The following is a 288,358-nucleotide window of genomic DNA, read 5'->3' on the forward strand; positions in this document are numbered from 1 at the left end:
TTTATAATCCCCCGTTGAATACTCTTTCTGTTCGATCAGAGGCTCTTAACCTAGGGATCCTCGGACACCCACAGACAGCATGTGATAAACACTTAGGAAGTGAGGATCCAATAGCGTTCGTCAGATTCTCAAGGTGGGCCGTGGCAGTCTCCAGTAGGCGGAGGCGTGGGCTCGGGGCGGCGTTTAGAGGGCGGGCTGGTGCAGTGGGGATGAAGGAGAAGCCCCGGCGGATCGAAGGGAGGCTGCGTGTTGCTCCATTCGCCCAGTTTCAACACCTCTCGGAGCTGATGTGCCAACCCTGGGGGGGGGGGGGGTTACCAGTGTCCTGTCCCCAGGAACTGGGGTGGCCAACGATCTGGTCCAAGTCCCCTGCACTCCCCGTGGTGTTTTCAGCCACATTCTATTCACTGAGAGAAACTTAAAATACTGCTGGGTGTTGTGGGCCTGCCACATAATATTTCCTTGATGGTGGTGGCAGGTGGGGCTAGGGGGCTGGGGGGCGGTAGGAGGTGGGAGAGGCCCCAGGCACCGGGGCTGGGCCTCCACTGACCACTCTCCCAAGCATGTGGTAAGGGAACAGCATTGCCACCTGAGAGGAGAGGGTAGGATTAGAGATAACTGAGGAATTAATATTAAATCTAATTTTCCGCTGGACCTCTAGGCCACAGGCCTTTCTGAGTATAACTAGAATGGGCCTTTGAAACAGTTTTTATTCATTTACAGGAATCTGCAGAGTACTCCCGACTACTATCAGGCATAGGGAAGGGGGGAATCTGTGTGATATCAGGGAGAATCACGCACATTCTGTCCGTGTGCGTGTTACACCAACAGGTCATCACAACAGAGTGTGACAAGTCCTACGATGGAAACATTACAAAGAGCCATGGGAGCAACTCCAGAGGAAAGAACAATTACACTTGGGGAATGAGAAGCTGTTCTATTGGAGGCGGCAGAGCTGTTCCGTTGAATAAATGGGTATCGAGTGTCCAGTGTCGCGTTGACAGGAGGGTAGGAGATGGCTAGACACAGAATGTCCGCTGTCAGGGAGCTCAAAGCCAGGCCCATGGGCCTCGAAGCACAGAAGGAACAATCTGTTAGTTACAACAGGCCACACATTCCATGTGCAGGCTAGCACGGCTCTGGGGACAACACATTATGTGTGTGTGTGTGTCCATGTGTGTGTCCTGGAGAAAGGGATGCCTGAGTTAGGTTTTGGATGATGAATAAGACTTTACAGGGTTGCAGGTAGAAAGAAGCATAAGCTACAAAGGCTTTCCAAAGAGAAGCAAAAGCAATAGTATTTATCGAGCTCGGTACTAGGTACTGAGTGCTTCACAGACATTATCTCACAGGGCAACTAACCACCCCCACCCTGCTTTTTTTCTTAAATAAAATCCTTTCTTGGATCCAAGATGACCCTTGGTCCCCAAAGGCCCAGCATACTCCAATCATATCTATCCCTCTGTCTATCTCTATCTATCTATCTATCTATCTACCTACCTATCATCATCTGCCTGTCTGTCCAGATCTATCCCAGTGTTTATTCAGGAATCAGACATAGGATTGTATTTAATTTTTTTTTTTTAAAGATTTTTATTTATTTATTTGACAGAGAGAAATCACAAGTAGATGGAGAGGCAGAGAGAGAGAGAGAGGGAAGCAGGCGCCCTGCTGGGCAGAGAGCCCGATGCGGGGCTCGATCCCAGGACCCTGAGATCATGACCTGAGCCGAAGGCAGCGGCTTAACCTACTGAGCCACCCAGAAGATTTTATTTATTTATTTGACAGAGATGCAGCAAGAGAGGGAACTCAAGCAGGGGGAGTGGGAGGGGGTGAAGCAGGCTTCCTGCCAAGCAGGGAGCCCAGTGCAGAGCTTGATCCCAGGACTCTGGGATCAGGATCTGCACGGAAGGCAGACACTTAACTACTGAGCCACCCACGTGCCCCAGGATTTTATTTTCTTAAGAAATTATGGTTTTCCTCTTCTTCTTCTTCTTTTTTTTTTTTTTAATTTTCTTCTAATAAGCAGAAAACACACTCTCAGCAGTGTTGGCTTCTGTATTCCTCTATTGGTCAGTGGAGGGGTTATTGAACAAAGAGAGAACGCAATGTTTGGAAGGCAGGGGTGTGATTAATATTTAAGTACCCTGAAAGGAGCTCTTTTGCTGATATATTTCATCTTGTCAACCTAAACTGTTCAAAGGGACACTCCAAGTTTTAAAGCAGAAATGCTTATTTTATCAGAGCATCAGTGGTTATGAATTGGGAACTTTAGTTTGATAAACCGTGCTGGCTTACTGAAGTTTAAGGAAGGCTAGACCCGCCAGAAATGCTCAAAGGTAGAAACTCTTAGGGAAACAGTATATACCAGCACTAGCCAATGAACTGGACAGTCATGATTTAAAATTGATCAAGGCTAAACTCACAGAAGCCTGGCTTTTCCTGTAAAAACCCTATTTCTTCTGTGAAAACAGAGGGAGCTCAGGACTGCAATCTCTGGAGGAATGCGGAGGGAGAAAGGGCATCACGACTCTATATTCTTTAGAATGAAGAATATTTTATTTACTTTGGTCACAAGAGTGGAGGGCCTGATTCCTTCCTCTTTGAACTCTACTATTTTCAAACTTTATCCGTACCAACTTGAACTTCTTTGCCTCCAGTCCCAGAGAAAGGTCTTGCCTCTGCTAGAAGCTAATGACTTCTGCTTTCCAGAACATTTGCCTCTCATCTCCTTAAGCATGGGGGGGGGGGGGTCCCTCCACCAACAAAGCTACAAAGTAAATATTCTTAAACTCTATGTTCACTTCAGCTAATATGTTTCTTCTCTACTTTCTCAAGTTGAGGTTGATTGACATATAACATATTAGTTTCAGGTATATAGTATAATGATTCGATATATGTATATTATGATATGATCACCCTAATAAATCTTTAACATCCATCGCTACTACTATATTTTGTGTATTCTTAAATGCATATTTTTTTTTTCCAGATTTTTTGCAACATGGTCACCATAGTTCCCCTCTGAATTGATGTCCTTGGGTAATCCTTTCCCACATGGATACTTGACTTGGTCATGTGGCTTTCTTGGAATGGCGGCAGACATGGCATCTGAAAAACAGTTGCACATCAGGGCTTGTCCCCTTTGCTGAGCTTGGAGCCCTGAGCCCACCATTTTAGCACACGTGAACTAGCTCCCTGGAGTGGGCACCTGGAAGAGAACTAAGGGACCCCAGCAAACAGCCTGACGACCAAGTGACTGAGGCCATTCTCGAACCATCCAGCCCATCTATCTACTGGCTGACTGGCGGCAAGAGAGAGAGCGAGCTCAGGAGAGACCAGCAGAGGAACTACCTGGTTGAACCCAGCCCATGGACCCAGCCACAGAACTGTGAGCTAATAAATGGTTGTTATTTTAAGCCACTAAGTTTTTTTTTTCTTTTTTAAAAATTTATTTATTTATTTGTGAGAGAAAGAGAGAATGAGAGGACAGCACAAGCAGTGAGCGTGGGGGGAAGTCAGGGAGAAGCAGAAACCCCACTGAGCACTGAGCCGGATGCAGGCACTTGATTCCAGGACCCTGGGATAATGACTGAGCCGAAGACCGACATTTAGCCGCTAAGGTTTTTTTTTTGTTTGTTTTTTTTTTTAAAGATTTTATTTATTTGAGAGAGAGACAGTGAGAGAGAGCATGAGCAAGGAGAAGGTCAGAGAGCAAAGCAGACTCCCCATGGAGCTGGGAGCCTGATGCGGGACTCGATCCCGGGACTCCAGGATCATGACCTGAGCCGAAGGCAGTCGTCCAACCAACTGAGCCACCCAGGCGTCCCTAGCTGCTAAGGTTTAAGGTGATTTGTTATGCAGTAAAAGTCAAGCAATATAGGGTTCATCTGTCAACTGTGATGTTGCAAATATAATGTGGAACATTATTTTTTCTCAGAGATACATACTATAATGGTGCACTTTACAACGGATTGTGATTTAGATTGGCTGCCCTAGGATATCATACTCACTTGGCAGATAAGAAAGCTAGGGATTAGCGGTGCCTGGGTGGTTCAGTTGCTTAAACGTCTGCCTTCAGCTCAGGTCATGATCTCTGGGTCCTGCCATGGAGCCCCGCATGGAGATGGGTGTCAGGCTTCTTGCTTGGTGGGGAGTCTGCTTCCCCCATCTTCCCTCAAGCCCTCCCCCTGCTCATGCTCTCTCTCTCTTTAATAAATAAATAAAAATCTTAAAAAAAAAAAAAAAGCTAGGGATTAGAGGGTTTTTTGCCCAAGGTCTGGGACCAGTAAATTGCGGAATTTGAATCCAAGCAGTCTGACTCTAAGGCTTTGCTCTTAATCTGCAGGTATTTCCACCCAGCAGGACAAGAGCCTCGGAGAGCCTCTGGGAGCCTCCCAGTGGGAAGAGGGGTACACCCATGGAGGTTACTGACTAGAGAGCTGTAGACTAACTCTCCTCATAAAGTTAATGAAGTCAGAGGATCAAGTGCATAGCAGCAGTAAAAGGGGCGTGGGAGAAGGGAAGACTATGGCTTCAATGAGGGCCACTGGAGACTATGTGATAATCACCAGTAGTGATAGAACAGTGTCAGTTTGGTGGAAACATCCTTTCTTCCTATTGCTGGAAGCCCAGCAAATCTGAGATTAATGGCATGCAGTCCCGCTATCTAGACACTAACAGTTTCACGGGGGAGAGGGATATATGCCTAGTGCAGATGTAGCCTCAAAAGAGACTGAGTGAGAAGCACCAGCCACTGATGCCAACCCTTTCTTTAGCCATCCTGGAATTAAAAGCACATCGGCCACTATTAATGGATGTGGTTATCCTGCAGATGACCGTGCTCAAAATCGGTAGATACAGAAGATCAATAATAGTGACAATTCTGCTGCTGGCAATCACAAGTGGGAGCTTTTGAGACAAGATCATTGTCAACCTGTCCCTCAGTTTGTCTCCAAAAGGACCTTGATTCTGTTTAGCTTCTCCAGAAAATGGATCAACTGGTGTTCGATAGATCTGGATCTAGCCAGAGTTAGCCATAGCATTTTAATCAAGCCAATATGGGACTGAGAACAACTGATCAGAGACTTAAATTTCCATTAGATTTGCTCCATTGCAACACCCAATTGCCTTTTGTTCGGGTGGCTACAGAAATGTTTGGGGAAAAAAAGAAGATGGAAAAGGGACTTAAGTCTGTGTTCCTATATCTTTCCAAGTCACAAAATGGAACCCCGCACCGTGGAGCCTGGAACGTTCATTTAATGAGAAAACTAAGGCGATGGGCTGACGCCCTCCTAAGGTGGGTGCCATTATTCCTGTCTTACAGAGGAAGAGAATGGGCTTAGCCAATGTTTTTAACCACTGTGCAGTTCTGCCTGCCTTCAAAGTCTTTATTTCATGGTCATGGAACAACCCTGTATGTTGTGAAACCCTATACGTTGTGAAACTTTTTTTGAGATAAGTTTTTTGTTTTGTTTTGTTTTGTTTTTAAGTGATAGCTATGAAAGAGACCTGAGGAATTATTTAGTCTAGTACCCTTTTTTTCCAGAGGAAAAACCTGAACTTGCTTCCTTCCCTATATCATACAGCAGCTTTACCAGAGAGAGTAGGAATTGAGATGTAATTCCTGATTGTGTGCCTTTCTCATTCTCAGGGGTCAGTTACCAGCATTAGAGCTAGAAACCAAGGAAGAGCCAACCGACTAGGAAAAAAGGGTCTTGGAGGGGGAAGCGACAGGGAAGATAGTCAGTGACAGCTGTCACACGTTGTGGGTTGAATTGCATCTCTTCCTCTCCCCAGATTTATTTGTTGAAGTCTTAACTCCCAAGTAGATAGGGCCTCCACAGAGGTCATCAAATTAATGCCCTTACGGTGAACTCTGATCCAATACGACTGATGTCCTCATAAGGAGACATGTGGTCACAACGCACACAGTGGAAAAACCGGGTGAGGAGACCCAGAGAAAAGACAGTTTTCTCCAAGCCAAAGAGAGATGCCTGAAGCAGATTCTTCCCTCGCTGCCCTCAGAAGGAACCAACCCTAGCCCACACCTTCATTTTGAAATTCCAGCCTCTAGGACTCCGAGACAATACATTTATGTTGTGTAAGCTCCCTGGTTTGTGATACTTGTAATGGCAGCCCTGACAAACCACTACAGCAGAGAACTTTGAAGTGCATAAGGAGGGGCTGAAGGACTGGTTGGAGAAGCAAGAGAAAAACAGAAGAGGCTACGAGTGATGAAATCACAGGTGAGGAGGAAGAGATCTGAGCAGACAAACCAAGGATTAGCCAAGTGAAAACCAACAGAAAGGAAAGTGGAGCCCGTTTTTCATCTTAGTCTGTGGAGTCCTGTGCTGCTGCAGAGGCCACTGGAGCATGGGTTGCCCTCGCCATCACTGTCCTATAGTGCCTGGAACACTTTGGGAGGAAAGTCCCTGGGATATGACTTGCTTGAGTGAACTTGATATGCTTGAGACCACCTCCGGTGAGCACGGCTCGCAAAAACGTAAGGACAAAGTGTAGTCCAGTGGTTATTATGGGCGTGCTCTGGAAGCAGACTGCGTGAGTTCCAAGTGCGGTTTTGTCTGCAGTAGCATTCAACCTTTGTGCCTCAGTTTCTCCCTCATCTGTGAAAGGAGAATCATGTCAGCATCCACCTCATAGGGTTATGATGAAGATTCAAGGAGATAACGTGTGTGACTGTTTCAGTACACTGTGGCTGTTGTTTCCAGAGGGGTTTATCATCACAATAATGCTTTTCATGCTGCAAATTTAAAGAAGTACTAGATAGCAGCTCTCCTCCCAATACCAGGCGCAAGCACCCCTGTAACCTGAACCACCGTTACTAGAGGTTAAGGACACTGGCAGACCTCAGGTGCTGGGAGGAAAAATAACATTTGGTATAGGACCTGAAGAAGTTCAAATGGGCATTGCACAGATGCAGAACCCCTCAAAACCCCAGCCAGGGCTGAATTGGAGATAGAGGCCTCAAGAACTTGGCAGGTGGATATTGTCCTTGAGTAACGTTGGATCTGCATTCTGCTGTAACTAGACCAGTATGATAGGTCCGGAGTTGCTTCACGATCAAGACATTGCAGAAGTCCAGACCAGTCTTCCCTGCCAGGGACTGTGGCAAAACCCCATGTGGGGACCGTGGTGAAATCGGGTAAAAAGGGGCTCCGCAAGTGAGTGTCAAAAAAAAAAGAAAAGAAAAGAAAATAGGCCATGGAAGCTCCCCACCCCGCCCCGGGTCTCTGCCTGCAGAGAAACCCCGGTCGCCAAAAGTCAGCAAGGCAGGCAACTGGGAGTGGAGGACGCAAAAGGGCGTCTTCCGGTCCCCACAGCAACGGGACCCCAGAGCTGGCCGGGCTTCTAGGCTGAGGCTCTATGATACACCCTTCGCCCTTCCGCAGGTTCGCTATGAAATGGAAGGCAGGCGAAGCGACTCCTGCTGAGTTTGCTCGTTGCCTCCCTGCACCCGCCCGCACGCAGGCAGGTTTGTGCTCCTCCGGCCGGGAGGCAGGCAGCCGCACGTCGGGGGCGGGGCTTGCTGGCGGAGGCGGGGCTTGTGGACGGGGGGCGGGGAGGGGCGGGACAAGACGGGGCGGGGCGGGGCGGGACAAGACGGGGCGGGGCGGGGCGGGCGCGGCTGGCGCACCGGCGAGCGGCTTGGCTCCGCGGCGGAGGAGGCTGGGGCGCAGCCAGGGCGCCGCGGCTCTACGGCGGCGCCCTTAAATAGCATCCGAGCGGGCGCTGAACAGGCAGTGGGCTGTGGTGACAGCTGGCGGCGTAGCGGCCGGCCAGCCGAGGAGGTGAGTGCTCTTGCCGAGGGGAGCCGCGTCCTTTCCGGCTGCGGCGCCGGTGGTCTCGGTGGAGGCGCGGGGGCTCAGGCTGCCCCGCCGGCCCAAGCCCGGGAGGCGGCGGCCGCCGCGGAGACGCGTGAGCCTCCCCTCGGCTCCCAGGGCCGTTCTGCTTTTCCGGCCTCTGCCCTCGGCTCCTCTTTCCGCGGTGGCAGAGGCCTTCGGGCCGCTTCCTGTGCCTGAGCCGGGGATGCCCGGGCTGCGCGGGAGCGGGGCTGGTGCGCGGCGGGGTCCGGGGGACGCGCGCCGCGGGATCGGCCTCTCGTTTGTGTGGCGGCGGGGACCGGCCCGGCCCGGAAGGCGGACCCCGAGCTTCACGTGCCAGGGACGATCCCGCGGGGCTGGGACCGGTGGTCTCTCGGCCACGGGCGTCCTTCCTGGCCCCGTGGCAGGGTTTTTGAGGCGCGCTCGGACCGCGCCTGGAAGCACGGAGCTGGACGGTCCTGCTGCCGCGGCGTGACAGTGGCCCCTGCGCGGGGCGCTTGCGGAAAGGTCAAAGGCAGCATCCAAAAGCCGGTTGCCAAGTGTAGAAATTCTCGCGGTGTCTCCAGAGTGCCCGTAGCCGCTGCACACAGCGGTGCTGGAGTCACTCACGTACGAAGCCTGTGTTTTGAAATTAGGAAGCAGAAATGATGCCTTATCTCCTTGCGGCGTAAACAGAGAGTGGTGGTAAACGGCTTGAATGGACACGTGGACTCGGACCTAGAGACAGACACTGATCAGTGTGTGTGTTAAATCTCAGACCCCTTCCCCGATCCGCCTACCTTCAAGGTTATGGAGCTTAATTAAGACCTTGATAAAAGTGTTGTCTTTTGAAGTTAACACTTTTAAGCATCTTCTTGGTGCAGGAGTATCCGAAGTGCCCCCGACTGTCAATACCCTTCCTCTTATTTATTTATTTCTCTATCTATCTATTTATTTATTTATTTTTGTCATTGCTTAGCATGAGAAAAACATGAAATCTCACAATTTCTGACACAAATATCCCCTGTGGTTACCTCAATGTAAGCAGTTATTTGCTTAACACAAACAAAATTTCTGGTTGATTCTGCACTTTCAAGTGGAGACGGCAGCTTAGATTGGCGGATGAGTGGGGTCGAGGAGGTTGAACTTTATTAGAGGAAATCTTGCTTGCCAACATGGTGGAGCGGGTCTTTGGAGGCTTTCTTTCTAGTCCTCACTCAACTGGGAGAATCCCTTCCAGTCTGAAACTTGACTCCTTATTTGTGAAAAGACCGCATTAGGCTTGAAGCCTTTCATGAGCTAAGATTCTATGACTGGAAAAACACAGTCCTTAAAAGCAAACTTCATACTTACCTTCCTCACTTAAATGATGTAGACCTATCATAGGCCATATATTATACACCTCTGTTTTTTGCATTTACTGTAAACAGAGAAGCTTTTTTTTTTTTTAAATCACCCTTCCCTCGCAATTATAAGCATTTTGACCTATTTCCTTCCTGTCTATGTCATGCATATTTTGGCAGTAATTTTATTATTATTGCTGGCAGCCTGACTAGAAAGAGATCTCTGGGCTTTTTGATTTGGGACATTTGAGAGAGAGCTACTTGGGACAAATGCAGGTAGGGACTAGTTTCTGTTTGTATCAGAGAGGAAGAGTTGTCATGGCTCTCTCTCTTCTGAATGGAGCTTGAAAGAACTCAAAGTGTCCTCGCATGCCACAGTGTCATGCCTCCAGGCTTTACCACATCTTTTGTTTTTGAGGTAGCAGTGTTGTGGAAAATGGACCTGTTCAGAAGAGGGGCCAGGGAAAGATCAGACTGGTTTGTCCTTACAGCTGGGGATTTCTCCTCTCTCTCTTCAAGTTTCACTTCTCTGGAAAGACCAAGACTACGAAATACTAGTAATTTCTAGATGTTGACACTCAAGAACCTGAGATGAATATATAATTTTTAAGGTCAGCTGCTGAATTTATTGCGCAAACTTTCCCCATAAAGCATCTGTCCATTATTCTTTGGCACTTACTCTCTCTTATATACAAAATCTGTTGAGTTAGGATCCATTAACAATGTTTTATGAACAGTATTGTTTGGATGATGCAATGGGTTAGACTCTTGTGTTCAAAAATACAGAAGAACTTCCTTTAAGGCAGCTCCAAGCTATTGGTATCTTACAGCCTAACTTGAAACCGTGGTCTTCAAGCCTTGCTCTCTCACGGGCAGCTCAGTCAGAGGAGGTAGACTGAAGGTGCCAGAGGTTTTTACTGTAGGTTGTCACACCAGCTTGGGCAGACAAATATCTTAGGGACACTTTTCTTTGACATTCATGCCTAGAGGTTGCATCTCTGAACGGAGCTGATCTGAAGCTGCCAGGGGTTGGGTTTAGTTTTAAACACTGTCATACTTAAAGGGGCTCTGAGAGCTTTTTTTTTTTTTTTAATTTATTTTTAAAAAATTGTTTTTTAAAGATTTTATTTATTTATTTGAAAGAGAGAGAGCGAGCGAGCATGAGTAGGGAGAGAGACAGGGAAGAGGTGGACTCCCCACTGTGCAGGGAGCCCCCACCTGGACACCTGGGGACCTAGGGATCTGGGGCTGGATTCCAGGACCCTGGGATCATGACCTGAGCCCGAGGCAGACGCTTAACTGACTGAGCCGCCCAGGTGCCCCTCTCTGAGAGCTTTTAAAGAAACCCAAGTTTGTAAAGCTTAAGAACTAGAATAGAAGCAGTTTTACCAGTGTTTCTGGCTGCAACTCAGAAATGATCATTTTATCTCCAGTTCCTTAACTAAAATGGGGAATGACAGACAGCGCCTAGGAATTTCTAGTTTGTGGAAGCCCAAGGTGATACAGAATTGTGAAAAAATTGCCCAGACCGCAAGGATGAGAGAAAACTATTGTGTAGTCTGTGTTAGGTTACTTTTCCTGCCTTTTTTACATCCTCACATTCAGAAGTTCTTGACTGAGTTGTAACCTTTTGGAATCAAGAGGGGACCATGAAATATGGAACGAGCCTTGCTTGAAATGTGGCTGGCTTGGACAGAGGGCACATTTTTTGGACAAAAGCTGAGGTGGAGGTGAGCGCTCTGTTGCCCTGTGCTGCCTGCGTGGGAGAATGCCTGTGGCTAGAGGCAAATGTCTTGTTTGCAAAATCTAAGATTTCAAAACTGGTGGCTCTGTGTGGGTACCTGGCCGAATTCTCTTCATGAGTTAGTTGCCAGTCTTCAAGTTTTACATGAAAACTTGAAAACTAATACCTAAGTCAAAATGATTTGCCTTAGAAAACCTATATATGTATGTGTATGTGTGTGTGTATGAATATAAAATATAAAATTATAATTTAAAAAAGTGTATATAGTATATAAATACGAAAGTATTTATAATAGGAATGTATGCTTTTGTTATAGAATTATATTAAAATAGGAATATATATTATATGTTTTTTATATTATAACAGGAATCTATGCTTATAGAAAATTTGGGAGCTCTTAAAAAACAGTCTTCAAGAGAATAAATGCTGTTCACATTTTTGTGCATTTCCTTTTTGTGTTTTTCTAAACAATTGCCTTTTTTGCTTTGAGCATATAGTTTTAATTGAAGATAAAAAATTTTTTTCAAGATTTTATTTATTTACTTGACAGAGAGAGAGGGAACACAAGGAGGGGGAGTGAGAGAGAGGAGGAAGCAGGCTCCCTGCTGAGCTGGGAGCCCGATGCAGGGCTCAATCCCAGGACTCTGGGGTCATGACCTGAGCCATAGGCAGACACTTAATGACTGAGTCACCGAGGCTCCCCAAATATAAAAATTTTGATAACTTAATTTTAATCACGTAAGTTATATTGTGAACATTTTTCCATGTTGTTACCTGCTCCTCAAAAAATGACTTTTGAGGATAACTGCATAACGTGGTATATGGGATATGTCCCAATTCATTTACCCTTTTCCTATCGTTGGATATATTTTTTAAAAATATTTACTTATTTTAGAGAGAGAGAGAGAGAGAGAGGGCACCATGTGTGTGGGGGTGGGGCAGAAAGGGCAGAGGGGGAGGGAGAGAATCCTCAATCAGACTCCCTGCTGAGTACCAAACCCAACATGGGACTTGATCCCAGGGCGTCGAGATCGTGACCTGAGCTAAAATCAAGAGTCGGATGCTGAACTGCCTGAGCCACCCAGGGGCCCCTATTGTTGAATATTTAAGAATAACTATTTTAGGACAGTTTGCCAAGCTTCTCATATATTTAAATGTATCTTTTTAAGAAATTAGGGCATGTTCTGCTCTAAAACTGTTGGAATGGACAGTGATTTGAAAATTATTTTTGTTCATGAATGGTTTTTTTTTTTTTTAAAGATTTTATTTATTTATCAGAGAGAGAGGGGGGCAGAGAGCAAGCACAGGCAGACAGAAAGGCAGGCAGAGGCAGAGGGAGAAGCAGGCTCCCTGCTGAGCAAGGAGTCCGATGTGGGACTCGATCCCAGGACGCTGGGATCATGACCTGAGCCGAAGGCAGCTGCTTAACCAACTGAGCCACCCAGGCGTCCCTGTTCATGAATGGTTTTAATGGACTTTGGGGTTCATGTGTTCTAGTCAGAAGCTGTCGAAATAAGGATTTCATGGTCTGGAAAGAGAAATGGAAAAAATTAGGGCATCAGAGGAGGAAATGTGGATTGCTGTTTATACCATTTCCTCATTCTGGAAGGCCTTCTGATAAATGTATTATCTGTCCATATGCACAGTTTTGGCTGCAAGAGAAATGGGTACTTTCCCCCTCAGGTTTGTTAAGAGAGAAATGTCTGTAGAGCTAAGGCCCAAATACCTCAAATACCGTTTATTCTTTTAACAACTAGAGTAAAAAGAAAGTTGCTACAGAGACTAGTTTCTGCCCCAAGGCTCAGCTGTCACCTACAAAGCAGGGCAGTGTCAGATGACTAACCTTGTGGTCCCAGCCCGGGCAGGGGCAGGCTCAGGCTCGGGACCGGAGAGGTGGTGATAACAGCCAACCGCGCCAGGCCCTGTGCTCAGTGCTTCTCACGTGTTGACTCAGTTAAGCCTCCCAACAGCCCTGCAAAGTAAGTCCTGCTATTATCCCTGTTTTACAAAGGATATAGAAACAGGTGCAGGGATTAAGTCACCCACAGCGGGACGCGTAGTCAGGCTTCAGGGTCAGAGCTCCTAATTAATTGGCTCCGCTACCTCTGAAGACCTTGAAACGTTCTTGGTCCAGGGAGTGTCTGGAAAGTTCCAGGTTACCCAGCTGGTGGTGAGACTGAGAACAGTCTCCATGTCACTGCCCCTTGCTATTTCCCTGTCTCATTTTTACAGTCTCGGACCACCAGAGTGCCGAAAAGGACAACAAATTTTGGTTCAGCTCAGTTTAGTGAGTAGCAGGATCACTGGCTAAGCAGCTTGACTTTCTAGAGAATTAAAGAGTAAAAGGCTGTGCCTGCCCTGCCCTGGAAGTTGGTCTCCTAAGACTGGTGAACCGTCGAGGCGCATGCTTAATGCATCAGGTGTGTGGAAGGAAGAGCTGCATGGCTGAGGCCAGGGACCCAGGCTTAGCAGAGCTGCTCAAGCCTCACCTGCTTAAGGAAGTGCTCAGCCTCGCTGCGGCACATAGATTTGCTTTCCGCTGCATATCTTAGGGCACTTTTTACCAGAAACAGACTTTCTCAGCATGTTTTAGACAAGAGAACAGAATTGTGCATTTTCAGGGTTTGAAGGCACAGTGGTATCCTCTAGTGGGGAGGGCTGCCTTTTTTCTAGTACAGTTTTAGGCAGAACCCCAAGATAGCAAATAAAAGCAGGGCTGCCATGGTCGAAGGGGGCCAGGGTAGGGACCCCAGCTCAGGCACTTCGCTTCCTCAGTCACCCTGGTCTGAGGGACTTCCCAGCAACCCCAGGCCCCCACCACACTGAAATAGACTAATTTGCTCTCTTGGCAAACCTGTTGTTTGGGAGATGGGTGACTGAGCCCAGGTTACACAACCTGTGTTCCCCTCTGGCCATGACACACAGGGGAGTTTGTTCCTGGGCCTGTTCGGGGAATGACCAGATCTCGATGTACTCTCTGATTTGTGCCCTGCAATCTGCTTTTCTTAATTTACTCTGTGTACAGGGTTGCACAACACATAGCCATTCTTCCATTTCCTCCTGGGCATCACCGCCCAATCCATAGCCCCATCACCTCTGGTTTAGACAGCAGAGACCCTTCGTTTAAAAAAAAAAAGAGAGAGAGAGAGAGGGGCGCCTGGGTGGCTCAGTGGGTTAAAGCCTTTGCCTTCAGCTCGGGTCATGATCTCAGGGTCCTGGGATCAAGCCCCGCATCGGGCTCTCTGCTCAGCGGGGAGCCTGCTTTCCCCCACTCTCTCTCTGCCTGCCTCTCTGCCTACTTGTGATCTCTCTGTGTCAAATAAACAAATAAAATCTTAAAAAAAAGAGAGAGAGAGAGAGAGAGGGAGGGTGATTACTTTTCCTAATGCAGAACTCTGAGTTAATCCCTCCCTTCTGCCCAGAAGGCTTCCAGGACTCCCTTTAGAAAGCCCCAAGTCTTCAGCCTGGCTCTCATGAGCTTCTAGACTTTGCTTCCAGCTTGCAGTTTACCTTATATCTCCCCAGCTACCACATCCTGGGACTTCTGGAAAGGCAGACTCTGGAAGCATAGTGTTGCATCAAGATCTCTGCCTCCCAAGAACATTTCCGTGAGCTCTCTCCTCTGCCTGACTGGCTTTCCTATGTCCTGGAAGGACCCCAGGGACCCTGTGCATTTAGCATGACCTGTCTGCGAGTCCTTATCACACCCCCCTTCTTCAGAGCCTTGCTCCTTAGAGAATCCCCATCACTCACTGGAACCCCGGGCTGACATTCAGCGAGCGGCGGTGTGCCCGCAGCCACGATGATGGTTCAGATGTGGAAACACTCCCATACTGGGTAGAAATAGCTGCCACCCTAAGGGCCCCCACCCCTAATTCTGATTTGGAAGCGTTCAAGCCTGGTTCATCCGGGTTCTCCTGAGCCTGTTGTGGGCCAGTGGCTTACTTCGCTCCCAGTTGGTTGATGCCTGGCTGTACTGGTTATTCCTGTTTTGGAATAACTCCCTCCATCCTTCATTTGTCTTTCACGTGAACATATCTTATTCCCTCACATAGGCTCCGCAGCTCCGTTCTAGGCTCTGGGCATTTAACAGACCTAGTCATTGTCATCTGTGAGTTTTCAGCAGCGTTTAACATGGGACCTTACTGCGAGTAAGCACTTAATACCGCCTGATGGTTGGTTGAGACCAGGAGACGTTCCGATGGTCAGGTATAGAAGGGAGTCACTGGCTGACAAGAATAGACTTTTAGATGCCCCAGGTTTGTGTATTATGGTTCTGGGCAAAGCTTAGATCTTGTAGGTAAGATCAAGGCATCAAAAATCACTAGACCAAAGCCTGAACTTTCATTGGGTTGAACTTAATGTCTAGGGGTATATCTGAGGTATCGTTTGCAGGGTACTTCCGGAGATTTTCAAACAGCAGGTGGCTATAGGCTTTGTAGTGGGAAGAAGGCAGATCAGTGTCAGGTTCTAGATAATCTTACGTAACTGTACCCTAGTCTTCATTTACCTGGTAGTTCTACTTAAAACCATACCTTGTCTCCGTGCCACTAGTAAAATGGTCAATTAGCTGTTTGTTCCTTCTCTAGGGACAATTACCCACATTGTGCGTCACGCAGGCTTCTGAGGTACCCCAGAATGGGGAGCTGGCAGGGAACTTGCCTGTCAAGCAGTCCAACCAGCCACCTCCCAGAGGCCAGAACCGTGGTCTAGAGAGGTGTGGCTGCGGGCCCAGACACAGGCTCGACTTGGAAGGCAGAGCCAGCCTGTGTTTTCCTGATAGGGTTCAGAGATACGCGCCGTGGATCCCCTGTGGCTCTGGGGTACTGGTTCTCCTTCCTCCAGACTAGCTGGCCCAGTCCATTTGGGCCCTCACGCTTGCCCCGGCGACATCCCTGGCAAAGCCTGTCCTCTCCAGAACACTTCTTGCCCTCATGGGCAATGTTGAGTGTCTTTGTCTCCCTCTTCAGTGGGACGTCTGTGTGTGGGCTTTGTCCCCAACTGGTAACACTGCCCCCTAGCTGTGGCACACTTTTCAGGGGGCTCCAGTTAGCACTTTTGTTTGTTGGTCTCCCATACTCAAGAGCTGACAGAGACTCCGGCCAGGCAGGTGCTCGCAGAATTTGCGGGTACTGCTCAGTGGTAGTTTCCAAAACGGAGCACACGTGCCCCGCGCCCCGAAGTGGGAAGACCACCCAGGGTGCAGAGTGGAGGCATTAGAACTTCTGCAGCTATTTACTTTTTAGGTTAAATTCATATATATATATATATATATATATATATATATATATATATATTGCAATGTTCAGAAAATATTTGCAGATGTCTAGAGTTCATAGATGGGTGCATTTCCATATTACGTACCCATTTCTTTATTATTCTGGATGCATTTTAAAAAGTTGAGAGAACCAGAAAATAACTCCTTCTTTGTACATCAGCATGGCAGGATACCTATAAATGCCATTAAAAAATAGAGAGAGAGTGAGAACTCAGTTTGTCAGTTAAGGGGGAATCAAAACTGCTTTGCAAAACTAGGTTGTGACTCATGTTAATTTGGCCTCTTATGTCAGAAGAGTCATGTTAAACCCAGAGTATATTTTGACTTTGGACCAAAGCTTAACAATGTAGAAGCCTCATTAGGAAAAAGATTTTATTTTATTTTTTTATTTCTTAAAGATTTTATTTATTTCTTAGAGAGAGAGAGAGAGAGAGCGAGCATAAGGAGGGGGAGGGGCAGAGGGAGAGGAAGAAGCAGGCTCCCCACTGAGCAGGGAGCCTGATATTGGACTTGATCCCAGGTCCCAGAGGCAGATGCTTAACTGACTGAGCCACCCAGGCATCCCTAGGACAAAGGTTTTATTTTTTATTTTATGCTGTGTCCCTCCCCTGAGGCTAGAGCAATGTTTGATATAGAGTGCATACACAGGAAATATTCTCAATTGAACATACGGACCTTCCCTTGGGTGACAATTAAAAATCATGCTGCATATGGCACTTAAGTCAATATTTAGGTTGGCTTTCTTTGTTGAAACCTGTAGTCAGACGGCAGGACTCAGGGACGGGTCAGTCAGCGTGACTCCCAGCAGATCCGTGCACAGAACTCCCCGAGCATCATGCTGGACGGACCTCCTAAGTGTCACCTGAATGAGAGAAGGTGTGGCATTTCTTTGAAATCTTTTTGTTTTGAAAGCTTTTTGTTTCAATGGGTGTAAAATGAGACAATAATTGTAAAACGTTGGTCCTGAATAAAGCTCAAGCGGGATTAGGGGCACATCATGCCTTCTTAACTATTCTAATTACCTTTGAATCCATGTGGGCATTTTCCTAATAAAATTAAAAAAAAAAACACAAAGGGAAAATAGAGACCCCGAATTCGTGTCACTTGTTGCAAGTAGGTAATAGCCGGTGGAGGCCATCTCTTCTTCTTCCTTCCCTTTGGAGCATGGTGTCATTTTTCAGCAGTCTTCGCTGCTTGTTGGGTGTGTTTTGTTTGCAGTTTCCCTGCCACCTGCCACCTCCTCTGGTAGTTACCTGAACTCTGGCTGTTATTCTAGCCCTTGTCCCTGGTTGTCACCAGGCCCCCACCCTTCCCTCCACATACAATGAGCTTAATCCTTCAACCCTGTGTGCATCTCATGTGTCACTTCCTCCACCACCACCGAGGTCTCCCCCAGAGCTGACCACACGGAGAGGTCGCCTCGGGGTTCCCACGCTCTTCCAAGGCTCTGTTTGGCCTTGAGGAAGCCCACCGGGTAAAAATAATGGGAGGTTCCCTTCATCGCTGCTGTTTAGGGACACAGACAATTAAACAATTAATTTCTGTGCTGAAATCCGCAGACACTCGAAAGCGTCCCGTCCCTGGGTGGCTGGCCTTCCTCTGTGTGGGTGGAGGTCCGCCGGTGTTCTGTCTCCCACTTACCCGCCCGGCTAAGCCGCTCGTCTAGTTTATCCGCCCCCCTGCAGCCACGGTCTATTTTCAGAGGTGTAAGTAACTCGACCCAACGTTGTGTCCCTTCAGCCTTCTTAGCCAGGTCATTGCTATTTGATCGTCGTGACCTCTGTGAGCAGCAAGGACTGGGCCTCCTTTTTCTCTGTCACCCGCATCAGGCCTCACCCTGGTGGGGACACGGGATGCTTGGCAGACGACGCCCCACTGCAGGGGGACGAGCTTCTGCAGCCAGCCAGGGCTCAGCGTGAACTGGTGGCGTGACTGTGACCCTGGTTTGTGGCACTGCGGTTCCTGACCAGCCAGCCGCCCCTGCCCCCGCCTGCCAGCCTGGGCTGGCTCTTGGGCTGTTGCCTCACCCCCACTGGTCTCTGCCTGCTCCCCTCCGCCTTCTGGAAGGCCCTGCCCCCACACCAGCCCAGCTGTAGTGCTTTCTCCCTCCCGAAGCCCTCCACCACTCACTTCTTCACTTTCTGTCGGGATAGTTGGATTAAATCTTTCCTGCAGGAGTGTTTGTTTTCACCGATACCCTAAACTCTTCGAAGGCAGAGGAAGCCCACGAGCACTGCGTCCTCGTGCTGTTGGCCTTCTGTCGGCCAGGGAGGAGGGAGAGTGGTTTTTTTCCCTGCGATTTTGTTCATTCGCGGTGGGACCTTTCTCAGAGAGACCCTCAGGTGGAAGTTGCCACATAGCTGGTCACTGGCTGCACCAGTGTCCCACACCAGGTGGACGGTGATGGGGCTTCTGCCCCATCTGTCACTCTTCTGGAAGGCCCTAGGCCATTTTTTGGAGAGGTGGGAAATATGTATGTGTGAGAAGAAATGAACTGAGTTCACCTAGTGATATCTTCTTCATCTTGAGAAATAAAAAAAAAAAGTAATAACATAGCAAAGTACATAGACTAATAAAATCACAAAACAAATACCTATGTGGTGTAGCATAGAAGTGACAGTTTTTAATGTAATGTTGCTTGTCATCTTTCCGTGTCATGCTGTCATCTGGAGTTTCTGGGTGGGGGTGGAATCTGTTACCAAGTCCCTGACTCAAGACAAGGCTGTGTGGCCACCTTCTGCTCTCTGTAGCATCGCCTTGGAGATGCTCCCTGGTGTTGGTGACAGAAGGAGGCGCACATTTCCTCTGTTCCCACCCTTTCTGGATCCCCTCTGAGGCCCACACAGGCAGCAGCTCAGCGGGCACAGCCAGTCCCTAGAGCAATGAGGTTTTTGCCTCTGAGACTCCTGTTTTCTTGGACACAACATCTGCGGGGAACCCCGGACTTAGGTACCTTCTCTGTGTGCAGTTTCTCAAACAAATGGGCCCCCCTTCCCATCCTGGAGCCCTGAGTAGAGTTCCTGCCTCATGGGGTCCAGCCATGGCTAACATCAAAAGACATTTGTCCTCTTTCCTAGTAAGGTCTTTCCCTCCCAGGAGGTGAAGCCTCCTGTCCCAGAGCTTGTTTTGTGGTTCATCGCAGGCCGGGAAGGTGAAGAGTCCGTTCTGAATTCTATTTCCTTCCCTAGCTCTTGTCAGAATAGGCTCTCCTGGTGTTGCCCTGTCCCCCAGACCGTGGTGTCATGTTCATAACATGTGGTCCTCCAGACATAATTTGGGCTCCCGTGCCAGATGTCAGCTGAGGTCACGTGCCTTGTTGGATCCAGTGGGTGAGTGGGAAGCCAGACCTACCGAAGCCCCTTCTGTCTGTCCCACGGAAGGGTTGGGTCGGCCTAGCCAGCGGGTCTTATGTCCACCAGCTCAAGCGAGGTGACTGACCGAGGCCCGTTCCGCCCACCCTGCCCCTTTCTCCACCTCGCAGCGGGAAACGGCCCTGCCTTGGCTTGGCTTCTGAGGACTCACTTAACAAAATTAAATCAATGTTTGAAGACCAGTGGAAAAACCTTGCTTCCCTTAGGAATTTTTTTTTTTTTTTTTAAATGGAAACGTCTCCTCTTAAATCCAAGCCATCTCATGTCACCTGGAAGTCTTCGCTTGTGCGCAGACTGCAGTCAGCATTCTCCCAAGTGGCTGTCCGTGACAGATCTTCGTATCTATGTCGAAGGGTGATGGAAGGAGCACTCTTCGGCTTTCTTTCCTCTACCTTCCAGAGAATGCTGGGCAGGTCCTGCGCGTGGCATTCCTTTCTCAGATGGCCGCCCACCCGCGGCCGTGGGCCGTGCCACGGGCTCGCCTCCCTGCAGTCCCGCCGTCGCTCCCAGCGGCTCCTGGGAGGTTTCTCTGGTTTCGAGGCTTCTCTTCTCTGCCCTAGAAGACTCGCCTCCAGAAGCTGGGTGCCAGCCTGGTGTCAGGCCTCAAGCGCTTCTTCTGACATTTGCAGTTCTACTTAAGAAAGGTATTTGTCTGCTCTCTTCCCTTCCTTATGGGCAACCCTGGTCTTTCAAAAAGCGATCCACAGTCCTGTCTGAATATATGTCTACATGTCTGCTAAGGAGAGGAGAGGACCCTTGTCCTTGGATGACCTTGAGGTGACATTATACAGAAATGCAACCGACTGGGCATTGGAGAACATCATGGGAAGATGGGCAGGAGAGTATTTTTTAAAAATAGCTTTAATTCAGTGGTCTCCCACCTTTTCTCCCCCCCGCGCCCCGCCCCCCGCATCACTAGGTGGGGGTGCTTGCTTCCTTCTTGCACGCGGGCTCCCAGCAGCTGCCGCCGCCGCCACAATGTGGGGTTTAGAGGGAGAATGCTAAAGTTTAGAAATACTTGGAATACCTCCTTTCCCTTTGGAGAATCATTGTTCTATAAATACACCCTCCCCAGGGCCCGTAGCAGAGAACTGGTCAGGATCCCAGAGGGTCATTCACAACGAAGTGACGGTCAATAAAGCACCTGTCCTGGACAAGGCATCGGGGCATATAAAGACAGATGGGAAGAGGCCCTCGGCCCGAGAGAGAGAGATGCATATGCTCCCCACAAGTGCGAAGTAGGAGGCGTGAAGGGTCACCCATGGGCTGCGGGGAGCATCCTTCAAGGATTCAGGGGGACACTGACTGCTTCTGACTGAGGAGGTCATGTACTTACGAACTGATGAGAGAAAATGGCCTGTTTGGGTGGGCTGGACATCTGAAAACAGTGCCAGGGAAAGGGCTGTAGGTGAAGGAGACAGCAAAGGGGGGGGATACAGAGTGGGCATGGAGGCATAGGGAAGACCTTCTGGTGTGTTCCAGGGAAGGTCAGGAGCTCCGTGGAGGAGTGGAGACTGGGACACTTGCCTTCCTAGCCCTGCTGAGGTGAGGCGCCAGGAGGGGAGCTCGCCCAGAGACGCATGGGGAGAAGGTGGACCCTTCTCACAGGTGGAGGGCAGCTTTCAGGACCTTGGGAAGCTGGCTGGGAGCCCACAAACCACCTTCCAGCCTCCCCTCCCCATTTTTCTTGCACATTCTATGGTTCATTCTCCGGGCTCGAAAACCCAGCCCTCCAGTTCCTCCTTTTTCCCCTTTATATCCACATACCAAAATATGTTTGTTTTTTTTTTTTTAAGTCATTAAAAGCCTCTTACTGTTAAATAGGCATAATGTGAAATTTACCCTTTAACCCACTTTGGAGCATACAGTTCATTGTCATTACGCACTTTCTTAATATTGTGTAACCGTTAGTGCCGTGGAGTTCCAGAATTTTTCAGACCCACAGCCCCTGCCGCGAGGCGGCGACTCTCCCTGCCCCTCCCACCTTCCACCCTGTAGCCTCTATTTCTGTCTCCACGAGTTCGCCGCATCCAAAGTCCCTGGAACCCATATCGTCCTTTCAGGGTTCATCCACATTATGGTGCGTGTCGGAATTTTCTTCTGCTCTAAAGGCTGAACGATACTCCGTTGTCTGCAGGTTCCACATTTGGGTGTCCCTCCATCTATCGGTGAGCTTTGGGGTTCAGATCCCCGCTTTTCAAAGCCCCATGTCATGGTTCTTTTACCGTCCAGCGCATTGCCTCCCACTTTTGTCTAGATTTGAATCACCGCATGCCTTGGTGGCAGCCTGTGCCTTTCAGCGTCCCCAGGCTTCGCCTTCAGACCTGGTGTCTAGTTCCGTTCTCGCATGGAGCTGGGGCACGACATTGGACTTTCCCCGGGCACAGCCTCCTATCTTTGAGCTGAAGCTAATAACATCTCCCTGCGTGGGGGCTGTTGTGAGAATTGTGCTTAGTCATGTTTGTGATTGCTTAGCACAGCGGCTCTCAAAGAAATCATTTCACACTGATTTCCCTGAATGTCTTCCTTCCCTTCTCCTGAACCCAGTTTCATCCTGTCACTCATTCCAGATTAATCTGCTCAAGTCCTAGCGCTGAGCTGGGGAGTTGCTTCCAGCCGTCCTGTTTAGTCCCCATACCCTGAAGCAGAGCTGATGGTCAGAGGCCACACCAATCCCTTGAGGACCAGCCCTCTTTGTGGCTTCTGCACACGGCTCCTCTTTGAGGGTGTGTGACCTCTTCTCTCATTTCTTTGGCCCTGACTGCCACCTTGTTTCTCAGAATGTTGTGTGTATATTTGTGTTATGTTTCTTACTTCCAAGCTTCACGAACGTGGTCCACACATGAAGAGTAAATAATGTAGCTGCCCCGAGAGAGGGTGAGGATTTCCCCCAAATTGTCAGTCTTGATGTCCTCATGTCACCCAGGTTCCCTCATTTTGCAAGGTGCCTCTCTCTTACCCAGGCTCTCATTTGGGGGGGGGGGTTCTGTCAGTCACCTCAGTTTGAACACCCATCAGGTAGAAAAGGCCCCTTTCCTGAAGCCCCCTCGGCCAGTCCAAGTCTTGGGTCCTCACAGAGCCTACTTCACTGACTTCAGATTTTTCTAAGGAAAAGAAATGTAATACTCGTTAGGTTGTTTTTTCTGGAGGTTTGACCTTATAAAGGCAAATAGTGGATATTACTATCAAAAGCTTTTAAAAGTCAGTTTAACAAGCAATCAGGTATGAGGTTGAGATATATAATATGGACCCATCGGGCACATTTTTTAAACTGTCCTAACATTGTACAGGTGTGTTCCTGTGACATGGGAGAATTTGTTCAGTGGTGGCAACCAACGTAACCGCACAAAATCCTATTTGAAGAAGCACGTTTAAAGATCCTGTTTGAAGAAGCATGCTCAGAGAACTCTAATAAAATACCAGTGAAATGTAATAGGAAAAAGCACACACTTCTCAAGTAATTTTTTGTCACGTGGCCTAAGTATGTACGTAGCTTACAGAAACTGTTATAAGTAGACCTTGGACCGTGTCCTCTATCCCTGAAAGTTGATCTGTTCAAGTTGGACACATGGTATTTGGAATCTCACTGCTTGGGGGCACATCTGGAAGTTGTGTCTTGGTGGCCGGTATGAACAGGTGAGGCATCACCCTGGTCTCACTGGTTATAAATTAGTCGAGCTTGATGCTTTAGATGCTTTATGTCCTCTTTCTAACTTTGGGCATATGGGCAGGGAGAGTGTCTCTGCTTCATTGCTCCTTTTACAGTCTTGTTGGGAATTGACTTGGTGATCCAGAGCCTCACTTTCATGGAAATCAAATGTGTTGCTTAAGGTTTTTTATACTTAGCTGGGAAGAACCGCTCCAAGGCAGTAGAAGGGAGTAATTAATTCCCTGTGGAACGACTTGCGTGCTGTTGTGTGGGTTCCCGAAGTTACCTGGATGGTCGGTCTTTGCCCTGCTCAGGCTCAGAACAGGACGATGGTCCCAGGGCAGTGTCTGTGGTCAGGAGCTCCTGTACAGAATGGGGTTTGGACAGCGACTTCTGCTTTTCCTCCCAAACTGGTGGACTCCGGCGTCCCTGTGGAACTCCCATATACAACCCTCTTCAGGGAGAGCCCGGCCGCTCTTTTGGTTCAAGAGGGGATGGCTTAAGCAAATCTAGCTTTAGGTCGTTTGCCAGCCAGGGTTAAGGAGCACGAATCCAACAGTTTTGGAGTGGCACATTGAAAGAACAGCGCATGGTCTGGCTGCCGCCCTCTTGTTCCTCCCGGAGGTCGAGCTCTGCCCAAGCCAGCGCAGGACAAAGGGGGAGTTTGAGCTTCTGTAAATAGCCTATTGTACCAGGGGAGGAGGTGGGGCAAGGAATGGCAGCATCTTGCCAGCTTGGCTTGTTGCTTTTGAGGAGAGATGTCAGGATTTCTTCATCTGCCGCTGCCAGGGCAAGGGTGCAATTTATTTCTGTGGGTTTGCTTGAAGGCTGCATTCCTAGCGAAGTATTCCATCAGACCGTGATTATTCAGCTGAGTGAAAGCTTGAGGAACTTTAGAAGGGGAGACACGTCCAGATCACCTTTTTTTTTTGGGTTTGCAAATGATAGGAAGAAAATAAAATGCTGATGTAAGTATAAATCTACACAATCATAGGAGCTGTGTGTGTGTGTGTGTGTGTGTGTGCGCGCGTGCACGTGTGTGTACGCACACTTGTGTGCCCCTGTGTCCTTAGAGAATGATGCCCTTGTGAGTCACCTTTGCCCCACACCCCTTTTTCCTGGTGTAAACAAAATGGTAAGAGGTGAGACTTTGTGTCCAGGTGGCCTTGGGCCCATATGTTCAGAGCGCAGGATGATGGGGCAGACGCGGGCGGTTATGTAAGACATGGAGCATTCACATGGAGTTCAGATGCTAGGCTCTGCTCCTGTTGTGGAAAGTGAGTGCCAGAAGGACCTTTAGAGAGCAGCCGCTCTCATGGTTCCTGAGCCGGGGTGGGTGTCAGGAGACTTGCAAGTTGCACACAACCCCCACCCCCCGCCCCACGCAGAGGGGTAGGCGCATGTTCCCGGTGCTAAGAACCAGGGGCAGAGGGTAGGAATGGTTCACGTACAGGAAAAAGCACTACTTGAGAGCTAGGTCAGTGCCTCGGGGAAGCCCCGTAAATCTCCAGCCTCAGCTTCCTTATAATCATTTTGTATTGCGAGACAGTGTGATACAGAGTGTGAAAGCTTCACTTCCTGAAACACTAAATCAGCGTTTGCTGGGCCACTAGCTAGGCTCTCCACAGTTTGGGTTGATAAGTACCAGGATTTCTGTTTTCTGATGGTCCTGCAATCCAGTTTTTGTGACTTGGCCCCGTGCCTCTGTCTGGAAGCCCAGGCACCCTTCCCTCTGGTACTTTGCCCTGGAAGTGCACTGCACTTCCCTGACCGCTGTTCTTATGTTCACTGTCCATTTTGTGGTTTGTTTGTTTTTAAGATTTTATTTATTTGACAGACAGAGATCACAAATAGGCAGAGAGGCAGGCAGAGGTTGGGGAGGGAGGAAGCAGGCTCCCTGCTGAGCAGAGAACCAGATGCGGGGCTCGATCCCAGGACCCTGAGAGCATGACCTGAGCTAAGGCAGACACTTAACTGACTGAGCCACCCAGGTGCCCCCATTCTGTGGTTTTAGACTTCAGGACCCCAGTGAGCAAACCCCTTTTCGTAGGTGTGAGGAGGAAGGAGCCTCAAGAGCGTTGCCAGGGAAGGAGAAGCTAGCTGACAATAGGCTTGTGCGTTCTTGACCGAGAAATACTGACTGCTTAAGCCTTTAAGCTGATTGAATCATTATTCTTAGCAAACAGCAACATTGTTATTTGCCAGGCCTACAAACGTATGGAGAGGATGATGTGGAAATTTGCTTTTGAAAGAATTTTAAAAGTATTCCAGCTGGAACACCATTGGAATAAGAATAAAATCTGTCTGGTTTTTAATAATTTGTTGGATTCTTCTTCCTCAAGACCTGTTGGGGGACTGTCTTAAAGCGTGGTGTTTATATTCACCTGCAGCATTAAAAGGCTATTTATTGTGGCCAGTTTTCTTTGGATGTGGGTCTGCCTTCATTTTTAAACACCCCAAGTACTTTTTCCTTCATAGCAGTTCCATAGAGGGGAGATTTATAATGCTTTACAGGAGTTGTTCTTCCTGTGGATCTAAAAGAAGGATTTGCTTTAGTTCTTTACCGGAAAGACTATAGTTTTCCTATATACAGCGTTAGCCAGTGGGTTCAGTGAAGCTGGTTTGTGGCTTGTCGCCTGGCTCTCCTCTGAGAGGCATGAATTAAACTGCTATACCTCATCATTACCCGTTAAAGATAAGAATGCAGCTGGATTTAAACCCTTAAAGTTACACACTCAGGTCTGATGAAATGGTCTAGCCGGGGTGCTACTAAATCAGTAATTTTCTTTCTTTATTTTTTTTTTAAGATTTTTATTTTATTTTTTGACAGACATCACAAGTAGGCAGAGAGGCAGGCAGAGAGAGAGAGGGAAAAGGCTCCCCGCTGAGCAGAGAGCCCGATGCTGGCCTCAGTCCCAGGACCCCGAGATTATGACCTGAGCCAAAGGCAAAGGCCCAACCCACTGAGTCACCCAGGTGCCGCTAAATCAGTAATTTTCTGAAGTTTTTGTTTTTTTCAAGTTTTCTTTCTTAGTTTTCTTAGTATCTTAATTTATTTCTTATCTCTAGAAAGAGACTTTTTTTTTCTTTCTTAGTCTAATGCTGTCTACAGTTTGGCTACTGCTGATGCTTAAAATAGAAAAGAAAAATCACCAGCTTATAACCATTTGTTCACGGGGGAATTATTTTTTGTCCTCACACAGAGATGGGATTCTGTTGAACAGCCCCGGCGAATTCACGCAGTCTAGGTTTTATGGAAATCACCTTCGGGACCTGTGGGAGAGAAGAGACCAGGGCAGAGGGGTGTGTCGGGGGTGGGTGGGAAAGTCCTGTTCAGATCCGGGGCGCCGTGGTGTGAAGGCGGCTGGAAGGCAGAACGATTGCAGAGAAAGGCACGTTTGCACGTTGTACACGTCCGGTTGCTTCGCGTCCGTAGGGTAGCAGTGCTGTTTTTGCAACGTGACCACAGGGGCCAGACTTGATTTGTCTGCTTATCCTCGCGGTCTCTTCCTCACAGAGATGTTGCCTTGTCTCCGGCTCCACCGACGGGAGCGCTTCTCACACCATGCAGACATTGCTGGCTTAATTTTGCACCTTCCCCACCAGCAGGTGAGCCCATGGAGAACCTGCACCGGGTTCTCCCCACTGCGGGCACCGGGCCTGGCATACGCCGGATGCCCCACGATGGGCACCAACCAGAGTAACTCAGTTCCTGTGCATTCATCTAGAGTAAATCTGCCGGGAGTGTACTACAGACAATCTGTTTCTTTCTTGGTCTGTCTCATGTTGGTTCGACATAACCACCCAACATCTGATTGTGTATTTTGCTGTTTGTTTTCTTTTTTTTTTAAATATGTCCATTGTCTCTTCTCATGGGGAAACTGAGCAGAAAGAAAACAGTGTCTGTTTTCAGATCTGGCACTGGCAGTGACACTGATGCCCGTCCCTGCCCATGGGTGGAGCAGTGGGGTGACTCTGCTCCCAGCTGCTCATTGGCCCATCCTCCACCCTCTCTCCTTCTGGGAAGTCAAGTATGAATTTTGTCTGCTAGTTACCTTTAGCCCAGTGGGCAGCAGCGCGCGAGTCAGCATGTGACTGACGTCCTGAGAGACCTTGGCAGGTTGGGTAAGCGGCGGCTGAGCTCCTCCAGCCCCCTCCCACCCCCAGCCCTCGCCACCTCTTCTGCTCTGTGGTGGCTTGTCACCTAGCAGTCAGCCCCGGGTGGCACAGATGGTGAGTGGTTTTGTAAGTCCGAGAGCTCTCTCTCTCCACCATTGTGACCTAAAGAGATCTTGCTTATCTGTTCCTTCTCAATTGTTATGTAAAACCTGGAAATTTCCTCTGTGTGTGTGTGTGTGTGTGTGTGTGTGTGTGTGTACACACCTACACAGAGCTGTTGTAGCACATGTCTGCCCAGGCTGACCAGACAGACAGGATTGGTGGCTGGTGAAAACAATGGGTCCCCTGCCACTCCATAAAAAAAAAAAAAAAAAAAAAAAAAAAATTACAGTAGTATAGATTGGAAACGTAAACATATCTGTATTTGAAAAAAGAAAATTATCTTCAGCTTTGTGACCTAGCTCTTTAAAAGAACACACTGTAAGTGGCTCCCAGATACCTCCTGAATGATAGCTAAAATGTTCGTACTCTCTGAATCGGCAGGCGGTGTTCGAGAAAAGCCGTCCGCATTTACCACGATGTTCTCCCCTTTACTGCCACACGTGCTGTAGAGTACTTCCTCATCAATAGTTTTCTCCTTAGAGTTACTCTTACTTATTATCTGTACTGCACACTTTTTATACTGGTATATGTATGAGTTGTCTGTAACATCCAGTGTGAGGCTTTTTGTCTAGTTTTCTTCTGTGCGTTTTTGGCCTCTTAATTTTGTTGGTGAACTCTTTGTGGTCTAGCCTTGTTTTTAATTAACTCTGTCCCTTCCTGTTCTACACACAGGACCAATCACAGAGTCTTGGTAGGTGAAATAATGATAATGCCTAGAACGTATTGAGTCGTTTCTGGTGCCCCGTGCATTTAGTCCTTATAAAAACCCCATGAGATCACTACTGTTTTCAGCCTCCATTTATTCTTAGGGCTACGAGACTCAGAGAGGTGAAGTAATGTGTCCTCAGTCCTCTAGCTAATAAGCTGGGAAGACAGGATTTGGATCTTGAATCTGGGGTCTTAAATACCCTTCGTTACTACTTCTCAGCTACTACGCTGCGGTCTCTCTCTAGATGTTTGGTGGTTGGTTTGAACTTCATGTGCACCCTTTTAGCATTATAATATAATGTCATATTATATTATATATAGAAGAAATTATATATATATACATATATATATAATATATATATAAAAGAAATTATTTGATCCAAATAGTGAACCCTGGTTCTCTGGCATATGTGTTGCTGCTTTTGTGGTACAGAGTATGGGGAAGGCAAGAGGCATGTTGAAATTTAGGTTGGCATGCTGTATCCATTGGGAGCTTGTTCTGAGATGCGTGGGCAGAAGCGGGAGCGGATGGCCGTTAGGTGGTGTGGGCTTATTTGTGCCTCTTCCCCTTTCTTCTCATTAGCCGTGCTAATGACAGCTGAGTATATCTGATCAGGTGGAAGGGAACAGAGACGGTATCAGGGAAGGAGGTGGTGACTTACGCCACTGGAGCATGTTGTGGCAAGAATTCTTCCTGAACGAAACCTTTTAACATGGGGAATGGAAGCTTGACACAAACTGGTACACATATAATGAACAACTTCTTTTTATTTTTTATTTTTTTTTAAAGATTTTTGATTTATTTATTTGACAGACAGAGACCACAAGCAGGCAGAGAGGCAGGCAGGAGGAAGCAGGCTCGCCGCTAAGCAGAGAGCCTGACACAGGGCTCGATCCCAGGACCCTGAGACCATGACCCGAGCCAAAGGCAGAGGCTTTAACCCACTGAGCCACCCAGGCACCCCTACACGTACAAACGTACAATGAATTTCTAAAGGGTTTTTAGAGACGTGAAGCTTGACAGCCAAGGAAAGAGCTGGACCGTTAGACTGTGGGTTCAGAGCCTTGACCGGTCAGGAATCAAGTTGGATGGTTGGCCTTTAGGAGTTTTGGACATAGGTCTTGCCTTCCTGGAAGGAATGTGACATTCTTGTCTTTTGACAGAATTCAGCTTAGGGAGCGACCATCACGGGATGATGCAAGCCCACGAGTTGTTCCGGTATTTTCGAATGCCAGAGCTGGCTGACTTCCGACAGTACGTTCGCACGCTGCCGACCAACACACTCATGGGCTTTGGAGCTTTTGCCGCCCTCACCACCTTCTGGTACGCCACGAGGCCCAAAGCCCTGAAGCCACCATGCGACCTCTCCATGCAGTCTGTGGAAGTGCCGGTAAGTGGAGGGGCTGGCCTGCCTGCTGTGTGCATTTTCTCTGCATTTCTCCAGGTTCCCCGTCGAGTGCTATGTTGGTCAACATCAGTCACTGGCCGATATTTGCTTGCAAGGGCACTTTGTAAGCCAAAACGTGCTCAACACACAAAGTTGGCCGGTGGGGTCATAGATGGGGGTAAGGGCCAAAATACAGGGCAGAGGGACAAAGTGGGTGGTGTTGGCGGGGTGTCTCCCTCTAGTCACCCAGAGGCTCACTGCAAGAGTCCTACTCAGTTTTGACCCGTTGCTAGGCCCTACAGTCGGCCCAGAAGATTCTGTGAGCAGGAAAGGAGAGGCATAGAGTCCCTGCTCCCAAGGGGCTTATGTTCCAGCAGAGAAGAGAGTTGTCAAACAAACATTCCAGAAAGAAGGATTTCCTCTGTGGTATACCTGATACTTAGAACACCTCCCAAACTTTTGAAAGAGACTGAGATTTAACCTAGGAAAAGGCAATGCTAGGAACTTGCCAGAATAACACGGCCACAGAGTTTTGGGTAGGCCAAGAACAAGCCAAGAGCATTCAGGTGGTATCAGAGGTTGAGTACCACAGTTGTGTAGAACTTGGGCACACCGTCAGCCATGTTCTTGTCGTCATGAAAGTGAAACGCAATGTATTTCCCTCATTAGGGCTGAATGGTTGCAATGGCATGGGGAAAGTTAAGGACCCTTTTTAGAAAGATTCTTTCTTAATGCTTCGGCTCTGCCCTCCTTCCCTTCTGAATCTCTTTAGTATAAAACGTGAGGGGTTGAAAAGATGAAGCAGCGGGGGTCTCTCTGGTGCTGGGGACTCTTGGCCTACTCTCTGCGTTGTCGTCTCTCACTTTGCCCTACCCAGGGCAGAATCCGTTTTCAGTATTTCTAACTTCTAGCACATATAAAGAATATTTCTTTTTCTCCAACCTGCCCTGCTCCCCAGGCTGATGGCGGTGAGCAGGAGAGATGCCCTTTCAAATGAACCTTGGCCTGATGAGTACCTTTTTGTTATTTATAGTTTTGCTATTTATAGTTTTAGTTCTTTGCTTTCCTTTAGACAATTGCTTGGATTCATTAATTTGAAGCTTTTTAAATATATAGTAGATATGTCAGTCTAATACATGCCAAAATGTAAAAATAGAATGACTGAATTATTGCCAAGGAAAGTTGGTTCTATGCCTTATTTAGAAGGTAAACATGGCTTAATATTTTACCTCAGCTAATCACAAACCGTGAAGGAGAAGAATAGATGTGTGTGAGGTTTTTGAGATTCCTTTTCTTCTGGAGGAGGACCTGATGTCTCACAGTAGCATTGCCATTGCTGTGAAAAGAATATTTGGCAAGCACAGGTTTAAGATATTTATAATTTAGCAGTAACTGTAAATGCCTAATTCGTATTATATGAGAAATTGTGGAAGCACTTACAATATGCTCTTTAAGCTCCAGCTTCGCATAAAGTCATTCTGAAACTTGGGAAAATAAGCATGCGTGTCCTCTGTGGAATAGTTTAAAAATTACTGAGAAGCGGAAAGAAAATTAAAATCTATAATTCCACTCCCTGGTAGAGAGGCTTCCTGATTTTTCTCTTGGCTAATAGAAATGGACTTAGTTCTGGTTTTCAGAACTTGTAGGTCCTTTTGCTTTGCATTTCTAAAAAAAGACCTTAAAATATCGAATTCAAGAGAGCTTGGTAGTTATAGATGCGTTTATATAGCTAGCATGGCTGTATGGACTGCTTATGGCAGAAAGAAGCCCTTAATTCATTTCATTACATATTCATGAAAAGCCTGCTTATCTGGCACGGTCAGAGGAACTGATTGCCGGAATAAAATATTGTTGTTTGGTTCCTACTTTGAAAACAAGCAAGCGCCATTTGCCAGTCCACATCCTGATCCCCCCAGCCCCGGCCTCCATTTCACATCCAGATTTTTACCCTCTCCCGCTTCCCATAAACCTTCCTGGATATTAAAACGAGAGGAATCTGCACTTTTCTGTTTTGCTGCATCTCATGACCACCCACCGCGTGATTCCAAGCTGCACCTTCTTTTTTTTTTTTTTTTTTTTTAAGATTTTATTTATTTATTTGACAGAGAGACACAGCGAGAGAGGGAACACAAGCAGGGGGCGTGGGAGGAGAAGCAGGGTTCCTGCAGACCAGGGAGCCTGATGTGGGACTTGATCCCAAGACCCTGGGATCTGAGCCAAAGGCAGACTCTTAATGACTGAGCCACCCAGGTGCCCCTCCAAGCTACACCTTCTTAAAGCAGCGGCACAGAGGTTCTTGATAAGTTACCGCTTCTGACATTTCCTTTTAAAAGTCAGGGTGGTGGGTTAAGCCGCTGCCTTCGGCTCAGGTCATGATCTCAGAGTCCTGGGATCGAGCCCCGCATCGGGCTCTCTGCTCAGCGGGGAGCCTGCTTCCTCCTCTCTCTCTGCCTGCCTCTCTGCCTGCTTGTGATCTCTCTCTGTCAAATAAATAAATAAATAAAATATTTTAAAAAATAAAAAAATAAAAGTCAGGGTGGAAGGGCACCTGGGTGGCTCAGTTGGTTAAGTGTCTGCCTTTGGCTCAGATCATGATCCCAGGGTCCTGGCATTGAGTCCTACATCAGGATTCCTGCTTAATGGGGAGCCTGCTTTTCCCTCTCCCTCTGCCCGCCTCCCACTTTTGCTCTCTCTCTCTCTCTCTCCTCCTCTCTCTCACTTTCTCAAGTGAATAAAAACAATTTTTAAAAAGTCACGGTGATAAAGGGGATGTTAGCATTGAGCCCTAGTCCTATGTATGAAAGGCAGTGAGGACATGGGCTGCAGAATGGGACAGAGAAGTTGGAGTTTGGAACAGAATCCAGCAAGCCTTTTTTAACTTTCAAGCATGGTTTGATCTGGGCTGTGTTTAGAGGGCTGTGCCCCGGCATCCTTGGTGGCAGCTGACCCGGCCTGCAGCAGCGGGACCCCAAGGACTGCCTCTTCCTGCATGTTGGGGAGGAACTTCCATCTGCCACAGAATTTTTCTGCTGCTGCTCCATGACTCTGAGCTGTGGAGGGAAGCGAGCTTTTCTGTGTCTGTGCGGCCTTTAATCACGTTCACAGGTGATGTGCACATTTCCAGGTTCAGCTTGCCTCTGCCTGTCGGCTGAGATCTCCACCTCCCCTGGTGAAGATGACCTTCACCACAGTGACTAGGGACCCCTTGGGACCTAGACCCAGGCCTTGGTGGGACAGAGGAGAGCATGATGGTGCTGGAGAGGACCAGGGAGGCTGCGGATGTGGCAGAGGCTGGGCCTGGCTCCTTGGCTTAGACCGGGCAGCTTTGGGCAAGTTCCCCTGACTTTCCCGACCTTCAGCCTTCTAGAAAACAGGAGTGACAGTATCTGCCCTCCCTGGTGGGTTAGATTAGATTGGCGCTGCTTAGATTATTTGCAGAGTGTCCGCTTATCCATGCTAAGTGTTCGGTCAGTGTTAGTTTTCTTCTTCTGTAAAGGCCTCCTCGTAACCATCATGTTTTATATATAAGAAAACAGTTGAATCCAAAGAGGCAAAATTGCACCTACCGTTAGTGGGCTATCAAGAGCTCTGTTATGCTGCTTTCATTACAGTTCATTACAGTACTTGAAAGTTATGGATTCTAGCTAGGGTTTTTCAGGGGCGGGGGAGGAGGAAAATAAGGATAATAAGGCAAGTTGGGGTCTGTCTAGATTAATTTTTTAAAGATTTTATTTATTTATTTGACAGAGGGAAAGAGAGCGTAGGCCGGGGGAGTGGCAGGCAGAGGGAGAGGGAGAAGCACGCTCCCCACAGAGCAGGGAGCCTGATTTGGGGTTGGATCCCAGTACCCCCGGGATCATGACCTGAGCCAAAGGCAGATGCTTCACCGATTGAGCCACCCAGGTATCCCTGTCTAGATTAATGTGAAGAGCCAGTGGCTAGACCTTTGGACCCAGGAGCAGCCTCTTCTGACAACGGGTATTGCAGGCGGATGAGTCTGCGAGTAGTGATGGAATGAAAGGAAGAAAAGGAACGGGTAATAGAAGAAATGGAGTCTGAACGTGCCGCACAGGCTGGCGGTGGGATCAGACACCGTCAAGGATGGGGTGGGAGGGAGGCCTGGGGCTGAGAGCATGGAGCTGCCAGAGCCTGGGCCAGCAGCAAAGGTGGATTTCTGGTGAGCTGCCTCCCCTCCTCTTCCTCCCCTGCACCAGGTTGGACATAGATGGGGTCAGAGCAAAACTTGGTGCTGATTGGGTCGTAAGCCCACCTACCAGAGTTTAAGGGATCGAGGCAACAAACCATCCCAAAGCATAAAAGGGAATCATTGTAATTGCTGAAGGAGGTAGAATAAAGAAGATGAGAGATGTCCTGTAGGCCTTGAGATAGCTTACTTGTCAAATTCACATGGAAAGATTTTGAGTGACTACGGCTAGATTAGGGTGTACTTAAATGAAAACCCAAGTGATATGCTTTGTTTTTAAATATTAAAGAAGGGAGTAGATTGTAGGATGCAAAAAACTTTTTTTTTTTTTAAGATTTTATTTATTTATGTGAGCGAGTGCACAGCAGGGAAAGGGTACGGGGCGTGGAGAGGGGGGGCACGGAGAAGCAGACTGTCTGCTGAGCAAGGAGCTGATGCTGGTCTGGATCCCAGGACCCGGAGATCATGACCCGAGCTGAAGGCAGACGCTTAACCAACTGAGCCACCCCAGACAGCCCCCCAAAACTTTTTTATACCAACAGGTCCAGGCTTTTTGAGACTTCACTTTAAAAATATCAGGACTTCGTTTCAGATTTATCTCTGGCAACTAAACCAATTAATCTGTAACAGATTCACTGTTTAAACTTGTTAGCCTTGGCCCCTTGGTTCCAGGGAGGCTCCGTATCTTTCACAATACAGAACCGGTTCTTTGGGTGTCGGGCTTCTTGTCTGAGTTGGATGACTTTCACACCAGATGATCTCCTGACATTCAGGCGCATGCTGGCTGGCTCTCCGTTTTGTCAGGAAAGCTTGAGATCGGCCCGTCCACATGGTGGGCTATATACGGTGAGCAGCTTGCCAAAGCGTGTTAGTCCTGTGCTCTAGAAGGTCTCCTACGGATGAGGGGACACTCTGGATTTAGTCTGCCGTGAGTCACAGAGACATTATCTGACGGGCATCCATTCAGAAGCACTTGAACATCGGCCGAGCAATGTGCGCACCGTCCCTGGGAAGAAGAGGTTGTTGGCCTCACATTGCTTATAGGGTGGAGGGCAGAACAGCCAAGGACCTCTTCTCTCCCTGGCAGAGGGCAAGGAACGTCCTTAAGCCAAGAGTAATATGAGCAGCTGGTTCTCGTGCCCTTAAGCTAGAGCTCTGGTTCATCAGAACTCTGAAAGGAGCGCACCAAAGGGAACACATCTGGCCTGGAGGCCACACTCAGCAGATAGCGTGGGTTTAAGTTTTGATGAAGACTGACATGGGACCTGCACAGACACACTGCCTGTCTCTGAGGTAATGACATTGGCAATCCAGAGAGTGAAAATGACCCAAAGAAGTTGACTCAGAGAAGCCGTGAGGAGAACGGTGGTTCCCTGGGGCGGGAGGTGGGACTATAGGGAGAAAAGGGCCCAGACTTCCAGCTGCCCGATGAGCGAGGTCTGAGGCGCTCGCCTAGAACATGGCGACGTGGCTGAGAACACTGCCCCGGACAACTGAGAGTCGCTAAGAGCGAAGGACTCCAGTGTTTTCAGCAAAAAAGAAAACAAAATGCACGTCTGTAAGGTGACGAGATGTTAATGACTCCATTGCGAGAATCTTCACAGTGCAGGCCTCTCTCTCTCGGTACACTCTAGGGGCCTCACGGGACCTCGGTACACTCTAGGGGCCTTTATCGAGGACACCTCAGTAAAGCTGGAAAAAAACAAAAGGCAAAGAATGGCAATGCACGGGACGTGAATGGCTGGGGCTGGTTCCGAGTGGGGCAAACACAGCCGTGAGGCAGAGCTGCAGGAAGGGTCCGCGGGGTCGCTGCCGGGCCAGAGCAGGAAGAGCCGTGGGAAGGGCGGGTGCATTCACATGGTGCACCCATGGCCGCCTGCCTGGTGGCCTTGGCCGAGCACTTGCAACAGGGGGCGTCAGACTCACGAATTCGAACCCGGTGGCAGGTGGCAGGGGAGCAAGAAGAGGAAGGGAGAGATACCAGCAACAGTCTAGCTGTTTCTGCAGTCACTTGTAACTAGAAACCTCAATAAAAACAGAATTCTCATCCTGGAGGAGACTTGGAATGGTCGACTGGAAGTCCTGGTGGCTCCCAGAGGATCTCCTGGTTTGATGCGCTGGTGTCATACCGGTCAGTAGTACTTGTGGGAATTCCTGTTTGGGGGGCGCCAACCTCCATTCACTTGCCGTTTGTAATAGCAGGTGTCCGGTCAGCATTCCCCCCCCGCCCGTGCTTCCCTGGTCCGACTGCAAAATCGTTGTGCGTGTGGTTAAAGGCGTATGCAAAGATTTGCTTTTCTTTTTTTAAAGATTTGGCTTTTTAATCTTATCCCTAGCAACTTGGCTGCTCTGGTGCTCAGAGTGTTTTCAAACACGTTTTTCTAAAGCATTATGGCATCAGAGGGCATTTTTAGCAAGCGGTCCTAGCAGTTGGGGCAGTGGGAGTAGATGGAAGGGGTGTGTTTGTTTAGACCTAGCATCCTGCGGGTATGCAAACATCAGCATTTTCATACCTTGCCCTAACTTTAGCACGTCTTCTAAGACTCCCCACCTTCTTAATAAAAAAGTATGAAAAACCTTGCTAGTTACTTTTTTCTTGGCTACACTCACATCGTAGGACATTTCACCGGGCTTCTCTAGGTTTTTGGGCTCATCCGCTAATTGAAGGTGACCGGTCATTTGAATGAGGAGGCGGCGCTGGTCATGGGGCCACGGTGGGCGGGCGAGTGGGCGTATGGACAAGGGCAGGCATGACAGAGAACTGAAGGCAGAGCTTCTGACTCCATGCCAAGACCAGGCCCCGGAGGTTATTAAGTAGCTGCCTTTAGGAATGCAAAGATAGAAAGATGATTGTTTTAGAAAAATCTATTTCTCGGTTCCATTTAACCAGGCAGTAAACGCTTACGACTGTTCACTAAATAGGAGTATGGTCAAACAGGTCTGACCACGAGCTTTGATTTTGTGCAAGGGATGCCGCCTCTCACAGGCTTCCTTGAGCAGGGAACGTGTGTATTCATAAATGACAGAAGTGTGTGCTGGAATATTTATTTGAGTTTAAAAATAGCCGGGGCGACTCGTGTCAAATGAAAAATGACAACTGAAAACTTTCCGAGCCCCTCGACAAAACTCTCTCCTTCTCATACTTCATGTCTAGAAGGCCGGCCATGGATGAGAAGTAGACACTGGTTCCCTGTCGACTCGCCCACAGCGGAGCGGAATGGTTGGCATGTCTAAAGGCGGGCACGTAGAGATGCTACAGGCAGTTTTGTCCTGCTGGGACAATGTGTGTTTGTGGGTTTGGGGTTTGGTGGCTCCAGACTTTCTTCCCTCTCACGGAGGTGGGAGGGTGCGATTTTCTCTTCTCTGGTTGGCTGATGTCCCCTCGTGATGACATTGAAATGTGCCTTGGGGCACAGAACTATCGTTTCCAAGTGCTGTGCCAGATCTCCCCCCCTCCCGCGCCCCGGAAGCACATCCTTCGCTTGGGAAAGTGGGGGCTCAGGAAGTAGGAAACCGGGTGGGGGGTGTGAAATGGACGCCCTTCTGGGATGAGGGGAAAGTGTTAAAGATCCAAAAAACTGAGTCGGCCACCGGTGATCTGGGCCTGGCTCCTTGAAGATGGAGAGGAGTGGTGTGGGGGTGAGTTTGAACCTGCTCGGGACCCACAGAATCTTCTTACCATGCCAGTTTCGATGGAGCTGCGTCCAGGGCATTTCCTGCCAAAGCCTTGCCCTGGGGCTGCTTTCTCACCTGCAGAGCGGCTGGCATGTAGCGGGTGCTCAGGAAATAGTCACTTAGCTCCATTGTTCCTGCACTCAGATGACAGAACCCAGCACTGATGGTGACGTGATGGTTCTGTCCTTTCTTTCCTCCCTGGGCGTAAAGGATCTGGGGAAGTCAGTTTGTTCAAGGGTAAGCATGAACAGTGAGCCTGACGGTTCCCCGCTATGCTGGGATGTAGACAGCTCAGCATATCACGGGGAGTTTAGGTGTGTTTTACGTGTCCTGTCTGTTAGCGTTCGGGAATTGAGGTGGGAAGGTTACCGACCGGCTGGCCTTTAAAGGCCCTGTTTCATACAGCAAAAATCTAGTGTTGGTGGGATTGAGAATTGGTGGCCAGGGAGTCTAAGAGGTCACTGGATGTAAGAGTGGTTTTTGTGCCTGTGGAGCAAGACAGTGATGCTCTGGGCAGGGTAAGAGGCATGTAAAAATGTAAGTGCTGGGAAGAAAGTTTCACATGGAGGATATTGGCAATAGAAAATAATAAATAAATGAATAAACAAAAATCCAACAACCCATAAAAACCCCATGCCCCTAGGGCTGTGATTCTGCTGTTTTTCCCCTGGAGATGGATTTAACATTAAAATTCAGCCACGTCCTCCACAGCTTCCTTACAAGTTTCGTAGTTCACCTTCCCTCCCTTGTCTCCCTTCCTCCTTCTGACCCTCCCCCCCCCAGCAGGAGTAAACAGGAGTAACACAGAGGGAACTTGACTGTCATGGCCTGCGGATACCCATTTTCTAGACAGAGATGAACAAGACCAGTTTACAAAGTCTGGATCTTTCTATCCCCCAGAAATTCACAAGAGTGTAATTCCATTTTTTAAAAAAAGATTTTATTTATTTATTTGGCAGATAGAGATCACAAGTAAGCAGAGAGAGAGGAAGGGAAGCAGGCTCCCTGCTGAGCAGAGAACCCATCATCGCGGGGCTCAATCCCAGGACCCTGGGATCATGACCGGAGCCAAAGGCAGAGGCTTTAACCCACTGAGCCACCCAGGCACCCCTGTAATTCCATTTTTGCATTTAAATATGAGCGTGCACAAAATGACTCTCATCATCTTGAGTCCTTTTCATCAAATACAGGTTTCCCCTGGTATCCATAAGTAGAGCGCCCCTCTGAAAGCGTTTGTAAGCCTAAAGGGCATAAAGCAAGAGTGCCCCCCACTTTCCAGAAGTTCCAGTTATGCCACTTCCCTTTTACAAAAAGATCTATGTAAACACAAAACTCCTTTTTGCATAAACGTGAAACTCCTCTTCGGATTTTGTCCAGTTGGTGAAACAGGTAGTACTCATGCGAGTCTTTCATAAAAGTCAGGTTTCATAAAGTGAACTTTCAGAAAGTGGGAGCAAGGGCCCGTATAGGCAAAGGTTCCGGTCTTGGGAACCACGGATACGCAGACATCCACTGAGGTCCTGCCCTTACTGGCCCCAAGTGGAACTTGAACTTTCATTTCCTAATTCAGCCCACATGGGGAGACTGACCTCAAGAGGAACCTTAGCTTATAGAGATGTTGCCGAATGGACTCAGGACCACTGATGTGACCGTAGTGTATTTGACTCATGACCTTTTCTATTTTTTTTTTTAAATTAGAAGACTCTGAAACCACATTAAAGAAGTGTATAGCATAATTCTCCTTGATACTCAATCTTACTGACTGATTTCCTGTACGTTTAGTTGGGGTTGTCTGCTTATCTCTCCCTGTTCCTTCCTTCCTTCTTTTCATTTATTTATTAATTATTTATTTATTCAAGAGAGAAAGAGAACACAAGCTGGGGAGAGGGAGAGGGGGAAGCAGGCCCCCATTGAGCAGGGAGCCCGACACGGGGCTCAATCCCAGGACCTTGGGGTCACTTCTGAGCCCAAGGCATATGCCCAACCAACCGAGCCACCTCGGAACCCCTGCTCTCTCTGTTTCTTGGAAATAATTGAAACCCCAGCCTCTACCCTCCATCTGTAGGTTATATCAGAAGTCCAGAAGTATTTTTGTTTCATTTAAGTAAATGTTCCTAGAAATAGCGACATGTCCTTGCATGACCCAGTAATGGAATGCCCTCCTTTTGAAATGGCTTGAGTTTGTAGCACATATAGACATGTGAGCTCAGTTTCACCCCTGATTCCCAACACCCCGAGTGCAGTCCTTTCCCCTTTGTAGGTGTAATTAAGGTTGCCAACACCCAGTGTTTATAAATAGCACTTTTGTTTTAAAATGGTGATTCCTCAGGGGAATGTGTGATCATTTCATAGAGCAACACATTGCAAAGCACAGATCTTGCGTAGTGCCCCCCTCCCCTTTCATTCAGAAATTTTGAAATTACAGAGTATATTACGAGTAAGTGACAGTGTGACTTTTTACCTAGTTTCACTTATGCCTTAAATGGTGTGCCTTTGGGGCCTAGAGCTCATTTATTGCTTCGTCTTCAAACCTTTGCTAAGTATTCTGATTGCTAATTAGAAGAAGAATAATAAAAATCTTGTCTTCAATTAACTTCTTTAACTTGGATTTGGCTCTGTTACTTCCATGTTTCTCAAAGTTTTGAGGATTATGTACCACCAAAAAATTAACCAAAGAAGTATTTAACCAAAAGTTTGTCATCAAATTATCCTCCAGACCAGTGATTCTCAAAATAGGGATTGGGAGGTTGACCTACTATCTTGAAAGGGATATGGTCTCCCTATATCCAAAGCTAAACGGACTCTCTTCTCAAACCTGGCCCCCATGCCCAGTCTTCTATTTTTGATTAAATGGAACTGCTATTTTTAGACCACCTCCTTTAGACCGGGTGACTGGGCAGATCCCGTTTATTAACCCTTCCGACTTCTGGTGGCACCCTTCACCCCGTTCCCACTTGGCACTGCCCTCACCCAGGCCCACATGAGTGCATTTTTCTCTGGTCCCTTGCCCTCCATCCCATTCTTCGTGCTGCTGCCTCACTTCTTGTAGCTCTCTTTCTGACGCATCATTCTGATTTTCACTATTCCCCTGCGTACCTTAATGCATCCAGTGAGTGGTTCTTACCAGCATGCACCAGAATCCCCCGGAGGGCTTGCTACAGCTGCTGGATCACACTCTGCTGGATCAGAGTTTCTGATTCAGTAGATCTAGGGAAGGGTGAGCTAACTTGCTTTCCTTAGGGCCTGGTAAGGATAAGACGCGGCGGTCCTTCGGAGAAAGCTCTGTGTCTTATTCCCCTGATGCCCCTCTGCCCCACTGATAGCTGTGAGAGTTTTCAGTGGAATGCTGGGGGAGGGCAGGATTGCTTTTGCAGAGAGACCCCCGAGTGATACCATGGCAGGATAGGAGGCATAGGAGGCCCTGTCCTAAGCTGAGGTCATGAGGACCTGGGTCACCAAGCTGTCTGTGCCTCCTGGCCATGCTTGATAGGCATAGTGGGCCAGGCCAGGCCAGCGGCCAGGAGGCGGTTACATGTGGCTGTTTGCTCCTCTCCACCAGGCGCACCTCTGTTCTTCCTGTTTTCTGTCACTCTGTCCCTTGCTCCTTTTTCTCCTGCCGTAGCCGTGATGCCCTGGCTCTTTGTGGTGGGTGCCTTCCCGGGTTGAAAAGGCTTCCAATGCGTACTGTAAAGCCACAAAATTACTTCTGAATTTTAATCAGAGTATTTGTTGGAGAAAAGATACAGGCTAAGCAGGACTGGCATTCGTAGTTAAGGCTTGTTATAGGGTGTCTGAGTCGTACTCTACATACTCCTCTTTTATAGGACCAGTTTTGTTTAGCTGAGAGTAACCCTGGACACGGACACACGGGATCCCCGTTTTGCAGACAAGCAAACAGACTCAGAGATTAAGTCGTCATGACGCATGATTCTACGGAGCAGAGATTTTCCTACCATAGTACAAACAGAGAATAACTTGTCTGCCTTATTAAGTAGTGTGTTATAATTAATAATTATGTTTGGAATCATGGCCACAGGTGTTAGCAGGCATCTGCCAAGATAGAGTACGCTGATGAGTCAAATATATCATCGGGTGATATTTATCCCAGAAAATGATTTGCTGCATTAGGTCAAGTGTCAAACACATATTTAGTATCTAGTAGATAATGAAAGAGTTTATATAAACTTATGTAAAGCAAAGAAAAAAGTCTGGAAAGAACTCATCGAACTGATAATAAGGGCTAGTCATTTTTTTTTCTTAATATACTTCTGTACTGTTCTTTTTTTTTTTTTGAAGTCCATATATGATAAATTGGTTGGGGGGAGAGCTTACAGGAGATATGAAGAATCCTACCGAAATCAAAAAAAAAAAAAAAAAAAAAAAAAAACCAAATAAACAAACAAACAAAAAACAGGGGTGCCTGGGTGGCTCAGTCTGTTCAGTGTCTGCCTTCAGCTTGGGTCATTCATGATCCTGGGGTCCTGGGATAGAGCCCCACATGGGGCTTCCTGCTTGGTGGGAAGCCTGTTTCTCCCGGCTTGTGTTCCCTCTCTCGCTCACTTGCTCGCTCTCTCTGTTAAATGAATAAATAAAATCTTTAAAAACACACACACAGGGACGCCTGGGTGGCTCAGTTGGTTGGACGACTGCCTTCGGCTCAGGTCATGATCCTGGAGTCCCGGGATCGAGTCCCGCATCGGACTCCCAGCTCCATGGGGAGTCTGCTTCTCTCTCTGACCTTCTCCTCATTCATGCTCTCTCTCACTGTCTCTCTCTCAAGTAAATAAATAAAAAATCTTTAAAAAAAACAAAACAAAAAAACAAAAAACAAAAAAAACACACACACACACAAAAAAAAAAAACCAACAGAAGAAGAAGAAGAAAAAGGATCCACCAAAGTCTGTCTGGCGGTCATGACCTACGAAGGCTCTCCATGTTGGTTCTTGCCCTGGAATGCTGCTTGTGTCTCCATCAGCAACTGTGCTGTCTGAGACCCAGCCCTTTGCTCCTTTCTCGCGAAGGCTTTCTCTCTGCTTTCTTCAAACCTCACTCTAGAAATAGTCTCTCCCACTTGTGAGTGGTCCTTTCCTGTAGTACCAGAAGTTCCTGTGTCGTCGTCTGATTTCCCTGGAAAATCAGAAGGTCCTCCCAGATGCTGCTGTGGACATGGGGATCAAACAGTGGAAATCATCTCAAAAGGAATACACAGGATGGAAGTAAAAGCAAACGGCCTGTCATTTCCATGAGAGCTGATGCGGGCTCCGTCCCCCGTGCCGTTGATAGTAGAGGCTTGTGTGGTGGTGGCAGCACATTTCTAGTTCTTCTGTTCTCTTCCCCTTATCCGACCAGACCCCTGCTCAGAGATGGGCCCCTCTGACGGCCGTTTGGTCTTAGCCTTGATTCTTTGAAGCCTGCTACACTTGACCCCAGGCAAATGAGTTCTCTTAGCAATCCTGCACTTCCATTCATTCCACAAATACTGAGCAGTGACCCCACAGGGGTCCTGTGGAGGGCCTGGTGGGCGCACACATTAGGCTTTTTATTTTTAATGTCTTTCCCCTAATGTGCTCTTGCGTCTGTGTCTCTTTGCACAGGGTAGCGATGGCGCTCGGAGATCCCCGCTGCTGGATAGCGATGAGCCCTTGGTGTATTTCTACGAAGATGTCAGAACTTTGTACGAAGGCTTCCAGAGAGGCATCCAGATTTCAAGTAAGCCTTTGCTGCACTTGTGTGACTAATGTTCAGTGATTTTCACTGAGAACAAGCGATCTCTCTCAAGGACGTCGTTTTTGCTGTCATCTCTATCCCCTTCCCCCTGTTCAAGTCCCCTGCCGCCTCCCATACCATCTCAAGAGTGAACCCCAAAGCTCACGAGCCCCTCTGGCTGCTCCTGGGGCAGAGAGGGTCTCATGGTCAAATAGGTTTTCGGCGTGTCCTGGATTTTATGCAGAGTCTCACAGAGATTAGCTTATTATCGGGCACTGACATTTCCTGAGGTCAAAGGGTTTAATGGGGCCCGATCCAACATTTTCAAACTTACTGGACCACGAGACCCGTATTTTGAGAAATAAACACTGACATCCCAAGGAAGTACTGTTCTAGGAGAGCCTTTGCAAGTGTGGCTCACGGGACATGCTCCCACACTAACGGTGGCCGGAGAAACCCAGCCCGCGCTCCACGGCTCCTGCCTGCCTTTCCGGCCTCTCTCCCTGCCAGGCTCCGGATAGAGTCTCCTCAAGTTTACACCGAACCTCTTGCAAAACCAGCACCCCTCTCCCCTTTCTCATAACCCCACGCCTTCGTGCGCTTGTCTCTGTGTACTGGCCCTCTATAGGGCCTGTTGCATTTCTCCCTTTTCTGTGCCACTGCCCTAGTCTTTCCTTTTCATCTCCTGCCTCTAGGTGTGTTGTTCCCCCCGCCCCCCGACCCTGCCAGCATCTTGTGCCTATTTCTGTAATCGCCCCTCCAGGGAGCGGAGACACTCGCCTGCTCTTCTGTCCCACTCACCAGGGCTCCTTGAGCAGGGCAGCTGTCTCTTCTCTCGACACTGGCACGTGGCCTGGCAAACAGTAGGTGCTCCATTAATGTCTCCTCAGCTGCCCGCATCCCTCTTTGTGTTTTCACCTCTTCGTTTTGGCTTGTTCCGGGTTACTCTGTAGAAATGGTCTCCGGGATTCATGGTTTGTTGTTTAAATCTTTTGATGGCTAGCTTTTATTTTTGCCACAATTAGCTAGACTGGAGTCGGCTGACAGTGAGGGACTGTGTGCTGTTGCCGACTCTGGCCCCACAATGTATTTCAGATAATACACGCTCAGAAGTGCCCTGTTTTTTACTGGCTACTGGTAACACTGGATGGCTCTAATGCGTTTTTGACCCAGTGTTCCTATAGAAGATTCATTAAGCCCCACTATAAAGGGAAAGCCAACTTACTTCTATATTTTGAACTTGTTCAAATATAGTGTCAGGGTCAGGGTGGGTCATTCCATACAGCCACTTCAAAATATTTGTATACTAAATATTTGTATATGTATAGATTTGTACATATGTGTATAGAATCTTTACCACTACCACAAAGCCATGTGCAGAAATGTTTTTACGTTTTTCTCAGTGTGAACAGAGAATGAATTCATCCTGCTAGTATGGTGACTTACGTTATCCTTCTGACTCTCCTCTGACCTCAAGACAGTAACTTTTCAAGAATTTTTTGGTCACTTTCTTTACTTAGAAAATGAAAATCTTATGTGACCGTTACAGAGAAGTTGAAGAAAACAAAGTTCACGCTTCTTAATCTATACTGATTGAAGGAAGCTGCTTTGTAGGTCACTTTTGCCTTCTAACCCCCATCAGGGAAGCTTTTTTTATTCTAAGCCTTTTTTTTTTAAGTATTTTTTTTTAAAGATTTTATTTATTTATTTGAGGGAGGGGGAGCAGCAGGCAGAGGGAGAGGGAGAAGCAGACTCCCTGCTAAGCAGAGAGCCTGACATGGGGCTTGATCCCAGGACCCTGCCTGAGCCGAAGGCAGACGCTTAACCATCCGAGCTACCCAGGCATCCTTATTCTAAGCTTTAATTTGCCTAGACTACCATATGACGAAGCCTTTATAGGAGAGCAAACACCAGCATCTAGATAAGGTACTTGGGAGTTTGTTGAATGAAAGGAGAAGCCGGCGTGGAGTTGTTAAAAGCTCGTCTTTTCAGACTGTACACAGGGAGCCGCGTGTAAGAGGAGGGCTCTGCCTGCGAACCTGTGGATTCTCACCTCTGCTGCACAGCAGTATTGCCCGGAACCCATCCCTGTCCAATTATATAAAGAATTGGGCTGGGTGATGGACACTGGGGAGGGTATGTGTTATAATGAGCACTGGGCATTATATAAGACTGATGAGGGGTGCCTGGGTGGCTCAGTGGGTTAAAGCCTCTGCCTTGGGCTCCCGTCATGATCCCAGGGTCCTGGGATCGAGCCCTGAATTGGGCTCTCTGCTCTGCAGGGAGCCTGCTTCCTCCTCTCTCTCTGCCTGCCTACTTGTGATCTCTGTCTGTCAGAGAAGTAAATAAAATCTTTTAAAATAAATAAATAAATAAATAAAGTCTTTAAAAAAAAAAAAAAGACTGACAAATCACAGACCTCTACCCCTGAAACAAATCATACATTACATGTTAATTAATTGAGTTTAAGTTTTTTTTTTTTTAAAAAAGAATTAAAATTTTTTTGTTGTTGTTAGTAGGGCCCGGGTATGGTATTTTTTTAAGTTCCAACTGTCCTGGAGCTGGGGTCTGTAAACCTTTTCTGGAAAGGGCCAGATAGTAAGTATGTAGACTCTTGGGACCACAAAGTCTCTCTCCGGCCTGCTCGGCTGAAGGTCTTAGATAATATGTAAATGAGCGAGTGAGGCTGTGCTCCGGTAAGACTGGCTTCACAAAAACAGGTGGCAGGCTTGATTTGGCCGCGGCTTACATACACTGCCAATCCCTGTTCTGGGAGAATAACCTAACATTATTTCATATGGCGTGTGTCTGGTGGAACTTGTGATGTCCGGCCTGGCCTTTATCACAGTCCCTATGAATGGCAGAGAGTCTGAGAAGGAGGCCCCTAGTGCTCTTTCCTGTTTGCCTCAAGGCTGCAGTAGAGACAGCCAGAAGTCAATGTGAAGCAGTGACTCGGTCCAGCCTGGGTCCTCCCTGTCCTCGGGATTGACCCGTCACCCATCCCCCTCCTTTTCTCCAGGGCGTGACTCTGCCTCATGGGCCCTACCTCATGCACTGCCGATGGGGCCAGGTTCAGCCTTCCTGCCATGCTCCAGGCCCCCAGACCAAATCGGGACACCTCAGCAGACACTCAAACGCAGAATGGGGCAGCTGTATACGCTGTAGTCTCAAAGCAGAAATGCAGGTCCCCTGTTCCAGAGGGGAGATGACAAAAACACGCCCTGTGGCAGGAGCTATGAGGCCCAGCTTAACACAGAGCCTGTGTTTCTCCTTAGCTCTGTGGTCAGCTCTCATCATCTGAACATGGCAGCTTTTTCTCCTCTCTTTCTTCCTTTTTTTTTCCTTTAGCTGGACATTGCTTTGTCTTCCACAGTTACAAACTTGAGCGTAGTGTGAGCTTGGGGTCGATCTGCAGAAGGAAACCCCCATGATTCCAAATATAAATGATCTCAGTGGTACTTTTTACTATACTAGCCCTTAGCAGCAATACGTAATACGGGTTTTCTTGCTCTCTGCCTATTCAGTACCCAAGTTAGAATCAGGACACATCCTGATATTTCTTAATTTTTTGCTTTCCCAAATACCCCACCTTATTTTCTCTTTATTTTGTATCTTTTCCTTATTTTGTTTCTCTGCCAGTAAGGCTTCACCCATGTAAGTACATTCCAGGTCATCAGAATTTGGACATTTAAGAGTCACATTTTCCTTTTTACATTCTGAGTTAGAATGCTTTACACTTTAGAAATTTTGAGGGATTCTTCTGAAACCTACACTAGGATTTTTTTTTTTTTTTTTTTTTTTTTTACCATGCAGCTGTTGACTCCTTTCTAAACCAATAGGGTATGAAGAATTCACAAATTGATTGCCCTTAAAAATTGTATTTGCCTCATATCTTTTTTAAAAAAATATATATTTTATTTATTTATTTGAGAGAGAGTGAGTGAGAGACAAAACACAGGCATGGGGAGTGGCAGGGGCAGAGGGAGAAGCAGGCTCCCCGGTGAGCAGGGCTGGATTCCAGGACCCTTGAGCCAAAGGCAGACGCTTGACTGACTGAGCCATCCGGCACCCCTGCCTCGTATCCTCTTACTTTTCCTCTTCTCCAGCCCCATTTAAGGAACAAAATAGAAACAAACAAACAAAAAATCACACCAGAACCCTGGGAGAACACATTTCTAATCTAAACTCCTTCTTATTTCCAATCTGGGGACCAAAGTCTGCGGATACTTTATAGAATGAAGTCGGGTACCAATTAGAATATTTATGCACATTAAACCCATTTTTTGTTTTTCATTCTTTTTTTCTTTTTTTAGATAATGGCCCTTGTTTAGGCTCTCGGAAGCCAGACCAGCCCTACGAATGGCTTTCATACAAACAGGTGAGTTTTCTGGCTCTGTGGGTCCTCACGTACACTGTGGGACTGAAATCTGTTCGTTCTTGGAGTTACTGACTGGGAGGACTGAAAGTTTACTCCAGGATCTGTGCGCTGGGCTAGCCCAGAGCTCTGAGGTTAATGTGCAGCCTCTGAAGGGAGAAGTTTTACACAAAGATTTGGGAAAAAATGGTTAAGTCACTTCATTGGTGGTTCAAAAGCACTTTCTTGTAGAACTTAAGTGGGCACACCGTAGAGCAGAATATAATTCTGAGATAATATTCTAGAAATGTGCTCGAAGCAGGTGACTCTCTCCCAAAGCCCGTGAGGGGATAGAAGCTCTCCTCTGCCTTACGGGGTGCTAGAGACTTTTAGAAGCCCCAATATAGAGCAACTCTCTCATTTTAAAGATGAGAAAACAGCCCCTAGGAAAGGATGGGACTCGCCCAAGGTCACAGTTGGTCAGCGGCAAAAATGGGACCGGAAGTGAGATCCACATCTTCTGGTCTAGGTAACCTGACCCACTGGGGACTGGTGTGACGGGGCAGCTGTAGTGAGTGGTACAGATGTTCAGAGGCGACACCTGCATTACTGTATCAGCACAAAGGAAGCTGGGATCGGGGTGGATTTATTCTTGTCCCTCTGCAGGCCCTGCTGATTCACAGCTGCTGCTGTTTAAATAGTTGCTGACGGCAGAAAGCAGAGCAGGAAGACTTTGCTTTATATTTTTGTCATGATAACAGGACATCTCGAAGCCCCTGTTTCTCTCCCCCATGGCAGTAGGACCCCAAGAGTGTACAGGAGCCCCTGGGAATTGTCCAGTCTGCTGCCTCGTGTTTGCAGCGTGGCTTTCCAGGAAATGGCTCCCTGCTGTAGGGACAGGTCATCCTGTGGCATTCATGACTACAAATGAGCTTCCTCCTTCCGCGTTCTGTGGGAAGGGCGCCCTGATAGCTGACACACGCTGGAGTGTATGGGACCAGGGATGGTCACGAAGCACCCCGAAGCCGGCCTGGGACTCATGCTCACCAGCCGTCCGCACACGGGGACACACACCGTGTTTTCTTCCCCTTCCCTCTTCTGAGGATGAATGAAATGCAAAAGGCTTTGCTTGCGAAGCTCTTGACGGAGAGCAGAGCAGCAGAACAGCGTGGCGTACCTTCCTAGTGGAAGGAGCGATGTGCTGTGTGGCCCTGGGGCCAGGGGGCGTTTGCCTCTTTCCTTTTGCTTTACCAGAGCCCAGATAAGGCAGTTGCCGAGCCTCCTCATTTTCACACGTGGTGTGTAAACAGTTGATTGCTTTGGACACACAGTGTTGCATGGTGGGCTTCAGGCCTCACAGATCCCCCCCAGTGCTGTCTGATTCCTTCTATTGTTTGTCAGCCGGAAGGCAGAGAAGGCAAGTCCTTGGCCGATTGGATTTTTTTCGAGGCAGATTAAAAATTGCTGCAGTTTCTGAAGACATTCATCTGTGTTTGGTACATTTCAGCCAGAGGCTGGTGAAGACCTAAAACTAGACCCAGAGGAGCCAACTCTGGACTTGTACCTTCAAGCCTTTTCATTAGCCTAGTGACTCTGACCTTTGTGAGGCTGGGAGTCCCTTTGAGGTTTCCCGAACAAATGTACGGAGCCTCTATCGAGAGCTAGAAATGCCTGCGGTTTATCCTGATACCCTCTGCCAGCCACGGCGGCGTTTCACGGGCTCCTGTCCCTGACATGCGAGCAGAGGTTGTGAAACAGGCCGCGGGGACGAAAACAATCAGCGTATTCATTTCATTCTTGCTGTCACCTCACCTGTGTCAGCTCTCGTCCCCATAGGCAGAGTGCGGTGGCGCCATGTGCCAGGACAAACAGTTCTGGGCCAGAATAGGTGTGGCTTTGTCCCACGGGCGTGGGTGTGATTCCCAAGTGCTCTTGAGAAGCCACCAACTGAGAATCGGGAAAATAATCCAAATTTGAAGGTTAAAACAAATTTTTTTTAGTTACTTTGGAATAGGAATAGGGAGAGGATGGGGGCAAGTTTATGGTCCTCCCTAATTTTTATGAATCTACCTATTTTTACTTGCAATAAGAGTATTTATTTTCTTATCTCTTTATTTTATGTAAACTTTTTACAAGTTTTTTGAAGGAGGGTGTCCCCCAACCTTGTTATTTCTGTTTTTATAGCGAGTGGCAAGTTTGGGCTGCTTTGCTGCTCTTTATAACTCCAGATGGTCACAATAATAATAATAATAATAATAATAATAATAATTCTGTGTCCTTGTATTATTTATAATTTTATGAAATTATAGTTTTATAATTTTATGAAAGTAAAGTGTGAAATAGAAATGTCTCAGAAGGCCTAACATCCAGCGATCTGTGGCCTGTAGCTGTCGGGATCGGATTCGTCTGCTTTCCAGAGGAGGCCGTCTGATCAGTTCCCTTAAGAGTGAGATCCGGCGAATCATGCCTTGCGTTTTATAAACGTAGCGCTAAGGCTCTCCTCATCGTGTGCTCCTGCTCGCTGGCCAAGGTGTCAGGCGCGGCCATCACCCGGTGAGCTCTGTTCCTTGCGCTGGGCCTGACCCGTCCTGATGTCTGTCCTTCCCATTCTAGGTTGCCGAGATAGCCGAGTGTGTGGGCTCAGCGCTCCTCCAGAAGGGCTTCAAGCCTTCCTCGGATCAGTTCATTGGCATCTTCGCTCAGAACAGACCTGAGGTATTGACCATGAGACAATTCTGAGTGGTGTTGAGACTTTGGGGATGGAAGAGCCGTTGGGAATTCATACCTGCTTTTGCTCAGGACCTGATTTTGTGTTCTGATCTCTACCGAGAATATGTCTCTGTGTTATTACTTAGAAAGTGACACAGTTATCTTATGATCTCACTCATATGTGGAATTCAAGAAACAAGGCAGAGGATCATAGGGGATGGAATCAGAGAGGGAGACAAACCATAAGAGACTCCGAACCGTAGGAAACACACTGAGGGTTGCTGGAGGGGAGAATAGTGAGGGGATGAAGTAACTGGCTGATGGACATTAAGGATACAACATCCACTGCTCTGAGCAGTGGATGTTGTAGAAGACTGAGGCATCACTGACCTCTACCTCTGAAACATTAACATTATTAGCAATTACTATATGTTATATTAACAAACATTATATGTTAATTGAATTTAAATAAAAATAAATAAAAATTTTTTTTAAAGTGCCTCATACAAAAACCCGAGCCAGAGTGTCCTTGACCTTAAGTGCAGGGGAAAAGAAAATCACTTTTTGGATTATTGGTTTTTGTTTTTTTAAAACCAGGTTCCAAACAAAAACTTAACAGAGAAGTTGCTAGAACAAGTAGCTCACAAAGAATCTTCTTACCTTAAGGCTTATGTCTGTGATTAGAAGAATAGCATGACACATCTTTGTCAGTTGCAGACTCTCCTCTTTGCTCTCTGAAAGGTAGGAGCTTGCCCTCTGATCAGATTACAAAGTTGAAAATACCATGAGCAGCGGAGGAAAAACACCATGGGCATGCCTTGACCATGAGTCAGCCTTAGTGTGGGTGTGTGGTCTGTCTGTCTGACTGGCTGTCAAGGGCACTGTCTGGTGCTTCTTCAGACCCTTGCATTAAAGATCAGTTTAAATGAGAAGCCCTTTTGGAGCTGTTGCTTATGGCCTTTGTGAACAGATTAATGGCATAACTTGGCTGGGAAAAATTCAGGCACTAAGCTTGAAGAAGTTGGATTGGTTCCTGTATCCAAAAGACTTGTGGGCTCCATCCCTGTGCTACCGACCGTTGTATAAATGAGGATGGTTTCCTACAGTTTTATGTATTGGTAAGGGGAAACAGCGTTTTCCACAGCTGGACGGTGACCAGGCTCATGAAATTTTAGTTTCTTTCATTTCAAGTAAAACTCATTCAAGGGAACACAACCCAGATTTTTGCATGAGTGGAATTTTATAATGAGTCGATCACGAGGACAGGTATTCCTTACTTCACAGAGTAAGCCCCTTCCTGTATGTATCAGCTAGTTTAATAAATGTTTACTGAGCACCTACTATATGCCAGGCACTGCGAGGCACCAAAGCACAACAGTGACTTGGAAGACCGGCCCATAAGCTCCTGCTTTCTCTGTAGTGTGGTAAGGGTGGACACGGAGAAAAAGGATTATGGGAGCTCAGTCAAGGAGGACTTCCTGGAGGTGGCCTCCCAGTGGAGTGTTGAAGTATCTGAGGGTGGGGGAGCCAAGGGAATGTCAGGAACAACCACATGTTTGCATCAAGCAGCATGTCTGTGTTGGGGAAGGAGACATTTTCTTATGGTAGAGCTTGGAGAGGCAGGAAAGACTCCTGTACCACGTACCACACGACCCTGCTGAGAAGCGTGGACCTGACCTCCACATCTGTCGCTTGGAACTGGTGCTGGGAAAGAAAAGGGGGGAAAGTAGTTCGGGGCCAAGTAAACGTAAGTGCGCCGTGCTCCTTTCCCACGGCAGCTCTGTCTGTATCGGTGCCGTGTGTCGGCGGGCTGCCGGGGATGCGAGGATTCCAGCTGGAGGTGATGGGGCGGCCAAGGATTTTAAGTGAAAGGCTGACCTCACTGTGTTAGCCCGGAAGGCAGAGTAGTTGCCACATGGCTGATGAGTTTAGAGGCAAGGTGACCAGTTACCTTATCATGTCTTTCCTGGATCACTTCTCCAGGGAGATGTCGCCAGAACATTTTTCCTGTTACACAAGCATGTGTCCCTCCTTCCTCAGTTCCCAGATCCTACTGCACACAGCTGCCTGGCTGATCTGCAGACCCCAGGGCCTCTGCTGTGCTGAGAAGCCTCCGTGGCTGTGTGTTCCCTGGGGAATGGAACTGGGCCCCTCCCTAGTCGCACCGTAGCCTTGCCTGCTGGGCCACCCACACCGGCCAGGGTGCTTGCCCACCTCCCTGCTGTCGATCATGCGGTCCCCACTACTGGAGTCTCCTGGCTTTTCTCTCCATCCAAACTGTGCTGCCCTGGCAAAGGGTTGAGCTCAGTTACTGTCCCCACGAAGGTGGCCTACCATGGGCTCCCTCGTGTCCGAGTCGGTCACTCTCTTGTATTGTTAATTAATTATCTTTTCGTGTATGTGCATCAGTTCTCCCAGCAAATTGCTCTCTCCTTCTTAGAAGGGAGCAGGTGTTTTGTTCACACGATGAGTCCCTCGGCGTGCCTGGCACATAGTAGCAGACTCACAAATGTGAATTTTGCCACGTTTAGTGTTTCCACTTTGAATCTCTCTAGAGTGGTGTTCTCATTGAATTAGTTCCATGGTGACATCTTGTTTTTCTCTCCCCAACCTTTACTGGTCCTCTAGTGGGTGATGATTGAACAAGGATGCTTTGCTTACTCTATGGTGGTCGTTCCCCTCTATGATACCCTTGGAACGGAAGCAATCACCTACATAGTCAACAAAGGTAGGTCTGTGGTTTTTGGCTGGACATTGGCCTGGTTATCAGCTCGCTTTGGTGGATTTATGTTGGGTTATATTTGATTTGATAGGGACTTTATGTTTGTTCGTTTTTTTTTAAGATTTTGTTTATTCATTTGAGAGAAAGAGGGGAAGAGAGAGAGAGAAAACACAAGAACGGGGGGAGGGCCAGAGGGAGAGGGAGAAGCCGACTTCTCTCTGAGCGGGGAGCCACATTGGGCTCGATCCCAGGACCCCTGGGTCATTACCTGAGCCGAAGGTAGATGCTTCACCGACTGAGCCACCCAGGCATCCCCAGGATTTTGTTTAAATGCACACAATTCTTTCTCTTCAAAGACTGTAGTCCTTAAAATAACCTGGTGTCAGATATGATACAGTCAGGTTTTTAATACCTCAGAGCTCATTCTTCACATATCTCTTCCTTCCTAGCTGAACTCTCTCTGGTTTTTGTTGACAAGCCAGAGAAGGCCAACCTCTTATTAGACAGTGTAGAAAATAAGTTAACACCAGGCATTAAAACCATCGTCCTCATGGACTCCTATGGCATCGATCTGTTGGAACGAGGCAAAAGATGTGGCGTAGAAATCATCAGTATGAAGGCGTTGGAGGTGAGTCATCCTGCCCATTCCTCTGACAGGTGTCCCTGGGGCCATTTTGGTTCATATGTGGAAATCCTAGCTCTGCTTGGTCATCTCAACAACCATAAAAGACGGAGAGTGGAAATTTCTATCTCCTTAACTGGAAAGAAGAATTCTACGTGCGTTCCCCACTGTGAATCCATCACACAGAAGGTGCTCTTGTAAAACAAGTTGCAGTGCCCACACATTTATTCTAGACTACTGACCTCATTATTTTTTTCCCAAGTTGCTTTTGTAGCATCCTGGTGAATTCCCAGCATAGATGTCGGATTTGGTTTATTTTTATATTGAATTTCTTAAGATTCACGTTAATCAAAACTTTCAAGGTAACCATGCTAGGAAAATGAGCAGGGCCCATATTTAAATCAGTTGTTTGACATCACATTGTGTAAAAAGCTGATTCTCCAGTAGGATTTGAATTATAGTTTAATCCCAAGGAGCTGGTAAGAGGAGGATCTTGTCAGGGACATATCGCAAGAAGAGGCTACATGCAGTAGTAAGTTGTTCTCCTTCCGAAAATGTTATAAATATTTCCCTGGAATTGTTATAAATAGGGTTTTATTTTACTTATGGTTCTCCTTGGAGGCTACAAACAAGGATCTGTGTCATACCTTTCTGGAGGAACTTAGTCTTCATAGGGAAACTGTAATTTGTTCTAACAGAGTCCTTATACGTGTACATATTTACACACAAATGTACACACACAGTAGCAGAGAAGCTGAGTCTATAAGAACGCATATGCCCTACTGTTCAATGGGGCAAGCTGGCTTTTTACCGAGCGTTCTCACACGTTTGCCCTTGTGATTGCCGCTCACAATAATGCTATCGTTTCCAGCTTTTCTCTTTCTCCGTGACCCCACCACACAAACATGCACACACACATACACACACACGCGCGCGCGTGTACACACAGGAATTTGGTATGTTTTTCGATGCCTCTACGATTTAGTAATTTTAAGATGAAAAAATTTAGGTAAATGAAGATTATAATATGAAGTTTATATCAAAGGCTTCATTTTATCAAAGGCGTTCTATACTTCCCTGTGTAATGTAATTCATACTCGGTCTTTAAAAATTTGGTAAGCCAAAGGTTAATTTCCAAGAAGTGGTTGTAAAACTGGCTTTATGGCTGGTCCTGTGATCAAGTTTATATTAACAGATAGTTTTGGGCGCCTGGGTGGCTCAGTGGGTTAAGCCGCTGCCTTCGGCTCAGGTCATGATCTCGGGGTCCCGGGATCGAGTCCCGCATCGGGCTCTCTGCTCAGCGGGGAGCCTGCTTCCTCCTCTCTCTCTCTGCCTCTCTGCCTACTTGTCATCTCTGTCTGTCAAATAAATAAATAAAATCTAAAAAAACAAAAAAACAAAAAAACAGATAGTTTTATAGGATCAAAAAGAGAAATATTGGTATTTGGAATTTTTGCTTGCTTTGATACTTTATTATGGAAATTTTCAAACACGCAAACAAGTTGGGAGAATTGGTCAGTAGACTACTGCGCAGCCCCCAAGCATCGCACAGCTAGTGTTTCAGTCTTTTTGCTTCATCCTCTACACATCCATCAGTCCCTCCATTCATTCCTGCATCTATTTTTTTTTAATTTTTTTTTTAATAAACATATATTTTTATCCCCAGGGGGTACAGGTCTGTGAATCGCCAGGTTTACACACTTCACAGCACTCACCAAAGCACATACCCTCCCCAACGTCCATAACCCACCCCCCTTCTCCCAACCCCCCTCCCCCCAGCAACCCTCAGTTTGTTTTGTGAGATTAAGAGTCACTTATGGTTTGTCTCCCTCCTGATCCCATCTTGTTTCGTTTATTCTTCTCCTACCCACTTAAGCCCCCATATCTGCATCTATTTTTTTTTTTAAGATTTTATTTATTTATTTGACAGAGAGAAATCACAAGTAGGCAGAGAGGCAGGCAGAGAGAGAGAGAGAGAGGAGGAAGCAGGCTCCCTGCTGAGCAGAGAGCCCGATGCGGGGCTCGATCCCAGGACCCTGAGATCATGACCTGAGCTGAAGGCAGCAGCTTAACCCACTGAGCCACCCAGGCGCCCCTGCATCTATTATTTTAATGCATTTTCTTTAAGTTACACTTTTTTCACCCTTAAATACTTTAGCATGCTAATCATTAACTGGAATTTGGATTTTCTTCTGGTTTAAGTTTTTTTGGTTTTTGTTTTTGGCATTTGGAACCTAAAGATGGCAACAACTCTTTCATTTTTATGGTTGCTGTACTCTCTTCTACATAATGTCCTTAGACAGGTTTGAGGCTCTGGGCTTTCTTGTCCCATAGGGCACTCATTTGGATAACGTTTATTCCTGATAAATTAAAAGTCAAATCGCATGTAACTGTTGAAGTTATGTAAGAATTTTGAACAGATGAATGGAGATTTGTGTCTGATGAAGATTACTTTGGGGAAAAAAATGAAATTATCATTGCTTCAGCTCTTGGTTGACTTTACTGTTCCTGTTTTGAATCAGTGGTCTGTCTCTGATATAATTTAAAATGTAATTAAGATTAAAAACAGTTTAAAACCATACGCCGGGCAGAAACTCCCTGAACCCTAAGTGCACTCATCAGATTTCCACTTAATTCTAGGCATGCTCACTCCATATGCTCATTCAGGCCATTCAGTTTTAATAGGAAAAGAATATAAATGGTTCATTAGAGAAATTAATAACTAATTAAAGTGGCCACCGAGATACCTGTGTGCAGTGAACTGAACAACGTCCAAATGACCCCTGGCAGTGACAGGAGCTAGCCGCTGGGAAATGCACCCCTCGGAAAAGAACCTGCCACTCTTTATGACCATTCGAGAGGACTGTTTTGTAATTGGAGGTTCCAAAATCTTTATTTTTTTAAATCCAGTCCATGTGGGGAGTACAGCTATTTGAGCCTCTAGCATTTCGTCCACGAGAGATGGATTATTCTCTCTAGACTGAAGAAGATGCCAGTTACCCAGAATTGGGTGACCGCGGGAGGGTACAGAACTTCTTCAGTTCTTGGGTTAAGATTATGGTTTGACGTTGGTTAAGAGCCAGGCTTTGCTAAAGACCATAAAGGGGAGTGGGAGTAGGGGCAAGAAATCCACCATCAAAGACTCTAATTCCTGTCTTTTGAGTAAATCCTGTTTGAAAGACTAGTCCTCATACCATTTATACGGTTTTATTTATGAGCGAAGACAACTGGAAAATGGCGTCTGAAGACGATGCCTAAATATATCGCTTTAGGTTGGTTAAAATTGCCCATTTCTTTCATTTGAAATGTCTACTGTCTTTGGGCCAGTGATAAGTGAATCCCACGGTGAGGTCAGCTTGGAGTGACTGGATGTCACCTTCTTTACTTTTAGAAAATGTTCCCATTTAGGATTTTTTTTTTTCTCTTCTCCTTTAGGACCTGGGAAGAGCCAACAGACAGAGGCCCAAGGTAAGTTCATCCTGTCAGCCCCCTGCTTCAGCTCTTCCAATATCTACTTGTCTCTGAGACTAGTACAGATCTTGGGGGTTAGCTTATGGCTTATAGTTTTCTTTTCGGTTCTGACTTACACCACCTTGGTTGTGTGTGGTTTCTTTTTGGTTTTTGTTTTTGTTTTTAAATGTCCTGTAGCCTCCGGCACCTGAAGACCTTGCAGTCATTTGTTTCACCAGCGGAACGACAGGTAAGTTTTGAAATGCAGTCGCTTCTGAGGGGTGTCTGGAGGTGTGTCCCCCCATCCCCCCCTTTCTTGGATGGCGGGTGACGTGGGACTTAGTTGAGCTACAGATGGACCAAAAGCAGAGGACATAGGGGTTCGGGCACTCTTCCCCGTCACTGTGTCTGACCTCGGGATCTGAGTGTGCCGTGCGCTTCCTCAGATGTTTATGGGAGTGGACGGTAGATTCCCCTCTTTCCTGGGACAAACCAACATTTGATTTCCAGAAATAAAATTCCTACATTTTCTTACATGCCCTCTAAAAGTCACCCGTGTTAGTAAAGGTTGTTCATGATAAGAAGTTTCACGTAAAGGATGGCAGATTTTTCCAGAATGTAAGGTCATTCTGTATTTGGCTCTCCCGGGTGCACCTAATGCTAGAGGCACATAACCCAATTACATAGGGTTCTGGGCGTCCTTAATTTCGTGCACTTTTGGGTGGACTTTCTTTAACTTTGTTTTGCTCCTGTGTGTTCCGCAGGCAACCCCAAAGGAGCACTGATCACTCATGGAAATATAGTGAGCGATTGTTCAGCTTTTGTGAAAGTCACAGAGGTAAACTTCGGGGGTATCATCATCTTCCTTCATGTTCCTTGGTTGGCATGAGGCCTCAAGAATGAGAGCGGGAAAGGCAGCCCCACTGTGTCAGGCCCCTGCTGTATTGGAGGCAGAGTTAAGAGCTGAGCTTTAATATAGTCTAAGGTCACCCGCCCTCAAATCATTTTCATTGTGGACCTCATCCCCCAAGTCCTGTGTGTGACCGTAAAGCTAAGTTGACAGACAGAAGTTATTACAACTTGTATAGGGTACAAATTTATTTGGATACTGTCCTATAACTGTTTCTGCGACAGAACCAAGAAGAAATGACTCTCTTGTGCCCTTATCCACCTACTACTATTCCAGTGCGGGGAAAAGAATTTAAGTGGACAAATGAAATCTTAATGGGACGCAGAAGGTTTTTGAATTATGGCTCCTTATTGCAGTTGACTTCACTTCCATGTTACGAGAAAGATTAGAGCCTTGACCTTTAGTGTTTCCTGTCATCTTAAAGTTTGCTCCGCTCCTCCCCCGCCCCGGTGTGTCCTCGTCCTCTGGGTGGCCATAACAAAATCCCGCAGGCTGAGGGCCTTAAACGACAGATGTTTATTTTCTCACAGTGCGGGAGGCTGGAAGTCCATGATCAAAGTATCAGCAAATTCGGTTGCTGGTGAGGGCTCTCTTCCTGGCCTGTAGGTAGCCACCTCCAGAATTGTGTCCTCACCTGCTCTTTCCTCTGTGTGCCCAGGGAGAATGAGGGAGAGGTTTCTGCTGTTTCTTCCTCTGCTTGCAAGGACACCTGCCTGTTGGAGCAGGTCCCCCACCCCATGATCTCATTTCACCTGAATTACCTCCCCAAGGGCTCCATCCCCAAATCCAGTCACATGGGGGATTAGAACTTTAACATGAATTTGGGCAGAGGGGGTGATACAATTCGGTCCAAGCACCAAGGATATATTTCAAACTTGAGTTTTAAAAGTCCTTCTCAAACAATATAATGCCTTTCCCTCATAACAGTGTCTGAGAGGGTTCTTCTGTGAGCCCTAATTTTTATGACCGGAGCCCCCCATGCTTAATGGTTTTGGGGAATACATGTCTTTGGTGGCTACGGAAGACCTAGCTCCCTCCTGCCTACACCCACACTTTCTTAGTCCCAAATACCTATTTTGGGGGCATATATTTCATAAACAATTCAACATTTAGCACCTCACCCAAGTAGAATTTTAATTTCCTAACTAGCCTTCGAAGAAAACTTAAAATACACTCCTGGCTCACTGAGGCAAATGATTACAAACTTGGTTTAAAATTAATGATACAATCAAGGGCATTCTCAACTTTGTAAAACTTCTAATCTTGCTAATGCACATTTTCTTTTGAGTACCAGATCAAAAATTGAAAAGTATAAAAATTATAGAATCTGACTTCTCATTATATAAACAGTTACCTCCTGAGATGAACTAGTTGGGATGCAGATCACACTGGAATAAAATTAACCTAAGATTGTGGCAGGATCAGGCTATTGGGTTTGCTCCGCACTGGTGGGGGTTGGGCACGGCCTGGGGGCAGTTGCATAGGCACCTGACTGGCATGGTGGCAGCTGCTGGAGGTCATCTCTTACTTTGGCCAGAATTCCTTACACATGAATAACATGAATATTCCCTGTAAAACCCTCACTATGCCTGGTCCTAAGTAAAGACCATTCGTAGCCTTGCAATGGAAACCAGATATCCAGCTTAGCCTCGATGCAGAACTCTATCACAAATCAGCATTTTATAGGAGTTGGGGCCAGAGGAGAGCTCTTGCACTAAACAAATCGATATAGTTTTCATGGGGTATGAAGCAGGCCACTCAGGTAAAGATCTTGATCACACTAAAATACTCAAAATGCATTTATACTATAAATGAAAAGAGCTTGGAAATCAGTTTCTCTTATCATCCCTCCTCCTATCCCTTTATAACATAAAATGCTATTTTATGTTGGAATAGATCATCTATTCCCACAACATAATATGCTGTGTTATGTTGGAATGGACCTTTCATTTCTTACTTATGGTGGAATTGAGTTTGCTGGGCAGTGGGGTACAGTAACTTTGGAATACTAAATGATTAAAGCACATGATCCCTTAATATCCCAATTTGGGCAAAATTTTCCCTGTTCGGGCTAAAATCCCGAGTGGGTTTCCTTTGTCATGAGGAATGACCTCCACTCATAAAAAGCATTGCCTTTTCATTTCCATCCTTCTGTGAGAATTAATGGCAGATTGTAAGTGAAAGCCACTTTCTCCTTAGTGTTAAGGTATCATGTGCTCTGAAATAAAAATGGGAAATTACTGGGAATCTTAACGCTTCTCTGCTTGCCGGTGTCTTTGCTTACAGAATACAGTCAATCCTTCCCCAGATGATACTTTGATATCTTTCTTGCCTCTCGCCCATATGTTTGAAAGAGTTGTAGAGGTAGGCCTTGTTTTGTTCTTCTGCGCGCGCTTGCTTGTTTGTTTGTGTTCTGCTAAGTTGTTGTGTTTTCCAGAAATCTCTTGACTTGAATGCCAGTGACACACACATTTCGTTTTTACCACTTGCACACATGTATGAGCAACTGATGCAGGTAAGTTTTCAGGGCAGAGTGTCACCCCCAGAGAGAATTGTTTGCACGGCCCCCTTTTAGAAATGGCGCTAATTACTTAAAAAAGTATAAATGTTGCGAGGAGGGGGAGTGGTCTGAGTATGTGAACTTTAATCATTCATTTAAAAATTGGAAGCTCAGGCTTCTGTAGGAGATGCACCTGGGCATGATTCCAGAAAGATTAACTGTCAAGGTAGAATTTTTATGAATGCCATCCTGCAAAGCTTCATGAAGCCTCTGCCTCTGTAAAAAGCTGCTGGTTTTCCTTGGGGTTGTTCATACTGTACAAGTCCGCTTACGATTCATTTTTTTCACCAGTATTCCAAGTGCCCTTGGAAAAGTAGGATGATCTTTAGCTGACCTTAGCCTCACCTCCCTTTGTACGACAATGTGACAACAACCATCTCTTTAACTTCTCCAACAATTTGGATCCTGTACTTTAGGAAAAAACCGTGGGCACCGTCCATTCATTTAACAAATACTTATTGAGCTCCGGCTGTATGCCAGGCACTGTGCTGAGTGTCAGTGACTGAGACTAATCGAGAGGTGACTGAGAGCAAGTGGCCCTTTGATCGGCTGCTGGCCCGTAGGGTGCACTTACCCTAAAGGACCAAGGGTCATGAGATCCCATCTTGGGTCTGTTACCTCTCCTCCTGTGCACCTCAGGAGATCTTGTGAGTTTCCAAAACGATCTCAGACGGGCTGATAATGGCCCATGTATGCCTAATTGCAGTTTGGGATGTGTGCCTGGGAGGCAGGCCATCGAAGACAAAAGCCCTCCTCGCCCAGCTTGAATTTTTAAACCATGAAGCAGGCTGGGCGTACCTTTCTAGTGGTTTCTGCTTTCAAGCCTGAGACCATTTGTACTTCCATGGCATCATCTTTTGAATCTCTCTTTCTCTTTAAAATTTAAAACAGCCAGACTGTGGGTCAACTGCATACGGCTTGCCGGTGCGGTTTGCATCTGGTGGGAACAAACCCATGGAGTAGATCATAGCTGAATGTTAAGCCACTCTGCTCTTTGACACCCCAGTGTCCCAGCTGCAACATAGTCAGTGGCTTTTCAGACATTTCTTTGTGAGATTCAGATTTTTAAAAATGAGACTGGAACACCCTTGGCAAGTAGCCAAGTTTGCAAGTTGCTCTGTTGTTGTTTGGAGAACAAATTAGGCCTAAATTTTCTAGGCAAGTGAAATACTGGGATTACTTAACACCCTGTCATTCACTCACCAGCTGTTTATCCTAGAGCTGAAATAGCAGAAACTCCATGATCATCACTAAAAACAACGTCATCTGGTCTCTTACCAGCTCCTTTATCTTCAGGGTGATCAAGAGAAAGACCACACTTTGATGTTGTATAATGACCAGGGAAGTCAAGAATGTTTTTTGAAAAGTGACCAATGTGTAGGAACTTCGTGGTTTCTGGACACTGCTCCAAAATGCTAAAACAGAAGCCTGTGTGTCTATGTGTATGTTGTGTGGTCCCTGCTTTGATGAAGACATGGGTGTTATTTTTTTTTTCCTACGCTAGTGTGTAATGCTGTGTCATGGAGCTAAAATAGGATTTTTCCAAGGAGATATCAGGCTGCTTATGGACGACCTCAAGACACTTCAACCCACAATCTTTCCTGTGGTCCCTAGACTGCTGAACCGGATGTTTGACCGAGTAAGTTCCAAGGAGCAGCAGAGTGGGGACAGAGCACTGGACAGGGAGTCCAAGACTTTGGTTCGAATTGGGCCAGCCAGATACCTTTTGTACACGTGGTCTCGCAGAAGTGTGGTTTATCCATCAGTTAAACCAGAATGCGTTTATATCACAGAACCATTGGTGAGGATTAGAAGAGAAAACACATGAACGTACTTTGTAAACTGGAAGGCCCAATACAGGTGGAAGGTGGGAGATCATATTATTTGTACCATAAACACTTTAGAGCCTCCATTTTCTCATCTGCACGATGGACTGTTGCCTCCTCCCCCTGCTGTCTAGCTCATAAAGTTGCCAGTTGCATCACATGAGAACTATAACTATGAAATGGTTCTAGAAATTGTAACGTTCATACGCACTTAACATTACTTACTTAGCCACACGGAAAGAAGTGATAAGCCAAGCCAGGGATGGAGAGACGGCCAGCCCCTTGGGGCAGGGAGGTCTCTGTGGACGGACCACCCATCCTGGGTGAGACCAGCGTGTGGCACGAGCAGTCTTCAAGGTCAATTTGGATGGGGTAGTTTTCATGTTCTTTAGTGTAAGGCAGGGCTTCTGTGATCTAGGAGAACCTTTGGTGTTTTTTCTTAATGGTTCTTTAAAAACAGCTTGACTGAGATATATAATTCACATTCCATATAATTCACCCATTTAAAGTATAAAATTCCAAGGTTTGGGGTATATCCACAGAGTTCTACAACCATCACCACAACCCATTTTTATCACCCCAGAAAGAAACCCTGCACCTGTCCGGGAGCTGACCTCTACCCCCTTCCACTCCCAGGCAAATGCATCTGATTGTTGAATCTGTAGATTTCTCTATTCCGGACGTTCATATGAATGGAATCATGTAACGTGTTCTTCCGTGATTGGTTTCTTTCACAGGTTCATCTATGTGGTGGCACGTGACCCTACTTCATCCCTTTTAATGGCCAAGTAATATCCCACCGTGTGGCTACAACACATTTTATTTCTCCTTTCACATATCGGTGGGCATGTGGGTTGTTGTCACTTTTTGGCCATTATGCATAATGATGCAATGAACATTTTCATTTCTCTTGGGCACTTACCTAGGAGCAGAATTGCTGGGTCCCATGGTACTTCTGGGTTTAACCATTTAAGGAACTACTGGTCTATTCTCCAGAGCAACCGTGCCATATTACACTCCCTGCCCCCCAGCAGACGCTGAGGGCTCCAGTTTCTCCACATCTTCACCAACACTTGTTATTATCTGACTTTTCGATTCGAGCCATCCCCATCATTTCGTAACTCTCTTTTTCCTTGACCCGTCAGATTTTTGGGCAGGCAAACACCACGCTGAAACGGTGGCTGCTGGACTTCGCCTCCAAGAGGAAAGAAGCAGAGCTCCGCAGTGGCATCATTAGAAACAACAGCCTGTGGGACAGACTGATCTTTCACAAGATACAGGTGACACATTCACAGCTCTTGTCTGCCGGGGGAAACTCACTTGGCCTTTGGAGTGTCTGTGAGGGCTCTTTCTTAAAGCGCGGTATGAAGCTGAGAGAGAGGAGCACGTTTTTAGTAAACCAGGTACATTTCTAAAAATTAAGGACAAAGCCGATACTTAAACCTCAGTATCCCATGCAAACCTGAACAACATAGTAACATGGAGAGGCAGAAAAGGATTCAGGGTATTGGAGACTTTCTAATTTTTTTATTTTTTATTTTTTATATTTTTTTTACTATAAGTCAATTAGTCAACATATAGAGTACATCGTTAGTTTCAGGTGTAGTGTTCAGTGATTTATCAGTGTAATTTTTTAAAAAAAGATTTATTTATTTGAGAGAAAGAGAGAAGGCGTGCAGGGGCAGAGGGAGAGGGAGAGAGAGAATCTCAAGCAGACTCCCTGCTGAGCACAGAGCCCGACGTGGGGCTCCATCTCACAACCCCGAGCTCATGACCTGAGCCGAAATCAAGAGTCAGGAACTTAACTGGCTGAATCACCCAGATGCACTCAGCCTTTCTAATTTTTTATTTTGCTTTCCTTTTCTGCAACAAGTATGTTATGATTGACGTCGTTTTATAGGCACGTGGGATTAAGAATATGGAATAATGATACTGTGTCCCCCAAAATGCCCCAGATGTGGTGGTTACCTCCAAGCCCACCACAGTCTTGTTCTAATTCCTTCAAAATACCTGCAGGTAGAGGTGTTGGCTTGTGTTGTTAGAGAACGGGGTAGCCTCAGGGGGCAACCAGCTACGGCCAGGCCTTCCACTTTCAAACACCCGAGAGTTCTCTGTGCGGCCTGCAGAGGAACTGGTGGATCCGGGGACTGGGTTTCCAGAAGGGGTCTTTGAGGAACCCACCCACGTGCAGCCATTGGCCCCTCACTGTCTCCCCTCTCTTTGCCTTGCAAGTCGAGCCTGGGAGGAAAAGTCAGGCTGATGATCACAGGAGCTGCGCCAGTGTCTGCCACTGTGCTGACGTTTCTGAGAGCAGCGCTCGGCTGTCAGGTGAGGTGGGCGTCCCTTCTGCTCCTTATCTCCGGCTTTTGCCAGCCCAGGTCACTCTTCTCCACAAAGGCATTCTTATAAGCGGGTGTCTTACTTTGGTTTGGAAGAGCACGTTATTCCCAGGTTGCTTGGAGACAGGAGTGTGTCTGTCTTGTCCCCTGGGCAGGAGGTAATGTGTCTTTGGCCACCACAGACTGGGGGAAGTACCAGCCAGGAAACTAGCCTTTCATCAGGCCTGAGGGGATGGGGATGGGTTGCAAGTGAGGACCTAACCTGCAAACCCTGGGGAGAACCTGCCTTGAAGGGCACGGGGATGCAGCAGGGACCGGGTGACTAACAGGATAGGTGTGGGGCACAGCCATGAGCAGACAGAGCGAGTGCCTTCCTGGGCAGGTCATGTGCAGTGTGACCTGTCAGGCCATGTCAGTGTCCCCCTCACCTGTCTGCAGGAGGGCAAGTAGAAGATGACTGTGGACAGCGGCCAGGGTTTCGGATTTGGAGGGAGATCTTCGGGTGCCGTCGTAGTAGTTCTGAACAGATTTTTAAAAGAGACATGTTGCCACAGTTAGCCGTCACTCAGGAGTGAGAAGAACGTCCTGATCTGTGCCCTTGCAGAACAGTGTGACTGTTCTCTTTACTAATGTCTCGTCTCTTGCTGGTCCAGTTTTATGAAGGCTACGGACAGACCGAGTGCACCGCCGGCTGCTGCCTGACTGTGCCTGGGGACTGGACAGCAGGTACGAGCCGTGGGACACTCCTTATGGGAATCCCGTTATTCCGATGGGAATTCCTGGAATTGGGTTTGTCCTTGGTCCCTTGACCAACGGAATTTCTGTGTCTCGGGTGATCAAGTCTTGGGGCAAATGGCCTTGTAAATCAGGGATCCTCATGGAAAAGGGCTGCTGTGACAGAGCGCATGTGCTTGGAGGACCAGACGGAAGGCGGGTGGTGGTAGAGATTCACCTAGAATCTGAAGCTAACAGCTGAGGGATGAAAGCCCTTTGCACCGGGTTCAGAACATTTGGCCTCACAGAGCTTTCCGGGAATGGATTTGGGTCAAATTATTTGTTGGTAAATTTGACTCAAGTTTACACTGGGTGCTGGGCTGGGAGTTGAGCCCACAGAGAGAAAGAAAGATGTCATTTCTCCCTAAAGGCATAAGGAGAGGCAGATACAGAAATTACCCAGTGGAGCAGTTATCCTTGAGCACGTCGGTGGTTTCATCCCAGGAACGTCGTTGGAGCCCAAGTCCTTGGGGCCCTCTGACAGGAAGTGATTGTTGGTGGAAAAGCACATAAACAGTGTATAGGAACTTACCCAGCCAGAATCCCACCCCAAGTCTGACCAGTGGTATATTCTACGCTCTGGTAGGCAAATGCCGCTGATGTATTTGCTGTGGCATAAATGTGAGCACCGTCTGGGAACTTGGATTCTTGTGTCCAGACTGTAGGAGCACAATTCTGCTGGGACTCGTACTGACGGTCTCTGAACCTTCTTCGTGGTTTAATTCTTAACTACTGGTTCCTTACCAGACTAGAGAATCCGGAACAGTGACCTCTTTACACAGACATTATTAAAACATAGAAGGAATTATTTGTGTTGCTCTTAAAACCCATCTCATTTCTATTGTTTGTTTGGAAAAAGACAACCCAATCCTAGCAACTTCTGGCAGGAGAGTTGAGCTGAGTTAACTGTGAGAATGAGATTTTTATTTTTTAAGGTTTTACTTATTTATTTGAGAGAGAGAAAGAGATAGAGAGAGCATGAGCAAGGAAGAGAGGGAGGGGCAGGGAGCCGGATGCGGGGCTCCATCCCAGGACCCCAGGATCATGGCCTGAGCCGAGGGCAGATGCCCAACCGACTGAGCCCCCCAGCCCCCCCCCACCATCCTGTCTTAATAAACTTAAATCTAAAACGTGTTGCCCTGTACTTAAGGAAGTGAAGACCATCTTGGTCAGAACCAGGTGACGTCGAGAGAGTAATCCAGTCGCCAAAGCTGTGTGTTTTCTCCTCTCCGAGGAAGTAGGGAGTAGAGAAGTCTGAGTGAGGGAGATGGGGCAAACAGTGAGCACAGGCCGTCAGATCATAGGAACCTGGTAAAGGTTTCGGAACGCTTGCTTCCAGGAATTTATAGAAACCCTCACAGTCCACAGCCCGAGTACTTCTACTCTGAAAAAATAATTTGGGGCCTCAAACTGGGGAAAGGTCCTAAGAGCCTTATGAATGTTTGTCTCTATTCTGGAAATACACTGTCTGTGCTTATTTACCGGGGAGACGGACTGTCGTCGCTGCAGACAGACATTTACACCAGCTGTTCTCCTCCTGAGCGGGCCTGTTGGCCAGAAAAGTCATTTGGCTTAAAGATAGTAGGAGTCCTCCTGGGAATGATCATTCTTTTATTTACCACGCAGGCCATGTTGGCGCCCCAATGCCTTGCAACCTTATAAAACTCGTGGACGTGGAAGAGATGAACTACTTGGCTTCCAAGGGCGAAGGCGAGGTGAGTGCCCCCCCCGGCCCACCCCCGGCCCACCCCTCGAAGTCGTTCACCCACACTGCCATTCCCCCTGATGGTTCGGCCGCTTGCCGGCAGTGTCACGTAAGGCCGCCGAGCTTGATGTTCTTGGTGATCCTGGATCAAACCGGCTTCTCTTTGAAGGTACCTTATGTGGGAGGGTACCATGCATGTCTCTTCCGCCAGACACCGCAGGGACTTGGGCTCGAGACCGTGCAAAGTCTCCTGTGCCCGAAGGCCTGGAGCATAGTTTCTGACAACTCATGGCCCTGGAGGCCTATTAGTGAGCCACTGGCTAGTGGAAGGAAAGCCTGATGACTTCAGAGCGATTTCCTCCTCTTGGGGGCTTTGAGCCAGAACCTCAGGCAGTCATCAGCCCTACAGCTTGACTGCAACTGATGTCGTTAGGGTAAGGGGACCAGAGGCATTGGATGAACCTCCAGGGTCCCAGTGTGGTTCCCTGCTAGCTCCCTCTGGATCGTGGAATTCGGGGCTTCTCACTAAAGGTTGAGATACGTAACACACACACACACACACACACACACACACATTTTCTCCATAGAATCCACACACACACACACACACACACACTCTTTCTCCATAGAATCCCCCCCACCATAAATGCTCTTAACAGATCACCTTTGTCCCCCACAGTTCTCTCAAGATGTCACTGACATACACGCTGTATGCGTTGAGAGTAAACGTCATAATGACTTACGTCCATCAGTGGTGGAGTGATTACTCCCCCCAGTAAGTCTCCTTCATAGTCCATCATCTCACAGAGATACAAGGAAAACAAAAAAAACAAAAAAAAAAAGATTTTTTTTTTTCCCCCTTGTGTTGAGAACTCTGAAGATCTCATCTCTTAGCTGTTAAATACAGTCACAAGTCTGTGTGGGCGGAGGTCACTGGGCTGTACGTTCAGTCTCCGATGCCTACCTGAGTCCTAACTGGAACCTTCGGCCCCCGCCCTCCACTTCCGCCCAACCACCCTCGCTCCCGATCTTTCTCTCTTCAGGTGTGTGTGAAAGGGCCAAATGTATTTAAAGGCTACCTGAAGGACCCAGCAAAAACAGCAGAAGTTCTGGACAAAGACGGCTGGTTACACACGGGGGACATTGGAAAGTGGCTTCCGGTAAGCTCTCCCCTCCCCCGTGCGCAGATACTTTTCTTCCGCCCGTTGCTGTTGTGCGACCTCACTTTCCCCTTCCCTGCCAAGGCGGGTAGCAGGGAGGCTCTTCCATCTCCTGCAGGGAACAGCTTTATACTCATAGCGTGCCTGGGTGGGTTTTCACTTGGAATGTAGCGAGTAGGTTTGGTTTTGATGCGTGACATCAATTCTGATGGCTGCTTCCCATTCGAAATCCAGAGAGGATGGTGTATGGCTTTTCTGTATCAGTGCTGGGCCTCCACGTGAAGGCCTTAGTTCCAGAAGGTACAGGGTACATTGTGGTCAATGGCCAGGAAGGAGGTGTGGTGGGCAAGAAGTCGCGAGCATGTGTGTTTCTTAGGCTTGCCCTCTCCTTAAAAAGAGGGTAAGTGTCCCACAGGTTAGGCCAACGCCTTTGAATGTAGTCTCAGAATTATTACTGTAGACAAAGGCCGGGGTCCGTCAGAGGAGGGAAAAGAGCTCTAAGAAACCACAACCGTGGGTTTGACCAGTTTGGCTGGCCGGGACCAGTTCGGAATTGCTTCTTCTAAGTTGTCCCCGTGTTGAACTGCTATTACAGAAGTGGCGTAGGCCAGTTTTATCATTGCATGGTTTTATCATTGCATCGTCCCATTCTTGTAGATTTAAGGTGCGTGAGACTCCCAGAAATTTTTACGGATTTGAAAAATGCTCCCCCTCCCCACCCAGCTAATTCAGACTTCAGAATACCAAGGTGCTCCGAAATACATTAAGTCCCTTCTTTCAAGTTCAAGAGGGATTAAGCGTCAGTCCAGTTCTGGCTTGGGCTCTTGGGAACACATTTCATCATCACCTTGACCTCAGTCTGCTTCTTGGGGACGTGGTGTGGGACCAATGTGCCAGAACCAGAGAAACTTCCCTGCAGCCGACTTTTGGAACCACAGGAAGGCCCCCGGGGGTGGGTTTTGACAACCAGAGGGGACACGGTGGCATTTGGCACGTCCGGTGCAGGGGTTGTATCCTTCCCACAGTCCCAGTGTGGGCCTGATGGACCTGCCCCAGGGCCCAGGAGTGAGCCCCCCCTGCCCCTCCCACCCACCCCCTGACAGCACCCCCCCTCCCCACCCTCTCATACACAGAACGGTACCTTGAAGATCATCGACAGGAAAAAGCACATATTCAAACTGGCACAGGGAGAATACATAGCACCTGAGAAGATCGAGAACATCTACGTGCGGAGTGAGCCTGTCGCTCAGGTGTTTGTCCACGGAGAAAGCTTGCAGGTACGCGCGTTCGGGGCTGTGAGCCGAGTCGCACGGGCGTGGCCGGGGCCTCAAACTCCGGGCATTTGCAGGGCAGTGGAAGGTCTGTAGTGAGGACTGAATTGCCTTTCTCGTGTGACGTGCTGGAACATTATCGGGGTTTGCTGCTTGGCATTTCTCATCCAAAAAATTTTTCTCTTTAAATCCCATATTTTTATTTCACCTAGAGTGTTCTGGCATACCAAGGGCAGCTGGATAAGGATACTAGGGGGTGCGTAAAATATGCTTCTAAATTTAAACTATGAAAGGAAATATTGATGGGTTGATTATAAGAAAGTTTAGAATTTTCAACATATTAAACCCATCGTATTTGTGCTATGTCTCCAAAATCGTGTGTGTGAGCAGTGGGGGTTGTGAGCCAGTAAATACGTACAGTTGAAAACCAAGGTCAATATCGTAACGGAACGTCTCATTGCCAAAACGTCAAGTAGATGGTGTCAGGGAAGAGAAAAGGGCCTGGTCCCCTGAAAGCTAATCTTTTTATGAATCTTGAGACTTTTAAATAGTTGTTGAAGAATAGTATCTTATAAGGAATGCACCTGTTTTTCTTTGAGAGTATACCTGCTTTTCTTTGACCTAGAATCTTTTTTTTTAAAGATTTTATTCATTTGACAGAGAGAGTGCAAGAAGGGGGAGCAGCAGGCAGAGGGAGAGAGAGAAGCAGATTCCCCGCTGAGCAGGGAGCCCGATGCGGGACTCGATCCCAGGACCCTGGGACCATGACCTGAGCTGAAGGCAGAGGCTTAACCCACTGAACCACCCAGGCATCTCCCTTTGACCTATAATCTTAACATACCGTTGACTTTTAGTTACTTTTATTGTTACTAAATTGTAAAAAATGCGGTGTTGGAGATCTAAAAAAATGAATCTATATAAATTTTTTTCTCTCTTTTTTAAAGCAGTTACTTGATGTCTATGGTCTCACTGCTTATTTGACCCTGTTTTATTAAACTGTATACATGCACACACACGCGCGCACGCGCTTGCGCACAAAAGTAAAAAATTAGGGTTTCGTTAGATTTTGATTCCCAGGGGTCCTTTTTAATATATTTAATTGAAAAATTTCTGATGCCATCTGTATTTTAGAGCTGGGAGCTCTTAACCTGGGCGCATTAGACTGCTGGGGCTGATAATATGTTCTGAAGGGAGGGTCTGTAACTTCCGTCAGATCGTCCCAGGTTTCATGCAGAATGACAAAGAATTGTTATTTCAGAACATCTGGATCAAGCCACCTAATAACTCACTTGTCTGTGTTAAAGGCATTTCTCATAGCAATTGTGGTACCAGATGTTGAGACATTACGTCCCTGGGCCCGAAAGAAAGGATTCGAAGGTTCCTTTGAAGAACTGTGCAGGAACAAGGTAAGGCTCGGGAGTTGTGTGGTCGGCTTCCTCGGACCTTGGCTTGGCACAGGGCGTGCCTTCAGAGATGCCAACACAGCAAGCCTGTCGTTTTCTCACCTTCCTAGGATGTCAAAAAAGCCATCCTGGAGGACATGGTGAGGCTTGGGAAGGATTCTGGCCTGAAGCCATTTGAACAGGTAAGATTGACGTCATGGAGCCTGCACCCCTACAAAACCCATCTCTGAACTGAGGATTTTGTATGAATAAGTATGGAGCACAAGAGGACCTAAAGAAACCCACGAGGAATGACAAAGGGCGAGCTTTGGCCCGGGGAGGGATTTCTATAACCAAGGGCAGGCATGCTCTTCCCCTGGAGGTCAGGATCCAAGCCTGGGGCCTGTCCTGGGAGCAGCTCCTGCCCCGTGTTGAGCGAGCCGCTGGCCTGAGGCCCAGGAGGGACTGGACGGCCACAGGGTCTCCATCCTTTCCGACCAACATGCTTTAAGTCCTGGGTTCCGTCGGCCCTAGGTTTGCTTTAATGGCCTCATTTATTTTCAGGTCAAAGGCATTAGTCTTCACCCTGAACTATTTTCCATCGACAATGGCCTCCTGACCCCAACAATGAAGGCAAAACGGCCCGAACTTCGGAATTATTTTAGGTCACAGATAGATGAACTTTATTCCACCATCAAAGTTTAATGCGAGGACGAAGCCGCCCACCTCCGCCGTCTCCTGGAGCTGCTGGCCTTCACGGCGGTCATCTTGACTAGAGCGCGCATAGGAAAGGGAGCGCCCATGTTTGACTTGTGCATTCGGGGTTCTCGTCATAGGAACATTAGAGGAAACGGAACACTGCCTTACAGTCACCTCCTGTTGCAGACCGTGTTTATGGTGATACACAATTTCCTAAATGAGCCTTAAAATTGTCAAGGGGAAACTATCCATGGGCTAAGTTATTTGAGACTTCCTCGGTATTAAAAAAAAAAAAAAAAAAAAAAAAAGACGGGTGAAAACTTTTGTCTCCCTGTTTTTCTAACTAAGGGTTTAGGACTTTGCTATTTCCAAGATGTCTGCTACTTGCTGCAAATCCTGCAGGTGTTCTGCTGCTCTGCAAAGTACAGTGCACTGGAGGGAAGCTGTCCCTTAAAAGCAAGGACTGTCCCAGCTGGAGGACGTCACAAGTGGACCAGAGATTCTTTCTTAACCCCTGCCCCCTCCCCTTCCCCGCCTCCCACGCGCCCCGACCTGGTCTCAGAGCGGCCGTGCTTCTCCACGGTCCCGGTCCCTCTGATCCCGGAGGAGCAGAAGGTTCCCGGCGAAGGAGAGAACAGATCCCGCTCAGACCAGCACAGGCGCCGGGTCTCCGATGAACGGCTGCTCACCTGAGCGAACGGCTTCCGGTGCCCACAAGAGCAGAATGTTCTCAGACCCTCTTCTCCAGACCCGATTCCCTCCTCTCTTACCGATCGCTTCCCAGGGGTTATTAAAAAATCTGCCTCAGACTCTGCAGTGAAGACAAGCATTTCAAGAAGGAAATAATTACCTGGATCGACCATGCTCAACTGTGACGCCTAGTGAACTGTCCCCCTTGATCTCCGCCGAAACAGTCATTCTTTGTGATGGCCGACGGATTTTTAATGTGGTTTTCATATCAAAAGATTGTGTTGTGATTAAGTGGTTTTCCCCACCCCCGGATCAATTCTCAGGCAGGGCATGTCTTTAAGCCTATTAAGGGAGTAGGTACGCTTGGGCACTTACCGAAATGGACAGTGAGAATGAAGGCTCTTACAGTGCTACCTGATTTTTATGAAATGTGTTCGACAAGCCAAAACTCTAGCGTGTAGAAATCTGGAAAACTCATCTTCTGGGATTCACTTCTCAAGGGATTTGTTTTGTTTTGTTTTGTTCATTTAAAAGTTAATTTGGAAGTTAGCTGCATTTCACTTTGCTGCAAGTCTTTGCCACGTGTGACCGAATGAGGTTTGTCCTGTACACACTGAAAGCAGCTGGTTTGGGGTTTGTGAGAGTCTGTGTCTTACCTGAGCACGACAGGGTTGGCACTGAAGGGTTGTCACCGTAGTAACACTATTGGGTAGCCTAACTTCATCCGTGTGTTCTTCATTGCACAACAAGTCAATAATTTGTCACCTTGGGGTTTTGAATGTTTGCTTTAAGTGTTGGCTAATTTCTATGTTTTATAAACCAAAACAGAATTTCCAAAAAACAATGAAGGAAACCAAAATAAATATTTCTGCATTTCAAGGGAGTGAAGGCTTCTCTTTTCCTGTCAGGGCTCCGGGTTGGGTGCGCACAGGCACCAAGCGGGAAGGACCCTGGGCCACAGACCCGTCCTCCCGCGGCTTCCCTGACACCCGCATAGGGTGACCCGGGACCTCAGGGTTCTCTGGCAACTGCCCTGCTACGTTGCACGGAAGAAAACCATGGTGTGCATAATACGAATATTCTTGGAAATGCAAATTCTTTGCGGGGAAGCTCTGTTTCCGGAGACATTGGCTGTAGTTGGTGGTTCTGTGGGGGATTTAATTCTGTGTATTTTAGTAGTTCTCTTACTAAGCACTGTTCTAGAAGATGTCTCAATTGCAGCAGCCAACCTGTTCTCTCTCCTTTTCCTCTGGTCTCCACGCTACGCTATCATCGTCAAGATTTCCTCTTCTGTAGGTGTTCGCCAGTCAGTCCCGGTTTCTTAGGTAGTCTGTGGTGTTGAAATCCGCCTCCCTCCCCTAAATCTCCTGTTTGGTGTGGAGATGTTCGGGTTCTTTCCTCTAAAACTTAAGGCCTGTTCACATATCTCTGGTGAGCCATTCTGCCTTTCATTTGAGTTAATAGTTGTCTCCCCTTCTCTCCCTCTTCCCCTGAGCTGAGGGAAGTGTGACGTCTTCCCACTGGGCACGACCTTTCTTTTTCCTCCCTTAGCGCCCAACACAGCCTGCAAACCAGTAGGCATTCATTTAATCTCCTGTGAACAAATGCTTGCAATTTTGAACAAAGCTTCTCCTGGGATGAGGTTGAGGTTCATGCTGGGTTTTATCCTTTTTTTTAAAAAAAAGTGGTAAAACACACATAACAGGTATCATCTTAATTACTTTTTTTTTAGATTTTATTTGTTGATGTGAGAGAGAGAGCATGAGTGAGGGGCGGGGGGCAGAGGGAGAGGAAGAAGCAGACTCCCCGCTGAGCAGGGAGCCCCACGCGGGACCCGATCGCAGGACCCTGATATCATGACCCAAGCCAAGGGCAGATGCTTAATTGACGGAGACACCCAGGCGCCCCTCATCTTAATTATTTTTTAAGAACCCAGCTTGGAGGCATTAAGTGCATGCATGTTGATGTCCAACCATCAGCCCCTTCTGTCCACAGAACACTTTATCCTGTGAATGGAAAACTCTGCTCATTAACCACTAACTTCCATTCCCTGCCACTACCCCGCCCCAGACCTCGGCAACCACTGTTATCCTCACTGTCTCTGTGAATTCCCTTGCAGGTAAACCCTACAGTGTGTCTGTCTTTCGGACTGGTTGTCTCCCTTACCGTACTATCCTCCGTGTCCATCCGTGGCTTAGCACGGGTCAGAATTTTCCTTCCTTTTTATTTTGTTTCATTTTTGTTTATTTTTTATTATGATAGTAAATTTTATTTCGTGCCAGGGCAATTTATTGTGCCAAGAGCATATTTCCTTCATGATAAATTCAAAGCAGTAACCTCTGGCCTCTTTGAAGGACCATAGATACTCTTTGTTACACTCTTACTAATTCCCTTTGATCTTTTATTATGTTCAGTTAGCCACTATGCAGTACATCCTTAGTGTTTGAGGTAGTGTTCAACGATTCATTAGCTGCATGTAACACCCAGTGCTCATCACAATACCTGCCCTCTGTCATGCCCATCACCCGATTTCCTTCCTTTTTAAGGCTCAATAGTAGTCCGTGGTAGGCACAGCCCGCATTCTCTTTATCTGTTCTTATGGTGATGGGCACTCAAGTGGTTCATACCCTTTAGCTATTGAGAATAATACTTTTGGAGTGCCTGGGTGGCTCAGTGGGTTAAAGCCTCTGCCTTCAGCTCAGGTCACGATCCCAGGGTCCTGGGCTCAAGCCCCCTACATCGGGCTTTCTGCTCAGCAGGGATCCTGCTTCCTTCTCTCTCTGACTGCCTCTCTGTCTACTTGTAATCTCTGTCTGTCAAATAAATAAATAAAATATTTTAAAAAAAAGAATAATGCTATTGAGATTAATACTATTAATACTGTTAATACTATTAGAAATCACTAATTACTGGTAATACTAATAAAGACTAATTACTAATACTACTAATACTAATTACTAATACTAATAAATACTAATTAATAGTATTACTATTAATAGTAATACTATTAATACTATTGAGATTAATAATAGCTATTGAGAATAACTGAGCATGGGCGTACAGATACCTGTTTTAGTCCCTGCTTTCAATTCTTTTGGGTGTGTACCTGGAAATGGAATTGCTGGGTCATATATATGGTAATTCCATGCTTCATTTGTTGAGGAGTCGCCATCCTGTTGGTCCCAATGGCTGCACCATTGGACATCCTCACGAGCAGAGTACCAGGGTTCCTATTCCTCCACATCCTGTCTATAAACGTCCTCTCTGGTTGGTTTCTGTGTTTGTGGTAATACAAATCCTGATGAGCGTGAAGTGTTATCTCAGGGTGGTTTTGCTCGGCATTTCTGTAATGATTAGTAAGGGCGAACATCTTTTCCTGGCCTTACTGGTCATCTGTATATCTTCTTTAGAGAAGTGTCTCTTCAAGCCCTTTGCCTATTTTTACAAATTGGGTTGATTGTGCATTTTATGGAGCTCTAGGAGTTCTTCATATATTCTGGATACTAATCCCCAAACACTGTCTTTCAAGTCTTAACTTCCATGGTGCACTGTTTGGGGTCCGAGCCCTGTTCAACAGCAAGAGAGAACCAGTGGCACTCTTCCCACTAATCAGAGCCCAGTGGTCTGTGTCTCAAACCCAGCTGGAACAGAAGACGATGGCTGCCTTGGAAGAGACAATCTTCTCTTCTGTCCAGAACTCCTGTGCGTTAAGCTTGTCTAGGGACAGCCAGGGAGCAGGTGTCTCCCCACTGACAAGGGGCGAGGAGGCGTGAGCAAGGTAGCGCTAAAACCCCAGGGGTCTCTCTGCCCTCAGAGCACCTCCTGCCCCTCCCTTCAGCGCTCCCCCCCCCACCCCGGTGACACACCCCCATCCTAGATCTAAACTCAGAAAGGCTGTTTGTTGTCAAGTATATTTAGCATTTGGTAAATATTTTTGCCTCTCATTTCTTCGATTCCTTGGAAAAAGAAAAAACTAAAATGCATCCGATGTTGCCACACGCCAGACGCTATTCTTAGCATTTTACCCAGATGACCTACTTTACGTTACAACCCTTGGAGCCAAATGCTGCCGCTGTCCCCGTTTTACAACGGGGAAATCTAGGCACACGGGGGACGTGATCAGTGTCACACACCAAGCAGAATGGAAGCTGGAGCTGAGCTTCCAACCTCACGCTGTGGATGTTTCTTCTTGTTCACCTTTGGCCGTGAACTTCTGACCAAACACGTCGGTAGGTCATTCTCGGCCCTGCCCGTTCTGCGTCCAAGCATCAGTACGAATGGCTTTGATTCCTATCCTACTATTGCTCTTTGTCGTAGCAGGGCCTGATACCACTCCCTGGAGTTTTGTTCTGGTTTTATGGCTAATCCAAAATTAAATCTGGTTGCTCTTTTCGATGTTGGTAACCCCATATCTGTCAAGGACTCAAAGTGTGGTAGAGCCAGCCGCTCTGTTTTAGAGGAGAATGTGTGTGAGGCTGTGTCGCAGGCATATAGCTAGTTCATGAGATCCCTCAGAAGTTCTAGAAATCCTCACTGATGGGGTCATAGCAGCTGCGGGTTGTACTAGGAAGTACTGTGTGCTACACTCCTGTACGATGCTGTTTCGTTCCTAACTTATGTCTCCGAAGAGGACTCTAGGGACCCGTTAGGGGTGAGTCCACAATTAACCACCAGCTGTGCACCAGGCATGGTTCTGTGCAGTAGGATCACAGCAACGAGAGCAGCAGACTAGACCCTTGCCTGGAACAGGCTCACCTTGTAACACAGAGAGAGGGACAGACCATCCACAAAAAAGCAATCGAATGAGTTCAGATTGTGATGGGCACTCGGAGAAGAACTGAGAGTGTATTGGGGAGGGGACCACAGGGCCTGGTTTAAGTGTGGGTCAAAGTAGGTCCCTTTGAGAAGGTGACACTTACGGTCATGACATGAAGAATGAGGAAGGGGAACTGCCCTTGCAGGGTTTGGGGAAAGCGTGCCCAAAGCAGACTCGTGAGTGCAAAAGTGAGAAAGCATGGGATGTATCCTAGGATCTGAAAGAAAGGGAGGGAGGCCAGAGCATCATAAGTGAGGGCAAGTGTCGCATTGGAAACAGTTACAGAAGGCGGCTCAGGTTACCAGAAAGGAATCTGGAAGTGACTCTGGGTTCAGGAGGAGACCACTGAGGGGTTTCAAGGCAAGGAGTAACATTCCCTGAATTACCCTTTTCAAAGGCTGCTCCTGGCTGCCACAGAGGGATCAGAGAAGAAGCAGAGAGATCACCCAAGGACGGCGTGGGGCATGATGGGGCTTGAGCCAGGTTGGTGGCCACAGAGATAGGAAAGGGGTTGGATGTCGGGGTGTGAGCACAGTTGGGGAGACACGCATCTGCACTCACAGAACTGGGAAGACTCGATGGGCTTTGGGGGAGGGAATCCGGAGGTTGAATATAGACAGTTTCTACTGAGGTGCCTACAAGACAAGCCGGTGAAGACGGATGGGGGTCGTGGACTCAGAAGACCATCGGGCTGGAGATAACATACTGGCAAGTCAGCAGCAAAAAGAAGGTGTCAGAGACTTCGCCAGGTAACCCCGGGGAACCAGAAAATCTGGATGGGAAATAGAGGACATCCCAAGCCAGAACCAGCCTTGCACATCGGAAAGGGCATTAAGGAGCCGGCCATGGGGACGGGGAATTACCTGCCACGGAGGAAGGTGGGAAGCCAAGCACGTGGTGTCCCGGAAGCCGAGAGAGAAAAGTTCCGGGGAACGAGGGGATCAGTGACGTCACATGCTGTTGAAAGGTACAGTATGGTGGGGACAGAGGACCATCCACTGGATTCTGCCACGGTGACAACCCTGGACAGAAGTGTTCCAGCAGAGCAGCGAGGACAGAAGCCTGCTGGGAGCGAGCGTGGGCATGGGCTCCTGGAAAGTCAGGAACAGGAGCGAACGAGTCCTGAATTTTGCCGCTGCACGACTTCTGGTGCCTGGGTCACCTTTTTTGTTGTCCCTTCGCCTCCACAGTGTGATGTCCATCACCGTGTCGGACAAGCTTCCTTCATTAGCCAGTCCCCAGGCGCCCCCAGTCTCTCCGCTGTAAATGCACCTGTTTGCAGCTATGTCACAAGGTGGAGGTGCGTAAATGCCGTGGACTCCGGAATTTTTAGCCCTATTTTTGGCACAAAAGGAAAGCCACATTTTACCTTTTTGACTTTTAATTCCTTTGCCCTGTTGACTTGCTCAAATGGTAGAAGTCTTGCTGGATGAATTCTACTTGTTTCCAAAGGCACAGAGATGGACCGATCTTAGCCAGAAGCAGGGGTTTTCCACAAACACGTGCTGAACGTAAGTTCTTAGCCACTCACTTTTGCTGATATTTTTAATGAGGGGACGGAGAATGGTTTTGACTGTCAAATTTCCCTTACAGAAATTGTCCTTCCTAACTACTGAGGCTACTGGATTCCCGCCCCCCGCCCCAGCCTCACCAGGAACCCTAGGCAGTCTTCCTGCTTTGCATGTTAAAATGGGAGGGTGAGTCATGAGAGTGACAGCTGGCAGGGGTGCGGGGCAGTGGGGCAGGGGCGGGGGGGGGGGTGGGCTGCCACAGGGGGACCTAAGCACCAGGCACTGAATGGGACACGTGTGAAGCATGCGTGAAACCGGTTTGCTCACATTCTGCATTAAGCAACAGGGGCAGATGCAGAGGGACTCTCCCTTAAGAGCCCTGTGCTTTCCCACACCCACTGATACGGGCCCCACCCGGCTGCTGAGCTCCGGCCAGCTCCCCCGCCACACCCAGCCGGGCTGGCGGGCAGTGGGCCCTGCACCCGGCGGGAATTCCGCCCACCACGCTGTCTTTGGTTATGTTCTTCCACAGCCTCTCAGCGGCGTCCAACCCCCCTTTCCCCTGTCCCTCGTGCCTGGTCAGGGTGACACCCGTCTCCAGCTGGGACAACTGGCACCAGCCTCTGAACTGGCCTCCCTATGTCTCTGTGGGTCTCTACTGACTCACCCTCTGTTCCTCCGCTCCGCAGCCAGGATGACGTTTCTAAACCCCCAGCCCATCATGTGGTGCCCCTGTGTTCACCTTCAGAAAGCTCCACTTGCTCCCAAGTCTGCACAGCTTCCTACGCTTAGAGGAGCACTTCTCAGTTGTGCATCAGGTCCCCTGGGGAGCTTAAAATGTCGATCTGGATTTGGATTCAATACATTTGGCATTGGACCTGAAATTGTACATTTTGAATAGGTTTCTCGGGGGATGCCCATGCTGTTGGTCTGTGCACGACACCTTGAAGAGGAAATAACTGGGGGACCCCTGCTTGGATCTCTAGCTTCATCTTTTGCCACCTCCCCAACTCTGTGCCAGCCACACTGAATGTATTCTAACTCCCAGAATGCATCCCATTCTTGCTCACCACTGGGCCTTTGCACATGCCCTCTCCCTAGAGCACTCTCTTACCCTGGCCTCATAGACTCCTATACCTTTATTCCAATTAGAATGTCAATGCCACTTCCTCTAGGAAGTCTTCTCCTATTCTCCAAGCCCAGGAAATAAAGAGTCAGTCATGTCTGTGTCCTGGCAGTGGTGTGACGTGGAGGGGTAGGGTAGCTGGTAATGATTTTCTTTATGCTAAGTGACAAGGTTAAATAAAGAGGTGAATAAGTTGGCTTGTGAGACATAGGGTGGCAGCCAAAGGGAGTGTGCTGGGGGGGGGGGGATCTGTTTACTCCTACAGAAGTTTCCAAAAAGAAGGTTTTTGTGTCACGTGGGGGCTTGAGAGGGAAGCCTGTCAACCTGACCGGAGGTGGTCTGGCTGATGGCACCTTGATTCTTTTGCTATTTTGTTCTCAGCTGAGCAGAAAAGGATCCCTGAGGTAAGGGCACCAGCTGCCTCCTTGACCTCCGGGGACAAAGTCAGGCACACCACTCTGAGTGCTGTCAGGCCGCCCAAAAGTCATGGCAGAGTGAGCAAGGTCATTACAAGGATGAAAACTGTTTTTAGAAACTTTTTTTTTTTTTTTTTTTTTTGGACCACAGCTTGAGAGCGAATCATGGAGACAAATCTCTACTGTAGAAATTTTATGTCTCTTATTTTCTTACAAAAATCTCTTCCTGGCGGGTGTTCTTTTTTTCTCTTTCTCTGCTTAGGTGCTCATGGGTCCCTCTTACAAGTCTGAGTTATAAAATGAATTCCTCTGTAGGTCGGAATCAGTGATCCTGGGCTGGAGAAACCCTGGATTTTGCCAGAATGCTCCTGCCCCAGACCCAAGCCTGCAGGGAGCCCGGAATGGAATCCGAAACATGTGACACGGCAGGTCCTGATGCAGGGGTCAGAACTCCTAGCCATGTGATCTCAGCTGGGCTAGGAGTGGTGCCAGTTAGGTCTGGAAAAAGTAGGACGTTGGTGGCAGAGCAAGTAAGTTCAGCAGTGGGATCAGAGCCAGGGAAATGCCAGAGAGCTTGTGACACACGGAGGGATCTAACGTCATTGCAGTTTGCCACAACGGAAAATCTTTCTGCCTTCCAACTTTAAAATACACCAAATAAAACTTCCTCTCTGAGTTTTATTTCCTCTTTTTCTGAAAGGGAATATCTAAGCAGAGGTCTCCTGCTTCCTTGCCCCGGCCTTGCCCTCCTGGGACGTTTTCGGTTAGTTTCCAGCATCATAGTCACAGATGTGGAGCAGTTGGTCTGTTTAAAACAGATAACGACTTGAGTTTCTTCCTGAAGAGAACGGCCAAGTGTAGTGGGTTAATCTGTGCACCCAGTCATTCACAGGAAGTTAAAAAACACAGAAGGAAAATTTGAGAAAGAAATTATTTTCCGTGTTTTCTTTTCCATAATAGAAAATCACACCATTTGCCGTAAGGGAAACTTACGGGAGTGACAGTGGGGCAAGGGAAAAAGGAGTTGAGCAACAGGTAGTAAAGATGTGTAGTCTTGGGGAGCCTGGGTGGCTCAGCAGGTTGAGCGTCTGCCATTGGTTCAGGTCATGATCCCAGGGTCCTGAGATCGAATCCTTCTTCCCCTCTCCAAACTCGAGCGTGCTCACTTTCTCTCTGTCTCAAAAAAAAAGAAAGAAGGAAAGAAAGAAAGAAAGAAAGAAAAAGAAAAAAAATCTATGTAGTCCTCTCACTAATCTTGAACTGACTTATCTTTAATTTTAAAAATTTTTTTAAATTTACATTCAATTTAGTTAAAATACAGTGTATTATTAGTTTCAGTGGTAGAATTTAGTGATTAATCAGTTGCATATAAGCACAGGATGGAATGAGCATTGGGTATATAACACCAATTGGGTGTATATACCTAATGCTCAAACCATCACATGCCCTCCTTAATGCTCATTCCCCAGGTACCCCATACCCCACCACCCCTCCAGCAACCCTCAATTTGTTTTCTAAACTTAAGAGTCTCTTTCAGTGGGGCACCTGGGTGGCTCTGTTGTTAAGCATCTGCCTTTGGCTTAGGTCATGATCCTACATGATTCTGCATGATCCTGGGGTCCTGGGATCGAGCCCAGTATCAGGCTCCTTGCTCTGCCGGAAGCCTGCTTCTCTCTCTCCCACTCCCCCTGCTTGTGTTCCCTCTCTTGCTGTCTCTCTCTCTCTGTGTCAGATAAATAAATAAAATCTTAAAAAAAAAAAAAAAAGAGAGAGAGAGAGAGAGAGAGAAGAGTCTCTTATAGTTTGTCCCCGTCTCTGTTTTTATCTTATTCTATTTTTCCTTCCATCCCCTGTGTTTACCTATTTTGTTTCTTACAACATCTGAATACGAGAGCTCCGGTCTCTAATCACATTTTCAAACCTCCCAGCCCAGTTTTTGTCTGCCCTCCGGTGGCCACAACATCTCTGTACGCGAAGTTCGACAGAAAAGCTAACTTGAAAAAAGAGCAGAGGCCCTATAAGAAAGGGTAGGATGGAGGTTTTTTGTTTTTGTTTTTTTATTCCAGAAGTGGAATATCCATTTGTAATTTGTTTTGTAAGAGTCCAGATTTTTGCCAGAAGTTTTAGGAATTGCTCCAACATTGCTTTGGTTTTTGCTTTTTTAAATTTAAATTCAGCTTAGGTACCATACCTGGAAGCTTTCCTGGAAATCTACCTAGAACATTATTAGGTTCCTGGTAGATTTCGATGATTTGTCAGTTGCATAAAACACCCAGTGCTCATTCCATCAAGTGCCCTCCTCAGTGCCGATCACTCAGTTACTCCATCCCCCATCCCCGACCCCCCTCCCCTCCAGCAGCCCTCAGTTTGTTTCCTGAGATCAAGAGTCTCTTATGGTTTGTCTCCCTCTCTGAATTTGTCTTGTTTTATTTTTTCTTCCCTTCCCCTATGGTCATCTGTTTTGTTGCTTAAATTCCACATGTGAGTGAAATCATCTGGTATCTGTCTTTCTCTGACTTATTTCACTTAGTATAATACCCTCTAGTTCCACCCACATCATTGCAAACGGCAAGATTTCATTCCTTTAGATGGACAAGTAATATTCCATTGTTCTATATACTACATCATCTTTATCCATTCATCTGTTGATGGACATCCGGGCTCTCTTCATATCATGGATATTGCTGTTATGAACATTAGGGTGCATGGACCCCTTCAAATCAGTATATTTGTATCCTTTGGATAAATACCTAGTAATGCAATTGCTATATATTAACTAACTTGAATTTAAATTAAAAAAACAAAAACAAAAAACCAAAGCTATGTTGGGGCAATTCCTTAAACTCCTGGTGAAAATTTGTATTCTTACAAAACCAATTACAAAATCCATTACAAATGGCTATTTATATATATCTATATATGTGTCTGTATATATACATATATATGTGTATATATATGTATATATATACATATGTGTATATATGTGTGTATATATATATGTATATGTATGTATATATACAGACTTCATTCTTTACTGTATTCTTTAAATATTATCTTTATGACAAACCTGTAAGATAAATAATAATACTCCCATTTATATTCTTGTTTAGAAATCAAATTAATAATCCTAAAACATTAAACTAATACATCCTAAAACATAAAGCTAATATGTATCACCCAAATCCACAGGGAAGATATATGATTTCCACAGGGGGTGTTCATGCCCAGCCGCTCCATTCATCCCGGGGTCCAAGATGTTTTCTACGTCTTCATGTTTTGCATGTATATTATAAAAGCAATACTTGCTGGGTTTTTTTTTTTTTTTCATTTTCCAAACATGCAAGTATGTTCTAGAACCAAGGGCCCCCGCCCACCTGCCCACCCACCCATGAGGATGTCCTCCAGCTTCTCCACCATCACTTTTCCTCCTCTGGTTGCTCACACTGCCCCAGGCTACCTGCAGGGGTGAGGGCCCTGCTCTCTCCACTCCTGCGTGTTCGGACCCCCTTCCAACCCACCCTATCTTGGCCTCTGGCCCTAATCCTTCGCAACCTCCCTAGGTACATGGAGACAAAGTTGTTGATTTTAACAAACATGCACAAAAGGTTAACGGTGTTGGGGGAGAGCATCCATCGGGGACCATCTGAAAACAGAAAATATGGGCTGTGGCTTCCTTGAAAAGTAATCTGCCATTGTCTGCACAGAGAGTTTCCCAGGAACCCGATCTGTCCTGGCTGCAGCTTCTCTGATCTGCTGGGCTTCTCCTCTTCCCTTGACTGACCCTTCTCCCCTCCCCAGCTGCCAGCCTCCAGTCCCCCGCCCCCATGTTTCACTTACTTTCTTATGAGCCTCCGTGTTTGCCTCCCCCTAGGCTGGGCTCCGCACTTGGCTTTCTATGTTCAGGCACTCGTGCAAGTTCTGATCTTTGCCCCAGCAGTACAAATAACCATGGAGGCTTTGAAATTGTCATCGGACACTAAAGTCTTAGGCACGGCTCCCACCCACCTTTTTTTTTTTTTTTAGATTTTATCTGTCAGATAGAGTATGCACACAAGGAGGGGGAGTGGCAGGCAGAGAGAGAAGCAGGCTCCCCACTGAGCAGGGATCTTGAAGAAGATTCGATTCCAGGACCCTGAGATCGTGACCTGAGGGCAAGGCAGACGCTTCGCCGACTGAGCCACCCTGGCCTCCCTCCCACTCACCCTTTGACCAGAACAACTGAGAGTCTTCTTCATGTTACGGTGTTATTGCTTTATCATGCTACACAAGCCTGGGAGATCCGGCAACTGCCCCCTTTCCTCTCACCTTCCCTCACACACTTTGAGAATCACTGCTCTAACCTAACAGTAACTGAGAAGGCGGCATGTGAATTTGGCTTCAGAACGACCAGGTTGGAATCCTGCCTTCCCTATGACTGGCTCTGCTGGCCTAGGCAGGTTTCTGCAGAGGATTTCAGTTGTCTGTGTCCACAGCATCCATTTTCCACATTCTCAATTTCCAACCCCTGTCAACCACCGCTGTTCTAGCAGGAATCCATGAGCTTCCTGGACACTAATGAGTGTATTCCAGTTCTTTGGCTGCAGGAATTGGTTCAGGGGTCATGTGTTTGGCCAAACAGCAGTCTAGATGTTGCTGTGAAGGCATCTTTTAGATGTAATTAATCTTTAAATTAGAAGACTTTGAGTAGGGCAAATTATTCGCCATTCTGCTTTGAGTAGAGCAGAGTGAGGTGGGCCTTGCCCAATCGGTTGAAGTCCTTAAACGCAAAGAATGGGATTTTGTCCATGATAACAAAATATTCTGCCTCAAGATTGTGGCCTAGAAATCCTGCCTGAGTTTCCGGCCTGCTGCCCTGCAGAATTCAGACTTAAGGCTGCAACCTCAACTCTTAACCTGAACTTCTAGGCCGCTGGCCTTCTCATTGCCAACTCGCCAGCCTCCACAATTGAATATGTGAGATAATTCCTTAAAATGAATCTCTCTGTTGTGTAGATGTATATAAATACACCATCCAGAGTGCTGAACTTCTTCCTGTCTTAACAGTTGGGTATTTTCTTTCTTATATGCATATACATGAAAGAGAGATTTATTTTATCTCTATAAATATACATATACATATTTATAGGAGATATGTGTGTGTTTGGGTACTTCCTATTGGTTCTGTTTCCCTGGAGAACTCTGACTCACGCAGGTAGGTATGTCACCAAAGCTGGATCAATTAGAGTAAAGCGGAGGCCTTTTTCTGGCAATGCTGGGTATAGCCACTCTCTTTCTTTGAATGGTGGACTTGGAACAGCTGCCATGTGCCGGCTCTGGACCGAAATCCCAAGACCTAATGCAGGGACCACCACTTCCCACCTATGGGGCTGCTCCTTCATTTTCTTATATGTAAGGTGGGATTATAGTATTTACCACATAGGGTTATTGCGAGGTTTTAATAAGTACTAAACACTTAGAACAATGCTTGGATCATAGTAAATGCTCAATAAATCCAAGCGATGATGGTGATGATGATGATGATGGTAGTGGTGGTGATGATGGTGATGATGATATACCCAGCCCAAGGAAAAGACTGATGTACCAGGAGAGTGAGAAAATGGATTCAGAGCCCTGATGGCTTGTCAGCTCTCCAGGTCAAACTGAGCTCGACAGCCAGCCTACCTCTGGACACAAGCTCATAAATTCCTTTTATTTTTTAAACCTACTTGGGTTGAGTTTTTATTTCATCCAGAGCGCTCAACAATTTCCTGTCCTAACTTTTTATTGTGATAAAATATACATAACATGAAACTCAGCATTTTAATCATTTTTAACTCCCCACTGTAGCGCTAGTTAAGTACATTCAGGTTAGGCAACCAACGACCACTCTCCGTCTGCAGAATTTGTTCATCATCCCAACTGTGTTTCTGGCACGAATCCGAGAAATCATTGCCCAATTCTATGTCATGAAGTTTTTGCTGTGCTTTCTTCTAAGAGGTGTATTGTTTTCAAGTTTAGGTCTTTGATCCATTTTAAGTTCATTTTTATTTACTGTGTGGTAAGGGCCCAACGTTCATTGGCAGGATAATACATTTTTTTAAAAAAGATTTTATTTATTTGACAGAGATCACAGGTATGCAGGCAGAGAGAGAGAGAGAGGAAGCAGGCGCCCCGCCAAGAAGAGAACCCGATGCGGGGCTCCAACCCGGGACCCTGAGACCATGACCCCAGCCGAAGGCAGAGGCTTTAACCCACTGAGCCACCCAGGCGCCCCAGGGTAATACATTTTTAAACGAAGAAAAGAATAGAAGAGAATATTAGCTCCACAAGGGGCCCTTCCCATTTGCACTGAGGAAACCGGAAAAAAAAGTAAAATAATACGCGGAGCTCATACAGCTGGTTGAGGGCAGCAGCGGGGTCATACCCTGCCTTTCAGGCAACGCCGCGCTCTAACTGCCCAGGAGCCCAAGCGCCAGGAGCTCCTTCCGGAAATTGGATCCAGCACCCAGGGCGCGCGCACCACCTCTTTTCCGCTCCGGCTCCTCCCCTTCCCCGCCCCAAGGGCGGGCCCACGAGGCTCAGGAACTGCGGAGCTTTGGAAAACTGGCGCGGCGCACGGGTGGGAGGAAAAGCCCGGCAAACTGGTGCCTTATCAGAGACCATCAGCAACGGGTTGTAAGACGCAGACTCCAGCTTTCCCAGAATTCCAGATCGGGTTTTCCCTCGAGCTCCAAGACGGGGAGGAGCCGCGGGCCCCCGGCTTTATGGGGTCCGGGGAGTGACGTGGGGGCGGGGCGAGCGTACTCGGCTGCGATTGGCTGTTCGGAGCGGCGCGGAGTTTGGCGGGAGCCTTATGGGCCGAGTCTGCGGGGAGCTCGGTGGACTAGGATGGCCCCGTCGCGGCGGATGCGGTACCCGGGGCGGGGCGGGTGAGTTGTGCGGCCCGTGAAGACCCGGACCCAGGGACAGGCTTTATCTCTTTCCTCTGCGGCGGCGTTTGTGCCTCTCGGAGCTGTTCGTGCTGCTTCGCGAGGCTCCCTGGCTCTGCCGCCGCGGTGCTCGCTCAGGCCTCGGTTTCCACCTGTGAAATGGGAATGACAATCCCGACTACGCGGGGTTGCCGCCAGACAGAGGAGTTAACCGCTGAGCACTCTGCCTGGAGGGTGCAAAAGGACGCTTGCTAATGTTCGCTTTGCGTGGGTGGGTGTGGTCTAAAGTAGACTCAAAATATTTTGAAACAAAATACCCAACAATAGCCCGCCGAGTGCCACCTGCTTGCCAGACTTGACATTCTAGAAACGTTTGCGCTGTGGCTGGTCAGTAAGTCAGGATCTTGTTTTCAAGACCCTGGTGGTTTTATAAGAGGCCTTAAAAGCTGAACCTCACCTTCAGCTGGGGGACCAAGCTGCTGCTTGTTATTTTAAAAAGGGCACTGCAAAATGGGTCAAGCAGTTGGTTTTTGTTTGTTTCTCAAAAAGGGCATGCATTTAAATACAGGCTGCCAAACCACTCTCCAAAATATTATTTTTTAGTGGGTTCATTGACAGCTATCTGGCTGGCTGTGTCTTGAGAGCATCCAAAGGCCCGGAGTGGCCCTGGCTAAAGGGGTCTCGGCGTGCTGCAGTGGGTACACAAGGTCCTACATCGGGGCAGGAGGTCCTGGGTGGTGGGAGGACTGCCTGGAGAAGGTGGCATTTGTAGATGCACATTGACTGTGAAAGGTGAGCGGAGCAGGACAGCAGGCATAAACTGGGATTAAACTCCTGCAGCTGGGGAAGAACCGAGGACTCTCCCAATAGAGGGGAGGATCCGGAAAGAATATGGGACTTAACATCACCTGCGGAAAGTTAAACTCATTCTGATAGGCCAGGTAGTTTTTGTTTTTCTCCCCCCACTTCCCTTCCTCTCTCTCGTGTGTGTCCATAAAACATTCTTGCCTTTGAGACTCCTGAAATCCACCAGAAATCTCACATATGGTATCACAGACGTTTCCGTCTTTGGGAAACCTCACCTTGCTCCTACGGTAAGGTAAGGAGGAAACCTGACTTTTTTTCTGAAGCACCGAGGAGGCAGGTGCCAGTGGAGAGGAGGATAAGAAGTTAGGCGATCTGGGTTTTAATCCTACTTCTGTTACTTGGTTGTATGAGCATTGATAAGTCACTTTTCTGAATCCTAGAATCATAGATGCCGTAAAATGAATACCGGTTCTACCTTCTTCTTGGGGGCTGAAAATCCAATAAAGTAGAGGTTCTTAAAGTGTGGTTCCTTGCATTTGTTAGAAGTGCAAACTCTCAGATCCCATCCTGGGCTTGCGGAATCCGAAACTCGCAGGGTGGGGCCAAGCAGTCTGTTCGAAGCCCTCCAGGTGATTCTGATGCTGGGAAGTTTGAGAGCTGGGAAGTTTGAGAACCACGGCTCTAAGGAGTTCAGCCCTTTCGTTTGTGATTCACAGTACTGATATTTTACATCACTGTACATAAATGTGCTCTCCATACATGCAGAACAACAGAGTTTGTGAAAATACAATCCCCAATGTAATCTTATATTTTATATTTTTTTATTTCCTTCTTGAAAACACAGAAAAAATTTTGAAGGACACGATGAAGCAATGGATGAAATTTGGATAGAGACTGTAGATTATATAATCATATCAGTGTTTCTTTTCTTAATTTGGAAATTGTACAGTGAGGATACAATAGAACACTCTCTTTCTTAGAGACACACTGAATTATTTGGAGGTAAAAGTGCATGCTGTCTCTAGTTTACATATACACACACAGAAAGCGTAGGAGATAGAATGTAAACCATTGGTGAACCTGGGTGGACAGGAATGTTCTTATACTTGTGATTTTTCTGTAAGTTTGAAATTATATCACATACAACAGTACTCAAATGTGGATTCAGGCACACTAAGCTGATTTTGTGACCCACAGACGGGTGTCTGCGTGGCATGTTGTAAAGTAAGAGACTGGGTATGGAATTTTCCAGAGCAGCCCCGGTGCCCCTACTACAGTGCCTGGTGTGCAAAGGATACTTGATACCCATTCACTGGCGGCGGTATTTCCCATGACTCTTATTTCCAGTTCGTATTTTAGTCTCTGTTTTTCCATCTTGTTTACTTTAAGCTTGAAGATCTACAGCTTTATCCTTTTATGCTAAAGCCCAGTGGAGGGGCCTGAGGCAGTGGGAAGAGGGAAGCTGGATTTGAACCGAGGGAAGCTGGAAAGAACGTTTTAATGGCGGCTTCTTCTCCTTGGCCCTGTGCTGCTTTGGGCGAAGCTACATCTGCAATATGGGATTCACTTCTGCTTTATGGGACTGTTAGAGCCAAATGAGAAAATATATACCCAAGAGCCAGCCGCGGGGTGGAACAGGTGTCAGGTGCTTCGCCTCTGGACCTCCCTTTTTAGTGCTCCAGAAACGGTCAGTCCCTGCTATTGACTTGTCCTCAGGGCCAAGGATGGCAGCAGGATGGAGAAGGTCTGTGTCCCTGAGGCAGACAGGTGTGCGACTTTCTATACCAGTGATAGGATTTGACCTGTAAAAAATACCTGTGAGATACGGGTTCTGTTTTCTGGAAGGATTTGGCCATAACCTGACTTTCACTGAGTATGCACTATTTGTGCAACTAGCAAGAAATGTAATTTGGGGAGAAAAAAATGCTTAGAAAGGGTTGCAAGTTAGGGTGCTTCCCAGTTATTTTAAATATTTCCTGTTTGTGTTTTTGCTGTTTAATAGTGTGAGATCTTCAAAGAACACTGCAGGAAGAACGCATTCTGCAAAAGATGTAAGTTATGTTCGTATTTTAATGTGATTCTCCTGTAACCGATGATATGAAATAACGTGTTTCGAGGGAAGCTTTGACTCTTCTAGATTTCACTGGGTAAACTCAGTTTTATTGTGATAAAAAGCATATTCCTTTTCCTTCCACTTTTACCAGTATATTGGAAGAAATAACCACTGTTAACCTTTTGAATCTTTTTTTCTGAGCCTTGTTTTTTTTTTTTCCAATTTGGATAATTAATATCCTACAAAAATGTGCTCAACTCTCTGTATTTTGCTTTTTTCACTCAATCACTTCTCCATTTGTTTCCCACAGTTGTTTGTGATTTCATGCTGTTGATTTAGTCCATATTATAGTTTCTGTTTAGGGTCTTAAAATAAATGTATGTTAAAAGCGGGTACATTTTCTTCAGCACTCTGCAAAGCTCATTTCATATTATTTTCCAATGGCTTATCTACTTGGCAGTAGAAACCCACATCAACGACATTGAGAGTGGCTGCTTTCTGCGTGCAGGGAGTTGGGGGCTTGTCTACTCTCTGCCCTAATCTCCTGTCTTTTTTTTTTTTTTTTAAGATTTTATTTATTTGACACAGAGAGAGAGAGAGATCACAAGTAGGCAGAGAGGCAGGCGGAGAGAGAGGGGGAAGCAGGCTCCCTGCTAAGCAGAGAGCCCCACGCGGGGCTTGATCCTAGGACCCTGAGATCATGACCTGAGCGGAAGGCAGAGGCTTTAACCCACTGAGCCACCCAGGGGCCCCTGTCTTTTGAGCTCTCTCTCCACCTGCTGCCCTAGCCCCAGCCTTCGGGGGTGGCTCTTGTGTGACCTCTTTCTTCCCTCGAAGGCAGCTGTGTGCCGGAGGCCAGTTTGCCGCAGGGAGGATGGAGGGTCTGTAAGTGGGAACGTTGTGTTTGTTGTTGTTGTTTGGTCAGTTTATTCCATCTTCTTTCTGTCTTCCAGAATTTTCTTATGCTTTCTCATCTGTTAATGGCACCTTCCACATTTTCCAGAGTTGAGATGGAAGTTTTTCTCGTTTTCTGTATGTTTTGATCCATTCATGAGGATTTGGGATAGCAAACTTTGTGGGGCTTGTTAGTATATTGAACCATAAACCCTTGGTTGGCAATTTCCAGCCCTGTGGGTCCTTGTGAACTCTCAGGTATATGGGCATATTTCTGGAGCGGGGGCCCAGAGCTCTGCCAAGATCCAGAGTCGGCAAACTGTGGCCCATGGGCCAAATCTTGCCTGCTCCCTGTGTTTTGGACAGCCCTGTGAGCAGAGAATGATCTTTATATTTTTAAATGGTTGAAATAAAATCAGAAGAAGAACATCTCATGATAGGGGAAAATGACGCGAAATTCAGTTTTCCGTATTCATAAATAAAGTTACTGCAACACAGCCCTGTTTATTCTCTCTGCATTGTCGCCGTCTGCTTTCAGACCACAGCGGCAGAGCTGAGTAGTTGCAACAGGTGCAGAGCCTAATATATTTACTGTCTGGTCCCCTACAGAAAACTTTGCCAGCCCCTGCCCCGGTTTATAAAAGGGGTCTGTGTCTCTCCCCGCAACAGGTGTTAAGGATCACTTCATTCGGCAGCGCGATAGCAGAATTATCCTCACTGGATAAATCAGCTCATAATGGTCCTGGTAGAGCTCATTCAATGACTTTGCTTTTGTCTACTTTTAGAAAGCTGGCCCAACGCAGAAGCCCACTGATGTGTTTGATTTCCCCGATAATTCTGTTATCTCCAGCATCGACAGGCTGGGTGAAAATGAGAAAGATGAAGAACCTTACGAAATCTTTGGTCAGTATTTTAAGTCTTTATCCTAAAGTTTTATAAAGTAGTGTATCCTCAAACCTTTAGGCCAGTTACTGGTAAAAATATGGGAATATCTTCAGATCTAAAAATCGGCTGTCTGCATAGGACTGTAGTGTTGGGGGGAGTACTTGATAATTTGAGTTAGTTTTCCTCACTTCTCGGTACATTGGGACTACGAACTCCGTTAAACATTTATCAGGATGGAACTCTCCTGGTAGCATCCGTCAAGCCAGTCCTATCGGGACACCCATCATAGCATTCTGTAACGAGGAGAATGGGAACTGTTTCTTACTCCATACCACCAACGGAGTCATTCAGTAAGGGGCCTGAATTTAGGGAGAAGAGGGGTAATTTTCCCTTTTCCTTGATACACCAGGCAGAGGTTTCCTTCAGGAGAGCCAGGGGAGAGCTTCGCCTGTGTTCCCGGGAGTGTGAGGAGAACAGGGCTGTACTGGGTTGACCAGGGGCACGTGAGTTGTCCGGCTGGGACTGCTTCTGGCTGTGCCCTCTGTGGCCACTCCACAGGCCAAAACATGGCAGAAAGTGCCAGGTGCCCCCCCACGGAGATCAGCAGTGATCAGACATTGTTGCTGGAAAAAATCTTAAGGGCATTTTGAAAACCTGTACTCTGACTTATTTTTCATTTGGTCTCTAATATCTTCTAGTCTGTTCTTAATGAAAGAATAGTGTATGTTTTATAAGCATTGTCAGAATACATCTTTTGTTATGGCTTGATTGAAGTGTTTTAATTAAGGAAATTGAAATGTAAAATATCCAAATCCAAAGGAAACCACATAAGTTTTTTATTTTTCATTTTTATTATTATTTAGAGAGGGGGACATGGGGGAAGGGCAGAGGGAGAAGCAGGCTCCAGCCCAGCACGGAGCTTGATTTCACCACCCTGAGATCTTGACCTGAGCAAAAATCATAAGCCCAGATGCTTAACTGACTAAGCCCGCTGGGGCGCCCTCACAGAATTTTTTAAATTGAGATGTAACTCACTTACCCAAATTCCCCATTTTCAAGTACAATTCAGTGGGACTCTGGTGTAGTTACAGAATTGTACAACCGTCGCCCCTGTGTATTCGAGAACCTTTCATCACCCCAGCAGGAAAGTGTACCCATTGGCAGTCCCGCCCCGCCCCCTTCCCCCGGCCCCTAGCGGCCCTCCACCTCCTTCCTGGCTCTGGGTGTGCCGGTCCTGCCCTGTTCGTTTGTGACTGGCTTCCTTCATTCTGCCTAGTATTTTCAGGGTCCCTATGTCCTGTAGCGAGAATCAATACTTTGTTCCTTTTAAAAACATTTTCGTTCAATAATCCATGGCTTGGATACTCCTCGCTTCGTTCTCCACCTGGCTGGTTTCCCCTGTGGGGCCAGTGAGTTATCCTGCCATGAACATTCATGCACAGGCTTGTGCACGGACCTGGGTTTCCCTTTCTCCCGACTTTCCAATTCTGGCCGTGACCGTCCAGTGCTGTCTCAGTGTGTTTTTGTGGTAACCTATACAGACCATAAAACTGACGGTTTTCGCCATTTTTAAGAGTATGGTTCTGTGGCATCAGCGCTGTCCTCACCATCTACCTCCAGAACCTTCCCACTTCCCCCTGAGGGTCCGTGCCCGCTGGACCAGCAGCTCCTGACTGTCCACGCCTCCCAGCCCAACTTGTCACTTCTAGAAATTCGACTACTCTAGATATGAGAGGATTTCTACAGTATTTTTCCTTTCATTCCTTTTATTCCCGTCCATTTAACAGTATGTCTTCAAGGCCCACCTGTGTTGTAGCATGAGTCTGAATTTCCTTTTTTTTTTAATATATTTTTAAAAGATTTTATTTATTTATTTGACAGAGATCACAAGTAGGCAGAGAGTCAGGCAGAGAAAGAGGAGGAAGCAGGCTCCCTGCTGAGCAGAGAGCCCGATGTGGGGCTCGATCCCAGGACCTTGGGATCATGACCTGGGCCGAAGGCAGCGGCTTAGCCCATTGAGCCACCCAGGCGCCCCTTGAATTTCCTTTTGAAAACTGAATCCTGTTCCACTCTCTGTGTACCGCCATTCGGCTGTCTGTGGACACTCGGGTGGCTTTTATGTTGTGATGACTGTGAATCCGACCTCTGTTAGAGTCCCTGCTTTCACTCTGGAGTGTAGACGCCAAAGTAGGGTTGCCGGATCCTGTGGTCACTTTGTTGAGGCCTCGCTCTGCCGTCTTCACGGAGGCAGCAGCATCCCCGTTATACAAACACCGCGGTCCGCCAGGGCCCCGGTTTCCCCGCGGCCTCACTTGGGTTTTGTTTTGACAGTGGGCGTGAAAGGGTCCCCTCGCGGTGGTTTTGAATTGTGTCTCCCCAGTGGCTAATGATCTTGAACATCCTTTTACGTGCTTGTTGGCCATTGGTGTGTCTCTTTTAAGAGTTGTCTCTTCAGATAATTTCTCCATTTTTATTTTTGTTTTTAAAGATTTTTTTTTAAAGATTTTTAAAGATTTTATTTATTTATTTGACAAAGAGATCACAAGTAGGTTGGGGGGGAAGCAGCCTCCCCACTGAGCAGGGAGCCCGATGCGGGGCTCTATCCCAGGACCCTGGGGTCATGACCTGATCCAGAGGCAGAGGCTTAACCCACTGAGCCACCCAGGCGCCCCCATTTATCCATTTTTAAGCTGGATTATTTATCTTATTAAAATTGGGTTCTCTTTCCCTGTGTGAGAGTCCAGCATGGGTGACTGGCTGCATACGGAGATTCAGGATTGGTTTATTTCTTTTTTATTCTTTGTTATTTGCAGCATCAGCAAATCCCTTTGTCTGGCTGAGGGCAGCGCAGAGCCTATCCCTACCTTTAAAATCATGCATGGATAGTGTTCCTCGCTTGAGCAGCTGTTTGCTGGAACACCTGTCTAGAGTCTACACCACGAGCTAAGATTTGAGCATGGAGCAGTGGTCACTTGGCTCTTACCAGGCACCCTGCAGCTACCCCTGGCCGCCTCCCTCCCTCCCCCAAGCCCCCCCTGCCTGAGGAGGGAGGAGTGTCCCCCCTTACTCGGAGCCATTTGCGGTGCCTTTCCCAGAGTGGGGTCTCACATAGAGCCCTGACGCTCCTCCCAGTGAGGACCGAGGACCCCAGGCTTCCCACTCACATTTCTTTCAGCTCATTGAGAAACTCCCACAGAGCGTGTCCATACAGTAACAGGTGAACACTGATAAACGTCCACGTGTTTACTAGTGAAACGGTTTAAAATGCTTAGCGTTGAGGTGCGAGCCCAAAGACCTTTGGGGAGTCTGTCGCCTGTGTGGTGGGAATGTTCACACTGAGGTTTGGAACAATGAGAAACGCTGCTCAAGCTGCCAGACTTTTAAAGTTGTGCTTAAAAAAAAAAAAAAAATCTCTTGTAGACCCTCCTCTACACAGCACCGCGATATATGCTGATGAAGACGAATTCTCCAAGCACTGCGGGTCCTCCGTGCCCTCGACTCCTCAAGGAAAAGAGGCGGAGAAAGGGTAGGATTCTGTTTCAAGTGCTGGTCGAGCCGTGGTCAGTGGGATGTCCCTGAGAAGCTCTCTGAGACAGGCGCTTAATGACTACAGCTTTTCGAAGATCTCTGGAGCCAACTTGGGTCTTTCCTCCAGAGAACCGGTGCACAAAAACTTGTTCTCAGAAATTAACGTGACTTGTAGTAACTAACTGTAGGCACGTATTTCCGGTCACAGGAAACAGGCCTGGGGATGTAGTTACAGCAGCGGGACTACAGCTAATACCTTGTACATTGGAAAGTTGCCGGGAGAGTAGATCTTAGCAGTTCTCCTCACAAGAAAAACAAATTCTGTAGCTCTCTGTGGTGACAGATGTTAATTAGAGTTACTGAGGAGAACATTTTGCTGTGTGTACAAGTAGCAAAGCATCGTGTTGTACACCTGAAGCTAATATGTCAATGATACCTCAATTTTAAAAGTCAAATTTATTTTATTTTTATTTTTTATTTTTTTATAAAGATTTTATATATTTATTCGACAGAGGGAAAGATCACAAGGAGGCAGAGAGGCAGGCAGAAAGAGGAGGAAACAGGCTCCCTGCTGAGCAGAGAGCTCAATACGGGGGCTCGATCCCAGGACCCTGGGATCATGACCCGAGGCTAAGGCAGAGACTTTAACCCACTGAGCCACCCAGGCGCCCCTAAAAGTGGGATTTAATCTAAAGAGCCCCAAAGTCATTATAATGGACACCGGCCTATCCTACAGAACATGCTTACGAAGGGGGTTTTAGCTTTGAGGTAAAACAAGGAGGGAGGGGGGAAGCCTTTTTTATTTTTTATTTTTTATTTTTTTAAGTTTTTATTTTAGTTCCAGTCGCCAAGTTCTCCTCACAGGGGGGCACTGCTGATCCCATCACCCATTTCACCCATCCTGGCACCCTGCTCCCCTCTGGGCACTGTCAGTTTGTTCTCTGTAGTTAACAGTCTGTTTCTTGGTTTGCCTCCTACTCTCTTTTTTTTTTTTTTCCCTTCGCTCCTTTGTTTCTTGAATTCCGCATGCGGGTGAAATCAGACGGTGTTTGTCTCTCTCTGACTGACTTCACTCAGCGATACTCTCCAGCTCCATCCACGTCCTTGCGAAAGGCAAGATTTTGGTTTTCTGATGGCTGAGTAACCTACACTGGATGTGTTTCCCGCTTGATCCATTCACCAGTCGATGGCCCCTTGGGCTGTTTCCACAGTTTAGTTATTGTAAATAACGCTGCTATAAGCATCAGGATGCATGTATCCCTTTGAATCCGTGTTTTTGTATTTGGGGGGTCACTACCCAGTAGTGCAGTTTGCTGTTTAGTTTTTGGGGGAACCTCCATACCGTTCTGCACAGTGGCTGCTTCTGCATTCCCACCAACAGGGCACGAGGCCCTTTCTCCACAGCCTCGCCCACACCTGTTGTTTCTTACAGCCTCGATTTTAGCTGTTCTGACCCTAGGTGTAAGGTGACAGCTCACTGAGTTTTGATTTGTATGTCCCTGATGGTGAGTGATTTTATTTATTTGACAGACAGAGATCACAAGCAGGCAGAGCAGCAGGCAGAGAAAGGGGGAAGCAAGTTCCCCACTGAGCAGAGAGCCCGATGCAGGGCTCGATCCCAGGACCCCGGGATCATGACCTGAGCCGAAGGCAGACGCTTAACCCACTGAGCCACCCAGGCGCCCCTTGCAAGTTCCTTACGTACTTAGGATACTAACCCTTTATCATTTGCAAATATCTTCTCCCATTCATTAGGTTGTCTTTTAGTTTGGTTGATTATTTCCCTTGCTGTGCATAAGCTTTTCTCGTCTTGGTGAAGTCCCAGTAGTTTATTTTTGCTTTTGTTGTTTCCCTTGCCTCAGGAGAAGTAGCTAGTAAGAAGTTGCTACTGCCAATGTCAAAGAGGTTACTACCTCTAGGCTTTCTACGGTTTCCGGTCTCACAGTTAGGTCTTTCATTCATTTATATGGACACGAAGGGGAGTTAGGGCATCAGGGACGCACCGGGGAGAGAGTGGCGTTTAGCAGGACTCGTGGAGGCATCAACCTCTAGGCCCCAGATCCTCACCAGGGACATTTGGGTCTTTGTTCCTTGATCTCTCCCTCGCCTCTTTGTGTGCACAGGTGAGGCTGCTCTCTGCTCTCTCCACCCGCCCAACAGTGTTACTCTCCTGGTTTTAGCTACCCAGATGCCACTGCGCTCCTTGTCTGTCTGTCTGTCTTGCCCAGCCTTTCTCTGGGGCCTGCCATGTCCTGCAGATTGGCCATATGTCCCTAGATGCCCACGGGCACCTCGGATTCAACAAAGGCAAAGCCAAGCTCAGTCCTTTCCTCTCTCACCCAGTGTCAGCAAGCTCCTTTGACATTCTCTAGATTAATGGTCCTGCTGTCACCTGAGAGTCATCCCGGCAGCCTCTGTTCTCTGACCACTCTTATTTGTCCTCTCCGTACCCCGGCCCTGGCCTAGGCACTTGGCTTCTCTCGCCAGCGTCCCCTGCCTGCTGTCCCTTATCTCCAGAACTGCTCTCTCCCCTCCCGCCCACCTGCCCCACAGCTTCCAGTGCCGTCTTTCTGAACGGCCAGTCTTCTCTCCCTGGTATGCCTGCTGGCTCCAGGGGGCCCGCCATGTTCTGTCTGCATGGCGTGGAAGTTGGCATTAAATGAATGTTGAGTTGAGTGACAAAATGAACTCTCATCTCTCTTTGGAAATTTAGGGTTTTGTTTTGTTTTTCTTTTTAAAGGGAAAAAGAAGGTCTTCCCTTTTATATCCCCTGTGATGGGCCTGGTGTCTGTGGACTTCGCTTTCAGTCCATCAGATGATGGCCCGTATAGTTCCCCGGGAGTGGGAACACGGGGAAGGTGCAGTTCCGGGGCATGACCACAAGGTGGTGCAGTTATGGCGCTTACTTGCGCACCGAGAATAAACTGACGGGGCCTGGGCGTGGGATGGTGTGGGGATGACCCGAACGTCCGGAAGGTGGCAGACCCGCCCAGGACAAGCGGAAGTCTCCTCATGGAACTGAGCTTGTTTTAATATTGGACGAGCAACTTGTACAAGACATGTGAAAAAAAAAAAGTATAAGATACTACTGATGTTTTGTTCTCTGGTACAGGTCAGACACTTACAAAATCGAAGCAGGTGAAAACACGTCTACAGAGATGAGGGCCAAAAAGGTATGTAGGAGTGTATCTTGCAGCAGATTTCCCATTTCGATGGGATGCAGAGAAAATGTGCTATAACCACATTTTACATACAGAATGTTACATTGCAGAAGATACTTTTACTGTAAAAAGGGAATATATTTTCATATATCTTAGATGCTTTTATTTATAGAGGCTCGAATGTCTCTGTCCCTAGTTGATTTTCATAGTGTTCATGTCATGTGTTTAGATCACGATCCACAAAGGCCGCGTGAACTGTGGGGAGCGTTTCTTGGGACTCTTGGGTCTGGGTCGTCCGCACCCTTCCCTGCCCCCGGCCACCGACCCGGTCACCCCGTTGCCACCTTCCTGTTATGTTCGAGCTGGAAGGTGGCGAATGAGCAATGTGGACTTGACCGGGGCTGGCCACTATTGCCGGAGGAGGATAAAGCGTTTGTATTTTCTAAGCCAGTAATGCTGCTTTCTCGCCATAGCCAGGAAGGAGAGTCAGGCCCATTAGCGATGACCCTGAAAGCACTGAAGAAGAGACTGTAAGGAGGAAAGTTCAACCAGCAGAGAAAATAAGGACACAGCCAGATACACCCCATACATCCTCGGAGCTTCCAGAGAAACCGGCTGAGTCGGTCACTCCTAAACACATCAGACCCCGGAGCGCCAAGTCCGCTGTTGAAAAAGAGCCCGGGACAGAACCATGTCATTCGGTAAGAGCGTGTCCGCCATTGCCCTAGAGGGAAGAGGAGGGTTGACGGAAAAATGTTTAGGAGGAAAACAGCATTTCTTCTCTTTCCCTTTGTTTCTTTAAAAAGATAAGTTTTATGTTTTTGTTATAAAAAAATATTTGAGAACATTCAGAAGGTATGGAAAGGAAGATAAAATCACCCACAGTCCCGTCTCCTGAAAGGAGCCACCCTGCTCCTTGGCCCAGGCTCCTCAGCGCCTTTCCTGCACTTTCCTCAGCCCCGGGTGACCAGCCTCGGGCACCTGTGTTCTAGGCTGTGGTCTTAGCGCTCGCCGTTTCGTTCACGAGTGTGCCGTAGTTAATCTCTTACTGATGAATGGTTGCAGTTAAAAAAAAAATTTAAGCGCTTTCATGAATTTCTTTCTAGCTAAATCTTGGTATACGTCCTCCATCATTTCCTTAGGAAAAAAGTGGCTAAGATAAGATGTCTGGGTCATAATCACTCTGTTTTAAATTCTTGACATTTAGTATCTTTTGGTCAAGTTCTCAGTATGTCCTTTTATTCATTTGCCTTAATGTTTTGAATAATTCATCCTCCTGTTCAAAAAAAAAATATTTTTAAAAGATTTTATTTATTTGACAGAGATCACAAGTAGGCAGAGAGAGGGGAAGGGAAGTAGGCTCCCTGCAGAGCAGAGGACTCTGAGATCATGACCTGAGCCGAAGGCAGAGGCTTAACCCACTGAGCTACCTGGGCGCCCCTCAAAAAAAAATGTCAAGTTTAATGTGTTCGTGCTGCATCATGGTCCACTTACCGTCTTCCTCACCCAGGAAATATAGATGCAAGTGACATTCTATATAGGTTCTTATGTGTTCTTCCCGAGTTTCCTTCTGCCCATATAAATAAATATGGATGTATTTTCTTTCAGTTTCCCCTTTCTACACAAATAGAAGCATATTATACATGTTGTTTTTCCTCTGATTGGTCTATCTTGGTCAACATCCCATATAAACTTGAATTTGCAGATGTTTGAGGTATTCTGGGAATGTGCTCTCAGGTCAAAGCGACTGACCTACGTTCAGATATTATGTCCCCTTATAGGCCTTTAATGGTGGGGGAATAGTCTCCTTTTTACAAAGCAGGGTGTTTGTTTTTAAGATTTTATTTGAGAGAGAATGAGCAGGGGGAGGGATGGAGGAAGAGGGGGAGGCAAGCTGGCCACCGAGCAGGACCCTGCGATCATGACCTGAGCTGAAGGCAGACGCTTAACCGGCTGAGCCACCCAGGTGGTTTTTAATACCCCAATTTTGTGGATTTGCTTTAGTTCTCTAGAGTTTTGCATCATGAATTTTGTAGCTTTGTTGTTTTCTTAATTTTAGACTTAGAAGTTACAGAAATGGTGCAGGAATTTCCCACGTGTTTTTTACCCAAATTCATCTAATTCTTAATTAAAAAAAAAAATTTGTAAAACGATTTTATTTATTCATGTGGGAGACAGAGAATGAGCAGTGGGGAGGGGAAGAGGGAGAGAGAGAGAGAAGTAGATTCCCTGCTTGAACAGGGAGCCTGGTGCAGAGCTGAATCCCAGGACCCCAAGACCGTGACCTGAGCCAAAGGCTTAACGACTGAGCCATCCAGGCGCCCTGATTCCGACTTTTTACATTATCAAAGCACAGTGAGTAAAACCAGGACTTTAGGGCACCTGGGTGGCTCAGTCCGTTCATCGTGTTCTGTTTTCGCTTTCTTACGGTTTTGGCGGCTCTGGCGTTCCTCAGCTCGTGGTCACATCACCACAGTGTCTGCCTTCGGTCTTCACGTCATCTTCTCCTTCGTGTCTCATCTCCCTCTGCCTCTCGAAGGGGCCTTGTGGTGACTCTCACGGGCACGGACGTGTCTTACGGGGCACCGGTCACTGCATACGGGCTTCGCGAAGTGACCGACCCTCCCTTCTTCCTCCCGCTTTCCTTCCCTTTCCCCCTCCTTCCCTCTGTCATTATTTATGGGCGCTGGTGCAGAGGGAGAGAGAATCCCAAGCACGGTCCAGGCCCAGCACGGAGCCCTGCTACTGCGACCTGAGCCCAAATCAAGAATTCACCAGTGGAGCCACCTGGCAACACCCCCCTTCTCTGCACATTTGAAATGGCAAATTGGTCAGTGACACTGAAAACAAAGCAATAAAAGTTTGTCCAATTTGCAAATCAGAAAAATTTTGGGGGGAAAATATCAGAGTCACAGAAAACTGTGACAATACCAAAGGATCTACAATATATATAATAAGAGTACTGAAAGAAGAGTCAGAATGGGCTAGCAAAATTAAAAACACGACTGGAATTTTCCAACTTACAGATCCAAGAAGCTCAGTAAACCCTTAAGCAAGATAAAGCCATACGTAAGCATATCAGAGTTAAAATGCCAAAAAAACAAAGAGAGGCAGAAAACCTTGACAGCAGCCGGAGAAAAGAGACAGAATAAATACAGGGGGAGCAAAGACCAGTCTCACAGCCAGATCACAGAAACAAGAGAGACCAGAAAACAACAAGAGCTGAGGGGAAAAAAGTCACCCCAGAATTCTACGTCAGTGAATACATCCTTTAAAAAAGGGTGAATAAACATACTTTCAGATAAAGAGAATTTTAGAGAATTTGTTGCCAGCCGATCTTTGTTAAAAGGATGCTACAGGATGTTCTTTAGGCTAAGAAAAAAGGTATCAGAAGGAAATGCAGATCTATAGGAAGGAGAAAAAGACAACTGGAAAAGAAAAGTCAATCAAAGGATTACAAAGTGGGGTGTTTGGAGGGGGTGCCTGCTGGCTCAGTCGGCAGAGCAGGAGACCTCAGGATCGTGAGTTCGAGCCCATGTTGGGCTTGGAGCCTACTTGAAGAGACTAAATTCTAAAAAAATGAGTGGGTAACAGAAACTATGTATTTTTTTTCTTCTCGTAATTTCCTTAAGAAACAGTTGTTTCGAGCAAAAATGACAACACTGTAAGGTTGGGTTACAACGAATGTAGAAGTAAAACCTGTGACCAGAGCAGCACAGACGGTGACAGATAAAGGGAAGAATGCGGTCATGTCATGAGATTCATGTGGTGGGAAGTAGTTGACTCTCAGGAAGCAGAATGTATGACGTGTTCACATACTGATTCTAAGTAGCCTTTGTTAACTCAAGGATGCACATTTTTAACCCAGAAGCAACCATTCTTTAAAAATTCAGAGGCATAGCTGAGAAGCCAATTGAGCAAGGAAAATGGAAAACCAAAATATGTTCAGTTAATCCAAAATTAGCAACAGAAGAAAAAAAACAAAAGGCCAGTGGAAAACAGTAGGGAGGATGGTAGACTTGAACCTAATGATACTTAAAATTACATCAAAAGCAAATGGGCTTCTGGAGAGTGTGCAAGAGTGGGGTGAAATAGGTGAACGGAAGACAAAGATCAATATGGCCGACTTACACCCAACCACAGTAACAGTTGTACATCAAAAGGAAGTGCACTAAACATTCCAACTATGGGGCAGAGACTGGCTAACTATAGGCTGCTCTGCAAGAGACAGCTTTAAAGACAGAAGCAAGAGCGTCATGGCTTAGTGAGACGGCCTTAGTGTCGTCCCCCTGCCCACCACATCAGTGTCAGTGGGGCATCCAGCCACAGAGAACAGTGTCTGTGTGGGAGCTGTGGGATTCCACACAATACGCCCAGGGACCTAAGTCCCTGGAGGGAACCGTGTCTTGCCAACACCTGTATTTTGGCCCACGGAAGCTGATTTCAGACTTCTGCCCCACAGAACTGTTGGAGAATTTCTGTTTCTGTTTTAAGCTACCAAGTTGTGGTAACTATAGCAGCCACGGGAAACTGAAACATGACCCAGTGACTCCTCAGTTCTGTGCTCTTTGGTTCTAGAATTTCCATTTAGTTTTGTTTTCTAAATATAGTTTCTCTGCTAAGGTATCCTGGGTTTTTGTAGTCATTTAGACCACCATTTCCTTTTACTTCTTTGGGACATATCTGTGACATCTGCTTCAATGTCTTTGCCCTGGGCTGACTTGGTGTTCATTTCTCTTGAGTATTTTTGTTTTGTTTTGACTGTGGGTCACATTTTTTGTATAACATTATTAATTTAGTACTTTCGGATTGTGTATTGGATACTGTTGACAGGTTGTTGAGACTCTGAATTCTGTCGTCATCTTAGGAATGTTGACTTTTTATCTTTATCTTTTGTTAGGGTCAATTTGTGGAAGGCCTAACATATTTTCCAAGCAGCTCAAACTCTCTGCGACTCAACCTCTGCTATAATTGTTGCATGATAAATTACCACAAACTTTGTGACTTAAAACAACACAGTTATGACTCACAATTTCTGTAGGTCACAGGTCCAGGCCACCTTAGCCAGATTCTCCACTCAGGGTCCTACGAGTCTGAAATCAAGGTGCTGGGTAGAACAGAAATCTTATGTGAGACTCCTGGTCCTCACGTCAGATCATTCAGATTGTTGGTAGAATTTAATTGGTTGCCTTTGCAGACCTGAGGTCCTTGTGTTCTCTCTGGTTGAAGCTGGGGGTCACTGTTAGGTCTTGGTCTCATGACCCTAACATGGCAGCTACCATCTAAAAAAGCCAAAGAATCTCTCCAGTCAGCTACAGTGGAGTCTTCTATACGGTGACCTAAGAGGAAGAATGAGCGCCCCATCTTATTCACAGCAGCCACCCACACGCAAGGGGAGGGAGTTCTACAGATCCCTGGGGGGTCATTGTTGAATTCTGTTTACAACCTCCAGGCTCTTTCTAGTGAATCTGGTCTGAGATTGGTTTTAGGGTTTGTTAGGGTGGGTCTAGGGTAGGCCTTACTCAGGGTAGTGTTTCTCAATCCTGTTGAATTACAGTGCTGCCTAAAAAGCCTTTTTAGTTTATTTCTTAAAAATTTTTATTTATTTAAGAGAAAGAGCGCAAGCCAGAGGATAGGGGAGAGGCAGAGGGAGAAGCAGACTCCTCGCTGAGCAGGGAGCCTGAGGCAGGACTGGATCCCAGGACCCCAGGATCATGACCTGAGCCCAAGGCAGACACCTAACCAACTGAGCTACCCAGGTGCCTGCAAGGCAACCATAGTTAAAAGCCAACTGGAAGTTTTATTTACTTTTTGAGACCATTTAATTTTTCAGTGTCTCTTTGTATTAGATTGTATACATAATAATTTAGAACTAAATGAGGAGGGTTGCTGGGCGGGGGGAGCATGGGAAGGATGGGGTGGCTGGGTGATGGACATTGGGGAGGGTCTGTGCTATGGTGAGTGCTATGAAGTGTGTAAACCTGGAGATTCACAGACCTGTACCGGGGCAGGTAATACATTATATGATAATAAAAAAATAATTTAGAACTAAATGAGAGTAACAGCCAGAATTAAGTGATTAAGTGTTTGATAATACTGTGCTCAGAATACTTACGTTTTAAGAGAAGGAAAACTTTTCTTAAACATCTTTGCAATTTTTTTTTTGTAGAAAACTCAGAAAAAGGTGTTTTGTGGCAGAAAGAAGAAATCAAGAAGTGAAGCCAGAGACTCAGGTACAGAATAGTGTTTTATACCTTATCAAGCATTCAAGAATTTTATTTTAAAAACTTTGTTAAAGTAGTAAATTGTAAGTATATAAAATTGCTACTTTAAAAAGCTAAAAATATGTGTATTTGTAGTAACTGATTTTTAATTTTCAACCTACAACAAAGCTGAAGGACTCTTATAATATGTATTTATAGTGTTAGATTTTACTGTTACACCTGCTTTATCACCTTAATTTTTCATCACAGTGTTGAAACCTTGCTGAACACATAACGTGGTTTCACCCTTCTGAAAAGGTTCTTTTTTTTTCCACTTGGCGTAACTTCTTTGAGATTCATCTGCATTGTTCTGCATTTTTATTGATATAAGTCAAAATTTATTGAAAAATGGGAGGAAAATAAAGCATTTTCTCTCCATTTCTTTTAAAAGATAAGTCATATATGTTTAGAAAATTTGGAAAGTGTAGAAAGGAAGAAAAAATCACCTACAATCCCATCATCCAAAAAGAGCCCCCCTGCTTTCTGGTGTATACTCTTCAATCCTTTTACCTCAGCTGCCCACCCCAGGTGGGATCTTATCCTTATCATTAAGTATCATACAACCCAATTTATTCAGTGCTTGACCTTTTGCCCACATTACTAAAACCAGATCAGCGCACTGAGGAATCTCTGTGTGTTCCAGAAGTGATCTATTAGGTAGATTAAAATTACGGAACTGTAATTAACAAAGAAGAGCTGTGTGACCAGTGGTGTTGGGTGGCAGCGGACCAAGTAAAGGGAGAACAGGGAGCTCTGAGTCAGCAGTGCGTTAGGCTCTTTTGGCAGAAATGGGAGAACCAAGGAGAGGGCAGTGAGTGACCTCGGAGCTTGCACTGGCTTAGGGAGAAGTGAGTTGGCTCCTTCCATGTGCCTCTCCAACTGCAGCTCTTTTTGGCAATTTGGTGGGACAGTTTTTGTTGTAGGCTTTCAGAACCCTGGGCCTAGAGCCAAAATATGTTCAGTATATTAAATGGACTTAATATTCTTAATATTAATATTAATATTAATATTAAGAATATTCTTAATATTCCAGATCATTCCGACTCTGAACCTATTTGGTGTCTGAAAGGAAAGAAAGCCAGTGACATCTCAGAGTTAGATGTCGTTTTGTCTGCCTTTGAGAAGACCATCCTGGAGTATGAGTAAGTCTTCCGACATGATATACGTGCCCAGTGAACGTTCCTTGAAGCATCACTTTGCTCATCCCATGGCTTCTGATGTGTTTTCATCACCTAGTTGAAGAATTTTTATATTTCCATTATAATTTTTTCTTTAATCCTGTGAATTATTTAGTAGTATGTTTTGGTATGTCCAAAAATGTGACTTCTTAATTTATATTTTTATATTAACCTTGCATCTTAAAACATGTGATCAGATTTGAGAGACTGGTGATATTTTCTGTAATTTTGAGGCTTTCTTTATAGCCTAGCACATAATCCATGGGGAATCTAATTATTGGATCTATGTCAAATCAGTATTATTTTTCCTGATTCTTTTATCAGTTTATGCTATATATATTTAGAGACTGTTCTGTTAGGACATCACATTTAATTGCTCTGTCTTGTAGTCTGAACATTTTATCCTTCTATAGTACCCTCTCCATTCCTAAAAGTGTTGTGGTCTCAAAATCTGTTTTATCTGATACCAGTATCGTGTCACTAGATTTCTTTTCTAAGATTTGCTAGAACTTACATTCTTTTTACTTCCTTTTATTTCCAGCCTTTGTCTGACCTTAAAATAATTTTTTATAAGAAATAGTAAAGTTCAGGGGTACCTGGGTGGCTCAGTCAGTTAAGCATCTGCTTTTGGCTCAGGTCCTGATCTCAGGGTCCTGGGGTCCAGCCCTGCATTGGGCTCCCTGCAGTGGGGAGCCACTTCTTCTCTCCCTCTGCCCCTTTCCCACTGCTCCTGCTCTCTTTCACACATGCACTTGCGTGTACTCTCTCTCAAATAAATAAAATCTTTAAAAAAAAACAGTAAAGTTGAAATCCAATGTGTCCATCTTTCTTGACTTCAGTCCATTTACATACAATTACCAATATATTTGGAAGAATGTGTTGATGTGTTGTTTTTACTTTAGTTTTTTTGGTTCTCCTTTGATGTTTTTAGTTGTAACTTAAAAAAAAAAAATAGAATCTATAACTCTCCACTAGAAAGATTAGAACTCTGGCAAGCTCTCTTAACTCTTGGTCACCTCTCCCATTCCCCTACCCCAGAGATTTTTAATTCTGGGGTAAGATACATTGTTTTCTCTTCTCTATTTTTACGACCACAGCAAACCTTATTAAGGCATTTATTTGCTCACCTTTATTTCATACATTTCTTATGACAACCTTTGGTAATGTCTCTTTTCTTATTTAAGTGTTTATCCCAACATTTTTGAGTGTGGCTCTTTGTGCTGTAAAAATGTCTAAATCCTTTGGATTATTTTGGTCATGACATTGAATTTGAAGGACAGTTTAGCTCAATATAGTATTCTAGGTTCCAAATCATTTCCTTAAATACTTTCGAGTCACTGTTCCTTTGTCGTCTTTTGCATCTAGTGTTGATTTGGAAAATTTGGTGTCTGTCAGTCTTGTTTATATGTAATCTGCTATTTTTCTCTAAGCTTTTAGAATATTTTGTGTGTGATATTCTTTAATTTCACTCTGTTGGGTCTCACTTTTCCAGTCGAAGGTGGTTCTTTTTTACTCCAAAATTTAAAATATTTTTGTTCTCTCTAATGCTATATCCTTGTCCTCTGCTTTTTCTAGATTTCCTCAGTCTAGAAACAAGAACTTTGCTAACTTGCTATTTCTCTGGTATTTCCAAAATGCCATTTATCCCATCTACCCAGTCCTGTAATGTAGCCTTAGGGCTTTCTGTCTAACATTTCTATTTGGTTCCCTTTATGTCATGTTATATGTTGCTACTATCCTCCGTAGAATATTTATTAGGCTAATTTCAAAATACTGTGTTACTATTTTGAAGTACCTCCTGCTCTTAGAATTTCTGATCTAATAATTTGTTTTCTCTTTAATATAGTTGTGTTCCTCTAGCTGGTGAGCTTATGTACCTCAGTCTGTCAGCTTTTCTGTCACACAGACAGTGTATATAAGGGAAGACCAAGCCGTGATTCCTGTCCATTCCCAGGAGTGCCAGGGAGGGAGCTGGCTAAGGCCTAGGGAGGAAAGCCTCACTTACCCCACCTGGTAACCTGTCTGGTCCGGGCTTACGCTTGGCCCTCCAGCTCCAGTAGTGTTAGGAGCTGCTACAATCCTTAGATTATCATTCTCCAGCCCTGGGGGTTTGGCAGGGGAACGGGGAGGAGACAACCGGCCTCAGGTAGTCTCCACGTTGCTTTCCAGGGCCCGTAGTCGCAGCCCAGGTTTGACTCTCGAAGGCACAGGGATAGAGACAGACATTGGCTGCGGCTCTTCGGTGCAGCTTGTGAGAATCATGCTGGGGAAGAAGCGGAGGCCAACCTCGACATCTCCCTTCTGGTGCTGGGCCACAGCCCCGGTCCCTCTCACCGGTTCGCCCATTCTAAATACCTCCTCCTCTCACCTCAGCGTTTTTCACAGCTTCCCCCATTTTGAGGGAGTTTTCCCTCTTTGGTTCTTCTGGGGTTGATCTTGGGGAAAGGAGCTAGCCTGTCACGCTAACTTAGCGTCTTTGTGGGAATTGTCTGTTTTATTCTTCCGTAGTGTATGTTCTCTTTGGTACTGTGCGCTCTAAAGCCAGTGTGCGGTTCAGTTGGTACAGGTCTCTGACCATAGACCAGCTCTTGACTGTGTCACTCTTCCCACTCATAAATCTCTTCAAAGGAAGAAAAGACTTAAAGATTTCTGATATTTTAGCAAAATGGCAATATCTTACCTTTTAGCATAGTGTTCTTGATGTAAGAAATGATTTAGAAGAGTTGTAGTATTTTTGTTAGCCCTTTTTTTTTTTTTTTTTAAATAGACTCCAAGCCCAGTGTGGGACTTGAACTCATGACCCTGAGATCAAGAGTCGCATACACTAGCGACTGAGCCAGCCAGCCACTTGATGGACTTTTTTTTAAACTTGAGTAACATATAATGTATAATTTGTTTCAGGGGTACAGGTCCGTGATTCATCAGTCTTATACACATACCCTTGTGTTTTTGTCATACCGCATGATTCTGGTAGAATCACTGGTCTTGTTTTATTTTCTTAACCTAAAGTATTCTCAACCACATGAAAAGTTTTATTCAAAATCAAGTTAAATATTTGAGGGTGTACTGTTTTTAATACCCTATATCTGGAACCCACACCTGAATAATTTGCTAAGTTTACAGATTGTAAGCAATTTACCAATGTATATATAATTAGGGAGATAGGCCATGAAATGCAGACATGACAAACATAGGCTATTTTATAACTGATTCAGTTAGTTATTTGTAAGGAAGTGACTGGATTTTTAAGGTACTAGAATTTGAAAAAGTTGGGTCCGGCTATTGTATGTAGACCACCACCATTTCAGTTGGTATAGTCTACTAAATTTATTATCATTGTAAGCCATATACAGAAAGATCTCACCAGTTTTCCTAATTTTTTATATATTTTTAACATCTTAAAGTCATGATTTCATATTTATATTAGAAATACCTTTTTTAAAGGTAGAGCTGATGAACTTTTTAATTGTGAATTTTACTTTTAAAATTTATTTTTATTTAAATGTGCATTTATGTACCATAAAATTTACCATCTTAACCGTTTTTAAGTATACAATTCAGTGTATTGTATTCAGTACTACTATTATTAGTAGTTCAGTAGTATTCAGTACTACTATTCAGTAGTGTTAAGTACTTGGTTTGCTTTCTCAAGATTGTTTTGACTATTTGGTGTCCTTTCAGATTCCATATGAAGTTTAGGATTTTTATTTTCTGTTTCTGCGAAAAAGCCATTGGAAATTTACTAGTTTCTGTATTGAATCTATAGATTGCTTTGGGTAGTATGAACATTTTAATAGTATTAGGGCTTCCAGTCCATGAACATGGGATGTTTTTCCTTTTATTTGTATCCCCAATTTCTTTCAACAATGTTTTTATAGTTTTCGGTGTATAAATATTTTACCTCCTTGGTTAAATTTATTTCTAAGTAGGGGCGCCTGGGTGGCTCAGTTGGTTAAGCAGCTGCCTTCGGCTCAGGTCATGATCCCAGCGTCCTGGGATCGAGTCCCACATCGGGCTCCTTGCTCGGCAGGGAGCCTGCTTCTCCCTCTGCCTCTGCCTGCCATTCTGTCTGCCTGTGCTTGCTCTCTCTCCTTCTCTCTGACAAATAAATAAAATCTTAAAAAAAAAAATTTATTTCTAAGTATTTTGTTCTTTTTGATGCTGTTGTAAATGGGATTGTTTTCCTAATTACCTTTTTGAACTGTTCATTGTTAGTATATAGAAATGCAACTGTTTTCTGTATGTTCATTTTTGTATCCTGCAATCTTGCTGAATTTGTTTATTCTAACAGTTTCTGTGTGTGTATGGGATCTTCAGGATTTTCTACATATAAAATCATGTCCTCTATGACAGAGGTAATGTTACTTCTTTTCCAGTTGGATACCATTTAGTTCTTTTTCTTACTTAATTGCTTTGGCTAATATTCCCAGTACTGTGTTGAATAGTAATGGCAAGTGAGGCATCCCCACTTTGTTCCTGGTCTGAGGGCAGTAGCTTTTAACGTTCACCACTGAGTATGATGTTAGCTGTAGCCTTTTCATGTATAGCCTTTATATTGATGTAATTTCCTTCTATTCATAGTTTGTTGAGAGTTTTTATTATGAAAGGGTGTTGGATTTTGTCGGGTGTTTTGCCTCTATCAATTGAGATGCTCATATGGCTTTTGTCCTTCCGTTCTGTTATTGTGTGTTGCATTGATTGTATTTCTTATGTTGAACTATCCTTGCATTCCAGAAATCCACTTCATGATGTATAATCATTTAAATGTGTTGTTGAATTCCCTTTACAAGTATTTTGTTGGGGAGTTTTGCATTAATAAGGATATTGGTCTTTCATTTTTTCTTTTAGTATCTTTGTCTGATTTTGGTGTCAGGGTAATGCCAGGCTCATAAAATAAGTTTGGAAGTGTTTCCTTCCCCCACTTAAATTTCTTGTAAGAGTTTGAGAGGGATTGCTAATTCTTTTTCAAATATTTGGTAGAATTCTCTAGTGAAGCCACCTGGTTTGGGGTTCTCAGATAGGAGGTTTTTGATTAGTGATCTAGTCTCCTTTATCAGCCATGTTTGAACATATTTTTAAATTTCTTCCTGATTCAATCTTAGCCGATTTTATGTTCTTAGAATTTCTGCATTTCTTCAAGGTTACCCAGTTTGTGGGCTTGTAATTGTTCACAGCAGTCTCTTATGAGGCTTTTTACTTCTGTGGCATCAGTTGTAATGCCTGCTCTTTCATTTAATGAGTCTTTTTTTTCTTAGTCTATCTAAGGATTGGTCCGTTCTGTTGATCTCTTCAAAAAACTATTAGGTAAATTCTTTTTCCTGTTTTTCATTTTATTTATTTCTGCTCTAATTTTTACTGTTCTTCATATGCTAGTGCTAACTTTGATCTTTTTCTAGTTTCTTGAGGTGTAAAGTTAGGTTGTTGATTTGAAGTATTTCTTCTTTTTAATGTATGTGTTTATTGGTATTAGCTTCTTAGTACTGCTTTTGCTGCATCCCATAAGTGTTGGTAATTGTTTTTGTTCTCATTTGTTCCCAAGATATTTTCTGATTTCCCTTGTTATTATTTGAACAATTGGTAGTTCAAGGATGTATTGTTAATTTTCACATATTTGTGAGTTTTCTGGGTTTCCTTTTGCTGTTGATTTCTAGTTTTGTTCCACTGTGGTCCCATAAGACACTCAGTATGATTTCAGTTGAATTAAATTGGTTAAGACTTATTTTGTCACCTAACATGTGATCTGTCTTGGAGAATGTTCTATGTGCTTGTCAGAAGAATATGGATTCTGTTATCGGATGGAATGTTCTATGTAGGTGATTTAGATCCATTTGGTTTATAGTTTTGTTCAAATCTCCTGTTTCTTTATCTTCCTGTTTTATCTTCTGTCTGGTTGATGTATTGTTGAAAGTGAAGTATTGAAATAACGTACTATTCCTGTGTTACTACCTGTTTCCCTCTTCAGTTCTGTTAATTCAGAATTGTTGAATTGCTCCAGTGTTGGGTGCACATGTAGCTTTTATATTTTCCTGGTGAACTGACCCTTTATTCATTACATAATATTCTTCTTTTGTGACTATTTTTGACTTTGTCTGTTTTGTCCAATGTAAGTGTGGTCACCACTGCTGTCTTTTGGTTACCATTTGATGGAGTATCTTTTTTGCCTTTAGCCTATATATTTCCTTACCTAAAAAGTGAGTCTCTTGTAGACAGCATGCAGTTGGATCTTTTTTTTTTTTTTCTTTTTTAAATCTAGTCAGCCACTTGATTTCTCTTGATTAGGGAATTCCTGATAATGACAGACTTACTACTGAATTCTTTTGTTTTCTCTAAGTCTTATAGTTGTTTAGTTCTTTTCCTCTCTCCTCACCTTCCTTTGTGTTTCATTGATTTTCTTTTTTCTTTTTTTTTTTTTTTTTGTAGTGACATGTCTTGATTCACTGTTCTTTTGTGCTTCCGTAGATTTTGTGTGTAAATGTGTGTGCATACATTGGGGGTGACATAAATGATATAAATGATTTTAATAGCAGTCTGCTTCAAAATGATAACTTAACCTCAGTCACCTACAAAAGTTCTTTATGTCTCCCTCCTTCACTCTATGGGGATAAATAACACTTTGTTATTGATAGCACAGATTTCACCTTTTTGTTTTTTTACCATTAGACACAGTTTCATAGTTTTTATGCTTTTATCTTTTAAATTCTATATCAGTATTAAAAGTGATCTGTGCATTACTAGCACAGTTTTATGGGGTCTATATCCATCTGTATATTTACCTTTACCAGAGACCTTTATATTTTCATATACTTTTGTGTTATTGTCTGTTGTCCTTTTTTTTCAACTCGAAGGACTCCCTTTAGTAATTCTTATAAGGCAGGTCTAGTGATGATGAACCCAGCCTTTGCTTATCTGGGAAAGTCTTTATTTCTCCTTGATTTCTGTAGGATAATTCTGCCAGGTATAGTATTTTTAGATGGCACTTTTTTCTTTCAGTGCTTTGTACACATCATCCCATCCTCTGCTGAGAAATCCACTGACAATGTTATGGGAGTTCCTTTGTACATGACAATTTGCTTTTCTCTTGCTACCTTCAGGATTCTATTTTTGCCTTTGAATTTTGACAGTTTGAATATCATGTGTGTCAGTGTGGGCCTCTTTGGGTTCCTCTTAGCTGAGGTCTTTTGAGCTTTCTGAATTTGGGTGTCCATTTCCATCCTCAGATTTGGGAATTTTGGAGCATTTCTTCAAACATGTTCTCTGCTCCTTTCTGTTCCTCCTTTTCGGGGTTACTTGTAACACACATAATGGTGGATTGAATGGTTCCCGTAAATCTCGAAAGTTCTCCACTTCATTCTTCTTTTTGTTCTTCCACCTTGATAGTTTCAAATGACTTGGTAATTTTCAAATGCCATTTCTTTCCTCTGCTTGATCAAATCTACTGTGAACCCATCTCGTGACTTTTTCAATTGTCATTGTATTATTCAGCTCCAGAATTTGATTCTTTTTATAAGTTTTCTTTGTTGACATTCTCATTTTGTTTATGCACCATTTTCCTGATGTATTTTATTCATATGTTTTCTTATAGCACATTGAGCTTCATTAAGATTACTATTTTTGAGTTATGAATTTGCTTATGAATGTTATGTATTTGTTATGAATTTGCTAATTTCCATTTCTTTATTTAAAGTCTATTTCTCGGGATTTTTCCCCCACTTGATTGGGTTATGTTTTGTTTCTTCTAGTGCCTTATTTTTTGCAGTGTTTTGTACATATAAAAAGCAGCCACCCCTCCCAGTCTTTACGTACTGGATTTGTACAGGGGAAGGCCTTTGCCAGTCAGCCTGGGTGGTCCCTTAATCCTTTCTGGGGGTGTATCTTCTTTGGGCTTGAGCATGCAATTTTCCAACTAGAGAGGTTTTGCTTTTTTTTTAGGGATTTGTAATCTCTGAAGACTAGAGCTCCCTCTGGTGTCTCTCGGTGGTACTGTAGGTTCTGTCGTGCTGCAATAAGGTGCAGAGCTCCTTTGTGGTTTCTCCGACCAGAGGCATCCAAAATATTTCCCTTATCACCACTGCTCTACTTCAGGTGACACAGAAACCATTCCAAATGTTGGATAACCTTCTTCTCTTCTCTTTCCCTGCCAAGGGAGAAGGTATGAGCTGGGCCATTTGTCCTGCTATCCTGTGAGTGGCATTGCTGCTTCTCTTACTACAGCAGCCGCTGAGCTCTCTTCTCCACGGCAGCCAGGCATTCCCAAGTATGCTGCTTCCGTTAGCCTCCGGGATTGGGAATGATGGAAGGGAGGCCCTTGGGCAGACTCCGAGAAGCCAGAACCTTAGACTTTTCTTTTCTTTACCACGCACGGAGCTTGCTGGCTTGGAAGGTGGGCTGTCCAAGTTGATATGAAGCCACCTTTCTTACCTGTTTCAGTAGGATTGTTCCTGACTTTGAACTTGCCTGCAACTTGATTGGTTTCTCATAAGGCCTTTTGGGCTATATATAGTTGTTAAATTGGTATCCCTATGCGGGGAATCTGGCCTGGGGCTTTCTATTCCACTATCTTGCTGATGTCACTAGAAACACACTTCTAACACTTTTTTAATGAGACCTTTTACAAAGATCTGTATTTAAAAGTACAGGCCTTCTCTTGTGTCACGCTTCGCTTAGCCCCCTTCTCCTGAGTATCTTTTCCTTCTCATGGATCTCCCCCAAGAGAGAAACCATTTTCTAATCACCTGTCATTTATACAGAATATTTGTTACTTTCGATTCAAAGGACCCTTTCTAGTACCCTACGGGGCTGAGGCAGAGTAGGGGGTTCACGGCTGTCCTGGAAGATGGCTGCCACTGCTGCACACCGGGGATGTGTCATGCAGCCGTGAGCACACCAGACTGGGAGCCTTGGGCCCTCCTCTGAGGACGGGGACCAGAACCAGTTTGTTAGGGTGAGCTCTGCACAGTTTTGAAGAACTGTATGTTCAGCTGTGTTAGTGCCGCTGACTTCTCCGTACTTACTTCTTGGGCAGTCCAGATGTGTCACACAATTATACCTCCAGTTGTTGGCAGGCAGGGAGGGGCTGAAGTCTCCCGCTCATTGGAACCAGTGCCAGGAAAGGACGGGGACTGGCTGTCCACCTTTCTACGTCACTTGCCTTCACCTGTGGACATAGCCAGTATCTGGGAGTGAAGCTAACCACATACTCCAAGGCTTAGGGAAAAAGATTTCCTGTTCCTTCTCTTCTGTTGAGGCTGTTTGTAGTGTTTCGGGTTTTTTTAAGATTTTATTTATTTGAGAGAAACAGCATGAGCTGGGAAGGTGGGGGTGTAGAAGGAGCAGAGGGAGTGGTATACTCTATGCTGAGCAGGGAACCCACCACTGGGCTCGATCCAAAGACCTCACTCAGGATCATGACCTGAGCCTAAGGCAAACACTTAACCGACGTAGCCACCCAGGCACACCTTTAGTTTTTTTTTTTTTTTAAGCCTGAGAACTGTCTCTAGCCATCCTGTTTTAGATCTTCAAAATGGAGTATGTCTAATTGTGGTTTGTTGATGTGCTAAGAAAATGAAACACACCTTTCAAAGTCCTTTATATAATACCTAGTCTGATCTTTTTTTTCCCCTGCTATAGACAAAAAGTAGAATCTAAAATTTTTAAGGAAGCCATCAGAAAATTTCATTCTAATATGAAAGAAGAAGTCATCAAAACGGTAAGTTCGTTGACATCAATTTGTCGGTCTCCGTGTGTACGCTCTTCCTGCGGCAGCGGACGGTTGTCCTAGAAAAGATCTCATGTGCTGGTGACGTGGTAAAGAGCTCATTAGACCTGTTCCTGTTTCACAGGTTGTTTTTAAACTAAATGCAATAGATCTTGAGTTAATAAACATTTTAATTTTGGAAAATGCACACAAATATTTTTCCTTTTGTGCAGCTTAAAGAAGTCCAGATGTCAAACACTCTGACAAGGAAGAACACGAAGGTAAGCCACGTGCGTGTGATGAGCTGCGACAGTCACGTGGGCCCCTGAGCCGTGCAGCGCTAAGTAACGCCCTTGACTCTGGCTTTCAGGACCTTTGCTTTGTCGAGGTTTTTTTTTTTTTTTAAAGTCAGGATTTTATCTGGTTGGTCTTGCGGTTGTGGACTATTAATACCAATGCACGCGAAGGGATGGGGACCCCAGCCAGCCTAAGGCAGCCTTCAAGGCCCAAATACGACTTCCATGGTATTAACTGTTACTAATTATTAAGTAATACATATTTATTGCTTTTGTGGCTGTCAGAGAATAAAACCTTTTAGCATAAAGAACTGTTCCAGTCTCAAGTCAAGGGACAGCCTGGGAAGAATTCTGTGGTAAGGGTTCAGCGACCTCATTTCTTGTCCTGGTTCTTCTACTTCAGTGTTGTCCCACCTTAGAAACTCTGTACCACGAGGATATTGAGGAGAAACAAGTCAGGGAGCCCCGGGCCTTACTTGCCCATCGGTGTGTGTGTGTGACCAGATGACCTCTGAGCTCCACGCTTACGTGAATCCAGGACTGGAAGAGTGGCTCCCCCTTCACATTTATAATAGAAATGGAGTTGAAGCGCATATACTTTTGTTTCCACGATTTATAGACCTTTGCTGGGTTTTTCTCCTTCCGTTTCATTGTCCTGCTGGTCAGCTCTGCATTCCTTGCAAGGGAACAGTCTGACTGTCCAGTGTCCCTAAAAGGGACAGCTGAAATAATAATCTGTAATATATAAATAATCTCTTTAAAACACAGATTGGATTTGGGCAGTCTCCTGCATCAGCATTTTCCTGGTGTACCTACATAAAATCCCAACTCCTTACTGGATGGCTCGTGGGGTCTGAAAGGTCTGGCCCCTGCTTCCCCTTTAGAGTTGTCTTGGAGTAAATGCCCCTGCGGTCTCTTTCCCCCTCCATCTCTAACACCTGGTACGGGGTCACTAGCAGTGCTGGAATATTTAGGGAGTTATTTTAACAAATTGTTGTCTTGCTTTAGATTATTTCAGATATTGAAAAGAAAAGGCAGCGTTTGCTTGAACTCCAGGATGAACTGCTTCGGTAAGATAATGTCTTATCTAAGCTCCTCTAAGAACTTACCTGAAGGGAAGTGATTACAGTACAGTGGGGGTGGGGGGAGGGGCCACCGCTGAGGTCTGTATTGTCCTGCGATCCCAGGTGTTCTTGGTGTCTGGAAGCTCAGTGAAGGTGGTCGTGCTGCGGAGCTGGAGCTTTTGGCAAAAGAGAGTTCGGCACGGATCTGTCTGCGGTCAGATCTGACCCCGGCCCATGAGGCAGCCCACGTAGAGATTTAGTGTGCAGACTCTGGGACTGGATACCTGGGTTCAAACCCAGGTTCAGCTACTTACCGGCTGTGCCCCCTTGGGTCGGGCTGCTGACCTTCCCAGGGCTAGTTCCTCTTCAGTAAAGGAGCACGATACCCACCCCTCCCAGGGCGCTGGGAGGGCTAAATGACTAAACATGCAGAGTGCTTCACGGTGACACCAGTCAGCTGGTGCCGTGTGTGTTACCGGTTCTTGTTACTGTGATCGCTGACGTGGTGCTTGTGTGATGTGAACAGGCCCCCGTGTGCGGGGTCTAGGACCCTGGGACCCCGCGGTGGGATCGCCTGCACGCAGGGCTCAGGAGGCCTTCCATGCGGCCAGGACAACTGGCTGAATGGGTCCTAGAGCAGCAGAAGGAGCAGCAGTCAGGTCCACTCTGTGCTCTGAAGAGTGTTGCAAAACAGGGTGAGAAAGTGGCATGATCAGAAAAGAACACCTGTAATTCCAGTGCCGAGTCTGAGACAGGAATGCCAGAGAGGTTTGGGAGAGGGTCCAGCGCGTTGGCTCCCCTGTCCCGCCTGGGCCAGTGCCGGACTGGGGAAAAGTTTCCAGGGGCTCAGGCCCAAAGGAAACCACATTTGAACAAGCTTCCTTGGTGCGCTGGGCACTGGTCTGCAGGCTTCAGATATTTGCTTGTTAACCCATCTCCCAGGATTATGGGGATATGATGTCTGTTTAATAAGAAAAAGACATTTTAGTTAAAGACCAGCCTCTTGGTTCCTTTTTGACATTGAAAAGTATATCTTGAAAAGGCCTAGAAAGAAAAACGCAGTGTCTGGTTATTCTGAATTGACAGGTGGAAAGGCTCTGGCTTGGGGGAGAGGTGCCTACCAACAGTCCCGCCCGAGGAAGTGGGGGGCCAGGATCTCATGTCGCAGACTGAGTGCCAGCCCTGTGCCCCTGACCACAGCCCTTTTCTTTCCATAATGCTGCATTTGTTCAACAGACACAACTGTTAAAAGGACTCTTCTAAAAATTGTATTAGAGGACAGCTGCTTTTTGTCTTTAAGAGAATAAAAAATTGGTAGCCTTTTCCTTTTGTCCATAAAATTCAAGCCCTCCCTTTTTATGTTACAGGTAAGAAACTAAGACAGAGAGAAAGTAGTTGAAAGTAGTTTACCCGTGCATTTTTCATCCAGGCACTCGGATAATTTTTCCACGGGTTGTACTTGACCTTGGCAGATGAGCAGAGGGAAGGCCTTTGGTCTGCGCTTTCGCTGTTGCCCTGTAGCATGAGAGCCCCTGGCCGAGGCCAGGAGGAGTAAACCACAGCTCCCTCAAAGGGACCGGATGGGCTGTGGGATGTACAAGGCATCTTCTGTGGGTTTCATTTCCAATTCCTCACTGTGTATCGTATTTCAGGGTTTTGTCTATATTTTAAATTGAAACCTAGACCCTGTCACACATAATTTCAGAACTGAAGATTCTTTAAAGACCTAGTCCCCCGCCCCTGCATGGTCCTGCCTCAGTGGACCTGGCCCTCAGCCTCCTACCCCCTTGGCTGATCCACTTGGCCGCGGGCGTTCATTTGGGGGAAACGGTCTTGTCGTCGTTTGCAGGTTAGAGCCACAGCAGAAACAACTACAAGTCAGACATGACGAACTTAAGGAGAGAAAATCTTCCCTGAGGAATGCGGCGTGTTTCTTATCTAACCTAAGACAGCTTCATCAAGATTACTCAGATATTCGAGAAAAAGAACCTCATGTAAAAGAAACGGTAACTTCAATTTTTATTTTTCACTGTGATTCAGAAGATCAGGGCACCTGCACAGTGGAGTACTTCGGCAGGAGCTTGGGGGAGAGGGAAAGGGGGGTGCTTTACAGTCCCCCAAACAGCATCCCTGTGATCATCACCTCTTTGGCTACTTCAGGCTAGAGGAATAGAGAACAATCTAGAAATGCTGATTTTATCAAAGAGAAATGGCTGCACATAAGCCGTCATCCCCCATGCATGGTAGGTCTAATTTTAGAAGTCGGGAAACATGAGAGGGACCTAGAGTAGGGAAAGGCGTATGTTATTTTTATAAAACTTGTTGCTTCTGGATTTTTGCTGTAGATGTTGCTGCTGTTACAAGGACCAGCTCAGATCAATAGAAATTTAAATTACAGGGAAAAAAATCCAAATATAATCTTATATAAAATGTAAATACATATCTTATGGTCATACTTGTGTTCTTCACTTCCAAGTTCAATTTTAAGTTTTTACACTGATTTAAAAGCCTTCAGTTTGTATATTAGATCTGAAAGTAAAATGCTTTTAATGTTTTCTGTGACAGTACCCACTAGTCTACAGTTTGCTTGAGCTGGGGATTTGGTTACTCACTTGGAGATGATCATAGTGCTGCTTGAATTTGAACATAACTTTGGTGGAAACAGAGACATGAGGACTTGACTTTGTTCAGAATACCCTAGTCTTTCTAGCGTGTCCTTCGCATGCCCGTAGGCCTTCTGTGCTCACTTGTAGTGTCTCTTTTCCTTTGTGGAAAGAAGGTATTGGGAATCTGTCTTCTTTCCTAAACTAGACCTCTAACCCCAAATGTTAGTCCTACCCCTCACACCTCCCTGAGAGCGCATGTCCCATGGCAGCTTGAATACATTAGACTCTCAAATATCTGTTTGAAATTCATGGTACTAGGGTAGGGTATAGTCTAGAAGAATTAATTATGTGGACGGAAGTCACAGTTGCACAGCTTTTCCATGCAAAGCTGTTCTTTTCATTACTAAAGAAAACACCTTGAAAAAATGAAATTAAACAGTTAACCTAAGTATGAGCAAATTCTGTAGGGGGAATGTAGTCCATCATCCCCGGATCTAGTTTACGACATGAAGCTTGGCTTTGTTATTTCAAAATCATGAGTTGGGTTTTGATTTCTTTTTTTCTTTTCTTTTCTTTTTTTTTAAGATTTTATTTATTTATTTGACAGAGAGAAATCACAAGTAGATGGAGAGGCAGGCAGAGAGAGAGAGAGAGAGAGAGGGAAGCAGGCTCCCTGCCGAGCAGAGAGCCCGATGCGGGACTCGATCCCAGGACCCTGAGATCATGACCTGAGCTGAAGGCAGCAGCTTAACCCACTGAGCCACCCAGGCGCCCCGGGTTTTGATTTCTATTTTATGTTGGGTTTGTATTCTAATTTTGTCTTTAGACTTCCCCATACATTTTTCCTCGTGAACTTAGATGGGCCTGGTTTTCGTCTTCCATTAGTTCTTCCGGTAAAAGTTAATCTGCCTTACAGTTTTCTGGGTTTAAAATAGGCATGAGGTCGGCAGACTTGCCCAAACCAAGTCTCGATCTGTATGAGGAATGATTTTGTTTTAAATAATTTAAATGCCACAGTTCTTGGAACCAACTGGTCATCTGGGAGATCAGTCTCAGCTTTCTAGAGCAGTTTCCTCGTAACCTTTTTTTTTTTAAAAGATTTTATTTATTTATTTGACAGAGAGAGAGATCACAAGTAGGCAGAGAGGCAGGCAGAGAGGAGGAAGCAGGCTCCCTGCTGAGCAGAGAGCCCGATGCGGGACTCGATCCCAGGACCCTGAGATCATGACCTGAGCCGAAGGCAGCGGCCTAACCCACTGAGCCACCCAGGCGCCCCTCCTTGTAACCTTTTTAATTGTGCCCTAAGGAAAAGGGTTAAACCAATTTTTAAAAATGATCCTAACTTAAAAAATGAAAGTTTATGAAAAGCTCCATTTAGCAGTGAGCTGTATAACAGATACGGTTAAAGAAGTTTTTTAGGCATGTTAATCAAAATACGATTTTCCTTCAACAGTATGATTCATCCAGCCTTCCAGCTCTGTTAGTCAAAGCGAAAACCCTTCTGGGAGCTGAAAACCACCTACAAAATATCAACCATCAATTAGAGAAGCTCCTTGACCAGAAAGGTGACCAATCTACTGAAATGTGACTCTGTAAAGACTAGTCCCCTGCGCTTGCCTATTCCCTTCTGATATTATACTTTTGTAAATAAAAATTCTTTGAGAAGTGAAATTTGTCTACTTGTTCAGGCTGGCGTTTCACCAGAATTTAGTTTTACTTTGTTCATAGTTATTTGGTTTGAATGACCATGTTAGGTGGCAAGTTTGAGTGTATAAGTGGTTTTAGAGGCCAGATTCCAGACACCAGCCAATCAGACTCTGACCTAGAAGAGCTCTAACCGGAAGTGGCAGAGGGAGGAGTTCCAAGACGGGGCAGAAGGACCCCGAACTCACCGCATCTCTAGACACCCATGGAGCAGTTCCTCCTGAAGAACACCGAGGCCTGACAAACCGCTGCTCACTGATGCCAGGAGCCTGACCCAGCCCCAAGGAGAGAGAGAGGTAAGAGGCAGACATGGGGTGATAATGGGAACCCCAGCCCTGAAGCGCTGGCCCATGAGTCGCCAGCCCTGGGGCACAGCAACTCCCCTGCCCCCGAAACAAAACATCAGTTTGAAGGACAGAGAGACTTGTAAGTGAAGGAAACCCATGCACTAACCTTAGAACATCTACCATGCTGTAGGGAACTGGTGGAACCCTCTGGGGCTCAAGAGGCTGAAGAGCACTGTTGTTCATTTACCCCTCCGCCAAGAGCCTGGCTGGAGCAGGGTCTGGGTCCCCTAACCATTCCTCTAGGCCTGGCCCCTTGAGCCCTGGGCCTCTAGGCCATGGCATCTGCAGGGCGAGAGAGGTCCAGCTGTCCTCCCAGCACTGACCCCCCCCCCAACCCGTGTGCACCCCAGCTGCAGCCATGCCACAGAGCGGTGTTAGTGCCGAGCGCACCAGGACCCTCTGGCCTGGGCCCACGGCAGCCGTCTGGCCCCGGCACCCCGTCTCCAGCAGAGAGGACCCTGGGACTGCCGGGGCCCAGGCTAGCCCAGCTATCCCACCAAGGACTAGAAGGGATTATCATTTTAAACTAGACTGTTACATAGGTCAGTACATATGAACCTCGTGATAACCAAAACCCTAAAACAGACAAAGTGAAAGGAACCCAAACACTACAGAAAACCATCAAACCACAAGGGAAGAGACCAAGAGAAGAAAGGTACAGAGAACAACAAAAGCAACCAGAAAATGGTTAACAAAATGGCATTTTGATATGCTTCAATCATATGACACAGCGTAGCTAAATGGATTTAAAAACTGACGCATCTATATGCTGCCTACAACATAGACTTCAGACTAGACACAGTCAGTGAAGAAAGGGGAAAAGATACTCCATGCAAATGGAATGGAAAAAAAAGCTGGAGTAGCCATACTTAGACCTTAAAACAGAGACTACCAAAGGACAGAGAAGAGCATTACATTATGGTCAGGGGTCAATACAAGAAGAGGACAGAGCATTAGTAAATATCTATGTACCCAACACAAGAACACCTACACACAAAGCAGATATTAACAGACATAAGTGGAGAAACTAACAATACAATAATAACATGGAACTTTAATACCCCCACTAAATCAGTGTTATCCAGACAAAAAATCAATAAGGGAAACTTGACCTTAAACAACACATTAAACCAGAGGGACTTAACATATACAGACCATTCCATCACCAACTATAGAATACACATTCATTTCAAGGGCACATGGAGTATTCTCCAAGAAAGAGCACATGTCTGAAATTCAGGCAAACTGGAAAAAATACAAACGTGCAAAAGCAGCAGCACGCTATTGAACAACCAGTGGGTCAATGAAGAAACCAAAGATGAAACTGAAAAATACTGAGAGAAAATGGAAACAACTTTCCAGACTCTAGGGGACACCGCAACAGCAGTTCTCAGAGGGAAGTTCATAGTGATATAGGCTTACCTCAAAAAGCAAGAAAATAAAAAATCTTTATGCTTAAAGGAGCTAGGAAAAGAAGATTGAACAAAGCCCAAAGTTAGCAGAAGGAAGGAATTAATAAACATCAGAGGGTAAATAAGTGGAGAATTAAAAAAAAAATAGAAAATATCGTGAAACTAAAAGCTGGTTCTTTGAAAAGACAAAATCGGTAAATCTCTAACCAGATTCATTAAAAAGAGAAGGGCACCAATAAAGTCAGCAATGGCTGACACCACAGAAATTCAAACAACCATGAGATTACTGCGAACAATTATACATTAACAAAATGGTCAACCTAGAAGAAATGGATAAATACATTATACATAGATATGGATAATGGATGAATACAAATATATAGCCTAAGACTGAATCACTAATAGAAAATCTGAATAGACTAATTACGAGTAATGAAATGGAATCAGTCATTTTTTTTTTTTAAAGATTTTATTTATTTATTTGACAGAGATCACAAGTAGATGGAGAGGCAGACAGAGAGAGAGAGAGGAGGAAGCAGGCTCCCTGCTGAGCAGAGAGCCCGATGTGGGACTCGATCCCAGGATCCTGAGATCATGACCTGAGCCGAAGGCAGCGGCTTAACCCACTGAGCCACCCAGGCGCCCTGGAATCAGTCATTTAACAGCTAAAACAAAAGTCCAAGAGCAGGTGGTCTCACAGGTAAATTGTACCCAACATTTAAAGAAGAGGTAGTATCTATTCTCAAATTATTCCAAAATACTGAAGAGGAAAGAATGCTTCCAAATTCATTTTACAAGGCCAGCATAACTGATAACCAACACCAGACAAAGACATCACAAAATTACAGGGCCGTGAGCATAAGCCCAATGTTGAGCTCCATGCTGGGCGTGGAGCCTGCTTAAGATTCTCTCTCCCTCTCCCTCAGCCCTTACCCCTGCCCATATATATGCTTTTTTTTTTTTTTTAAGAGGACCAATCTCTTTAGCAAGGGCAATAAAAGCTGAAGTAAACAAATGGGATTATATCAAACTTAAAATGCTTCAGCACAGTAAAGGAAACAATAAAATGAAAAGGCAACCTATGGAAAGGGAAAAGATATCTGTAAATCATACATCCAATAAGAGGTTAATATCAACAATATATAAAAACTTATACAATATAAAAAAATTTTTAAATGGGCAGAGAGAACTTGAATAGACATTTTTCCAAAGAAGATAAACACAGACAAAAGATGTATGAAAAGATGGCTCAGGACCACTAGTCACCAGAGAAGCACCAATCAAAACCATAATGAAGGGGCACCTGGCTGGCTTAGTGGGTCACGTGTCTGCCTTCAGCTCAGGTCTGGGATCGAGCCCTGAGTCTGTTTCTCCCTTTCCCTCTGGCCCTCCACCCCACTCATGTGCATGCTCTCCTTCTTTTCTCTCTCTCAAATAAATAAAATCTTTAAAAAAAAAAAAAAAAAGTATCACACCTCACACCCATCAGATTGCTATTATCAAAAAGATAAGAAATAGGGCACCTGGGTGGCTCAGTGGGTTAAGCCGCTGCCTTCGGCTCAGGTCATGATCTCAGGGTCCTGGGATCGAGTCCCGCATCGGGCTCTCTGCTCGGCAGGGAGCCTGCTTCCTTCCCTTCCTCTCTCTCTGCCTGCCTCTCTGCCTACTTGTGATCTCTCGCTGTCAAATAAATAAATAAAATCTTTAAAAAAAAAAAAAAAAAGATAAGAAATAACCAGTGTTGGTGAGGAGAGAGAGAGAGAGAGAGAGAAGGCAACCTCGTGCACTGTAAGTTGGTGCAGCCACCATGGAAATGGTATGGAGGTTCCTCAAAAACTCAGAAACACCGTTCGATCCAATAACTTCACTTCCTCTGGGTATTTATCTGAAGAAAATGAACACAGTAATTCAAAGGAATGTATCATACCTATGTTTATTGCAGCATTATTATTCCTTGAAGCAGCCAAGATACGGAAGCAACCTAAGTGTCCACTGATAATGAATAAAGAAAATGAGGAGTATTATACAAACACACAGGAATATTTCTCAGCTGTAAAAAAAATCAAAACCTGGCATTTGTAACCACATGGATGGAACTAGAGTGTATTATGCTGAGTGAAATAAGTCAAAGACAAATGCCATATGATTATACTTAGATGTGGAATCTAGAAAACCAAACAGAGACAGACTCCAAAATATAAGAAATTATTGGTTACCAGAGGGAGAAGCGGTTCAGGGGGGTAAAATAGGTAAAGATGAGTAAGAGGTACAAAGTTCCAGTTATAAATAAGTAAATATATTAAGGATGTAATATGCGGTATAGGGAATATGCAGTCAGTAATATGTAATAACTTTGTGTGAGGACAGATGGTAACTAGAGTTATGGGAATCATTTTGTAATGTATAAAGATGCCGAATCAGGATATACACCTGAATAGGATACTGTATGTCAATTACAATTCAGGTAAAAATTTTTAAATAAGATTAAGAGTTTTAACCCATCAATAGACCTGCAAAACGAAGCTGATATGAACATAGACCAACTCTGGTCAATTAGTAAGATTTCTAATTTTGAAGAAAACTGGCTTACTTCAGTAAAAACCAGGAATTGAGAAGCAAAAAAACTTGGTTTTCATTAACAGGTTAAATAAGGCTTAGGTCACTAAATCGTCGTCAGGCCCCATCACGGCCAGTTACCTAAGAGCCCAAGGTTAAGGAGCTACTCTCGTAATACCTGCACGATGAGCTCATCGGGAATGTCCTCCTCCCCACCGCAGTAACCGAGGAGCCCGCTCTCTGCGGCTTCGGCTAGTTCAGCATCTTCAGTAGCTTCCACAAAGTCAGTCTCGTCAAGGCCATCGTCCCAGTCGGCGTCGGAAACGGCACCTTCTGACGACAGGCCCGATGGTGGCTTCTGAGCACTTCCGGTGTCACTGTTCATTGTTTCAGCTGCTGTGAACTCTTCTTCCTTCAGTTTGGAAGGGGAAGGTAGTGGAGAGTGGGAGAGGGAGAGGACACAGGTCAGTCACGGAGACTATGCGATGCTCTCACTCTACGGCCAGTCTAGGTTAAGCTAAGGTATTAGGCAGAAGACCAGTTCTTGAACAGACTCTAAAATAAATATGCTGGCTGACAGTGTCGCCAATACAGTCGCCATGGGAATGAGTGAATTCAAATGTAGCTGCCACTGTAGCTCAGACACTCGAAACTCTAAATTTGGAACCGCTTCCCCCCACCCCCCGGCCTGGTTCCTCTGGTACATTCTTTTCAGTATACACAGATGGGGCTAGAGAGATGGCAGACTGAATTTTTTAACAAGCAGACAGTCCAGCTGAAGGTGAACTGGAAAATCTATCGGCTATCTTAAAAGACTGATTTTCCTATTTATAAAGTATTTTAAGAATTAACATGAATTTAAAAAACTTTAAACAGTTGAGACAAATGTCAAGACAGGAGTATGGATGTGTGTATTAGATAACAGTAGTGTACAACATTAAATTTCCTGAATTTAGGAATTTTACCGCACTCATTTAAGAATATCCTTAACCTAAATATCTCTAGTTACAAGCTTAAACATGAAGAAATGTAGGGTTGATGGCTGCAAATTCCTCTCAAGAGATTTGGTATGGACTGAATGTGTTACCCTCAATTCCCAAGCTGAAATGCTAACCCCCAACGCCATGGTATTAGGAGGGAGGCCTTTGGGAGAGGTGACTAGGTCTTGAGGATGTGGCCCTCATGACTGGAATTAGTAACCTTATAAAAGGGACCCCAGAGCGCTCCTTCATCCCTGTGACAGGGAGGGCCTGGCAAGAAGATGGCTACGACCCGGAGAGCCGACCAGACGCCAAATCGGCCAGCACCCTCAGCTCAGACTTCCAGCCTCCAGAACTGTGAGAAAGCACCTTCTTGGTTTACAAGCCACCCCACCGGCCGTGCTGCGTTATAGCAGCCTGAATGGACTAAGACAAACAGTCCTCCAAAATAACAGCGTGCGCCCGAACAGCAGAGGGAGAACACAAACGTGGCCAAGTGTTAGTGATGGCAAATCCAGGTGAAGGGGGGCTCCCTGTCGTTGGGCAACATTGCTACAGCGGGGGGGGGGGGGGGGAAGAAATGTTTAAAAAACTAAGAGGATGAATGCAACAGAGAACCAGGTAACTAACGCTGATCGGTAATTCATTTTAAAATACTAAAAGCAAAAAAGCCAGGGGAAGCAGAAAGGACAGAATATAAACCGTTAAAATGATGTGATAGGTACATGGGTATTCAGTAAGCTGTTCTTTTATTAATTTTCTATTGCAAATAATAATAAAAAAAATTCTGTCCAAGCAGTGGTAATACGATGTACCAAAGCTACTTTCAACTTGGCATTTTTGAGGTATTACTGGATAAGCAGAAAAGTAATTTTTAAAAATCCACTGAAAACACAAACGTTCCTCAAAATAACTCTCTGAACATAAGGATGACATACACCTCCTCCTCTTGGAGGCAAAGTTTATTTTTACAAATTAATTTTCTCTTGGTTATTTCAAGAACACTTTTTAACCTAACAGTTTACCAGGGAATCTGGCTATCAGCTATGTTGGTCCTGCTCCTACCATGTCTATGTTAGTTGTATGAATTTGTGCTGGAGACATTTTTTAGTCAAATTAAATAGGCAGCAGATCATTACTCAGAACGTCAACTGAGCTCACTTAATCTGCATGTAGCAGGAAACTTTTATTCTAACCAGAACACCAGAAAGGAAGAGGGTGACAGAGGTGGGGAAGAGGAACACTAAAATGTTCAATCTGGAAAATAACATGATCAAAGAGTTAATAAAACGTTCTCATTAGGGGCGCATGGGTGGCTCAGTGGGTTAAGCCTCTGCCTTCGGCTCAGGTCATGATCTCAGGGTCCTGGGATCGAGTCCCGCATTGGGCTCTCTGCTGAGCAGGGAGCCTTCTTCTCCCTCTCTCTCTGCCTGCCTCTCTGCCTACTTGTGATCTCTGTCAAATAAATAAATAAAATCTATAAAAAAAATTTGTGAAACCTTATGTCCTACCATTTTTATGGATACCAACTGGTAATATGTACTTATGAAAACAAATTAGGAAAAAAGGTCTATAAAGTAGGGTGCATACTGTGACTCTGAAAATATATATGTGCGCATACATCAACAGAAATTCTGGAAGATATCTGCCAAAGCACATCAGTTATCCCTGACTGGTCAAATTCTAGGCAAGGAGGAGTTTATCCCTGTTGGCTTTTCATGTATCTTCTAATTTTTTCTCACAATGAGTGTGAATGATTTGGGGAAATAAAAGTTTTTAAAAGGACAAAGTCAATTTGGCCATCTGGTCATTTCTACCAAAATTTAAAATGTACACACCCTTTGACATAATTCTACTTCTAGCAATTCTACCTACAGACAGAGTTGCTGAAATAAACACAAAGATTAGTATTTTGATCTTCCTAAAGCCAAGAGTGAGAGACTGTCCCTGGCTGGGCGCGGTCCAACAGGTGGGTGTGCACACCGAGCGCAGCAGAGGAAGCCCGCGGGCACGCACGAGTGGGTGCGTGCAGACGCCGGCCCAGTCACCGGGGCACACTCCTCTGTGACAACACGTCCTGAGGACATGGCGCACAGCTCAGTTATACTGTTGTACCGAGAACAGGATAGGAATGAGAGAGAACCTCAAACCTGTGCTCACCTCTTTGAGAAGATACAGGAGACTCACTTCGGCAGGTAACGGAAAACCTGGACAAGAAACCAGTTTCACTCTTCCATGTAGCTGTGCACTTCCCACTTGGTACATATGTAAAAATTAGTCACTCACAGTCTGATCTGAAGTTTTCTGCTTTACAGACAGGGTCATGACATTTCTGATACCAAACTTCATTTTTCAGATCAACCAAAATCCTTTACGTTGGGGAAAAAGAAAGGGGAGAAAAAGTTACTACTTAATCCCCAGGCTGGATGGATAATGAAGTTCATCTACATGCCGCTTACCAGAGACGAGCCTACGCCTTCAAGATGGAGACCAGGTAAGAAGTAAAGGGATGGAAATAAATACGCACCAACCCAAAGAAAACTCTGGATGTTAAAAATAACACCCCAAGTGGACTTTAGGGCAAAATAACACACATCGACGAAAGTTCTTCCCAAGAAGACCTAGTGCCCGACCTGTTCCCGCCACCTACGACGGCTTCAAAATGAATGAGCAAAACTGACAGGACTCCAAGGATAAACCGTGTACCATAAATCAAGATTTTAAAAAACATTCTTTTAGTAATTGATACAAATAATCACAAAAAATTCAGTGAGGGTACAGAAAATGTGAATGACCTACAAAGCATTTTTTAATAAAATTAAAAGCAATTAACACGTTTGCTATAATAGGCTTATAGGAACACTGCCTCAGATCATTAGAAGTTCTTTACAATCACATATAAAACAATTATAAAAACTGAGTGTGCTAGGGTACCAGGTCCGTTTCATTAAATTTAAAAGTATTCACACAACACAACTCTGACCACAAAGCAAATTGTTTAGAAATAAGTAACAGTGGGGCACCTGGCTGGCTCAATCAGCTAAGTATCAGGCTCTTGGTATTGGCCTGGATCATGATCTCAGGGTCCTGGGATCAAGCCCTGCATCGGGCTCCGTTCTGCACAGTTTGCTTGTCCCTCTCCTCTGCCATGTCCCCACCCTCTCTTCCCCCCCCCCTTGTGCACTCACCTTCTCTTTCTCTCAAATAAATAAAATCTTTTTTAAAAAAGTAACAAAAATAGCTAAAAAATAGCTAAACCCATAACTTGGAAACTGAAGCATTTCTAAATAATCAATTACTCAAAAATCATGATGGAAATTAGAAAATGAATGGAATTGAAAATACATAGTAAAATATGGGATACAGAGCTAAAATGAGATTTGGAGAGAAATTTAGAATCCTAAAAGCATCATTCACAAAAAAAGAATGGCTAAAGACCAATATGTAACTAACTTGGGAAATGAAAAATAGATCTAATAAAATAAAGGGCGGGAAGTAATAAGCAAGATTTTAAATCAACAAGGCCAAAATGTGAAAACTAATACAATCCTTTCCAAGCTTGATCAAAATTAAATTAGCTAGACACAAATGTTACCAGAAATTAAGTGCAGATGTAACTACAAATCATAAGATATTAAACATTTAAGAACATTAAGAACAATTTCTGCCAGTAACATTAAAAATTTTGGTAAAATAAACAAAGTACTAGATAAAAAGATACCAAACTAAGCACACCTAACAAGTTTCAGAAAGCCTGGACCATCCTCATAAAGACCCCAGGGCTGCAGTCCCCTGGCTGTACACCAGACTGTCTCCAGGCCATGAAGAGTATCTGCATCCTTCTAGAGAAACACGGCGATACTGGTCGTCTGTCAGGCACCCCACATTCTACTTGCCTAGCGTTCCCAGCTTCCATATTGTAACAGCTTTCATGCCTTTCAGTGATGGCCTGTCTTTGCTGAGCTGAGGTTTTTGGTCGTGACTATGATAACAAGGACCATAATCGGGGCGCCTGGGTGGCTCAGTCTGTTAAGCATCTGCCTTTGCCTTGGGTCATGATCCCAGAGTCCTGGGATCGAGCTCCGCATCAGGCTCCCTGCTTGGTGAAGAGTCTGCTTCTCCCTCTGTCTCTCCCCCCTGCTTATTCTCTCCCTCTCTTGCTCTCAAATAAATACAATCTTAAAAAAAAAGAAAAAGAAAAAAAATTCATAGGGCTTTAAGAAAACAAAAAACCAAGGGCCATAACCGTCAATGTGGAATAAGAGAGAACTGGGGTGGCAGCGTCCACTAACTCCAAGGTTTGAGAGATTATGCAGTGCTCAGAAGGACACACACCCCACTAATAAGTATTTTTATGTAAGAATGAGTTCAAGGACGCAAACCTTAGTTACAAACCTTCAGTGATGAGGAAGTCATGGGGATATGATGGTGACACAGAGCTCATAGCACGGGACCGCCTCTGGATTCCTTGAATCTTAGAACGTATTCGTCAGCCCGACCTCGGGTCAGACTGCTGTTTCCTGTTAGTGTGGTTTGATCATCCAATGTCATATTCATTAGGGATCCGGTAAATTCAGATGAAAACCACAGTGTCCTCTTATACAACCAGATCAGCCAAACAGAGATTTTTAATATACCTTGGTGAGATTATGGAACAGCAGAAAATATCTGAAAACACTGCTGGCGGGAGAATTAGCTGGCCATTTGGGAAAATTACGTACGTAGTCATGTGAAATCTGGGCATACTCTATCGCACATGAATTCTGCCTTCAGGCACGGACTTTGAGAAACTCTGGCACACGGGCCACAGGCAGGATGTACCTGAGCACCTGCAGCGGCGTCACTCAAGCCAGCGAGCCAGATGTCCAGAGGAGGGAAACAGACACGCACGTTCGTATTTCCATAACGGCACACCGCACCACAGTGGAAAAATAAGCAACGGCCGCATGTTGCTGTATGGACGAACGCCACGAACTCAGTGTTGACCAAAAAGCAATTCTGAGGACGCAGTTTACACAAGATTCAGACACACGGAAAACAAAACAATCTATTGCTTGGAAATATAAGTATGTATGGGGGGAAAAAAACATTTAAAGAAAGCAAGGGCAAGATGAACACAAAACCCAGGACAAGAGTTATTATTATCTCAGGTGGTCGGAGGAAAGGAGGAAACTGGGGTTGGTCCCACAGAGCGCTTCTGAGGTTTGGTCAAGTTCCATTTCTCACGGTGGGTGGCAGACAGGACACGTGATCATTTCAGCGTGCCTTTGAGGCGTACCCACACATGAGAATACATGCTTTTATATGTACGGGGATTTCACAGTTAAGAAAAAGAAGAGATTATGGATACATAATAGAAGCAGGTAATTTTCCAGAAAGAAATACGTAAAAACCTGAGATTCTCAAAAAGTTAAAGGATGATCATCTTGGGCATCTGGGTGGCTCAGTGGGTTAAAGCCTCTGCCTTTGGCTCAGGTCATGATCCCAGGACCCTGGGATCGAGCCCCGCATCGGGCTCTCTGCTCTGCAGGGAGCCTGCTTCCTCCTCTCTGCCTGCCTCTCTGCCTACTTGTAATTTCTCTCTCTCTGTCAAATAAATAAAATCTTAAAAAAAAAAAAAAAAAAGGATGATCATCTTATGATAATGAATTCCTGGTAAAATACATAGAGTAAAAGACAAGAAAGAGACACGAAAACCATAACCACGGTTATCACTGGTTCTGGGCCTATGGGGGAGCTTTTCCTTTGTGTTCTTCTAAGTGATAGCTTTTGTGTATTGAGCATATAGTGTTTTTTTTTTACACTAAGCTAATCTGCATACAGACGTGTGGCACTGAAAGATGCCTCCCACAATGTTTCCAGCTTTCTAGCAAAAGCTTCACGGTCTTTCCTCACATCTGGCACACGTGCTGTATACACTTGATATACAGAAGTCTCAGCTTTGATATTAAATACAAAACAGCAAAGTTTCCCGTATCATCACTGATAACTACTGGGTTTCTGTCTTATTCCTATCCTCACCGTATCCTCGAATCATCTAAAACTCGGTTTCATCCCTCACTTCCTCTCCTTTTGCCAGGGGGATTTTCAAGAAAACTCCTAACATAGGGCCTGGTGTATACAGCAAGCATTCGATAAATATTGGTTCCCTTCAATAGGATTCTCTGATTTTCTTGTTCATAAGATTTATTTATTTATTTGGGAGAGGCACGGAGAGCACAGAGAGAGCAGCAGACTCCCCGCTGAGAGCCTGCCTCAAGCAGCTCCACTCCAGGGCCCTGGGATCATGACCTGAGCCGAAGGCAGACGCTTAACTAACTGGGCCGTCCAGTACCAGTCTTTGTCTTGACCAAGTTAATGTTAACTCCAGCTCTTAACACTGAATAATTTCCTCTTCACCCAAATTTGTTCAATTTCAGTTTACACACCATAAAATGTCAAGGACGAGAGAGAGACACTTCCTTGTCCCTGTTCGCTCACCTGTCTATTGCCTCGAATTTCTTCCGAGCCCTGCTCAGGCCTGTCTTTCTCTTAAGATTATACTACCTAAGGAATTATACTACCAAATAAAGTACAAATAAAGATGACATGTGCTATGAAGCAAGGTGATAATTAACATAGCCAAATTCAATATTATAAAACAGAACCCAAATACAATATTTGATACAACTAAATTTGTTGTAGAAACCAAAGTCATTTTTATGTTCAACCGTACAAATTATAAACATTTAAAATAATATTGGTTAAATACACAGAATTCGTTATAAACAACATCACTTACATGATATTATTGCTCTTGTGGGCCCTCCCGATGTTTCTGCACCAGCGATATTTACAAATATCATAAACCAGTAATTCCTCTGGGAAAAAGTAGCTCCAGTGTCGAATTCCTAAAATACAAATAATGTTTCTAAAGGTATTAAAACTCTGTCATATTACAGTGAATACAGAATAAGATTATCTTTACCTCCTTTAATGCCATTTTTATTCACCAAAGAAAGAACAAACTGGTCAATTTCAGGGTAGGGTGAACAATGAAAACCTTCAATGTTCCCTGCTGCAACAGAGAGAAAAATTAATTGTAGTTAGAGCGGCTAAGAGTTGAAGAGTTAAATGTTAAAAGTTGTTCTTTAGGACAATGATAGGTTATGGAGCCCCTGCAACTTTTTTGTTTCTATGGTTTCAGGCAGTCATGGGTTCTTGCTCGCCCTACAAGCAAGCAGGGGAAAGTCAAACCTGGCAGTTAAGTCAAATGTTAACTACTCCTAAGAAGCACCTGTAATCATTTCAACTGCTTTCTTCATTTTGAGAAAGAGAAAAGCAACCCCTTGTACTCCCGAGCCAGCCTACTGCTATCAGCGTAGCCTTCATGTTGCGACACACTAGGCTGGTCCCCGACAGCTCAGCAATGGTGCTTTCCTGCTAATAAGGAATTATCTCACAGAATTTCAACATCAGATAAGGCCGCTCTGTGGCCAAGATGATTCATGAAAAAAATAAGACTACTCACTCCAAAACTGTGTCCGAACACAGACAAAACATGAACATTTTCCAAACCGGAGAAATGACCAACACCTCCCACCTTACCTGATATAAGTAATTGCTTCTTCTTAACCAATTATTGCTTTACACCCACTATAACCTGCCTTCCTTCTAGATAAAATTTATGAAGATAGTCAGTCATCCAATCGTGTCTTTGAAACAAATCCATGCCTCCTTAGACACTTCTCAAAAGCACCTAACTCAAGCCTGCATCCTGTAATAAATCTTTTCTAATGCCCTTTTCCTGAGATGCCCCACAGGTCCTCAAGGTAGAGCTCTCCACACGGAAGCCAGGACCAAACTCCACTTGTTAGCAATAGTTGTGTTCTCCTATGATCCTCAGCTTTTTTACGATCAGTTCTATTTTGTATCTAAGAATCTACTGGAATAATTTATGATAACTTATTTAAAATGTCATTTAACTTTTAAACACATAAGTATCTACTTTTCTTAAAATAAATCCTATATTTCACTTACAGAGGTAATATACATAGTTGGAGAAACTATGGAAAATATACTGAAGTAGAAATGAGAGAAATAAAGTCCAAGGCAATGTCTAGAAATGACTGTTAAACAACCAGAAGAAAATAAACCTAAGAAAATGTTACCCACATTTTTTCCCAAATAATGCTGGAGTCTACTTTTTTCTCTTCATATCATAAATGGAAATTTTCCATTTTATATTAGCTTTACAAATTTAAATTAAATGGCTACAGAGTATGTTATAGTAGTGTCACCAACCCCATTTTGTACATTTAGTTTCCAGTTTTTTGCTCTTGTAAATAATGATGGCCCAAAATATGTGTAAAAATGTTTACTAGAGAGTTAATGTATTGATAGAAAAAGCCCATTTTTCAGTATAAGAATGAAGAACATATGCATTTCATGAAAAAACTCTGTAGCCATTAAAAAAATGAGAGAATACAGGGAAAGCTCCTCTAGGTTCAGTGGAAACACACAGCGGCTGTCCATCGGGGATTGTGGACAGAGGGCAAGAGTACTGTTAGTTTTTCTTTCAATAGGGGTTTCTTTCTACAAACAAAACTACTTTATTTTCTTCTGGGCAAGAGTACTGTTAGTTTTTCTTTCAATAGGGGTTTCTTTCTACAAACAAAACTACTTTATTTTCTTCTGGGCTTCCCCCCCCCCAAAATCACCATAAAATGAAAATTAGTGAATAAGCTTTAAGAAGTATCTTTTCTTGGGGTGCCTGGGTGGCTCAGTGGGTTAAGCCTTTGCCTTCGGCTCAGGTCATGATCCCAGGGTCCTGGGATTGAGCCCCCAATCAGGCTCTCTGCTCAGCAGAGAACCTGCTTCCCCACCCCTCCTGCCTGCCTCTCTGCCTACTTGTGATCTCTGCCTGTCAAATAAATAAATAAAATCTTAAAAAAAAAAAAGTATCTTTTTTTATGTTTTCCAATTTGAATACAAACTAAGTTGTTTTAAAGAATCAGTAGATAAGGATCTTGAAGATTTAAGACTTTTAAGGCAAAACAGACTTTGTATCCTTAAATTTTCATAGGAAATTATTTTCTTAAAATTACCTTTAGTGCTGGTACTGTTAAAATATTCAACTCGCTTCTGTTCATTCTGAGATGTGTCACAGGTCAGAATGCGTAAAGTATCTGAGAATCTGAAGAAAATATTGGAAGAGATAAAGTAAGGTGATCTCAGAATCAAAGAGAGATGGCTACAGAAAGAAAACTGAATTTCACATAGTTCCACGTTAAAATCCTTTATTCAACAGCTGATTCTTCTAGGACAATGAAGTCACACTTGCCTACAAAAACACCAATCCCAACACTAGTCTGGTGATCATTTAAAATACTTTTTTCAACTACAGTGTGAATCAGAGGACTCTAGGACTGCTGAAGCCACAGAATGAAGTATATAATTCTACTCTTTGAAAGTAGGGCGCCTTTAAAATTTTTGTTACAATGATTTGAAAAAGTGTGAATAATGTGGGGAGGAGAAGGGAAGAAGGAAGGAGGGAAGAGAGCAAAGGAAAAAATAATTAAAATTAACCTAAAGACGCATTTATAACCCTAAAGAATTTAGCTTTCATTTTAGGAAGAAATGTACCCAGTATGTACTTGGAACCACAAAAGAAAATTAAGGAAACCCTTATTCAGTAGAAATCCACTTCTGTGGAATTAATGCTGAAACTACAAAGGAAATGGGGTTTAGTAACAGGGAGATGACTTCAGGCAATCTTACAGGCCGCGGTGCTTTCCCCACACAAGACAAAGTAAGAAGCCACTCTTGGGCCAGCAGCAGTGAGCAGCAGCTGTCATACAATTTTTCCAGTGTCTCTACAGTGCTTCCAGAATCGCGGAACTGCTATTGCTAACAACTAACATTTACTGAGAGGCTACCATGTGCCGGGCATGGCTGTCCTTTTGTGTCCAGTTTTAACTCCCTCCATCTTCGCAACTCCCTAAGAGAGGGGGTCACATCATGTCCATTTTAAAGGTAAGGAAACTAAGACTTTGACGTTCCATCTGAAAAATGTTATGAAAGAACTCAAAGTCCAGAAATAATATGAAGAGAAACCGCCCGTCTTCCCACCCTCCCAAGTAACTGCTGGCGAGTGGCTATGTGGACACAACTTCCCCTCCAGCGAAGTATTTTAAGTATTTTATGAACATCCATTTCTACGGGATTTCTCCTGAGAACTACACCTAGAGAAGGTAAAGGAAAAAGAAGTAGAGCAAGTCAACTGAGGAAGGCAATTTAGTTTGATCGTTAAGTGTGGTTTGGACTAACAAAAATTTGCCGACCCAGGTATAGAAATGGAGGCAAACATTTCTGTTGAAAGAGGTCTTTCACACACTTTTAAAAAATGACCAAAAGGTGGTACCTTCAGTGTTCGACAACAAAACTGACAATAAATTAGAGTTCATTAGTATAACGGAAAATTATATAAGCAATAAAAGTTTTAGTTATAACTAACTGTTGCAAGTCATTAACTTGGCAGATAGTCATGATATAACGTTCAGTGGATTAAACAATTGACATAACCACATAAATAATGATCTCAAGAAAATACTCTTTGAATGAAGGAGGTATGTAAATTTTACATATGAATGTATATCCATGGAAAGTAGATATTAACAGTAACTCTATTTCCAAATGGAATTCAAGTAGTTTTCGTTTTCTTTCTTATAAAAAGAAAGCTAACCTAGAATTTAAGAATTCTTAAGTTAGAATGAATTTACACAATTCACATTTTGGTACTACACAATGTCATTCGCTGTTTAATAAACATTCATGAATGCACAACGGTGTGTTTTGGTACTATATACCTGACATTGCTGACCAAAGAAGACAGGAAATACTGATTTTCTTCAGAAATATTCTTGGACTGTTCAGGAAAAAATCTGTTGTCTTCAGCAATCTCCAAAGCCACCTGCTTCCCTATCTTCGATGACTTATACAGCCGGAAGTTTCTATTTCTTGTATAAACTCCTATTATTAAAAATTAATAAAACAATTATGAATGCATGTTTTCCATGATTTGTTTTTATGGTCAGCAAATATTAATTTTGAATAGCATTATTAGAGAAACAACCGGTTCTGGTTCAAGGTGGCGATATATGAAGAGCTTGAACTCTCCTCCACACGGGAACACACCAAAGCTACACTGGTATTTGGAACGATTTCCTCTGGAAAAAACCTACAACCCGGCAGATTGACTCCTTCACCCAGTAAGACAGTAACCACATGGAAACAGGTGGGAAAGGCCTAGACACAATCTCGCCATAAGCCCCACCCCCAGGGCGACACCCACAACTGGCAGGGAATTCAAAACCTAGAGCTTCTCCCTGAAAGTAAAGGATCATAACTCACATTAGGTACCCCGACTTTTAAGGCCTGCCCCTAAGAGATGAGCCCCAGAAACATCTGGCTTTGAAGACTGGGCTGTGGCTAACTGACGAAGGGCTCTTAAGGGCTTGCCTGCACACTCACTCACCCCAAGGCCTAGTGCGCAAGCAGCCCTTCCGAAAGTGCCCAGACTTTATGTGAAAGGGACTCATTTCCAAACTTTACAGCACTGGACTGAGGGATACTCTCCAGGGATGGAGGTGGTGGGCACCATCAGCCTCTCTGCCTCTCTAAGCCGGTGGCTGCCATCTTTCTTTTTTTCCTTTTTTCTCCCCCTTTTCCTTCCCCCCTCCCTTTTCTTAGTGGGTACCATCTTTGCCTGCCCCCTCAGCCTCACTCCAGCCAGAGGAGCGAGGCTGGCTTTGGCTCCCCCTCTGCTGTGTTCCAGAGCACCAGAAGCTCCTGGAGGAAAGTGTCTATTCCCATCTGGTGCCCGGGTTTTTACACGTGGGAACCCATTCTTCAGATGATCCCTTGATCGCCTGGCTCTGAAGTTCAAGGAGGCTTGGTTCCTGGGTCCCCAGGACTGTACAGCTGGAAGGACAGTGCTCGGGAGACCACCACTCCCAGGGCACCGCACAGAGACACGCGGAAACACACCCAGCTTCTGAGCAAGAGGCCTATTTGCTTGATCCACAGCCCCAGCCCAAAGGGCAAGCTTCGGGTCTGGCATACTTATAGGAGCCTCCAGAAGGGCCGTCAGGGCATGGAGCTCAGTGGACAAAATTTTCGCACCATTCAGCTCACTGGGATCTTCCAGAACAGGGCTTAGGCCCTTTGTCTGGTGCCCTGATTTTTGCAGTTGCTGCCAGGGGACTCCTCTCCATCACCTGGCTTCGGTGGCCTATTGGACTGATGCTCACAGGTCCTGCAGAACTAAGACCAACAGAGAAGGAGTTCTTCAACAGCCACCATCCCTAGGGCTCAGCAAGAGGCAACAGGCCCAGGGGTGCATTCTCTCTAAGAAGCCTATTAGCTATCACAATTGGCGCGGCATATGGGGCTGGTTTCTAATGACATTAACACCCCGGTAGGGTCTGCCAGGAAACCTTTCCTGAGACCTTGGAGGGCAGGCAGTATTTCTGTCCTCTCTCCTGCTGCGCTTCACAGCTCCAGCATCTCTGGGAACTTGAGGGGAACTTGTATAAAGCATCTCGTGCCCCAGTTTTGACATCGGGTACCCTGCATTTTGGAACTGCCTCCTAGGGGATAACCCTCAGTCACCTGGTTCTGGGAGCCAGGGGGCTTCGGGTCCGGGGGCTCACAAGACTGCATCAGTCAGAGAGAGAGTTCTTAGATGGCTGCCACCCCCTGCGTACTGCACACAGAGAAGACTGGAACATTCTGGGAAAGAGGCCTAACTGCTTGTCCTAAAGCTTTGGCCTGGGGGGCAATCTTCAAGTCTGGCACACATCTAGAAGCTCCAGAGCTGCTCCCAGGGAGCACAGGCCAGGTGATGCTATCATTGTGTTCTCCCACCTCACCGCAGCTCACCAGGACCTCTCAGAAACGAGCCTGTATGCTCAGCAAGTCCTGAGTTTTGCAACTACCACCCACAGGATGCCTCCATGTTCCCCAGCTGGGCGGGTCAGCGGGACTCACATCTGCAGACCCATATGACTGTACATATTTCCATTCTCTTAAAGCTGCTACCTGAGGGTCTAGCTTCCAATCAGCCTGAACCCAGGTGCTGAATGAGATCCTGCCCTTTGGGACATTAACTGGGCCAGGCATATTCTGAAGTCCTGGGAACCATAAAAGCTAAAACAGGCTGCTTGGATAATTACAAAAGTTTGGGAAACAACCAAGAGCTAGGACAGGGTTGGAGGAGAAGTTTCATCTCCTACACAAGGCCAACCCTTCAAGACTGGGAGGAAATGCTCTTTCATCAGGCAAAGAGAGTCAAGCAAAATGAAGAACAGAGGACTGCATTCCAAACAAATCAGATGAAACTCTTAAAGGACCTAAACGGAATGGAGAGAAGTAATTTATCTGAAAAAGAGTTCAAAGTAATGGTTCATAAAGATGCTCACCAAACTTGGGAGAGGGATGGATGAACACAGGGAGAACTTCAACAAAGAGATGGAAAATGGAAGGAAGGAGCAAACAGAAATCACAGAGCTGAAAAAACAAAAACTGATCTTGATACACTATAAGGGTTCAATGGCAAACCAGATGAAGCTGGACCAATGAACCCAAAGACAGGACAGAGGAACTCCCCCAACAGAGCAGCGGAAAGAAAACAGAAGGAAACAAAGCGAAGATAGCTTAAGGGCCTTCTGAGACAACACTGATAAGACTAACATTTACATTATATGAATCCCAGAAGGAGAAAGGGCCAGAAAACTTATTTGAACAAATAACTGAAAACTTTAATAACCTGGGGAAGGAAAGACGCACAGATCCAGAAGGACAGTGAATTCCAAATGAAATAATGCAGCAGAGGGGCCCATACCAAGACACATTATAATTAAAATGCCATCAGTTTAAAAAAAAAGAGAGAGAGAGAATATCTTAAAGGCAGCAAGAAAAAAAAAAAAAAAAAAACAACTTGTTACATACAAGGAGACCCCATCGGACTATGAGCACATGTTTTCAGCAGAAATGCTGCAGGCCACAGAGAGTGGCAGAATATATTCCAAGTACTGAAAGAAAAAGACTTCCAACCAAGAATACGCTATTTGGCAAAGTTATCATTCACAACTGAAGGGCAGATAAAGAGCTTTCCAGACAAGCAAGAGATAAAAAAGTTCATTACCACTCAACCGGTCTTACAAGAAATGTTAAACGGACATCTTTAAGCTGGAAAAAAAAACCAAAAGGGGGTGATTGCTAATTAGTAACAAGAAAACGTATAAAAGCGTAAATCTCATTGGTAAAGGAAACTATATATTAAAGGAGTATGTGAATCAAGTGTGAAGCTAGTGTAAAGATCTCAAAAAAGGAGTAAAGTAACTGCAACTATAGTAATGAGCTAAGGGACGCACAAGACAAAAAGATATAAAATGTAACCAGCAAAATGTAAAACGGGGATGGGGGGGAATAGAGTGTAAAAATGTACAGCTTCGAGTGCATTCACACTTAAGTTGTTATAAACCTAAAATAGGCTACTATGAAAGTAAGTCGTTATACTTAAGCCTCATGGTAACCACAAAGCAAAAAGCCATAGTAGCTACAAGAGCGATAATGAGAAAGGAAGCATGCCACTAAAGAATTCATCAACCACAAAGGAAGAGAGCAAGAGAAGTAGATAGAAAAAAAAAGAATGAAAAACCAGCCAGAAAATAATGAACAAAATGGCTACAAGTACATACTGATCAATAATTACTATAAATGGATTAAATTCACCAACCAAAAGACACAGAGAAGCTGAAAGGGTAAAAACAAAAGAAGACCCATCTATCTGCTCCCAATAAGAGACCCATTCCAGACATAAGAACACACACAGACTGAAAGTGAAGGGACGGAAAAAAAAAGTTCCACACAAAGCAAAACCAAAAGAAAGCTGGGGTAGCTCTACTTTCATCAGACAAAATATTTCAACAACAAGACTGCAGTAAGGGACAAAGAAGGCATTACATAATGACAAAAGGGTCAGTCCAAAAAGAGGATATAGCACTTACAATATTTAGGCACCAACATAGGAGCTCCTAAATATATAAACCAAATATTAAAGGACCTAACAGGAAATAGAAATACGACAGTAGGGGACATCAGTACCCCCACTTACACCAATGGATCGATCATCCAGACAGAAGATTAATAATAAGGAAACATCAACGTTAAACCACACATTGAGCAAGAGGGAAATAACAGACATATACAGAACGTGTGTGTATGTATATGTGTGTGTGTGTGTGTGTGTGTGTGTGTGTGTATAAATTCAACATCCACGCATGATCAAAACTCTCAACAAAGTGAGCGCAGAGGAAACACAGCTCAAAATAAAGCTATGTGACACACACATAGCTAACATCATACTCGGTGGTGAAAGCTGAAAGCTTTTCCTCTAAGGTCAGGAACAAGACAAGAACACTGCTCTCATCACTTTTACCAACATGGTACTGGATGTCCTAGCCAAAGCAAGTAGGGAAGAAAAGAAACAAAAGGCATCCAAAATGGAAAGAAGAAGTGAAACTGTCACTATTTGCCGATGTTTATGTACAGAAATTTCTATGTAGAAAACCCCAAAGAGTCCATCAAAAAACTGTCAGAATAAATGAATTCAGTGAAGTTGCAGGATACAAAATCAACAACACAGAAATCTGTTGCATTTTTCTACAGTAACAAGCCATTAGAAAAAGAAATTAAGAAACAACCCCATTTTTAAAAAGTCCCATTTACAAAGCACTGGAAAGAATAACATACTTATGAATAAACTTAACCAAAGAGGTAAAAGACCTATATATTCAGGAAACTACACAAAACACTGAGGAAAGCAACTGAAGATGACACAAACAAATGGAAAGACAGGCCAACCTCATGGGCTGGAAAAATATTGTTAAAACGTCCATAATACCCAGGGCAAGCTACGATGCAGTGCAATCCCCATCAAAACTCTAGTGGCATTTTTTTACAGAGCTGAACAAAGAATTCTAAAATTTATACGAACTACAAAAGATCCAGAATGGCTGAAGCTATCCCAACAAAGAAGGACAAAGCTGAAGGCATCACGGGTCCTGATTTCAAACTACATCACAGTGTGACGGTAATCGAAACAGTACGGGACTGGCAATGAAAACAGACTCAGATCAACAGAACAGAACAGATGGCAAAGGAATAATTCAAGTCTATATGTTCAATTACTCCGCAACAAAGGAGCCAAGAATATACAATAGGGAAAGAACAGTCTCTTCGGGAGAGTGAGTCAGGAAAACTGGAAAGCCACATGCCAAAGAATAAAACTGCACCACTTTCTCACACCATATACAAAAATTAACTCGAAATGATTCAAAGACCCGAAACCATAAAACTCTTAGAAAACAGGCAATAAGCTCCTTGACCTGGATCTTGGAGATGGGTGTTTTAAATACACCAACAGCAGAGGCAACGAAAGCAAAATAGACAAGCAGGACATCATGGAAGTAAAAAGCTTCTGCAGAGAAAAGAAACCATCAACAAAATGGAAAGGCTGCACGTTGACTGGGAGAAAACATTTGCAAATCATATATCTGATAAGATGTTAATAGCCAAGATATATAAAGAACTCATACAACTCAACAGAAAAAAAATCTGATTTAAAAATTTGGCAGAGGATCTGAATAGACATTTCTCTGTAGAAGACATGCAGATGGCCAAGAGATGTTCGATATTCCTAATCATCAGGGAAATACAGATCAAAATCACAATGACATCTCACCTCACACCTGTCAGAGTGGATATATCAAAAAGACAAGAAATAACATCGCTGATGAGGATGTGGAGAAAAGGGAACCCTTGTGCACTGTTGGCAGGAAGGCAAATTGGTGCAGCCACTGGGGTAAACAGTATGAAGGTTCCTCAAAAAATTAGAAATAGAACTGCTGCAGGACCTAGCAATTCTATTTCTGGGTATTTATCTGAATAAAATAAAAATACTAACCCCAAAAGACAGATGCATCACCATATTCACTGCGGCATTACTTACAATAGCCAAGATATGGAAACAAACTGTCTTGTGGACAGATGAATGAATAAAGAAAATCAAACAAGAAAAAGTATGTATGTATCTCCACAAAATAGAATATCATTTAACCATTAAAAAAAAGAGAGAGAGAAATCCCGCCATTTATGACAACATAGGTGGACCTTAAGGGCATTATGCTAAGTGAAATAAGACAGGGAAAGACAAATACCATATCACTTATACAAAGAATCTAAAAATTAAAGAAAAAAACAGGGGCGCCTGGGTGGCTCAGTGGGTTAAGCCGCTGCCTTCAGCTCAGGTCATGATCTCAGGGTCCTGGGATCGAGCCCCGCATCGGGCTCTTTGCTCAGCGGGAGCCTGCTTCTCTCTCTCTCTCTGCCTGACTCTCCACCGACTTGTGATCTCTCTCTCTGTCAAATAAATAAATAAAATCTTTAAAAAAATAAAATAAAATAAAATAAAGAAAAAAACAACCCAAGCCAATAAATATAGGGAACAGACTGGTGGTTGCTTGAGGTGGGGAGGTGGGGGTGGGCCAATGGGGGAGTCAAAAAACACAAACTTCAGTTATAACATAGATAAGTCATGGGGATGTAATGTACAGCATATTACATATAGTTAACAACACTGCATTGCATATTTGAAAGTTGCTAAAAGAGTATTATCTTAGAAATTGTCATCAGAAGAAAAATATTCTGTAACTAAGTATAGAGTTACTGTGCTGATCATTTTGCAATATATACAAATTCAGATCATTATGTTGACCACCTGAAATTAATGTAATGTGGCATGTCAATTACACCTCAATAAAAAAATGAAGGTGGGAAAAAAAACTCTTGTTCACATAAACAAAAATAAAAATGAAAAAAATAATTATTTTCTATTAGCTGTAAACAAAAGAAAAGCAATACATAACTTAAGATAAAGTTGAGTTGGTATGGAAGACGCCACAGGCAGAAACAGAAAATGAGACAAGATTATTTGTAAATAATCTGTTATTTAATCTGTTAAATGAGACAAGATTATTTGTAAATAATTCCTGTTGTAAATAGGCAAGTTGGGCAAATCATTTAGGAAAAAAAGGTTGAGACTATTAAAGAGCTTCCAAGGCAGTGAGTATTTTCGGTGTCAAAAATCCCAAAAGGGAGGCATCAAAAAATCAAATTTTGTTTTCTCCCCACTATGTGAGCATACAATGAGAAGACCGTGATCTGTAAACCAGAACAGGGATTTCACCAAAACCCACCCATGCTGGCACCCTAACCTTGCACTTCTATCCTCCACAGCTGTGAGAAAGGAATGTTTGTTGTTTAAGCTAAAAAAACAAAAAACAAAACCAAAAAAACCCTCAAAAACAAAGCTAACAAAAGATGTGTAAGTTCTCTGTTTAGAAAATTATAAAACATTGAGAGAAATTAGAGAACATCTATGTTAATGGAATGGCAAAGCATGTTCACAAACTGGAACACTAAATATCATAAAAATGTCAATTCTTCCCAAGTTGATCTCTAGATCAATGCAAACTAAATCAAAATTCTAGCTACGTGTGTGTGTGTGTGTGTGTGTGTGTGTGTGTAACCTGACAAGTTGATTCTAAAATTTAAATGGAAGTACAAGTGGTCAAGAACAGCCAAGAAATTTCAAAGATTAAAGTATCAAGACTTAAAAAAACCTGTATTAAGACAGTAACGGTAATGGCACAAAAACAGATCAATACAACAATGGAATAGAACATAATCCAGAAAAAGATAAAACATATATAGACAATTGACTTATGACAAAGATGTCCTTATAGGAAAAGAACCGTTATTTCAACAGTGTTGAGACAAATGGATATATATATATGGAAAAAATGAATCTTAACTCCTCTTCAAAGAACAGGCAAAAATCCACTCCAAGTGGACTCTAGATCTAAATATAAAAGGTAAAAAAATAAGTCTGATAGATAGGAAAATATCTTCATAATTTGGGAATAATGAAAGATTTAACAAGATACAAGAAACACTAAGAGGAAAATGGTCAATCAGACTACTACTATTTAAAGTTACTTTCATTTACCAAAGACACCATTAAGAGAGTGAAAAGGCAAGCTACAAATACATAGGATTCCAAAGATAAAGTTCAGAAATAGGCAACAACAGTGTTAGAGAATGGGTTAGCGGTCACCTGTAGGGCAGAGGAAGAGGACTCACTAGAAGGCACAGGGAGGAGGTTCTGGGATCCTGGTAATTTCTATTTCTCATCTAGGGTGGCGTGGTGACAAGGGTATGTTCATTTTGTGATAATTCATTGACCTGCACACTCACATATTAGCCACGTTTCTGTTTGAATGTTGTACTTCAATAAAAAGTTTCCTCAAAAAATTTTCGGGGTGGCTGACTGGCTCAGTCAGTAGAACATGCGACTTTTGATCTCGGGGTTGTGAGTTTGTGCCTCATGCTGGGGATCAAGATAACTTTAAAAAAATAAAGTCTTAAAAAAAAAAAAGTCAGCGTGTACTATTAAATCCCTGTCCTTTTCAAAAGACACCTTAAGGAATGTCCTTTTCGGTATATAAATAATTCTGGGTATACTCTTGAAATCTTTCTTTCAAGCATATCATGGAAATTGCCTTGCTGGTGTGGTAAACTTTTTTTATTTTTTTTTAAAGATTTTATTTATTTATTCGACAGAGGGAGAGAGATCACAAGGAGGCAGAGCAGCAGGCAGAGAGAGGAGGGGAAGCAAGCTCCCCGCCAAGCAGAGAGCCCGATGCAGGGCTCGATCCCAGAAGCCTGAGATCATGACCTGAGCCGAAGGCAGAGGCTTAATCCACTGAGCCACCCAGGCGCCCCAGTAAACTAACTTTTAAGGCTAACCATCATGAATTTCGGGTCTTCAATACTGGGGTCGAATCAGAGCACAGAGATCAGCTATTTTGCTCCCCCTGAATCACTTCCCATCAGGCCTTCTACCTAGTTTACTGCATACTTGCACAACCTCGAGAGGCTATTCCCCTAACAGAACAAAACTGGTCATTTGGAAGAATGCTCCTCTATTCGTAACCCATGCTGGTATACACCCAGACCACTGCACTCCGCGGATCTGAATGTATTTCCAAATTCTGACACCTGGTTGTCAGGGTAGCTAGCTAGGAAGGTAGAGTGCAGCAGGAACGCTTCCCTACCCTTGGCCTGGCTGGCTGGAGTACCCTGCCTGTAGGTTAAACCTAGCTTTCTCCAGCCTCTAGACTCTGACACCCTCTCAGCTGCTCCAACCCCCAGTGGCAAAATGTGCTCTTAACAGCTTTCAAACCACAAGCTAGAGCCACAGTATAAAAATGAGGTTTAGGGGCACCTGCATGGCTCCGTCAGTTGGGCATCCAACTCTTGACTGCAGCTTAGGTCTTGATCTCAAGAGTCGTGAGTTCAAGCCCCGCACTGGGCCCAGCACTGGGCGTGAAGCCTACTTAAAAATTCTTAAAGAATGAGGTTTAGTTGACCAGAATGGAGCCAGCTGAATGAGGGGCCCTGAGTGGCCTACGTGTTACCCAACCAGGCTACATTCTGCTAGTGATTCCATGGTCGCTATGGAGCAGTGGTGGCAGCAAGAATCCTCAGCAAAGTGACGGATGGGCACTGAGGGTCGCTCGGGGAGGTACACAAGGACAGTCCAGCAGAGAGCTGGCAAACTCACTTACCGAGGTCTACGAAAAGATGCTTTTCTCCTACATTATTCTTCACAACTAAAAATGATAGGTCAGGACTGCTCAGCTTAGCTGAGCCCGGGCTCTCCCGTTCCTTTGAATTCCAGGCCCAGCTCTCTTTTCTGTCTGTATCTGAGGACATTTTGCTACAGGAAATTCCTTGTTTAATTGGCGTTTCAGGAAAACAGGAAAATTCATGGCCCGTGGTCTCTGAAGTACTATCGTCATCTTCCCTGCCAATTAAATGAAAAGCAGGCTGCAAAATTTTTCTCACAAAATTACCTAGAAAAAAAAAATACTATGATTAACCTAATTCTTTTCTACAAACTGTAACTCAAGATCTAGGCACAAATCTACACATGACAATTTTATACAGCAAGGCTTCTTTTTTTAATTTCTGGTTTTAAAACTGAGTTGTTATTACAAACTGTAACATACTTCTGCTGTTACTTCCTTCCTCTTGGGTAATCTTTTACTTTTTCAATTCCCACTGACAGGGTCACTTGGTGTCACTTATAATAAATATCATAAAAGACGTGCCACCAGGGGCCCCTAGGTGGCTCACTCAGTTAAATGTCCCAACTCCTAATCTCAGCTCAGGTCTTGGTCTCAGAGTTGAGAGTTCAAGCCCCACACTGGGCTCCACACTGGGCTTGGAGCCTACTTTAAAAAAAAAAAAAGATTCCACCAAAACACTGCTAGAACTAAGACATGAATTCAGCAAAGTCATAGGATATAAAATCAATGTACAAAAATCTGTTGTATTTCTATACACCAATGAATAAGCAGCAGAAACAGAAATTAAGGAATCCACCCATTTACAATTCCATCAAAGACAGTAAGATACCTAGGAATAAACCTAACTAAAGAGGTGAAAATCTATATTTTGAAATCTAGGGAATACTTAGGAAGGAAATTAAAGAGGACACAAAGAAGTTGAAAAACATTCCATGTTCCTGGACTGGAAGGACAAACATCATTAAAATGTCTGTACTACCCAAAGCAATCTGCACATTTGATGCAATCCCTATCAAAATAACACTAGCATCTTTCACAGAGCTAGAACAAATAATCCTAAAATTTGCATGGAACCATAAAAGACCCCGAATAGCCAAAGTGATCCTGAAAAAGAAAACTAAAGGTGGGGGCTTCATGCTTCCAGACTTCCAGCTCTATCACAATGCTGAAATCATCAAGACAGTATGGTCCTGGCACAAAACAGACACGCAGATTAATGGAACAGAACGGAAAACTCAGAAATGGGCCCACAACTATATGGTCCACTCATCTTTGAGAAAGCAGGAAAGAATATCCAATGGAAAAAAGATGGTCTCCTCTACAAATGGTGCTGGGAAAACTGGACAACAACATGCAAAGGAATGAAACCGGACCACTTCCATACGCCATACACAAAAGTAAGTTCATAAATGAAGGAAGGACCTAATTGTGAGGAAGGAAACCATCCTCGAGGAGAACACAGGCAGCAACCTCTGCGACCTCAGCTGTAGCAAATTCTTACTAGACATGTTGCAGGAGGCAAGGAGACGAAAACGAAAATGAACTACTGGGACTACATCAAGATGAAAAGTTTCTGCACAGTGAAGGAAGCAATCAGCAAAACTAAAGGCGACCTATGGAATGGGAGAAGATATCTGCACAAGACCTATCTGATAAAGGGTTAGTATCCAAAGTCTATAAAGAACTTATCAAACTCAAATACCCATAAAACAAATAATCCAGGGGCACCTGGATGGCTCAGTTGGTTGAGTATCTAGTTCTTGGTTTTGACTCAGGTCATGATCTCAGAGTTCTGCGACTGAGTCCCATGTTGGGCTCTGGGCTCAGTGGGGAGTCTGCTTGAGGATTCTCTCCCTCTGCTCCTCCCCCTGATCTCTCTCTCTCATTCTCTCTCAAAACAATAAGTAAGTCTTTAAAAAACAAAAAGAAATAATCCACTTAAAACATGGGTAGCAGGGACGCCTGGGTGGCTCAGTGGGTTAAAGCCTCTGCCTTCAGCTCAGGTCATGATCCCAGGGTTCTAGGATCGAGCCCCACATCGGGCTCTCTGCTCAGTAGGGAGCCTGCTTCCTCCTCTCTCTCTGCCTGCCTCTCTGCCTACTTGTGATCTCTGTCTGTGAAGTAAATAAATAAAATCTTAAAAAAAAAATGGGTAGCAGACATGAATAGACATTTTGGCAAAGAAGATATCCAGAGGGCTAAAAGACCTATGAAAAGATGCTCCACATGAGTCAGCATGAGGGAAATACAAGTCAAAACTACAGGGAGATACCACCTCACACCATTCGGAATGGCTAAAACTAGTAAGTCAGGAAAGGAAAGATGCTGGTGAGGACGTGGAGAGAAGGGAACCCTCTTACACTGATGGTGGGAATGCAAACTGGTCTGGTTATTGGGGAAAATAGTATGGAGGTTTCTCAAGTTAAAAATAGAACTATCCTATTGACCCAGCAACTGTACTAGGAAGTTGGGTACAAAAATACAGATTCAAAGGGGCATGTGTACCCCAGTGTTTATAGCAGCATTATCAACAATAGGCAAACTATGGAAAGAGCCCACAACTATGGAAAGAGACAGTGTCCACTGTCTGATAAATGGATAAAGATGTGGCATGTACACACGTACACACACACACACACACACACACACGTGCGTGCGCTGGAATACTACTCCTCCAGTATAAAGAATGAAATCTTGCCATTTGCAATGACTTGGATAGAGCTAGAGTATATTGTGCTAGGCGAAATAAGTCAATCAGAGAAAGACAAATACCATATGATTTGACTCATATGTGGAATTTATGAAACAAAACAGATGAACATATGGGAAGGGATTAAAAAAGAGAGAGAGAGAGACTAGAAGGAAACCAAACCATAAGAGACTCTTAAAGATAGCAAACTATGAGTTGATGGAGGGAGGTGGGTGGGGGCTGGGCTAAACAGGTGGTGGGTGTTAAGGAGAAGGAGGGCACTAGATGTGATGACACTGGGTATTCTATGTAAGTGATGAATCACTAATCTACCCCCTGAAACCAGTGGTATACTATATGGTAACCAACTAGAATTTAAATAAAAATTTAAAAACTGGTGACCTGACCTGCAAGATTCTCTAATTACTATTATTTTAAAATAAATGTTTTCATTCCAGTGTAGAAGTTAAAAATAAGTAAATAGATCATCTTACAAAGGAAGGTTGCTTTGAGGAGACGTGTCACTGTTACTACCATAAACCTGGGCCTAACATACTGTCACCAAGAGAGCATCACTTTGATTTTATTTTTATTTTTAAAGATTTTATTTATTTATTGGAGAGAGAGAGAACAGAGCAAGATAGAGAAAGCACAAGCGGGGGTGGGGTCAAGGGAGAGGGAGAAGCAGACTCCTCCCTGAGCAGGGAGCCCAGCGCCTCAGGGCTGGATCCCAGCACCCTGGGATTATGATCTGAGTCGAAGGCAGACGCTTAACAACTGAGCCACCCCCCAGGGTGCCCCAAGAGCACCACTTTTATTAATACAAATTGAGTAGACGTGTCTTGACAATTAATGGGTTAAAGAATGAAAGGTGTATATGCATCAACAGTGCTGCCAAGATAACGCACATAAACACCACCATCATCTCCTTGAGTCAGGCTGTCAGATTTCTCAGAACTGCCTCTCTCTCCTTTTCCTTCCAGAATATATCCTGGGAACCCCGACATTCCCAGCCATCACTTCCACAACTACTGTTCCTCCTCCTTTTCCTTCTCATTGGCCATGAGATGGGCTGTGGCACCGTAAATGAAGCCCAGACTGAAAGCAATTAAATACGTGTACGGCATTTCAGCACTTACTCGAAGAGCTCTAACGACTAGCGGGCCTACCTTTACCAAGAAAAGATGGTACGACAATCCAGAACTTCTGGAACTCTCATGTACTATTTATACCACAAATTCAAGTGAGAATTTGGTTAAGTTGCTTCATATATAACAATACTGGAGAAATGTGGTGTGGTAAGAGAAACTTAATTTTAATTTCTAAAACTGCTATTGTCAGGGTTTGTCACTTTATTTACCAGTTTACACTTTTTTTTTTAAAGATTTTATTTATTTATTTGACAGAGAGAGAGAGAGCACAAGCAGGGGGAGTAGCAGATGGAGAGGGAGAAGCAGGCTCCCCCCTGAGCAGGGAGCCCCATGAGATCATGAGCAGGCAGGACCCTGAGATCATGACCTGAGCTGAAGGCAGACGCTTAACCAACTGAGCTACCCGGATGCCCGCAGCTTAAACTTTTAAATCACAGGATACACATGCTTTAAATTCAAAATTCTCTTTCTCCAAATTATTCTCTGCTCAATGAAACAAACCCAGTAGTTCATAAAACACTATACATCAAAATGAAAGCAGAAGCATTTGATCCTTGCAATGACATGCAGGCATGATTGTCTCTGGAATGAGGGAACTGAGGGTAAATACTGAGTAAAAATAAATCTTGATGTAGCACAGGACAATAAAGCAATACGAACATAAATGGGTAACATTAATGTTCCTGGAAATTACATGTATTTGACGGGAGCAGTGGGAGAAATGAAGGCACAGGAAGGGAGCCCTCACCAGGCAAGCCCTGGCCCTCTGATCTCTGGCAGGGAGCGATGGTCGCCAGGACACAACAATGACAGTATCAGCAGCACGAAGGCAGTCCCGCACAGGCTTCCAGTTCTTCCCAGTCTTATGGCCCTTGCCCTCGCCCTCCTCATCAATGCAGGGACAGCTATTTTACTGCTGGGGATAACTCAAAAGAACGTATTCATCCCAGGAATTCCAGATCCTACGGCAGGCTGGCAAAAGTGTATTTCAGGCAGAGCAAACTTACAGACTTGGCCAACATTCTCTGATTGCTTATGCTTACTCTAATTCTACTTTCTGGCAGGCTGACAAGGGGAGCTACAAATGTCACCAAGACATATGTGGGGGGATGGGAACTGAAGGGGAAATCTTAGCCTAATTTTATCATCTCTGCATCTCCAGTCCCGGCAGTCTGTAATTCTGGAGGGAAGAAATTTCGGCGCCCCCCTCTGCCTTCCCACCCCAGGTTAGCCTGAAACTTGTATCTCCATACTTCTGTGTATGCTGTTCTGCCAGTAAAGCCTTTCTTACTTTGTTTCTCTAAAGAAACCAGATTTAAAGCCAGCTTGAATGTCTTCTGCTTTCAGAAGACATCTGCAGCAGAGACTGCTAATTACCTGACAAATCTCTATTCTCTGCCCTTCCTAGCAACCAGTCTCGATGTTCAGCCTTCCGCTGGGAGCTGCAGAGCAGACTCAAGGATGAAAGACGTGGCTTGCTTAAGACTGTGGCATGGGGATCTCGGTGCTAGAGCCTTCTTGGCAGTCTTCCACTCCCCACATCCTTACCAAATGCCTGCTTGTGTTTCATTGCTGTGGCACTATTATTGATAAAGACATTATTACGCGCTAAGCTCTGGAAATAAAAAGTAAATAAGAAACTGTCCCTGCCCTAAAGAAACATTAAGTGGAACTTAAGTAAAGAATACAAAACAACAACGACAACAGAAAAACTACCTCCGAAGTGCTGAATGCTTGGATGCCAGAAGTCCTGGGCTAGCTACAACCCAGATGAACCCCACCCTGAGTCTTAGGGACTGGACAGAAATGGCTGTTCATCTGATGATATCCACACTGAGTCTTCACAGACCAGGTAACTGGGGTATGTCTTTTCAGAGAGCAGCACCCAAAAGTCCAAAGGCCCACGGACAATAGAAAATGTGGCCCTGGTGAAAGAAGACCTATTTTGTACCAGGACTGGCCCTTGTGGCTCTCATTTATGACTACAAGAGGCCCTTCAGTAACAATCATCAGGAAATTCTGAAAAACTAAAGGTTTATTACTTATAACACCTGCAAATTACACCGCCTACCTGGGGCCACACAGCACGCTCTCAGGGAGGGAGCGCAAGCACAGGTGGGGGCCTGGGCTCACGCCTTATTGGTGAATTTAAAACATAAGAGCAGGAATTTAAACCAAGGAAGAGAAAACAAGATGCCCAAAATGTGAGTTACTGAACTCAATCAAGATTTCTGAATCCGGGGTGCCTGGGTGGCTCAGTGGGTTAAAGCCTCTGCCTTCAACTCAGGTCATGGTCTTAGGGTCCTGGGATCAAGCCCCGCATCAGCTGAGCCTGTGCTCAGCGGGGATCCTGCTTCCTCCTCTGTCTCTGCCTGCCTCTCTGACTACTTGGGATCTGTGTCTATCAAATAAATAAATAAAATCTTTAAAAATATATATTAAAAAAAAAAAAGATTTCTGAATCCGAAGAGCCTCCGTGGGTGGGGTGTGGCAGCCCACGTTTACTGAGACAGCAGTCTTGGAAATAGATGCCTCAGCAATCGAAGCTTAAGTCAGGCAGTCGCATTACAACCAAACAAAACACTGGCAGGGTTTACACTACGAGGGTCAGGTGGTGTGAGAGGAGGCCAGCGCACGGCGGGCCTCTGCGCACACTAAGACATCTGGACATTTTCCCGAAGGCGACGAGCAGTCCCGGAAGGCTGTGAGGCACGTCGGCGGCACAATCAGATCTGTCCAGCCAGCTGACTGAATAAGGAGGCTGAGAGAAAACAGAGCTCGGAGAGGACACCAGCATTTCCACTCGGGCAGTTGGACAGATGATGGATACTACTCACTGATTTACATATCACAGGAGAAAGGGCAAGGTTAAGGGGAAAATGAGGCATGTGGTCTAGGAATGCTGCGTTTGAAGTGTCTGTGCGGAAATGTTTAATAGGCAGTTGGCTGTATGGGTCCAGCACCGCGGACAATCTTGGCTGAAGGTGAAGACTTATGACTCTGATGACCATCTATGTGTTGACTTGAGAGCGGATGATAATCAAGGTTATGGGTAGAGGGAACAGAGGGACAAGAAGAGATTCTACAATTATCAATATCTAAGGGATGAAAGACAGAAGGAATGTCCAATGATGCAACACAAAATAGGGAGAGAATAGGAGCCCCTCATACATAGCAAACTAGGTCACTGTGACCTAGCATTAGTCTAATCGAGCAATTAGGTTCCTGATTTCTATGCTAGTCCTTTAGTGACTATGTTCATGCCTTTTCCCCTAGGTACCTGCGAAACTATCACACAACTGTAGTTCTGAAATGCAATACCTATCACCTGCACTTTGGTTAATCATCTGCCATTCAGAGCTAGAAATACTCGTTCTACTGCTACTCCGATCAACAATCAGGATTGGGGCTTCTATTGAGACCTTGATTTTCAGTGTTTCCCATTCTGCCTACTTGCTCCCCCTCAGATGAACTCCATTTCCACACCGGGGCCTGCATCTCTCCATGTCCAGTACCAGACAAAGACTCTCGGACTTATATATGTGGACATTTTCTCAATCCTGAGGTTCAGTCTGGAGTAATAAACAATAAAAAAGCCTCTCCAGGTGTGTTTTGGAGCCCAAGCCCCCAGTCCTCACAGCCTAAAAGCTAAGGCTAAGGCAAGGCTGAAGCGAAGGACAGAAACACGGCTCTGATGCACCACAGATAAGATCTGAACTGGGCCTCTCGTGCATTACCCAGAAAACCTCTGCAATGTGTCCTGTTGGAGCAGAAACCCGTACCATGCAATGCGTGACCATCTCACAATCTCTAGCTGGAGGCAATAATGCCAAGGGCGTCCTGAGGAGGTTAACAAGTCTAAAATGTGTCTAGAAGAGGAAGGTAGGTCTAGAACTAAAGGCAAATCCTGACGATGTGCAAAATCACATTTCATTACTTAGGATAGGGCAACAACCATAAAACCTGACAAATATTTACAAAACCTTAAGAGGAAAATGAAAATATGAGGATTTTAAAAGAATTCCATGACATTTTAAAAAACAGTATACTTACCAACATGAATGTTATCTTTAAATGCCACATCACGAAGCTGAAATATTAGATGACGGCTAAATTTTTCATCAGTGCTGGAATCCAAGTTGAAAACATCTTCGGGTGAACAATTAACCCTGTATAGCTCTTGAAGTGCTTTACAAACATGCTAAAAACACAGGTAAAATGTAAGTAATTAGTATTTCAAATGGTTTTAAAATTTTTCCATGAGGAAATTCAAATATCTTGGTACAACTCTAACTCATTATTTATTTATTTATTTTTATTTTTTAAAAAAATTTTATTTATTTATTTGACAGTCAGAGATCACAAGTAGGCAGAGAGGCAGGCAGAGAGAGAGAGGGAAGCAGGCTTCCCGCTGAGCAGAGAGCCCAATGTGGGGCTCAACCCCACGACACCGAGATCATGACCTGAGCCGAAGGCAGAGGCTTCAACCCACTGAGCCACCCAGGTGCCCCTCATTTTTTAATTTTATTATCTGAATATTTACAATGTAACAATTTCACCAAATTACTGATACACAGAAATATACATCATATTTAAATTATCCCACATGTTCCGAGAGTCATAGACTCTCAGGAGTAAAGAGGTCCTAAAATTCAAACAATTTATCTTATATATTAATCTCCTCCAAAATCACAATAAATATATTCCTTTTTAAGCATAGTAAATATATTTATTTTTAAGCATCATCTCTTCAAATATCATCTACGAGTTAAAAAGTCACTAATTCCATTTTTCATAGTTTTAGTTTTTGGAAGTTTCCTCAGACATACTGAGCCAAAATCTACCTCCAAAAATTCAGCCCTCTGGGGCGAGGTGCTACTGACACTGAAGGCAGTTATGCAGTATAAGAAGGCAGCAAGCCCAGGGGTAAGAGCATAGATTTGGTATCAGAAAGATCTAGGTTTGATTACTGGCTTTGCCACTTACCAGCTCTGTGTGACTTTGGTCAAGTCCAAACCTTACATTCCTTGACCGCAAAATGGGATTATAATCTGACCTAACTTCTGGGATTTGTTTTAAGGAGTAAATGACTAGATGAGTGTAAAAAGTTAGCACATTGCTTGGTACACATCTCTGCTTAAAAGCATTAGCTGTGCAGCCACAAAACAAGTCACTTCTGAAACCTGTTTTCCCACTTGCAAAATGAAGTTACTAAGAACTACCGTACATGGTTATCTTGATATGAGCAAAAGGCTTATAAACTGCCAAGCACTTATACCGAACTTATATTTATTCATGTTATTTTTGTATCATCATAAAAACCCCCTCCCACGCTCTCTGTAGTCTTCAATAAATTCTCACTTTCTCAGAAGCCTCCTCAATTTCCCTCTCTACATCCATTCTCCCTTCACACTCTGTCCCCATTATAGTCCTTACAGGGCTACAGTTTTATGTGAATTTGTGTGATTATTTTGACTTGGGTGTTCACTCCATTACAAAGGCCACCCCTCACCATCCATTCTTCACTGCTTCTGTGGAGACAGAATGCCGTCTACCTGGACACAAAGCCACCCAGCATAAAGACTGCACTTCCCAGACTCCCTGGCAGTAAGGTGTGGCCACACGACCAAGTTCAGGCCAATGGGATATGAACAGAAGGAAAGCAGGTGATTTCCAAGTTATACTCTTACGGGGGAGAGGCATGCCCGGTGACATGGGGGAAGTCACCATCTTCCACTGACAGGAAAGCAGACATTGTGGTCATGAGCCACTTGGACAGAGTACATAAAGGCAACATCTCAGGAAACAGCAAAGCAACAAGCCTGGTCTCTGGTGTAACGGAGCCATATCCAGATACTACACGAGGGAAAAATTAAGCTCTATCTTGTTTAAGTCCTGTTTTGTTTCTTTTTTAAAGATTTTATTTATTTATTTGACAGAGATAACAAGTAGGCAGAGAGACAGGCAGAGAGAGAGGAGGAAGCAGGCTCCCCGCTGAGCAGAGAGCGCGATGTGGAGCTTGATCCCAGAACCCTGGGATCATGACCTGAGCTGAAGGCAGAGGCTTTAACCCACTGAACCACCCAGGCGCCCCATAAGCCCCTTTTTTAATTATGGTAACTAAAGTTATCCTAATTTGTTATCCCCATGAGACTATGAATTCTATGAAGGCAGAAGCTAGGTCTCTGTGGACTAACCCGTGGTCTTCCGAGTGCCTAAACACACTGACACTTAATAGAGGCTGAAACATTTGTGATCAAGGAATAAAGTCTGGTTTTATATTCTGGAGCTATACAGAATAAATGTACTGACTGCCTAGGTTAAACAAACAAACAAAAAGTAATCCTAATCATCTAAGTCAACTTTCCCAAGTTAAACTTTAAATAAAAATGTAGGACTGAGCCTCGGTGGCTCAGTGGGTTAAGCCTCTGCCTTTGGCTCAGGTCATGATCTCAGGGTCCTGGGATCGAGCCCCGCATTAGGTTCTCTGCTCAGCAGGGAGCCGACTCCCCCCACCCCCGCCTGCCTCTCTGCTTACTTGTGATCTCTCTCTGTCAAAAAGATAAATCCAATCTTAAAAAAAAAAAAAAGTAAGACATTTAAATATTAAAACTATATGATCCACAAGTTAGAAATATGATTATTTGAGCAATGTTACCTGTCAGTATAGTTCTATAAATGCACTAGCATCAGAGTCCATCCCATTTGGCAGAAAGGGCTTATTAAATTTCATCAGTTGTCATTGCCTCAAAGGATGATATGTTACCACTAGCTATTATATATTATGACTAGCTATTATTAGTCAGTTACTTCTTAACCATCTGTTAAGAGTTAATCTAATTTATACCTCTTCACAGGGGGACTCAAAAGGAAAAGTACTTACTGGATTATATACTTGTTATACAAAGTAACCAATAAATGAAATTAATCTCCATGTAAATATATATGAAGATTATATTACCTAAAATAATCTTGGGGCAGCTGGGTGATACAGTTATTAAGTGTCTCACTCTTGGTTCAGCTCAGCTCATGATTTCAGGGTCATGGGAAAGAGCACTCAGCTTTGCCTAAGATTCCCTCTCCCTCTGCTCCTCCCCCTGCTCATAGGGGCATACACACTGCTATACCCAGCAGGTAAGCCTAGTTGTGTAGACATTGCTACAAAAGACCACAACTAGATAAAGCAATCTCAAGAAAAAAGAACAGAGCTGGAGGTATCACACTTCCAGATTTCAAACTATACTACAAAGCTACAGTAAGTCAGTAAGTACTGACTCAAAAGTACACATATAAATCAAGGAAACAGAATAGAGAGCCCAGAAATAAACCCACAGTTAAATGGTCAGTTATTCTATGACCAAGAAGGAAAGAATATACAATGGATAAAAGACAATGTCTTCAATGAATAGTGCTGGGAAAACTGAACCGCTATATGAAAAACAATTCACTTTCTTACACCACGTACAGAAATAAACTCAAAATGGATTAAAGACCTAAACTGAAGACCTGAAACCATGAAACTCCTTGAAGACAATAAAGACAATAGTCTCTTGCACATTTGTCTCAGCATTATTTTTTGGATCTGTCTCCTCAGTAAAGTGTAACAAAACCAAAAATAAACAACTGGGACTGTATCAAACTAAAAGCTTTTGCACAGTGAAGGAAACCATCAACAAAACAAAAAGACAATCTACTGAGTGGGAGAAGATATTTACAAAAGATTTATCTGATAAGGGATTGGGATTAATATCCAAAATATATAAAGAACTCCTAAATTCAACACCAAAAAAAAAAAAATCTGATTTTTAAAATATGCAGAAAACTTGAATAGACCTTTTCCCAAAGAAGACATACAGATGGCCAACAGACACATGAAGAAATGCTTAGCATCACTGGTCATCACGGAAATGCAAGTGAAAACCACGACGAGGTATTACCTCACACAAGCCAGAATGGTGAGTATCAAAAAGACAAGAAGTAACAAATGTTGGCAAGGATGTAGAGAAAAGGGAATCCTTGTGCACTGTTGGTGGGAATGCGAATTGTGTAGCCTCTATGGAAAACAGTCTGGAGATTTCTCAAAAAGTGAAAAATAGAAGTACCAAATGGTCCAACAATTCTATTCCCGGGGATTTACCCGAAGAATAAAACAGCAGTAATTCAAACAGACACATGCATTCCTAGGTTTATTGCAGCATTATTTCCAATAGCCAAGATATGGAAGACACCTGTGTCCACTGACAAATGAATGGAAAAAGAAGATGTGGTATATATACACACACTAAAATTACTCAGCCATGAAAAAGAGTAACATTTTGTCACTTGCCAGCATCGGTATTATGCTAAGTGAAATAAGTCAAACAGGGAAAGTCAAATGCCACATGGTTTCACTTACCTGCATAATCTAAACAAAATAAACAAAATAAACCAAACAGACTCAAAAATCCAGAGAACAAAATGCAAATGCCAGAGGGGAAGAAGTAGGAGTATGGGCAAAATAGGTGAAGCAGATTAAGAGATACAAACTTGTGGTTATAAAATACATAAGTTACAGGGATGTATGCAAAACAATGTAAGCATTATAGTCATTAATATTATAATAAGCTTATATGGTGGCAAAAGGAATCTAGACTTAACATGATGAATCTTACATAATGTATATTAAGTGTTAAATTACTATGTTATAGCCCTGAAACTAATAAAATATTAAATGTCAATTATACTTCATAGTAAATAAATAAATCTAAGTAAAGGAGGGGGGAGCCAAGAAAAAGCTAATATTACATGACTTTTTTTAATGTATTTGCATACATTTTTCAAAAAATTTAAAATTTAAAAAAGAGTGATTCAACATAATCAGCAGATATTCTTTATCAAAAACATTTTAAGATATATTCTTAAAGTTATAAAATGTGTCATCTATAGTTAACATCTAAGAGAAAAAAATTAAGGAGCGCCTCAGTGGCTCAGGCATTTGGGCGTCTGACTCTTGATTTTGGCTCAGGTCATGATCCCAGGGATTCTCTCTCTCCCTCTCCCTCTGTGCCTCCCCCAACTCACATGTGCATACACTCTCTCTCTAAAAAGAAAAAGAAAAACCAAAATTAAGGGGTGCCTGGGAGGCTCAGTCAGTTAGGCATCCAACTTTTGATTTCAGCCCAGGTCGTGATGTCAGAGTCATGAGATCGAGGCCCACATCTGGCTCTGTGCTCAGGGTGGAGTTAACTTGGGATTCTCTCTCTCCCTCTGCCCCTCCCCTGGCTCACTCATTTTCTCTCTCAAAATAAAAAATAAAATAAAATAAAAACTTTAATAAGTTTTTAAAAAAGAAAGAAAACAAACTAATCAATAAATGTTAATACTACTTTGAGCCCAAATAATAGCCAATATAAGTTTAATAACACTTAATAAAATCTTAAAAAAGATCTTATAAGAAAACATTAGTAGACTTCTGTTGAACTAGCCCATATTACTCCTTTTGTTAGTAACTTCCCAGTTGACACCGCTAAACCAAAAATACCTACTGGAATGACAGTATTTTCTCTTTGTTAAAAACAACAATAACTGTACTTCGAGATCATGTTTTACCAATATTATAGGACCTAGGAGTTTTAAGTTTTTCTAGACCTTAGACTTCTCCTTAAGACAGAATAATTTCCAAAATTCCTCCCAGCACAAAAATTAGGACATAATTTTTAATTCTTGAAAATTCAGCTCAGTAACCAATTTTTACAGTAAAAATTACTTTCCCTAACTTTTATCAATCAGCTACTTGCAATAGAGTTAATATATAATTTAAAAACAAAGTTTCTGAACTGCCACCTTTCTCAAGTCTTTTTTTTTTCTTAAAGATTTTTTAAAAAAATATTTTAATTATTTATTTGACAGAGAGAGACACAGTGAGAAAGGAAACACAAGCAGGGGAGTGGGAGAGGGAGAACAGGGTTTCCTCTGAGCAGGGAGCCTGATGCGGGGCTGGATCCCAGGACCCTGGGATCATGACCCAAGCTGAAGGCAGATGCTTAACTGACTGAGCCACCCAGGCCCCCCTCTTTGCTAGGACTTTCTTTTTCTTTTCTTTTTGTTTTTTTTAAAGATTTTATTTATTTATTTGACAGAGAGAGATCATAAGGCAGAGAGGCAGGCAGAGAGAGAGGAGGAAGCAGGGTCCCTGCTGAGCAGAGAGCCCAACTCGGGGTTCGATCCCAGGACTCTGGGATCACGACCTGCGCTGAAGGCAGAGGCTTAACCCACTGAACCACCCAGATGCCCCTTTCTTAAAGATTTTATTTGAGAGAGAGATTGAGAGAGAGAGAGCATGTGAGGGGAGAGGTCAGAGGGAGAAGCAGACGCCCCACAGAACAGGGAGCCTGATGTGGGACTCGATCCCGGGACTCCAGGATCATGACCTGAGCTGAAGGCAGTTGTTTAACCAATGAAGCCACCCAGGTGCCCCTCTCAAGTCTATTTTTTATAAATATACTAATATTACAATATATATGGACCTAAATTGAATCTCTGACCATTTTAGAAAATTACTCAGAGAAGTCATATTAAGAAATGAAAATTCAAGAGGAAAAGGAAAAGGAGGTGAAACACAGAACCCAAATATTACACAGGCTGCATCCATTTAATTAATGAATATGTGAATGAAAAGATATACAGATATAAGGAGAAAAACCTGAGTTTGTAATTTACCTCAATGAGTAATGCAACCATCTTTTTTCCATCAGCTTCTGGATTGGCAAGTTTGTTAAATTCCAAATCAAAATAAAGCTTGCACACAGCATTTTCAGGAATGACTTCATAGCAGTGTAAGAGATTTTTCCTGAATTAAATAGTTCAAGATTGTTAGGTTTCTGTCTTATACCTTTTGAATCATGGTAGTTGATTCTATATCTCAAGATACTGGACTAACTGTGATTTAATGACATAACTATGGCATAATGAAGACATGACAAAATGAACAACAGCTCCCCTGTGGGTTTAAGGATCATCGTATTATTAAGAGCTTCCGTCAAAGAAGATGTAACAATCATATTTGGTCACATTATTTGCCTTGAAAATATGGTCAACCTCATGCTGCTATTTATTCACAGATAATTTTGATATTGTATGATCCTTCTTTACTCTTGTGTCATGACAGAACGAATCTTGTCTGAGAAAAAGAACTCTCTTTCTCGAACTGGAATCCCAGGATCACATGTATTCTTGGGATTGGATAAGCTTTTTATGAGAATTCTTAAGTTTTGTATTTTCTTTAGGAAAACAGTATTTGAAAAACTGGCTAGAAACATATTCTGAATCACCTGACTTCAAAAGCTTTCAGTTCTCACATGTGGGTCAAGAGATAGGACTTTAACACAGGTTAATAAAAATAGATACTGCCTCAGTAAATGAATGATGACTTGGGCTAAGTGAAATCCAGATGGCATCCTATGGAAGTAAAAAGTTTGTAATTTGAACAAAAAGTGATGGGGGAATTGTGTCATCACATGCACAAGAACTCACAACACACACACGATTGCCCCTGACTTTTCTCCCAGCACCTGGTAAGATCATTTAGTGCTGCTAGGACACGGAAGCTCCAGGGTTCAATTTTACAGATAAAGGAGTAATCAAATATGGGATGGAGATTCACAACAGTTAATTAAGCCAGCATTAATTTCACCAACATTACTAGATGAAGGAAATGTAACTTTAATATGTTGTCCTTGACAGACTTACCGGGATTTATAATAAAACCAAAGTTGAGCATAGGTTGTCACCAGGTAAATACGTTGTCCATCGCCCACTTTGTATTCCAAAGCAAATACGTGAACATCCTTTATGACAGCAAAAATAATAGTAGAAAAATTAATAAAAGCAGAAATCCAAAAACAACTGTAGCTAGTCAATGTTCATGAATTTTATCAAATTTTGGAAAACTGGAATTTGAGCATCTTTATTTCTAAAAAAAGAAAAATAATTATTGTGACTATGCCAATCAAAATCTAATTATATTTATTTTTATTCACTTAAGTAATACATGTTCAAGGCAGAAACCATTCAAACATCCAGACCAAAAAGAGAAAAAAAAAAAGAGAAAAATCACTTTTCAATCACTCTAGCTTGACTTCCTATTATAGCTTCATTTTCTAGTTTATGAAATTAAACTTATTTCTTTTAAGGACTTATTTATTGGGGCGTCTGGGTGGCTCTGCCTTCAGTTGAGCCTCTGCCTTTGGCTCAGGTTAAGATCTCAGAGTCCTGGGGTCGAGTCCCGCATCAGGCTCTTTGCTCAGCAGGGAGCCAGCTTCTCCCTCTCTCTCTGCCTGCCTCTCTGCCTACTTGTGATCTCTGTCAAATAAATAAATAAAATCTTAAAAAAAAAAAGACTTATTTATTCATTTTAAAGAGAGAGACAGAGCACACATGCATTAGGGGGAGAGGCACAGGTAGAGAGAATCTCAAACAGACTCTGTGCTAAATGAGGTGCCTGACATGGGGCTTGATCTCACAACACCAAGACCTGAGTCAAAACCAAGAGTCTGAGGCTCAGTTAACTGTGCCACCCATTTAAAACTTATTTTTTGGAACAACCTAAATGTTACTATAAATGACTAAGGCTAGGGGTACCTGGGTGGCTCAGTTGGTTAAGTAACTGCCTTCAGCTCAGGTCATGATCTTGGAGTCTTGGGATTGAGGCCCACCATCGGGGTCCCTCCTCAGTGGGAAGCTGCTTCTCCCTCTGACCTCTTCCCTCTCATGTTCCTTCTCTCTCATTCTCTCTCTCTCTCAAATAAATAAATAAAATCTTAAAAAAAATGACTTAGACTAAAATTAATAAATTCCCTAGTACATATAAAAACATGTGGGCAACAATTTTTTTAAATGTTTAAAATGTTTTAAATATTTACAAGTTAATATTAAAAGCTTAAGATTTAAAATGTTTACCTTTAACAAGTATAAGACTATAAATAGTCTTTTCTATGAGACACTTTTTTTAAGGTTAATGGCTGCCGCACTTGATATAACCATTTGCGTTTGTTGCCCCAAAGAGTTTCTTCTATTAAAGGGATACATAAGTTCTTTTCTTTCCACTTAGTTAATGGCAGCTGTTAAGCCTATCAAGGAAATAAAACTTCCATTTTCAGAAATGAGATTTCAATTAGAGACTAAATTACTGACATTAAAACAATCCTCCTGAGATAAATTTTATAGTTGGTAATTGTTAACTTTAGTAATCATACTATTTCAAATGAACCTGTCAGGATTTTAATTTCCAATACTTGAATTGGGTTTAGACAAAATGAATACAAAGGCTATTATTTCTTAAACTATTTTTTTAAGATTTTATTTATTTATCTGAGAGAGGGAAAGAGAGAGAGAAAGAGCATAGGAGCAGGGGGAGGGGCAGAGGGAGTAGACTCCCTGCTGAGCAGGAAGCCTGCCATGGGGTTCAATTCCAGGACCTTGGGATCCAATCCCAGGACCCTGCGATCATGACCTGAGCTGAAGGCAGACACTTAACCGACAAAACCACCCAGGTGTCCCTATTTCCTAAATTCTTCTGATGAGATCTGAGTTAGCTTCCCTTTACAAGGGAACAAACAGTCTTCATCCTAAAAAATTTTAAGCACACTGAGTTTTTATATAGTATCAGTGATCAGAATCACAATACATTTATGCTTAACTTCACATATGCACCTTTTCATACTTTATATTCCCCTCAGTGCCAAATAAATGATGTGCAGTACACATTTGTTTATTTCTGAGCATCAGACCATTTGCAAGGGTAGCAACCAGCAACCACTCCTTAATCCCACTTACCTGATAAGTAGGAAATTACTATTATAAATCCACTCTATTATTCCAAAGCACAAAAGGAGAGCATAGAAAGTTAAATTCATGTTTGCTTTGGTGGTATGATTTAAGACCCAGGGTTTATGAACTCTACACTATATTATTTGAGACATTTTATTTTCCTATTGCTTCAGTTCCATTTTTCTTCCTCATTTCATCCTTCAAATTTTCATACTCCACTCATTCATTTCCTCACATTTTTGTGGGTATTGTTTTAGTTCTCCACTAAAATCTAGTCATTCTATTATTTTTCAGTCCATGGATGTGGACTCTAAGCATAACTTCTTTTATTCATTCTTTTGTTTTTAAATTTATTTATTTGATATATAGAGAGAGAATACAAACAAGGGGAACAGCAGGCAGAGGGAGAGGGAGAAGCTGAGCAGATTCCAGAACCCTGGGATCATGACTGAGCCACCCAGGCCCCTCAGCATAGCTTCTTTTAAATATCATTATGTGGGAGTAGGACAAAAAGGCTGTATAGGAGGATGCACACACTGAAGTAACTGCCACAAGTAAGGCAACTTGCTCTGAAAGCAGTCAAAGACCAGCAGAATAGATCCTCCACAGCTTAAGACAAAAGACATGAAAACAAGGCCACATCAAGAAGGGTAAGAGGAAAAAAAAAGAAGGGTAAGAGGAGCTAAAGCAAAAATAGGAATCAAACCTTGGTATGGAGAACCACAAGCAGGACAGTTAGCACAAGCACAGAAGTCCTCCCTGAAGAGAAAAAGGATCAAGCCCCACATCAGGCTCCTGCATGGGTGCCTAAAGCAGGAGAACTGAGAACAAGTCCCCATTCCCTATTATGTCTGGTTAAGAAAATCACCAGGACAAATACACTAGTGTAAATCAGAGCAGATTAGAGGATGCAGATTGTGGAAAGGACCCAAACTGAACATTGAACAGAAAAGGAAATGAATAAAATAACCATAGTTTAAGGAACCTCTGGGACACATCAAGGGCACAAACATTCACATTATAGAAGCCCCAGAAGGAGAAAAGAGAAAGAGGGAGAAAACTTAATTGAAGCAATGATAACCTAAAACTTCCCTAACCTGGGGAAGGAAAAAAGAAAAACAGCTCTAAGAAGCAAAGAGAGCCCAAACAAGATGAATCCAAAGAAGTGCACACTCAGAAACATGATAACTAAATGTCAAAATTTAAAGACAGACTATTCAAAGCAGTAAGAGAAAAGCAACCAGTTACATATAAGGGAACACCCACAGATTATAGGCGCATTTTTTCAGCAAAAACTAGGCAGGTCAGAAGAGGATGACATGATTTATTTTAAGTACAGAAAGAAACAAACCTATGTCCAAGAATACTCTACCCAATAAGATTACCATTCAGAAATGAAGGAGAGATAGAGTTTCCAGACAAAATTTAAAAGAGTTCATCACCACTAAACTGGCTTTCCAACAACTGTTAAAAGGAATTCTTTATGTGGAAGAGAAAAGAACATAACTAGAAGAAAATTATGACAGGAAAAAAATTTCACTTATCAAAGAAAACATACAGTAAAAGTAGATCAATCACTATAAAGCCAGCATGAAGGTTAAAGGACAAAAGTAGTTAAGTATTGACATAAATTAGTTAAGGGATATGTAAAATAAATAGATGTAAAATATAGCATCATACACTTAAACACGGAGGTAGAAAGTAAAAATGTACCACTTTTATAATGTGTTGGAACATCAGCAACCACCAACTTTATAGACTGCTATATACATAAGATGCCATACATGAACCTCGTGGTAACTATACACCAAAAACCTGTAACAGATACACAAAAAATAAAGAGAGAGGAACCCAGGTATAACACTAAAGAAAGTCATCAATCTCTCCCTAATATGAGGAAGTTGATATGGGGGGCTTGGGGGGTAAGGAAAGAATAAATGAAACAAGATGGGATCAGGAGGGAGACAAACCATAAGACTCTTAATCTCACAAAACAAACTGAGGGTTGCTGGGGGGAGAGGGGTAGGGAGAGGGTGGTGGGGTTATGGACATTGGGGAGGGTATGTGCTATGGTGAGTGCTATGAAGTGTGTAAACCTGGCGATTCACAGACCTGTACCCCTGGGGCTAATAATACATTATATGTTAATAATAAATAAATAAATAAATAAATAAAAGAAAGTCATCAAACACAAGGAAAGACAGCAAGAAGGAAAAAAACGAGGACTACAAAAACAACCAGAAAACAATAAACAAAATGTCAATAGGTACATATATATCAATAATCACTTTTAATGTAAATGGACTAAACGATCCAATCAAATGACAAAGTGTGACTGAATGGATAAAAAAGCCAACCCCATCTATATGCTGCCCACAAAAGACTTTGGACTGAGACAAATAAACTGAAAAAGAAGGGATAGAAAAAGATATTCCATGCAAATGCAAACAAACAACAAAAAAAGGTGGAGTAGCAGTACTTATATCAGATGAAATGTATTTAAAATTTGTAAAAAGAGACAAAGAAAGGCATGACGTAAGGGCTCCTGAGTGGCTCAATCAGTTGAGCATCAAACACTTGATTTCAGCTCAGGTCATGATCTCAGGGTCCTGGGGATCAAGCCCCTTGTTGGACTCTGTACTCAGCAGGAAGTCTGCTTCAGATTCTCTCCCTCTGCCCCTCTCCCACTTTGCATGCTCTCTACTAAATAAATAAATATTTTTTAAAAAAGAAAGAAATAGCATGACATAGTGATGAAGGGATCAATCTAACAAGAGGATAAAACAATTGTAAATGTCTATGCAGCCAACAGAGCAGCACCTAAATATATAAAGCAGGTATTAATAGACAAAGAGGGAGAAAGTGACAGTAATACAATAATAGTAGGGTAATTTGACACCCCACATACATAAATGGATAGATCCTTCAGACAGAAAATCAATAAAGTGTATTGGCTTTGAAAGACACATTAGACCATATGCATTTAATAGATTATACAGAACATCTCATCCCCAAACAGAAGAAAATATTCTTTTTCAAGTGCACATGGAAAATTCTCCAAGATAAATCACATATTAAGCTACCAAACAAGTCTCAATAAATTTAAAAGGACTAAAATCCTATCAAGCATCTGTTCTAACAATATGAAATAAGAAATCAATTACAAGAAACAAACTGGATATAACAAACACATGGAGAATAAACAACATGTTACTAACAGTGGGTCAGAGAGGTCAATGGTGTCAATGAGGAAATCAAAGAGGAAGTAAAAAAATACCTGGACACAAGAGAAAATGGAAACACAATAGCTGGGACACAGCAAAAGCAGTTCTAAGAGGGAAGTTTATAGCAATATAGTCCTACTTCAAGAAACAAGAAAAATCTCAAAAAGAAGCAATTTAAACTTATACGTAAAGGAACTAGCAAAATAAGAATAAACAAAGCCCCAAATTAGAAGGAAGAAAATAGTAAAGATCAGAGTGGAAATAAATGAAATAAAGACTAAAAAGATAATTGAAAAGATCAATGGAATTAGAAGCTGCTTCTTTAAAAAGATAAACAAAATTAATATAGCCAGACTCATCAAGAATAAAAAAGAAAGGGACACCTGGGTGGCTCAGTGGGTTAAAGCCTCTGCCTTTGGCTCAGGTCATGGTCCCAGGGTCCTGGGATCGAGCCCCGCTTCAGGCTCTCTGCTCAGCGGGGAGCCTTCTTCCTCCTCTCTCTCTGCCTGCCTCTCTGCCTGCTTTGTGATCTCTGTCTGTCAAATAAATAAATAACATCTTAAAAAAAAAAAAATCCTAAGTTATAGTAGCTTCAAAAAAAAAAAAAAAAAGAGGTAGAGATAAGAAAATTACCTCTTTACAGCTTTTAACAAAATTAAAAGCTTGAGTTTGCCGATGGAATAATTTCCAAATGGAGGGTGGTTCTTCTAGCTTGGACAATCTTGGTCTGTATACCGAGGGCAACGGTTTCTTCTCATAACGAGATGCTCGTTCTTCAATTTGCTTCAGTTTTGCTTCCCATTTTCTCTCCATTGGTTTAGAAGTTACAGGGAAACTAAATCCTAACCCATGTAAGACTTCTGTCAATTAGCACTAAAACAAAGACATACTTTCTTTCTTTAGAATATATATTTTTGGTAAAACGTCAAAAACCATTTCCTTACACAATCACATATACATACACACACACACACACACACACATACATATAGTTATATAGCTATATATATAATACATAATTTATATTACATATATTCTATATTATATAGAATATAGAATACACAATATAATATACATACTATGTATATAAATGTACTATGTACCTATATAGTTTTGCATGAAGTTTTAATGTGAAATAGGAATGGGGCTAGTTACCAGATAGCTTTAGATCTTGGCTCTTCTATCTAATAGTGCTATGATTTTAGAAGTACCCTAAGCCTTAACTGCAAAATGGGGATCAATGTCATCCTGAACACTTTATGTAATTATCATGAGGATAAATGTGACAGGATATAAGAAAACGCTTTGTAAATTACAAAGCCTCATGTAAACATAAGCGGTTTTTGTATCATTATGGTTTTTATTATAACCAGTTTATTGCATCAAGCATTATCTATCTTGCCCAAGTGGAGCTACTACGTTGGCCATCACTTTTGTGCTATTTCTTAGTACAGAGTTCGTTTCTAGACACTACTGTGCAGTTCCCTTTTCTTCTGTTTCTATCCATTGTTCTTCTTTTCTCCCAAAACAGTGGTTAGTTGGGAGAACAATTCAGTGTATAAATGGAACTGCAATATTGGTTAGTCTTGGTTTAGAATGTCCATGTTAATCATAAGCATGTTTAGAGATAGGAATACACATATTTTTAACCTATGTCTGTTAATTTCATGACTGTATTAAAGTAGCAGTCTTTTAATCCCTGTTTATTAATGACATGTGTTTTTTATTTACACACCATGTTTCCATGTTAGCCATGCCAAGGTAAGGGGGCCAGAAAATACTTTTATGATTTGGGATTATGGTTTACTTACCAAAAAAGGATAGGCTTTTAGAAGGGGGTAAGAGCTTGCATCGTAGGTAAGTAATGGCCACAAAACCTGCCATTCCTCCTTCGAAGAGATGCTATCTAAGCCCACTCATGTACTCTTTACTTGGCCACATGACTTGCTTTGGTCAATGTCACATCAACAAATGTGAAGCAAACCGAGGTATAGTAAGTGCTTGTGCACTGGATTTGTCCTGAGACCAAGACTGTCCTCAGACTGTCATGCTAGAACTCCAGTCTCACAGAAGATAAAAGGACATGTGGACAAGAACCAAGTTACCTCAGCTAACAGCCAACACCAACTACCGATACATGGAATTCAGACATTCTGGACCATCCAGACATCTGAATTCAATGCCTAAGTAAGCCTGAGTGAGTTCAGGTAAGATCTGCCAAAGACCACCCCAGTCAACCCACAGAACTGAAAGAAAAAATGAAATTTTTTTTTTAAGATTATTTATTTATTTATTTGACAGGTAGAGATCACAAGTAGGCAGAGAGAGAGAGGAGGAAGCAGGCTCCCCACTGAGCAGAGAGCCCGATACGGGGCTCGATCCCAGGACCCTGAGATCATGACCTGAGCTAAAGGCAGAGGCTTAACCCACTGAGCCACCCAGGCGCCCAAAAATGAACTATTTTTAAGCCAAGAAGTTTTGGTCTGGTTTTTCATACAGAAGTCGGTAACTGTGAGGCACCTGGGTTAAGCCTCTGCCTTCGGCTCAGGTCATGATCTCAGGGCCCTGTCTCTCTCTGCCTGCCTCTCTGCGTACTTGTGATCTCTGTCAAATAAATAAATAAAATCTTAAAAAAAAAAAAGAAATCGATAACTGAGGTAGTTTCCCTTTTCATTAGTATCATCTTCACTAATAAAATAATTTATCTATGTAGAAAGCACATATATTCATTTTTTAAGGTGAAATAACAACATATACTAAAGCATTCGAGGGAAAAATTCCTATTTACCTCTGGCAATGCCGTTTCAGTACTTGTGCTTATCAAATCAATAAATATTCTCTTGAATTCTTGCAGAAAATTTTGCAACACAAACTCAATGGCAAATGATATATTCCCGGAAAGGAAAAGGAGGTTCATCCTAAAAGATTGAGAGGATACAGTATCATGACACTGTTAGATTTCACATTGGACTTCAAACATGTCAGACCTAAGAAAGATTACTCTCTCAATTACACGTGATCCACATGAAAATTATAAATTATAAATGAAGAAACAAACATAATTCTAAAGGTATCAATATAAACTTCATACCAGACATGCCTAGGAACAGGATATAATTTCACTGGATGGAAGAGCTGGAATAATTTTTAATGAAACGGCTTTTTTCAATGCAAAATGACATAGGACTCCAGACTGCTAGATCCTGAGTATTCGGTTTATTTTAATCTGCTTCGCATACTGATAAAAATCCTCCACATTCTGACAACCTAAGTGAGAAACTGACTTTCTTCTATGAAATGTATTAACTTTTAATAAAGCACAATGATTACTTAATGAAGAAATAAATACGGGGGCACCTGGGTGGTTCAGCGTCTGCCTTCGGCTCAGATCATGACCCCAGGGCCCTGGGATCAAGCCCTGCATATTGGGCTCTCTGCTCAGCAGGAAGCCTGCTTCTCCCTCTCCCACTCCCCCTGCTTGTGTTCCCTCTCTCGGTCTCTCTCTGTGTCAAATAAATAAAATCTTTAAAAAAAAATTAACACAATGCAATTAGATAGGATTTATGGCTCTAGTATCTTATCAGTATAACTGACAGAATAACCATGTGGATGTTCACACTTAGTGACACGGACATCCAGAAAACTTTTGATTTGGTAAAAATACTGATACACCATGGGAAGGAAGCCATACATGAAAGTCAGGGAGACACAGTGGAAAACCAGTCTGACGCTTCCTGGACTGAAGAAACCACAATGACAACAAAGGAAAAAGAAGAATTCAATATATGTTATGCTCTCATGTTGTCTGAACAGTTCAAAAATGTTAACAGCTGGGTTGAGGGTCAGAAGACAGCTGGGGGCTGGACTACTGAAGCAGGAGTGCTGAATGACCTAAGGAAAAGGAAATGGAGACAAGAAAGACATCTGGCATTCCGGTTTTGGACTATCATATTCCTCATCCCTATCCCTTGGGATGAGAAATATGTCACCATTTTGGAAATGCTTTTAATTCCTGGTGGGGAAGGACTGTTGTCCTTCTTTTATATAACTGTACATCAAAAACCCCTTTGCACACAGGGGCTGTTAACTATTTTTGGTAAATTTCCAAGTTCCAAAGAAAAATATTTGTTGTTAACAAAAAGAAAAGAAAGAAAGAAAAATATTTGTTGTTTTTTTAAAATAGTAGGTTTAAGAACTCTATTGTTTATTTCTTCACAATGCACCACAATGTTAGTTAATTTCTTTCCTTCCTTTTCTTTTTCTTTTCTCTTTCTTCCTTCCTTCCTTTCTTAAATTAAACTCCATGCCCAATGTGGGGCTTGAACTCACACCAAAGGATCAAGAATCATAGGCTCTACCCACTCAGCCAACCAGGTGTCCCCCTTCCCCACCTGCCCACGGTGTTATTTCTTAACACTGCATTCAATCATGGTCCATACTGACTTTACAACTAAAGGTGGTCAGGTTAGAAAAAAGGCTGGCTTAGTCCTTTTACAGGAACTGTAGTGGGAGAAGAGGCAGAGAGAAGGAGGCAGAGCGATGACACAGACAGCCAAGCTCAGTAGCCCTGGTTTCCCTAGGTTTACGCCTAGATATGCCCAGCTCAGATACCTGATGGCCTGAACCTCAGGAACAGCTGCAATAGATGGCCCATGCTTCATGATTCCTGGCCTCTAGGGAAAACTTCCTTCCTCTTTTGTCTATCACAAGTGAACCCTTGTTCCCTCTGTCCTGAGAACAGATTTATCAGTATTTTGTGCTTTCTGGCATGTATGTTCCAGTTTCAATATTTAGTTGTGTTCTGGTATTTGACAATAGTTTCTTTTTCTTTTTCTTTTCTTTTTTTTTATTTTATTTGAGAGAAAGTGAAAGTGAGAGAGATCACGGATGAAGAGGGAGAGGCAGACTCTAAGCTGAGCGGAGAGCCAGATGTGGGGCTCGATCCCAGGACCCCAGGATCCCAACCTGAGCCGACAGCAGACACTCTACCGACTGAGCTACCCCGGTGCCCCTGGCAATATTTTCTTAACATAATCCCTTATGGCCTCTTGGAATACATTTATACTATTTCTCCCACTGCTGGAATATTCATAATAAAGTATGTGATTAAAACTCACTTATAGTAATATTGCTACTTAAGAGTACATTCCAAATTAGTACATTCACCTTTTCCACTTTGGTCATTTTGCCTCTCAATGCTTGAACAGAAGTAACTCATAATTTCCCAAAAATCTCCTGTAAGGGATAAGAAAACATACAATGACCTATTGTTCTTTTCCAGTTCCCCCTTTCTACCATCCCCACAGGATCCCCATCCAAACAGCCTCTCTGCCACACTAGTCACCCTTAAAACCTGACTTGTAACTTTCCATAGCGACACTAATTAATGATTCAGAAAATCACTCAATTCATACTTCAGTTTACCCCCAAGAAGTCCAAACTCCCTCGAGAATCTAGACCAGATTGTAAGCCACTTTACAGTCTCCCCAGAATCGAAACCACTTAATCATTTTATTTCTTATGGTTCAGCGAGGATCACATCCTGTCCCTGACCCAGTATCACCACCTATTTCTCTTACCTGGAAGGCCTCGCCTGCTTTTCTCAAATTCTTCCTCTTCGAGGCCCAGATCAAAGTCCGCCACCTCTGCGACAATTCTGTGAAAAGAAATTACTGAATTCAGTCAGAAGACACCGCCTCTAGCCAACCCTTTTACTATAATGAAGTCTCAACTAGACTGATTAGTACAATCTACAGGAAAACAGAAAACCGCTGCTGCTGCCTTCACTGAAGTATCATTTTGGTAAGAGAGCTTAGCACTGGAAGAGGTGTGGGCACCCCAGCGGGGTGACAGGGCTTGTGCGACCACACTCCCTATGAAGAACTGTGCCCGAAACCACTGGTAGGGTTTGGAGAGGGTCCTGGTCTCCAGTTTTACTGCAGCAGAAAAAGCGCCTGCCGAACACTGGTCCTCTCTCAATTTGGGAGGGATGAAGAAAGGCCCAGGTGTTCTCCAGATGCAAATCGAACTCAGGTAATTCTGCTTTCGTTAAGCGCAAATGAGTTAACTCTCTTAAACCCGCGTGGGGATTGGGATTCGGACCTCCAGGAGTTGCTGGAAGGAGAAAAATAAGAAAATGTACTGCGAAAAGGGTACTGAGCACTTCAAAGGGCTGCTGTACATCTATAAGGCGTCTACACACACACACACACACACACACACACACACACACACGCACACACACACGACGACGTCTATTTATGGGCAGACTACACCCCTGACGTACACCCGGACAGGCAGAAATGCTGGGGGCAGGCTAGCTGCTAACGTGGGGTCCCCGACTTCGAAGGATGTCCTGACCCTCCTGAAGTTGGATGCAGAATTTGGTGCTCGATTGTATTGATAACACTCTGCGAAAACAACGCATTGTTTGCATCAGGGTCTGAACACAGCTCGTGAACCAGAACAGGCGGGGAAATACTGAGCGCAGGGAAGGAGGACTGAGGGGCAGGGAACTGGGGGGTGAGCGAAGGAAAGGCCTCGGCCCCACAGGGGAAGTACAGATGAGCAGCGCGGGTCGCGACCTGCTCCCCTACCTCCGGGAGGTCTGAGCGGGCGTCAGGCCCGCCTCTGACTCCCTCCTCTCTGCTCCTTGGGTCTCGCGGAGCGTTCAGGTGTCCCTCCTACTTTCAGAACCCCGCGCCACGAGCGGAAACCCGCCGGTGCTCAGGGGCAGCAGGCGGGACCAGCCTTCAAACCAGGCGCGAGGGCGAGGCCACAGCGCGGGGTGGGCGGGCCGACAGGAAGGGACACTCAGGCCAATGAAGGAGCGGCATAGGGGCGACGGGGGCGGGCGAGGAGTGCGCCGGGGCCTATGAGGGAGAGGCATATGGCAGGCGGGGGGCGGGGAGGAGAGTGCGCCAGGCCTATGAGGGAGAGGCGTATGGCAGGCGGGGGGGCGGGGAGGAGAGTGCGCCGGGCCTATGAGGGAGCAGCATGGGTGGGTGGGAGCGGGAGAGCGCCTGGGCTGGAGGAACAAGTCTCCCGAGCGAGAAGAAGGGAGCGGGCCGGGGCGGGGCCTAGGGGGCGGGCCTAGGGGGCGGGCCTAGGGGGCGGGCCTAGGGGCGGGGCCTCCCAGGAGTACACCTTTTAGGGCTGCGGGCAGAGGCTGCGGTTTAGGAAGCCTAACGAGTGCGAGAGGAATCCGTACGTGGCTGTTGTTTGGAGGCTGTGCGGTGAGTGCTGCCATCGGCCCTTCCCGCCGCGACCCTTCCCGCCGAGGGAGCCCTGGGCCCGCTCCCTCCATCCTCCCAAGCTCTGCGCCCGCCCCGGCGACCTGCCCCGGCCTGCAGCTGCTCCGGGGAGGAGGACGTGGGCACGGTCCGTGCAGCGGATCCTTTGTTATGGCACCACGACGGGTGCGAGAACGTGCACCGAAGCCTGCTTAGCGAGACACCCGAGGGGGTGGGCGAGGCCAGGGGCTGTGGATGCCGAGAAACGGAGATCTGGCTGGAGATACGGAGCCCGGAGGACTGGAGGATTGAGAGGCCGGGCCGGGAGCGTCGAGGCTGGGTTGCAGAAGAGTCTGGTCCCGGGGGCCTGGGGTGAGGGTGGGGGGCGCCGGGGCCGGGTGGTAGGGGGTTGGAGCTGGAGCCGACGCAGCGGGATGCTTGAGAAGTGAGGGTGGCTGGGACCTTGGGCTGAAATTGGGTCGGGAAAAGAGGAGCGGATGACCCGCGCCAAAAAAACGGAGCCTCGAGAGGGCGGGAGACGAGCCTGGTGCTGCTGAGAGTCGCGGACTGATCCTCCTATTACTGGAAGAGGGCTTGGTCTCTGCTGCTTTCTCTGTCTCGGGCCTAGATTTTTTCGGGCTGACTGTGTGACTCAGTTTTCCAGAGAAGTAAATTCCAAGCACTGAATTCCATTTCCTTTTCAGACCCGCAGGCTTCCATAATTCCTTGCAGCTCTTCCCTGTGATTATGTATCTGTTGCCAAAGTCACCTGGGAGCTGCTTTAAAGTCCCCTCAGGCCATGTTGGAAAGGCTGCCTTTCCCAACCCTCCTCCCTCTTGATTTCGGTGGGTCTGTTCTAAAGCCATGCAGTCAGTAGTTGCCCCTGTCCCTGTACTGTACTCAGTAAGTGGCATCCAAGCCAAAAATGAGCGTTCTCAGCTACCTCTCCCTCCCTGTTCCTTCCCCAATTAGCCATCAAGCCACCAGGACCTCCTAAATATTGGTGAGCTCTGTCCACTCTTCTCCATTTTTGAGAACCACCCTAGCCTCTTCGCTAGCTATAGCAGCCTCCTTATTGGCCTCCATACTTCCAGACCCTTCCCCCTGCCCTCCATTCCATTCTTCACAGCGCAAGCTGAATGATCTTTATAAAATAGAATTCTAGAAGGCTGCTCCTTTGGGCATAGGACAAACTCCAACCCTTTAACAAGGCTAACAAAGCCAAGCATAGGTTGGCGCCTTAGTCCCCTCCCTTGTTTTATCTTTCTTTATATCACCATTTCATTTACTGAACAGCCAGGCTGATCTTCAGACCTAGTCTCTGCCTGGAACACTCTGCATTCCCTCTTTCCCTTCATTGCATCACTTTCACTTGAGGAACTCCCACTTACGTTTCTGTTCTCATTAAGTACTTCAAGGTTAAGTCTTCTAATGAGTTCCTTTTGCATCCTACATTTCATAAAAAGCAAATGGCATGTCCTTTGCAGTTCTTGTCTACTATCTTCCCTAATAGTTTTTAAGCAAATTCCATGAGGGACTATATTTATCTTGTTATCTTGTTGTTCCTTATTGTTTTTCTCCATATATATATATATATATATATATATATATATAGTCTGGCAAAAGTAATACCCGCACTACAATATTATGCTTTTTAATAATTATGCCCTATCTAGAAAACATAAACCTATTTTGGGTTTACTTAGCAAATTATAATTAAAAGATGAGAATTAGAAAGAAATGGTAGAAGTGAAATATGGAGTCACTGTGACAATGTGAATTTGCAAGATAGTAACAGGTGCTAAGGAAGGTGGTGCTCAGCCACTTTGTGTTGGAGTTACATGATCTCCAAGAATGACTGTAAAGCTTAAGTCTTCCCTATCACCACCAGATGTTTGAGCTTTGGTTTTGCTTTGCTCTTCTGCAAAAAAAAAAAAAAAAAAAAAAAAAGGCTTTGAAAGTTAGAATGTGTTTTAATGAACAATTACTGGAGTGTGGCAATAAAATCTGTTCACAGTTAAAAGAAAAGAACCATTGTACCTAATTAAATCAGATTTGCTTTTGCTCTTTAAAAAGGGCCTTGCTTCCTGCCTGTTTAAGAAACTGACATGTTACCTGATATAGGCAGTTACAGTATTTCTTTACTGTTTTGCTTTCAAAACCAGTTTCACACAATCTACTGCTTCAGAGCTAAAAGGCAGTCTTTATTTTCATGTATGGCTTTAAAACAATTTTGGTGCCTACTATTAGACCTTTAAACTCTGCTTCAAATAGGGGAAGCACTGGTTTTTGCACCCCAACAAAGAGGTGGGAATTCTTAGACTGTTAGATAATGTTTTGTACACGTGTAACAAATGTAGTGGAGGGGAACAGGTAGGTATTTTGTTGTCAGAACACTCAAGGCCAAGTCCCAAGGCTGCCACTTACTAGCTCATTCATAAGTTAGGCATAAATCAGATATACACACCTCACAGGGTTATTGGGATAAAATGAGATGTCTGTTGACTATGCTTTGTAGCTAGATAATGTTACTTCTCTGTCTATTTTGTTCTTGCCTGCATATTGCTTATAGAGCTTCTGAATTAGTGTAGAGTAAGATAAACTTCTCTGATCCCTACTGAGCACTGTCTGGCAGTTGCCTTGTGGAGCTGAATAAGGGAGTACAGGTGTGAGTCCCACACAGGGACAGGCTCCTTGGCTCCAACCACAACTCCATACACAGGTTTACTGCAGTGCTCTGCACACAGTTCAGTAAATTATGACAGTGCCAGTGACAAATGAATAAATACTACTGACTACCGACTCTGACTTTTCCCAGTTTCAGACCTTCACTGGCAGGCAGGGTTTCTTTAATCCAGTGGTTGTAAACCAGAATGTGCTTCTGCAGAGGAGTGGTTCTGAGCAGCAGGGAGGAGACTCTGTAGGTTGTAATTTTTATAAATGGCATCCAAGATCCTTCGTTCTATATTTATTTTGTACAATATATGACTTTGAACAGTGGGGAAACAATTCGAGCCTGTCTTCCTGGTCCTGGGGCCCTTCCAGAGAAAAGGAAAGAATGGTTTGATCTGTTTGTCCGGCACAACTGAACTTAGTTTAGTTTACTCTGTTTTATTTTACTTGATGCTCAGTGTCTTTTCACCTTAACCAGGTCTAATGGCAATGTCCAATTTGGTGATTCTTAAAATTCCCCAGAGAAATTCAAAGACCAGATGGGAATGAATTTCAATAAAACCTCTAGTACATTACAGCTGAAATCTGTTCTTATCCAAACTATTGTGAGAAGTCTGTTCTTTCTGTTTAAGTTACTAAATCTGGGTTTGTTGACTGCTTTTGAGACTTTGTCCTCTCTAACAGGTCCTTAAAAAAAATAAAAGATTGTATTTATTTATTTGACAGACAGAGATCACAAGGAGGCAGAGAGGCAGACAGAGGGAGAGGAGTGATCCTAGGACTCTGGGATCATGACCGGAGCCGAAGGCAGAGGCTTTAACCCACTGAGCCACCCAGGTGCCCCTCTAATAGGTCCCTTCTAATAGGTCATAAATACAATCCTGATGTTTCTCAAACTCTTGGCAAAATTATAGCCTTCCCAGAAGTCATAATGGATAGGCTTCACTTTGACTTTACAGGCATATAGAAAATATCTTAATAACATGAAACCAGATATTTGACTTTTAGAAGATTACCCAATGGTATCAAAAACACCATAACTGTCATTCCTATTTTGTTCATTAATTAGAGTAAGTGCGTTTACTATTTCAGTATCTCTGCTGTCAGTTTCTGTCATGTTCTTTTTGTTCTCTGTCTCATCTTAATGAGAGCTTTTAGGTTATGGATTTTAGTTTCCTTCCTTGAAACTCTGGAGAGTATTACCCTAGTCATGTGGAAGAGTGGGAGTCTGCCCTCTCAAGGCAGACAGATCCCAGTTTGAGGACTAGCCAGAAAGACCTGAGTAAATAATAAATGTGTACCTAAATAAGTAAAAGTACCTTTTGGCTCAGAGGCTAGCCCAGACGAGCCAGCATCAAGAGGAACTGTTTGTACATGACACTTGTACACAACCCTCAAATCACATAAGGCATTGTGATTCTTTGGCCGTTTCTTTGGCTATGTGTTTTGGTAAATCTTTACTCATAAATTTTTTTTTTTTTTTTTTTTTTTTTTTTTAGATAGACCCATGACCCATGATAGATGATTCATAAGTGAGCAGTATTCATTCTGATGTCACGTTTGGAGATTTCAAACCAGGCGTTATCCTTTGCCTCAGCTTCCTTTTAGGACAGGCCCTAGGAATAGGCTACTGCTGTGTGACAAGTTAGCAGAGTAGAATCTGGCAGACTTTACTCATCTAATGTCTTATTTTGAAATCTCTACCATAGGCACACTTTCAAACTGTTCGTTTATAATAACAGGGTTTTGTGGGCTTCTTAATTTTAACACTTTATAACTTGATATCAAAATTTCAGTTTTAGAAATTAATTTTCATTCTGCTGCCTTCACTGTAGATCATTTATCCTGCTTTACTGCATTATTGCAATATACAATGGTCTCTTTAGTCGGCTAACTAGAATATAAATAGGAAAACATTATGACTTTTCACTTGTTTAGGAAAACAGCATAAAATGTTTAAATACCTATTTTAGAGTGACCATACATTTATACCGACAACCTTTTTTTGTTTTTGTTTTTGTTTTTGTTTTTGAAGATCTGACTGTTTGTAGCAGCTTCAGTGACAAGCATTAAAGGGGTCTAGGAACTAGGAAAGTAAGTCTAAGACCCAAGTTGTAATTGCCATCTAATGCCAGTTGGTCTATTACAATTTCTCCAGGATCTAATATATGTTTAGAAATATATTTTATTATCAGCAGCATCCTGAGTTGATAGAAAGAATTACATACATCAGTATGGGAGAATCAGTGATAATTTCATTGCTGTGCTAGGATATATTTTTTGAACGCTTTTGGTATGTTTTCCCACTTATGTTTTGTCAAATGAAAGTGTTCTAAGAACTTAAAGTCCTGTGATCACTGAGAGTGTTAAATATTTCCCTTGAGGGATCATTTTTTTATCCTTCTAAGATGAAATCACCATCCCCAGTATAATTTGTATTCAGCCTGGCATTAGCTAATGGAGGTGACGTAATGCTAAGTGTGACAAGTTCTGCAAGAACCAAAGCTCTTTCTCCCAAGAGTGTGGATGTGGTGTTTCCATGTGGAAAAAGCAGATGGTGACAAGAAGAGACTAAATGTGCACATGTCTGATGCATTGGGGATTTTATTTACCACCGTGTAAATTTGTGATAATATACGAAGGTCAGCTGATCCTGTTGCAATATATATGGTTCAGGTACTGATAAAGAAAGCAGTGAAACTCATCATAGTGTGTGTTCCTGAGAAATCCTTATCAAATAGTATAAGACACTGTTTTCAATCCCATTCTAAAGAACTCATCTTTTTTCCTTCCAGCCACTAACTGCCTTACTGAAACAAAATCGTCCATCTCATGCCTAATATCAAATATCATTAAATTACAATTATTTGTATTAGGCTTGATCTGTATGAAACTTTCTTTAACTATTAAAAGTGACTTGGTTAAAGTTCAGTAAATGTATGAAAAGGAAGTGAGTACTTAAAAATCACCTACTGTTTAGGTGAAATCTTAACATTGATATGAGCCAAGAAGCCAAATATTTTAAAACTCTGGAAAGCAGAGCACTATTTAAATTTAAAGTTTCTATAAGGGTAACATAGTTTCATCCCATAGCTTTATTGTTGGCAAGAGATAAAAGGTTGGTAGAAGTTAGTATTTCCGTCTAAGAATTGGGGCACTGTTTGCAGGAGTGTTTGACGTGAGATCTTAAAGGCCTCAATCATATGTGGGAACCCATCAGCTTTTAGGGGGTCCTGAACACATACTGTGTATCCTATGTTTGGAAAACCCATCCGCAGGGCCAATTTGAAGCAAACTGGGGCCAGAAAGGACATGGCAGGAGCTCTAGGTTCAGCTTTAGAAATTTCCATTTTTATTAAGTCTTCTTTCCCATTGTTTATTTTTTTTAAGATTTTATTTTTATTTATTTGATAGAGAGATCACAAGTAGACAGAGAGGCAGGCAGAGAGGGAGGGGGAAGCAGGCTCCCCGCTGAGCAGAGAGCCCAACGTGGGGCTCCATCCCAGGACCCTGAGATCATGACCTGAGCCGAAGGCAGAGGCTTAACCCACTGAGCTACCCAGGCACCCCTCCATTCTGTTTTCATTCCAGATTTACTACAGGCTGGCCATAAAGTCTTGAAACATAGATAATATTATTTTCTTATGGATTGTAATATAATAACAATAAATCACTTACTATGTATTTGCCTCTGGTTTGAAATTGTTAGCCACTCTGTAGCTTTTCTCTCATTTCATCAACTTAACCACAACTTTGTTTTTTCAATCATGGATGGATAATTGTTTTGCATTATAGTCTGCCCAGTTAGAACTGGCATGCATGGGGCAATTGGGCTCTATATTTATGGTTTAAGAATGTTTGAGGTTTCTTGTACTTAATCTATGTTTGTGGTATGTGTGAAACAGAAAAAGAAAGAAAAAGAGGGAGACTAGAACATGGTACAGAGCAGCCAAGAAAAGATTGCTACTTTCATAGTAGTAGCAGTCCCCTGTTTTTGTCATTCTTGAAACAGGGCTGAAGGTTGAAATTGACCACACAATCCTGGTTGATGCAATCTATCCCTGCCTATAGATATTATTTTATAAGATAAACCTTGTTACTATTTTCTAGGTTAAAAAAAAAAAAATAGATGTCGTAGAAAATACAGGAAAATATCAAGGAGTAAATAAGTAGCCAGTAATCCCGTCACCCAGAGATAGCCACTGTTGGATGATAGGTTAATGTGTGAAGATGCTGGATAATTACTTTGGGTCTTTTCTTGTATAGAAAATTGAGATTATATTATTTTATAAAACTTTATAACCTATTTTTACTTAACCTTATAAGCATTTCCTGCATAATTTAGTTCTTTAAAAAAGTTTTCTAGCTGTTTTAACTAATGTATGGATATACCACAACGTAATTATTCTCAATTCTCAATGTTCTTCTCTCCCCTCCTTCCCTTGCCCTCCTCTTCCCCCTCCCTGGGGTTATTTTTTCTAGGCTATGTTCTTAGAAGTGTAATTTTACCAGATCAAAACTTCTGAGTTTTTATTGAGGGATAGGAGGACATAGCAAGATGTTCTCAAGAGATAATACCAATGTATGCCCCTTGTAGTAGTGTATGAGAATGCCGATCTCCCACACCCCTGCTAGCATTGTATGTGATTGGTTTTTGGTATTACTTGGTTATAATACATGGGTAAATATACACGAATGTACACCTTGGACATTTTGGGATTCTTGTCTCAGAGTTTACCTTCTAAATATAGAGAAAATAGAAGCGATCTTATAAGAAGTACCTCATCCTTCTTGCCTCACATTCGCCCTCCTTCCACATGTGCCCCAATACTTTGCCCTCCTTCTGCCTTTGGGGGATGAACCCTTACTTGTTCTTAGCTGAGACTAAGGCCTCCCCACAGGTGAGAGATCTGCAAATCCTTTACCCCTTCAGGAACTTTCTCTCCTCTTGCCTTATTAATTTCTCACTTTACACAGATCATTCTCATCAGCATGAAAGCAAGCCTTCCATGGCCCGTCTTCAAAACCAAACAAAGCAAGAAATCTCTACCTCTCATCCCCCTCCAGCTCCTATGCCATTTCTTTTTCCCCCTTCCCTGCAAAACTGCTTGCTCACTTGTGTTCTCTTTACTCCTTTTTGTTCTCCCATTTTCTCCCTAACCCACTGCCATAACATTGATCCTTTTAAACTATAATGTTTGAAAATTGTGACACTTGGCTGTTGTGTAAATGTAGAATAAATATGTTTCAGGTACTTTATTTAATTAATAATAGAACCAGTAAGAGACTAAGACCAGTTCAAAGGAGAATTAGAAGAGCAAACAGATGGTTAGGTATACTGAGATGAATTTGCTAATAGAGGCAGAACTGGTTAGTATCCTACAGGGCAGTGAAACATAATTTGGAAGGGTCATTTTTCTATAGGTCAAAAATCAGTATCATTGAAAGACAAAATTCTTTTTTGTTGCTATAGGCAAGAACCATTAGCATGGCTATCCATTTTCTATGACTTAATTTCCTACAGAGTTGTAAAATAACCTACTCATTACAAGGTCAGATAAAGAGTTAGTAACCAAAATCTGTAAGGAGCTTATCAAAGTCAACAGCCAAAAAACCAAATAATCCACTTAAGAAATGGACTGAAGCCATGAATAGACATTTTTCGAAAGAAGACATTCAGATGGCTAACAGACACATGAAAAGATGCTCAACCACAGCCATCAGAGAAATACAAATCAAAACGAAGATGCGGTACCACCTCACACCTGCAGAATGGCTAAAATTACAATACAGGAAACAACTGGTGTTGGCAAGGATTCAGAGAAAGGGGAACCATCTTAACACTGTTGATAGGAATGCAAACTGGTGCAGCCACTCTGGAAAAGAGTATGGAGGTTCCTCAGAAAGTTAAAAATAGAACTACCCTATGACCCAGCAATTGCACTACTAGATATTTACCCAAATGATACAGACATACTGATTAGAAGGGGCACCTGCATTATCAACAATAACCAAATTATGGAAAGAGTACAAATGTCCATCGACTGATGAATCGACAAAGAAGATACGCTATGTGTGAACACACACAAACACACATATATACTCACAATGGAATATTACTCAGCCATCAAAAAGAATGAAATCTTGCCTTTTGCAACGACATGGATGAGTTACAGTGTATTATGCTAAGCAAAATAAGTCAGAAAGACAAATACCATGATTCCACTCAAACGTGAAATTTAAGAAACAAGATATGGAGGAAGGGTGGAAAAAGAGAGGGAAGCAACTCATAAGAGAGTCTTAACTATAGAGAACAGAAGGGTTGCTGGTGGGGAGGTGGGGAAGGGATGGCTAAATGCATATGGGTATTAATGAGGGCACTTGGGATGAGCACAGGGTGTTGTATGTAAGTGATTGATCGCCACGTTCTACTGCTGGTACCAATATTACTTTCTATGTTAACTAACTAGAATTTAAATAAGAACTTAAAAAAAAAAAAAAAAGACACGCTATAAAGTCAGCGAATCCTCAAGATTCTTCTAGACCATGCCCAGCACCACACTGAAATGCTATACAATAATTACTTTTGCCCATTTCCAGGTGTTAGACAATTTTTTCCTCATAATCCCCACTATACCCATGGCCTTCTTGCCAAAGCCAATGGTCTGTCCTCAACTGACTTGAACTCTTAGCAAAATTTAAAGCATGGAACATTCCTTGAAAGACTTCTGCATGCTTTGGTATACAGCATTCATCTGACTCCTCCCCACTCACCTCCCCTCCTCATTTCAGTCATCTTTCTTAGTCTCAGGCTGGCCTTGTAAATAGGAGAGTGCCCTGTGTATCTCCAGTGCTGATCTCTCCCTGAGTTCCAGACTCTTAACTACATATATCCAGTGACCAGCTCTAATCTAAGCCACCATCATCTCTTTCTAGAACTATTCTGTAAGGCTTTCCATTGGCTTGTGTGCCTCTACCCCAATCTTCTACAGTTGATTCTCCATTCAGCAGCCAGAGAGATCTTTTTAAAGCATGCCGTCCCACCTCTGCTTAAAACACACCAATGGTTTTTCCTTGCAACCAGAATAAAACCAAAGCCACTCTTGGCTCCTGAGGGCCCTATGTGATCTCACCTTCCCTACTTCATCTCTTCTTATGCCTTCCCTTCTTTTACCATGCACTGGTCAAAATGGTCTTTGTTCTGTACCATGAATACCCCAAACTTTTTCAGGGACTTTGTACTTCTTGGTCCTTCCCAGCAAAGACAGCTTCTGTGTCATTTAGGTCTTGATATAAACATTACCCGAGAGATGGCTTCCTCAACCAGCTTAGCTAAAGTAGCTTATACTTCCAGTCTCTCCATTACTTTACCCCATTTTCTTTCCTTCACTGTCCCAATTAGTGTCAGAAATTTTACTATCAATTTATAATTATTCTTCCTTTCTAGGATGAAAATTGAAGGTAAGAACTTTGTCTTGTCTTCCACTCTGCCTTGGTGCCTACAGTGATACCTGTTACAAAGCATGTGCTCGCTAAGGTTGTATTCACCATCCTCCCTTGGTTTTCTAGAAAGCCTATAGGAAAAAAGATGGTAGAAAAGCAAAGAGTCTTTGTTAGAAAAGCAAAAGAAAGACTGGCTTTGAGAGGAAGTAAAACACTGCTCTCCTCTATGGTTGAATTGAAATGGTCGCACTTCCTTTCTTCCATATTCTTGTCTCCATCTTTTCTAACCATAGGCTCACATGGGATTTGGGGAGAAGGCAGGAATGAAATTAGCTTTGGAGAACAGAAGAGGTCTCCTTAGCTTTGGGCTTGGAAAAGGGTGGGTTTGGTAGGGATTTTCAGTTTGGGATGATGAAAAAGTAAGTTCTAGAGATGGATGGTGGTGATAGCCTACACTAATGTAACTATACTTAATGTTACTGAGTTATATACTTAAAATAGTTAAGATGGTAGATTTATGTATCACAAATTTTTTTTTAAATTTAAAAGTGGTGAGGAATGCTAGGACTTTCTGTAAAGGCTTTTGTGGTTGGCTGAGACCTATTGATGGGCTTTTATATTCTTTTACGATTTCTGATCTTAGTATACGAGTCAGGTTAAAGTTGTATTTTGATTTGTATTTTTGCATTTGCCAGCGCTTCTAGAGGCTGGAGAAAGTCAGGAATTTGGGGGTCTGTTTTTCTCTTTTCTTCATTTAGGGAGGTAGATAGGCATGGGAAGTATGTTTACTTCTGGAAGGCCAGAGAAGACATGGGAGAACTCCAGAAGACAAGTAGTAAGGAACTGGCTTCTTCAGAGGCAGCAGAGCAGAGTGGGAAGGAGAGGGCCTGAGTCACTTAGCTCTGTGACTGTGGACAGAGTCATTTAATCACTAGAAATGGGGTTTCCTGACTCTCAGGAGTGGTGGGAAGAGAAAGATGAGATGCCTAGCACAGTGCCTGCTGTCTAATAAGTCCTCCATGGGTGCCAGCTGCTCCAATCATAAGGACTCGCTCACCGTGTCAGGTCCACTAGAATTGTCTGATGGAAGATTGAAAGCAGAAACTTTAGTTCTCTCTTCTAGGTTTCCCTGGCCATTCTACCGCCCTAGATGAGTAGGTGGAATTCTCAAGCCCAGTTTCAGAGTAAAGATTACATGGAAGTTTGGACTTCCTGGTGCTGTGTCTTTTGAGAATCTAAAGCTTTGTAGCATAGTAGCATGTGAGCTATACCATTGTGATGGGAAGTTTCCGGGTTTCGTCTCGACTGTGCTGCCTTGGAAGACTAAGTTCTTAGCAATGATTGACCTGATCTGTTGTGAGAGAAACAAATTGCAGTCTGTATCTTGATATGGTGGGAGTGGATAAATGTAAATATTTATCAAGCTGTGTGCTTCTTACCTGTACACTAAATGAAGTTCATAGCTCAGTTAAAAAAGAGAAGAGAAAGAAATGGACTACATTGCACATACTTTTAGAAAGGATTATAGCTCTCAGGTTTGACCCCCAAAAACCTTTAACAAGAGAGGAGAAGCTGAGCCAGGAGTGGTAATACCAGTGGTAAAATGTCCATATATAGCATTGGAATAATTAATATAATGCAGTGATCTTCTAATGACAGATTAACTCCTGTCTTCTTTATCGTCCAGTTAGAGGTATCCATGGAGAACAGTGAACACACGGTGGATGCAAAATCCATTAAAAATTCGGAAACGTGAGTATTTCTATTGGATATATTCTATTCTATAATATATTCCTATATATTCTATTATGTTACATATTCGATTATATATTCTATATATACTCTATATTCTAAATATATCTATTCTATAATATATTTCTAATAGAAAAATATTCTATTTCTATCCTTTATAATGAAGGAAAGATGTGTAGGTAATACAGCAGACTTGAAGGAACGGGGAAGCAGAAAGGGCTTTCAAACTCGAGAGAACCAGCTGACATCTCCCTTGGCAGCTGCGTGGCTTTTGCACATGTTAACTTATCCTCCCTGAATCTCGTCTTTCAAACCAAATTTTCATGATACTGTGGGGAGGGCACAGGGCACGATGAGGTACAGCGCCTGCCCCATAGTCAGAATCCCCAACCTGCAGAAGGATGCCTTAGGAGAGGCAGAACTTGCAATTCTTCTGTGCCTCCCAAAATCTGTCTGTAGGATGACAGCTTTTGTGTTTGGAGGAGATTTTTTGGCTTTCTGTTTATTTATGAGTTGTTCTTTTTCTTTAAAGATTTTATTTATTTATTTGCCAGAGAGAGCCCAAGCAGGGGGAGCAGCAGGCAGATGGAGAAGCAGGCTCCCTGCTGAGCAAGGAGCCTGACACGGGGCTCGATCCCAGGACCCCAAGATCATGACCTGAGCCGAAGGCAGGCATTTAACCAACTGAGCCACCCAGACATCCCTATTTATGAGTTTTAAAACTAAAATGAAATGCCAGTTCTGAGTCTGGGGAAGAACTGCCTGCTTTTAGATGATCTTGCCCTGTCTGTTTTTCTGTCTTCCTCTTTCTAGTAGTTTGCTTATTAATGCTTCCCATAACCAGAAGATGGAGAAAGGAAAAAGATCAGATGTAAACACCGTTAATGTAATTCATGTCATTATCCACTTGGGATCCCCTGTGGAACTTTGAAATCTGAAACTTTCTTCTGAGATCCGGTATTATTATTTTGGACAAAAATCACAGTAATTATTTAGTGATCTTCATACTAAACAAAAGTATTACAGAACAATCACCAGGTTACCAATAATGATTTAGCAGTGTCTGCTTAACTGAAGAGATTTATTAGAAACTAAACTTTTTTTTAAATTTTTTTAAAGATTTTATTTATTTGACGACAGAGATCACAAGTAGGCAGAGAGGCAGGCAGAGAGAGCGAGGAGGAAGCAGGCTCCCCACCAAGCAGAGAGCCCAATGCGGGGATCAATCCCAGGACCCTGAGATCATGACCTGAGCCGAAGGCAGAGGCTTAACCCACTGAGCCACCCAGGCGCCCCAGAAACTAAACTTTTGAAATACAATCTCATTTTAGAAGGTTTGGGGTCTTTTATTTATTCTTTAAACCTTTTTAAGTGACTTAAAAGGTTTCCTACCTTTTCATATCATACAGAATATAATTTAATAGCAAATTGCACAGGATCCCAAAACAGATTTAGGTCTGTTTCAATCCGATGATAAGTTATGCTCGTGTTCCTCGGCTTTTGAGTCTGCTCTGCGTCAGGCATGTCCCCCTCCCCATGCAGCTTTCCTGTTGATGGTAGAGGAGCCCTCCCTCTTAAGGAGGCAGCAGGGGTGGAGGGGAATTACAGTTCTGGGATCCACCATTTATATGATTTTCAACAAGTCACTTGGCTTTCTGAGCATAAATTTTCTCACCCGTAAAATGTGGGGATCTTTACTGTTCGCTAAATATAGTTGTTTCTGACCTCGACTGCTTTAATTTACTATTTTAATCTTTTTCCAACAATGTTTGTAGAATTGTATATAATCTGAAATACTCTCAGGTTAAATGCATGAGGACGTGGACTTGAGGTGTTGATGTTTGGTGTCCCTAGACCTGATGTGTCCTGATCCTTGGACTAGATCAGAGGTCAGGCCTGCCGTCTATTTTGGTCAAGTTTTATTGGGACATAGCCACACACATTCCTTTACATGTCGTCCTGGGCTACTTTCACCAGTAGAATGGAGTAGCTGCTTCAACAGAGACTGTACGACCTGCAAATCTCAAATATTTAATGTTTGGCTTTTTTGAAAAAAAAGTTTTTTGATCGTGGTCTAGATAACAGGTTTTTGGATAAGTGACCTGCAGACAACTATTTCCAGTTCTTTACAACAGTGATCTGTGTATTAACTGTTAATTTGTTCAGCTCATAGTGTTTAAAGAACAATTTAGGAGTGGTGAAAAATACCATGCTTTGAGATGTATTTGCATTTTTTTCAGTTTCTTCTCATTTTCAGGGTATTTTTAAGATCTCACTCTTACCTTGAGAGATAAATATCTCACAAGCTATAAGAAATTTAAGAATTTTAAACTATAAAATACATTTGGTGAAATTTTATAAAAATTTAGAGGAAGATTTAAAATGTAGAGAGTAAAAGCCTGAACTCTAAAGTCTGACAGGTGTGCTACCCTTGGCTCTGACAGTGTCTGTGTCACCATCAGCACTGAGCCTCGGGGTACGCATTTCCACATCTGTGAAATGGTTTCTCATGAAATTTAAATCAGGAAAGGCCTATAGCACAAAGCCTGACATTCATTCAACAAATGTGAACTGTTCTTATGTATTATAAAATTTGTATTACTGTGAACAGCAGCATCGATCATTTCTACCTTTGTTAACTGTTTTTTGATTTCCAAACAGAAAGATCTTACATGGAAGCAAATCAGTGGACTCTGGAATGTCCTTGGACAACAGTTATAAAATGGATTATCCTGAAATGGGTTTATGTATAATAATTAATAATAAGAACTTTCATAGAAGTACTGGTATGTACCCTAACGTAATTCTTAGTCCTCTTCAAATATTGTACCATTTACGTTTGGTATAATATAAAAAATAGAACTGATGTTATTCATTAGTAAATGATAACACAGAATAGCCACAAAGTAAAGATAGAGCAGGACCCTACACATAGTCCATCACGAACTCTTGATCTTCTGCCCATTATCAGAATTTCTGCTTCACTTCTTTGTATCTTCATTTGCTCTATTGACTTTTCCCTTTCCCCCCACAAAAATGACAGAACCCCATCTTAAAGAGACTTTTCTTTCACCTTGCTTCCTCTTAAGCTATGATCTGATTTTTATCTCTTCTAAATTTTTGAAAATATGGGCTGTAAGCTTGCCATCTTCACTTCTCTCCATCCCTCTTGAATCTCTTTTCTGTTTTCTACCTCTGCAGAAACTGCTTTCGTAAGTTCCCCATGGCCTGATCACTAAATCTCTCTTCTCAGTCTCTCTACTGGGTGTGACTCTACTGATATGGTTCAGAATATATATATACATATATATATTTAGAGAATATAAACCATCAAATCCCTTATAATTCCAGAAAGTTCATTAAAATCTGGATGTGTTGATTCTTTTTTTCCTGAGAGTTTCTTTCAAAGCTTAATTTGATTCATAATACGTAAGCAGTGTTGTATTCTGCTTGTTCCACTTAATGTAATGTAAGCATTTTTCACATTGCTATATAATTATCGGATCTTTTAATTATTATATAGTATTCTATTTGCTTAATTTGCATAATTTATCCTATGAATGGGCATTTGGGCTGTTTCTCCATTTCTTATTTTTTATATTTATATTGATGCTATGATAATTCTTTGAATTGGCATATCGATCACATTAGACTTAATTTTTTTTTTTAAGATTTTATTTATTTATTTGTCAGAGAGAGAGCGAGCGAGAGCGAGCATAGGCAGACAGAGTGGCAGGCAGAGTCAGAGGGAGAAGCAGGCTCCCTGCGGAGCAAGGAGCCCAATGTGGGACTCGATCCCAGGACGCTGGGATCATGACCTGAGCCGAAGGCAGCTGCTTAACCTACTGAGCCACCCAGGCGTCCCTAGACTTAATTTTTAATTAAAGAAATTAGAAGGACCAGATCCAATTTAGGAGGCCTTCTATTGGGCCAGTGGTGAAAATGGCCAGAAGAATCCAGGTTGCCCTGGAACGATAAGCAGAACTTGGTGTTAGAATAGTTATGAGGAAGGAGTAGTGGGAAAAATAGGTGTCTGAATCTGAACGAAAGTCTTCGTATTGCTTTTGGCTGTAAGTTGAGATGCCACCTTCAACCATCAGATACTCTACATCACGTTGCTAGTTATAATGCCCACTTCCTGTAGAATTTTACACTGTGGAACCTATTCTTTAACAGCCATAACCGCAAATTACTTAACCCAGGAGTCTAACTTTAGCAATCGAATGAGCTCTTCTTCTGCTTTGAAATGTGAAGGTCAGGTCCTCACAGTGCTCTCCTGATAGTCTTGTGTTTTCTGTTCTACTGTTAAATGGCTCATGGGGCGCCTGCATGGCACAGTGAGTTAAAGCCTCTGCCTTCGACTTGGGTCGTGATCCTAGGGTTCTGGGATCGAGCCCCACGTCAGGTGCTCTGCTCAGCGGGGAGCCTGCTTCCCTTCCTCTCTCTCTGCCTGCCTCTCTGCCTACTTGTGATCTCTGTCTGTCAAATAAATAAATAAAATCTTTTAAAACAAACAAACAAACAAATAAATAAATGGCTCACAACCCAGGACCAGAATTCAGTCTCTTTGTCACATAGTTGCATGGTGTCGTCATCCTCTCCAAAGTCAAAACTTTGATGGGCTTATTTTAATTTTACAAAAATTACCTATGGCCATAATACAAATTTCAGAAACTACAGATTAATAAAAGAAAAAGCATTAAAGTCACTCATAGTCACACTACTCAGAGATGCTCTATCAACAGTATTTTGCATAGGCATTGAGTATTTTTTTTTATATTAATACATGTTATAATTTACTCAGTTCTAAGGTGTGTCTTCTCTAACACTTTGCCATTTTTAGATCTGAGCACATTGTATAGTCAGTCTGTCCATTTATGTGGAGAGTACTCTAAAGGAGAACCTGAAGCCCAGAACCCCTGGGTACAGGACTGACGCTAGCCTTATTACTTTCAACAAGTTCCTGAACTTCTCTTTGCTCCCTCTCCCACATCTGTCCAAGTGAAGCTGGTCACAGTCACTGTCACACTGGTGTTTGGAAGGGTTGAAGGAAATTACTCATAGCAGGATGCCTGGTGAACAAGATTAATGTGGTAGTGGTTTGTGGGTTTTTTTTTTTTTTTTTTTTCTGGAAGCATATTAAAGTAGTAATGGATTTTAAAATTGTTGGGAACCTAAAAAAATGCAGTTCCTCTGAATGTGTGAGATGTGTGTATTGTTATATATAGCATTTTTTCTTACACAAAAGTAGGATCCCGTTTTACAGGGTTTTTTAATACAATGACCATTTCCCATGGCAAAATTTTGTCTATGGAAATTTTTTTAAAAAGATTTATTTATTTGAGAGACACAGAGAGAGAGAGAGAGAGAGGGAGGGAGAGATGAGGTGAGGGGCAGAAGGAGAGAGAGAATCCCAGGTAGACTCTGGGCTGAGCTTGGAACCCACTGCAGTGCTTGATCCCACATCCCTGAGATCATGACATGAGCCAAAATCGAGAGTCAGACGCTCAACCGACTGAGCTGTGTCATGTCTACAGAAATGTTAATGGCAACACAGTAGTCCATTATGTAAGTGAATCATAATTTATTTAACCGAACTTCTCTTGTTAAGCATTTCGGTTGTGTTTTTCACTATCTAAGCAGCTGTGAAAGATATCCTTCTGACCATAGCACTGATTCAGCTTATGCTATGAAGTGTCTTATATGCTAAGAAACTAAAGAGACTTTGTGTTAGATCAAAGTCATTGAATTTTCTTAGCAGTTGAAAAGATTTTATTGTGGATTGTGTGACTTGCTGAATAGTTTATTTCAGAGGAATTATTATTTTTTTTAATGCAGTTATAAGTAATCCTTTCTGTTTTCAAGGAATGGCACCTCGGTCTGGTACAGATGTAGATGCAGCAAACCTCCGGGAAACATTCACGAACTTGAAATATGAAGTCAGGAATAAAAATGATCTCACATGCGAAGAAATTTTGGAATTAATGGACAGTGGTAAGAAATAATTAAAAGAATGATGACCCCCCTTTATTGTCCAGTTTTATATTATGGTATAGCTGTAATTATAATAATAAGGCATGAGAACTGGGGCACCATATTCTATATAATCCCACATTTTATATACATAAAGTAAAAGTTACTCATGCTACCTCCCTAACATGGTTTGAGGTATGTCGACTGCCCCAAGGTGGGTTTTGATGATCTCTCAGTTCTGTCCTCAAGTTTCTTCATCTTCCTCCCGTACAGTTTAAATATGATGGTATTTAAACTCGATGGGTGAATGAAGTTGTGTTGTTTTTTATGTTTATTTTCCTTACTTGTAAACATTTTTCCAGTCTCTAAAGAAGATCATAGCAAAAGGAGCAGTTTTGTTTGTGTACTTCTAAGCCATGGGGATGAAGGAATAATTTTTGGAACCAATGGACCTGTTGACCTGAAAAAACTAACAAGTTTCTTCAGAGGGGATTACTGTCGAAGTCTGACTGGAAAACCCAAACTTTTCATTATTCAGGTAATTTATACCTGAACAACTTAGTTATTGAGGATTAATCAGGGATTAATTTGCTCTTTTTTGTGGATTAGCCAATGGATTTATTTTTTTCCCCTGAAGCTACTGAACTACTTTAACTTTTTTATTCATTTAAACTATCACTTACAAGATAGAGAATAAATATTTCTTTTAGACTTGAATCAAAAAGATTCCTCATTTAACCCATGTTTACCCAGCCTTTACATTTCTTAGAAATAACAATTATATGTATACACACATACACATACACACCCAGCATGGAGCCCAACATGGGGCCTGAACTCACGACCTTGAGGACAAGACCTGAGATCAAGAGTCAAAAGCTTAACCAACTGAGCCATGCAGGCGCCCTTAAATGCTTATTTTCTAACTGCTAGGCCTGCCGAGGCACAGACCTGGACTGCGGTATTGAGACGGACAGTGGCGCCGAGGACGACATGGCCTGTCAGAAAATACCAGTTGAAGCGGATTTCCTGTATGCCTATTCCACGGCCCCTGGTAAGACAGTTACCGATAACAGACGTTACCTGGAGAGTCTAAACACAGAGCAAGAGTTCCAAAGGTTTCCAAGGTTTTCACATTCATAAACAGCTAAGGGGTCTGTATTTTAAGGTAACAGAAGTGTCAGAAAGTCATCTTTAAGCAAAGTTCGGCTGGAAGGTGTGCACTTATAAGAAAGTGGGAGGATGGGGTAACCGGGTGACGGGCATGACGGAGGGCACGTATTGTGATGGGCACTGGGTGTTACGTTCAACTAATGAATCGTTGAACACTACATCAAAAACTAATGATGTACTGTATATTGTCTAACTGAACGTATTAAAAATAAAATAAGAGGGGCGCCTGGGTGGCTCAATGGGTTGAAGCCTCTGTCTTTGGCTCAGGTCATGATCCCAGGGTCATGGGATTGAGCTCCTCCCTCAGACTCTTTGCTCAGTAGGGAGTCTGCTTCCCGCCCCCCCCCCGCGCCCCCCACCTGCCTCTCTGCCTACTTGTGATCTCTGTCTACCAAATAAATAAATCATCTTAAAAAATAAGAAATTAAAATTAAAAAAATAAGAAAGCATACATCCACAGTGTCCTCCATGAACTTAATGCCAGATATTATAATGTACAATACAATATAGTGTATTGTAATATAGGGGATGAATTGTAATCTTATGATACGGTATAGTATGTGCTATATTGTCACATTTTCCAGGAATTCCTTGGAAGATGGGAAATAATAAAAATAAACCTGAATAGTGTGTGAGAGGGTAGAGTGGAATGGGGGAAAAGAAATAGGTTACTCCATATTATTGCGGTTGTGTTGTACCTGTCCTCCTATAAATAAGTATCGATTGATTGTGCAATTTATTTATTATACAGCTAACTCGGGGTGACACAAAGTTTGGAAATAGAGGACAAATGTATATTTAAAGAATGTTACTTTTTTTTTTTTTTTCTCAGTTTATTAACGTTAACAGGGTACTTATACATTTAAACATTTACTGTAAGTTGTCAGTAACATTTAACTCTGAATTATCTTTCCATAATTTTTTTAGGCACATTAGAATGTTACATTTTTAAATACGCTCAATATGATTTCTTTTTAACCTCAAGACAGTTCCAGGTAAAGCACTTCCAAATTAGAAGCAATAGATCCGAGAGTTAATCTGAGAAAAAGTACAATGGATACATTGTGTTCTCTTTTTTTGGAGTTTTTGAATATTCTGTAATGTCTTTATCATACTTTGTCTGGATGCCTTGTAGACAAATTTAGGACATGCAAATATGTGCATACATAAGCAGTTGATGTCTGGGGTGAATCAGTAATCTGATGGCAACATCATGCCTCTTAAAATGGTGTCTCTTCCACGTTTGTCCCTGCATCTTTCACATGTTTCCCTCTTCCTCCCTATGAGAAGGGAAGCCCAAACAAGAGAGCTCGCCATGATTCAGCGGGGAAGGTAGTTCACACTCTTTTTTCCTTACCAAAAGGAGAGGTGTATGCACAATGCCAACGCCACCCCCAGCATCATCTCCCCTGAAACAAGAGGAGGTGTTCATTTCCTTTTTATGGCTGGTAATGCATGTGGATCTTTGTGCTTGTTTTTACCTTTGTGATTATACATAATCTATAAAATCAGATACTCATGGTACTTGGGTTGTTACTCTGCCTCCTAGGTTACTATTCCTGGCGAAACTCAAAGGACGGATCCTGGTTCATCCAGTCACTCTGCACGATGCTGAAACTGTATGCTCACAAGCTTGAGTTTATGCACATTCTTACCCGGGTTAACCGAAAGGTAGCCACAGAATTCGAGTCCTTTTCTCTTGACTCTGCTTTTCATGGAAAGAAACAGATTCCATGTATTGTGTCTATGCTCACAAAAGAACTGTATCTTTACCACTAAAGATGGATGGTGGTTTTGGTTTCTTTATTTTATTTTTTATTTTTTATTTTTTTTAGTTCATATGCCAAGTGAGGAAATGGTTTAACTGATCCTGTATTTTCCTCTCATTTTAATCTAATCGAATACTTCACATGGTACTTTGGAACCTGCTACTTTCATAGCAATAAAACTATAAGGCTACCTCACTCTCAGAACCAGGTAGTCAAAATTGAATTTAATTAGGAATAAATAAAAATGGGTAGTAGTACAATCGTTGTGAGAGGAAATGTTTCTAAATCAACTGCCCTGAAAATTAACAAGTTTCAGTGATGCTGTTATGAATTTTTAAGTAATCACGAAAGAGGTTAAACACTGTAATTATAAATTTCAATGATCTTAACATGCTCCTATATGAGAGTATGTACTCTGATTTTTGTCAAACCACAGACACGCTAATGGGAAATAATGTATCCTAGAATGTGGGGCTCCGTGGGCAGGGTCAAAGTCCTAAAGACCTACCTTGATTTTAGAATCAGGATTTGGAGACAAGTCAATTGTATTTTTTGGTAATTTGTCTGAGAGCATGGTTTTGTGATGTTAGGCCCCAGCATGTCTTTATTGCAAAAAGTCATGTTTAGTATTGAAAAGGAAACTAATTATTTTGCCAGAGGAATTATGAGCAAATCTCGTTGACTCTCGCCAGGAATGTAGCTAAATGCAACATCAAGAGGGGGTAGGCCGTGTTAGAACTACAAGGTGCAGAGATGCAGCTATCCGCCAGCACCCAAATCCTGTCCTTTGTGCCTGAGCCAAATCTGTTGAGCTTCACATGCCAGCAAAATATGTGAAGAGATGTTATGTAAAAACCTCACACTGTCGATCACGCTGCTAGCAGCGTGAATTGAAGAAACTCTACAGGAATGCACTAAAATACAATTTACATAGTAGTAACCAGTGAAATGCCACGAAAAACAATAAATCAATCAGCTGGGCACTCCGTCATTAGAAGATGGTCTGAGCCTGAGCAGAGACACTGTGGGCACAGCCTGTGTGATGAGGGCAGAGCCCTGGACCGGCTTTGGGAAAAGGCCCGCTAGCTAGTTTTTCCATATGGACTAGTGTGCGTGGAAGATACCCCCCGACCCAAGGCAGGAATCTCCAAGAGAGCTAACCAACTCGGAAATTTCTGAGGTGGAAATTTTCCAAAGGTGCTAAGAGTCACAGCAGAAACCATAGCACATTTTATGGTACAGTTTTTAAGCGTGTTATTTTCTGTTGAAGTTTACAGTCAAAGGTACAAAAAATGGTAATTATAATGATGTCCCGTTCATTGAATGAAAGGCCCTTGGCACGCAGGACCTTAGAAATTACCAGTCTCTCCTCTCCTCTGGTGCCTGGGGAAGCAGCCCCCACCATGGAGGCCAACCCCGCAGGCGGCCTCCCTCAGGCAGGTCCTGAGTCCTTGCTGCATCCCGGGGCCTCAGGGGTTTTGCAGTGGTGACATTTAAGGTGAGCTATCTCTTGCTCAAAGAAAGAAACTGACATTTATAAATGACCACTCTTTGTTTTACCTGTGGAACTTTTTCTAAGTAAATAAGGCATGTCCTGGTATCTTGAGATGTGTTCCTGTGTGACTGTTTTGTAAATTTTTGTTATGCATTTTTATTTCAAAATATAAATTTTAACTTAAATCACCAATGTGTTCAAGTTTTTGTTGTTCTCATTTCTGATAATGGTGCCGCTAACTCTAGTTTAAAAACAGTTTTAACCAAGATCTGGAGCTTGATTTAGAAAGCATGCAGCAGGATTTTGTCATCAAATATTTTGAGGTGGTGGGGAATTACTGAATAGGATAAGCAGAGCTTTCATCTTCCTAAGATGACCAGGATGCCAGGAAGGACAGCAGGTCTGCAGAGACCACAGTCCCTAAATATGACCATGTTTTTGCTTGTTTCCTTGCTTTGCGGAATAGTAACAGCATAAAGGACATTTTCCACCACATGCATTTTCAGTGGGGCCAATAGAAGGGGAAAAAGAACTTGGGAGACATGTATGTCAAACCACAAATGTCCCTAGTGGCCACCCTGGGAAAGTGTTCCCTTAAATAACATACTTAGAAAAGGAGTATGACAAAGTGCAAACGTGCAGTTTTAAATTCCGTCCAGTGTTTCTATAATGAACATGGAATAGTTTTTAAGTCAGAAAACTAAATTAAATGATCCCAACTGGGAATAGGGGATTCCTGTTTTCAGGGAATAGAGGGTGGCATGAATAACTTTTTAAAGACTCTTTAAAGCTATAGTTCTATAATGGGTTGAGAAAATGAGTCCATTCTAATCTCACTACTATCTAAAGAAGTTTGAGATATTAAAAAGGAAAAAGCCAGCGATTCAGTAGAAAAATGGACCAAAGGCATGGACACAGTTCACAGAAAAGGAAAGACCAAATGTCCCTAACACTCAGGTAAAGTGCTTAATTTCCATCGTAATAAGAGAGAAAAGCAAATTAAAGTAAGGTGTCATCTGTCTTCTGTCAGATCGACAGAAGCCCTGAAGTTAGATACCATCCTGTGGGCAACACAAGGAGATACCTCCTCCCACTGGTTGGTTTGCAAAATGGTGTAATTCCCTGTGGAGGAGAATCTGGCAATACTTAGCCAAATATTATGTTCTTCATTTCAATCTACTTTTTTTGAAATTCAAGCTACCCATACATCTGTCCATGCACAAAATTTTAGGTACAATTACTCATCACAACATTGTTTTCATGGTTAAAAAAAAAAAGGCAGCAACCCATCTATAAAGAAGGCAGGTTAAATAGACTGTGATACGTCCACATAATGGAACATGATTTGCTGTAAAAAGTGGGGAGAAGTCTGCTTAACCAATAGGTGAAGATCTCCCCTATATATGATTAAGTAGAAATGGGTGAAACAGAACAGATAGGTAATATGCTCTATTTTGTGTAAAAAGGGAGGACGGAGTTAAGAATGCATTTGCTGGGGCGCCTGGGTGGCTCAGTGGGTTAAACCTTTGCTTTCGGCTCGGGTCATGATCTCAGGGTCCTGGGATCGAGCCCCGCATCGCATCGGGCTCTCTACTCAGTAGGGAGCCTGCTTCCCACCCCTCCCCCGCCTGCCTCTCTGCCTACTTGTGATCTCTGTCTGTCAAATAAATAAATAAAATCTTTCAAAAAAAAAAAAAAAGAATGCATTTGCATAAAGAAACACCAGGAGGGTTTAAAAGAAGAAGAAGAAGAAACTAATAAAAATGTAAATGGTGGATGGGGTCGGGGATGGAAGTGAGATTTCACATGTGTTCACTTTCCTATAAGACTTCAGCTTTCTGGAACCATGTCAGTGTATTACCTGTGTCAACTGAGAGAAGCAGCAGAACTGAATCAAACAAACACATTTATTTTGGGTCTCAGAATTGCAATTTGGGAATACACGTTAAGGTAGCAACCCAAATTTTGACCCACGAGGAAACAGAAGTCAGGGTTTATTAAAGAGAAGGGAATGCTTGTCTATGTTGGCAAAGAATTTGGTTGATGTTGGCAACAGAAAACCAATCTTGGCTAACCATAATTGCTTGCGAAGGCAATCACTGAGCAAAAGTTCATTCCTATACCGGACTGCAGGTGTTCATGCAAAGTCCTGGGAATATCGGCTGTTTGGCCCAGTGTAAAAGTCCATGTTTCCACCCCGGGAGGAGTGTGCATAAGGCCCACCTTAATGGCCTCCCAGCTCCATGTTAAAACCCACTGATATAAATGACTCCTTTTTATTGTACCTTTCAAGCCTTCAAAAATGAAATTTAATCAAGGGGAGGTGAGAGGGGCACAAAACTTTCTCAATGATGAGAACATGGATCGTACATGATGAGTACAGAGGGGAGGGGTGGAGAAGGCACCATACATTTCCAAAAGCCACATTAGATGATTTTGTTTAGCTCACTAACTTCTTTGTCTCAACCACGAGGTATTAATTGAGACATCATAACATATTAATATTAGAACTTGAGCCCAAGATCATTCTCAGGATTTTGTTGTTGAAGGAACAAACAAGTATTAGTTTCTTGGTTGATTTTTCTACTTGTTCCATCCTTACCCTTTACAATATGATTATAATTAATTATCACATGGTAAGCAGGCCAAGAAATATTCACAAGAGAATTTTCATGCCCAGAATCTCTACCTTTTACCACCCTGATAATGAAAGACCTAACAAGTACCATATGACTTCACTCAAATGTGAAATGTAAGAAACAAAACAAAGGAACAGAAGTGGGGGAAGACAAACCAAAAAACAGACTCTTAACTGCACAACAGACTGGAGGTTAACAGCGGGGAGGTGGGTGGGGTGTGAGGGAAATGGGTGAAGGGGATTAGAGTACACTTAACGGTGAGCACTGCGTAATGCATACACTTGCTGAATCACTAGACTAGATGCCTGAAACTAATGCAACACTCTATGTTAGTGATCCTGGAATTAAAGTTTTTTTTTAAATAATGAAAAGATGGGGCGCCTGGGTGGCTCAGTGGGTAAAGCCTCTGCCTTTGGCTCAGGTCATGATCTCAGGGTCCTGGGATAGAGCCCTGAATCAGGTTCTCTGCTCAGCAGGGAGCCTGCTTCCTCCTCTCTCTCTGCCTGCCTCTCTGCCTACTTGTGATCTCTGTCTGTCAAATAAATAAATAAAATCTTTAAAAAAAAAAATAATGAAAAGACCTGAAGAACTGAGGTGTTTAGGCATCTTCAGGAAAGGCAAGCATCTCCCTTTCAAGAAAACGTTTTTGCCAAATTTAAGTTTGGTACAAAAAGCTATTAAGGAGCATGTCTGGGCTGGAAGAGTCCTTGTCTAATCTGCTCCTTATGCTTTGGTTTTATGTTGACTTAAATATAAGCCTGGGGACCCGACAGCCCTCCCTTCGAGGGACCCATGCTTGGGTCCTGAGTGTTGAGTGCTAATTCACTGATTTTACCAAAGAATTTCCAAAAACCCATTTCTGCCTGGAAGGTTGAAGGAGAGCATTCAGAGGGTCACTGTGGCTGGAGGAGAGTCAACAAGAGGGGTGGGGGGGTGGGGGAACGATAGGGGGGTGGGGGGGTTAAGGAGGTCAAGAGTGGCCTTGTAGTTGCTTTGCCTAGGCATGGCACTGGAGGGGAATGCACACCAGAAGAGGAAGCTCCAACCTTTGAACACCCAGGAAAGGAGAAAAAGGACCATTCAAGTCAAAGACAGGAAAACCATATGGGCTGAGAAAGCTGTGGGAAGAAACTTTCCAGAGGAAATGTGACAAGCCACTGAGAATTCAGAGAAAAGGAAGATTTTAAATATGCATTGGCTTTGTGAGGGCAGGTTTTATAGGTGATCCCGACAAAGGGGACCCTGCAAATACAGAGACGGAATCCAGCTTTGAGTGGACTGATTCATTAGTGGAAAGCAAAGAAGCAAATAACAAGTATAAGAAACTTGAGAAATTGGCTTTGAAGCACAGGGAGAGAGAGAAGGAGTAGCCAGAGCAGTAAATGAGTGAGGGTAAATCGGAGCATAATTGCGGGGAAGAGGAAAGACTTTTTTTTTAACGGGGAAAGTGTGAAGCTGGGTGCTAATGAAGCCAGGTGTATAGTTTTTGTGGCAGGAAGTTCCTTTATAACAGCCTCTGTATGTTCTACGAAGTAGAAGACAAGGTCTCTGCTCGGAGTTAGGGAGGTGATCAAGGCATCAAGGAAAGTTTGCAACAATCGTTGTCAAGAGCAGGAGAGCGAGTTGACCAGAGAAGCTCGGTAAGGTCGCTGGGCAATGCCGAGGGTCCCCTTGGCACCAGTGATTATGAATCAGGTCACAGCAGCACCAGCCTGCCCCATGGTGTGATTTTACTTGGTTACACTCAGCTGTTTGGGTATTGGTGTGTGTTGGCTTTATCCAACTTTGGGCCTTTGCCCACATTTATATGAAAAAAAAAAATAGAATACAGAGGACTTCAGGATGCTGAAAAATGATTTACTGAATGGATGAACCATGGAATCTAAGCTGGCCGGAGAGGGGAGTGAAAACAGAAGGGTGACAAATGCAGGGAGTAAGAACAGTGGTCCAGAGCCTGATGGTCCTGATAAACTTGGATGAAATGATGAGACATTATGGTCAGAGAGTGAGTGGAAGGTGGGGCAAATCTGATCCTGAAAAAGATATGACTGAGTAGAAGGATGAAGTTGCTTAACCCAGAATTTTGGAAATGAGGTCATGGAACTAAGAGGTGAGAACGTCAGGTGTGTCCCCATGCACGTGAGCACTGATTTGCTGAAATGAGAGTCAATATGAGAGAACATGGTAATAAGGTAATGTTAGATAATCTAGTTGTGTTTACAACCTTTGATTTTATGGAATTAAAGATATCCAACTTTTGTTCTTGCCAAGTAGGAACGTTCTCTAGAACACAACCTATTATCACCATTATTCGTTTTAAAAAAAAGATGTTTTAACTCCCCCCAACTTCTCATTTTCCACCTCCACCTCCAAATAAAGAAGGACACAGTCTCAGATTAAAGGACCAATACTTTCCCAAGAAAAGGTAGTATGCTCATTATACACACACATATGCACACGTTCTACTATCTTCACTTTTCTCAGTTGGCCAGGATCAAACTTCCTGCACGTTGAAATGGTCCATGTGATACTGTGATTTATAATAAGAAATAGGTGTTTGGTCTGCATCCCTGTTCTGACACAGAGCTCCTAAAAACCTTGGGATTTCCTAAATGATAAGAGAGAGAAAGGTGACTTTTATAATGACAATGAGATAACTTTTGGAAAGCCAGGTAACCTAAACATGGGGGCTGGTTGCCAGAGGAGCCATGTGATAAGAAGCTTGGAATTTTCATCCTCCCTGTCCTTGGCCTGACCCCTGGGGAGGAGAAGGGAGCTGCAGGTTGAGTTCAGTCACCAGTGGCCAATGACTTAATCAATTATGCCTATGTAATAAAGCCTCCATAAAAACTCACAAGAAATGGGTTCAGACAGTTTCCAGGTTGGTGGACACATGGAGACGTGAGGAGAATGGTGTACCCAAAGAGTACAGAAGCTTTGCACCCCTTCCCCATATCTTGTCCTATGCCTCTCTTCTGTCTCTTTCTGAGTTATATCCTCTTATAATAAATTGGTAATCTAGTAAATAAAATGCTTGTCTGGGTTCTGTGAGGCACCCTAGCTAATTAATGGAACCCATTAGAAGGGGATCCCACCAAAGGCACCCATAAGGGAATCATTGGAACCTCTGATTCATAGACTGTCATCAGAAGCACAGGTGACAATCCGGACCCACAATTGGCATGGGGAGACAGTGGCTATCTTTCAGGACTGAGCCCTTACCCTGTGCCGTAGGACACTCTCTCCAGGTAGATAGTGTCAGAATCAAGCTGCATTGGAAGACACCATGAGAGTGTCCAAGAATTGCTTGATGGTGTGGGGGAGAAACCTATACATGTTGAAACTGGTATCAGATCTGAATCTTTGATGTAGCATTTGAGAAGGGCTACTCTTACTCTAGTCTAGTAAAGTTCTACTTGCTACCTGAAATAAATCTGTACTCTTAAAAGTGTCCTTCCATGATAAGACTTGAGCAGTGAGACACGGCAGTGACTAGAAATGGCCCAGAATTATCTTTTAACAGAAATCTTGTGATCAAAGATCCTCCACGTACACTGTTACTATTTCATCATTGTTAGTGATTTGCCAGAACTTCCCATAGATTAAAATAAAAGATTCCAATTTAAGTCTTCATTTCTTTTCCAATTTATCTAACTTATCAGTTAATCCTGAGCAAGAGAAAAAAGTGAATGTTGCTGTGGGAGGATCTCAATCAGTCCGTTTCTTAGATGAAGGGGAAATAATAAATCACAGATGTAAATCAAATGCAATCATATATGGCTATTAGGAAGGAAGATATCTGGGTCCCAGTCTTAGTAGGCCACTAATAGTAGAGTGATTGTGGCCAAATTACAACCTGTTTCCTAGTGTCCACAGGCGTAAAGTCAAGGGTTTCTAAAGACTCTCGCAGTACTCACATGGTATGTAAAAGTAAGTGGTGCTTTGGCCATGCCTAGAGAGAGCTCATAATCTTTCAAATTTGGCAGGCCTCACAATCACCATGTGAAAAAGAAAATACCAGGGTTCCATGCTTGGAGATCCTGCTTCAAGAGGTCAAGGACAATGGGTCCAGGAATCTCTGTTCAACAGGCACTTTGGGTGATCCCTGGATCTTTGTTGGAGAAACTCTGTTGGGGGCCTATTTAATGATCCTTGGTCTTACCCATGAATTGAATGAAAGGAAAATCTTGGCCAACACCTGTTCTGCTATTTCTTCTTTCAACTCAGGTTTGGACTTAAGACTGTCATCTCTCTTTCTCTCTTACTCTCAAGATGCATATGGAAGTTCTGTGACTAAGAACTCATCACAGTACCTGTGGGCAGTGTAGGCGGTGATCATTCTCATTAGCTAAAAATGACTGGCCAGAGCAGAAGCAGCCTGGTGAAGAGGGATAGCCGGCAGAAGAAGCCATGGTAGGAGAGGGGAGAGGTGATCTGGGTTTGGAGGCTCAGAAGATGGTGGCAAGCCAGGGAGGAAACAAAACTTAATATTCTATAACCTATCCATATCTAATAGTCTCTAACAATCTTATAAAGAAATAAGTTTCTTATAGTATTTCCAGATCCTATTGTTCATTTATAGTATTTATTTCCAGGCCTTCAAGGTTTTCAAGACCCTTTCCCATTTTTAACGTTTAAAAAAACCTGATTCTGCTGAAAACCTGAGTGTGTGTGTGTGTGTGTGTGCGCGCGCGCACGCACGCACATTTGTTGTTGTTTGTTTGTTTCTAATATTTAATCAGAATGTCATACAGTCAAGAAATTATAGCTCCCTATTTAGGCTACATTTAGCCAATTTAGCTAATGCTGCCATGTCTCTATTTTGAACATTTTGCCTCCAGAGCCATTGTTGTCAGTGTAAATTCAGATGGAAGGGTTGAAAAATAAAATTTGTAAGTGGTGCCTATTGAGAGTTTCTACTATTTAAAAATCTGTAAGAATGAGTTGGACTACCACTAGGGAGATGGGTAGAGGCAGTATATGAACTGAAAGCCTGTTCTGCACCTGTGCATTCTCACCCTGCCTTCCCCATCTCTTGCTCCCCCACACCCCCCCATAGCTTCCTGTCTCCTGCTATGAACTTGAGACTTTGGAGTGAGGAAAAAGAAGAAATCAGATTTTCCTGGCTTGTGCATATCAGCTGTGGTCTGATTCAATACTTCCTTGACCCAACCCAGGCTGATACAAAATTTAAAGACTTTAATTAATTAATATTCCATCCTTCTATTTTATTTTCAGTTCTTTATCCCTCTTGATCGACTTGTTAGCCTTCTGAAAACATTTTTTTCAGAAATCTTTAATGTGAGAAATTGAATATGAACTTTCTAAATATCTCTTTCTGATGTTTGAACCAGTCAAATATCACTTAAATTTCATTTGAATTTCTAATATTAGTATATAATCATACACAATTAGGATCTGACTTATCCCTGCTCTCTCCCTCTCCTATCCTGAATTTCCTCATACACCCTCAAGCATAGAGCAGAATTGGAAGGTTGAGACGGTTGAACCAAAACAGTGGTTTGGTTTATCCAATGAGAGCCTAAGAAAAAAAGCTAGACTCAGGGCCACTATAATACATTCATATCTATCGCCCTCGCCCCGCAAGGACGACAAGAACCCTGGTTCGGATGCATCTTCTCTCTCTTTATTTCTGCAAGTCTACACACTTATATACGCTTACATGACCAATCAGCGAGCAGGGTACAGGAGGGAGCGAATCAGGCTGTGCACCTAAACGAACAACTTCGCTAGCAACCAATGCTGTTTACTTCCTCTTAGGCATTCTGCTTAGTCTCACGAGGCAATCCTAACCTGGCAACTAGCCAGGCGCCATCTTTTAATGGCGGAGGCCGCCCTGGCCAGGGGCCTGCCTCCGACAATATCCTTAAAGTTAACCACTAAAACTTTTAAATTATTTGTTAGAGAGTCTCTTTACAAATTTCTCCTTAAAACTCAAGTCGCTGGTGGAAGCTTATTGTGAAAGTTCATCTGTGAGAGCCTTAAGGTCATCTACATTGTGCTGAAGAACTGATTGATGGACATGTCCCTTTAAGTCACTGCATTGAAAGAGCTACCTTAGTTGGAGAGTGGCATAATTTCAAATTGTGTCAAGCAAATTCCAGGAAATGTTAAGTTGACATGTGCACTATCTCTGGAGGTATTATGGTTGGTGGGCAACCCATTTTTTTTTTCCAGCATATGAAACTTATATTGGAACTATGACTAAGAAATATTTTTCGCAGAACATAGTCACAGTTCATTTCAGTTCAGAATTCCCCATCCCCACTCCACCACCCACATCCACACCTTCTCTGTTGGGTTTCATGTATTTAAGCACTGGTTCTATTGAGCTAACAAGCTACTTCTTCCCCAGTCTAAACTACAGTTTCTCCTTCTCTAACATGGGGGCCATAATATCTCCCTACCAGTAGGAGTGATAGGAGAATTTGTTCAAAGATAATGACAGAGGAGTGCCTTGGTGGCTCAGCTGGTTAAGTGTGACTCTTGATTTCTACTCAGGTCATGATCTCAGGGTCATGGGATGGAGCCCCACATTGAGCTCTGTGCTGGGCATGGAGCCTGCTTGGGATTCTCTCTCTCCCTCTCTCCCCAACCCCCAACTTCCAGGCATGTGTATACATGCTCTCTCTTTCTCTCTAAAAACAAAACAAAACAAAACAAAACAAAAAAACAGAACAACAAAAAAGATAATGACAGAGAAGTTGTCTGATAAATTAAAGCACAGTAGAACCATGATAGGTTATTTAGATATCCATCAATTTGCTGCCATTGAATATGTCAATAGAACTGGGAAAACTACTTTATTTACTTGTCAACACATACAGCTCTCAACTTTATGCCCTCACTCTTCTAAGTGGTTTTAAATATTAACTCATGTAGTGCTCTTATCAACCTTACAAGACAGCCCCAATTTACAGAGCAGGAAACTAAAGTAACTTGACCAAAGTCACAAAGAAGTAAGGAGCATAGCCAAGATTTTGAACCCAGGAGTCTAGTTGTAAGGTCAACCCACTCAACCATGATACTGAGCTACCCTGAGAGAGATCCTGCCTGCCTGCCTGACTATGGCAGCCACATTAGCAGGTTCAGTCCTGAATTTGCAGACAGTCCCTGGGGAATTTAACATTTTTATTCAACAAATATTTATTGAGTATTTATAATTTCTTTGCCAGGCACTGGGCTAGGTACTAGGACTATAAAGATAAAAGACTCCCTTGTGGAGTTAGTGGTTGTTGAAAAAAACAGGGAACACCTGATAAGAGGCTATTTCCCTTCCTTTCAAGTCAACAAGAGTAAGCTGAGTCAAAGAAAATTCCAGAGCATGTGAAGTCTAACCTCCGCCCATCCTAAGTAGCCTTTGATTAGCTTCCCAATCTCTACCTATTTATCTGTCAAAAAAAGAAAGCAAAGCAAACCTGGATGACTCAATAGTTTAAAAACTGGGGTTGCTTCCAGCTGATCCTAGGGCAGGTCAACTGACTGATCTTGGTATAGCCTCCTTCCCCCCAGACTGCAGAGAACCAAGGCCAAGCTAAGTCAGAATAGGTCAGCTTTTGAGGGACTGCTTTTATCACCCATGTAAGGTGCATATGGTACACTAGTTCTAGAAAGAATGTTGATTTCCTCACTGGGTTTTACATGGTGAGTGGGTATGGAGGAGAATGAACATCACAACATCGGAACACGTAAGAAAAGAAGAAAAGAAACCAGCCATTTGTCCTCATTGCTAACAAACCAGTGTATAGATGTACAGAAAAGGAGTATATTACTGACTTCATGTTGCTGTTTTAAAGGAAAATAGCCATCAAGGTCAAGATAATACAGGCAACATTTATCATATATCTATTCTCAGGAAGTATATGGAAAAACAGCAAATGAACTAACGAGGGTTTAGAATACAGATGGGTGCTCAGAAAGGCCTACTCAAATAGGCACGTTTGAAATCTCCTTGGGGTGGGGGGTCACAAATCTCTTCCCACTGACATCCAGTTAGGACTTGGGCTGTGGATAAGAAAGTCAAGCTGAGGGGTGAGGAGTGTGACTCCAGGTCACAACACTTTGCGTGATCTCTCAGGCCCCACATTTGCCAATTACAGAGGCTTTACCTAGTGGACCTCATGGGGGGAAGCTCACCTCCTCATAGCCCACTTCATGCAAAGCCAATGCACTGTGTCTGTGTGCAACGCATGGAGTCTCTGGAGGGATCCTTGGGCCCTCCTGGCTGGTGATGCATAGAAATACCTGCATTCCTAGCCCTATCACCACCATTTGGAGGCCTCCTTATGCGGGGGGTGGGGGGTAGGTCATGGTTGAGGCATTTTTCAGGCACCTCTGGAGAGAGCACCTTCTAGAGTTGGGGGCAGGGGGATCCTGAGCTCTGAGTCACTCTGACTCAGTATTCAGTATTTTCACCCCCAGTTCTCTCCACCCCCTCCACAAACTGGCAGGAGCCTTTTGTCTGGGCTTCCTGTTTGTGCTGGCCCTGTTCCAGGGTGAAAAATAAAACACTGGGAGAGCTAGTGCTTCCCCAGTCTGCCTCTTCCTCCTCCAAACCAATAAGCATTTAAAGGCTCCATGGTTACTCTCACTTTGGCTTGTCCTAATTGATCACCTCGATGCCTTTGGCTCTCTCCAGCTCAGCTCTGGCCAGGCAGGAGGCTCAAACAAGAGGTTATTTTTCAGTTGTAATTGAAAGGTAAGTATTTGGACCGAGGTGACCCTGATGCTGGGGCAGCCCAGAAAGTAGACCCAAACCTAAGCCAACGATGCCTCTAGGCTAAGAAATTCAAATCTAAGGCCAACCAATCACAAACAGCCAACTTTTCCAAATAAGGCAACTGTTCAAGCTAGACCCAATCAAGCAATTTCCGTGCTTTGCTTCTCTGCCTTTTCTATGCAAGTCTTGCCCCGAGGCCCCAAGGGGTTCCTAACCACTTGTGGTTTTCTGCTGCCTGATTCAAATCCATTTCTACTCAAATAAACTCTTAAAAATGTAATATGCCTCAGTTTATCTTTCACCAGAATATCCTACCAAAAGTAACCAAACCACCTTCAAGAAAAAAGCCTGGTCAACTGCTGCTTTTCTCTGAACTGTCCTCGTGCCTTTGCCATCCCGATAAATTCATCAGTCACATCAGCTTCCGCTGAACTGCATCACTACTTCTCAACCAGAATGTTCTGGATGACATTCAACTGAGGAAATTTTCTAGTGTACAAATAATCAGTATCAGTAATCTTTTCAAAGCATGACGTGTGAGAAGAGTCGGTGAAATTTTGTACCCCTCAAAGTCAGCTGCACCTGGGACCACAGAGGAAGGTTAGTTGCTGTTTCCTGAATGCTATTGGGACAGGTAGGGTGTCCATGAGTCTGCTCTTCCTACAGCTACTCTGATGGGGGAGGTATTGTGGGAGTTTTCTCTTTCAGGGTGCCAAGCAGGAAATGGGCAGCACTCTTAAAAATTAACTTCTCCTGGGGCTCAAATTAGCAGCTGATTAGATAGAAAGGCAAATAACCTAGGTGAAAGAGAAAGCTATACCTTCTGGTTCTTAGATGACTTTGACCTAGAACTGTGTATGTTAAAAAAACTAAGCGGCAGGGGTGCCTGGGTAGCTCAGTCAATTGGGGCACCTGACTCTTGGTTTCTGCTCAGGTCATGGTCTTGCAGTCATGGGGTTGAGCCCCACGTGGGGCTCTGCACTCAGCACAGAGTCTCTCAGATTCTCTCTCCCTCCCTCTTCCTCAGATAGATAAATGAAATCTCAAAGAAAGAAAGAAAAAAGAAAGAAAGCTTTAATAAACACGGGAATTTGCTTTAAAGTGTCTTTAATCCCAAGTATGAGAATAGTGAGAAAGTCTAGGGTGGCATGGCCCTTGGCGAAAGAGGAGATCACTCCCAGAGGCAAGCAGAGCAAGGAAGGATGCCAAGGTGATGTGGGTGTGTTCGTGTGTGTGTATGTGTGTGAGCATGAGCACATGCCCATGTGCATGCACACTGGCTCGGAGGTTCAGTTCACCGGGACAGCCTCCATTCTGTGGGTCTACAAACTAACTTCAGCGCTCTGTTAATAAATCGAGTCACTTGAACCTCAGTACTACTTGGCAGTGGAAAACTCATCAATCTAGGGCACACTTGCTCCAGTCAGTGTTAACTCAGCCAATCGGGGGCTCTCTCCTTGCCTGGGAGTTTGCGAAGCATTGTGTCATGGAGGGAGGAAGAGGTTGGATGGTTGGAGGTAGGTGGTCCTCCATTGTCACAGGGGCCTGTGACAGTCCTGCTGAGACTTAAATCATTTTGCTAGGTTGTCCTCATCACTTCTGCTCTCTGGCATCCGTGGAGATATCTGCATTCCCAGTGAGCTTCTACTTTCATGGTTTATTCTGCTGCTACTCAATGTCCTTGAATCCCTGAGGCCCCTGTAGGGGAAGAAGGATCATTTTCCCTGTAAGCTTCTGAATGCTTGGCTGAGACCCTTGTGATAAAAATCAGATTAAAAGGAGAAAAAAACAAAAAACAAAAAACAGAAGTTTACTAACATGTATACCTCATGTGTAAATGGAAGCTACCCAGGAAAAAGCAGGTGATAACTCCTTGAGATGGCTTAGCCTCTGGCTTAACTACCGTCTTCAGCTAAAGAAAAAAGAAAGAAGAGTGAGGTGGGCTGGTTATGTGGGAGGTTATCAGGAAAAACAAGATAAACAAGAGTAAGGTTGTTACACAGATTTAAGTCTGTGCTCGCTCCATCAGTCAGTCTTTTATGATTAAGAGTCATCCTTCATGGAGTGCTGAGTGTGGTGCATAAACAATGAATTCTGGAACACTGAAAAGAAATTAAAAATTTTTTTTTTTTTTTTTAAAAAGAGTCATCCTTCTCTTCTTGGTACAGAGAGGGAGACATCCTTACAAGTGGAGGTTTCCTTTGTAAATACCAATTTCTCTTGAAAAAGAGTAACTTCTACTCCCTTTTCAGAGCTTCTCCTGTGTCTCGAAATAATCCTATGTGACTCAAAATAATCCTATGCCAAAGAGGCCCATTTGGGGATGGCGTGTTTTGCACCCCTCAAAGGCAACTGCACCTCAGACCACAGAGGAAGGTTAGTTAGCTGTTTCCTGAGTGCGACTGGGACATGCTACATGGGCGTCTGTGAGTCTGCTCTTTCTACAGTTACTCTGGTGTGGGGGGACGTTATTGTGGAAGCTTCTCTTTCAGGGTTCCAAGTAGAAAATGGGCAGAACCCACACCAGTGACTCATTCTGCTACTCTCCTTGCTAGGTCTCTTCCCTCCCCCAGCTTGGAGGACTTGGACCTAGTGGCAAGGAGGCGGGGGGGGGGGGGGAGAAGCAGATCAGCCCTCTCTTTCTGTGTCAGCTTCAGCCGTAGACATCAGGACTCGAGAACATAATGCCCTCTTTCTTCTGCTGCGACAATTCTCCTTGGGGACACAAAGATCTCATGTCTAATAGCCAAATGGGCAGTATGGGAATAGGAAACATAAGAAAGTAAAAGCAAGTGGGAATGACGAAGAAGGGAATGCATCAGTTAATATTGCCTACTATCATTTTGTCACATGTGCATATAATAGTAGCTAGCACTGTTACACAATTTTTCCACACCGGAGGCTTTACAAGCATCATCTCCTGTAGTTCCCCTATGAATCTGATGAAGGGGGTATTTTTTTTTTAAAGATTTTTATTTATTTGACAGATCACAAGTAGGCAGAGAGGGAGGCAGAGAGAGAGAGGAGGAGGAGGCAGGCTCCCTGCTGAGCAGAGAGCCCGATGTGAGGCTGGATCCCAGGACCCTGGGATCATGACCTAAGCCGAAGGCAGAGGCTTTACCCACTGAACCACCCAGGCGCCCCGAAGGGGGTTTTCTTTTCCTAATTTTGTAACTGAGGAAATGAAAGCTGGGAGGTTGAACAACTTGCCTAAAGTCACACAGTCCGTTGGTGATGATGCCCGAACACAAACCCAGCTATTTCTGACTCTAGATTCTTGACTCTTTCTACTACTTCTCCAAAAGATACAAATCAAAAATCCAGCAGAGAGGAGAATCTAGCAGAGAGGAGGCATCTGCAAAGCAGATTGTGAGAAACCCCTATCCTGATTCTTAGAGCTCTGGCCTCTTGAGATAGCGAAGCAGCACAAGCAAGGAGAATCCGTTCAGTGGATAGAGGCTCAGGAAGGACCAAGCCCTTCCTTGAGAATGGCTGTAGGAAAGCACAGAAACACAGATGATCTCAGATCCTTAAAAACAGTCTGAACAAGTGGCAGAGACTTACTTTCCAGAAACTGCCCTCAAGAGAGCCAAGAACTATACGGCATCATTTTAAAAAGCCAAACTAAAGAAGGGTGAACAAATCCCAGAATAGAGTTGGAATGCTACAGAGCTGGGGAGTCTACTCTGGCTACAAATGGGAAGATACCTATTCATAGTTTTCTTTTTTTTATATCCCTGATTTTCTATCCAACTCTACTCTTCTCTCACCTGTCACCAGAGGCTCCAGAAGGCAAAGGAGCAGTGGCTCCTGGCATTGGAGTATCCAAGCCAGGAGCTTCTGTCCATCATGGCACGTGTGAGGAGCAGCAAACATATATGAGCAAGGGGACCAACGAGGAATGTTTTTTCTACAAGGGTTGCTCTAGGCAAGGAGTAAAACTACATGAGCACACCAGAGTCAAGCACTTGGGAGGTGGGGGACCATGTGGCCCTTGGGAACTCAAAAACAGAGTGGAGGTAAAGAATAGGAAGGAGACTGTAAACCATAGCTCGCTGACCTTGGAGTCATCAAGATCTGGCCATGAAGCCTGACCTTTTGCTCATCAATGACATGACCTTGGGCATCTTGGCTAACCTCCATGGACATCAGCTTTCTTATTCATAAAAGGATTCTAACAAATACTATCATCCTTGCACAGTGGTTGTGAAGCACACAGATTAGGATCTCACAGGTGATGGGTCCTATCCTACATCAAGGGTCATATACTACCACCTAACACATCCTCCATGGTTTCCATCAGATCCTTAGAGCTCATACCAGGTTGGACTCTCTGCCCTGCCATGGGCAAGGCCCTGTGCTAGGCTTGTAAAGTCAAGGGGCACAAAGCTGGGTGGAGGAGATGAGTGCTGAACGGCTCCTGTTCTATTTGCTTTCTGCTGCCGCAGACCCACTTACCACAAGCTTAGCATCTTTAAACAATATGCATTTATTCTCTCAGCTTCTGTGGCCTGCAGTCTGAGAACGGTTGAGCTAGATCTCTGTTTGGGATCCCACCAGGCTGAAGGCAAAATGTTAGCTGGGCCCTGTATCCCTGCCCGGGCACTTGACTAGGAAATAAACCATCTCCAAGCTCATGAAAGTTATTGGTGGACTTGGTTCCTTACGGCTATAGTACAAAAGTCCCTGTTTGCCTGCTAGCCATTGACCAGAAACCACTCTCCATAGGTACAAGCCTTGGGTCCTTGCCACTTGGCTCCCTCCACAGACAATTTCTAACATGCTTCAAGGCCAGTAGGAGGATCTCTCTCACTTCAAACAATTCTTCTCTTCAGAGAAGGCCCAGATCCATTTTTGAGGTGTTCACCTGCTCAGGTCAGTCTCACCCCAAATAATCTCCCTCTTGGTGTTGTTACATCTGTAGGATCCCTTCCCATTAGCAGGTAACCCAACCTTATCATAGGATGAAATCCCATTGTATTTCCAGATCTCACCTACACTCAAGCGGAAGAGAATCACATGGAGCATGGACACCAGGGGGCAGAAACCAGGAGAACATAATAATTCTGCCAGCTAGACCTGCTCAGTCACACTCCACTCCAAAGGAGGACTGAGGGCTGAGTCTTACCATGGGATGAGTAACACCTCATGGACACGCTTGTGAATCAGCAGTTGATTCACTTGGAAAATTCACAAGGTGATTTTTCTCCCTGTTAGATGGTACATAGAATCACGGCAAACATTTCAGAGACCACACCCTGGAATAATATTGTCCTTCTGGGAAATGTTTCGCCCTGGGGAAGCATTTCTTACCACCTCAGGTACTCTCCATTCTATCTGTCCTGCAGATAGATATCTTAAGTCTAGAGTGGGCATCCATCTATAAAATGGGCTTGGGATTACAGGTCCTGCGGCCTGAGATCTAATTTTAAAAATACTCTCAATCTAAATATGGAGAAACTAAGGCTCAGATAGGACCAAACACTTCCGGCCCCCTGCTCTGGGCCTCTTGCAGTACTGTCCTAATCAAAATGTCGAAATGTCCACAGATTGGTCTGCCCTGGCTGTCCAAGGAGAGAAGTATCCATTAAGTAAGATTTTAGCAAGTTGTTTAATGAGTAGGTAACAGTTAGAGAACTGACAAAATACTAGCCCATTTTGGGTGGGTTGAGGGATTTTCCAAGTCAAGTTTAATCTCCTGCATGATTATTACTATAAAGAGAAAGAGATTGGTAAAATTTATTTTTTAATTAATTGAAATTGAATTAATGGAATTAATTGGGGAATATTTCTTTTGCATAAAGACTTTTTTTCCTCATTTTCAATGAAAAAATTATTTTGTATTAATATTAATACGTTCCATGAGACAAGCCTACATTTTGAAAGTAAGTAACCTATAAATCTTCCAAGGTCTATCAGGATTAAAACAACTACAAAAGGATCTTGCTCATTATCTCCTATCAGTTTACTGATCGCTGACTGATCTACTGGGTGTCACCACCCTTGCCCCTCCAGATGGTTTCTTCTCTCTCTCTTTCAGGCTAGGCTTCTTCTTTTTTTTTTTTTTTTTTAAGATTTTATTTATTTATTTGACAGACAGAGATCACAAGTAGGCAGAGAGACAGGCAGAGAGAGAGAGAAGGAAGCAGGCTCCCTGCTGAGCAGAGAGCCCGATGCAGGACTCGATCCCAGGACCCTGAGATCATGACCTGAGCTGAAGGCAGCGGCTTAACCCACTGAGCCACCCAGGCACCCTCAGGCTAGGCTTCTTAAGAACCCTGGGCAGTGTGTCAATAAAGAAGTATCAGCTATGCTGACAAATAGTGGGATTAGGCTTGAGAAAGACTTGCTGGATTTAAAATCCAGAATTTCAAAGTCAAATGGAGATTGTGGTTCTGTGCTTGTATATGAGGGGAAGACCCCAGAATCTGACCTCACTCAACCCTTCAGCTCCAGGGAATTTAAAGAGCTGGCATGGTGGGAGTACCAGTTAGATTTAGTAAGAAGTGCCACTGGCTAAGCCTAGCAATGAAAACACACTGGCTCTGGAGGGATCTTCATCAGTGTTGGTGGCAAGGACCGAAGCCAGAGCCCAAGGAAGTGAAGTAACCAGAATTCTCACGTACTGCTGTTGGTAATGCAAAATTGGACAGCCACTTGTGAAATCAGTTTGGCAGTTGCTTATAGAGTTAAATGTACGTTTACTGAATGAGCCACTCATTCCACTCCCAGGTGTTTATTCAAGAGGAATGGAAATAGATGCCCACGGAAGACTTGCACATGAATGCTCGCAGCACCTTGATGTATAATGATCTAAATGGAAACAGTAGAAATGTCCATCAAGAGATGAATGGATACACAAATTGAGGGACAGTTGTACCACAGAAGAGTCATTATTAAGAGTCTCATGCTCTACTGACTGAGCTAGCCAGGAGCTAAAAGAGTTGTTATTAATAAGAAGAAACCAATACCAGTACAGACAACATGGATAAATCTTAGCAGCATCTTGCTGAGTAAAAGAAGCCAAACAAAAGAGTACATATGATGTGATTCCAATTTTCACTTAAAAATTTTTTTTTTTTTAAGTGAGAGAAAGAGTAGGGGAAGGGGTAGAGAGAGAATCTTAGGCAGGTTCCTCACAGAGGAACATGATGTGGGGCTCGATCTCACAACACTGAGGTCACGACCTGCATGGAAATCAAGAGTCCGATGTCTAACTGACTGAGCCACCCAGAAATCCCTATGATTCCATTTAAATAAAGAATTAAAGCAGGCAAAATCAAAGTTGTCTTGAGAGAAATCATATCAATTCTTGCCTGAGACAGGGATTAGGGCTCTGTCAACTGCAAAGGGGGCACAAGGGAGATCTGGGGGGTAAATGAGAATACATCTTAATGGCGGTAATGGCTACACAAGTGTATGTATTTGTCAAAACTCAACAAGCTGTTGTCTTAAAATTAGTGCATTCAATTGTATGTAACATATTCATTATTGTATGAATATTAAACCAGATAAAGTTGATTTTTAAAACATGACCCAGGCCTAGTTTCCACTGGAAAAAACTCTGATCTAGATCACTCTGCATATTTCTAGAGACATCTGAAATTCATGCTATGTTTCTTAATTCCAATGTAATATCTATTTCGTTGATACAAAAACACCAAAGGGACCAAGATGGAGTAGACGCACTTCTCCCTACTTCTCCTGATAAGTATAGCTTAGAATGCCTAGACATTATAAAGCAAATGTAAGGCTTGATGGTGGACAGAAAAAGGAAGTCTGGGGAACAACCTCAGAACTCAGGGAATGATGTGACTGAATTTCCCGCGTTTTGTTTTTTCTCATGTATCTTGGATCAACTAAGGAGGAAACTAGTCACTCATAAACACCAATGAGTACACACCAAAGAAAGAAAAAAGCTTCCAAAGAAGTCTGCTCTTTCTAGCCAAGGGACCGGGAAAGCATATGCCTAGCAATACAGAAAACTTTTAGACAATAACCACCCTACTCAAGCCAAACACCACAGAGACAACTGAGGCCACACCCCTACCTGGCCAAAAAAGTCACCCCCAAGCAGCAGAATTTGATGTTCTTCCTTAAGTGAGTACTGTATCTTCTAAAAACAACAACAAACAAAAAACACAAAACACAAAAAGCTGTTAACATTTTCAGTGGCCCAGACTGTGCTTTGGGGTAACTATGGCTAATGGTGGTTGTAATACCATAAGGGTGCTTCAATTCTGAAGGAGCTAAGATATCCAGATGGCCCCAGCATCAATGTCTTCTGTGGCTATTATACTGTCAGATCTCTAATACAAATACGTTATTCCTCATTCTCAAACTGGAACCTTGGTGTACAAGACATAACCACTGTTCTCTGACAACCTTACATTCCAACTGTCAGAGTGACTTGGTAACCAAATCATCTTTGGCACTTCCTAGATGGCCACTTGGTATTGCCAAAGCATTTACTTCTGCTTCCCACTACTTTGACTTCCCACTGGCACCCATGAACAAAGAAGGAATTCCAACAGTAATTAGATGGGAGTTACGCTCTCCATAATTTTGCCAGTGTAACCTTACTAGTGTCATAAGAATTCCCCATTTTTCAGGCCCATGGTATAAGAAGAACTCTAAAGACAAAGAAGGCAACTTACCCTTTTCCTTGAAGGATCTTCCTAATTATTCAGACTTAACCTATTCAAATAAAATGTTATCCTTATAAATGTATGCTTCAGTATTTGTATATTTTCAGGATGGACAGAAGCAACTCCTCTACAAATATCTGTCAGCCAATGTTGGAAAAGACCTTATTCCAATGTTTCAAATGCCTTGTTCATTAAGACCTAGTGAGCATTTTTCAGGACACTGTAAACAGTTTGTAAAGCTTTATAACACCAACACTGTCTCACTACCCACATCATCCAGATCCAGCAGGAACAGTAAAAATCTGAAAATTGCATTTGGAAAAGAAACTTGCCATAATATATGTTTAAAAATGGCCCCGCCCATAGCATGAACATGAAACCTGTAGTTTATAAAAGACTGACAATCTCCTCATAGGAAGTATTAGTTTGTAGGACTTTGGGTCTTCCTAGCACTTCTGACAGACTCTACATTAGTTAAATGGCGCTGGATTGGATTATAACAATATATACAAGAGGCAACATTTCATTTGCAAGTAGGAGAGGCTCTACCAATTGATCCAGCTGTTTTCACATTTGGGTTCATCCATTTTCACACTGCTTAAGCCTCACTGGAAGGGGTTTTACCAAGCCCTAGTAACTAATTTGGCTGTCAAGTTCTAAGTTCTTATATCTGAAACTCCTACCTCTCACAATAAGCAAGTACTAGTCCCCCTCATTTTATAGCTGTATGCTATTAATTTCTCTTTTTCTCCCTAGACACGGATTAGCAACCTATTCTCCATCATGTTCTAAATTAGTAGTGGCACCATCGTGTTCCCTAGGGTGACCTAAGGCCACAAGGACCAAAGACAGACCCGCTCCTCTAGCCTACACCTGCCAAGGAATAAATTCCAACCTGTGTTCCTGTGGACACTAAGTTCATCCCAATACAATTGGAAAGACTGAAGAAAATGTCCAAGGAAATATTTTTCAACCTACCTGTCATCAACGAGAAGATAGGTCTAGTGTCCATTGAAAGTATCAGCAGCACACTACGGTGATCACACACCATGATGTTTGCTATTTTGCTGTATTGTTCCATCTGAACTTTCTGGTTTGGTCAATGAGTCATGACTAAGTGGTAAGGGGGATTCACTCTCAAAGACCAAGACAAACTCTCTCTGCTACCATGCCTTGACTTACTTTACTGTCACTGTGGTCTTCTGTTTAGGAGCTAAAAGATACAATAACATTTTGTTCCTTGAATTTTCAAATTAATATACAAGCTATTTAAATGCTTCTCAATGGTGGGTCTGCTCTCATGTGCCACAAGGCACTAAGGAAGAATCCCTATAGGAAAAGTGTCTTTCATATGAGATTGGAAGTGTGACAGTTAGGCAGCAGAAGTTAAAAGACAAAACAAAACAAAACCAAGCTCCCTAAATGTTATGAGTAACACAACTAGGCTAACTTCACAGAGTCTGTATTTTCCTTTTCCAACTTAGTGGAAAACACAAAGATAACTAGCAACTAATAGATTAGTGTGCTAGGTCATTAGTGAATCTGTGTTGTTAGAAGCCAGCATCTTGGGGCACCTGGGTGGCTCAGTGCGTTAAGCCTCTGCCTTTGGCTCAGGTCATGATCCCGGAGTCCTGGGATCGAGTCCCGCATCGGGCTCTCTGCTCAGCAGGGGGCCTGCTTCCCTCTCTCTCTCTCTCTGCCTCTCTGCCTACTTGTGATCTCTGTCAAATAAATAAATAAAATCTTTAAAAAAAAATAAAATAAAATGACTTAAAATACACAAAATAGATTAATCATAATTCTTGGTTCATAGGACACGTTGGTTCATAGTTCATCCTGGACTGTGCTTGGGCCTCTATATAAATATATTTGAATAATACTTGAATAATACAATGAATTTGAATAATCCTTGATATCTGAATAATACTTGATATTTGAATAATACTTAAATAATACAATGAATTTGAATAATACTGAATAATACAATGAGCACCTGGCACCACAGCACACAACTCAAGAATTAGAAATCTGGGGGGCCCCTGGGTGGCTCAGTGGGTTAAAACCTCTACCTTTGGCTCAGGTAATGATCCCAGAGTCCTGGGATTGAGCCCCGAATCAGGCTCTCTGCTCAGTCTGTCAAATAAATAAATAAAATCTTAAAAAAAAAAAAGAATTAGAACTCTGATCCTAACTTCTAATGATAACTACTCTTCCCCTGTCTTTTTCCCTGCTTTACACTCTCTAATCCAGGGGTAACCACTCTCCCAAATTTATATTTATGATTCCCTTGCTTAAGAAAAATTGTATCACATATATATGATAGCCTAAATAACATATCGTTTTTAAGTGTATATCTTATTTATCCATTCTCCTGCTGATTTACCCATTCTTCTATCAATGAACATTTGGATTTATTTCTGGATTTTTGCTGTTATGAATGGCACTGGGTGTTATTATTATTGTTATTGTTACTATTTTTAATGTCTTCTGATGTACATGGTCAAGAGTTTCTTTATGGCCTATAGCAAAGGAATTACTCTTCTATAAGATAAGAGAATGTTCAACTTCATGAGATAATCCAAATTGTTTTCTAAAGCAGTGGTTCTAACTTAAGCTCTCACCAACTAATAAATAGGTGGTCTCTTGGTCCACAATCTCCAAATTTGGTATTGTCTTCTTAATAGTTGCCAGTAAAATAGATGCAAAATGTCCTTCCTGATTACTGAGGTTGAGCAACATTTTATATGTTTATCAGCCATGTGTTTCATCTTCCTTCAAAGTCCTATTGATGGGGGCACCTGGGTGGCTCAGTGGGTTAAAGCCTCTGCCTTCGGCTCAGGTCATGATCCCAGGGTCCTGGGATTGAGCCCCACATCGGGCTCTCTGCTCAGCAGGAAGCCTGCTTCCCTTTCTCTCTCTCTGCCTGCCTCTCTGCCCACTTGAGATCTCTGTCTGTCAAATAAATAAATAAAATCTTTTTTAAAAAAAAGAAAGACACCTATTGATGTCTTTTACCAATTTTCTACCAGGTTGTCATTTTTTTTTTTTTTTAATGAATTCACAGGAGCTCCTTATACTGCATTGATATGAAATTAATCCTTGGTAGATTTTATGTACCACAAATATCTCCTTCCAATTTAGAGTCTGTCTTTTCATTTTTTGATGAAAGAAGTTCTTTATTTTGCTACAATAAAAACTTCATTCTCCTTTTATGGCTAAATGTCTTTTCACATCTTATTCTTCAATATTTTCTACTAAACATTTTAAAGTTTGGCTTCTGACACTTAAGTCCTTGATCCATCTGGAATTAATTTTTGTAGATAAAGATAAAAATATATTTTTATTTTTCCCTTCGTAACCATTTCTTAGTCCTGTTTATTGGGAAGCCCCTCCTTTCCTTGTTGATCGGCCATGCTACCTATATGTCATATATATGTGATATATGTCATATATATATGATATATGTATATATCATATACATACATACATATATACGTGTGTGTGTGTGTGTGTGTGTGTGTGTGTGTGTGTGTGTTTATAAAAGACTAAATAAGTGGAGGCCTGTTCAGAGACTCTATTCTACTTTACGGGCCAGTTTCTTTGGTCAGCTGGTTTATCTCTAGGGCAAAACCACGCTATCTTAAGTGCCATAGCTTCGTAGAAGTTCTGATATTTGGCAGGGTAAATCTCCCCTCTTTCTTCTTTAATTGTGTCTTGGATCCTCCTGGCTCTTTTCATTTTTTCTATTTCTAGATCTAATCTTGTCAAGGCTGCTTTTTTCTCTTGGTGCTGTTTGGAACTGGTGTACTTCGAACTTGATAATGCTGCTGGTAAACATTAATAATCTAAAGAATATAAAAATAAAATAAAATATTCTCTCTTCTTGGGTACCTGGGTGGCTCAGTTGTTAAGTGGCTGCCATTGGCTCAAGTCATGATCCCAGAGTCCTGGAATCGAGCCCCACACCAGGCTTCCAACTTGGCAGGAAGCCTGCTTCACCCTCTCCCAGTCCCCCTGCTTGTGTTCCCTCTCTTGCTGTCTCCACTCTGCCAAATAAATAAATAAAATCTTAAAAAAAAAATTCTCCCTTCTCTTTGTATTGCAGAAAAGCAGGAACTCTCATGGATCATCTAGTTAGTTCTGAAAAATTGGTACGTTGAAAGTGCTCACAGTCGTATTAATGAAAGATGTTTTAATTTCTGCTTAACTGTGGAGTCTCTTAACATACATAGACTTAAATAGTTATTGCTATGGTCTATGAAATGTAACCTATAACCACTACAATTCTGCAATTCTAGCTTGTTGTCTTACTTGATAATCATTTGCTCTGTTTAATAATATGCATGTTGGCATCAATACCAGTGAGGTTTCTTAGGTCATCTAGAAGCAACTTCGCTTTCATTTACCAATGTCACTGAGGCATAAGAGTAACAAATCTTTCAGCTCCTTTTTTTTCTTTTCATCACAGCATGCACAGGAAATAACATCCCTAAAACAGACGGAGATAAATGGACAACAGAGCTTGTGGCCAAGGTGAATTGCTTAGGGTTTCCAGTGCCCACTGAGCCTTCCTGATGGCTGAAAGCATCGGTCATCTCTATGTACCTAGAACACAAGCTGTCCCAGAATATAGTTCAGGATGCTCTACTTTATTCAAATGAAGAGTTGACTCTATCTCATTTTAATTAAATCAATAGATAAGCATTTACATATACTTAAGGTCTGGTTCAATTTTGTCCCTTTACAAAGCAAGTTGCTTAAACTGAAGCACAGCTCAGGCAAATGCACAGTGAACATAGGTTGAGCACATCTGTTTTCTGTGAGATAGTATTTCAAAATCCAATTAAAATATAATTAGAAATGCTAATAAAATGTTCAAACACTGAACTCATTAATTTCTACATTAATTTACCTTAATGTAGCTACTTTTTTTTTTTAAGATTTTATTTATTTATTTGACAGACAAGATCACAAGTAGGCAGAGAGGCAGGCAGAGAGAGAGGAGGAAGCAGGCTTCCTGTTGAGCAGAGAGCCCAATGCGGGGCTCAATCCCAGGGTCCTGGAATCATGACCTGAGCCAAAGGCAGAGGCTTTAACCCACTGAGCCACCCAGGCACCCCAATGTAGCTACTTCTTTTATGACTTTACTTTTTTTTAAAAGTGCTCATATTAAAAAATATAGCAGACTAATACAGCAAAAGACAAAGAAGATGGCAAAGAACCACCTCAGCCCCACAACATAGAAATAACCATCATTAATATAGGAAAATACCACACCATCCACCTCTCTTGGAACATATACAGATAAATAGGAAGATAAAAAGATAGATGATGGAAGCAAGGATAGAGTAAAATAAGTCTGAATAAATGGGATCATTATAATGCTAATTGGAGTAAAAGTTTTATATTTGCCTTTATTTGAAGCTTTATTGTTTGGCACACACACAATTAGTATCTCTATCAGTATCAGTATCACACAATCAGTATCTTGGTTGATTTTTTAAAATAATTACATAATGCACTTCTTTATTCCATTTAATTTTATCTTTGAAATCTACTTGATCTGTTATCCTTATCTATTATCAATATTAATATTAGCATGATATGTCTTTTATTCATCCTTTAATTTTCAACCTACTCATGTTGTGTTGGAAGTGAGTTTCTTGTACACAGTATGTAATTCAATGTTTTCTTTTTTTATTTTAAAATCTATTCTGCTAATCTTTGTCCTTTAGTTAGTATTATTAAACCATTTACCTTTAAAGTAATTCTTAAAACGTTGGAGCTTAAGTCTGCTATTTTATTGTTTTCTGTTTGTTTCTTCTGTTTCTCTTTTCTTGCCTTCCAGTGGGATGCTTGATAATTTTCTTAGGATTCCACCTTGTTTAACTTATACTGCTTCTGAGTATATTGCTTTGTATAGTTTTCTTAGTGGTTGCTCTAGGTGTTACAATATACATACATAACTTATCACACTTATCACATGACTTATTGGTATCAGTGTTTAATTACTTCAAGTGAAGTACTGAAAACTTACTTCCATTTAGATGCTTTTACCCTCCCTCCTTTTATAATATAATTATTTCAAGTATTTCTTCTACATATTTTGAACACCAAACAGATGGTGTTATAATTTCAGCATCAATCCTCAAAAATGATCTCAGAAACTCATGCGAAGGAGAGTTCATTATATTTACCCCTATTTTTCTCCATTCCACTGTTCTTTTCTTTGTGAAGTTGCAAACCTTCTATTACCATTTTCTTTCTATCTGGAGAACTTGCTTTTATCATTTGTCAAGGGTAGTTTGCTGGTGCCAAATTCTCTTAGTTTTCTTTCATCTGAGGATGCTTTTGTTTTCCCTACCCTTCTTTCCTCAGGGTTGGTTTCTCTGGATACGATTCAGTTTCCTATTCTTTTCTATCAGCCCTTGAAAAATGTGCCACTTTCTGCTGACCTCCATGGTTTCAGATGAGTAATCTGCTGTTTTGAGTTGATGCTCTCAATTATCTTTCTCTGATTACTTTCAGATTTGCTTGTTTTCAAAAGTTGGATTACGGTGTGTCTTGGCACAGATTTCTTTCATTTGAGATTCATTTAGTTTCATGCATCTATAGGTTTATGTATTTCACCAAAGTTGGGAAGTTTTTAGTCATTATTTCTTCGAATATTTTTCTAGCTCTCTATTCTTTCTCCTCTCATTCTGGGACCAATGATACAAATATAACTTTTGTTATTGTTCTGCAGGATCCTGAGGCCCTGTTCATTTTTTTTCCAATCTATTTTCTGGTTGAGTAATTTCTATTCACTGTTCTTAAGTACACTGCTTTTATCTTTTATCATTTCCACTCTATTGTTGAGCTCATCTGGCCAGTTTTTTTTTTTTTTCTTCAGTTGTTGTATTTTCTTGAATTTAACAGAAAAATAGATAACTGAAGTAAAAGTGAAACCAATGCTGGGCTTTAGAGAAATTTTTTTTCACTCCATGACAAGACAAAGCTATTCCCTCAGTTTCTTTCTCTTGGATATGGGGCATATTAGGAGGGTCATTTAGATGTTATGATATTTAGATATTATGATGGGTTCTGAACACTCATTTTTGGAGATACTCTTGTTCTTTATGATATCAAACATATCAGATCATATATTTTGTTGTAAAAATCATTTTCCTGTAAAATATTTTAAAATTAAAAAATAAAACAGCATGAAATTTTCATTAATTTAAATTATTTTCTCATTTTGAGACAATAGCCAACATTCTTAGAGATCCTTGTGGTCTTGTAGTCCTAGATGTACCTGCACTACCCAGTGGCTCTGGACTCATTTTGTTGGTGAGACTGGGTCTGACATCTGGCAAAGCCTTGCCAAAGTTTTCCTTCTCTTTCATTAGTCAGCATCTCTTTCTGAAGGCTATAGCCTGACATCACACAATGATCAGTTACTTTAGGGGAACTCTGCTGTTTCTCTTCAGGTAGTTTGTATCATTAGGTATTGAGGGAGGTAGATCCTGTGATCTAACTGCATTCAATCATTTTTACCCAAAAGTTTCACATTTTCTTAAAAAGTAGAAATTTCCATTTTTGGTCCTTTTTCAGTGATAGGTGTCCAAACCAAGATATTGTTAGTTTTTGATATTTTAGAATGTGTCTGTCATTTCTTGGTTGTCATTTATTTAGGTAACATTTATCCCATAGACTACTAATTAAATGTAACTGAATCCTAATTAAATTAAATTAATCCTAAATTTTGGTCCAGTTTAGTTTCAATTACTTTCTTTTTAAGTGGCTCAAAATTGCTTCCATCCTTTCAGCCAAGGTCGCTCAGATCTAAGTCTAAAATCTAAAGAATTATTCCTCTTGTTCATCTGCTAAGGATAAATATATTTCAGTCTACTTTTTACTGAAATGTGTTAATATATTCAGATCGATGCATATTGCCTCTTTTCTACCTTCCATTTTGCATGACAAAAACATCCAAAGCTCAGGTTAGTGCGTTTATTTTCTGTTCATAATACTGCTTGCTAAGATTTTTGCTGTTTGCTTCATTACCTACCATTTTCTATTTAATTTGCAATTTGGCATATTTCAAAAGTTCACACTTTCTATTGCTTTATTCTGGCAACCCTATAGTTGCCAAGTTATTTTTTTCTTCCCTGATATCTCTGATGTTTGATGCTTTTAATAATATTAGTGGAAAAAGCCAATTTGTTGCTATAACAGGTCATATCACACTGAATGTGATGATTTGTTGAGTGTTCATTCCAGGGAAAGAACTGTGAGTTCCTCTAGCTAAAGGCCTCATTTTACTGATTTTTGTATTCTAAGGACCTAAAACGGTGCCTGACTCATGGCTCATTTTAGTGATGTTTGCTGAATAATACCTGGGATATTTAAAACATTTTATGGCCTTGTATCTGGAGGTCAAAATTTTGATTTTTTCCAGTGCTAGTACATAGAAGGTGTTTACTCATAACTACAGTGATGTCATTTTCATTTCTGAAGAGAAGGATCAAACCTACAAGGTTATTGTAACGTTGACGATAAGGATGGGCCGCTGTCTATTCTTAGGTCTGTAATGTCTGTCTCCTGGACGCACCAACACCAGTGCCCACTCCTGGGTGTGCCTTCTTAACTCCACCACTGGGGGTCAGCACAGATAATGAAATCAATCCTTTTGCATCTTGCAGGATCCCTCCCCACTAGTTTACAATACAAAATTACCCCTTAAAAACATTATTAAATTGCAAATGGTTGCATTATGCAACTCCTTAAGGTTTTAGGATTAATTTTACCAAATCTACAGAAGAGCCTAATGTATATACCAGAGGCTATAATCCTATGGCAGAGTCTCATCTATTAAGGGTTAGTCCTTCCAGCTCTTGAGATTGATGGTTTACAGGGTTAGTCCTCTCTCTGCCATCCATCCTGTTTTTGGTTTGTAAATTGGGCAGGTAAATAGTAGATGGCTGGGTTCACTTTTAGGCCACAAGTGACTCCCTGTCACAGGGGCCAAAGTCTGGGCTCTCCGGTGCCTACTCAGAGCCAGGTAGTGAAAGCTGGTACAGAGCAAGGTCGTCCAGAGGCCAGTAGTACACTGGCCCTAGAGGGGCTTTCCGCAATAGGGTCCCCCTAACAGGGTTAGGTTGTGAAAGAAGTGGTGTTTGTTGGTCTTATCGAAAAGCTCTTTCCCTTAAGCTTCCGGGAACTAGGCACTACGTACTATGTAGGAAGCCGATCCTAAGGCCTGGCTCTGGACAAGGGACCCAAGCAACAGAAAGCAGCTCCTGGCCTGGTCATGGCTGTGGATGGTCTGTGACCCCATTTTCTGAAGCTTAAACCTGAACAACAGTATGACTAGAGGATGTGTTTATGAATCTCATGTCAAAACTTTGAAGCGGGGACTGTCCAGGAAATTCTGGTATATGCGAGCCTCGGCCCGTGGCCAACTGTTTCAAGGGTCTCTTCGCACTTTGTCTTGCTCATTGTCATCTTTGATGTCAAAATTACTAACAGGTTTTTGCTTCTGGTCTGCTTCCCTTCCTTCTTCATTTTCCATAAGCAGCTGCCTCCATCCTGCCTCCCAATAGGCTCTGGTTGATTTGGCAAAATTTAGCCATGGGAGTAAGGCTTCATAAAAGGACTTTAGACATTCTAGTCCTTTGATTTCTTAGATGTGTCTCTTTATTCTGTGGAGTATCCCAAAAAGCAGAGCCTGAGGCACGGACTTGAGTGTGGGGCATTTATTTGGGAAACAATTCCTGGAAGCAAGAGTGAGAGAGCAGAGTGAGTGAGTCAGGGAAGAAAGAGAAGCCAAAGCCAAGATAATGGTGTATTGTGGAGGTGGCTCTCCTGTTTCTACGAAGATCTCAAAAGGGGCTCAGGGAAAGCTCTCCAGATTCGTCTACCCAAAGCAATGGGAAGCTTGAGCCCTTCCCCAACTGGTCCTGTCCTGTATGAGTTGAGGCTTCCTCAGAGATGGGTAACTCAGAGATATTTCTGGCCTGCTTTCGTGTGCAGGCAAACTCCTACAATGCTGGGAATGGCTATGGGCCAGAAAGTTGAACTTGAGCTTATGCAGGCAACAAAAGGAAAGTCTGTGCTTCTGTGGAACTGTCCACTGGAGCTGAGCCTGAAATGGGAAGCGGGCTGAGAGGACATGACACAGTCATGTGTCAGTTGAGCAGTTGACTTGGGCAAGAAGGGCCCTGCCTGGACCTGTGCTCTAGGAGGTGCCTCTCTGGTCTTCCCTGAGTGTACTCCTTCCTACCTGGAGCTTGCACCCTCTCTTCTAGAACACACTCTGGATAGTCAGGCCCCTGTCCCAATGGCCCTGAGCCTGCAGGCCCTCTTCCCTGCATCCCTCTTCAAAAGACAGACTGTGCTTGCCCAAAGGATACCCAGGTACTACTGTGGGAAGGGAGTAAGAATGTGTGGCTGGAGCTGGAATGGGCCTTAAGGAGTCCACATAGGGGGATGCAAGGCCCTTACATAAGGAACAGGGCTGGGGTAAAAGGGAAGGGGATTGGCCCAGGGCCGGGGCCAGCTTTGCCTCTGTCACCAAGGTCCTATACAGAACACCAAGGAACCTGAAAATTCTAAGTTCAACCTTGGCCTTACATGTCATTACCATGGTATGTTTGTTAAGATTTAACATAGGAGGGGCACCTGGGTGGCTCAGTGGGTTAAGCCTCCGCCTTCGGCTCAGGTCATGATCCCAGGGGCCTGGGATCGAGTCCCTCATTGGGCTCTCTGCTCAGCAGGGAGCCTGCTTCTCCTCATCTCTCTCTCTGTCTGTCTCTCTGCCTATTTGTGATCTCTCTCTCTGTCAAATAAATAAATAAAATCTTTAAAAAAAAAAAGATTTAACATAGGAGAATAGAATGTGTTCACTTAACAAATTGTTAGCTTGATTTATAACTCATAATTATCTAGACATAAGGCAAATGTGGGCTGGAAGTCAAGTTCCATCATGTTCCAATTCTTGTGGCCTTGAACTAAGAAAAAGGAACCTTGGAAAATAGGCTTTATATGCTTGGATGATTTCATAGAATTCCCAAGTTCATTAGCTTCTGTAATGACTCACGGTTGTTACTAAAATAAACTTTATATTTAAAAAACTGGGGATATTATTTAGGTCAGCAATTAGAAGGCACTAGACTCAACATTTCGGTGAACCAAAGGATATGAATGACTAAAAGCCGGGGAATTATTACCTGAGGGTTGAATCTCAGAATATTTTAATGTGAGAAATTTTTCTTGTTGACTCAGTGTTGGCTGCAGGGGGTGTAGGACAGCACCAGAACCAATGCCTCTTAGGAAGTAAGGAATGTGGGAAACACAGTGGAGAGAAATGGGCTCTGTTTTAGGCAAAGATGAATCTTACACAAAGAGAAGAATTTTAGAAGAAAAATTAAAAGGTGGATTGTGTGTTTGAAGTCAAGGGGATTGCAGAAACTGAATGGCCACAAGAAAGCACCAATTTAGCAATGTAAAACTCCATACCAGAAATTGGACTCATATTTTACAACAAATACAAAAATCAACTCAAAATAGATAAAACTTAAATGCAAGATCTGAAACTGTAGAACTCCCAGAAAAAAACATAGGGGAAAATCTTCATGACATTAGTCTTAACAATGATGTTTTTTGTTTTGTTTTGTTTTTTAAAAGATTTTATTTATTTGAGAGAGAGTGAGAGCAAGAGTGGTCACAGAGGGAGAGGGAGAAGCAGACTCGCCACTGAGCAGGGAGCAAAAAGCAGGGCTCGATCCAGGATCCTGGGATCATGACCTCAGCCAAAGGCAGATGCTTAACTGACTGAGTGGCTGTCCCTGTTTGGTATTTTTTAAAAAGCTGAATATGAAGTAACAATCTCTGGGTTTATTATTATCATCATCATCATTAAATAATAGATTACAGTTATCAAGAGCTCACTATGCAACAAACTCTCTTCAAAGGCCTTTACCTGTATTGTCTCCAACCGTAAGTGTTAGGCATTATTACTACCCTCTTTTATAGATGAATGAACTAGGCCTAGAGAGTCTAAGTCATTTGACCATGGTCCAGTAGCAATAAATGATGGCACCCAGATGCAAATCCAGGTAGTTTTCTTCTAATATACAAAATTCAGTATTTTTCTATGTTCACTCTGTTAAAAATATACCTGTTTCCAAAAGGGTTTTGAAGCTACTTTAAAACTTTTTTTTTTTTTAACTTAAAGATTTCAGAGCTTAGCTGTTAAATAAGGGATAAATTTAACACGCACTCGATGAGGACCACTGTCTGTTAGTACCGTGAGATGCTTAAGGGTGACACAACCATGAGTAGGCACGAGTTAATAATTCATACCCGAGTCACTGAGCAGATTATAACACAAGGCAGAAAATGGCAAATATTCAAAAAGATGTACAAAGTGCTATGAGAATACGAAAGTGAGTAGGGTTATCTCTCTGGGTGGTGGAAAGATCAGAGGGTGTCTAGGAAGAAGTCTCTTTCTCCTGGGTTGGGCCTTTAAGGATGGGTAAGGTTTTGACAGTTGGAGACTGAATTTTGAGTCCTGGCCATCTCTGTAGATTGTACTCATATGTATTTTTCTATGTAGCAAGATTTATTCTTAGCACATTTTTTTAAAAGATTTTATTTATTTATTTGACAGACAAAGATCACAAGTAGGCAGAGAGGCAGGCAGAGAAAGAGGAGGAAGCAGGCTCCTTGCTGAGCAGAGAGCCCCATGAGGGGCTCAATCCCAAGACCCTGAGATCATGACCTGAGCCAAAGGCAGAGGCTCAACCCTCTGAGCCACCCAGGCGCTCCTTCTTAGCACATTTTTAAAAAGCACTTATTGAGCACCTTCTGTGTGCTCTGTGATTAGCTAGGCTTTAGGGGTACAGGGAATGTATGACACAGCCTCTGCCTTCAAGTAACGTATACTATGGAATAGGAAACCGGTATGTATATAAATATAATATAATATAATGTGATAGACATATGGAGCAAGTAATCACCATTTCTATTCTATTTTATAGATTATGGAAGTATTTCTTCCCTATTCCTAAAAAAAAATCCCACTACATAAACTCAGAAGAAATTTCAATCTGTAATCTTCATATAAAATGCAGTAGTATCTGCTGGTAAAAATATTGTTTTGTAGCTATTAAAATAGGCCAGACTCTAGGGAGAAAATTACACTATTTGAGAATTATAAAAGATACTGTCCACAAATCTCAGAAAAGGAAAGAAAGTTCCATGTTAAAGGAATAAGATGACATCCAAACTGTTCTCTTGAAGCTCTAAAAGTTCTAAAAATATCTTGTGAGCATAAAGCTCCAAGTATATGACAATAAATCCTTGTGACATAAAATTGGCACTTCTCCATCCCCTTTTTAATAACAAAAGTTTCCAAATCAGTCTCTTCCAAGAATATTCCTTTTTTTTTTTTTTTAAGATTTTATTTATTTATTTGACAGAGAGAGGGAGAAAGAGCACTTGTAGGGGGAGAGACAGGGGGAGAGGAGAGGGAGAAGTAGAACCCCTGCTGACCAGGGAGCCGGATTCGGGACTTGATTCCAGGACTCTGAGATCATGACCCGGAACCGAAGGTAGACGCTTAACCTACTGAGCCACCCAAGAGCCCCTCAAGACTATTCCTGATGGCAGCCCATTTCCAACTTTATGGTATAAGCAAAAAATATAGGTGGGAAGGGAACAATGTTTCTTGAATGCCACCTGCTTTCAGGACCAGACACTGCCCATGGCATCTGCGCTCATCTTCTTCATCCCCACATAAACCATAGATTTTCATTTCCTTTTTGCAGATATAGAAATTCGAATTCTGGGAGAGTACATAACCCACCCAAAGCCATGCAGTTCATATGTATAAGGGCTAGAATTATAATCTGGTCTGTTTGATTCCTAAGTCCTACTCCATCTAAAGTTCCTATTTTATTTTGCAATCAATGTAACTGAGGTATTTCTGCTCTAGAATAATAAGTAGGAATACTGGTCTCTCTACCTCAACTTAACATCCATGGATCTGCTTTTAGTATTTATAGGTGTCATTACATTATAACAATTTGCATTTATTTGAATAGCAGGCATTGTACTATTCGATCTAGAGATTTGTGATATTCTCATACCAATTGAATGAAAGCTATTAGGTTCTTTTAGGTTAACCTAGTATATTGTTTTAAAGCAACTGCCAAACATTGTCAATTTCACTGAAAAAAGACAAAAAGATTAGCCTGTGTGGTGTCATACAATAGAAATAAGTTGAATTGCTTTGGAGTTACTACTGCTGAATTTAAAACTAGTCAAAATGAAGCAGATGTTCAGTATGGACGTTCCTCAAAAAGTTAAAAATAGAGCTACCCTAGGACCCAGCAATTGCAATACTAGGTACTTATCCAAAGAATACAAAAATAGTGATTTGAAGGGGCGCCTCACCCCCATGTTTATAGCAGCAATGTCCACAATAGCCAAACTGTGGAAAGAGCCCAGATGTCTATTGACAGATGAATGGATAAAGAAGATGTGGTATATATATACATATAGATGTGGTATCTATATATACCACATATATATATGTGGTATATATAAATATATATATAGATACCACATCTGTATAAGCTGATTATTTTTAAGAACAGATATATATCTATATCTATAGAAGATGTGGTATATATATGTGTGTAGTATATATAAGAAATAAGCTAAGAAATAAGAATAATAATAAGATATAATAAATATCTTTTATTATAATAATTTATTATAATAAATAATAATTTAATTATAAATAATAATAAAATAATAATAAGAATAAATAACAAGTGGTGTATATATATATGGGGTGTGTGTGTGTATAAAAATATATAATAGAATATTATGCATCCATCAAAAGGAATGAAATCTTCCCATTTGCAATGACATGGATGGACCTATAGGGTATTATGCTAAGTGAAATAAGTCAGTCAGAGAATGACAAATATCATATGATTTCACTCATATGTGGAATTTAAGAAACAAAACAGATAAACATAGCTGACGGGAAGGAAAAATAAAATAAGAAGAAAACAGGGAGACAAACTGTAGAAGACTCTTAACTCTAGGGACAAACTGAGGATTGCTGGAGGGGAGGTGGTGGATGGGGTAACTGGGTGATGGGCATTAAAGAGGGCACGTGATATAATGAGCACTGGGTGTTGTGTGCAATTGATGAATCACCAAACTCTACTGAAACTAATAATACAGTATATGTTAATTAAATTCAATTTAAATAAAATGTTTTTTAATAAAAGGAAAAACAAAGATTAAGCAGATGTTCAAAAAGATCTCTATAATTTTTACTTGAGTAATACATTTTTTGATCAAACAACGCATATGTTTACATATGGGCAAATGAAAATGATCTTAAAATGCTAAGGTCATTTCGTCTGCTATGTTTTGAAGCAAAACCTCCCCCCCCCCCCCCCAATTAAAAAAACCCAAAAACTGATGCTGGACTACTGACTGTTAGCAACAATATTTCAAGGAAACCAACTGACTTGAGTAAACAAGTAAGATTCTCAAAGATGAGTGGTCATAAACCGGCATAGAGCATGGAAACACATTCTTGTGTTCAAACTCCAGAGGCATCAGAATTTTGACATGAAGACTGAGGCATATATAAAAGTAATTATATATTGGGTGCCTCTGATCTGGAAGTCAGCAGACTACTTCTATGAACAGCGTATGTGTTTGTTTATTCTCCACATTCTTCCAAAAATATCTCAAATCAAACTAATTAGCTTTTAACAGTATGACTTTGAGGAAAAAATATATATATGTGTGTTTATGTATGTGTGTGTGTGTGTGTATGTATATATATATATATATATATATATATATATACCTATATATATATATTTCCTAGGGCCATACTTATTTTTTTCTTTTTCCTAAAAAATACTGTAAAAAGCAGCAAAAGTTCTTGGTGGACCCACTTGCATGTAATATTATTTTTCTTTTATCTTTTGTTGTTTGCTTTTTGTTGTAACCACAAGGCTAACCATACTATCCCACATTTCTAATAGCTGCTTTCTTATTGCCTTCCTTCCAGGGGGCTTGACTTTCATGACAGGGGCACCTGGGTGGCTCAGTCGGTTCAGTATCCGACTCTTGACTTCAGCTCAGGTCATGATCTCAGGGTCATGGGATGGAGCCCGATGTTGGGTTCTGTGTTCAGCAGGGAATCTGCTTCTCCCTCTCCCTCTGCTCCTCCCCATTTGTGCTCTCAAGTCTCTGTCTCTCTCAAATAAATAATTAAAATCTAGGAAAAAATAAAGTACAAACAGACATGAATTGAGTTTTCATAAAGCTCCTGGATAATCTGCAAGAAGGACTCAGGCAGAAGAGACACAGTGTCGTGGCGTGGGAGATGTGAGAAGGCAGGAGGATAGAGATTTTGCTGGTAACACTTTATAAAAGACATGCATAGCTAACTGATGGAAATTTGGCTACAACTTCCAACCAGGAACCTGGGTGTCACTAGACTGGCATGTAGGGAAACAAAAGCTACTGCCCCAAAATATGTCTATTTGGCATGTGGATTATTTTAAGCTGATTATTTTTAAGACCTTCCCCCTAACTGCCTAAAAATTTTTATTTTTTACTTTATTTATTCATTTATTTGTCTTGCCTAAACATTTTTAGATAGAGGGCTGGCTTTAGGAAGGAAGGTACCACCATAGATAACTACAGTATAATATGAACAAGGTATGGTAGATAGCGAGGAACATAGCAAGGCCAGTTTGATCGAAGTCCTCTCTATGTCCCATTCTTTCTGGATGGCCTAACAAGCATTTGTTTACTAAACATTTGCTCCTTCCATTATTTCTGTGAATTGCCTCCTTCTCTCTGAAGCCTCAGACCACTAACCCCTTCTCCTTAATCCAAAACGACATATATACGTCATTTTGCCTGTCCTTGGATATCTCACATTTATGTGGATTCCTCAAATACACGTGATCAAATTTGATTTTCTCCTGTTAATCTCTCTCTGTCAATTTAAATTCTTAGAGCAGTCAGAAGAACCTTGTAGGGTATAAGAAAAATTTTCCCACCCAAATAGGCACTAACAACCCCAGTCACAATCATACTAGCTACAGAGAAGTTTTGTCAGAAGAAAATATATCTATAGGGAATCAATGCTCTACAACCGACTGATTTTAGTAAATTCCCATCATACGTTTTCCCTGATATCCCTTAAATACCACAGTAAACACCTTTCATATCAAAGGTCCCACATCCTTCCTGCCCACTTTTTGCCTGTGTGGTGGATCACTGCTCCCTCATGATTACATAGAGAGTGACATCCTTCCCTGGTGAAGTCAGCTTCCTCCTGGTTCCAGGCTTTCTTGAGTGGACACATGTCTGTGCTCACCAGTAAAAAGGGGGAGTCTGAGCAAAAGTCCCTTGCCGATCAGGCTGGGGACATAACTAGCAAGTAGGTCACGTCAGGCTGGTTATCTTGTCTTCAATGGAAATATATCTCATCTGCCTAGGAGACTGCAAAGTAATAAAGCCCTGAGAGATTCAAAGCATCTAGAGACCTTCAGAGGCAAGTGATAATCACTATTGACTTTCCTGCCATATCCTATTCAGGTAAAGTTCTGTGTTTGTGAAGCAGTAGAAAGTCTACGTCCCCTGGGAGCAGCTTTCAATTCTCCAGAAGCAGCACAGCGATGGGGTAGTTTGCTCTTAGTAGAAGTGACTGGAAGATAAGCAGTGAAGGAATGAGACCCTAAAGGGAAATGGGTCTTTGACCGAGTGTCTATCCAGAGCGAATGTCTTGAGGAAGGCAAAGAATATGTCCAGAAGGAAAGGTGGTTGATTCAACCCAAAGAGGAGGCCTTGCTCCCGACTGGGCGCCTCAGGAGGGAAAGACTTCTGTCAAATCTCCTGAGGAGTTGGGAGGAAGGTGTGAGCTTCTATCCTTAAACTTTCACACCTAGAGCAGCTTGCCCCCATGGCACAGGGTAAACAAATATGCATGTAAGTTTGAATGTCTTAGGAGAGAGGGTTGTGAAGGGCAATAGAAATCCAGAGGCCAAAGTGTCCTAGAGTCTAAAATGAGCCTACAGCATCTTAAAGTTCACATTCCTAATACAGAATTGCAGGAAGAGGTCAAACCCTTCTCTCTCTGTCAGAACAAGCCAGGGTCTTCCACCAGAGGGCGCTGACCACCTTGTATCCCTCAGGAAAGTGAACCAACCCCCCCCCCCTCGCCTTTTTCAATCTTCCAGACAAAAGCCCGCCTCATATTATTAACCCACCTTATCCTATTTAATCTTATCTCATTCTCATCTTCACACCTAGTCTATTTGGTCCTAAGAGGCCTTTGTGTACTGAATCCTACTCCTGCCTTTGGGAATTCGAAAACAGATTTTAGGACTGATTAGTAAGCTGCTGGCATACCGAACCTTTTCTGCTTGCATCTGGAACATTAATAATTACCTGAGTTTTCCATTCCAATCCTGAAATTATATGTTCTCCACCTCAAAATGCAGTTACCTCTGACCAAATCTTAGCAATTAAAAGGACCTGGTCTGGTGGTACATATGAGGCAAGAGACATGGTATTTTTCAAAAATTAAGAACTAAAAGTTTGGGGCCACCTGGGTGGCTCAGTGGGTTAAGCTTCTGCCTTCGGCTCAGGTCATGATCTTGGGGTCCTAGGATGGAGCCCCACATCTGGCTCTCTGCTCAGTGGGGAGCCTGCTCTCTCTCTGTCAAATGAATAAAAAATAATCTAAAAAAGAAAAAAAAGAACTAAAAATTTTCTGACACCCAAAACACAGGCAGCAAAAGAAAATGTCAAAAAAGGACTTTGTTTATTTATTAGAGAGAGAGAGCACACATGAGCAGGGGGAGGGCAGAGGGAGAAGCAGACTCCCCACTGAACAGGGAGCCCAATGCTTGATCCCAGGACCCTGAGATCATGACCTGAGCCAAAGGCAGCCACTTAACCAACAAAGCCGCCCAAGAGCCCCAAAATAAGAAACTTCTGTGTATCAGGGCTCAGTTAAGCATCGACTCTTGATCTTGACTCAGGTCTCAGTCTCAAGGTCATGAACTAAAGCCCCACAATGGGCTCCATGGTGGGCATGGAGCTTACTTAAAACAAAAACAATGAAAACAACAACAACAAAACATACAAAAACCTTCTGTGCATCAAAGGACATTATCAACAGAGTGAAAAGAGAATTCATGGAACTTGAGAAATTATTTGCAAATCACCTATCGGATTAGGGATTAATATCCAGAACATATAAAGAACTTGAACAACTCAACAACCACCACCAAACAAACAATTAGAAATGGGTAAAACATTGAGTATACATGTCTCCAAAGAAGATAGGCAAATGGCCAAGAAGCACATGAAAAGATGCTTAACATCACTAGCTACTAGGGAAATGCAAATCAAAACCATAATGAGATACAACTTCACACCCATTAGGACAGCTATTATAAAGAAACCAAACAAACAGAATATAAGTGTTGGAGAGGGCGTGGTGAAATTGGAACTCATTATATATTGCTGGTAGTGATGTGAATTGGTATAGCCACTGTGGAAAATGATAGGGCAGTCCCTCTAAAAAAATGAATGAATGAGGAAGGAAGGGACATAGAATTATTGTATGAGCCAGCAATTTCACTTCTGAGTATACACATAACGGAACTGAAAGCAAGGACTCAAATGGATATTTGTCAAACCACGTTCATCGCAGCATTATTACTAATAGCCAAAAGGTGGAAACACTGAAGTTTCCATTGACAGATGAATGATTTTTAAAAAAAAATGTGGTATCTACATACAATAGAATCTTACTTGGCCTTAAAAAGGAAAAAAGTTTCGATACATGCTATAATATGTATGAACCTGGACATTATGCCAAATGAACGAAGCCATACACAAAAGGACAAATCTTGTATGATTTATTCCGATGAGATACTTAGAGTAGCCAAATTTAGAGACAGAAAGTGGAATGGTGTCTCAGGCAAGGGGCAGCGGAGGCAGGGTACTAGGAGGTTATTTGATGGGTATAGAGTTTCATTTTGGGAAGATGAAAAAGTTCTGTAGGCGGTTGTTGGTGATGGTTATACAACAATATGAATGTTTTTAATGCCTCTAAACTGTAGACTTCAGAATGGCTAAAATGGTATGTGTTGTATCTACTGTATCACACTAAAAACCTAAAAGATTTTTAAAACTTAAAAGCTTTAAAAAATTAATTAAACCCAAAATTAATTGAAACAAAATTAAACTTAAAAGTAAAATGAATTCCTCAGGCCCCATATCTATGTGCCAAGTGTGCTATTTCTGCTATTCTGATCATCTCTCTGACTGCAAGTACCCACCTGTGGCCTTTTGGCTGGTTCATTAACATCGCCTTGGATGAGCATCCTTTCTTCTCATTCTCTTCCTCTAGCCCACCAGTTGCCTCCTACATCCTGCAGACCACACCTGCCAGCTATTAATTATTGCTCTGCCCCTCCCCCCTTTTCCGCTGGTTCCCGTGTTCTCATACACCACCTCCCGCTGCTCTAGGTTCCATCTCTGTGCAGTTGGATATGTGGATAATGGTACCTACTGACCTGGATAAGCAAGAAACACAATTAAATCGATGTTTTCTTTTTTGCACATGATCCTGGAATAGGAGAACCTTTGGGTGGCCCATCCAAGTCCATTTATTCTTATTAGCATTGCAAGGAATGTTTTTTTGGCTTAGGATTTCAAAGAAAGGGAGTTTTATTAATTTATCCGCTGAGCTAGCATTACAACAGCTTATGAAGAGTTTGCAATTGTTTAGGTTTAAAGCACGGACAACACGAAACAGTTAATGAAAAACTTTTGCAAAACTTTGACTATTTCCAGCAGTTTCCATTGTGAGGATAACTTTTATATGATGACACCGCTGAAAATAAAATCAGTCTTTTCTTAAAACAGTTCTTCTAGTTACTGTTTTAAACTTTATCCCAAGAACAGAAACACTACTCAATAAAATGCAACAGCAGCCTTCTCAACAATAAGGTTCACTAACTGCCATGTTTTCTGGTGATGATTTTTTTTATTTGTGAAAGTAATATATAATAGTATAGTAATATATAGTAGTATAGTAATATACTAGTATTATATACTAGTATATAATACTATATATATAATACTATATATTACTATATAATATACTATATATACTATATACTATATAAATAGTATATTATATAGTAATATACTAGGTATAGTAATATAGTAGTATATTAATACTATATATTACTTTCTAATAGAATGATTTTTATCTTTAAGGTTAGTGTTATAATATTTGTTAGTAGAATTTATTCTGTGCTCTATAGTGAAACCAGTAAACTATATTCTCAGCAACATTTTTCAATGTTTCAGATTATCAACAAAATTATCTGTGTTTTAAAACTAAGGCTTAAAGTACCCTTAATAATACCATTATAATGTTCAGGTCTTTAAAACTTGACCATCTACTAGCTGAGTAGCTCAGGCCAAGTTCTTTACCCTCTGTGAACCGTAGCTTCCTCATTTGCAAAATAAGTGGGATGACAATAATTGCTAATAATAGGTAAAACTGAGTCACTTCTAGAATCAGTAGAAATAATGCGTTTGAAAAAAAAAGACTTGTAAACTGCCAACAGCTTTAGAAATTGGTGGTTTTCATTAAATAGTATTTAAACATTTATGTTAAAGCACTGGGGACACAACAAGAAACTCAAAATCACCTCTAAGTTTGAGAAGCTTATCTCTCCTGGAGAGGAGAAATAGAAATGATTATAATAAAAACTGATAAATGTTACAATGGAGGTAATGACCAAGTATAACGGAAGCCGGGAAGAAGGTCCTCCTGAGGGGGTCAGGAAGACCATGCAGAAGGGACAGGGCCCCAGGTCTGACTCAGAAGGTGAGTAGATAATGGATGGGAGAGGAAGAGTAGGCCACAGAGTGGGAACAGACTAGACCAATGAGAGAGGTGAAGGATTAGACCGCCTCCTGGATGGCATAGCATTCCATGGGGCTAGAGGGAGAAGGACGGGAAACAGGAGACGAAACTTTAAAAATGGGACATTAACTGGGTGAATTGGAGCTTGGTCATTCAGGTCCTGGTATTTCTTCCAAAGGAGTGGACATTTCCCTGAAAATCTGGTGCAGTGCGCAGCTCGGTCTCCCGACCTCCATCTCAGAAGAAGGCTCTGTAAATCTCCCCAGTTTTAAAGCTGACAGTCATACCTTAAGTTATTGGAAAGTGGGTTTCATTTTCTTTGTGACCATTTAATTCTGCCTCACATACTGTCACTAACTGAATGTCATCTTCCTGTCCTGTCAAATTCACCAAGACGTTAAGGACGCTTTGGTGACAATGCCCATCTTCACTGAAGCCGATCAGGAGGCGCAACTGCACCCTTCCTCGCTGTGCGCTGGCGGAAAAAGCATCTTATTATGGAATTCGTGACCAAGGGGACCTCAACTCTGGGTTGGTTCCCTCAAAATGCGTCACGACACATGTTGTGTGTGTTTCAGGACCACAATGTGACAAGTAGCGACACCATCACAACCCAGAATGGAGATGGAGTCAGGTTCTGGGGAGTTGTCTTTGCTGAATATCCAGAAGGCCCTGGGGTCCTACTTGGGGGGCAGACTGACCTTTGAGAAGTCTGGCTCTTTCCTCCAGAAGCAAAGGGGCTCTGTGGTGGTCCCTGGGCGTCACTCACCTGCCGGCCTCTGCACGCGCGGGCCTTTTATCATCTCACCTGGTCACTAGAAGGCCCAGTACAGTTCAACAAGGTATTCGGAGACACAGAAAGACCATATCCATATAGCTTTATTACAGCATAGTGTCGTAATAGTTGTGGTTTACTACTACTTAAGGTTAATTAGGAAAACACATCTTGTGTATAAGGTTCAGTACCATCCACGGTTTCAGGCATTCTCTCCTGGGTTTCAGGGCCTGCCAAGACAGAGGTCTCCACTGACTTTTTAAAGAGATGCTGGCTTGTGCTGGTCTTGATCGTCCACGGTTGTCGCTTCCTCTCAACGTCGCACATTCGTTTCGGCGAGGAGTGACTAAACCGTGGGTGGATTCAGACCTCAAGAACCTGGGAAGGAGGCAGGCTTCAAACCGAACCGAGAGGGGCAGGTGTTTCCCTAGTTCAAGGCACCCCTGGCCGAGCATGTGGGGCACATGGACCCTCGCTCCCTCCTACGCTGCTGTCAGACCTGATCAACAAGCCTCTGTGGCTCAACTCTGGGAACTGGGCTGCTCGACCTCCTGGATTAAGGACTCCTGGATCAGGGAGTTGCTGCCACAGTTTAATTATTATTTACTCACTGTTTATTATTATAATATACCAGGTGTTGCATTAAATATGTTAATCCTCATAATTGACCTCTGCATTAAGTTCTAGTATCACTTTTGAATTAAGTTATACTATTACCATTTTACAGATAAGGAAAGGAAACTGAAGTTTGTAGAAGCTAAAGAGTTTCTTCCAAGCCAAAGAGGCTGTAAGCAGCAGAGCTGGAATTTGAACTCAGGTCTGACCGACTCCAAAGCCCCAGGTCCTCACTGGAGGGATGGGAACAAGAAGAGAGGTTGTGCAGGAAGACTCCAGTGTCCTGACATTCTTGTACGTGTCCAGTATCACTGTGGGTGTGTTTGACTCTCTCCATCCAGGATATCTATCAGTGCTGAGTGGTTTCTAAACTCCTAACTGAAACAGTCAGAATATACACAGGAATTATCTCAACCCAGGAACTTGACCTACATTCCCTCGTGTCGTCATTGATATTTGAATGATTATCAGGTACTTTCACATTTCATGATAGCACTTGCTTCTCTAGAACTGATATAGGCTAAGGTGCTTCTTGAAACCAACACAGAGATTTAGAAAAGTTAGACAACATAAGACAATGTCCACTAATGATACCTCTGTGCTGAAAGTTCTTGGTCAAACCTCGGTCAGATTCTTCTCTGACAAACTTGGAACTCTCTATGGCTTCGAAGTCAGCTCTTTGGGGATGTGCTGGAGCTGGCTTATACTGGCTCATGAGAACCAGCCCTGTACACCCCTTCGAAATTTTGCACTCAATGAAGTTATATCAAATGGCCGTGACAGAAGTACTTATACCTGTCTCTTAGTTTCCTGGGGTTGCCTTAGCAAAGTACCACAAAGTACCATAATTGAGATTTAACTATTACCATGTTATGTATTATTTATTATGCAGCATTATTTTCCTAACCATTGTAATGATGTAACTAATTGCTATTATAAAAGTAGTATCAATGATATACCTGTACTGTATTCTCTTATAGTTCTGAAGGTCAGAGGTCAAAGTGCCAACAGGGCTATGCTTCTTCTGACATTCTGCGTAGAACCTTCCTTGCCTCTTCCTAGCTTCTGCTGGTGGCCATCAACCCTTTGCATTCCTTGGCTTATAGGTCCATCCCTCCAAACTCCACCTGTGTGAGCCCTATCCCTCCACTTGTGGGCCCTGACATTTTCCTGTGTGTCTCTCTGTGTCGCTTTTCTTCTTCTTACAAGGCCATCAGTAATATTGGTTTAACTGCACACCCGGCTCCAGTTTGACTTAATTTTAACTAATTACATCTAGAATGACCTTATTTCCAAATAAGGCCACATTTGGAGGTACAGAGGGTTAGGACTTGAACATATATTTCTGGGGAGGCCCAATTCAACCCATAACCATGAAATCGGAAAATGCTACAAATCTGGGCTTTTTTTTTTTTTTTTTTTAGTTGGTTTGCAGTGTATCAGTGTGTTGGTCTGTCACATGACATCAGGAGAAGGCCATTCACCACAACTTTTCCATGGGAGTTTTCATCAGAAATGTCCACATACTCCAAATAGACTAAATTACCCTCCCTGGCAGAGTAAGAATTAAAAGTGGAAGCATGCTAGTTGGGATTTACCAGCCATTTCTTAGTCCTTTAAAAATTTCTGGTATATATTTCCATTATTTAAAAAATTGAAAAATAGAGAAAAATAGAAAGAGAAGTTAAAAATAAATCATTCATAGCTTCATCATCCAAAAAGAGCCATCATTAATTCTTGATACATTTTCAAAATATTTTTGGAATTTTTTTTTTTTGCTATTGGTATTGGATTTTTGGTGCCTAGCCTGTTTGAATGCCTTGTCCTCTCTTCTGCATGCCTTTTATTTGATAAATTTTGAAGATGTATGAGTAACAATACCTGAAAATGGCATTCCAGTTATAAAAATCACACTATGAGATTAAGCAAAATCCTGTCACCCCCAATCCTAATCCTCTGGAAGAAGTGCACTCTTCCAGAACTTTTTTTTTTTTTTTTTAAGATTTATTTATTTATTTATTTGACAGAGATCACAAGTAGGCAGAGAGGCAGGCAGAGAGAGAGAGAGAGAGAGAGGAAGGGAAGCAGGCTCCCTGCTGAGCAGAGAGCCCGATGCGGGGCTCGATCCCAGGACCCTGAGATCATGACCTGAGCCGAAGGCAGAGGCTTTAACCCACTGAGCCACCCAGGCGCCCCTCTTCCTGACCTTTTAAAATGCATTTTTATGCATACATTTCTTGTTCATATACGTGATATATTTTTCTTCACAGACATAGACCATAGCACACTATGTATTTTGTCCCACAGCTTACTTCTCCCCTCCCATTCTCCCACTACACTGTCTGTCCTTAAGAATTTCTTTTATGTCAGACTTCACTTGTTCCCTTTGATTGCTGCAATATATTTTTACTCTATAGATGTGCCATAATTTAGTTACTCTCCCAATGCTGATTTTTAGGTTGTTTTCAGTTGTTCATGATCATAACGAAGCAAGGAAAAGAAGCAAGGAAAATCCTTATACCCACCTCTTTGTGCACATACACAAGTGTTTCTTTTCTTATATAACACATTTTTAACATTTAAAGTCAATTAATCAACATGGAATGTACTATTGGTTTCAGATGTAGAGGTCGGTGATTCATCAGTCTTATAAAATACCCAGTGCTCATTACATCACGTGCCCTCCTTAATGCCCGTAACAACAGACTCTTAATTACAGGAAGTACACTGAAGGTTGCTGGTGAGGGGGGGCATGGGATAACTGGGTGATGGACATGTACAAGTGTTTCTTTAGGATAGATAACAAGAAGCAAAATTTCTGAGTTGAAGAATATTTTAAATATTAATATCATGCCAACTTTCATGAAAGCAATGCCAATATACCCTTCCACCAAAAGTGTAGAAGAGGATCCATTTCTCCACATTCTAACCCACAGGGGATAGTCTGTTCTTCTAAAAGCTTGTCTGGGCAACTGGAAACATGATCACAGCTGCTGCTGAGCAGGAGGGATTCATAGTTCTCAGTGATTTGAGAACTACTTCCCTCCCTTGATAAAGATAAGTGAGAGTTTAACTATTACTATTTTACGTATTCAGTAGTTATTTACCATGTTGTATTATTTTTGTAACCCATATAATAATGCAACTAACTGAAATTATATAGATAACATCAGTACTACCAATGATGAACTATTAAATAATTGAAGAAATAAAAATCACAAGTCAGAGGCTCTATGTGGGACTGTATATTTGTTTGTTTATATCTAAATTTCAAAAAAAAAAAAACCACCCCAACTTTGTCTTTTCTGAACTTCCTAGGTTTCATCCAGTTTCTCTGAATAACAGTCTTATCCTTTAGCTCCAACTGTATATTCTTTGATTGTAGGTTCAAATTCCCAGGTGGTCATCTTACCAGAAATCAGTCCTTCCTTCCCCTGGCAGGAGTTTATTAATTAGGTTAAAGCACAGTCCCAATAAGACTAATTTTACTATGACTCATTTAAGTCTTAAGTAAGTCTTCTGTCTTGTGATATCGTTTTATTAATGTCAAGAAATAAAGACCTTCCTTTCAAAATTCATTAAGATGTTTACATCTACACTGTAATCTTCAACCTCCCAACGTAGGAGAATTGTCTGGAGACATGATGCAAGTTTTTGTAAGAAACTGTACCAGCTTATGAAATGCATGGCTGATATTTTTCTCTGAAGGGGTAAATGGTGACACCAAATATGTTTTTTTTTTATTCTTTGTTTTCTTAAAGTTATAAAACTGAGAATGGTTTTTGTTTTTTTGGGATGCATGTTGTGATTGGTTATCTTATTTTTGCAAACAAGTAATGAAACAATTTAAAATAATGTACATTTGGAGGCTGGCTCGCCCGAAATTTGCGGGATGGGCCAGGGCTAGAGACTCACGTAGTCTGCTGCCAGAATTCCCTTTTTTCAGGGTGGTTGCTCTTCTTTCTAATAAGGCATTCAACTTATTAGATGAGGCCCAACCACATTGTGGGTCTGTTTATTAAAAGTCTACTGAGTTAAATGTTAGTCTCATCTGAAAAATACCTTTGCAGAAACATCTAGAATAATCTTTGACCAAATATCTTGTTGCCATGGCCTAGTCAAATTGGACAGATAATATTAACTATCAGAGATGGCTTCACTGGTGAAAAATAATGCTAGTTCTACACCAAGTTTCTTCAAAAAGGTAGTAAGAGGAGAGAAGAGTCTAAATTCATTTTATAAGAATAACACTGCCCTGATGTCAAAACCAGAACAAGGCTTTACCAAAAAAGAAACCTACAGACCAACATCCCTCATGAACACAAACACAATGATATTCTACAGAATATTAGCAAGTGAAATCCAGCAATTAATAAAAGGAGTAAAACATCATGATCAAATAAAATTTATCCTGAGGATATAAGGCCAGTCTGACATCTGAAAATCAAGCAATGTGATTCACCATAACAAGGAACTGAAGAAGAAAAACCACATGATCATTTCAATAGCTGCAAAACAGCATTTGCTAAAATCTAACACTCATTTATGATAACAATTCTTAGAAGACAATGAATAGACTGGAAGATCCTCAAGCTGATAAAGGCATCTAAAAAATCCTTAACTATCATCTGATTTGATGGTGAAAAACTCAATGCTTTCCCCTAGTAACACAGGAACAAATCAAGGACGTCTGTCTCATCACTCCTATTGAACAATAATACTGATGGCCTTAGCTATTGCAAAAAGGCAGGAAAAATAAAGCACAGGGGTGCCTGGGTGGCTCAGTCTGTTAAGCATCTGCCTTCAGCTCAGGTCATGATCCCAGGGTCCTGGGATCCAGTCCCGCATCGGGTTCCCTGCTCTATAGTGAGATCGAGCTGAGCACAGAGCCTGCTTGAGATTCTTCCTCCTTCCCCCTCTCCCCTCCTCAGCTTGTGCATGTGCAGGCTCTTTCTCTCTCTAAAAAAGTAAATAAATAACCAAACAAAATTAAAAAAAAGAGACAGTTATGAATGGCAAATAAACACAGGAAAAAATGCTTATCATCTTTAGTCATTGGGACAATGCAAATTAAAACCATAATGAGGACTCGGTACACATAGTTAGAGAGGGGAGGAAAAAGAACACGACCAGGCGCTGTCAAACACAATGGTGGGAATAAAAATAATACAGGCACTTTGGCAACAGTTTGGCAATTTCATATAAACGCTTTTAAATAAGACATAACAAACCCACTCCTTTGTAATTACCTAAGAGAAATGAAAGCGACCCTTCACCCAAAAACCTGTATGCAAATGGTGATAGCAGTTTTGTGTATATTTTCCCCAAACTGGAAAACACCACAAATCTCCTTCAGCTGACGGATCCTGGAACAAATTGCCATACATCTATGTATTGGTATACTACTTGGAAAAAAAAAAAAAAAAAAAAACCTACTGACACACACAACATGGTTGACTCTTAAATGCATTTTACTCAGCCTCAAAAGGCTATATATGATTTTACTTATACCACTGCTATGAACTGAAACTATGTTTGTGTCTCTCACCCCGGAGAGTCCTATGTTGAAGGCCTAACTCCAAATGCAATGGTATTTGCAAATGGGGCCTTTGAGAGGAAATCAAGTTTAAATGAGGTCATAGAGGGGCCCCCCACCCCCCCAGTATGAGATTAGTGTCTTTCTAAGAAGAAAGAAGAGGACAAGAAACCAGAACTCTGTGTCCATGTGAGGACATAGTGAGAAGGTAGACATGTGCAGGCCAGGAGGCAGGCTCTCACCAGGAACAAAATTTGCTGGCGCCTTGGTTCTGGACTTCCCAGCCTCCCGAACTATGAGAAAGAAATGTCTGTTACTGAAACCACCCAGTCCATAATAATTTGTTATAGCAACCAGAACAGACTAACACAATCACAGTCTCAAAAGAACGAAAGCATAGGAACAGAAAATGATATGTGGTTGCCAGGGCATCAGATTGGAAGAGTTGTTTACAAAGGAGTATGAGGGAACATTCTGGGCAGGATGGGTCTGTTCTCTATCTCAGTTTTGGTAGTGGTTACATCATTACGTATGCTTGTCAAAACTTCTGGAATTGCACACTAAAAAGGGTGAACTGTACTATGTGCCAATTTTATCTCAATACACCTGATTCCTAAAAATGTCTTATGGTTGACAGCAAGATACAGAGAATGCCTGAAAAAAAAAATAGGAGAAAGCATGAACTGATTTAGATGGAAATGGGCAAAGCCAAGAGATCAAGGCCAAATAATCAGAAATGCTGAAAGTAAATTGAACTAGGAATAGAAAATTTCTGGTGAGAAGCTTTTCAGGAGAAAAAGGTTGAGGCCTACAGGTTCAATATGTACACATACTCTGAGTACAGAGTACATAATACACAATACTGTTTGTTGCCATAATAGCTAAAAAGTTAAGGCAGCCTTAGGCAGAACTCACTAGAAATACGGTGTTCTCTACATAAGCAAGGAAGTGTTGCTTAGTCCTTGACATACATAAAGGAAGATAGTGAAAAGTAGTGTAATAAAATTAAAAATAATTATACAAGTAATGTAAAATAGTACAAAAAACTTACAATACAGAGAAAAAGACACCATTATCAAAATGCAATCTAAATCCAAAATAAATTATTCTATTATATAAATATAAATGTTTCTTGTAGAAAAAGGAGAAAAAATTCCCGTTTTTAAAATTTAAAAATTCTGACAAAGTCAAGTAAATGTAAGTTAAAATAGTAGATACTATTTTAAGTCAATGAAGCTAACAATAATGAGAAAGTTATGGAAACACTCAGTGATGGCAAGAATGTGTGTCACAGGGAATTCACAATCAATTTTTATAGAATGAAAGAGGCTCAGCTACTCTGTAAAGCAACTTGGCAGCAGTTTGTGAAACTGAAAACAGGTATAATCCCAAGACCTGGCAACTCCAGTCACAGGTAATTGCCTTAGAGAAACTCATGCACCTATTTAAAAATGTACATAGCAATATTTTTTTTAGAAGCAAAATATTTAAAAGAGTAAATATTCCTTGCCAGATTAGATCATTAAATGTCATTGTCATAGAATGCAATGATATACAGAAGGAAGTATTAGAACTACATGCATTGTGCTTGATAAATCTCAAAAACAGGATGCAGAGTAGTAAAAGCCAATTACAGAAAAAAAAGCCAATTAAAGAATTATACAACAGTATGACACCATCATCTGAAAAACACATAATACACAAACATTTATATGTATATCCACACACAGACACGTACATACTTTGCAGAATAGATACGTTGTGTACGTGTCTGAGCGTGTGCGAACAAGTGTGTGTATTTCTCTGCAGAGGAGAAAGGGCTACATAAAGGACATCTCTATTTGTAAAGTTATTTTTTTCTGTAGTTTTTTTTCCCTCTTAGAATGAAGGAAAGAAAGAGGGAGGAATGAAGGGAAGAAGGAAGGATACCAAGATGTTTAAAAAATTGCTCTGTATACTTTTTTTTTATACTTGAGGTATCTTTTACCAGAAAGGAATACTTAGCCCTTGTAAACAACTCAAAATACACATAAAAGTGTAAAAAAAGGTAATCCCAAAGAAAAATCTTAACGGTTTGCGGCATATTCTTCCAGACCGTGCCATACTTTCATTAGACTGCATGTCATATACGTAATTTTTTTGTATCCTTTTTGAAGAGGCCAAAATTTCTGAAAAATACTCTGATCCATGAAGTGAATACTGAGGTCGGTCCTTTTTCTGAGTCTCTGGGGCGTCTTCCTGCCCTTACTCCACTGTATCCTCTCGTCGTTCCATATTCCCGTTCGCAAATTATGGGGTCTGGCCTTCGCCCCACTCTCTCCATTTGGGGGGCTATCTCCATTCATCTCAGATTTACCGCTGAACGGAGGACGACCCACACCGTTCCCAAACCAAGTCTCCCTGACCCACAGGTATCCATTCCGGATCCCTTTACCTTCTGAAATGACAAGTCTTGGAACCGCGTCTGATTTTCTGACGCCTTTAATGCGCGTAATTCATGAAAAACTACAATCCCCGTGGGGCTCTGCTCCGGGGTGCGCTCCTCTCCGCCCCATCTCCCGCCTCCACGGCTGCGCCTGCGCATTCTGAGCGCGGACCACAACTCCCAGGATGCATCGTGATGTTGCCCGCGCAGCCTTACTTCCTGCCAGGCCGTTTCCTGGGTAACAGTGGCAGGGCCTGTCTGGGAAGTTTAAGGTAGGAGGAGCTTGTGGGCCGCCTGGAGAGCTTTGGGAGTAGCTTATTTTATCCAGTCGCAAGAACGCGGCAGGGCTGCAGCAGAGAAACCGCTGCCTAGTTGTGCCCAGACTCTGCTTTTCTGAACGGGGAGATGGTTCTTTGCACCTCACTTCAGGCAGGACCAGTACAGGTGCTTCGCGGCTTGCTCTTGTTTATTGTCTTTCGGCCCCTTCTGGAATGTAAGCTCCACCCGGCGGGGGTTTGGTCTGTGTTGTTCACTGATGTGTCCTCAGCACCTAGAACAGTACCCAGCACGCAGTAGGCTCTCAATGCATAGGAACACCCAGTACAATATCCGTGGAATGAATGGTGACGACTCCATCCTGAGATAGGAGCCGGGTGGAAGGGCGGAAGGAGAGCAGATTGTTGGAAAGGAGGGAGGAATTTCAGTCGCATACGTTGAAGGTGGAAGAAGTAGTGCAGAGGCAGCATAGAAAGACTCGGGTGAACATACCCTATATCCTCCTACTTAGCTCTGTGGCTTTGGACAGGTTCTCTAATGGCTCCGAGCCTCAGTTTCTTCATCTATAAACTGAGAATAATCATATTTAATACATAGGCTTGTTCCAGTTACAAAGAGCTGGTGTATAACGTAGGTTCAGCCTAGGGCCTGGCATGTAATAAGCATTTCTTGAGAGGTGGCTGTTATCATTCTGATCAGTATTTAGTATCAAAGGTGGGACATTGATAAGAATCACTGAAGTAGGGGGCGCCTGGGTGGCTCAGTCTACTTAAGCGACTGCCTTCAGCTCAGGTCATGATCCTGGTGTCCTGCATGGGGCTCCCTGATCAGTGGGGAACCCGCTTCCCCCTCTTGTTCCCCCGTTGTTCCCCTTTCCCGTGCTGGTGCTTGCTGTGTCTCACGGTCGCTCTCCTTCTCTCTCTTATAAATAAATAAATAAATATTAAAAAAAAATCATTGAAATAGACTAAAAGTAAAACTGTTGGAATTGAACAGATAAAAGACTTGTGAGGTTTGGATGCAAAAGTTAGAATTGTTATTAATACAGGAGTTTGGGGGCCATAGGCAGTTTGGTTCAAGGTCTTTTTATTCAGTGCAAAACAGAATGAAAATCTCTCAGCAGGTGCAGCCCAGAGAACAGATTGGCAACAAATCTTTCGATTTGCCCCAAGCTGCCATTTTATTTTATTTAAAGATTGTATTTATTTGAGAGAGAGAACATGAGCAGGGGGAGAGGAAGAAGCAGACTCACCACTGAGAAAGGAGCCCAATGCTGGACTTGATCCCTGAGATCATGACCGGAACTGAAGGCCGAGGTTTAACTGACTGCGCCACGCAGGTGCCCCCACAAGCTGCCATTTTAAGTGCAGGGGTAGTTGGTTCTAGGTCAGAGGCCCCATTCATTTGCTTTCCACTGATACATGAGAGAAAATGTGCACTCTTTGCTGCTGCTGTTCTACTCACCAGCCTTCTTTTGTTTTCTCCTGAGGTTGTTGATCAGGACAACAAAAGAGATGTTAGTTTTCAACAAAGCTTTATAAATAACCCTGACCCAGCTCCACTATAATTACTACCATAAATAGCTAACAGGCATTTAAGAAAATATCCAAAGGAATGGACCCTCATATTGAACCCCGTCCATGCCTTGTTCCTGACATAGTGATACAAACAAAATTTTTAGTTTTGGTCACCTCTAATAAAACATATTTTTTTTTCCGATCTGTGAGTTGTGTGCTTTTCAGCAAAATACTAATTTCAAGAAAGGTTGTGTGGACCTAGCCATTCTATGACATCATGTCTGATTTTACCTTTCTGTAAGGCAACATTTATAGTCATAAAGCAAAGCAGATTTCATGTAGAAGAAGGATAAAGGCCGGATGTCTGAGGTTTTTCTTCTGGACTTGCTGTTTCCTGTAGTATCTGACTGTAGCTAGTTATAATGTTTCATGTTTATTTAAGGTGTGGGCAGAATGTGAAAAAAAAATAGACAGTTGGCTGCAGCATTTGAGCTATGTTTTTGCTGCTTGATTTCTGCTTTGTTCTGTTGTTATAAGAAATAGATGGGAGAGAAAGCCGTGTTTCAGAACAATAGATTCTTGTTTTCACCCAACACCGTTTATTTCTTCACATAGATAGGACTGTAAGTAAAACTTGCAGGGACATATTCTGAGTGTCCTCCAATTCAGGATGGCTGGCCTTTGGGGGGTCACAGTGGTCCCATGGACCTTACTTCAAGATTACAAGATAACTTTGTATCTAAATGCTAGGTGTGGTCATAAAAGGATCACTGTTTTGTGCTCTGTTTCCCAAGTGGAAAGAAAACACACTGATTTAAACAGAGTTACTCTTTGCTCTCTTGTGAATTTTGTTGTAGACATGTTTATAACGAATTAAAACAGTACTTTCAAGTTTATTATTTTTAAATTAAGGGTAATTGAATGTCAATGTAATTCAATGTCAAATTAAGACTAATTGATGTCCTAGCCAAAACAATAGACTATCTTAATAAATCCTTTCTTGATAAGGATAGCCTAGAACTTTGTTTTCGCAGTGGGATGGCCACATCTTCATCCTCCCTGATAATGGAAACATTTAACAGAATTGGAAACCTACTTTCTGTTATGGACACTGCTGCGCTGCCTCCCACCTTTCCCTGCAGGACCCCAGGGGGCTCTGTTCACATCAAATTGTTATTGCTGCTGTTTTCCAAAGAGGACATCTCGATTACATCAGTTTCTTAAAAGGTAGAAAGGAGGTTAATGAAGGTTGTATTTATACATTGCTCCTCCCATTCCAGAGATGTGACAGTCTTAGTCACTTTTGAGTAAAACTGGGGTCAAGTTCCCAAGATTCCTGTCACTTTCCAGGGACAGCCTGGCTCTGAGTTCTTGTTATCACTGAACTTCTCTCTCTCTCTTAACCTCCATGGAGAGACTCTGTGCTTTCTCTCTCCAGTTTCTTACCAGACATCTTACTCTCCAACTCTTTCCTCCGCCCACAACTTTTTCCTCCTCCCCTTATCTTTCCCATTTATGTGGAGCCCCGTTTTTATTTCTTGGGCCTCTCCCTTCAGACTCTCCAAGGAAATAATATTTTTATTCTTTGTTATACAGAGCGGTTTAGCCTTGTGTACCCATCTCAGCTTTAAACTTTACCTTTGCATATCCAAAATCATATTAATGTGACCTGCTAACCAAGGGTCCTATATTAGGTCATCTACCCCTTAGCACTGACAAGGGTTTTATTTGTTTATTTGTTTAGTTTAGATTCAATTAGCCAAAATATAGTATATCATTAGTTTCAGATGTAGCATTCAGTAATTCATCATTTGCGTATAACACACAGTGCTTGCCACATCACATGCCCTCCTTAATGCCCATCACCCAATCACCCCACCCCCCACCTCCCCTCTAGCAACCCTCAGTTTGTTTCCTATAGTTAAGAGACTCTCATGGTTTTTCTCCTTCTCTGATTTCTTCCCATTCAACTTTCCCTCTATTCCCCATGATCCTCTGTGCTGTTTCTTATATTCTACACAGGAGTCAAACCATATGACAGTTGTCTTTCTCTGATTGACTTATTTCATTCAGCATAATATCTTCCAGTTCCATTCACATCGATGTAAATGGTAATTATTCATCCTTTCTGACGGCTGAGTAATATTCCATTGTATACATATACCACATCTTCTTTATCCATTCATCTGTCTGTGGACATCTGGGCTCCTTCCATAGTTTAGCTGTTGTGGACATTGCTGCTATAAACATTCCTGTGCACGTGCCCCTTCAGATCACTACATTTGTATCTTTAGTAAATACCCAGTATTGCGATTGTGGGGTTGTAGGGTAGCTCTATTTTCAGCTTTTTGAGGAACCTCAATACTGTTTTCCAGAGTGGCTGCACCAGCTTGCGTTCCCACCAACAATGGAGGAGGGTTCCCCTTTCTCCCCATCCTTGCCAACACCTGTTTTTTCCCTGACTTGTTAATTTAGGCCTTCTGACTGCTGTGAGGTGATATCTCATTGTGGTTTTGATTTGCATTTCCCTGTTGCTGAGTGATGTTGAGCACTTTTTCATGTGTCTGTTGGCCATTTAGATGTCTTCTTTGTAGAAATGTCTGTTTATATCTTCTGCCCATTTCTTAATTGGATTATTTGTTCTTCAGGCGTTGAGTTTGATAAGTTCCTTATAGATTTTAGATACTAGCCCTCTATCTGATATGTCATTTGCAGATATCTTCTCCCATTATGTCTGTTGTCTTTTAGTTTTGTTGACTATTTCCTTTAATGTGCAAAAGGTTTTTCTTGAGGAGGTCCCAATAGTTCATTTTTGCCCTTGCTTCCCTTGCCCTTGGAGATGTGTCTAGCAAGAAGTTGCTGCAGCCAAGGTCACAGAGATTGCTGCCTGTGTTCTCTAGGATTTTGAAGGATTCCTGTCTCATATTGGGCTTTTTATCCATTTTGAGATTATCTTTGTGTGTGGTGTAGGAAAATTGTCCAGTTTCATTCTTCTGCATGTGGCTGTCCAATTTTCCCAGCACCATTTGTTGAAGAGACTGTCCTTTTTCCCTTGGATATTCTTTCCTGATATGTCAAAGATTAGTTGACCATAGAGTTGAGGGTCCATTTATGGACTCTCTATTCTGTTCCATTGATCTATGTGTCTGCTTTTGTGCCAGTACTGTACTGTCTTGATGATTATAGATGTCTAATAGAGCTTAAAAAGGAGCTAATTAAAAGGAGCTAATTCTCCTTTTAAAGTCCAGAATTGTGATGCCACCAGCTTTGGTTTTCTTTTTCAACATTCCTCTGACTATTCAGGGTCTTTTCTGTTTCCATACAAATTTTAGGATTATTTATTCTATTTCACTGAAAAAAATTGATGGTATTTTGATAGGGATTCCATTAAATTTGAAGATTGTTATGGGTAGCATAGACATTTTAACAATATTTATTCTTCTAATCCATAAGCATGGAATGTTTCTCCATTCCTTTTTTTTTTTTTTTTTTTTTTAATTTGAGAGTGAGAGAGAGAGTACAAATCAGGGGGAGAGGCTGAGGGAGAAGCAAACTCCCTGCCAAGCGTGGAGCCTGACACGGGGCTTGATCCCAGGACCCAGAATCATGACCTGAGCTGAAGGCAGTTGCTTAACTGACTGAGCCCCCCAGGCAGCCCTGTTTCTCCATTTCTTTGTGTCTTCCTCAGTTTCTTTCATAAGTGTTCTGTAGCTTTCAGAGTACACATACTTTACTACTTTGGTCAGGTTTATTCCTAGGTATTAAGATACCTAGGTTTTTGGTGCAATTGTAAATGGGATTGATTCCCTATTTCTCTTTCCTTGTCTCATGATTAATGTATAGAAATGCAACTGATTTTGTGCAGTGATTTTATATCCTGCCATGTTGTAGGATTTTACATCCTGCCTTGATTTCTTATATGAGTTCTAGCAACTCTGGGGTGGATTCTTTTCAGTTTTCCACATAAACTCTCATGTCATCTACGAAGAGAGAGAATTTGACTTCTTCTTTGCCTTCTTGGATGCCTTTTATTTATTTTTGTTGTCCGATTGCTGAGGCTAGGACTTCTAGTAGTATGTTGAGTAACAGTGGTGAGAGTGGGCCTCATTGTCATGTTCCTGACCTTAGGGGGAAAACTCTCAGTTTTTCCCCATTGAGAACGATATTCACTGTGGGTTTATCATGTATGGCTTTTATGATATTGAGGTATGTTCCTTCTTTCCCTACACTGTGGAGAGTTTTAATCAAGAAAGAATGCTGTATTTTGTCAAATGCTTTTTCTGCATCAGTTGAGAGGGTCATATGCTTCTTGTCCTTTTATTAATGTAATGTATCACATTGTTTGATTTGCAAACGTTGAACTGCTCTTGCAGCCCAGGAATAAATCCCACTTGGTCATGGTGAATAATCTTTTTAATGTACTGTTGGATCTTACTGTCTAGTATGTTGGTGAGAATTTTGGCATCTATGTTCATCATGGATATTGATTTGTAATTCTCCTTTTTGGTGGGGTCTTTGTCTGGTTTTGGAACTGAAGTATTACCTCACCGAATGAGTTTGAAAGTTTTCTTTCCATTTCTGTTTTTTGAAACAGAGAATAATAGGTATGAATTCTTCTTTAAATGTTTAATAGAATTCCCCTAGAAGCCATCTTGCTCTGGACTCTTTTTTGTTGGGAGATTTTGGATTACTGCTTCAGTTTCTTTGCTGGTTATGGGTCTGTTCAGGTTTTCTATTTCTTCCTGGTTCAGTTTTGGTAGTTTATGAGTTTCCAGGAATGCATCCTTTTCTTCCAGATTACCTAATTTGTTGTCATATAGTTGTTCATAATATGTTCTTAAAATTGTATTTCCTTGGTATTGGTCATGATCTTTTCTCTCACTCATGATTTTATTAATTTGATGTTTTTTATCTTTTCTTTTTGATAAGTCTGGTTAGGGGGTTATCGATCTTATTAATTCTTTCAAAGATCCAACTCCCACTTTCATTGATCCGTTCTACTCTTCTTTGGTTTCTAGTTCATTGATTTCTGTTCTAATATTTATTACGTATCTTCCCCTGATTGGTTTAAGCTTTATTTGCTGTTCTTTCTCCAGCTCCTTTAGGAGTAAGGGTAGCTTGTGTATTTGAAACTTCTCTAATTTTTTGAGAAAGGCTTATATTGCTATATACTTCCCTCCTAGGACCATGTTTGCTGTATCCCAAATGTTTTGAACAGTTGTGTTTTCATTTTCATTTGTTTCCATGAATTTTTAAAATTCTTCTTTAATTTTCTGGTTGACCTATTCATTCTTTAGTAGGATGCTCTTTAATCTCCAAGTGTTTGTGTTGCTTCTAAATTACCTCTTGTGATTGAGTTCAAGTTTCAAAGCTTTGTGATATGAAAATATGCAGGGAAAAATTCCAGTATTTTGGTACCAGTTGAGATCTGATTTGTGACCCAGTATGTGATCTATTCTGGAGAATGTACCACGTGCACTCAAGAAGAATGTGTATTCCGTTGCTTTAGGATTGAATGCTCTGTATACATATGGGAAGTCCATTTTGTCCAGTGTGTCATTCAGCACCTTTGTTTCCTTGTTGATCATCTGCTTAGATGATCTGTCCATTGCTGTAAGTGGGGTCCTGAAGTCCCCTACTACTATTGTATTGTTATCAATGTGCTTCTTTAATTTTGTTATTAATTGGTTTATATAATTGGCTGCACCGAAGTTAGGAGCATAATATTTATAACTGTTAGATCTTCTTGTTGGATGGACCCGTTAAGTATGATATACCGTCAGGCTTACAGCTCAGTGGGGAGTCTGCTTCTCCCTTGACCCTCCCCAATCCTGTGCCCTCTTTCTCTCTTCGTCTCTCAGTTAAATAAATACAATCTTAAAAAAAAAAATTGTTTTTGGACATGCTAAGTTTTAGATATCTGTTAAAAATTCTTATGAAAATGTCAAGTTAAAGTAAGTCTGAAAGAGATTAGAGTTGAAATAAAAGTGAATGTACAGATGATATTCAACATCTTGGGACTGAATGAAATGAAATAAGGAAGGAGTGTGAATAGACACTCCTATTTGGGGTGCTCCAATCTTTAAAGGCGGGAAAATGGAAGAGGATCCAACAAAAGAGAGGCTGACAGCAGCAAAACCAAGAGAGTGTATGTTGCGGTATCATGGATATAAAAGGGAAAAAGGTGTTTCAAGATGGAGGGCGTGATTAACTGGTTACAAGCTGATGGTGAGTGGAAGGGGGACTGAGAATCATCCTTTGTGGGTCATCGAAGAGCATGGTTTCCATAATTTGGGGGACAGGAGATTGCAGTGGATTTGAGAAAGCATGGGAAGGAATAAAGTGGAAACAGAGAAGACTCTCTTTTGCAGAGTTTTTTTTTTTTCTTTCCTTTTTTTTTTCTTAATTTGTTTTATTTGTGGACATTTTCATGAATAAATATAGCAAGAATAGAGACTTTCACTTCCAGCCAAGATTGAGTAATAGGCACTGTATTTACTTTCCCACATGAAACATTTTTTTAAATGGACAAAATACATGAAACAGTGATTTGAAAGACTTTGGGTGACAAAAGACAGTTACTCTTGAAAGAGAAGAAACAAATGAGTGAGCCACATGACTGCTGCAGCTTACTGCTTTGAGTGAGTTTCTGGGCCTCAGCACAGGAAAGGGGACAGAGCCTGGTGGGATCCTTGAATTGAGGATGTGGAGCTGAGAGTCTAGGGAGACTAAGTGACTAACATCACAGAATAAAATACTGTAGAGGAGAGAGCCACAGAGCGAGAACTTCAAAGATCTGGAGAAGGTCTCACTTTATTATTAACTGAATACACACTAGCACATGATTCCTTTAAAAGGATTAGCAGAAATATTGTCTGGTATTCACACAGTGCTGGGAATGGTGTCTTTTTCCTCCAGCCACAATGGAACTCAAGATTCACGTAACATTTGTTATAGTGCTTAGAAGCTTTTGCGTCAGTAGTGAGACTAATTAGCCACAGACACTGCATTTTTGGCTAACATATATTAAAAATGAGATAGAAAAAGGTCAAATCATTGTAATTTAACATCTTAAGATAAAGCTCAAGACTCATTATAGGAATACAAAAATACCCAGCATCCTTCAAGGAAAAATACATAATGTCTGATATCCAATAAAAGTTAATCAGGCAAGAAAATACTCCACATAATAACGAGATAAATCAGTTGGTCCAAAATCAGCTTAGAAGTGACACAGATGTTAGAATTAGCAAACAAAGACTTGACCATGATTATTATATCTTTATTGTATATGTTCAAAAATTTAAACAGAGATATGGAAGATATTAATATATCCAAATATGTATAAAGATGAAAACTATAATATCACAGATGAAAATATACAGGATGGAATTAATAGCAGATTAGACATTGTAAAGGAAAAGATTAATGAACTTGAAATAACAATAATGAAACACTAATGAATTAATCAGAAAAAATAATAAACAGCATAGCAGTGAGGTGTGGAAGAGTGTTGAATGGCCTCATACATATGTAATTGGGAGAGAAGCTTGGACAGAAAAAATTTTGTAAGAAGTAATAATAAGGAAATTTTTTGAAGTTTAATGAAAACTATAAACTCATATATTCACAGCCCTCAACAAGCCCAAGTTCAAGAAATGATGAAAATCACACCAAAGCACATCATGACTAGACAGCTCAAAACTACTGATAAAGAGATAATTTTAAAAGCACATCTCAAAAGAGACATATTACATACAGTAGAACAAAGATAAGGGTGACAGTAGATTTCTTGCCAGAAATAATGCAGATGATAAGACAGTGGAGCAACATCTTTAAAGCATATAAAATAATTTAAAAGACTGCTGAGAATTCTGTACCTGGCAAAACTGTCTTTGAAAGATAAAAGTGTGACAAAGATTTTTTTCAGATATATGAAAGCTGAAGGAATTCATCACCAGCAGACTCACACTACAAGAAATAGTGTGGAAAGGTGGATCTAAGCAAAGAAAGGAAGAACACCAAAGATGAAAACTACATAGGTAAAAATATAAGATTTTTGAAAGTATTTAAATCTTGTTAAAAGATAACTGATGGTTTAAACAAAAATAATAACTGTAATATAGGACTATAACATATATAAAGCTGAACCACATGATAATAATAGCAAAAAGTTTAAGTAACATAAAGTAACATACTTTTAGGTTGTTATATATACAGTGGTATAATATCATTTCAAGACCGATTGTGGTAAGGTAAGATGTCTACAGCAACCACAAAACATAACAAAACAGTTATAGCTGATAAACTAACAAAGTAGATCAAATGATATCATAAAAAATACTCAAACTAAAAGAAGATTAAATCAGAAAAGATTAAATCAGAAAAAGATGAAAGAGAGGAAAAACTGATGGGACAAGTTGACAGCAAATAGAAAAATGATAAATGTGAACCTAATCATATCAGTAATCACACTAAATGTAAATGGTCTACATTTCATACAGAGATTTTCAAAATAGATAAAATAGAATTTGTTTTGGGGCATCCTAATTTTGACCCATTATATGCTACCTATAAGAATCACACTTCAGGGATACCCATGAGGTGCAGTCAGTTAAACTCTTGGTTTCAGCTTGGGTGGTGATCTCAGGGTTGTGAGATCAAGCCCTACATCAGGTTTTGCACTCAGTGTGGAGTCTGCTTGAGATTCTTTCTCCCTCTCCCTCTGCACCTCCCACTTATATTCTCTCTCTGTCTCTCTCATATAAATAAATCTTCAAAAAAAAAAAAAAAAGAATCACACTTCAAATGCAGATACGAAGAGATTAACAATAAAATAATGATAAATATTTACCATGTTAATACTAATCTAAAGATAGAGTAGCTAAAAAAAAAAAAGAAAAAGAATGACTATATTAATATCAGATCATGGATAAAAATGTCATTCCACAATGATTTATCATTGTGAAGACATTCATCAAGACCTCAAAAGCTCTAAGATAATATGTAATTTGAACACTATCAATCAAATTAACCTACTTGTTAGTCATAGAATAGTTAGCTTGCATATGACACAATACACATTTTTCTAAAAGGTGCATGGAACATATACCAATTTGGTAATATCCTGGCCCACAAAATAATTCTGAATAAATTCTTAAGGATTGAATTCATACAATGTGTTTTCTCTATAATAAAATTAAATTAGAAACCAATGACAGAAAGGTCACTAGAAAATCCTCAAATATTTGTAATTTAAATAACAAATGGTTAAAGAATAAATCAAAAGGAAAGTGAGAGGGGCACCTGGATGGCTCAGTGGGTTAAGCCTCTGCCTTCAGCTCAGATCATGATCTCAGGGTCCTGGGATTGAGCCCAGCATCAGGTTTCTGCTCAGTGGAGAGCCCGCTTCTCCCTCTTTCTCTGCCTGCCTCTCTGTCTACTTGTGATCTCTCTATTTGTCAAATAAATAAATAAATAAAATCTATTTAAAAAAAGAAAAATGAGAAAGTATTTTAAAAGAGATGAAAATAAAAAGGCATATAAAATGCACAGTATGACAATAAAATATTTTAGTACATAGGAAGTTTATCGAATTGAATGGATGTATTAGAAAGATCTTAAGTTATCAATCTCAGCTTCCACTTTAAGAAACTAGGGGAAAAAAGAGCAAATTAAACCCAAAGCTGAGTTAAAAAAAAAAATTATAGCACAAATCAATACAGTAGAAAACAAAAACAATAGAGGAAATCGATGGAAACAATAAAATTGACATATTTTTATCTGAAAGGATGAAGGAAAAAGGAAGATAACACTGATTTTCAACATCAGGAACAAAGTGGTGGCATCACTATATTGTCCCCTGATGGTAAAAGGATGATAAGGAATATCGTGGACAATATTATGCCAATAAACCCAACAAATTAGATGAAATGTGCAGTTCTTTGAAAGGCACAACAAATTACAAAAGCCCAAGAGGAAGAGATACCCTAATTTCTCTATTTGTACTAAAGAATTTAATTTGTGGTTAAAATTTTTCACAAGAAAACTTCACGTTCAGATGACTTCATTAGTGAATTTTATCAAACATTGAATAAGGAAATGATACTGATCTATACAAACGCTTCCAGAATGCCAGAAACATGGAATCACTTTTAAGCTGGCATTACCCTGACACCAAAACCAAAGACACTATAGGTAAAGAAAACTACAGAATTAGATTCCTAAGATTTTAAAAACTATGATAATTTTAATAGAAATGGAAAAAAGTATTTGACAAAATCCCACATCCATTCATGATTAAAAACTCAGCAAACTAGTTATGGAAGGGCCTTTACAAACAACCAATATTAACATCTTACTTAATAGTGAAAGACTAAATGTTTTTTCTCTAAGGTCAAGAACAAGACAAGGATGTTTGCTTTCATCGCTTTTATTCAGCTTTGTGCTAAAAGTTATAGAAACAAAACTATTTCCCGATAGTCTGGTCTTCATTGTAATTACTCAATCTTGCCATTTTAGTGCAAAAGCAGCCATAGGCAATTTATCACCAATGAGTATTTATGTGTTCCAGGAAAACCTTACCTAAAAATCAAGCATCAGATCCCATTTGGCCCATGGGCCATTGTTTCCTAACCCTTGGTCTACGTAGAAAATCCTTTGGAATCTACAAAAAATTTCTAAAACTACTGAGGTTACAAATGTTACAGGACGCAAGACCAATATACAAAAAATTTTGGTTTTATATAATAACAATGAATAATCAGGGTAAGTGCATATATTATTATTAAATTATATGTAAGAAATATGTAATTATTGATTATTGTATACTACTAAAACTCGTACAGTATTAAACTGTACATGTGACACATATACAATTTACTGTGTTTCAATTATAGCTCAATAAACTTTTGTTCAAAAATATAGCAAGAATAATGCAACATACATACTCCCATCACTCTGCTTTCGTAAATTTTAGCATTCTTCTGTTCTTTTCCAAAGACTTTTGCTGTAAAGGGGAGCAGAGAAATGGCCATACCTAGAAGGGATTATGGGATAAAGTGAGGATTTTTTTTTTTAAGATTTTATTTATTTATCAGAGAGAGAGAGGGGGAGAGAGCGAGCACAGGCAGACAGAATGGCAGGCAGAGGCAGAGGGAGAAGCAGGCTCCCTGCTGAGCAAGGAGCCCGATGTGGGACTCGATCCCAGGACGCTGGGATCATGACCTGAGCCGAAGGCAGCTGCTTAACCAACTGAGCCACCCAGGTGTCCCAAGGATTTTTGTTTTTTATTAAGGTGCTACAGCATGTCCATATGGGGATGAGAAGAGAGGACAAATGGAGGCATAAGGAAGTGGAACTGGCTCCTTGAGTGGGCTTGTGTGTCCTGTGCTCAAGGGAGACATGGGTCTGGGAGAAGAGCATAGCTCCTCCGGAACAGACAAAGACGGATAGGACTTGCTTAATATGCCACAGTGGCTCTTTGTTAGTGATGATGATAATACTAACAATTACAGCAATGAAAATAGTTGGGAGGCCTTTGTATTCATTCATAAAATGAGTCACACAAATTCAGCAGTCCTTGATTTTCTTTGATGAAGTTTCCAACCAGCACATTGAAGAGTACCTTACAGGTAAAGAATTTTTGAGGTCTCCAGCGAAGAAAGAGTAATGACCTCAACCCCAACTTTCCCTGGAAGTAAGGTCCAGTTGGTCTAAATTGGAGGAATCCTTTGATAAGGATGATGGAAAATCCTCTACCTGTTTATTCACTGTAAAGTCGTATTGCCATTCAAAGTTTGCAGTACTAGTAGTATTTTCATGAACAAAAACCTCTGTCCCCTTCTCTCTGTTCCCTTTCTGTTCCCTCTCTGTTCCCTACCATGAGTCCCATCACTGTTACTCATGCAAGAAAAAAATAGCAGTAGCTTCCGTTTATGAAGTGGTAGTAGGCGCTGTCACTCAAATCTTTCACAATAGCCCTATGCAGTAGATAGTATCAGCTCCTGTTAATCGTGGAAAATGAGGCTTATAGAGCTTAGGTCAGGGTCTGAAGTCACATCTCAGAAGTATCAGAGCCAGAATTAAAATCCAAGTCTGCGTGACTCCAAAGTCTTTGCTCTTGATGAGAATTTCATGTCATGCCACCTGCCCTTCTGAATGAAAAGTTTCACTGGTGTAGATATATGCATGTTTCCCTCCAATTCTCATTTATTGCAAGGACCACATTTTGACATAATAAAGGAACTCAGAAGGATAAAAATAATTCACGGTTCCAACATCCTGTTGTAGCAACTGTTTCATTTTTATCCATTTCCTTTTGATCTTTATCCATATGTACATGTTTTACGTAGTTGTAGATATAATTTTGTATTCTGCCGCTATGGTTAATATGATACCAGGCATTTTCCTTCCTGCTATTTGGTCTTTAATGGACGCGTAATACTCCATTTTCTTAAAGTGCCATGATTTCATTAACCATTCCCCACAATGGACCAAGTTGTTTCCATGTTTTGAGTTGTAGAAAGTATACTGTAGCAAACAATTTGATTTCTGCCCCCTCCTCCATCTTTTCTAATTTTTTTTAGAGAATCAGTTCCTAGGAGTGACATTACAAAACAAGAATTTGAACACGTTTATGGCTTTGATACTTTAAAAAAGAGTCAAATTAATAAAGTTTGTACCTCTGATGATAGTAAACGGATAGCCTAATCCACAAGAATAGATTAACTACATTAATTATTGTTTAGGGGAACCAAATTAATGACAAATGTGGAGTAATTGCTTGTGAGTACAGAGTTTCTTTTCGGGGTGGTGAAATGTTCTGGAAGTAGGTGGTGGTGATGGTTGTATAGCTTTGTGACAATACTAGAAACACTGAATTGTGTTTATACTTGAAAAAGGTCAATGATATGTTATGTGAATTATATCTCAATAAAGCCACTATAAAGAATTAAAAACAAAGTTTCTGATATTCCAAGTAATGGTTTCAACCATTGCTATCAATGTTCTGTGTTTCTGTATTTATATATGGAAACATCAGACTGCCTGGGTTTGACTCATGATATCATCACTTAGCTGCTGTGTGACCCCTGGCCAGCACTATGTAATTTGGGTCCTACAGAAGTCCACGCTGAGACAGAGTTTGGGGTACAGGATATGTGTTGAGGATCAGCACTTACGAAAGCAGGGCAGAAGTGGGGCTAGGTGGAAGGGGTAGGAACAACGCCCAAGTCTGACAGCCTCAGTCAACCCTGCAGGGAGCTTTGGACGGTCATTGTCCTTCACTGAGCTGAAATGGCCCGACCTTTCCACACCAACCTTGGATGGAACCTCACTTGTGTTGCCAGGAAGGGCAGGATCTCGGGTCAGGCATGATCTGCATCTGTGACCAGCCCTGGGGAGCACAGGGCAAGGGGCTGGCTGTTCTGCTCTATCCCCACCACAGGGGAGCCCCAGGACCAGGCCTCCGGGTGGCATACTCCCATGTCTGTCACAAGAGGTCACCTGGCTCTGGGCTTTTGCCTCAATTCCCTCACCTGTAAAATTGAGACAATAATAGCACCTACATCTTGGGATTGTTAGGAAATTAAATGAGAACCTATATGCGAAACACTTAGAACAGAACTTGTCATAGGCTAACTGTTCAGAAAATTCTAGCTGTTTCTATTTTATTATTACTCTACTGAGTAATAAAGTCCATTTTTCCCAGACTAGCTGAAGAATTGCCATATAGCATATATACTGAGAAGGCTCTGAAGACTTCTTTTTTTTATAGACATCATTTTTTTAAGAGCATTTTCACTTTTACAGCAAAATTGAGCAGAAGGTACAGAGTTCCCATGTACTTCTGCCCCCCACCCCACACAGCCTCCTGCACTGTTCTCAAGACTTTTAAAGAAGGAATAACATTGGGGCGCCTGGGTGGCTCAGTGGATTAAAGCCTCTGCCTTCGGCTCAGGTCATGATCCCAGGGTCCTGGGATCAAGCCTCCGCATCGGTCTCTCTGCTCAGCGGGGAGCCTGCTTCCCTTCCTCTCTGCCTGCTTGTGATCTCTGTCTGTCAAATAAATAAAATCTTAAGAAGAAAAAAAAAAAGGAATAACATCTTTCTGTGAAGGGCTGTTTATATTTTGAGGCCATAATGGGCAGGACCTACAAGAAATGAGTGGAATGAGCTTGTGAAAGTTTCCCTGCCCCCCCCCCCAATCTGCCCATTGTCTGTCTACTCCTGACTAACGTTTCCATCCCGTTCGATCATTCTTGGTTAGAAATACCTCCCTTTGGTGAGCAAGGGTTCAGTAGACCCTTCCTGCTATGACAACCAGCGGAGAGCAGAACCTCATGTCAAAGAAATTACTTTTGATACATAGATTAGGGCTATAGTTGTCAAAGGCACAGAGCTCCCCAGGACAGGAATCCCAGAGCAGTGGGCCGATGTTACTAGTAGCAGATCCTGTGCACGTGGGAGGAGGGTAGCAGGAGCCCACGACGCCCCTGCTTGCAGGGCTGCAGGAGAGGGCCAGGCAAGGAGGGCGGGTGCTCAGAAAAGGAGGTGGAAGGTAAAAAGGAGCCTTTACTTAGTCACAACTTGACCCTAGTATGGTTTTCCTAGAGAGGAAAGACAGCCTAGACTTTTTAGTTTCTGATTTTGGGGTCAATTTCAGTTTTTTATCCATATTGGATGGGAGAAATTTTGTACAACAGCTTTGCTTTTTCATCTTCTTCTTCCTCTTCTTCCTCTCCTCCTCCTCCTCCTCCTCCTCCTCCTCCTCCTCCTCCTCCTCCTCCTCCTTTCTCGTTATCATCATCACAGACTGAAATGGAATTTTGGGTGGAATACATTCTGTGATTTTAACATGTATAAATTTAGGTAACCATCATCACAATCAGGATACTGAACGATTGTACTAACACACAAAACTTCCTGTGCTATGTCTTTGTAGTCACACTAATCTCTGGCAGCCACTGGTCTGTACTCTATTATTATCCTTTGAGACAGCTCAGCTTTAAGTAATCTAGTGTCTTATCCTCATGGAGTTTGCAAAGATTGTGGGGTTTGGAGTTGGAGAGAAACGTTACCTCCTCCATTATTAAGCATTAAGTTAACCTCTTAACTGGGGAGGTTAACTTATTGAGACATGGAAAGAAAGGTAACATATTTATAGGGTCTCCTCTCCCACCCAATGAGGGTAAGCCTATCTTTGCCATCTTGATAACTGGGCCCCACCTGACAGATCAGGGTAAAATTAAGAGGAGGGGAGGGTCCAGCCTAAATGAGATAATATACATAAAATACTCAGAACAGGGCTTGTCATATGGGAAATGTCCAAAAAATGCTAGCTGTTATTTTCCTCCTCAACTGAATAACTCGGTCAGTGTTACGCAGACTACCAGAAAACTGTGACACAGCCTATAAACCAAGAAAGCTCCAAAGACTTTTTAAAAATATAGACTTTACTTTTTAGAGTTGTTTTAGGTTCACAGCCAAATTGATTTACAGTGGAAAGGGCAGAAAGTTATTTGGGGGAAAGAATGGATTTGGCAGGGGAAATGAGAGAGAGAAAAAGAAGAAAGAAAAAAAGGAAGCCAGCACAGGCTGTGTTTGAAGAGAGAGTTTTGTTTGGTTTTCTTTTGGGGTGGGGAGAGGGTCAGACATAGGCAGAAAAAGATGGAAAGTAGTCGCATGCTTTGATCAGTAGGGCTTTGGGCAGTTTCATGCTAGATGAGAAAGATATTACAGATATTTGATTGTGTGGTATGGAGGAAATCCTCTTTGGCATTTTCAAAGAATGATATAATGATTTGAGTTGCTTTTAAATTACTTGTGGATGTAATTTATTTACATCTCCTGTTAATTGAGACAAACCATGAAGCAATACAATAGTCTCCTCTATATTATTATGTTATAATTATTGTGACACATATATGTATACATGCATTTTAAAATGTGATATAGACATAGACTTCATATATGTATACATACCCTGTTCAGGTAGCCTTATTAACACTATCTCATTTAACCCTCAAAACAACCCAAAAAAGTAGGTATTGCTGCTGTTATTCCATTTTACGGAAGAGGAAACCTACATTTAGAGAGGTTGAGTAACCCACTCAGAGCCAGTAAGTGGATTTGAATATAGGCTTATTTTTTTTAAGATTTATTTATTTATTTTAGGGAGACAGAGTGAGCGCGTGGGTTGGGGGATGGGCAGATGGAGAAGGAGACAAGCAGACCCTGCCAGGAGCAGGGAGCAGGAGGCAGGACTTGATCCCAGGGCCCTGAGATCATGACCTGAGCTGAAAACTGAGAGTCAGACACTCAACTAACTTAGCCCCACCCAGGCACCCCTTAAATATAAGCTTTTTGAAGGCAGAATTTGTTCTTCTAACCATTATGCTAGATGGCGACTACTCCAAGCCTCAAATTGCTCATCTATAAGCTAGAGAATAATTCCTGACTCATAAAAGCATTCTGAGGATTAAATGAGATCATTACAGGCTACCTAAAGGGATTTATTTTTATTCTTCTTTGCTCCCAACTGTCTGCTACCCTGCCTTGCACACAGGAGGGATTCAATAAAAGCTCTACCATTTTATGACTAAGCATATTCCACGCTGACTCTAGGTTTCATGCAAGACGATTTTGAGTTAATGACCACTGTGCTAGCACTGGAGGTACAAGGATGAATAAAACAATCTTTGCCCTCGGGAGCTCATAATCCTCTGGGTTAAAAGCATACAAAGACATCATTTCTGTAGACTGTGGGTAGGTGCGGCTACAGAAGTACAGATGTATGGTCTGCACACAAGCTGAAGGGCTCATTTGGAGTTGAGAGGACAGGCGAGAAGAAAAGGATAGGCATAGGAAGGCAAGACACAGTTTGGAGGATGGAAAACCGCTGGTATTCCATGTTTGTTACTGACGCATATATAAAATGCTGGGCAAGAAGTGGCAAGAAAGGAGGTGGAGAGAGAAGACCTTGCGTGCTACGTGAACTTCACCTTGTTAGCCGCTGATTCCAAAACAACTTATCCCCCCACGCTTTACCAACTTTTGCCATATCCCTGTTGTCTCTGTAATATTTGTTGGATATTCCCATCAGCTCACTTTTTAACTTAAACTTGCTTAGCGTAATGTCCCTGAAATCAGTCTTGTTATGCTAGTTTTTTCTAATACACTTTACAGTAAGAACATTACAGTTAAAAATTTAGAAAATACTTGTCCACAGGTGACTTAAAATCATCTCAGATACTATCAAGGGTATGGGTATCACACTTGTTCACGTAAACAGTGGGGAGTCCTTGAGGTTTTTTTTAGTAGAAGAATAAGATAGTTAGATTTACTTTCTTCATAAAAAACCAGAAATTTAAAATGTTTACTCAGGAAAAGAATGAGCAAATAGGTATTTCTCATTACAAAATTTCCTCTTTAAGATTTGGGGTTTATATTTCCCTCTTTATACTGGGGCTCCCAGACAAAAACTAGTTGGTCAAGTTTAACCACAGTACTTCTTTTAAGAAGGTTTAAACGGACCATTTGTTTATTTTTGTAAGCCAATACAAAGCATTGTGGAAAAACCATTTTATTTGTCTGTATGATTTCGTGATCATATTGTTTTTTTATTTTAAGAGTTTCTTTTCCCCTCTTATTCCAATTCAGTCTTGTATTATAGTCATGCTTCTAAAGTAAAATCTACAAAACAAAGTATATTTGAAGAATCTAATCTCTACTATTCACTTCTAAATGGTTCTTTCAATTCACTCTGTAGGGAATCATTTTGTTTATTAATTTTGTGGTTTATCCTTCCATTTAAAAAACATATATAAGTTGTAATTCTACCTTGCTTTTTTCACACTGTTTTCTGGGGATCACTCCATGGCAATGTAAAGAGATACTCTTCATTTAGAGTGTAGCTTTGAGGAGAAAAGTATGGAATGCAGAAATTAATACAAGGTAAATTTTCTTATCACAAAAAATTAAACTATAAATCAATAACAGGAAGATATCCAGAAAAACTTGAAATATTTGAATACTAATCAACACCTGTCTAAATAACTTACATTAAGGAAGAAATCACAAAGATGAGGAAATATTATAATTTAATCCATTATAATTATGACATAATTATAATATGAATGATTGATATGGTGTATATATATAAAATTTCCTTAATACAGTTAAGTGGAGCTTACAGGAAAATTTATACCATTAAAAGCTTATATTGGAAAGAACTCAAATTATTAACCTGAACTTGCACCTTAAGATAAAGCCTATAAATCAAGAAAAAATTAAATCCAAAGCAAGCAGAAGAAAAGAAATAATAAAAAATAAAAATAAGACAGAAATCAATGTGCTAAAAAAATAAGGGGGCAAATAGAGAAAATAAATAAGATAAAAAACTACTTCTTTGAAAAGATCAATAAAATTGATAAACCTCTAGCCAAACTGATAAAGAAGAGGAACAACAACATACAAATGAACAATATTGGGAATAAAAGAGGGACATCACTACAAATCCTACAGATATGAGAAGACTAAAAAATAATTATTGGGGTCATCTTTATGCCAATAATGTTGATAGTTAAATATAACGGACATATTTATAAAACACACACACACACACACACACACACACTATTAAAGTTCATTCAAGAAGAAACAGATAACCTGAATAGCCCTCTTTTAAGGAATTGAACTTATAGTTAAAACATTTCCACAATAAAATTCCAGACCAGATGACTTCAGTGATGAATTTTACTGAATGTTTGAGAAAGGAATAGTATGAATTCCACACAAATTTTTCCAGAAAATGGTCCAACATTGCACTCATACCAAAATAGGAAAAAGACATAAAAAAACCTAGAGACTAATATTTTTCATCAATACAGATGTAAAGATCCTTAACAAAACATTAGGAAATACAATCCAGCAATATGTAATAGGAATAATATATCATGGCTAAATAGGGTTTATCTGAGGAATGCAAGACTCTTTTTTAAAAATCTATTTATTTATTTTTTAGTACTCTGTACACCCAACATGGGAACCCATGATCCCCAAGATAAAATCATGCTCTTCCAAGGCCCTCTGCGAGGCTCTTTAAATGGTTGAAAATCAATCCATGTAATTCATTCTACCAACAGATGGTAAAAGTTAAGCCATATGATAATATGAATAGGTCCAGAAAACACATTTTATAACATTTAGCATCAATTTATAATAAAATAAAATTCTCAGGAAACAATGAATAGATTATAATCTCCTTCATCTGATAAGGGGTACCTGAAGGTAACATCATACTTAGGGGTCAAAGTCTTTATGTTTTACTTCCCCAAACGAGGACAAAACAAGGATGTCAGATCTGACCACTCTGCTCAAAATTATTACAGATCCTGCCCAGTGTGCTAAGAAAAGAAAATGATATTAAGTGCATATCAGTTTGAAAGAAAGAAGAAATAATGTCTTTGTTCACAGGTTATATGATCACTTGCATAGAAAAAACCAAATAACCTACAAAATCTTCTAGAATAAATAAGTGAGTTTATCAAGGTCACGATTGCAAGGTTATTAACAATTGGATATTTAAATAGAAAAATCATTTCCCATGCTTTTAATAAATGAAATACTTGAAATAAATTTAAGAAAAAATTAAGACATACACAGAAAGCTACAAAATGTTGCTGAGATTAAGGAAGGCTTAAATAATGTTCATGGATTAGAAAACTCAGTATTGTTAAGATGCCAATTCTGTCTTAATTGATCAATAGATTAATACAATCCAAATAAAAAAATTCCAGCAAGCTATTTGTCAAAATCAACAGGCTGATTTTGTATCAGATGCAAAATACCTAGACTAGCCAAAATAATTTAGAAATGGAGAAATCATACTACCTGATGGAGACTTACTGTAAATTACAGTATATAAGACAATATGGTGCTGGCATAAAAATAAGATATAGATCAGTGGAACAGAGTAAAGAGACCTGAAATAGACCTATACATATATGGTTGATTGATTTTGATAAGGGTACTAAAATGATTTAATGGGAAAAGCATGGTCTTTTCAAAAATGGTGTTCAAATTATTGGACATCCATAGGCAAAGAAATAAACCTTGGCCCTTTCCTTGCATCATATGCAAGTTAACTCAAAAATAGATCAGAGTCCTAAATATAAGAGGTAAAGCTATAAAACATCCAGAAGAAAATGTAGGAGAAAATTTCTGTGACCCTGGCTTAGGCAAAGATTTCTTAGTAAGAAAAAAAAAGCAGGAATCATAAAAGAAAATAAATGAATAAATTGTACTAATCAGAACTGGGACCTAATCAGAATTAAGTGTTGTTGAAAGACACTGTGAAGAAAATGACAAGTCAAATCATACATTTGGAGAAAATATTTGCAAACATGTATCTAATAAATTATACATAAAATATAAAACTCTCAAAACTCAATAATCAAAAGACAAACTACCCAGTTTTAAAAAAATGAGATAAAGATTGGCAGATACTTCACTAAAGAAGACAAATGGATAAGATATAAGTACATTAAGTAGATTTTCAATGTCACTATTCATTAAGGAAATGCAAATAGAAACCATAATGAGATACCACTATATACATACTAGCATGGCTAAAATTTAGAAGACTGGCAATACTAAGTGCTGGTAAGGATGGAGGGCAAATTTAACTCTCATTCATTGTTGGCTGGTATGCAAGATTATATAGCCTTTTTTGAAAACAGTGTGAGATATTCTTAGAAACTCAAACACACACATACATTTTCTTTTTGACCCATAACCCCATTCCTATATATTTATTGAACCAAGAGAAAGGAAGACATATTATTTATACAAAGACCTACATGCAAATATTTCTAGAAGCTTAGTCATAGTAGTCCCAAACTAGAAACAATTCACATGCCCTTTATCTGGGAAATGGCTAAGCAAACAGTGGTCCATCCATGCAAAGGAAAACACTCAGCCATTAAAAGGACCAAACTATTCATACCCACAACAACATGGATGAAATCAAAAGCTTTATGTTAAGTGAAGGTTGCCAGATGCTAAAGGTTATACACTCTATTATTCCATTTACGTTATATTCTTTAAAAGGCAAAATGACAGAGGGAAGAATCAGACTAATAATCATCAAGGTCTGGAACCAGAGAAAGGGCTTGACTGTTAAAAGTCCAAGAAGAACTCTTTGGGGTGCTGGAAACAACCATACAATTTGTTAAAACTGAAAAGGGGTGAATTTTATTTTCACATATTATACCTTTATACACTTGACTGTAAAAAATAAAATAAAGGTAAAAAATGAACAAAGGAAAGAAAAGAGTAAGGGCAGGGAGATAATAACAGGACAGAGGGAGGGACAAAGCTTAAACCAGGGCAGTGACTGTTAAGTTAGAGGCGCAGGGTTTATAACCGCTGGGCTTTGGAATTGGAGAAACTTGAGTGAATATTGGCTTTGCTGTTTATTAGTGTGTGAACTTAGGCAAGTTACTTTACCTCTGTAGTCCTATTTGCTCATCTGTAAAATGGGATGATGATAGATCCCATCTACGAATGCCCAGTATTATATCTACAGAAGAGATCACATATTTTTTGAATAGTGCTTAAAGCATTAAAGTGATGTGATCGGACGACTAATCAGATCTTGCAAGTGAAAGAGTAGAAGGAGGTAAGGCTTGGATTCGGGCAATTGACTGCCATCAGCTGACCTACAGATGTGGAGGGCAGAAAATGAGTTTAGGTTTAAAGGCGATTACAGAGCCGCTCTGACAGACATCTCGGTGAGCCTTCCGCTGAGAGTTGCATATAGGCATCCAGACCTCAGTGAAAGTGAAAGGTTATAGTCTGTGTGGATCTCATTTCAAAGCAAAGACATTAAAAAAAAATTCATAACACAGAAAATGAGTTGTATTTTTAATTTGGACTCATGCTGAATATGTATCTTTGGGGTTCCCACTAATAGTCCAGGGGTTCAATTTTGGGGGGCTGATTCCCACACCAGCTATTGTGATCGTAACTCATTGTGTCTCTGTGCTGAAACACAGTAGGCACTCAACAAATACTGAATGAATCTGCTGAATATTTCCTCTTTGCAAAGTATTATAGGCTCCTGGAATCCCTGGACACTGACCACGTATAGGCACCTAAGACCCCTTTAAATTCATGGAGTCAAATGGAAGGATGGGACAAATTGGTGCTACTTGCTACTTGGAGACTTTGCACCAAACTGATGGTTTCTTTTTGTCATTTCTTCTCCTAATGTTCTCTTAAATGCAGCTGCAATTCTGCTTTGTGCATTCATTGAATTTTTTTTTTTTTTTTTTTTTTTTTTTTATTGCACTGGCAGTTGGACCCATGCAGGAAAAGACCAGAACCTTCTCTGGAAAAAAATTTTTTTAAAACATTCTTTTTGTGACATTGGCCACAGGTCCCAGAAGTGTTCACAGGGAGAATAAGTTTAAGCATCACAACTTTATGGCCAAAAACCATTTCAATTCATTGTTAACCAGCTCAGTCTGCCTTGGGCACAAAGTCTTCTGTTCTTAATCCCGTAGGAGCCTGTAAATTCAATTAAAATCTGGAGTGACTTCCTGAAAATCACCAGTTAGGATGACTGCATTCCCCTAACTGGGCAGGATGGTGCATGTCCTAAAACTTGCTGCTGAATCCCATTTGTAACTATGTCTTACCACCCAGCATCCAAGAAAAAAAAAAAAAAGTCTTCCCTCTGCGGTCAGCATTTCTTCTGTGCCCCCTGAGGTCTCACTGCGTGCTTTCTCAGTACCATGTGCATGGACAGGTTGCCTTTGAATGTCATAGATATTGAGCAAATTTGAAAATAAGTGGGTTTGTAGGAGTCAGAGTGAGAAGTTAACGGACTGTAGGAGGCATGAGTCATAGCCGTTCTGAATTTCAGAAACAGCTCAGCCTGGCCAGCTGGGGGCACTTGCCTTGCCTTTTTAGCAGGTGAATCTATCCGTACTCCCCCAAAAGAGGTGGGACAGCAATGAGTTGGGAAGTCCTGAATAGGAAAGTGCACGTTCAAAAACTGTACCTTAGTGTCTCAGTTTCACTCAAGGACCGTCATTAAGGGCAGGTCATCGGTCTGAGCTCACAGGAGTGACCGGAAGCAGGAACTACAGAAGTGACAGAGGTTGGAATACACAGAGTCTCACTTTTTCTGGTAGAGGTGCCCTGAAGGGTCTGCTGATACCTCATAAGCAAAACTGGGACATCCTTAAAGCTTCCTCCTCCTTCTCAATTCCGACATCAAAAAATTCACATGTACGTTTACACACCACGCCCTCAAATGTGTTAGAAGGAAAAAGTTTGCCATAGAAAGAAGCAGAAGAAAGAGGCATAGCAACGTGGTTAGGTTCCCTGTGTACCATAGTGATCGCACTAGAAAGCAGCTCAGACATGTCAGAGATGCAGAGAGAAGAAAAGCAAGCCTTTCCAGGTTGGATCCCGCATTCAGCATAACATGGGCCTCTTCAAATAGGAGTTGTCCCAAGAGACTCCAGGATTTCATAGCTCCCTGAAGCATGCTGTGATCCTGGTGGAGCTCTGACGCTCGGTATAGAGCCGGGGAGTAGATGGAGAAATGTTCTTTTGTTTTCCTGCTTCATTTCTCTCCTTCTTTTCTGTGTCGTTTTTGTGTACCATACGAGGATCGCAAATCGTCACTCCGTTTATGGTTGAAGGACTCTACTATAAAAGGCCCTTCAGCTCTTGGGCAAATGCAGTTATTTGAAGACATGGTACGCATGCATCCAAGTCATAGTGCTGAGTTAAGATATTTGTTCTTGGGATCCCAGTGTCTACCTCTGGAGAACTCCGCGGGCTCTTCTAGTTCTGGGTCTAAGCTGCTTGACACTAAAGGAACATAGATACTAGCTAGCACTCTCATGAGAAAACCCAACAAGGCTGGTTTTATGAGGCCCATATCTAGTTTCCTGTGAACGTTACAGTACAAGAAATCCCAGGGTTTCTTCTTCTGACTGGATAAGATCCTCAGAGTTGGGACAAAGAAAGACAAGGAGTCAGCTGTAGCATCTCTGTGCACCAAATCTTTGTGCACAACCATGTATCCCAGCCCCCAAAGTCACCTTTGTCAAGGACATCTTGCTTCAGTGGAAAGTAAATATTTTTCTGAAAGTCACCACTTGCCACCTGGGTCTCCTCTAGGAGGAGAAAAATCAAATTGATACATGTGACAGCCCAGTGACCAAAACAAAACCTTGACATTTTGTTTCTGGTCTATCTTCATGGCAGAAACAAAAACAAGAGGGTGGCTTTGAAGAGATAATAGGAGACCATGACAGTCATGTCCATTGTGTCTTTTTTCTAGTCCTAGAATCTCTAACTGTCACTCAAATATTCCTCCAAAACACAACTAAATACCATTGGTTTACACTTCGTGTTAAAGATATTTGGTGTAAGTATTTGGAATGTGACCAGCTCCAATGTGGTAAATCCTAAACAATTTGAAAAGAAAAACAAGTGTTAGCCTAGCAATAATCCAGGGTCTAATGGCCGCTGGAATGGAAATGCATTGATAGAAAAGGACACAGGGTATAAGTGATATCTGCTGAGATTGCTGTCATCCCCTTGGTTCCACTAATCTAGTTTGCCAAGTCAGGTTTGGTTCAACTAATCTAGCTTGCCAGGAGCATACACCCTTCCCCAATCTGTGGGTGTCCCTCCCAGAGTGGTGTTACAACCTTGCAACCATGTATTTTTGTCTTATTTTATTTTTTTATTTATATATGTATTTATTTATTTATTTGTCAGAGTGAGAGAGAGAGAGAGAGAGAGAGAGCGAGCGCACAAGCAGTGGGAGCAGCAGCCAAGGAGAAGCAGGCTCCCTGCTGACCAAGTAGTCTGATGTGGGACTCCATCCTAAGACCCTGGGATCATGACCTGAGTGGAAGGCAGACTCTTAACCGACTGAGCCACGCAGGCATCTCGCAATCACGTATTTTTAGAATTTGAAGGAAAAACTTGAACTCGGGGGCGCCTGGGTGGCTCAGTGGTTAAGCCGCTGCCTTCGGCTTGGGTCTTGATCCCAGGGTCCTGGGATCAAGCCCCGCATCGGGCTCTCTGCTCAGCAGGGAGCCTGCTTCCTCCTCTCTCTCTCTGCCTGCCTCTCTGCCTACTTACGATTTCTGTCTGTCAAATAAATAAATAAAATCTTTAAAAAACAAAACAAAACAAAACAAAAACTTGAACTCGGTTGGAAGAAATTTTATAAAGGAAATCCTCCCTAAAGTTACAGTTTTCACTAATTACTAATTCAACCAACAGCTTATTGTCTGTCCTCGGTGCACACTACTTGTTAGTCAGGCATTCACTTACAGGTGTTGAGCATTCAACAACAGCCCAGAAAAATCCACAAACTTTTCCCTTTCATTTCGCCTGGAGGGAATGAGGGTTTTGTATTTCCCCTGCACGCAGGTGTTTCCTTATTCAGAAGGAGGGCTGAAGGCTGCTCCAAACAGCGAGCTTTTTCATCTCAAGAACAGCCTTCTTTAGAGCAACTCGACTAACTCCTTGTCCCTTTCTTCTCCCATTCAAAACTGACTCTATAGGTCTGGGGCTTAATTGGAGAAATATTTTAAATTCCACTAATAGGTGGCCCTTCACTGGTTCTCGGAAGTGGAAAATATTTTGCTTTGGTTTTGAAGTAGCTCCGGGGACAATGCACAACATTCAACCTCTTGCGGCCAGTGGTCAAACAGCTGCAGGTTATTACAGAAGCTGGAGAATATTCGAGTTTCAAATGAAATCTCTACACCTTACAGCAGCTGCAAAAGCCTGTATGCGGCAGGGGAAAAGGGCTCCCAGGAGCAAGGGCCTTGGAAACGCTATGCACCAGGACAAAGCCCTCCTACTGTAAGGCAGGGTGAAATTTGCCTGCATCCCGCAATCATTCCATGTGAAATCTCTAATTAAATTTACTTATTTGGGTCTCCGAATTTTCTTCTCCAAGCAAGCACAAGGGTTGGCTTGCTATCCGCCTACTCTTGCTTTTGAAAAAAGCCAGTCACGTGATGAACCATAACTATTAATGAAGATACTCATTAAACAAAGTAATATATATTTAGAATATTCATCCCTGCTGAACTTTCCTACATTAGCATCAAAATGGTTGGGAAAGATAAAAAGCCATAAGGATTCCAGATAGGGCTTTAATCCTAAAGCACAGAAAACCAAGTTGATTCTATTTCCAAGGCACTTGAGGGCATATTTCTCTTGTCCTGGAAGAATATAATCCTGTTCCCTTAGAATCTTACACCTGACATTTCTCTTGATTTAATTAGATACAGGAAAGGAACAAAGCCACATTTAAATGAATGAACATGAATGCCTAATTATTTGTGTTGCAAATGACTGCATGTTTTCCTTACATTTGTGTGGCTTGCCAAGCCTCTCCTACTATTTTTAGCTATATTATCTTATTTGAATTTCGCAACAATCCTGGGAAGAAGACAGGTGACAAAAGGGACTTTCGCCATTTTGCAGTTGAGGAAATTGAGGCCCCCCAAGTAGTCTCCTGGCTGAGAATTGGCAGTGGAGCACCGAAGGCCAGGATTTCATCTCTGCTTCTCTCCAGAGGAAGTGAGGCGGTTGGTCAGTGCAGCTAATGGTTGTGCCATGCTACAAATATGCAGGAGCAAAGGAGGCAAAAGATTCAAAAAGAAGAAAACAAATGGAAAGTGGACCAAGGGAGGGGTAAGTGGAGAAGTCACACTAAAGGGTACTTCAGTGACACAAAATCAGCCCCTCTGGGCCACTGGGTGGGAAAAAATCCCAAGTGAGCAACTCTAATGTGTGTTAACCTTCCTGATTTCCCAAAATCGGGTCAGTGAGAATTCATTGGGTGGCTCCCGAACTAGTCACTAGGCATTGCTTCTAGAAACATCTGTAGTCAGTGCATGTGGTAACAAGAAGGCACAGCTTTGAGATAAAGTTCACCTCTGGGACTAAGTGAGGACGTATCAAAAGATAGTGAGGGAAGTCAGACTAAGGATAGTCAGTCAATTATTGACTAAGGAACTAGAGATGACCCCCACTAGTCATTGTGTTATATCAGGACATCTATAGAAGCCTATCTGAGACAGAACGTCATTATTCTCACAGAGGACCAGGAATCAATCGTGTTTGCTCTACATAGAGAAGGACGAGTGTTACTAGGAGTGGGATGGCCGACACCCTCTCAGGTGAGGAGCCAGACAGCAGAATTCAACAGCAGGTGGCATGGGCGTGGAGGAAGAAGCAGTAGTCATAGATCCCCTATTATGAGCAGGATTTTTGTCAGGTCTCATGGAGGCTGGGGTGCTCTGATTTCGTGCTCCTCAGCTTAGCCCCTAAGGGACCTGGATAACCGGAAGGAGTGACTGAAGATGGCAGAAATAGTCCTTGGGAGGACCTAGTCCCCCTTATCAAAGAATACACTGGTTTGTATTTCAGGTCTTTGGGGACAGCAGGTGTGAGTCTGTCCTCCCATGATGCAACGAGTTCTGGGGTTTCTGGATCAACAAAGCAGAACTCTGATCTTTAAATGTGAGGAGTAGGTCAAGGCCCTTCGCCCATTATGAACTTCCTGCCTGGTGGCCAGCCAGTCCTCTTGGACCATAGTCCTGCTGATTTCCCTATGTGACATGGTGGGTTTTTTCTTTTTTTCTTTAAATGAGTAATTTACTCATGGCAGGCAGGGCAGGAGTCTGGTTCAAGTGCAGGGGCAGCCTCATACTGGCACTGGAGAGAACAGGGGTTGTATTCTTGGTGTTACCCCTACCCATAGCTTTGATCTTTCAAACCATTTAACCTCAGTCTGGGCTCCTCATGGATACAGTGAAGGGATTTCATTAGATGATATTTGTAATTTGCCCAAGGTCACTTAGCTGGTCAGTAAACTCCATTACCCTTCCCCTACCTTAGTCTACTTCCCCCCACATAAATTTGGGTGTAAAGCCCAGATTGGAAAGAGGGTTCCAAGCAGATAGTAAAGTAGTTTGAAGTGGATTTCCCTTCTCCTTAACCAGGATGGAATCAGGGTAGATTACGCACAGACTTGTTACTTACAAGAAGGTCTCGCCAATAAATGATCAACTCAACTACAACTCTGTTTTCTCTACCTCACTGGAGACACATAGAAAATCATAATGATAGATAATATTTGTGTATTGCATGCAAGGGCAAATGCATGGGGCTGCACATGGCCTCTCCCAGGGATGAGGGATTCAATAGTTTGGCCCACCTGTATCGCATTTGCTCAAGCACCCTGGCTATGTCAAATGCCCTTTCAAACCAGGGTGCTACGAGAAGTAAAGCCAGATTATTTTACCTTCTCTTGGGATCTGTCTCAGATTCATAGGATAATTTTTTTCTCATTCAGGGCTATAGGGAGTAAAGAACATGCTTCTTTGGTTTGGGGTCCTTCAGTAAAGTGGGGCCACGTTCTATAGACTCTTGCTTTCTACCATATCGCTTATTTTGTTATTGCTTTTCTCGACCTCTGTCATGGCTCTCATCTTCTTACAGCATAATTTATTTAATGGTAGAGCACACTTTGTTCCTTAAATGATTAACATCCCAACAGATGTCGGGAAGCCAACGCCCATCCTTCAGTATGCTCTGTCAACGTTGTAGGCACCGTTGAAAGCAGAGTCATCCTTGTCAAATCTCTTCCTGTAAGACCCTCAAAATTTTAGGCGTCATCTCCAAAGCTCATAGTTTTGCATTATTATTAGATATATAACTGACTTGAATGTTACTCTTCTGACAGCAGAGGCAGAAGATAGGTATACATTAGTCCAGTTAGGGCTTTTTTTTTTTTCTTTCTTCTTGTTCACTTTCTCGATGAAGTATAGATTACATATGGTAGAGTGCTAGCGCATTCCTTGCACAACGCCATAGCTGTCTCGGAGCTCCACACACGTGTGTATGACTCAGCAGATCTTTTAGGCTACCTCTCAAGCATTAGGCACTGGTCCTGGGTTTCTGTCCTCATTTTCCATTTCTTACCTCCTGATTGTATCTCTTCCCCTCTATTTCTCAGAAGCCTGTGTCTATTTTTCTCATGTTCTTGACATGTCCCTTTCATTTCCTCTTTTCTCTCCTGATTTTTTCTTTCTTCCCTTTAGGACTTACTCTGTATTTTTGACAACATTTCTCTAGATTTCTGTAGTGTGATAATTACAATAATTATACCCGTTACTCACTCTCACTTTCACAAGGGGCTACTAAGCTTCTCTCTACACTTATGATCCCCAAGTCATGAAAGGTCCTCCTTCCTGCTCTGCTGGTCCCACATCTGAAGGGCAAAGCTTGAGGATGGATCTTAGAGGCAATTCCTAGTGTAGGTGTCTGGGCTGCAGGGTTTCCCAGTCAATAAGGATCAAGATGAGAAGTGTAAACCACAGTGTGAGAACAACAAGGTGGGAACGCTTTGGCAATCAATATGCAGGGCTGGATGTTCCAGGTGGGAGGTAGGAGAATAGATTTGGAGAAATTCCAAAGAGCTATTGAGCAAGAAATTAGAACAGCTGTTTTTATGGTTCCCATTCTAGTGACCTATTGCCATGTAACAAACCACCCCAACTTCAGTGGCATAATACAACAATAAATGTTTATTATTATTATCTCTTATAATTGTAGGCGTTGATTTGGCTTTGGTAGGCTGTTCTTGCTGGGTTGAAATCTGGGGTGGCTGGGGTTGGAATCCAAGGTTATCGCTTCCAGTCAGCAGGGATTTCAGCTGGGGCCGCGGGGAAACACTCATGCCTGGCTTCCCCATGTACTGTGGGCTTCTACACAGCATGGCAGCTGGCCTCCAAAAACACATGTCCAAAGAATAAGCCAGGAGTTAACTGCATCACCTTTTATGATCGAGCCTTGGAAGTTCCATTAGTATCACTTTTGCATGAGGTAGTCACAAAGCTTCACACAGATTCAAAGGGGAAGAGATACAGACTTCATCTCTTAGCAGAGATGATAAGATCGCATTTTCCGAAGAGTAGGTGGGACAGGAGATACTCTTATGGTCGTCTTTAGGTGATATAGTGAGCTATAGTCTACCCTCTGGCCCCAATGACTCACACCCCTCCCACAAGCAAAATACACTCATCCCCTCCCCAAGACCCCTAAGTCTCAATGCTTTATGGAATCAGGACAGGTCAGAAAGAAACAAAATTGAGAATTTCCCTAATGACTGTCTTTTATGAAGGGACTCCCCTTTCTATTCTCTCTCTCTCTCTCTTTTTGAGAGCGAGAGCCCATGGGAGAGAGGGGTGAGGAGCAGAGGGAGGGAATCCTAAGCAGAGTCCCTGCTGAGTAAGGAGCCCTATGAGGGGCTCCATCTCAAAACCCTGAGATCATGACCTGAGCCAAAATCAGGAGTCAGATCCTCAACGGACTCAGCCACCTGGGCACCCTACCCTCCCTATTCTTTTGATCAGAAAGAAAGGGTTTCTCTGAGATATTTTCCTGTCTTTGCAACTTAAGCTGTTCCAAGTTTCAAGTTGTGAGTTTATGCCAAGAGTTGGGGAAGAAAAAACACCCCAAACTTCTCACCACCTTATTAGCCTTTGGAGTTTTGATTTCCCTCCCCAACCCTCCCAGTATTATTACCTTTCAGAGTTCTCCCAGTATTATTACCTTTCATGTTCTGTTTAGTGTTTTTAGATGTAACCGGTGGGAGAGAGACTATGGAATCTGCTTGCTCCATTTTTACTGGAATGAGATCCAGAAGCCACCTCTTAATTTTAGATTTGTTTGCCATCTGGGAACGAGAAGCCATTTTGTTTTCAGACTCAGCAAGTCCTGTCACCTTTATAATTAATTGTTTGTTCTTTAGCTTATCTTTATAACTCCCTCATTTTATTGTAGGCAGCTGGAAGAGGCCAGGTGGCACTTTCAACACTGTGCCTGGAAATTTCCTCCGCCAGATCGCACAGCTCATTGGTGCGTTTTCTACTTTCCAAGTTACCGTGGGTGTCAATGTTGCTAAACTTCCCTAAGCCACTCCATAAAAATGTCTCCTTTCTTTCAGATTCCAATAATATTTTCCTCATGTTTATTTAAGTCTTTGCTGACAGACTTTTCAAGGCCAGTCCCAAAGCCAGTGCATATGTTTTAGGTTTTTATTACAGCAGCCCTCACTCTGGTTCCAAAATCTGTATCAATTAAAGTTTGATTGGAGAAGCAAAACCACTTTGAGTGAAACAAGGAGTTTATTGTAGGGATTAGAATGTACATGATTATGGGAGCTGGTTAAGCAGTCTGTGCAATCTGTTGTCCCCGCGTCAAGACGCGGGTCTGAAGTCAGCAGGCTGGGCTAGCTTCAGGAGGGGAAGACGGATGCGAAGTGGAGCCACGAGGAGCGCAGGAGAGACCGGAACCTGCGCAGAAGAGAAGGGACCTGTAGGTCCCAAACTGGGCTTTGATGCCTTTCCTGAGACTTCCACGATGAAGCAGACCTGCAGAAGAGCTGGTGCACTTCGTCATGGAGTTATTTACAGACCTAGCCAGGATTCAGAGAAACTGGAGAAGCGGAGAGCCAGCAGAGGCACCGCATGGTGCGCGAGCTGCCACCCACACCGACCTTCTGCTTCAATCATGGCCGCCGCGTCACTTCCGCCTTCCAAAGGTTGCTGCCTGATTTCCGGGAAACATGGTTCCGGATTAGCCATATTGGTACAAAGCCAACACGGTCCCATAGGCCTCGGCTAGGGATTAGGAGCACAGCCCGAGAACGGACTGAGTTTGTCTGTAATGGCAGAGTCTACCCCATGGGGCATTTGCTCAGGTCCAGTGCAAAGAACTCACACAAAGGCTAAGTTAGTGCTTATAAACCAGGGCTACTAGGTAACTGATGCATAAAAATGAATAAATATCCACCATAAATTTTAATAAAATTGTATTGAAATGATTATTCATCTATTCCAGCATATCCCAAACTGGGCATTAAGATATTAACGGGTTTTCTGCCTTAATTTGCTAGGGCTACCACAGCCAAGTGCCACATTGGGGGTGGGTTCAACAACAGAAATGTATTTTCTCACAGCTCTGGAGGCTGGAAGTCTGAGGCCAATGTGTTGGCAAAGTTGGTCTCTTCTGAGGCCTCTCTCCTTGGCTTTTAACTACCTTCTTGCTGTGTGTTCACACGGTCATCTCTCTGTGCCTGGACCTGTTTGGTATCTCTATGTCCTAATGTCCTCTTTTTATAAAGACATTGTGTTAGGGCCCACTCTGATGACTCCACTTGAACTTAATTGCTCTTTGAAGGTGCTGTCTCCAAATATGGTCACATTCTGGGGTACTGGCAGCTCAGGCTTCAACATATGAATTGGGAAGCCCCATAACATTTTTCTATTAGTACAATAAAGTTTGATACATGCTACATGCTAGATTTTCTTGAAAATTCATGAAGTACATTTGTAACGAAAGATTATGCAAGGTCCAGTAATCATCTTTTGTACACGCCATTGTTTTATACATTATGGGTAATCCTAAATTGTCTTTCATCTTCTATACATTGACTGGGAATATTGAACTACTGCGTGGTGATCTCATCTGCCAGCTGGGGCTGGTGGTCAGGAAGGGAAGGTGGACATGAGGTGGAGGAGAGGCCACCCACCCTGGACCCCAGGTCTATGAAGCTGGTCTGTCACCACCTCCACGTCTTCAAAGGCGATTGGTGAGTTTCTGTAGAGATCTGTGCTGAGGGATTTGGGTCTGTAGGTGGGCAAGGAGATTCGCCTTTGATGCATGGAAAAGCTCCTTCCATCTGTTACCAAGGAGACCTTCCAGACTGCCACGGGCCTGGAGTTTCCTTGCTCACCTACACTTGCTGGCCAGCATTAGCAACCTCTCACCTGGACCAATCTCTGTTCCCTGCTCTGTTCTCTTGTTCTTTACAGGTGAGAGAACAAGAGCAGAGCTGGGGAAGCTGCTAGGGTATGACAGACAGCTGGGCAAGGGTCCATCCCAGAAGCTGTGGCAGTTCAGCTAGCTCCCCAGTGGCATGGAAAAAAGAGCCCCCTGTCACACCCTAGCACGGACATCCCATGTCAACCATGCACATGTACGCCATGCTCAGGACTCTCCTGGGTCCTGACCTACTTTCTGCTTCCTATTCTTACTTATCCAAACTGGTGCTCTGTTCAGCTTTTCTGGCTCAGGCTTTGGCTTTCCTTCTCAACGACAGTGAGGGTTGCTTCTCTAGGCTGTGGCTTTGGCCTCGTTTGATCTGTCACATCCTGGACCCTAGACTCTTGAGTCACATGAAGATCCGCATTGCGACGTTGGCCCCTGGGTTCTGTCTATTCCCGCAGGGCTCTTACCGTGAATCATCTCCAGGATCCCAGGTGCGACTTGTCAGCTTCTAGTGTTGGCTATGCTCTGACATTGGTATCTTTTGCAAACCAGTGAAGATGGGGCAGTTTGAACAAAGTGTAGTTATAGACCTGGCCGGTTTGAACGGCTCCAACAGCTTCTCTTTGCGCAGCGTACAGTGCAAGCGGCTTTGCACGTTTATCTCTACCCACAACCACCCTGAAAGATACAGCATACTGTCCCAATTTCGCAGATGAGAAAGCTGGCTCCCAGAGAGCAACTTCATATGGCCAGCAGGCACTAGAGCGTTCACTTGGACCTGTGTCTCTGGACCCCAGGGATGGGGTCCTCTTTCAGGTTGTAACAGACATACGGGTTGATGTTAAAACCAGCTCTTGGCCCAGAGCTGTCCCCACTGACTACAGATTTATTGCATGTTCCTCTATTTTCCAATTCACACTTTCCCTCAGAGGGCTCCATCAGAATGCTCCCCGTGGCACTGTGTACGCTCACTTACACGGCAACACTTCCTGAAGCACATCCCATTCACCCAATTGCTTTGAGAAATATATTGGGTTTTTTGTTTGTTTTTTTAACTATTTAATTTATTTATTTGACAGACAGATCACAAGTAGGGAGAGAAGGGGAGAGAGAGAGAGAGAGAGAGAGAGGAGGAAGCGGGTTTCCTGCTGATCAGAGAGCCTGATGTGGGGCTCGATCCCAGAACCCTGAGATCATGACCTGAGCCGAAGGCAGAGGCTTAACCCGCTGAGCCACCCAGGCACCCTGAGAAATATATTGTTTTTAAATTAAAACTGCCACATGAATGCAAGAGGAGGTACCGTACATTTCTCCCTCTCACTTGACCTTGATCTGTTATCTCTGTGGCTTTCTTTTTCAGAATCTCCTGTCCTTGCCTCACCTCAGACAGGCTGCCTCCTGCATCTCACTGAATGTACTTGCATTTTAAGCTGACAACCCCTAGAATCTTATATGTATCTTTTCTTTATCTATTTTTAGAAAGATTCATTTATTTATTTGAGAGAGAGAGAAAGCATGAACGGGGGCAGGGGGAGGCGGAAGGAGTGGGGGAGGGGATCTCATGCAGACTCCGAACTGAGCATGGAGCCCGACGTGGGGCTTGATCTCACCACCCGGAGATCATGAGCCGAAATCAAGAATCAGATACTCAGCTGATTGCACCACGCAGGCGCCCCTTCTTTACCTATTTTGAGATCAAAATAACATTTAAGCACATACCAATTTAATTAAAAAGTCTTAAAATATGCACAAAATTGTGGGAATTGTCACAGTGGGCTTTATTAAGCAGAATATGTTTCTCTTGTTTTATAGCATTACAAGAGGGCTCGTGAAATACTTTTTCTTTAAGACTTAGTTTGCAGAAGCCGTTCTACAAATGTTTTCCCATTTGATCCTTAGGAATCTGAAAGAGGATTAAGCAAGTTGGTATTTTACAGAACAGGAAGCTGACTCAGTGGGTCAACAAATGGCATGATCCTGCCGCTGATAGGGGGAGAGGCGGTCTCCTGATCCAAGATCTGTGCACTTGGACGACACCGCAGACCGAAGGTATTTACCTTTTATACTGAGGGCTACTGTCTTCCGTGTACCAGTGTGCTATAATCATAGAAACCTCATCCTCCTTTGCATGCCCATGTTCGCAGATTACACTAAGAATTCTGGGCTGTGCACCTGCTATGCTGGCTCTAATGGGACTGAGTTGTGGCTGAAACAGCATGAGAAGAGTGTCTGAAGCTTTCTTTGTTCCCTCGAGTCTGGAAGATGGGACACGCAGTCTCTCCTCCAGATTCTTAGAGTCCTGAGTGCGACTGGCAAGGGACATCCATTCCCACCGGTTGCAGAGGGAATCACCAGGTCAGTGCAGTTCAGAGCCAACCTTGGCCTCTAAAAAGCTTCTTGTTTCCTTGCTGCTGCCAGATAGGAAAGGAAGAATTTGAAATCCAATCCTTTATCCGGGGATCGGAGTCTGACCCTTTCATAGGAGAGAGATAGAATCTCACAGTACGTGACTTTCTGCTAGTTTTGTCCATGATAATGAGACCCTAGGAGAATACACTAACCACTCGGAGAGCTGGAGAACATTCCAGGAGGAGGGAACAGGAAATAGAAAGCCCCGCGGAAAGAATGCACGGGGTGAGTCTCAGAAACAGAAAGGAGACCAGTGTGAGTAAAGCAGGGTCCAGCAAACTTCTCTTGCCAAGGGACCACCTAGTAGAGATTTCAAGCTTTTGTGAGCTGCTCAGTCTTTGTTCCAACTACTCAGCTCTTTGTAGCACAAAGCCCTCCCTGCATAATGGATACACGAATGAGCATGGCTGGGTTCCAATAAAACTTTATTTATGGCCCCTGATGTTTGAATTGCTTGTCATTTCCCCGGGTCACCAAATCGTGTTCTTTCTCTGGTTCTTTCCAACTTTTTACAAATGTGAAAAACCATTCTGAGCTCAGGGACCTCTCAGAGACTGGTGGTCAGCTCTTTGCCTGTGGGCTGCACTGTACTGACTGAGCCCTGAGCTGAGGCTTTGGGAGTGAGTGGGGAAGAGAGTTGTCCCAGATGAAGTGAGACAGAGCTAACTAAGTAGGGTGCAGGCCAGACCACAAGCCGAGGTTTTGTAGGCCATTGAAAGGAGTGTGGATTTCATCCTAATTGCTATGGCAAGTGCCTGAAGGGGCTTAGGCAGGAAAGCGATGTGATCTATTTTAATCACACTCTGGTGCATCCGAGTCCAGAATGGGCTGTCAGGAAACCAAAGTAGAAGCCTCCTCCAGCCGACCAGGCAGAGATGATAAAACACTGAAATGGAATTAGAGCCTGAACCTCAAAGGGAATGAGCTCTCAGGGTGATAGTGTGGGTAATCATCTAGAAGAGAGCCTGTCACGGAACATCCACTCGGTAAATGTTAGTTCTGTCCGCTTCCTTCTTTGGTGGTCCCAAACCTGGGAATATTGGTTTGGTCTAAGTCTTTTAGAAAAATGGGTCATTCTATAAAAAATAGGTCAGATAATATCATTAAAGTGAGTGTTTAAGTTTTGTTAATGAGTCTGCGATAGGGTACCTGTGTGTGTGGCGGGGGCGCTCAAGGTTGTGCATTCATTATTCTTACTGAGCCCTGTGAAATAGCTAAAATGTGTGCACTGACTAGGGTTTATCAAGATCACTGGCCTTATTGTTCCTCTGAAAACACATTTAATCTATTTAGTTGTCTTCACTGGAGGTATTAATATAGCAAAAAGATTTTTTAAAATTATTTGTAAGCATAGAGAGAAAAAAAAAAAACAAAGCAAAAACTAATCTTTATGTGCCATTCCATTTTCTCCCAATCGCTTGATCTCTCCTGGAGTTGAATAGGAATAAAGATGGAAAAAAACACCAAGGTCAGACATTTGTCTGAGAGTGACAACTGATCGACTTGGAAAGGGGACAAAGCACCCAGAACCCCATATGGGACCACATGGGCCCATGAAATTGAGATGTGGTATGATGAAATTCTATGCAACCCACAGAATCTGGGTGTTCAGCGAAATAATGTGGACATATATTGTAGGGTTAAGGATCTTACATCTATTTGATTTTGTGGACTTTGAAAGGTAGGGGTGGTTAATCAGTAGTTAGTAACGTTATATATATAGCAGAAACATAAAAACGACCATAGTTCTTGACCTCCAAAGGTTCTGGAGGACAATTCTTCCTTTTTCTTTTTTCTGTTTCTGGAGCTGCAAGTATCCCCAGTGCAGACCCTCTCTCTGCCTTTGTCTTCCTGACACTTTCTGTTCTATCAGTGTGTCTTCTCCTCTTCTGTCTCTCCAAAGGACACCTGTCTTTAGATTTAGGCCCCCCAGAATAATCCTGAATGATCTTATTTCAATTTCCTGAACTTAACCATGTCCGCAAAGGCCCAGTCTCCGATAAGATCATATTCACACATTCTGGGTGTCAGGACATGAACATGTCTTTGGGGGGCGGCACTATTTAACCCATGACAATGGTGGACTCTGTACTTTTTTAAAAAGTTACTTTGGGGGATCAGCAGCATAATTTGTCTACGTACAATGTGCAAGCGGATACATTGCCCTAGGATTATTTTCTAATTGATTCCAGTATGTAAGTCTTG

At 42.8% G+C, this 288,358-nt stretch overlaps 4 protein-coding genes and 1 long non-coding RNA gene across 18 annotated transcripts; 4 read left to right on the forward strand and 1 right to left on the reverse strand.

Moving 5' to 3' along the window:
* Positions 1-2,992: 2,992 nt before the first annotated feature.
* On the forward strand, positions 2,993-73,226 carry ACSL1 (acyl-CoA synthetase long chain family member 1). Of its 6 annotated transcripts, none has more exons than XM_032328802.1 (22): positions 2,993-3,391; positions 29,362-29,588; positions 43,059-43,173; positions 47,484-47,548; positions 50,138-50,239; positions 52,862-52,961; positions 53,405-53,583; positions 57,013-57,045; positions 57,226-57,277; positions 57,792-57,865; positions 60,224-60,301; positions 60,375-60,452; positions 62,002-62,136; positions 63,469-63,603; positions 64,556-64,651; positions 65,316-65,388; positions 67,063-67,151; positions 68,185-68,301; positions 69,435-69,578; positions 70,877-70,978; positions 71,086-71,157; positions 71,519-73,226. In XM_032328802.1, the coding sequence occupies exons 2-22, from the start codon at positions 29,391-29,393 to the stop codon at positions 71,657-71,659; spliced, it is 2,178 nt and encodes a 725-aa protein (XP_032184693.1). In that variant the 5' UTR covers positions 2,993-3,391; positions 29,362-29,390; the 3' UTR covers positions 71,660-73,226. The 6 variants fall into 6 exon arrangements, with proteins under 6 accessions (XP_032184693.1, XP_032184692.1, XP_032184696.1 ...); XM_032328801.1 differs by lacking the exon at positions 2,993-3,391 and adding an exon at positions 7,650-7,811; XM_032328803.1 differs by lacking the exon at positions 2,993-3,391 and adding an exon at positions 23,993-24,176.
* Positions 73,227-86,994: 13,768 nt separating this feature from the next.
* Positions 86,995-121,220, forward strand: CENPU (centromere protein U). Of its 3 annotated transcripts, XM_032328943.1 has the most exons (14): positions 86,995-87,120; positions 88,136-88,219; positions 89,930-89,978; positions 91,660-91,777; positions 95,180-95,285; positions 98,400-98,460; positions 98,922-99,149; positions 104,618-104,681; positions 105,745-105,853; positions 115,517-115,595; positions 115,817-115,864; positions 116,888-116,949; positions 118,793-118,949; positions 121,003-121,220. In XM_032328943.1, exons 1-14 carry the CDS (start codon positions 87,080-87,082, stop codon positions 121,135-121,137), a joined length of 1,341 nt encoding a protein of 446 aa, XP_032184834.1. In that variant the 5' UTR covers positions 86,995-87,079; the 3' UTR covers positions 121,138-121,220. The 3 variants fall into 3 exon arrangements, with proteins under 3 accessions (XP_032184834.1, XP_032184836.1, XP_032184835.1); XM_032328945.1 differs by lacking the exon at positions 88,136-88,219 and having other exon boundaries at positions 86,998-87,120; XM_032328944.1 differs by lacking the exons at positions 86,995-87,120; positions 88,136-88,219 and adding an exon at positions 89,417-89,614.
* On the reverse strand, positions 115,970-175,017 carry PRIMPOL (primase and DNA directed polymerase). 5 transcript variants are annotated; one of them, XM_032328939.1, is made up of 18 exons: positions 174,771-175,017; positions 173,754-173,830; positions 173,341-173,409; positions 170,963-171,092; positions 168,808-169,047; positions 162,872-162,969; positions 161,843-161,972; positions 155,198-155,345; positions 147,281-147,568; positions 137,396-137,558; positions 135,635-135,723; positions 133,516-133,605; positions 133,330-133,438; positions 128,835-128,917; positions 128,709-128,755; positions 125,747-125,980; positions 118,354-118,475; positions 117,820-117,904 (listed from the first exon to the last, which is right to left on the reverse strand). In XM_032328939.1, the coding sequence occupies exons 5-17, from the start codon at positions 168,985-168,987 to the stop codon at positions 118,365-118,367; spliced, it is 1,770 nt and encodes a 589-aa protein (XP_032184830.1). In that variant the 5' UTR covers positions 168,988-169,047; positions 170,963-171,092; positions 173,341-173,409; positions 173,754-173,830; positions 174,771-175,017; the 3' UTR covers positions 117,820-117,904; positions 118,354-118,364. The 5 variants fall into 5 exon arrangements, with proteins under 5 accessions (XP_032184829.1, XP_032184830.1, XP_032184831.1 ...); XM_032328938.1 differs by lacking the exon at positions 118,354-118,475 and having other exon boundaries at positions 115,970-117,904; XM_032328940.1 differs by lacking the exons at positions 117,820-117,904; positions 118,354-118,475 and adding an exon at positions 121,293-121,882.
* Positions 175,018-175,295: 278 nt separating this feature from the next.
* On the forward strand, positions 175,296-197,056 carry CASP3 (caspase 3). The gene is made up of 7 exons (XM_032329038.1): positions 175,296-175,409; positions 187,210-187,274; positions 189,936-190,060; positions 193,140-193,268; positions 193,610-193,785; positions 194,181-194,301; positions 195,970-197,056. Exons 2-7 carry the CDS (start codon positions 187,222-187,224, stop codon positions 196,197-196,199), a joined length of 834 nt encoding a protein of 277 aa, XP_032184929.1. The 5' UTR covers positions 175,296-175,409; positions 187,210-187,221; the 3' UTR covers positions 196,200-197,056.
* Positions 197,057-249,229: 52,173 nt separating this feature from the next.
* On the forward strand, positions 249,230-264,458 carry LOC116581775. Of its 3 annotated transcripts, none has more exons than XR_004282221.1 (4): positions 249,230-249,328; positions 256,938-258,891; positions 261,423-261,616; positions 262,146-264,458. It is a non-coding gene; the product is annotated as an uncharacterized LOC116581775 (long non-coding RNA). The 3 variants fall into 3 exon arrangements; XR_004282220.1 differs by lacking the exon at positions 249,230-249,328 and adding an exon at positions 249,337-249,500; XR_004282219.1 differs by lacking the exon at positions 249,230-249,328 and having other exon boundaries at positions 256,548-258,891.
* Positions 264,459-288,358: the final 23,900 nt, after the last annotated feature.

This window comes from Mustela erminea, chromosome 21, assembly GCF_009829155.1.
Source record: "Mustela erminea isolate mMusErm1 chromosome 21, mMusErm1.Pri, whole genome shotgun sequence".
Lineage (NCBI taxonomy): Eukaryota > Metazoa > Chordata > Mammalia > Carnivora > Mustelidae > Mustela > Mustela erminea.

Coding starts and splice junctions, on each gene's coding strand:
- PRIMPOL (XM_032328938.1), bottom strand. CDS start 168,987: ATGGAGAGAAAATGGGAAGCAAAACTGAAGCAAATTGAAGAACGAGCA. Junction 161,973..162,871: donor TGGTTTTATTATAAATCCCG/GTAAGTCTGTCA, acceptor TATTTAATTCAG/GAAAAATCTCTTACACTGCT. Junction 135,724..137,395: donor TCTTTGGTCAGCAATGTCAG/GTATATAGTACC, acceptor TATTTTCTTCAG/ATTCTCAGATACTTTACGCA.
- CASP3 (XM_032329038.1), top strand. CDS start 187,222: ATGGAGAACAGTGAACACACGGTGGATGCAAAATCCATTAAAAATTCG. Junction 190,061..193,139: donor GAACTTTCATAGAAGTACTG/GTATGTACCCTA, acceptor TCTGTTTTCAAG/GAATGGCACCTCGGTCTGGT. Junction 193,269..193,609: donor TTTGGAATTAATGGACAGTG/GTAAGAAATAAT, acceptor ACATTTTTCCAG/TCTCTAAAGAAGATCATAGC.
- CENPU (XM_032328943.1), top strand. CDS start 87,080: ATGGCCCCGTCGCGGCGGATGCGGTACCCGGGGCGGGGCGG. Junction 91,778..95,179: donor AGAACCTTACGAAATCTTTG/GTCAGTATTTTA, acceptor AATCTCTTGTAG/ACCCTCCTCTACACAGCACC. Junction 98,461..98,921: donor CAGAGATGAGGGCCAAAAAG/GTATGTAGGAGT, acceptor TTCTCGCCATAG/CCAGGAAGGAGAGTCAGGCC.
- ACSL1 (XM_032328802.1), top strand. CDS start 29,391: ATGATGCAAGCCCACGAGTTGTTCCGGTATTTTCGAATGCCAGAGCTG. Junction 43,174..47,483: donor GAGAGGCATCCAGATTTCAA/GTAAGCCTTTGC, acceptor TTCTTTTTTTAG/ATAATGGCCCTTGTTTAGGC. Junction 69,579..70,876: donor TCCACGGAGAAAGCTTGCAG/GTACGCGCGTTC, acceptor TCTGTGTTAAAG/GCATTTCTCATAGCAATTGT.